Raw genomic sequence first — 288358 nt, forward strand, 5'->3', positions numbered from 1 at the left:
CTGGTACATTCAAGGCCCAGTGCCATGGGCAATGGACATGTTCAATAAATATTTGCTGTTTTGATTTCCCTGAAGCGAAAACCGAACTATGAGGATGTGGACAAATTCCAATGAGATGCTTTGAGTCTCAGCTAAAAGCTGCCAAATGGTAACGTAGGGTTTATTTCTATACACTTGCTAATTTCACCTTAATTAAAACGTTAACCTAGTCGGCTGAGAACCCAGGGGAGTTGGATACTCTTGTTTTTCTGTGCTAGACATTTTGCCAGATTTCCATGGAAGGTTTATGCTTTGAGTTACTCAGTAACCATAGCGGGGGCTGGGCCCTGCTATTTGTTTCCTGCCAAGGTCTTGCTCTTCAGTCCAGGATATGAGGCAATGGACACGGACGGGCTGAATTACCTGCCCATGGAAGTTCCTAGTGAACCTAGAGGTAGGGCCAAGCAAAGTAGAATTGTATTTTTTTATTAAATCATAAATACATAGATCATGTATACATTAATGCATTTATGGGGTACAATGTGCTGATTTCCTACAGAATTAGGAACTCTTACATCATGGGCAAAATAACAACAGACACTTCAGAAATTAAAAAAGTCCTTAATGAATACTACAGAAAACTTTATTCGCAGAAATATGAAAGAAGAATTGTATTACTGACCTTGAAGGAAGTGCTAAAAAGGAGAGGTCATCAAATACTCTGTACTTTCCTCTCCATGTTTACTACTCCCAAGAAAGCAGAGCTCAGGGAGGACCCGTGATCTCCTGCCAATCTTGTCTCCACCCAGAATGCAAAAAAACGGAGACATAGGGAATCCTCTTCAAAAACTAATTTTTACCTGATTAAAAATTTCTTTCTTTTTTTTTTTTTTCTTTTTGAGGCAGAGTCTCAATCTGTTACCCTGGATACAGTGTCCTAGCATCACAGCTCACAGCAACCTCAAAACTCTTGGGCTCAAGAGATTCTCTTGCCTCAACCTCCTGAGTAGTTGGGACTACAGGCACCTGCCATGACACTCTGTTAGTTTTTCTAATTTTATTATTAATTTATTTATTGATGTATCTATTGTATTTGAGACAGAGTCTCGCTTTGTCGCCCTCAGTAGAGGGCCCTGGTGTCATAGCTACAGCAACCTCCAACTCTTGGGTTCAAACAATTCTCTTGCCTTAGCCTCCCAAGACTGGGACTACAGGTGCCCACCACAGCACCTGGCTAATTTTAGAGACAGGGTCTTTCTCTTGCTCAGGCTGGTCTTGAACATAAGGCAATCTACCCGCTTCAGCCTCCCACGGTGCTAGGATTACAGGCGTGAGCCACTGTGCCCAGCCTTTAGTTTTTCTATTTTTAGTTTAGAAAGGTATCATGGCAGGCTCCTGTAGTCCCAACTACTCAGGAGGCTGAGGCAGGAGGACCATTTGAGCCCCCAAGACTTTGAGCTAGACTAATGCCATGGCACTCTAGCCTGGATAACAGAGTGTCTCAAGAAAAAAAAAAAAAAAAAGTCCTGGGCTCGGCGCCTGTGGCTCAAGCGGCTAAAGCACCAGCCACCTACACCTGAACTGGCATGTTCTAATCCAGCCCGGCCACCAAACAACAATGACGGCTGCAACCAAAAAATAGCCGGGCATTGTGGCAGGCGCCTGTAGTCCCAGCTACTTGGGAGGTGGAGGCAGGAGAAATGCTTGAGCCCACGAGTTGGAAGTTGCTGTGAGCTGTGATGCCATAGCACTCTACCCAGGGCAACAACTTTAATACAAAAAAAAAGTATTAAAGGGCGGCACCTGTGGCTCAAGGAGTGGGGTGCTGGCCCCATGTACCAGAGGTGGTGGGTTCAAACCTGGCCCCAGCCAAAAACTGCAATTAGGGGCGGTGCCTGTGGCTCAGCGGGTAGGGCGCCGGTCCCATATGCCGGAGGTGGCAGGTTCAAACCCAGCCCCGGCCAAATTAAAAAAAAACAAAAACAAAAACAAAAACTGCAATTAAAAAAAAAAAAAAAAAGTCCTGGAAAAGGATCATTGAAGTCTGCTTAAATTACCACATGAAAATTTGATGAAAAACAATATATATGCATACCATCAAAGTGTGTGAAGTGGGCAGCACCTGAGGTTCAGTGAGTAGGGTGCCGGCCCCATATACCGAGGGTGGAGGGTTCAAACCTGGATGTGGCCAAACTACAACAAAAAATAGCCAGGCATTGTGGCGAGCACATGTAGTCCCAGCTACTTGGGAGGCTGAGACAAGAGAATCACCTAAGCCTAAGAGCTGGAGGTTGCTGTGAGCTGTGACGCCACGGCATTTTACCTGGGGTGACCAAGTGAGACTCTTGTCTCTAAAAAAAAAAGTGTGTGAAGTATCCCCATGAGACACTTATTTAATAAAAATAGGAAAATGTAATTTATAGCAGAGAAATCTAACGAAGTGATCAAAGTTAACATTATCAGTAATAACATCATATACCTCCTGATGAGCTACACCAAGAAGGACACACTATTACCCTGTGGCATTCCTGCCCCCCAAAAAGATAATTTGAATCTGGGCGGCACCTGTGGCTCAGTCGGTAAGGCGCCGGCCCCATATACAGAGGGTGGCAGGTTCAAACCCGGCCCAGGGCAAAGTGCAACAAAAAAAATAGCCGGGTGTTGTGGCAGGCGCCTGTAGTCCCAGCTGCTCGGGAGGCTGAGGCAAGAGAATCGCTTAAGCCCAGGAGTTGGAGGTTGCTGTGAGCTGTGTGATGCCATGGCACTCTACCAAGGGCAATAAAGTGAGACTCTGTCTCTACAAAAAAAAAAAAGATAATTTGAATCTAAGCTTGAGGAAGCCTCAGATAGACACAAATTGAGAGACAGTCTTCAAAATTAACTGGCCAACGGACGGGCTTGGTGGCTCACGTCTATAATCCCAGCACTTGGAAGGCTGAGGCAGGTGGATTGCCTGAGCTCACAGGTTCGAGACCAGCCTGAGCTAGAGCAAGAAATCGTCTCTAAAAATATCCAGGTGCTGTGGAGGACACCTGTGGTCACAGCTACTTGTGAGGCTGAGGCAAGAGAATTGCTTAAGCCCAGGAGTTTGAAGTTGCTCTGAGCTAAGATCATGGCACTCTACCAAGGTTGACTAAGTGAAACTCTGTCTCAGAAAGAAAAAACTAAAACAAAACAAATTAACTGGCCTATACTCGTCAAGAATGCCAAAGTCATGAAAGAAAAAGAACAGACAGGACCTGTTCCAAGCTGGAGAAGACTAAAGGGACATGACAACTAAATGCCATGTGTGATGCTAGACCAAGAAAAGGAGGGAAAAAAATTGATTTTGTTTTTTATTTTTCATGGTAACTCAGTGGTTCCCAAAATGTGATCCAGTAGCCCTAGAAGATCCAGAAAACCTTTCAGTGGATAAAAAAAAAAATGGTCTTAACACGTAACTTTTAATAATACTTAGGTGTTCTTTGGCAAGACTATACAGAGATTCTGAGACCGGTGTGGTGGCTGACACCTGTGATACTAGCACTTTGGGAGGCTGGGGTGGGAAGATCAGTCAAGGCCAAGAATTCAAGGCCAGCCTAAGCAACATACTAAGAAAAATACCCCAGCATGGTGATGCACACCGGTAGTCCCAGTTACTCTGGAGACTGAGGTAAAAGGATCACTTGAACCCAGGAGTTCCAGGCCACAGTGAGCGCAGTTCCACACCACTGCACTCCGGCCCAGACAATGGAACAAGATCCTGTCTCAAAAACAGGGAGGGTGTGCTGGGGAGGGATTCTGAGACCAAAAAGTTGGAAAACCACTGCTATAAAGAATATTAATGGGATGATTGGCAAAATTAGAACAAGGTTTATAGATTTGAAAATATTTGACAAAAATATTAATTTCCTGACTTCCTGTGATCATATAAGGGAATGATCATATAGGGTGAAAAGGCATTATATCTGCAACTTACTCTCAAACAGCACAGAAAAATATCTTTGTATGTATGTGTACGTGTGGATATATGGAGAATGAAAAGCAAACATGGTAGAATGTTAACACTTGGAGTATGTGTGTGAAAGGTACACAGAATATTTTGTACTATTTTTGCAACGTTTATAAGTCGGAAATTATTTCAACATAAAAATTTTTAACTCTCAGTCTTGTAAAATTCTTATAAGATTGTCCTCCTCATCTTCCCAGTACCCCCACCCCCTGCCCCAGCTGCACTGACAGACCTCCTGCTTCCCCTTCTCCTTCCCTAATAGACACTTCAGTCATGTGACCAGTGGCATTGACTGGGATGTTTGTCTTCATGGTTGGGTACTCCTAGTGCAGCACTGAACACTTTGAGGGCAGATTTGTCTTTATATCCCTAGGTCCAGCACCATGCTTGGTCATTTATTAAATGTTTGTTAATTAAATGATCCCTATGGCTCAGTGAATGAATGAACAAAATAAAACCGACCACTCCACTGATGTTATAGCTCTTAACCCTCTGGCCAGGTAGTATCTGCAGGTGTTCACCAGATCACCTGCACCCCTTCTGCAGGGTCTCCAACTCCTATCAGCTGGAACAATAGTTCTCAATAGCATGGTCCCACCTCAGGATCTTTGTATTTATTGCCTGTTTCTTCTTGGAGATGTTTGTATGGCTCCTTCCCTCATTTTGTTCTGTACTCTTAATGCCAACTCATTAGAGAGGCTTTTCCTACCACCCTTTCTCACATGGTACGCCCCCCATCACTTTCTCTCCACCCGCCCTGTTCTCGTTTTCTCCATGGCTCACATGAACATCTGACAGACACGTTATATTTTATTTTGTATATACTGCTTCGTTATGAGACTACGGCATGTCTCACCTGAATGGAAGCCCTAGCCCCAAGAACCGTGCCTACTGGCACAGGTAGCACTCCTGTGTTTGTGGAACACCAGTGGTTGAAAGGAAGACTCAAATTGTCTTTTATCTAGAGTGACAGATGAGCCTCTGAGCATTCTTGGGCCCTTTGGGACAGTTGTCCTGGCAACTGTTCACACTGTACACAGGGGTCCTCAAAGTGTCCAATTAGCCAAACACCTAATGTAGTGACTGAAGAACTCTCTAAAATTCCTATAATGGCAACAACTTCAAGGAGTCCTTCATCAGAAGGTACTGTTCTCCTAACCTGTGAACACTGTTGCAGCAGTCCTTGTGATACTGCTTTTGGCTATTTAGGAAGAGGGAAATGTAAATAAACCTGCCCTTTATCCCCATTGGTTTAAATTTACTTCATCTCAGCAATAACTAGTAATAATAACAACAACAAGGGCCGGTCACAGTGGCTCACACCTGTAATCCTAGCACTCTGGGAAGCTGAGGCAGGTGGATCACCTGAGCTCAGGAGTTCAAGACCAGCCTGAGCACGAGCGAGACCCAGTTTCTACTAAAAGTAGAAAAACTAGCCGGGCATTGTGGTAGGCACCTCCCAGCTGCTCAGGAGGCTGAGGCAAGAGGATCACTTGACCCCCGGAGTTTGAGGTTTCTGTGAGCTATGGCACCAGGGCACTCTACTCAGGCAACAGAGTGAGACTATGTCTCAAAACAACAGCAACACCACCAACAACAAAAAGTTACACACATTGGATCCTTATTAACAATCGCACATTTCTTTTTTTTGTTTGTTTTTTATTGTTGGGGATTCATTGAGGGTACAATGAGCCAGGTTACACTGATCACATTTAATCGCACATTTCTTTAAGGATCCACTGTTGTCCTAATGTTTATCATTTCTGGTTCTGGAGGAATAATTATTGGATGGCCGTATATCAGAAAACTTGCCTAACTACAATGACAAATATAGAGAATACTGACAATGAACAAAATGGATCACTTTGTCTATTTTAACCTATTTATATTTTTCCTATGAATATTGTATGACTATATTATTTCAAAATGTGTAAGCATTAAATGTCAATTAGCTAAAATGTTAAAAAAATACACACAAATATAATTCAGTTTGTTTACATTTCAGCAGTTGTATGCATTTTTTTTTTTAATTTTCTCCACACTGTCTACCGATCCCCAGTAGAATTTTGCCAAGTATCTCCCATTCAGCTCCCTCTTGCAGGCACCCTGAGGTCCCTGCTCTCATGTCCCCTGCCCATCACTTCAGGACTAGTGGGGAATGGGTCGATCTGTGGGCCACAGGTGTAACATCACGTGTCCTGCGCTCAGCCAGGAGGGATGCTGGACTGTCAGAAGCCTGAAGGTAGCAGCTGACTCCAACGGGCATTCCGCTCACTCTCTCGCTCTCTCTCAGTCAGATATTTTCTAACCAACTTTGACTTTGTGAACTCACTCTCCTTTTCTATAAAGGTGAAGAGGAGAATCAGGGAGTGTGAGCAAGAAAGGTGGGTCCTACTTTCTCTAGGCCCGACTGAACTTTAGAACTTCTCTGCTAATTAAACAACACTGGGCTCTACACTTTGCTTAACCCTGGGAACTGGTCATCAGCCTTTGACCTCAGTTCTTTTCTCCTGACCAGCTCCCTCCCCCACCTCTGGAACCTCAGTCAGATTTAGAGGAAAGAACCAGTTTTCAGAGAGATTGCCTCAGACCACATTATCTCCCCTTGCCCAGCCCTGTGGAAGCTTAGCAGCCATGTATTCCAGTGGGATGGGAACCGTAGCTGCTGGAAAAAGGTAAGAGGGGTGAACTTTCCCTTTGCACGGCCTCAAGGGGTTTTCTGACTTCCGAAGGATGCAGAAGAATGACCTCTAATACCTTTGAGAAGACCAGGCCCTCTCCCTTGTAGTTAAGTCAAAGCCCTGTTTGGAAGATGTCATTTTAAGAGCTCTCGCTCCTGCCCCTGTGTTGGGGTAAGGCCTTTCCCTAAGCCACACCTGAGATCCTCAGTTTAAGAAACAAGGAGATGTGTTCCTTTGTGTAAAGATGCTGCCCAGAGCTCTCACCTGCACAGCAGGCCAGGGCACCCTCCAAGGGGGATTCCCAGAGCCGGCCATACATCTGAAAAGAGGGCAAATTTAATCTACAGAGACCTCCTGGCTCCCTTTTTGCTCCTTCTTCCACTCAGTTGCCACCTATCTTCACCCTCCCCCCAAGCTCCCACGTCCTCCCAATATCTCAGTGACCTTTGACTGAAGGGCCTAAGCCCTGTTCCCTTTTCTCGAAGTGAGACCTGCCCCTCCCTCACACCACACTCTTTCCCTTCTGGCTTTGGGTTGTCATAGGAGGCTAGATGGGAGGTGATGGCTGACCACCTTGGTTTCTCTTTGTGCCTAAACAGAGCTCTCAGGGCCTTCTCATCCTCCACTGTATTTCCAAGTGTAGCTGGAGGACAAAATAGGAAACAGAAAGCACTCAAACCAGGGAAATGCACAGCAGGTTCTCTCTCCTTCACCCTGCCTTCCAGATCTTCGTTGGTGCCCTTCTTCTCTCCCACTCTGTGCCTCTGTTCTTGAAATAGCTCAGAGTCGGCCTCAGACTATCCAAGAGGACAAGACCCTTGGCTTGGCGCCGTAGCTCAGTGGTTACAGCTCTGGCCACATACATGGGGTTGGAGGGTTTGAACCCAGCCCAGGCCAGTTAAACAACAATGACAACTACAACAAAAAAAATAGCCAGGCATTGTGGCAGGTGCCTGTAGTTTCAGCTACTTGGGATGCTGAGACAAGAGAATCAATCGCTTAAGCCCAAGAGTTTGAGGTTGCTATGAGCTGTGATGCCACGGCATTCTACTGAGGATGACATAGTGAGACTGTCATAAAAAAAAGTAAAGGGTGGTGCCTGTGGCTGAAGGGAGTAGGGCATCAGCCCCATATGCCAGAGATGGCGGGTTCAAACCCAGCCCTGGCCAAAAACTGCAAAAAAAAAAAAAAAAAAAGAGGACAAGTCTCCTTTGGTTGCCCCAGCTCCCAGCCACCCCCACACCTGCTGAGCCTTTGCACTGTGTGCTTGTCTTTTCTACCAGGAGAAAACTCAACATCCACAGACTCCCTTCTCTACACCAGAGACTGTGAAGCAGCTAGAGGATGCCCTTGGCCACCCTATCTATCTACCAAAAAAAGTTGTTTTCTTTTGAGACAGTCTCACTCTGTCTCCCTGCATAGAGTGCCCTGGCGTCATAGCTTACAGCAACCTCAAACTCTTGGGCTCAAGCAATCCTCTTGCTTCAGGCTTTCCAGGAGCTGGGATGACAGGTGCCTGCCACCACACCCAGCTAGTTTTTCTATTTTTTAGTAGAGACAGGGGTCTTGCTCTTGCTCAGGCTGGTCTTGAACTCCTGAGCTCAAGGAATTCACCTGCCTTGGCTTTTCAGTGTGTTAGAATTACAGGTGTGAGCCACTATGCCTGGCATACAACAAATATTAAGGTTTTGTTTGTTTGTTTGTTTTAAATAAAGACAGGGCCTTGGTCTGTTGCCCAGGATGGTCTTAAACTCCTGAGCGCAAGCAGTTTTCCCACCTCAGACTCCTGAGTAGCTGGGATTACAGGCATTATAAGAGACTTTATCACTTTGTTTACTCCATTGTGTGTCCCCCAACTCTCCTGATTTACCAATCCTACTATCTTGGTTTACTTTTTTTAAAAAAAGTGAAATTAGCTTCAATTTCCTTTAATGAATCCATGTGGGAAGCTATAAAAAATTCCAGGCAATAAAAAGATAAATAAAATAAAAATTCCAGGCAATGAAAAAGGATGAGGGCCTGAACTGAGGCTGTGGCAATAATTGGCAAGAGACCAAGGAAGCAGAAGTAATTGAATTTGGTGTTTGACTAAGTGAAGACGTGAGAGGGAGGAATCCACGGGGACTTCCTGGTTTCTGGACTGGGAGCCAGGGAGGAGGATCCCTTCACTGAGTTGGAAGACACAGAAGAAAAGCAGGTGTGGGCTGAGAATTACCAGCTCAGTCTGGTGGTATTTTACTAAGGAACTTCCAGAACTTCCAGGTGGAATTCTAGCAATCAGTCTGGAGCTCAGTGGAAGGATTGGGACTGGAGCTAGAGGTGTGGGAGTTGGGCACACAGATGTTGCCTTCGCTCCCTTCATTCCTTCTTACTCCTCTTGTATTGCTGAAACCTCTGCTGTGTCAATCAAAATCCTCCCCATCCTTTAAGAGCAGTTTAAATTCCCTCCAATTAGATCATCCCCACAGTGTCTGTAAGTGGCTCCCCCTACTGCCCTAACTCTTCATGGGTCACTAAAGTTCCTTGACTGGTTTTCATGTATAATAGCTCACCAATAGGAAGCTCTGCATTCTCTATTTTGCCCAACATGGGTCCTTGAGCACACAATACTTCTATTAACCATCAGTTGATTCTAATTTTTACACGACTACATCCAAGCAAGTGGGACTAGCTACTTGCAAGGAGCGCTCCTCTTGGCCACACCAGGTGGTGGAGTCCTGTGCTATCCTGAGGCAAGTTTGGTGGGCGGAGAGGATAGAGTGTCTCCCAGCCTACCTTAACTCAGCATTCTGTCCCCTTGTAGGAAGGTGTGTCTTCTCCCCTTGCTGCTCATTGGCCTCTGGGGCTGTGTGGCCTGTTATGGGATCCCTGTGGAAGACATCTGCATAGCCAAACCCCGGGACATTCCTGTGAATCCCATGTGCATTTACCGCTCCCCAGAGAAGAAGGCAACCGAGGGTGAGGGCTCAGAGCAGAAGATCCCTGAGGCCACCAACCGGCGGGTCTGGGAACTATCCAAGGCCAATTCCCGCTTTGCCACCACCTTCTATCAGCACTTGGCAGACTTCAAGAATGACAACGACAACATTTTCCTGTCACCCCTGAGTATCTCTACGGCTTTTGCTATGACCAAGCTGGGTGCCTGTAACAACACCCTCAAGCAGCTGATGGAGGTACAAAGCAAAGACCTTCTGTTTAACCTCCTTCCTAGGAGCATCTTCTGGCTTCCATAGGTCCAATGACTCCTAACCCAACACTATAGGTCACCAGGAGAGCTCATTACAGGTTGTGATTCCCTTTGAAAACTAATTTTTTAAAAAATTAGGCAAGAAAAAAAAATGCTTAAAAAAAAAAAAAAAGGGTGGTGCCTGTGGCTCAAGGAGTAGGTAGGGCACCAGCTCCACATACTGGAGGTGGCAGGTTCAAACCCGGCCCCAGTCAAAAACTGCAAAAAAAAAAATTAGGCAAGGAATCCGTATCTGGTTTTCTGCTCTGCAAATCACTTGGGCTACCTTAAAATGGAAGAAGGTCTGTGTCTCTTCCAACTTCTCTTTTTAGTCATTCTTTCATTCATGCATGCATGTATTCATTCATTTGATCATTCGTATATTTACTCATCCAGCACCTCCTCTGTGCCAGGTGATGAGCTAGGTGGTGGAGATTCCCAGTTCCTGCCCTGGCAGTGGAAGGGGGGTTTACCTTCTGGTGAGCTCAGGCATATGGGCTCTTGCAGATAAAGATTCTAAGATCCCATGTTGAGACTTGGAGTCCAGAGAAGCCAAGAAAAGACTGAAGGATGTGAGAGCATTTTCTGGCTCTGGGAAGTATTGATCATTTCCAATCAGTGACTCAGTTCCCCCTCCCCTTTTTCATGGAGGGAAGTGGGGCATGATAGGAAGAAATGCCAGGGATTAAGTAGCCATTAATACCACTCTAATAAGTCATGGATGAAAACACTAGATCCTTAATCTGCCCTCGGCTTGGGTGTGTGACAGTCTTTCTTCAGTTTGGACCACACTTTGGAAGCAAAGATAATCAATAGAGAGGTATAAGTTTCCTCCGCATGGTAAACAGTGCTTACCTGGATCTCAGACCCTCAGGTCTGTGGGTCCTAGGAGGATTTCCGCTATTCTAGAGGCCACTTTCACTGAACTTCATCACCTTTGCTCAGTCTTCTAGGACAAATTAACCCCGTTTACTTCAAAAGGACCCTGTAGTTTTAGAAACTCTTGAGCCGCCTAACACTGCCTTCTCTGTGCTCGTCAGTAATCTACATATATGTTGGTACTGATCTCAAAGCACTTCCAAAACGTTTCTGTACCAAACTGAGATTTTAAATGTGACCCTTCCTAAAAGAACAGAAACAGAACACCGTTTCCAAACCAAGCATGCCCTTTGGGTCCTCCTCCCTATAAAATCTTCCAATATGGGATGCTGTGTACTGGAAAAGTGGGGTGGGGTTCTTTGGAGAAAAGAGAAACTTGATCAAAAGCATTATCTGAAAAAATTACATGCTGAGGGGAGGGTGCCATTTTGCCTTTTGGGAATGGGGCAGGATTTGAGTTTGTTTTTTTGTTTGTTTGTTTTTTGTAGAGACAGAGTCTCACTTTATTGCCCTTGGTAGAGTGCCATGGCCTCACACAGCTCACAGCAACCTTCAATTCCTGGGCTTAGGCGATTCTCTTGCCTCAGCCTCCCGAGTAGCAGGGACTATGGGCGCCCGCCACAACACCAGGCTACTTTTTTGTTGCAGTTTGGCCGGGGCCGGGTTCAAACCCACCACCTTCAGTATACGGGGACGGTGCCCTACCCACTGAGCCACAGGCACCACCCCAGGATTAGAATTTTAAAGGCTGAGCCTGGCAGAGACAATCTTTAAAGCCCTTTCAACCTGAGACACTTTGATTCTGGGCCTGTTTGATCCCTTATTGATAGAGTCACTCTTTTCCTTTCTTACCTCTACTACCAATATCTCTAAGAGCAGCTGGCCCCAGTAGATGCCATAAAGTGTAACAAACTTTATGTCCCTCACAAGAAGGGACATTGTCCTGAGTCCCTCTCTGTCCAGAATCTCCAAGAGGACCTTTCCTATTCCAGCAGGAAGACATCTGTGTGTTGGTCTCGAGCCCTTCCGAGGCTTGAGATGGATGGCATCCCAGTGTCTTTCTTCTTCCCTTCATCCTTCCTACTTTTTATTCTTTTACCCATTTACTCATTGCAAACATGAGTTGAACATTTATGCTATGCCAGGTACTGTGCTTGAAGGAGCTCACAACTGAGGTGGCTGCTGGTCAGGGGCGGACTCGTGCTGTGCCCACCGCCCACATAAGCTGGGCTGCCCACCAAAGCTACAACCATTTTCTTTTCTTTTTTTCTTTCTTTCTTTTGAGACAGTGTTTTACTATATCACCCTCGGTAGAGAGCTGTGACATCACAGCTCACAGCAACCTCAAACTCTTGGGTTTAAGTGATTCTCTTGCCTCAGCCTCCCAAGTAGCTAGGACTACAGGAGCCCATCACAACACCTGGCTATTTTTTTGTTGCAGTTGTTACCTGGCCTGGGCCGGGTTCAAACCCACCACCCTCAGTGTATGTGGCTGGTGCAGTAACCACCGTGCTATGGGCTCCAAGCCTACCACAACCATTTTCTTTTGACTTCTATAGGTATTTAAATTTGATACCATATCTGAGAAAACATCTGATCAGATCCATTTCTTCTTTGCCAAACTGAACTGCCGACTCTATAGAAAAGCCAACAAATCCTCCAAGTTGGTATCAGCAAACCGCCTTTTTGGAGAAAAATCCCTTGCCTTCAATGAGACCTACCAGGACATCAGTGAGGTGGTGTATGGAGCCAAGCTCCAACCCCTAGACTTCAAGGTGAGTTGTAGATGTTATTCCTAACCTCAAAGTTTTTCCTTTCTACTCAGAGACTGAGAAGGGTCCAAATCAATACTTCTATGCTAGCTGAAGATTGGTGGGTGGCTGCCTGTGAGTCAGAACCTGTGGAATACTTATTCTTACTTGAAATCTGAGAAATCTAGAGTTATCTATACCCCAGATTGCACAGGGGGCGGAAGGGGGGCTACTCTGGAAATGTAGTGTAAATGATCAATTCTTCATTTCTTTTCTTTCTTTCATTTCTTTTTTAAGACAGTCTCACTTTGTTGCCTTTGGTGGAGTGCTGTGGCATCATAGCTCACAGCAACCTCAAACTCTTGGGCTCAAACCATCCTCTTGCCTCCACCTCCCGAGGAGCTTGGACTACAGGCGTCCACAATTCATAGCTATTTTTAGAGATGGGGTCTCCCTCTAGTGCAGGCTGGTCTCAAACTTCCTGAGCTCAGGCAATCCACCTGCCTCAGACTCCCAGAGTGCTGGGATAACAAGTGTGAACCACCTCACCCAGCAATTCTTCATTTCATTCACCAACTTCAAATATTTAGCAAAGGGTATTCTGAAGATGCCAGTCCTATACTACTTAAACAGTTACCACTGCCAAATAAAATTAGTGTATGATGCGTGGAGCACACAAGCCCTAGCAAGTGTTCTGAGAAGTTCCGCAACAGAGAAATTTGTGGCCTTGTTTTCATCAGCATTTCTCAAACTTATTTGACCTGATGGGCATTTCCCTCCTCTTCCTAACTCCCCACCCCCACCATCGTTCATGGCTTTCCATGGAGCATGTTTTGGAAACTGTACTCTTGGGAGCTCAGATTTTCCGAAGTTAGAGAAGATAATATTTTATCTTATTTTTCCCAGAACTATTTACTCCTTTCTACCTTTCAGTTCCTTTATTTCTTCCTATTGCTCTTCTTTTTTTCTTCTGATACTATTTATTAACTATATGAAAGATTCATGGCACCATATAAGACATGTGAGATTTCCCCAGTTTGAGTTAGAGTGACGGCTTCTTAATCAAATGGTGGGAAAGGGCAGAAAGATGAAGAATAAAATAAGTGCTACGCAGGGAAATGGAGAAACCAGTTGAATAGCACAGGTGGGTAGGTTTTCCTCTTGTTCTCTTCAGGAAAATGCAGAGCGGTCCAGAGTGACCATCAATGAATGGATAGCCAATAAGACCGAAGGCCGTATCACTGATGTCATTCCTGCAAAAGCCATCGACGAACTCACTCTTCTGGTGTTGGTGAACACCATTTACTTCAAGGTATATGCAAAACAGCCCCTGAGACCCCGGGGAATTCCTCTTGCTATTTGGCTTACCCTCTTTTACACCATCAAGTACATGTTAGGTAGATCCCTCTGACAAATGGTCCATGCATGGTCTGGGCAGAAATATAAATGTGCTGAGATCCCAGAACCTTTAGAATCATGGTGGCTGGGCCGGGGTCCAGGGGAGTCTGGTAGTGTCCTCAGACTCAGGACAGAATGTGCACACGCACAAACCCAGCGCTCCTAGCTGCAAGGTGTGCATGGTGACAGACTCCCCTGGGTGTCACAACTTCTATGTGACAACTTCTGCTGTAAACTCCATTTTGAAAACTAGAACAAAATGACAGGGTCTCTTGAAAATCCTCAGTGCTGGGCGGCGCCTGTGGCTCAGTGAGCAGGGCGCCGGCCCCATATGCCGAGGGTGGCGGGTTCAAACCCAGCCCCGGCCAAAACTGCAACAAGAAAAAAAATAGCCGGGCGTTGTGGCGGGCGCCTGTAGTCCCAGCTACTCAGGAGGCTGAGGCAAGAGAATCGCCTAAACCCGGGAGTTGGAGGTTGCTGTGAGCTGTGTGATGCCACGGCACTCTACCGAGGGCAATAAAGTGAAACTCTGTCTCTACAAAAAAAAAAAAAAAGAAAGAAAATCCTCAGTGCTGAGATTTTCCCCATCCTCTGAAGTAGCTTCTACAGTGATACAAAGTTCCCCTTGCCTGAAGCTTCTGCACTTCCAGGTGCCAACCTCATCTTAGACTCAGCAGAAGCCCTTTTCTTTGACCATGTAGATGGCCTTTGTCTTCTTCAGAAGGTAGTGTTGTAAAGACTCTTTGAACTTGATTCCATTCGGGAAGCAGAAGGAAGAAGGTACTGGGGATACACAGGTCACTGACACCCACGAGGACCACCAGGTGGAGTTGTGGCATATCTTGCCCATCCTGGGCGTTCTTCCCTCCCACTTGGCCCAAGGACTCAGCGGATCACTGCTATTATCAGTTACTCTGTCTCTTGGGGTTTCCCTTTCTCCAAGAATAAAGTTGATTGTGTTTGCACCACATGTAATTCCCTTTACAGTTTGCAGAACAATCTGCCACGTATTAGTTAGTCCTCTTGATCCTCACAGCACAAATGAGACCTTGGGCCACTGGGACAGATAACTTAGTTTTAAATCTTGGCTCTTAGTCCATTTCCAAGTGTGGGAATTTGGGTGAGTTACCTGAGACCTTGCTATGACCAAATTTCTGCATCTTTATAAGGTGGTAATAATGATGCATCTACCTCTTACGGTTCCTGAGGAGAATGAGTAAGCGGATGCATGTAAAATACTTAGAGTAAGTCCTGCCACAGAGTGAATATTCTATAAATATCACTTATCACCAGCTCCTAATTTTACAGATGAGAAATCACCATGCAGAAAGAGTGAAGTGACTTGTCCCAAGATCAAAGAGCCAGCAGGTGATAAATGGTAATTTTCAAAAAGTCTTATGGCTCAGGGTCCCTCCCACTTTGAGCAGAAAGTCAGGACACTGCCTCTGGCTGGCAGGGCCTCCAGATGACCCCGCTGGGATCTGGCTTTTCTGTGTTATCTGTGTCTGGCTTTTATTCTTCTGAGGCAGAGCCCAGAACACTGGAGGCTGACTCTGGAAAAAGACGATGGCAGGAGGCAGACAGCAAAAGGCAATTAGATTTAAACTCCTGAAGAGACTCGCACGGAGGCATATAGGTTGTTCTTGGTTTAGTTTTTATTTTTCTGATTATAAAAGCAAATATTCACTGCTATAAATCTGGGAAAAACAGAAAAGTACATGGAACAAAACCCACTCATAATTCTGTCACTCTGACACAGTCATCGTTACCCTTTTCATGCATATTCCTCTAATCCTTCTTCCTAATAATTATACTTAAATATAAATGTAATAATATAATATGAATATGTCCTGTGTCGATAAATATTCTCCTGGGGATGTTTTCGTCTTTCTTTGTGAGTTTCTGACTTGGTGTCTTCTTGCAGGGCCTGTGGAAGTCAAAGTTCAGCCCTGAGAACACGAGGGAGGAACTGTTCTACAAGGCTGATGGGGAGACGTGCTCAGCGTCCATGATGTACCAGGAAAGCAAGTTCCGCTACCGGCGCGTGGCCGAAGGCACCCAGGTGCTGGAGTTGCCCTTCAAAGGTGATGACATCACCATGGTGCTTGTCCTGCCCAAGCCTGAGAAGAGCCTGGCCAAGGTGGAGCAGGAACTCAGCCCAGAGCTGCTGCAGGAGTGGCTGGATGCCCTGGAGGAGGTGATGCTGGTGGTCCACATGCCCCGCTTCCGCATTGAGGATGGCTTCAGTTTGAAGGAGCAGCTGCAAGACATGGGCCTTGTCGATCTTTTCAACCCTGCAAAGTCCCAACTCCCAGGTTAGTAGAGGACAGAGTTTCCTCCCCTCCCTCTCTGTGGTGGTCAGACCAAAAGTTGGAAGCATTGGAGAAAGAACAGAAAAGAGCAACAAGTCAGGACACCTGGATTCTGACCCCAGTTTTACCGCTCAGTTGTGGAAATCCCTTTCCCTTTTAGGACCTGTTTCCTCTTCTGTAAGAGGGAGTTTGCTCTTGGATCTTCATGGGCCCAGCAAGCACTGGCACCCCATGAGTCTGCATCTGATAGAGGAGAAGGGCCTCTGGTCTATCGGAATAATTTGGAAAGGCATTGGAATAAAGAGGAAAAGACATGTTAAGATCTGGGGACACCTGGTCGTCAGGCATAGCTGACATTTAATAGCCCGTGGCCTGACATTCCAAAAGGCTCATGTGTTTTCCTTAATGGTACTTGGACAGAGAGAGCCAAATTTCTCCCAGTTGTGATACCTCAGTTGTCATTAAAAAATAGACATTAAAGTATCTTTAAAAAAACACAAGTTTACAATGTTAGGGAATCGGATTTATCTTTTTAAGTAAAGGAAAGGGTAGACCTTAATCTTTATTTACGGGACATTGCAAGATATGAAATTCCACATAGAAATAAGAAACCCTTTCAGGGGACAGGCTGTGTACAGTATGTACAGTTTGGAACTCTTGAAGTATAGTTTTGTTGTAAAAAGTGTGGAATTGGAATTATCTTTGCTGGCCTATTTTTAAACTAACTCTGAAACTAAAAATGTTGTGACACTGGAAAGAAAGATGTTCTAGATGGAGTGAGTTTTTCTTCAAAGACAGAGTTCCATCCTCCCCACATTCAATCCCCAGGTATTAGGCTGAAGAAGTCCAAATTCATCGTAGGAGCTATCATTACGTGAAGGTTTCTATTTTTTTCTTTCTTTTATTTTTTTCCGAGACAGAGCCTCAAGCCATCACCCTGGGTAAGGTGCTGTGGCATTACAGTTCACAGCAACTTCCAACTCCTGGGCTCAAGAGATTCTCCTGCCTCTGCCTCCCAAGTAGCTGGGACCACAGGCACCCACCATAACGCCCGGCTATTTTTTGGTTGCAGTCATCATTGTTATTTGTTGGGCCTGGGTTAGATTCAAACCCACCAGCTCAGGTGTATGTGGCTGGTACCTTAGCCGCTTGAGCTACAAGGCACAGAGCCTTTTTTTTTTTTGAGACAGAATCTCACTCTGTGTCCTTGGTAGAGTGCCGTAGTGTCATAGCTCACAGCAACCTCGAACTCTTGGGCTCAAGAGATCCTCTTGCCTCAGCCTCCCGAGTAGCTGGAACTACAGGCACCCGCCAGAATGCCTGGCTAGTTTTTGTTTTTAGTAGAGACTGGGTCTTGCTTTTGCTCAAGCTGGTCTCAAACCCCCGAGCTCCGGTGATCCACCTGTCCTGGCCTCCCAGAGTGTTAGGATTACAGGCGTGAGCCACTGTGCCTAGCATCTTCTATTTTTCAATAAAGTCACAAAGAATTCACTCAAACTGAATTCCTGGCTGTGAGTTGATGCCAACTTTCTCTCATTTCACAGCGGCTTCTTTACTTTTCCTTCCAGGTATTGTTGCAGAAGGCAGGAACGATCTCTACGTCTCTGACGCATTCCATAAAGCATTCCTGGAGGTGAGTACCCTCCCTGACTCCACTTTTCCTATGTTGCTTTCCTACACTTCATTATCCCATATGGCAGTATCTCGTGAGATCTGTAACTTTAGAGTTCTTGCTCCACTAGTTCTTAGGGTGTAGAGAGCAGATGCATGAACAGCAGGATACAACTTCGGAAAAGGCGTATTTCCAGTGCCCCTCAAATTCCAGACCCGTAGTCCTCTGAGGACTGCTGCAGCCCTGCCCTGCAGCCCTCAGGGTCCGATTGTTCTACCCCCTGCCCCCCTACACATACACACACCTCTCCTGCAGCTGTTCAAGTGGGAACACAACCATTTAGAACAGCAGTTCTCATCCTTTGTAACAATGAAACCATCGCGGCATTAGGAAGGTTGAGAACCACTGATTTAGAGGATGATATAGGAAAAGGAGCCAGCAAAGGCCACTGTGAAGGAATTCAGAGCCGGAGGAGGAGAACCAGGAGAGCACAAGGCCGTGGAAACCCAGGGAGGAGTTGAAAGAGAATGGAAGGTATCTAGCAAGAAGACTGGGTGTATCTGGTTTGCCCTTCCTTGAGGACAGAACAGGGCATGCACATTGCTAAGTATAATGGTTGAAAAGCAAAGGGAAGGTAGGAAAGGGGAACTGGTGAGGGTGGATCAGTGTCTAAGGAGAACTGGACTTCACTGCAGGAAACGAAGGTGGCCAAATAAATGTATACCTTCCTCTTGGGACAGTAACAATACCCACTGCCATGCTGAGGTCTGAGAAGTCTTAAATGAAGAAAGCAGCTAAGTGTTTTTTTTTTTTTTTTTGTAGAGACAGAGTCTCACTGTACCGCCCTTGGTAGAGTGCCGTGGCGTCACACGGCTCACAGCAACCTCTAACTCTTGGGCTTACGCGATTCTCTTGCCTCAGCCTCCTGAGTAGCTGGGACTACAGGCGCCCGCCACAACGCCCGGCTATTTTTCTGTTGCAGTTTGGCCGGGGCTGGGTCTGAACCCGCCACCCTCGGCATATGGGGCCGGCGCCCTGCTCACTGAGCCACAGGTGCTGCCCCAGCTAAGTGTTAACCTAGTGTTCCCCCAACTGAGGTGTGCGAGGAACCCTGTGTTGGAGTAATAGCCATGTCTAACCTATGGAACTTTTGATTCTCAAGTGCTAAACTATGGACCAATAGCATTAGTTATCAGGGAGTTTCATCCTTGGAGATTCTGGGATGGGGCCTTAGAATCTGAACATTTATAAGTCTCCTCAGGGGAGGCTGACACACAATGAGATCTTGGAACCACTGGTGCAAACTATTCTTTGGGGTAGCCAGGCCATGAGGGAAAGGAGGAGATGGACCAGGGTCAGAGAGTTCATAGGACTAAGGAAATTGCAAAGAGAAAGAAGATCATAGTCAAAGAGAAAGTTTCAGAACCTGGTGCTAGTAAATATAGTTCTAGGGCTCGAGCCTGGAATGTTTGGTTTGGAGGAAAGTGGAGGGGTCTGGCTCAGTGCCCGTAGACAGTGGTTACAGTGCTGGCCACATACACTGAGGCTGGCGGGTTCAAACCCAGCCTGGGCCAGCTAAGCAACAATGACAACTGCAACAGAAAAATAGCCGGGCGCCTGTAGTCCCAGCTACTTGGGAGGCTGAGGTAAGAGAATTGCTTAAGCCCAAGAATTTGAGGTTGCTGTGAACTGCGACACCACGGCATTCTACCGAGGAAAGGTCCAGGGAAATGAGGAAGTCAGATTGATTTCAATGGGAGTAGCTGGGTGTGTGACTCATGCCTGTAATCCTAGCACTTTGGGAGAATAAGTGGGTAAATTGCTTGAGCTCAGGAATGAGAGACCAGCCTAAGCAAGAGCAAGACACTGTTTTTACTAAAAAAAAAAAAAGAAAAGAAGAAGAAAAACTAGCCCAGTGTTGTGGTGGGCACCTATAGTCCCAGCTACTTGAAAGGCTGAGACAAGAGGACTGCCTGAGCCCAAAAGTTTGAGGTTGCTGTGAGCTGTGATGCCATAGTACTCTATCCAGGGCAAAAAAAAAAAAAGTTTTCAATGAGAGTGAGGAAATGTGATATATATATATTTTTTTGTTTTGTTTTTTTTTTTTTTTTTTGAAACAAGAGTCTTACTATGTCACCCTTGGTAGAGTGCTGGGGTGTCACAGCTCATGGCAACCTCTAACTCTTGGGCTTAAGCAATTCTCTTGCCTCAGCCGCCCCAGTAGCTGGAACTACGGGCACCCGCCACAACGCCCAGCTATTTTTTTGTTGTAGTTGTCATTGTTTTAGCTGGCCCGGGCTGGGTTTGAACCTGCCAGCCTGGGTGTATGTGGCCAGAGCTGTATACACTGTGCTATAGGCGCCAATCCTGGAAATGTGATATCTAAAAGGAACAGAAGGGTATAGCCTGAGACAATGATGCTATAATTATAATTTCAAAGGTAGAGCAGTTCTGAGAGATGGCAAGTCCAAGATGTAGCCTCAGAATTGGTTTGCTTAAGTGGAATGAGGGAAATGCTCATTGGTTTGGGTGTTGAATGGGACTCTTACATAGTTATTTTAATTGTCTAAGTCAAGTGGTAACAGGATTTGGGTTAGACAGAAAGGCTAGGGCAGCACCTGTGGCTCAGGGAGTAGGGCACCAGCCCCATATATTGAGGGTGGCGGATTCCAACCCAGCCTCGGCCAAACTGCAACCAAAAAATAGCCAGGTGTTTTGGCGGGCACCTGTAGTCCCAGCTACTTGGGAGTCTGAGGCAAGAGAATTGCCTAAGCCCAAGAACTGGAGGTTGCTGTGAGCTGTGACGCCACAGCACTCTACCAAGGGTGACAAAGAGAGACTCTGTCTCTAAAAATAAATAAATAAATGGGTGGTGCCTGTGGCTCAGTGAGTAGGGTGCTGGCCCCATATACCAGAGGTGGCAGGTTCAAACCCGGCCATGGCCAAAAACTGCAAAAAAAAAAAAGAAAGGCTAGGTGCCCAAAACCTCAGTGCGGGGATAGAATCTCTTAAGTCAGTGGCTCTTAACCTTCCTAATGCCACGACCCTTTAATACAGTTCCTCATGTTGTGGTGAACCCCAGCCATAAAATTATTTTCGTTGCTACTTCATAACTGTAATTTTGCTACTGTTATGAATTGTAATGTAAGTATATGGTATGCAGGATGGTCCTAGGTGACCCCTGTGAAAGGGTCGTTCAACCCCAAAGGCATCACGACCCACAGGTTGAGAACTGCTGTCTTAAGTGGATGAATGGCAATGGCCTGGAGGACAACAGCAAGAAGGATGTTTCTCAAAGGTATGAGGTCTGGACAAGGGATTTTACTTGAGAATTGGATTAACTGATTTGGAAGTTAAAAAATGACGCCACTTTTACCTTCTTCCATATGGATTTTTGGAAGAAAGAACACTTAGTAGTGGCACCTGTAGCTCAGTGGGTAGGGTACCAGCCACATGCACTGAGGCTGGTGGGTTTGAACCTGGCCCAGGCCTGCTGAACAACGTCAACTGCAACAAAAAAATAGCCGAGTGTTGTGGTGGGCGCCTGTAGTCCCAGCTACTTGAGAGGCTGAGGCAAGAGAATCGCTTAAGCCCAGGAGTTTGAGGCTGCTGTGAGCTGTGACATCACAGCCCTCTACCAAGGGTGACATAGTGAGACTCTGTCTCAAAAAAAAAAAAAAAAAAAGAAAGAACACTTAGGAAGATTGCAAGGGAAGTTGAATCCTCAGGGTTTTAACTCTCATTGAAAATTGCCCATGTGTTGGGCAGTGCCTGTGGCTCAAAGGGGTAGGGTGCGGGTCCCATATGCCAAAGGTGGCAGGTTCAAACCCAGCCCCCGCCAAGAACTGCAAAAAAAAAAAAAAGAAAAAGAAAATTGCCCATGAGGGACTTTACCTAACAATTGCAATCAGTGTAACCTGGCTTATTGTACCCTCAATGAATCCCCAACAATAAAAAAAAAAAAAAAAAAGAAAATTGCCCATGTGGTGAAAGGGGGATGGGGCAAAGTCAGTCCTTAAACCCTGCCTCTCTCAAACAGAGCACAAGGGCCAGTGCAGGTGACCCAGGTAGAGGAAGATACAGTAAAGGCGTTGATGGATGGCTCTCTGAAGCTAGTGAGTGACCCCAAAGGCAGCCCCAGTCTGGGGACTTTGCACACATGAGATCCCTCTGACTGAGCCAGTGTAAGCTGTGGCTATGGTTGGGGGTCAGCTTCAGGCTTTCTGGAAGCATGGAGTGCAGGTGTGGGCTCTAGGCTCAGATCAGCTGCTGCAGGAGCTCAGAGACCCCACACTTGCCTCTGCCTGCTTGGCTCTCTCAGGCCTGTGGTGGTGGAGATGCACCCAGCTGATGATTCTACTGCCCTCAGTAACCTCTACATCTAGGAACGAGTCCCTAGGCAGGTGTTAGGAGCTACTCCCTACAACCCCCTCTTCAACAGACACGTCATGACTCATTCTCACTCCCAATAAACATGACTTTAGCCTTTAAAAAAAATGATATTCTGGGGTGGCGCCTGTGGCTCAGTGAGTAGGGCGCCGGCCCCATATGCCGAGGGTGGCGGGTTCAAACCCAGTCCCGGCCAAACTGCAACAAAAAAATAGCCGGGTGCTGTGGCGGGCACCTGTAGTCCCAGCTACTCGGGAGGCTGAGGCAAGAGAATCGCTTAAGCCCAGGAGCTGGAGGTTGCTGTGAGCTATGTGATGCCACGGCACTCTACCAAGGGCCATAAAGTGAGACTCTGTCTCTACAAAAAAAAAAAAAAAGTAAAAAAAAAAATGATATTCTGGGTCCTTGGGCTAAATTTTCTGACAACATCTCCCTGTAGACCTGTGGCAATTCTTTGTATCAGCCAAGTTCAAATAATATTGCTTCAGTCTATAACACCAAGAAAAGCTCATCTCCTCCAACCAGAGGACCCCTTCTCTTTTCATAGGCCCTAGGTCCTGAGTGGCTGTTTGGAATAGTTGTATCTGGGAAGATACAACTATGCCTGAAGAGTGAAACTATAGTAGAACTTCCGTAAGCTGACCACCCAACGGACTGTAACAAACTGGTCCACATACAGAGGCAGCCAATGTAAGGAACAAGGCCTACTGATACGTACATGTGGTGCATGTCTGGTCTATGAATATTAGGTCAACTTTAGTGGCCAACTATGGAGGTTGTACTGTATGTCAATTACAGAGTTCTGATCTTGAGTCAAAATCCTTCAGCAGCTTGTACCAAAAAAGAAAAAAAAAAAATCCTCTCTTTTTTTTTTGTAGAGACAGAGTCTCACTTTATGGCCCTCGGTAGAGTGCCGTGGCCTCACACAGCTCACAGCAACCTCCAACTCCTGGGCTTAAGCGATTCTCTTGCCTCAGCCTCCTGAGTAGCTGGGACTACAGGCGTCCGCCACGACGCCCGGCTATTTTTTTTTTTTTTTGGTTGCAGTTTGGCCGGGGCCGGGTTTGAACCCGTTACCCTCGGTATATGGGGCCGGCGCCCTACCGAGCCACAGGCGCTGCCCAAAAATCCTCTCTTAATACCACATACAATGGTGCTGGCCAGAAACATGACAAGCTGTGTATACTCCGATTTCTGGTCCATGCATTACATGCACGGAACTCTTACACTTGTTACCTAGCATGAAACCTGGACCAACACATGGGCCTTGCATTCACTGGACGAAAGCATGAGTAAGGCAGGGTTCCAGAGGGAGGCCAACATGCCCCACCCGCACATTTTTCTTGGAAACAAGCCTGTGGAGGGATTGCCATGTCGCAAGCTGCAGAGTGGTTAATGCAGCACTTTTGCTTCCCGTGTGATCTGCAGGTAAATGAAGAAGGCAGTGAAGCAGCAGCGAGTACTGCCGTCGTGATTGCTGGCCGTTCCCTGAACCCCAACAGAGTGACCTTCAAGGCCAACAGGCCCTTCCTGGTTTTTATAAGGGAAGTTCCTCTGAACACTATTATCTTCATGGGCAGAGTGGCTAACCCTTGTGTTAACTAAAGTGTTCTTATTCTTTGTACCTCTTCCCACTTTGGTTTGTGAATAGAAGTAAAAATAAATGCAACTACTTCCATCTCACAATTATGAATAGACTGTGATACCTGAAATGAAGACATGGAAAAAGGGAAAACGATAGAGATGTTACTGGGACATTTGAAAAAATGCTTTCAATTGTTCTTCTCTACCCAGGGACCACATCTGGGTCAAGAAAATGAAAATGTCACTACTTCATCTAGAAAGATGGTAGACATCCATGAATTCTCAGTATTGCAACACACTGAAAAAATTCCAAAAATTTAAACAAATTAATCCCTATATTAATTTGGATATAGAGATTATTAGAATTATTAGAATTCATACTGAATTCTCAGTATTCCATCACACTGTAAAAATCCAAAAATTTAAACAAATTAATCTCCACATACACAAGACAGATTCGTATCTACGTATTAAATCATTTAATTCTCAAACCACTCACATGCATAATGTTCTTTTACACAGTGTTAAAATAAAGAAGAAAATGCATTTTTATACAAACAGAATTTCAAGTATACATTAATAGACTTTTTCAGATTACTAACCAAGTTGCTAAGATTTCATTCACATTATTCTTAAAGCTGTTCAATGAGAAAGCTTTTGCTAAACTGCTTTAAATATGTTTATATAAACCCATATTTTCACTCTTTCTTTTAATCTCCCTCCCCCAACCCAAATCTCTGCCCACCCTCCTGCCCTCCCTGCCCCCCGACATGACAGGGCTCCTGGGGCTCTAGGAGACATGCAACCCCAACCAAGAACTATTGGCTTGTCATCAGGGGAAGGACAGAACCCACAGGAGGAGAGACTGAGAACACCTGTCAAATTAAGGGAGAACACATCCCATCATTAGCAACGACACAAAGCAGGACTGTATCTCAGAGCCTTTGTGTTTTCATTTGACTTTTAATAAAAAATAACTCAGCCTCCCACAAAACAACACAGAATATTCTGATAATTCGGTAGTTGAACTTAGTATTAGATATTTTTTTTCCCCAGTGAAACTTCCAAAATCAGACAGACATTTTGAACTCTTTTGGAAAATTTGGTGGTTGTTTCTTTTTCCCATTGGTAAAGAGTGGGGGCAGCTTAAAAATAGATGTCATTATTTTTGGTTTATATTAAGGAATTCGGTCAATTTCATAGGGTCTGGCAAGAGTTCTCCCTCTCTCTGACTCTCCTCCTGAAGTAATATCTGGCTTCAGGGCCAGGAACAGCCACTCTCCTTAGGAATTAAAGTGCATTTTTTTCAGTAAAAGGGGAGGGGGGAGGTCGTGGTTTACATTTAAGTGAATGATTAAAGGAGGGTGGGGTGAGAGGAAATCCTATTCCTATATATATAGGTATTTATAACTAAGATCATAATAAAAACTGATATTCTTAGGAAATAAGATGCACAGAGCTGGCCCAGCACAAGAGCACTATCCTGGCTCACGGACTTTTCTTAGGCATCTTCATTATTAATGGAATAATCGCTTCAGATGAAAGATATAAATCTCGAACATTAGGTTTTTTTCAAAGGGAAAAAAACAGACTGGTAGGTTCTTAAAGTTAAAAATAACTCTATTTCATTCCCTTTCAGGGATAACAACATTTTAGAAATTGATTGTCTGTTTTATTATGAATCCTCCTCAATTAGCAAGCTGTAAAAAAAATGCTGTTAGGTAACTTTGCTGCTTACAAATATTATGGTAGCATTTAAAAACTCAGGAAGAGGCAGGTATAGTTGAGCCTTGCTATCAGTCAGTATCAACTGTGGGGAAGTGAGATTTTCCTATGATCTCTTCATTTGATAGCTACCACCAGCATCTAAATTTCTGACTAGGTTTCTTTTAAATGCTTTACTATTTCTTGGAGGAAAAACCCCAAGAGTTTTGCAAAGAGAAGTAAATGCTACATTATCAGCTGTACAAAGAAGTGATGGGCTCAACATGAGAGGGGGAACTTGTCCTGGATTCTGGCCTCTGAGTCCAGTGTGACCTGCTTTTCACAGTGACCAGTGGGAAGGCACAGTGCCAGGGACAGGTAGATGAGAGACAGCTGTCACCCATCATATAAGCACCATAGAAAGCTGGATAGATTTCTTTCAGACTTAACATCTGAAGGAAACCAGATTTCTGCTACATTGACTTTTCTATCTTTGAACCCTCAGCCTTCTCTTCTCTTCTCAGAGGCAGAGCATGAGTGAGTCCCACTCACAAATCCTAAGAGGCCAGGAAGTCTGAATGCTCTTCCAATGTACTTCTCCCTTTATTCACTTACTGACACACCAAAAATGGACAGTTCTAATTTTAAGGTGTCTTAAAGGGGAAGGAAGACATTGGTTCCTGACTGTACTGGCAGATCCATTTAAATTCTGCTATCAGACCCCAAAAGAATGCAATGGGCTCAAACTGTGAACACAGATCACAGCAGATTAAAAATAAATGGGCTGAGATAGAACACATTTATTTTGCCTATAATTTAGCAAAGTTGTTCATTTGTTGAAGGTAGATGGATGGGTCAGGATGGTGAAACTGTATTCAAACTAACATTTGTCTAGCTGTTTCAGAAAAGATTTCCTAGAGAGGATTAAGAGGAATCAGTTTTAGGGCAGAAGAGCTTGACTGACAATGCTGATGGAGAATTTCTGTTAGGGGATTTGTTTTATTCCTTACTTAAAACAGGGTACAAGTTTATGTATTCTGCTTTCACTATTACTTTCCCAGCCTCCTTCTCTACTCCCCCTCCAGAATCTGAAAATCCAGTGCAGTATAATTTGCATAAAGTTCAACAATTTTTTCACAGCACTCCACAACATTCTTCAGTATTATAACCCTAAGGAGGGTGGGGGCTACTCTCTTCAGAGTCCCAAAGGCTATTGCTTTTCTACCCTATCCAATAAAAGGAAGCCTTCAGCAAATTTTCTAAGGCATCAGAGGCATTTTCTCTGACACTGCAGCATTTACATGCTAAGCAAACACCCAGGCCTTAATGCTGCTTTAATGAAGTTTCATAGTCTGATGCTAATTCAGTTCTCTGCACTAACCAACGTTTTTTCTTGACCTCCTTTTTCTTCTTGCACACACTACCTGTTTGAAGCTCAAATGATCAATTATTTGTAGGCAATATATGAATGAAATTTCCTATGGGGTCCAGAATACTCTCAGAAGACAGATTGCTACATTAGAACTTGTTCTTAAATACAAATTTCTTTCACAAGTTACAAGTCACTTGGTAGTTACTTGGCCTGAATAGTGGTTCTCACTTTGTAAGCAGTAATAAATAAAACAGTTCTCCCTGCCCATTATCATGTGTGAAGGTGCCATAGGGGCAAGTAACAAACGGGACAGCCACTAAAGGTTTGCTTGCTATCTGGGGTGAGAAGAACGCAAGAGCTGGAACCTCATTTTGGAATTCCTTGTTTAGGTCTTTGACATCTTAGAACAAAGATTCTAAAAAGACTCATTTCACATTTTCAGGTAATATTCAGAAATATTTAAGCCTTAGCTAGTTTGGTTCATTCGCAAAGAAACAATCCAGGAAAAGTGAAAGTCACTTGACACTGAAATGCCACTTAGAAGGCAAGCTAAGAGATAAGTAATCACAAGGATCACCCCAGGCAGGGTCCTTCTTTTTCTCCATTAACTTTAACAATGCTCCCTATTCATTTTACAAGTAGAAATCACCCTAGGCATTTTGGGCTTGGCTCTTATAATAAATTCAAGTGCTGTATTTCAACTAGCAGAACTGAGAAATCTCCTCTCAGATTACATATACAAAGAAAAGAGGATTCTACAGAAGGGACTTTGAAAATTTGTTTTGCTTACTTATGCATACTTTATATTTGGTATAGAGAAAACTGGATGGATGGTAATATATCCCTCCAGGATTACTCTTGAGGACAAATGGATCATCCATTTTACCACCTGAGCCTTAGCCTACTGTAAGCTTTAAATTGAGAGCCGCGTATGGGATCTCAATAAAGGTATCTTAGGTCAAAGGGAACTTGATTGAGGTTATCCTGCCAAATCCACTATGGATGCTTGGCAGAGATTCTCAAACTTGGCTGCATGTTAGAATCTTCTAAGGAGAATGAAAGCCCAGACTGCACAACAGACTGATTAAATGCAATGTCTACAGGGGGTCCCCAGGCAATTTTAATGTGTAGCCAAGACTGAGAAGCTAACTAGTTCTATAATAGAAAACACAAGACCAGTGTTCATCCACACCAGAGGGAAGAGAGGTAAGGCTCTGTAACTTCCTTCTAGCTTCATGGACTTAACATGCCTTAGTCAAATTACCTAGGCATTTTTCACTTTGGCTACAATAGGCAGCAACACCAATAGTAGAGTATTGATTTAGGTAAGACTACACTTTAAGTATGTGTTATAGCAAAAGATCAGAAGACAAATAAGACTCTGGGCACAAACAATAAGCCACAAGCAAAAATTTTCCTAAACAGGAATTAATTCCTGAGTCTAAGATATTAGGATGGCTTATAGGCTGAGAACTAACTATTCTACAGTTAAAAAAAAATAGCTGTGGTAAAAAGATTCCTATGATTTTACCACCTCATCTTCCTACAGGATTCATACCGTAATTGGGCAGAGCTTATTGTATCAGTTGTCTCTTGGAATTCCACATTCTCTGTATCTCTACTTGCTTTATCCAAAGTCACCAGGAAAATAATACCAGCTATTACCTCAAACACAGGTGCCAACCTCTAAAAACTTGAAATTATCTCACACATTTCACTTCTAACCAGAGAATCCCAGTTTAGACATTATACCCAGTCAGTGCATCAGGATGAAAAGGTGGAAAGTATTCCAGGCTAGCAACGGGCAATAGTCCCTCCTCAACTGTCAACAGATATTGAAAAGGTAAGTAAGCTGATGCGCACAGTGTGCTAGATCCCCAAGCAGGAAATCAGCTGAGTGCTACAACTGGATTAAAAATTAGGTGGTCTGCCTAGCGGCATTTAACAACTGAAACTGAACTTTCTGACACCTACAACATTTGAGAGCCACCATCTTGACTATTACAACAGTACTGGCATCAACAAGAATATCTCTCTTTGGAGTGACTAAAAGCATAACAGGCATTTGAAAATCTATGCCATGCATACCTCCATGTCAGAATGGGAGAAGGCCGATTACCAGGAAAATACTAGTTAATATTCTAGTCCTCCAGAAATGGACTGCAAATGGCAATTAAAAGAGAAATCGAGGATTCGAACACGTTTCACATCATTAAAAGGAGTTGGGTGCATCTTTAAAAACAAAGATTCCACCTCTACTGGCTATTCTTGCCGAATAGAAGCCAGTGGATAAAAGCACTAAACCCAAGTGTCCTGACATTATTTCACTTGGGCAACAAAATCAAACATTGATATCTGCACATGACAAGAATTTCAGATACTGCAGCCTCTGTATTTTGGGGCTGGCTTTCCTTTGTTTGCTACAGGAAGCTACACTCGTTCTTCAGCCAAGTGCTCAGAGGTAGAGGAGCTGAAGTGAGTGTAGAAAAGTGGCTGACAGTGGCTGAGGAATCCGGCCTTCTGCCCTGGGGACTATGGGGCAATCTTGAATATGCTCAGTTTTTAGTGGGAGGTAGAATATTCTACATTGACTTATTTGCCTTCATTAAACCGTCTTTCTCTCATATACACTCACATACATACACACAGCTGGCAACTCACGGCAATATTGCAATTCACAACGGTACACCTATCCCAACTGCTATTTTCAACCTAATTTTAAATTAATCTCCAGCCCTTCTCAAGTAAACACAAGCCAATTTTTTTCTGAGGTCCCTCTTCTTGCCAGGGTTTTAAACATATATTTTACCTTACACCTATATCTTTTGTTTCTAAAGAACAGGTGCACTAAGTGGGTGCACTGTGTTATAACATCTTTATAAATACAAAGTGCAAGAAATAACTTTCTTAGTCAAAATACAATGTAACAAAAAGCTCTCATAGCCTATTTTACCAAGAATTTGATTTTTAGAATCAATGAGACAGCTAATAAAATGGTTCTATGCTACCAAGGTCACAGTGGATGAGTAAATATATTTATAAACATACACTTATGAAAAAATAGCCAAACTTTCCACAAAAGTTATTTGTGTGAACTCTCTTTAGTATACTACTATGTTCAATGCACACGCATATACAACTAATTATATTAGTGTTATTTTTATTGTGCCACTTTTCCAAAAAGAAATCAGGCTCATTTTTAAAAAATTCAAGTTATGTGACTTAAAATTATTTTTGTAAAAATATTAGAAATGCCATATAAATTCTAAACATTTCTGCTATCTGACAGCCATTCTAGAGATGGATTTCAGTCACACTTTTACTGACCTCTGTTTTAGCATTTTGGCATTCAGGGGAAACATTTTAAGCTTTGTTCCCTACATTGCCATTCCGTTTTTCCAGTGGTTCTCAAAGAACCATTTGTTAGGATTCTATTTCTTTATAAAAAACTCAGTAGATCATCTTCAAATATGTCATAAACATCTGCTACAAGATATGGCTAAAAGCAGAAACCTAAACCTTAAGGAATGTCTTCTACTCACTCAGGCTGTTGTTACTGGCTTGCAATGGTTTAGACTCGAGATGCTGAAAAGAAAGAATAAATATTTTGTCAGTCTACAAGGTTTCCTTTTTCTGACTCCATCCTCTTTTGTAGTTCAGGATGGCAGAAGTGGCATTATTTTTCACACACCCACCAAACGATTTCAAACCTAAGATTCACAGAGAATCTGTAACACACAATGAGAGAGACAGATCTCCATAGATTATCACAATAAGATTGTTCATTTCCTGGGACTACATCGTCACAGACTTTCCCTGTCATAAGGAGCAGACTACACTAGAGTGTGTTATGCTGAAGTGGAAATGTGAATCAAAAAGTTTTAAGGCTCTTGAATTTTTATTTATTAAAATTTGCCCCTTGACATGTTAAGGATAAACTGGGAAAAAAAAACATAAAGAAAAGAAATAAAATTTGCCTCAATCGTCACTTGATAAAATCTAATCAATTTTTATGCCTAAAAGACGCAAACATCTCTGGTTATCCAACTACAAAATTGTTTTTTCCTTCCCAGGATTCTGAGGCACCCTAAATTAAGTCTTCAGTCTTGAGTACTCCTTTTATTTCTCGTATTTGCAATGCCTGAGGCCTGACCTAGGGAGAGAGATCTCTTTATACTATCTGAAACTGGGGATGACCAACAGGAAGGCCACAAAGCTAATTCTCCAGGAATCCACTACACATGGAATGTATAATCTCAAACCTTTCATAAGAACTCTATTGATTTGGGGATGATCATTTATAAAGCAAAATCACTTTCTACCTGTATTTCTTCTTGGGAAGGTTAGATAAACCTCTGCTAATTTATCAGAGTATTTCTTCTTGGGGATCATTGAGGGTTTTCTTAGTGTCCTTGGGGAAGAAATACTCTAACAAATTAGCAGTGATTTATTTAAGGGATCCTAAATCTGAAAAATCTGGCCCAAAATCAAAAACCCTCCATGACCTGCTATTTTAAATGAGAAAGTCTGGTAGCAATTGCTAATTTCACAAGATTAATGACATACGAAATTGGGTGATGAATTTTCCTATGTGAAAGGTAGTAAGAATAGGAGGAATGCATTCATCATCTAGCATAAATCATTCCTGGGTGAGGTATGGCGGAGGCAGAGATGAGACTAAGATAAGTAGGTAAAACTTTCACTGTCTCAACAATATGATTCATCTAGACACCTGCTAGAACAGTGGTTCTCAACCTGGTGGGTAGCGATCCCTTTGTAACAATGAAAATACATCCTGCATATCAGATATTTACATTATGATTCATAACAGTAGCAAAATTACAGTTATGAAGTAGCAACGAAAATACTTTTATGGTTGGGGGTCACCACAACATGAGGAACTGCAGTAAAGGGCTGCGGCATTAGGAGGCATTAGGAAGGTTGAGAACCACTGTGCTAGAAACTCCTGTTCACAGAGATTTAGTAGGCATATGATTTTTCCGAAGCATAGGAGTTTTCACCTATCTGTAAACATTAAATACTTCTGACATCTCTAAGAAATTAAGTTTTAGAACAGTGAGCTTTTTACTCCCTCTGCAGTATTTCTGGCTCAGCACGTAGGCATTATGGCTTCACAGTAAAGACAGGCAAATGCTGACAACTTGGAACACAGTACAAAATGAAAAGGTTGGAAATTTTGGTACAAAATAAATGAAACTTGGGAGGGGACAACTACTGAAATATACTCCAAGTATTTATCTCATTCTCTTTCTAACTCCTTTACTGACCCATAGTAGACATAATGAATGGTTTCTACAGCACAAAAATTGACCTACACGAACACAGAACCGTCAACACAAATCACAACACCTAACGTCATCTGTAAAAGATTAAAGATGGTCCCAAATCCTTGACATACGTTCCATGAGTGGTAGGGTATTTCTTGTCCCCTGAATTCCTGGCTGGCCCAGAATAAAAAAGATTTGAATTATTTTTATTTTTTAAAATAATAGAGACAAAATCCTGCTATCTTACCCACGTTGGTCTTGAACTCCTAGACTGAAGCAATCTTCCACTTGGCTTCCTAAAGTCTGGAATTATAGGAGTAAGCCACCATGCCTGGCTCCACTGAGTTCTTTGACCAAGAGTATGGCTTCTGGCTCTGGCTTTTCTGAGCTGCCCTGAAGTAAGTCTGACTACCTTAAGGGAGAGAACTCATGCAGCATCCCTGACACTCCTGAGAGGAGTCCTGGTGAGCCCAGCCTTCTTGCCCTTCCCACCAAAGTGTCGTGTGAGTGAGATCATCTTGGACCCTCCAAACCAATTCAACCACCTGCTAAATAACAGTAGCTGACCTGAGTCATTGCCACAGGAAGCAGAAGAATTGCTCAGAGGAGCCCTTCCTAAATTTCTGATCCACAACATCACGATAAAACGGTTGATTTTTAAGTCATTAAGGTTCAGAATAGTTTGTTACACAGCAATAGGTAACTGGAACACCATCTTGCAATTTTTGCCTTGTTAGTAACTCAACCACTCAAACAATTAGACTTAGGAAATGAGTGACTCCTCTAAGTGTGCACTATTCACAAAAAATAGTCACCATTCAAGTCTACTCAGAGATCAACTTTTGAAGAAATTTTCTAATCATTTACTCTAAAAGCAGTACTCTTACTGGCTATTGTATATTCCAGTCAACCCCAACCCTTTGTAAGTAAATGCAGTCAATGTGAAATAGTGGAGAGAGTCTGGGCTTTGGAATCAGACTGACAAATACTGGTTCTGAAGTTTACTAGTTGTGTAACCTTGGGCTCATCAGTTTCCCTATCTATAAATTGTGGTATCACTACACCTACTAGAGGCAACCCAGTGTATTAACAAGGTTAACTCTAGGGTTAGACTGCCTGGGTTAAACTGGTCCTTCCCCTCTAAAATTAGGATAGTAACAGTATCTACCTTCATGGCTTCGGCATATGGATTAGATGAGTTAGTCAATATGAAGCACATAGAACTCTGCCTGGCACAAAGTAAAAATTCAAAAAAAGTTAGCTATTTTTAGTACTACCATTATTACCTCATAGAATTATTTTGAAGATTAACTGTAGTTATGACAGTAAAGCACATAGTAAGCTAATTCTGCCCCCTTCTTTTTGAGCTTTTATCTCTGCAGTAAAAAGTACAGGCAGGCTTTTTAAATGCATACATCCCAGACTCCAACCAAGTGGGGTTAGGTCTGTCAAGTATAGGAAGTCACCTCTAAACCGTGTCTAAAGCCAGTTTTATTATACAACTTCCAAGCGTGTTGTCTGGCACCCAAAAGTACTTATTTTTTTCTATTTCATTTATTATTTTTTGAGAGAAGGTCTCACTGCTAGAATACAGTGGGGTCATCATAGCTCACTGTAGTCTCAAAGGTTGAGTATCCTGGGCTCAAGCAATCCTCTTGCCTCAGCCTCCCAAGTAGCTGGAACTATAGGCATGCGCCACCATGTCCAGCTAATTTTTCCTATTTTGTAGAAACAGGGTCTTGCTACATTGCTTAAGCTGGTTGCAAACTCCTGACGTGAAGCAATTCTCCTACCTCAGCCTCCCAAAATGCTAGGATTATAGGTGTGAGCCACTGTGCCTAGCATTACTTAATATTTACTTAACATATATATTACCTATCACAAAAGATAAGTGACTTCACGGAATAGAAAACATGCTCCCATGGATTAATTTAGATCTTAAGATTCACAGTATATTAACTTGTGGTGTAGGCCATATGAGGTGCTGAACATAAATTCTACCCTCCTTAACAGCACCTACTGAGTACAGTGTCAGGAGAAAGCAATAGAAAAGCTTTTATATTAACTGCTCTGCCTTTATAACTTAGCTTTGTTTAAAGCTTCCACTATTTGAGTTAGTGGGCTTCCTTTAACTGTGTTAAGATGGGAGGTATTTCTGTTATATTGATAATGGGGAAGATGTGAGATAAGAAATTTATTTATACATGTGCCTCTGTAATGTGAATTTCAAGTACTATTTGCCTTAAGATAGCCTACACAACTGGATAATTTGTACAGACATCTTTCAGGTTTTGTTATCACTGTCCTAATCAATAATACCACCAAACAGGCTCGGTGCTTGTGGTTCAAGCTGCTAAAGCACCAGCCACATACACCTGAGCTGGCGGGTTCGAATCCAGCCTGGGCCCGCCAAATAACAATGACGGCTGCAAACAAAAAAATAGCCAGGCATTGTGGCAGGTGCCTATAGTCCCAGCTACTTGGGAGGCGAAGGCAGGAGAATCACTTGAGCCCAGGAGTTGGAGGTTGCTGTGAGCTGTGATGTCACAGCACTCTATCCAGGGCAACAGCTTGAGGCTCTGTCTCAAAACAAAACAAAACAAAAAAAAAAAACCCACCAAACAAACTAAATAATAACAACACTTTTTGGAATGTAACCAATTCAGGTGTTTTCAGAGTATTTATAATACCTAACTCTGGCTTCTCTTGAGCAACAAAGACAGCTTAACTTTATGAATAAAAAGACTGGCCTTGGGAAAAGCACCACTGAAGAATAAGATTAAAGATAAGGAAAGAGACTAGAAAGCAAAAACAAACAAACAAAAAGATGAAAAATTATCAAGTCACAATGTTTAGCAAACTCCATTGCTTTCAATGGATTCATATTTAAGTAACATCTATTGCCAAGACCTTAAACAGAGTAGGAAGCAGATGATTCACTGGCTATCCAAATCCAATTTCACTCACAAACCCTACATTCCAAATTTGTCAGACTCCTAGGTTAATCAGAAAAGTAATGCTCCAAAATCTCAAGAATCTACTATCACCATGGGTGTAAGTGCTCTAAGACAAGGTAGAGCTTATCAGGCAAATATTCTGGAACCTTATCGGTGAGGATTATCTATTACTCAGAGGGTGTATCATATAAAACTTACTAATATCCGATTAGAAGACAACTTTTAGAATACCTACCTCGTGAAAAGATGCATGTGAGAAGCTAGTCATTCAACATGAACTTTGCCTATGTTGGTAGAGCCGACAACAGAACAAACTCATTGTACCGTATCAGCACAGGGTAGAAAATTTTATCCAGCTAAATTTTTTTTTTTTGTAGAGACAGAGTTTCACTGTACTGCCCCCGGGTAGAGTGCCGTGGCATCACACGGCTCACAGCAACCTCTAACTCTTGGGCTTACGCGATTCTCTTGCCTTTGCCTCCCGAGCAGCTGGGACTACAGGCGCCCGCCACAATGCCCGGCTATTTTTCTGTTGCAGTTTGGCTGGGGCTGGGTTTGAACCCACCACCCTCGGCATATGGGGCCAGCGCCCTACTCACTGAGCCATAGGCGCCGCCCCTGTCCAGCTAAATTTAACTCTGAAGACCATGTGACACACACTGTTTACAAATGAGGAACAATTATACTCTCCTCCTGCAAGAATTTCTATTATTAACACCCTATTATTTCCCGTTTTTTTGCACATCTAAGTTAGCTATTTGAACACTAAGAATGAACACTGACAAAACAAATATGTAATGATTGAATACACCTTTAGAAGAATTATAGACAGTAATAGAGATTGGAAGATAGATCTAAGAAAATTGTAAGTTCTCAGATGTTTCATTATGTATTAAAAACATCCAGGAAAAAAAAAAAAGAGATTTGGCTTTTTACTGCTCTACACAGAACAGAGTGACTTTGAAGAAATCAAAATGAAAAATTATTGTAAAATCCAGAAAAACAGTACTTTGGATAAGAATTATTCATAATAGAAATTAACTTTTAATCCTATTGGGAATAAATTCATTCTTGCCATTATTATATGAACTAGTTCACTTATAGGAATGGTAAAACATTTTTAAAAAGCATTTTGTATAAACATGGTACCAATTTAACCTACCATGGGCATTATTTTTAAGAATTATCTTGTTATGACTTCCAACCTACACTTTAGTCCACCTGCACCTTTAAGGCCAGGGCAAATCCTAAGACCCATTCTGAATGCCTTTAATGCAATGGGAACGAGGAAGCAGGAGCACAGGGAGGGCTATGAGAAGATCTAGACAAAGATGACAAATTCTGTCAAGAAACTGAAGGACAAATTAGACAGGAGGAATAAGTTTTTATTTTCCTTTGAGATATACTGCAGTGTGGTGAATAGGGTAAAAATAAAGTAGAACCTCTGTTAAGTTGACCACTCCAGGGGTGTGACAAACTGGTCAACATACAGAGGTGGTCAACATAAGGAACTCCCATTGAGGCCATGTGGTGTGTGTCTGGTCTATGAAAATTAGGTCAACTTCAGGAGGTGGTCAATGCAGGCAGGTGGTCAACTATGAAGGGTCTACTGTATATTGTACATTTCAAAATCACCAAGACAGTAAATTACAAATGTTCTCATCACAAAAAATGATTAAGTATTTGAAGTAAATGTATTCTGAGCGACTTAAAAAAAAAAAAAAGAAAAATGAAACTGATGGACATGTGACATTATGAATTTAAAACCTTACCCAAACCATCATAAAGGCAAATGACAACAGTAACAAATTTGGGGGGTATTTCTTTCAGAAGTTGGCAAACTTTTTCTATCAAGTGCCAGATAGCAAATATTTTAAGTTTGGCAGGCCATGCAATCTTTGTCACAAGTATTCAACTCCACTTATAGTAGGAAGAAGCCATAGACAACACCCACCCTAGCAGGCATGGTACTGTGCCATGATAATATTCTTTACATAAGCAGCAGGTTTCCTGAACCCTGGTCTAATTCTTAAGTCTTAGGAATATAGTTATGCTAAGGACATCCTCTCAAACAGGGATTTACCTGACATTGCTTGCTGTCCCTTTTATTTCAGAAGCCAAAATATATCAGTATTTTAAGCTCCATATGGCATAAGAGCTCCATTTTCAAAGACTGAGTTTAGTAAAGACTAATCTGTTAAACAAATACGGACACGGATAAGAGAAAGGACATTTGAGGAAGAGAAAAATAAGACCTGTTGCACCTGAAAAGTGAAAAACTTCCAAGATTCCAATTCCTTCCCGAATAAATACCTTTCAACTATGATTAACATGACTTTTGTCTGTTTCTCTCTCACTATCCATTGCTTTCACTTCTTTACATTAGATCTTCTAGTCAAACAGAGCGCAATTTTTACCAGCTAAGAGGAACACAATTAGTGCCAAGTAACAGCTAAAACTCTGTAAAAGTTATTTCTTGACCAAAGATTATTCAGCTATTAAGAACGAAGTTCCCTATTTGACTCTTCTACCACACCTCTACCACACAAGCTGGGTTTCAATTATGAAGTTAGGGAAAACAGCCTATTTCTACTGTTATATCATCTTTGGAAAACCCTAAAAAAAATGCCAAAAAATAAGAAAAGCTTCCTTAACTGCTCTCTTCTAACTTTATCTTTTACAAACTAATTTATTTTTATATATTCAAGATTTGATTTAACCCTCTAGTATAATAAAATGATGTGGGTAGTTCAGAAGTTACATAAAATTCAACTTGGTTCAGAGGTAAATATGGTTCTGAGTATAAAGAGAACAAGTCATTAGAAAGAGCCTCTCTGCCTAAGTACAGTATTACTGTCCATGCCAACGCTATACTTTATACTGACATCAGAATTCAGAGAGAATAAAATGTACATCCTAGAATCAAAGTAGTTACTATATTGCCGTCTCTCGTCTTTGCTGCGAATACTCGATAGCCTTTGCTATTAAGTGCCCGTCAAGGAATGAAAACAGTCCCAGTGTTTGCAGATTTCATGGCATTAAAGTACTTAACTGATGATTTAGCTCTCAATGCTAATGCAGTTCCCTTCATAAGGTAACACGTGCAAGTTAAGATTTGGTAATGAGTTTTCAGCATCAGCTAAAGTCCATTTAGTACATCTGTAAGAGGTATCATCCGTGCACACACCCATATAGGTATTCATTAATGTAGACAGAACATGACTAAATCCTATGACCCACCAGTGATGTTAGCTAAGAACTAGGACAGTGTCACAGTGAACTTGGGTAAGAATCTTGGATAGTGTTTTAGTATAATAATATCTCTTCTAACTAAAATGGGGAAATTGCTTTCAGAAGGTTTAATTTAAAAGCTAGCCTGGCTTCAATGTTCATGAATTTCATGGCTGTAGCTAGGCCCATTAAGAGACGAGAACCAACAAACATGATTGTGCTGAAGTGGTCCTAGATGACCAAGAAGCACTCTATTCACAGTATCAATACAGGAAAAGGCTATTAGACGTGAATGACAAGGGAGGGGAACCCACCAAACACTCACAGCATTTGCACGACTCAGGCAGCTCCTACTTCATTTAAGAGGTTTGTTGCTCACTCTGGATGGAGTATTGACAAATGCTGCCAAGTTTCTCTTTACAGAAATCACTGCACTTCACCTTTAAAATCTGGTAAGTTTAAAAAGCTCTATATTCTCACATATAATCTAAGCAACAAAGCAATAAAGAACTTTCCAGCACAAAAGTAGGATGGACTTAAATTTTCTTCTTAACTCCCTATTTAGTAATGGCAAAATCCTTTCAAAACCTTGATTATCAGCTGAAATGTTTCCCTAAAGATTTTAGTCTAATTTCAACTCTACCTTTTCTATGCTGCAGAGCATGGCCAGCTCCTAAAGATGGCTCCAAGAGACAAGTTTTTACACTATCAAGCTGTTGCCCAACTAAAGAGGAGGATGCCCCAGTCTGTCTCCTAAACACAAAATACACTTTTAATGCTGTCTTTAAGGGAAGGCTCTAATTAAAGGTAGCATCATTACATTCCTATAAAAAATGCATTTCTATGCTTTTCTCAGGAGAGAAAATAACCTTTCTCTAGTGACATGGTGCAGCCATACGTATATATATGTACAGTTCTCAGATTGCTTTTGAGCAACGCTTTGCATTCCAATTTCTTATCTCAAATAAATGTCATTCATTTCTACCCACTTTTCCACATACCACAAAGCATTCTCAGGAAAGGAGTACATGACTAACATCTTCACACAAATGGTTCACCAGCGCAGGTATGACCTGCCCCTCTGCCAATCTCTTTTACAATTATCTATGCCTCTGCATCAAAACAATCTCTTAAACCATTACATATCTAAAAGCTCAAATAAATTAATGATCAATCAAGAAAAGCTAGAAAGTCTTCTCTTTTCTCTTTGTGCTGTAGATTGTAAGCATCTATTTGCCTGCATCCCTTATTGAACCTCCTTTTCTCTCTGCATGCAAGACAGGGCATCTAAAGCTCTACATGTTTGGTAAGTTCTTTTTCTTAATGCTGGATTAAGAATCTTAGAAATACCCAGAATTACTAAAAAGGTCCCTTATGGTTTTAAAAAATCTTAGGAATGAGTAAGTAACCAAACCTGATCAAAACTGATCCCTTGATCATTTATTGCAATGTGATGGTGCATGATGTTCTCTGGTAAGTGCCCTGTAGTGTGTTATGAAAAACCAAAGCTCTTGGAGTCACCAGCAATTTGCTGATGGTTGGTTTATGAATTACTAGGTTTGCAGACCCAAGACATAGATTTAAGTGAGGTTCTATTTGACTGAAAATATAAACTACTACATATGTAGAAGGAAATGGAATTGTGGTAGCAATAAGAACCATAGAGTTGAGTTTCTTCAACCACAATACTGCAGAAAAAACATGTTTAAAATTTCGTATAAAAGTTATCAAATATGGAGACCTGTGGATTTAAAAATACAATCCAGGCTCTTTTCACTGGAAAGTGACATTGTTGATGTATAATATTGCTGTGATGTGAAACTAGGAGCCGGAGACTGGATGAAACTTTGGTAGTCAGCCTAACACATTAATTCATCTGAACTAGAGCCATTTTTCCTAATACCCAAGAATGTATAGCACTATGGTTTACAAACACCAGTCAGGAAGTTGCAGTATGGCTCTGAGCTGTTCAATATGAGCTGTTCAATATTTGCAAAACACAAAAACGCCTCCTTCCCTGCTTCTGTCTTCCCCAATGCAATACTCACGCCCCTAAATGCAGCAGCACCCATTACAAACACTTTGCTGCTCATTTCAACCTCCAGTTGTTTAAAGTGCTTCAGGTGATGCTGCCCACTAGAATACCGCTCCAAGATGGTTGATTTTGTGAATAGGCCAAGTGTTATATGCCTATTCAGGGCAAAGATAAAGTCTAACCTTTCAAAACAGTAAGAACCACTGCTACTCATTTGTTTCTTCTGTAAATGTAAAAATGCATGTTCTGGCAGGGAAGGAAGAGGAAAAATTCCTCCTCCTCATCAGCATCACGACTACCTCCTTCTCTCTTGTGGCTGGCTGCTTCAGATGGCCAAGGCTCCTGCTGTATTTTTTAAGATCCGGACAATTATAGCCACCAAGATGAACTGGACCAAAGTACAGTGTTTGAACATGACTGGTAGGCAAATGACCATTTATCATTGTTTTGTTAAAAAAATTATTTTCTTATAAAGTTAACAAACCAAGGCTGTTGATCCCTGAATTAGAAAGTTGATTTGCTTATTTTCCAAAGTGTGAGGCGGGAAGGAGGAGGGGAAGAACCTATAGTGCTTTTGTGTATGTTGCTGATCCTCTAGTTTGGCAACATCTTGAGAACATCTTCTGGTCTAGTGATGTGGCATTTTCTGAATCTAAGTACCAGCCCACGGCCCTGATGCTGGCTGCTTATGGCCCAAAGGGGAAGAGGGTCGACCCCCTCCCCCTCGATGTTTCAGTCTGGCCCAGTGGTGGACACAGAGCCCTGGGCAGTTTCCCCAGGAGCAACTGTCTCTTCCTGTGAAGGTGATTCTTCCTCAGCTTGTCCTCGAGATGTGACAGTTGTTTCAGGGGAGATGCTGTGAGGCCCCTCCAGGGGTATATAGCCAGGATGGTTTTTGCGAAAGTGCTGATTCAAGATGGCCTGGAAGGGGAAACTTTTGCCACAAACGTGACAATGAAAGGGCTTGTTTCCTGTGTGCTTGCGGATATGATACTCCAGCTGATCTTTCCGGGTATACTTTTTGCCACACATGCGGCAGACGAATGGTGTGATCCCCATATGCAGGCGCATGTGGCGATCCAGGCTTCCCTTTTGGTTGAAAGATTTGGCGCAGTAGATGCAGGTGAGACGAGGGTTGTACCGGAACCACCGCTCAGATACTTCCTGCTCTCTGAGATACTCCACATAGCCACTTACTCCCATCATTGGTGACTCTTCTACCTGTACCAGATGAGGGAAATAAGAAAGAACATACATTCGTATATTATAAAGCATACATATTAAAAGTAATTGAATCCATTTTTACCTGTTACTGAGTTACACTTTTTTTAGTGGAGAATCAAACAGTAGATTAATTACTACCAAAAAGTAAAGACAGTAACATAATTTTTTTTTCTTTTGAGACAGAATCTCACTCTGATGCCCTTGGAGTGCTGTGGCATTATCATAGCTCACTGAAACCTCAGTCTCTTGGGCTTTTTTAGTAGAGATGGGGTCTCACTCTTGCTCAGGCTGGTCTTGAACTTGTGAACTAAAGCAACCCACCCACCTCGTCCTCCCAAAGTGCTAGGATTATAGGCGTGAGCCACTGTGTCTGGCCTGATAGTAACATAATTAAAAAAAAAAATCTGAGGACACTACCATAAAAGGATAACACAGTAATGATACTTTCCGGCTGACAAACTAGATGCTTATTAGACTCCTGCTGAATTTACTATTTTAAGTGATAGGAGAATCTGAACCCATTTATATCACATTCTGTATACTAATCTTATAAGTAACACAATCAAGAACTTTGGTAGTGGCCTAAGTAACATTCTAGACAATCAAGAACTTTGGTAGTGGCCAGGGTTGGCAGCTCATGCCTGTAATCCTGGCACTCTGGGAGGCTGAGGTGGGTGAAGTGCTTGAACTCAGGAGTTGGGAGACCAGCCTGAGCAAGAGTGAGACCCCCCACCCCATCTCTACTAAAAATAAAAAAAACAAAAAAGCCAGGCATTGTGGCAGGCATCTATAATCCTAGCTACTCAGGAAGCTAGAGGATCACCTGAGCCCAAAAGTTTGAGGTTGCTGTGAGCTATGATACCACGATATTCTACCCAGGGCACAGAGTAAGCCTCTGTCTTAAAAAAAAAAAAAAAAAAGTTCTAAAACCTACATTATCCAATTCAGAACCACTAGCCATATATGGCTATTGAGTATTTATAATACGGCTAGTGCAGGCCAGGCACGGTGGCGCATGCCAGTAAGGTGAGGCCAAGGTGGATAGGCTGCTTGAGCTTAGGAGTTCAAGACCAGCCTGAGCAAGAACAAGACCCTGTCTCTACTAAAAATAGAAAAAAATTAGCTGGGCATTGTAGTGGGTGCCTGTAGTCCCAGTTACTTGGGAGGCTGAGGCAAGAGGATCTCCTGAGTCTAAAAGTTTGAGGTTGCTGTGAGTTATGATGCCAGGGCACTCCATCCAGGGCGATAGAGTGAGACTGTCTCCAAAAAAATTAAATATGTAAAATAAAAAATAAAATAAAAACCAAAGGGGGGAAATAAAAATCAAAAAGAATACACACACATATATATAAAATACTGCTAGTACAAATGAAGAATTAAAAAATACTTGATTTTATTTGCTTTCAATTAAAATTTAAACAGCCGCATGTCATGTGACTAAGAGCCACTGTATTATATAGTATACAGTACATAATAGCAAAAATATTCTATTTATAACATTCTCTTTAATACCATATTTTAATTCAGTAGTAGCTGGCTTTATAAAAACATACACAATTTATAGTAATGGTATTCTTTTTTTACCCACAAATATTTTGGTGCCATACCAACAAATTAACTTCATTACGAAGACTACTCAAAGTTTAACTGACCTCAGAGTAAATTGGCTGAAAGGATGGGTTCCTCCTATGTGAAAGCTGGGAGTAGGAATGTATTCCTTTCAACAAATAATTTAAAAATTTGTATTTATAGAGGGACTTTACCTAACAATTGCAATCAGTGTAACCTGGCTTATTGTACCCTCAATGAATCCCCCCCCCAAAAAAAAAAATTTGTATTTATAAATGCTTTCATTCAAAAATCTTTATTAAAATGTCATTAGGAAATTACTGATTTTTTTTTTTTAGCCTACTGACTTCTGAAGTCGTTCCTATTTTTTTTCATTAAATAGAAAGTCATTGTAGTTTTTTTTTTTTTTTGTAGAGACAGGGTCTCACTTTATGGCCCTCGGTAGAGTGCCGTGGCCTCACACAGCTCACAGCAACCTCCAACTCTTAGGCTTAAGCGATTCTCTTGCCTCAGCCTCCCGAGTAGCTGGGACTACAGGCGCCCACCACAACGCCTGGCTATTTTTTGGTTGCAGTTTGGCTGGGGCCGGGTTTGAACCCATCACCCTCGGTATACGGGGCTGGTGCCTTACCGACTGAGCCACAGGCGCCGCCCCATTGTATTTTTTTGTAGTTTTTTCAAGTCACTATATTAGAAAAAAACTTTTTTTCTTAATTTTTTTTTTTTCCTTTTCTTTTTCTTGAGACAGAGCCTCAAGCTATCACCCTGGGTAGAGTACCGTGATACCACAGCTCACAGCAACCTCCAACTCTTAGGCTTAAGTGATTCTCTTGCCTCAGCCTCCCGAGTAGCTGGGACTACAGGCACCTGCCACAACGCCCGGCTATTTTTTGGTTGCAGTTTGGCCGGGGCCGGGTTTGAACCCGTCACCCTCGGTATATGGGGCCGGCACCTTACCGACTGAGCCACAGGCGCCACCCCATTGTATTTTTTTCAAGTCACTATATTAGAAAAAAACTTTTTTTCTTTATTTTTTTGTTTTTCCTTTTCTTTTTCTTGAGACAGAGCCTCAAGCTATCACCCTGGGTAGAGTACCGTGGCACCACAGCTCATAGCAACCTCCAACTCTTAGGCTTAAGCGATTCTCTTGCCTCAGCCTCCCAAGTAGCTGGGACTACAGGCACCCACCACAACACCCAGCTATTTTTTGGTTGTAGTTGTCATTGTTGTTTGACAGGCCTGGGCTGGATTCAAACCCACCAGCTCTGGTGTATGTGGCTGGTGCATTAGCCACTTGAGCTATAAGCATCGAGCCAGAATAAAAAAACTTTTTTAGCATGTAGGAGGGAATTATATATGTTTTAAACATGTAAGAGGGAATTATATGTTTATTATATACACTTAATATAGGTCAATGTAAAGAGAAGAAACTGTCAAAGCTGACTCTGGACTAACTGGGGAAAGATTAAGCAATTAATCGAGTTAGCAATTAATCTCGTGTCTTTTGAGTGTTTAAAAATGTGTTTTGTCGGGCAGTGCCTGTGGCTCAAGGAGTAGGGCTCCAGTCCCATATGCTGGAGGTGGTGGGTTCAAACCCAGCCCCGGCTAAAAACAACAACAACAACAAAACAAACAAAAAAAAAAACCCAACCAAACAAACAAACAAAAAAAAGAATATAAAAATGTGTTTTGTCTCCTTTCTCATATGTTAGCTGACCACGCTATTCAGACTTTCCAACAGAGGCAGTTCTCAGAAGGTTTGGAAAGCAGTATGTGAAGTCAGGGGTTGAATATAAGACTGAGGTTTTAGATTATTTTTGATTTCCTTCATGTAACATTTCTCTTTGCTTCATTTCCATGGATAATAACAACTGAGCTCATATAAAGAAATTATCCCACTAAAAGGTTTTGGGTAACCAAGGACAAAACACGGAATAATTCTCTGAGGCTCAGAATTCCCATCCATAAAATACAAAGGTTATATCATATGCTTTGCCAGCTTTATATGATTCTCCCGAGAACCAAACATGGTAATAGTAGCTTCGGATATTTTGAATATATAATGCTGTTATGGCAATAAAGGGTGCTGAAACCTTGAGTTCAAATCTGACTTCTAATTACTGTGTGACCTTGAGTAAGTTATTTAATTATCCTATTCTTCAGTGTCTTTATCTGAAATTGAACATAACGTTTCTCCTTCATTAGTTACTTTGAACATTAAATGAGCTAATACACGGAAGTGCTTAATGTAGCTCAGTAAATGCTACAAACTCATTTATAATCCTTTTTTTTTGAGACAGAGTCTCACTATGTCACCCTCTGTAGAGTGCCATTGTGTCACAGCTCACAGCAACCTCAACGTGGCTCAAATGATCTTCCTGCCTTAGCCTCTCAAGTAGCTGGGACTACAGGCACCTGCCACAACACTTGTCTAATTTTTCTGTTTTTTTTTTTTTTAAGAAGAGATGGAGTCTCACTCTTGCTCAAGCTGGCCTTCAATTCCCTATCTCTGGTAGTTTTACTGGTTTGAACTTTAAACAGAAGCAAGAAGGCAGGTGGCTCATGCCTATAATCCCAGCACTCTGGGAGGCAGAGGCAGGTGGACTGCTTGAGTTCAGAAGTTCGAGACCAGACTGAACAGGAGTGAGACTCGGTCTCTAAAAATAGCTGGGTGTTGTGAGCGCCTGTAGTCCCAGCTACTTGGGAGGCTGAGGCAAGAGGATTGCTTGTCTCCTCATAGCCCAGGAGTTTGAGCTATGATGCACAGCACTCTATCCAGGGTGACAGAGATAGACTCTGTCTCAGAAAAAAGAGAAGAAAAAATAAAATAGAGTGGTGAACTCACCAAATAAAACACAATAAATTATAAACAATATTTTGCCTTTAGAAAGGAAACACTGGTGAATTAAGATTACATAGTTAAATTTTTTAGCTTCAGGATTATACTAATAGTATCTTATTATTATTATTATTTTTTTTTTTTTTTGAGACAGAGTTTCACTATGTTGCCCGGTAGAGTGCCATGGCATCACAGCTCACAGCAATCTCAAACTCTTGGGCTTAAGCGATTCTCTTGTCTCAACCTCCCAAATAGCTGGGTCTACAGGCACCCACCACAATGCCTGGCTATTTTACTTTTTTTGTAGTTGTCATTGTTGTTTGGCAGGCCCAAGCTGGGTTTGAACCAGACAGCTCCTGTGTATATAGCTGGCACCCTAGCCGCTGAGCTACAGGTGCCGAGCCATGTTGTTTAATTTTTATCCAAACTACTGGATATTGTGTACATGGTAGCAAAATAGAAGCAAGACATTTTTACAAGCTATCTTTTTTTAGTTTTGATAAAGTGTCAGAAAAAATATATGAGAGCTCGGAGGAAAACTAAGTTTATTCTTATAATTAGGGTCCTTTTTCTCCTCCTCTCTCAGACACATGATAACAATGCAAAGGTGACTACCAGGCACATACATATTCCTGTTGCTTAATGACAGGGATATATGTCAAACGCATATCCCTGTCAAAATGTGTCAAAATGCATCAAAAGACATCATTAGATGATCTTGTCATTATGAGAACATGAGAGAGTGTACTTACACAAATGTAGATGGATTAGCCTATTATGTACCTGGGCTATATGGCAGCCTATTGGTTCTCAGCTACATACCTATATGACATGTTACTATACTGCAGGCAACTGTAACCCTATGGTAAGTATTTGTGTATATAATCATAGAAAAGATATAGTAAAAATATGGTATTATAATCTTATAATATGGTATTATAATCTTCAGCCAGGTAAACACTCCACTTACCTTCCATAAGATAATAATACCATAATATGTGGTCCATTTCTGACTAAAACATTAGTATGCAGTACATGACTTTTCTTTTTTGTTTTTGTTTTTTTTTTGGCCAGGGTTGGGTTTGAACCCACCACCTCCGGTATATGGGGCCGGCACCCTACTCCATGAGCCACGGGCGCCACCCATGACTTCTTAACATAGTAATGAAATAGAGCTTACAACCTAATGTGGGGATGAGACAGACATGTACACAAAAGCATAAAACATATGTATAAGACCATACAGTGTAGACTTCAATAACAATGCTGTGGGAAAAGGATTGCTTAAAAGGTGAGTACTGCAATCAGTACCTTAAGGAAAGTGTTACTAAGATTTTAAATACAGATTACAAAGTAATTAGGAACAGATAATTTATTCTATATATAGGTGCAGTAGGGAGAAGAATTGGACTTGTTCAAGAGTGTTTACCTGGCTGAAGCAAAAGGAAGAGGCTATAAAGAAATAGGTGATAACTATGTGGAGATAATATTAGGGTGATGTCCATGACTTAACATACCTTAAGTCTACTTACCAGTTATTTTTTCCCCCTGCCACGAGGAGCCAAAATGGGGCAAGGACTTACACTAAAAGTGAATTTTTTTTTTTTTTTTTTGGTTTTTGGCCGGGGCTAGGTTTGAACCCGCCACCTCCGGCATATGGGACCGGCGCCCTACTCCTTGAGCCACAGGCGCCGCCCCACTAAAAGTGAATTTTGATAGACTCGAACTTCCTGATTATGGGGTGATTAAACAGACTACTAAAATTATACCTTTGCTCTAAAATATCCTGAAGCTTTTTCTTCCGCATGAGGGTTAAAGTACTTGGCTTAATTTTCCAGGTAATTTATAATCTTTTTACCTAACTTTTCCTACCACTTATCAGCATTCACTGTCTCAAAGAAGTAGACTTTCTCTGTGTGTCAGAACCAAATCAAACTTATTTCTCTTTCTGCATCTTGAGTCTGAGATGTCTCATTTATCCCAGGTGTCTGGGTCTAGCCAAAGCCCACGGCCTACTTTTATTTTCCCCAGCTAGCTAGCTAACTAGCTCAGTTCTCTTTCTTTTTCAAAACACTATTACACTGGTTGGGTGTGGTGGCTCACACCTGTAATCCTAGCACTCTGGGAAGCCTAGGGGAGTGGATCACCTGAGCATGGAGTTCTACGACAGCCTGAGCAAGAGCAAAACCCTGTCTTTACTAAAAATAAAAAAACCAGCCAGGCATTGTGGCAAGCACCTGTAGTCCCAGCTACTTGGGAGACTGAGGGAAGAGGATTGCTTAAGCCCAAGAGTTTGAGGTTGCTATGAGCTCTGACACCATGGCACTCTGCCCAGGGCAACAGAGTGAGACTGGCTCAAAAAATAAATAAATGATCTTGGGGGTGGGACACAAGTATTAAGAGGCACTTTATCTAACAAATGTAATCAGTATAACCTAATTCTTTGTCCCCTCAATGAATCCCAAACAATAAATGAGCTGCTGGGTGGCACCTGTGGCTCAAAGGGCTAGGGTGCCAGCCCCATATGCCTGAGGTTGCGGGTTCAAACCCAGCCCTGGCCAGAAATTGCAAAAAAATAAAAAATAAATAAAAAAAAAATAAACGAGCTGCTTATAAAATCCCTAATGTTACAGATCTTTAAATAACAGTTCTTAGAGTCTCTGATTAGTAACAGAGGATAAGGATGGTGGAAGGCTTTGAAGCCCATGTCAAGAATCTAGACTCATGTTTTTAGATTTTTCATAATTTTGGAAATTATGAAAATTATTTATGTGGGATTTATTCATTATATGGAATAATTACGAAATAATTATGAACCAGGCACTGATCAAATTCCTGGATATTCAGCAATACAGAATGACCTTGTGCTTGAAGAGTTTACAATCAAATAGGTAACTACCAAGTGGAAAGAGTGAAATGATCCACCTCTTAACAATAGAGAGAACAAGAAGACAGCCATTTTTGCTCTTCTGCTTCTTTAACTTTTTTTTTTTCTGAGACAGGGGTAGAGTATGTGGTATGACAGCTCACAGCAACCTCAAACTCTTGGCCTTAAAAGAACCTTTCTTGCCTCAGCCTCCTAAGTAGCTGGGACTACAGGTGCCTACCACAACACTTTTCTTTTTTTTTTTTTTTTTTTTGGCCGGGGCTGGGTTTGAACCCGCCACCTTCGGCATATGGGACCGGCGCTCTACCCCTTTGAGCCACAGGCGCCGCCCATACCACAACACTTTTCTAATTTTTTTTTTTTTTTTTTAGTAGAGATGGAGTCTCATTCTCTCTCGCTCAAGTGGACCTTGAACTTCTGAGCTCAAAGGATCCACCTCCCTCAGCCTCCTAGAGTGCTGAGATTATAGGCATGAGCCACTGTGCCACGTTAAAAAAAATTAATCTTTAATGTGAGAAAAAAAACAAAAATATCAATCAACTAGTTACACTAGTTGCTGAAGAGAGTTGTAAAGAAAATGTAAAAAAGTCATTCTAATCCTTTCTAGAACATGTTTAGCAAAAGCTCCAGGAAAATAAATGATAAGATTCAAGTACACATAAAAATAAACACATACAAAAATGCATAAGCGGGTGGCGCCTGTGGCTCAAAGGAGGAGGGCGCTGGCCCCATATACCAGAGGTGGTGGGTTCAAACCCAGCTCTGGCCAAAAAAAAAGAAAAAAAAAAAACTGCATAAGCAATTTGTTTATAAATAACAGTACATAAATTAGTAACTATGTGTATAGTTAACAGTGTTATACCTACAGACATATAAAATCAGACTCTTATCCATTCCATGTCCTAAATTACCTAATGTAGATTTCAAGGGTTATTTTTATTACTCTCAGGACTATAGAACTGGTTCCTACAATCAGGAAAGAGTTCCACAATCTTGTTATCTTTTTCTATTTCCCAAATTCTGCCAACATCAAAAATATATTTCCTGAGTGCTCACAAGCAAGAATAAAGAAAAAAGTAATCATATATAATACTTCTTTAACAGGGCCACTGTACACTGTATTACTTGTCCTACATCTTTCCTTTCTTACTCACTATGTTCAGCTCATACACAGTGGTAATTCTGCCAACCACCATGGCAATCCTAAATTCACAACTACATACCTGGGAGCTGGGTTGCTTAGGCTCATCCACTCTCCCAGGAGACTCACTTCTGGCTCTGTGTCTCTCCGTCAAGGGAACAACACTGCCGGAGGGGCTAAATCTGTTGGAAGAGGAGCATAAAGGGGACTAGTAGAAGAGCAGTGTTAACCAACTTAAAAAAAATGGTGATGTCTCCCCTCTTATTCTATGGCTGAGGAATAGGGAAATGAATCAAACAACAGATAACTGAGAAATACTTTCACAGAGTAAATATAAGATTTGATTTGAAATAAGATAAAAGTTTGCCATAGTAAATGCAAATGAAATGCAAAATGACATAGCAGATAGACCATACGAGCTGCTGAAGCTTAAGCTAAATATAAGCTTTCTATTCTTACATAAGTACTGAGACTGTAAAGAATAAAACTGAGTAAATAATTTCGTTTTTACTCTGCAAATATTTGGTTTTGGGTTCTTTCCCCAGGCCCCATGATAACGTATTATACTTTTCAGACTGTTTGTTGATACAGATCGTGGGGATTAAAAATCTTTGTATTTAAGCTGATACTACTACTTCTCTCTCTTTCTTTCTAGACAGGGTCTCACTCTGTCAGCCAGGCTGGAGTGCTGTGATCACAGCTCATTGCAGCTACAACCTCAATAGAACTCCTGGGCTCAACTACTGTTCCTGCCTCAATCTTCTGAGCAGCTGGAACTACAAGTGTGCACTACCATGCCTGGTTAATTTAAAAAATTTTTTTTTTGTAGAGACAGGGTTTCACTATGTTGCCTAGGCTGAACTCAAACTTCTGGCCTATCATCCTCTCACCTAGTCCTCCCAAACTGTTGGGATTATAGGCATGAGCCACCACACCTGGCCTGATATAACTTCAGATATAGTTCTAACATAGGAGGACAACAGTGTTAATACAGGAGGACAGTAAGTTCTATGCTCAAGAATATTTTAACCATTAAGGACATAAGAAGGAAAATACTAAAATTATTAAAAGAATACCTGAAGTAGACACAGAATATACTACCCAAATGTCTGTGACACATTTGCTTCTCAAGACCAGATGTAAACCAAAGTAACAGCTTCTTTAGTTTTCATTGCTCATATGGTCAATTTTAATTTATTTTTAAGAGAGATAAATAATAAATATTACCAATCGAAATTAGTAATATTTCTTTTCTTTCAATTAGGACTTTCTTTCAATTGACTTGTATTAAAACTTATGCTATTTCCACCAAAAGAAATGTCCTAACAAATTCAAGGTATTAGAAAGAGAAAAGTGAGGCAGAGGGCATAGTAGTACTGGTGAAAAAAAAAGAAGACTCTCAAGTCTGTGGTAGCAGCAGTCACTCATGAAAGAAAACAGCAAAGATATCATCAAATGACATGTGAAAAACAGGAATAAAAAACATCCAAAAGGCTTTTCTTTGGAATTATTATGTTCATACTAATTTAAAAAGAATAATTACTGCTGGTACCATACTTCCTCTAATTTGCTTGGTGGGAGCAAAGAAAAGTAAACAGTGCTACAAAGGAAAGTGAAACTCCCCAGGCCACCTACCTGTGTGATAACATACCACGGAAGGGCAATGCTGCCAGGTTCCCAGCTGATGATCAGCTCCCTGCCTGGAATTCCGAGGAAGCCCTGGCAATTACTGATCCTAGTGTGGTTGCAGATGCTATTCTGATTCATGGAAGTGTCTAACTTTACCATAGTTCTCACAACACTGTGAATACTTCAGGACAAGAGCTTCCTGCTTTAAAAAAATAAGAATGCAAGTCTTTTGGCACACCTCCAGTTTCCCCAACATCAACTCATTTTGGCTAAGAACATCAGGTAAGGAAGATGTTCTCTGTTCCACCAGGACCCACTTTGGTAACATCTATACAAAAGTCATTACACGGGAAAGCAATACAAAAAACAAAACTTACCTGTCAACTTCACTGCTTGTTGGCCGAGCCACCTTGGCTCCTGAAGACCCTAAAGTGTAATTTTCCTGTCCTATAGAACCATGGCCTGTGGTATCAATCACCATGGCTGTGACTTCCTCTGCACTACTCCCATCTTCTCCGGAAGGCTGATTCTCAGGCCCAAGCCACTCCTCCAGATTTTCTGTTTTAATGTGTACTGCTCCAAGAACCCTAACTTCGTCGTCACTCCGACCGCCCCGGTCTGCTACTCCTGTCTCCACATACCACTGTCCTGCTCGGTTGATCCGAAGAATGGGCTCCCGGCTCTCTACATCAGAGCTCTGTTCAATTATCTGAGGGCTGGTGGACTCCTCAGGAGGACTTAGCTCTCTGATATCCAGCACAGCACTAACCTGACCTCGCCGGTTTCCCTTTGGGGTATTATGTCGTGGGCTAAGGGAGCGGTTGAGATTTGGTGTAACCCTGTGAGACTCTGGAGGTCTCTCTTGATGCTTTGTCCTCGTTTGACTTAATTCTGCTTCAACCTCAGCCACATTAATTTTGAAATGAATGCCCTCTAGGATCTGTGTACATTTGTCTATAATATGCTGCATCTGCAGAAAACTGGCAGCTGTCAGGTAGCTGATGATATCTGCCAGCTGCAGGCATATCCGCCCTGTGTAACAGAAAGAAAGGAGCTGTTCAAAAACAGTAGGGTTCTTGATGACTGAAATGGAGACAGTACTCATCTCATTCAAGGACATGTGATCCCGGAAGTAGGGGGAGCTGGCAGCCAGCACCACTTTGTGAGCCCGAAAAGCCTGTCCTTGCACGTTGACCACAATATCACAGAGACGGCCCTGCATGCGCAGCTGGTTTAGATGGCTCAGGACAGAGTTGCTGAAGTCAGGGATCTCCAATTGTATGTTCCCACCTTTCTCCATGGTCATGCCTGAGGGTGCAGGCAGGCATTCAACCCTGCGGAAAGAAGAAACAGTATTCTCATTAATAATTATAAGTGCACTATTCCATGCCTTCCAGATTTAATAATCTAAAAATATTATTTGGTAAAGTTTCAAAATCTCCCAAGTAAAAAGAAATACTTTCGTTATATTTAGATGTGGATAAAGAATTACCAACAGGATTTTCAGTCTAGGTTTCACAGGAGAACATAGTTAATACTAAAAAGTGATCGTGAGACTCCTAAAAATTCAAGCTATTGACTGTATACAACATTAGACATCATGGGGGTCAACTTTTGAAGTGTTGGCCTTAAGTTATTTGCAGACAATATAAAATCCCCTAACTTCCCAACTATTCTCTGCAGAAGGAATAAACTTTTTGAATAAATGTAATTCTACACAGATGGCTTGATTATTCCTCTTCTTAATATTTCACTACATACTGCAGGAGTTATGCTTACCTAGTGACTAATACACCATATGAATGTAGTCTGATATTTCTAAGCTTAAGAGTCAGAGCCTCCACAAAAAAGCTTTGGTTATAGGACTCCTAAGCAAAAACAATAGCTTAGGAAAAATTGCATAGCTATGTGAGGACTCAATCAAGATGTAGAGAACCTGAAGTTCAGCTCTCAGAACTAGGAAAAGCTATGTAAGTCAGCCCCTACACACTTTCGAAGTTGGCAATTTCAGAATGGTGACGAAACTTTGATTCTGAAATTTAGTTCACCAGAGGTGGTTAAAAAAAAAAAAACATTTACTAAACCAAACATTTTCCATTAAAAGATTTTTAAAAAACTGCTGAAACAGTAGGCCTGAAACCGCTTCCAATAGTCTTCAACAGTTGAGAAAAATTTGCATAAATTCTGATAGGAAGGCATTGACTCGAATCCGATGCGCATCCACTTATCCGTGAACTTATCTTGCATAGTTACTAAGACCTGAAACTTGGGGAACTTATCCTTTCAAGCTCACGGTACTGTCCCGCATTTACAACACATTTTTCAGTAAATAGGGAAGTGTATATACACTGCTTTCAAGGACCAACTTTAGCCAATCTGACCTTTTTCCAAAGCGTTATTGTTTGTTTTGAAACTTTTAATCCAGTAAGAGCCTCTGTCGATGCCATCACGAATTTAGATGTGTTTATTTTCGAGCCTACACTAGCGCCTTTTTTGTTTGTTCCTTCCAGTAACTCCCCTGTGAGGAGGAAGCCCCTGGAGGAGTCTTTCTCTACCGTCGGCACTGGAGGGGTGAGACCCGTAAGAGGGAGAATCGAGAACCGCACGGAGTTGGCCACTCTGGTACTTGAGGAGCTTTCGTCTGCGTTAGGAAGCTTGGGGAGATGCGAACTGGCTGAAGGGCAAAATGTCACTGAGGAACTCTGGAGAAGAGGGGACAAGGCGTCGGTCCGGGGAGGGAGTGCTCAGGTGAGGGCAAAGGATCAGGAAGGGGGCGGCGCCCCGGGACCGGTCCCGGCGGCAGGCTGACGCGGGAGGGGAGCTGCCCGGAGGTGGGTGTGCGCAGCTGGGTGTGTCCGGCTGCGGTGGAGGAGGGGAGGGGCCGCCCATCCTGGGGTCCCGAGGGAGGGGCCCCGCGAGGGGGCGGGTCCTGCAGCTCTGCCCAGCCGGGGGGCCAGGAGGTGGAAGGTCGCCGGGTGCCTTGAGGCGGGGTGAAGGGAAGTGGCTGAGCGCCCCAGGAGCGGGCCGCGGCGGAGACGGGGCGAGGAGTTCCCGGTGCAGGGGACCAGAACCGGGATGCGGGGCCCGAGCCCAGTCAAGGTGCAGCACCTACCTCCGGGGGTGGAAATGGGCCGGAATGGGCCGGAACACCGTCCCGGAAGTGAAACCCCCCACCCCCTCCCCCAGAGCGGGCGACGTGCCGGAAGGAAATCACTCACCCTTACACCACCCCCCTTCCCCCTGCCCCGGCGCGTCCCGTGCCTCGCGCCCCCTCCCCTCTCAGCTCTTCCTCCTCAGTCGGAGGAGCGCGGGAGCCCTGCGTCACCGGGGCAGTCTTGTCTCCGCCCACAATGGCAATGTAGGGCGTGGCCAAGGGGCGGGCTTAGAGGGCAGGAGGAGGTGGAGATTGAGGGAGGAGAGAGAAAGCGGACGCTGGCGGTTTGTTGCGTCGTGATGTCATCGAAGACCCTTTATATACAAGCGCCCGGTCGCCATCTCGTTCTTTCGAAGTTGGAGTCTTCTTGTGGTGAAGTTTTGTTTTTGTTGGTGCTAAGTGGGTTAATGGTTAGGATCCTCGATCCTCTAACCCTCTCAAGTGCGTACTAGGCTAGTCGCGCGTCTCTACAGAGCCCACAAGGTGAGGATGGTGAAGGATTGCGTATTTGGTGCAGGCGCGGCGTAGACTACTACTCGGATTTGGGGCCGAGCGGCAGACAAACCTCGGCTCACGTGCCCCTCCTCTGATGAAGCCCATGTTGGTAGGGACATCTGAGAGTGTTGATGAATGCCAACTGCTCTGATGGCGGAGCATGCCGAGTTATCTAGATGGGCTTTTGCGTTGGACGCTGCCGGAACATCCAGCCACTTGGTCTTGGGGAGACTGGTAGTTTTGATAGTGCATGTGATTCTCCAGTGGCTCAGTTCGCAGTACCACTGTTATTTGTAACCTATACTTAACTGTAGGTGTAGTGCTGTCCTTCGCCTATCCTGCAGGAATTAAGGGTTGTAAAAGTGAACTGTTTTAAGTGGTAACAAACGTAACAGCAACATGCTCACATTGAATTAAAGATCTCCATCTCTTTTTTCAGCAATGATGCTAGGCTTGGATGCAGTGTGGCTTTCGGTAACGTTATGGACAGGTAAGAGTGGGCAGAAATTAGCAAAGGCCATATTTGCTGAGAAGTGGTCTTTATTAAGCCTGTGATGGTTTTAAGAGTAGTGGACAGAAGGGATTTCTGAAACTCTGTTCTGAGGCTTCAATTTTTGAGAGGTTGATATTTAATATGGTCACAGTGAGGTTGTACTAACTTAAGTATGTTCCCTGTTTTCTAGCTGTGTGCCAAAAGAATAATGAGAGTACCTGTGGAGGTAAGTTACTGAAACTCCCTCTGAGAGGGCCCTTAGATTGAAAGTCACTCAGTGTGCCACAATGATGACAGCTTATTTGCTACTCTTGACTTCAAGAATGATGAGAAATCTTACCACCATTATCCTAACTGAGGCACACAAAATGGTGATGTGGGAAGCATGGAGATTGCACCTGAGTTAACATGAGTTTGTTTTCTCAGGTCCTAAAGAGCAAGAATCAGTGTGGCTGTGGATGCACAGGTGAGAAATTTTGTATACAAAATCTGTATTCGCCCGGTACTTTTCACTATTTTTTCTGAGACCAGAAGATTACCAAAACAATATTGAAGCTTATGCATTAGAATTTTTGCTTCCTGAAATGTAAAAGGCTATTACCTTGCATTTAAATTTAGTACTGGAGGAAACCTGAGGAAACAGATACTATGATGGTTGCATAGTTCAGCAGATTGAATCATGAAGAAATTAGCTATTTGTCTGATGTGTCTGGGGTACTTGGGGTTTGCTGGTAGCAGTGTATTTTAAAATCAATGTTTAATTTGTTTTGTATTTAAAATGTGTTTTGTAGGCGCTGGCAAGAAAGCTGGAAGTTGAAATAGTAAGTAAAATTAATCCAGTTATGCATAGGAACTGGGCAGGCTGTCTAAAGCCTGTCAGATCCTTGTCCTGTTACCCTTACATTAGTAAACACTACGAGAATTGTTTAATGTAGCCTGGATGATGATAAAGCAAGTACTGACTGAAAGTGAAGGTCTTAATTAGCTCTAACTGATTTCAGGCCATTTTTAACCTTGGGGGGAGAAGATGGATGTGTAGCTATTCTAAAACCACTCTTCATTTCTTAGGTGGAGTCTGATTTGTCTGGACCAGCTTTATTTTTTTAGTAAGTATTAATGATAAATGTTACAGTAGGCTTAAGACTTAATACTGAGCAAGTGGCTACTTAAGACGTACCAGCTTATATTTAATGAATGCTAAATGTTTGTGCATGCTCTGAACAGGGTTTTTGTAATGATGTTGATCAAATGTCTGACCTGAAATGAGCATGTAGATATATTTAATACTGAAGAAACCCTGTAACAAATAACTCTGAGAAGAGTTTAATCATACATAGCATTTTAATGAAGGTTTTCATTTTTCTCTTAGCTACTGGTTACTCCTATCCTGGGATGGCTTACTTAGGGTAAGGCAATACCTAGCATTTTTGGTCTTTTAGTGGGGTCTCCTGTGAAAGCAATTGGACAAAAGTTTGAAAAGCGGACAAACAGTACTAAATCTCTGTAATAAAAACAGCTTAATAAAGTCATTAAATACATAACTTAAAAAGCAAAAGTATGAATACTACTTTGTAAAGTAAATGGTATGACTTAGGCAATGGGGCCTAAAGAATACTTATTTTAGGTGCAGGATTTTGGAGACTTTAAGAAGCATGGTCTCCTGTTTCCCACACTGTCCTTGAATAGCCAGGACTGCAGGCGTGTTCTCCTGTAACCATCGAGAACCTTTCATGGTATGTATTTTATTAGTCTTACATGTTTATTTGGCAAGATGCTGTTAGTGATGACTTACAGTAACAATAGATGGGAATCTCTCTGAAAGAGAATGAAGATTAGTTTGGAACTGAAACAGCAACTGGAAAATTATTCAGAAATCTACCTATTAAGTACTTACTGCTCAATTGAAATAAATTTCTGCAGGGGTGAAGAAATCAACTTGACTACAGTGGAGCAGGTTTCAGAAGAGGTATTGCATTCTCAGTTGTTTTTATTCCAGTAGTCTAAAGCCGATACAATGATGATAACATAGTTCAGCAGACTAACACTGATGAGCAGTATTATGTCTTTCGCTCCTATCTGATGTATCTGGCTGTAATATTTCCAATTTCCATCCTTGAAGTGAAATTTTAGCTACTTACCCGTCCTGTAGAAAATATTTTAGGGATTTGGATTATCATAGTTTGTACAGATGTCTTATTCTGTATTGTTTCTTAATTTCAGGAACAAGAATTCATGACTGGAGTACAGGTTAGTTTAAACTTAGTGTTGTGAGGAAGTTTTTATGGCATATGTATCTCAATCTGGTTTGGAGTGATTGAGCAGTTTTAAAAACTTGGATGTGGAGGAAAAGGAAATTGAGTGGAGCAAAAATTAAATAGAATTATTTTCCCTCTTTAAACAGGCAGATCTTCTAAAAGTATAAGAAGGTAAGTCTGTTTTTGGTACATAGTTTAATTGGAAATGTAACCAATGATGTAATGATTCTGCCAAATGAGATAGAATGATATCAGTTGTAAAACCGTTCCATTTTGATTCTGAGGTTACTATATTAGTAAGTATCACACAGAAATCTTTTTACCATGGTTAAAAGGTAATCTCTGCTTTTCAGGGATTTTGTGACCACAGCAAGCACGCAACTTAAAAAGGTAAGGATTGAAAATATTACTGGTGTCACTCATCCCAGAATACATGATGATCTCATGCCAACTTGAACTCTCTCACTGATTACTTGATGACAACAAAAGATCTGATATTCTGCGCCTTTTCTAGGTGTCAATCTTAATTAAAGTCCAGAAACACGGCTAAAAGTATCTTTTTGTTGCAGGTGCTTTGGATGCTGATAGAAGATTAGACAGTGTCTTTGAATATTAATAAATATCTGCAAATTATCTGGAGCAGTGTGGTTATTTTGAATAGGATTAAAGAAGGGAAATCACTCAAATGAAAGCATGTTTTAGTTTGCCTATTACCCATTAAGGATCCATAGCTGTTGCTTATTGACAGTGTAGCCAACTAGTATTTTTGTGGACTTCAATTACAGATACAATAGCAGAGCTTTAAAGTGCTATTTATGTCAAGACTTACTCTAGAAATGCTGTATTTGATGTTTAGGATGAGTAGTACAATTTGCAGAATTCTTTATAAATTCCTAGATTTGTTGGTTTTGAACCTAAAGCTTTGATCTGAAAAGGCACCTAAAGCTTTGATCTGAAAAGGCACCTTTGTTTTTAAAAAGGCATAAAGAGTGAAACAACCTAGAAAACGAGATAATCTTGGACTAGGCTGTGTTCAGCTTTTCTGTGAGACATTTTGTCTGAAATGTCCATCTAATGATGATAGGAATTGGGGTTAGAAGATAATCTGCATGCCATAATCTCTGGGTAAGTCTTTGTTGATGGCAAGATGGATGGGGGTATTGAGGTGTAGCGATAAAACAGGCTGTCAAGCGATCTCATCGAAAAGACCAAAATTCAAGGAGAAAGATGGCAAAAGGCTCAATTCAAAAGTGGGTGATCAAGATTAATGCTGGTGAGTTCCCAGGTACTTACTTCTTCAAGGAGACTCTGCACTTGGGACCAAAATCCGTCAATTACTGCTTGTTTCACAATTTAGTGTTTGAGTCGTCAGGAGCAAGAGCATGGATGGTTAATTAGGATTCATCCTACGGCTTGAAAAGCACCTTTTGAGAAAGTAACAAGATAGTGGGTGCAGTGAGGCCAAGGTGATTGAGACTAGTTTGGGCAACCTAGAGACCCTGTCTATACAGAAACTGGAATATCAGCCAGGAGCAGTGGCACATACCTATATGCAGCAGCTTCTCGAGTCCTCACGAGTTTCACGTTGGGTGACCTTATCAAAAGTAATGGGATAGGGGCGGCACCTGTGGCTCAGTGAGTAGGGTTCTGGCCCCATATGCCAAGGGTGGAGGGTTCAAACCCAGTCCCGGCCAAACCGCAACAACAAAAAAATAATGGGATAATCTGATTCTGGGTTAAAAATGGATACTTGCAGAAATGCTATGTTGGGAGTTTTGGTACTTACAGGACTCATTCTTGTCCAAGCCTTATATATAGCACAGTATTTTCCATGGTTCTTTAAAATCTCTTCAGGTCCTTTAGCTGTGTTTTTTTTTTTTTTTTTTTTTGTAGAGACAAGAGTCTCACTTTATGGCCCTTAGTAGAGTGCCGTGGCCTCACACAGCTCACAGCAACCTGCAACTCCTGGGCTTAAGTGATTCTCTCGCCTCAGCCTCCTGAGTAGCTGGGACTACAGGCGCCCGCCACAACGCCCGGCTATTTTTTTTTTTTTGTTGCAGTTCGGCCGGGGCCGGGTTTGAACCCTCCACCCTCGGTATGTGGGGCCGGCACCTTACCAACTGATCCACAGGTGCCGCCCTTAGCTGTGTTTTTGAACTCTACCTACAGTAATCATTTCCCAGTGCGTCAACCTCATGCCTGTTGAGCTCAGAGTTCAGAGGCCATCCTGAGCAAAAATTGAGACTGTCTTTACTGAAACAGAAAACTTAACGTGTGGTGGGCACCTGAAGTCTCAGATGCCTGGGAGGCTGAGTCAAGATAAATGCTTGAGCCTAGGAGTTTGAGGTTGCTGTGAGGTAGGTTGACTCCATGGCACTCAACACAGGGTGACAGACTGTCTTAAAAACAAGGAAGCTTGTTGAGGGTGGCACCTGTGGCTCAAGGGGTAGGGCGCCGGTCCCATATGACGGAGGTGGCGGGTTCAAACCCAGCCCCGGCCAAAAACCAAAAAAAAAAAAAAACAAGCTTGAAAAAAGGATAGTATTTATTCCCAATGATATGATTAAAAATTTCAAGAGTTTTGAAAGGCCTATATTAGCTCTGTGCACTTAAAGGCCTTTGTAAGGAAATAAGTGGTGTCAGTGTGATTTTTTAGCTGCTATATATTGGAATGTGTCAGCATTTTTTGTAAGATTTGCATAACATAGTGGACCAATATTTTTCAAGTAGTGCAAAAAAATCATGCTTAGGTAAAAGTTCTGTTCAAGATAGAAGACATAAATCATTTTAACACTGGGAGGCTGAGGTATGTGAGGTGTTCAACACTAGTAAGAGCAAGACAGCCTCTAAAAATAGCTGGGTGCTGTATGTGGTGGTGGTGGGGCTGTGGTCCAGCTACTTGGGAGGCAGAGGCAAGAGAATCGCCTGAGCCCAAGAGTTGGAGGTTGCTGTGAGCTACAGACACCCTGGCAATCTACCAAGGGCAGCAAACTAAGACTGTCTAAAAAAAAAAAAAAAAAATTGGGTGTTGTGGGGGCTGTGGTCCAGCTACTTGGGAGGCTGAGGCAAGAGAATCTCCATCCCAAGAGTTGGAGGTTGCTGTGAGCTATGGACACCCTGGCAATGTGCCAAGGATAGCAAAGTGAGACTATCTCAAAAGTAAGTTTTTTGAGACAGTCTCAAGCTGTTGCCCTGGGTAGAGTGCTGTGGTCTCATAACTCAGCAACCTCCAACTCTTGGGTTCAAGTGATCCTCTTGCCTCAGTTTTTTTTTTTTTTTTTTTTTGAGACAATGTACCCATGGGGTCACAGCTCACAGCAAACTTCAACTCTCAATGCCTGGCTATTTTTTTAGAGATGAGGTCTTGTTCTGGTCTTGAGTCTGTGAACTCGAGGCAATCTATCTGCCTCGGTCTCACAAGTGCTGGCATTACAGGCATGAGCTTCCATATTTGGCCTTAGCTTTTTCTATTTTTAGTAGAGATGGGGTCTGGCTTTTGCTCAGGCTGGTCTTCTGTTTTTTTTTTTTTTTTTTGCAGTTTTTGGCCAGGGCTGGGTTTGAACCCGCCACCTCTGGCATATGGGGCCAGCGCCCTACTCCTTTGAGCCACAGGTGCAACCCTCAGGCTGGTCTTGAACTTGTGAGCCACCTCCCCTGGCCATGATTTCAGATTCTACGTTGCATCTAACTGCAGAGCGACTCTTGTCAGGTTTTGGTGTGTTGAAGAGTAACTAATACCAGAGAAGTCTATTAAAATGCTCCCTTTTACAATTTCATATTTAAGGCCAGATTTTCTTAACATACGTGAAAGCAACATCAACAAAAGGAATGCAAAACCAGATATGAGTATATCTAGTGTGTTCTCTTAAGCAAGAAATCAAAATATTTGTAGAAATACAAAAGTGGTCACTCTTCTAATTTTTGTTCTTTTGAGACAAGACTCTGTTAACCCTGGCTAGGGCACAGTGGCATGGTCATAGCTCACTGCAACCTCAAACTTGTGTGCTCGAGCAATCCTTTCTCAATGAGCTCCAGGGTCACTGGGACTATAGGCATGAGCCACCAAGCCCTGCCAAGTTTTCTATATTTTGTAGAGACAGGGTCTGTCTCTTGTTCAGGCTGATCTCCGAATACCTGATCTCAAGCAATCTTGCTAGGATTACAGGCTTGAGCCACCATTCCTGACTGCTAATGTATTTTTGAAAATAATTTTTTTTTTAAAAAGTAAAAATATGCTATTTGTAGGGTGGGTGCAGTGGATCACTCCTATAATTCTAGTACTTTGCCAGGCCAAGGCAGGATGATCACTTGAGCTCGGGAGTTCAGCTTAAGGCTGTAGTGGGCTATGATTGCACTGCTGCATTCCAGCCTGGGCAACAGATCCTGTCTTAAAAAAAAAAGTGTGTGACATGCAATGAGTTACCTTAAAATGAATTAAAAGATACTTTAGGAAACATTAACTTCTTCAGTAACTTTTAAAGAGTCTAAGGCAGTGGTTCTCATGTGGGTCATGACCCCTTTGGGGGTCTCCTGCATATCAGATATTTACATTATGGTTCATAACTTCATAACAGCAAAATACAGTTATGAAGTAGCAACAAAAATAATTTTCTGGTTGGGGGTCACCACAACATGAAGAACTGTATTAGAGGGTCATGGCATTAGGAAGGTTGAGAACCACTGGTCTAAGGGGTCTTTTTTTTGTAGAGACAGAGTCTCACTTTATGGCCCTCGGTAGAGTGCCGTGGCCTCACACAGCTCACAGCAACCTCCAACTCCTGGGCTTAAGTGATTCTCTTGCCTCAGCCTCCTGAGTAGCTGGGACTACGGGCACCCGCCACAACGCCTAGCTATTTTTTGGTTGTAGTTTGGCCGGGGCCGGGTTTGAACCCGCCACCCTCGGTATATGGGGCCGGCGCCTTACCGACTGAGCCACAGGCACCGCCGGTCTAAGGGGTCTTGAGAATAAAATTTTGAGAGCTGTGAGAGTTAAGTTTGTAGTGTAGCTTAGTCTAGGCATTTCTGGAGGTCTTATTGACTAGAGTCCAAGTTCCTCAAACCCCTTGAGGCTAGCAATAGCCTGGTGGTTTACACAGGATGTCTAGCACTCACCAGGCTCAGGGCTAGAATTCTGGGGGTCCTGTGCACCCCCTTTCAGGTGGCACAGACACCCTGATTGTTACCTGGTGGCTGAGAACAGAATGCCTAGCAACGAAAGATTACTATTGCCTGAGCCTTGCCCTGGTATAGATAGAAATCATTGAGGTGAGCTAGGCAAGTTTATCCCCAATTTGTAATCACATGGTGTGCCTGCGTGATTTTCCTTTCCTTTGTTTCCCTTCTTTTGACTCTTAATGATTACTTGAGGCATCTTGCTTTGAGTAACTCCAATTAAGACAACATGATTATGATTTTTGATTGAATAAAGAGACCTGTGGGAGAATGGCCTGGTGCTGCATTTGAGATGCTGTTGGCTTACTGTATGCCTCTCACAGGCTCCCATGGGTTATTTCACCTGAGATAACCAAGTCTGAGCTTTTTTTCGCATCAACTGCCCTCAGTCCCTCAGTACAGATCCTGGCAAAGGTTGTGGGGACCCAGGCTCCCAGAAAGAACTGCTATTCCAAGTGAAGCAGCAGCACTCTAGAGAGGTTAAGTACCTGGGCCCAGGTTGTATAACTAGAAAGTGGTAAAAGCAGGAATTAAATTCAGGTATGTGTGTCTAATTCACACAAGTTCTAAGTCAATAGTGTTAAATACAGAAAACAGATTTAGATGTGGATTTATTGCAGGACTTACATATGCAACTGTTATACAGACAACTCCAGTTAATATTTTATTGTATACTTGGTTAACTCATGAAGTAACTCACTTTCCTTGAAATAAAGTATCATTAAGGCAGCATCATTACGGTGAATTCACTTTAGGGCAGAATCCTTAAGCTGACAAAAAGTCATGGGAAAGGAATGTAATCAGTGTCATAGATAGTTCTAGTTCCTCAGAGACGAGAATTCTGGGAAAAGACGGTGGCTATATAGATCATTGTTTTATTCAACTAAAGCCCAAGAATATAAAACAATACCATTGGACACATCATCTGACACCTCTTCCCAAAAAGGAGAAATTGTTCATAGGACAAAGCTCTCTTGAAGCTCACAATGACTATTGGTGTTGTAGCTGGTAATTGCTTACCTTGTTTTTTAACATTTTCAGCAATTAACCTGGGAGGTTGGGTAGATGGGATTTGAAATAAACTCGCTTTCAGTTTACAATTAAGTTGTACATTCCAAAATCCTGGTTGTGTTGTTTTCAACTTTTATCAGTAAGTAGTTCTTTAATTTTTGTGAAAACATTTAATTTAAAGTTTTACCCCACTCTCTTGATGGAAGTCTTAAATAGTGATATTTGCCTGGATTTCAGAATAAGCATTATTTTTGTCTTCATCACAGCTCTTAAGAAAAGCCCAAAGTTACCAGATCTCTGAGATGGTAATATAGGATTCCTGGGGATCGTTAGCCTAAAAAATATTCTCTGGATATGGGGTAGCTTCTTTAAGTCTCACTTCCAGGATAGAAGGACAGGATACTTTGATCAGAATTTGGCTCTAAACAGTGAATTATGAATTTATTATATTTAGAAATTAGGTTAACACATGGTATAAATGGATGGATGTAAAATTATATCTTCCTACTCAGTAAAGGGCATCTCTAGAAATTTTCTCCATTGAGAATTTCTCTGCCTCTTCCCATAAGCAGGCAGAGTTGGACATCCTGTCTCACGGTAAGAATCCTGCCAGCAAGACTTTCTGGTTGCAGAGTACACCCACAAATGAGGAAGAGATTAGGTAAAAGGGCAAATTTAGGGAAAAGCTCTACTTAATGGCAAACCAGCTTCCTGCAGTAGGGAACACGCATACTCGTTTTCACGGAAGTGTCACCAATTAGACCTGAAGGTGAATCTTACTGTTTTAAATTGAAGATTATAGTATATTGCTTAGAGCCTTGAGAAAACTAGGTAAGGGTATAAAACTGATACTTAGTTTTTATAAATTATAAATGAAAAGAATGTCAAGGCAAAGGTGAAGATCAAGCAGAAAAGAACAACTTCAAAATCATTAAGATCTTGTCCCCATTTTGTAATTAATTTGTTACAGTTTTTATTATCATTAGAATAAGAAAATCACAATGAGCCTCCACATTATCTTTGTACACCTGAGTTGGTCTAAGGTCAATTAATATTTTCTTCTTCCTTTTCTTTCTGTGACATTCTCACTCTGTTGCCCTGGCTAGAGTGCAGTGGCATCATTATTAGTCACTGCAACCTCCAACTCCTGGGCTCAAACTTTGCCTCAGCTACCTGAGTAGCAGGACCACAGGCATGGTCCTTGTGCCTGGCTAATTTTTTTTTCTATTTTTAGTAGAGATGGAATCTTGCTCATGCTTAGGCAGGCTGGTCTCTAACTCTTACCTCAAGGGATCCTCCTACCCTGCCCTCCCAGAGTGCTAGGATTATAGCTATGAGATACCATCTGGCTTTTTTTTTTTTTGAAACCAGGTCTCATTTTGTCACTCAAGCTGGGGTACAGTGGCACAATTATAGATCACTACAGAACTGAACTCAAATGATTCTCCTACCTCAGGATTCTAGGACTGAGCCTGGCCAGTATTTTCAGCTAATTACTATCATTAAAAATGGAAACAAACACAATGCTGATTCATAAAACTATTTTACATTCACTACAGGTATCTGTTTTGTTTGGTCTTAAAATATAAATATATAGAGATGTAACTATCTGTTTATGGATGGATAATATCATTTTATATTTGTGCAATGCTTTATAGTTTTGTGTTTTTTTTTGAGACAGAGTCTCACTATGTTGCCCTTGGTAGAGTGCGGTGGCATCAAAGCTCATAGCAACCTCAAACTCTTGGGCTTACGTGATTCTCTTGCCTCAGCCTCCCATATAGCTGGGATTACAGGCGCCTGCCACAATGCCCGGCTATTGTTTTGTAGTTGCCACTGTAGTTTGGCAGTCCCTGGCTGGGTTGGAACCTGCCAGTCCTGGTGTATGTGGCTGGCGCCCTAGCCGCTGACCTATAGGCACCAAGCCCATAGTTTTTCAAAGCATTTTCACTCACATTGTCTCCCACATATATTATCTTTGATTTTGGCAACAAGAGCCCTGTGAGGTAGCCACAGCAAATGTTTGCATTTTACTTAAAGCAGGAAGGGAGGCAAGGAGAGGTTTATAATTTGCTCAAGGTGAAACAATGAATAAGATTTTGAAGGGTGGCGCCTGTGGCTCAAGGAGTAGGGCACCAGCCACATATGTGGGAGGTGGTGGGTTCAAACCTGGCCTGGGCCAAAAACTGCAAAAAGAATTTTTGAGTATTTCATTTGAATGTTGTTTTTACATTATATTGTACTACTTCTTACTATACTATGTTGATAATTGAAATGCCACTATAAAGTCTAATTTATATGATTCTCTTGATGAGGCTGATAAAATGAACCTTCTGTCAACTGACTCAGTCTACAGGGATTAAGCTTTTCCCCACATTTTACACATAATTTGATTACCTTTGTCCTAAACGAATAATCTATCTGGGAATGAAAAAAACATGATTAGAAAACAAAAGCCACTATAATATTCTGACAAGGAGCTATCTTTCATACCTCTCCAGGTGAAAAAGAACTTCAAAAAGTACCAACTAAAAACAATGTGAATGAGGCATGTGACCAAGTCAAAATTATGTATCTTATTTCTTCATTGTAGTGACGAATGTTACCTGGATTCCTTCTACCTATGGAGTTGTCAGATCTGTGGCAGAATTCTGCACCTGACTTTAGCCTTGGGGAAACTAAGAGGACAAAACTCAAAAGCTCAACTTTTTGGTTGGTGTAGATAATTCAATGAACTCTTTTCTGCTTCTGCATCTGTCGGCCAGGAGACCTGGATATGATAAGGCTTCAGTTCCTCAGGAGGAACAGAATCTGGGGCGTTGCTCATGAGGTCATGTCCGCGGAAGGATTTTGGGAAGGCTATGACATCTCTGATACTTGGAGCTCCAGTAATAAGGCACATCAGTCTGTCTAACCCTGTGAATAAAATACAAAGGGGTACAGATGAGAAATGCAATCCACTGTTGAAAACTCCTTAGTTTTTCTATATAAGTTGTAGAGAACTTTTTTTGTCGCTCTAGGTAGAGTGCTATGGCGTCACAGCTCACAGCAACTTCAAACTCTTGGGCTTATGCAATTCTCTTTAGTCAACCTCCCAAGTAGCCAGGTGCCCACCACAACGCCAGGCTATTTATTTTTTTTTTAAGAGACAGAGTCTTACTTTATCGACCTTGGTAGAGTGCTGTGGCGTCATAGCTCACAGCAACCTCCAATTCCTGGGCTTAGGCTATTCTCTTGCCTCAGCTTCCCAAGTAGCTGGGACTATAGGCGCCCGCCACAATGCCTATTTTTTTTTGTTGTTGCAGTTTAGCTAGGGCCGGGTTCAAACTCCACCTTTGGTATCTTGGGCGCTCTACCCACTGAGCCACAGGCACTGCCTGCTTTTTTTTTTTTTTTTTTTTTTATTGTTGCAGTTGTTGTTTAGTTGGCCTGGGCTGGGTTCAAACCCACCAGCCTCAGCACTTCAGCACATGTAGCTGGAGCCTTAACCACTGTGCTACAGGTGCTGAGCCAGTTATAGAGAACTTTTAAGTAAGAATCTTTTTGTTGTTGTTTGTTTGTTGCAGCTGCACTGTTGCTGTCACTGGCCTGGCCTGGGTTCGAATCCGCCAGCCTTGGTGTATGTGGCTGGCGCCCTACCCACTGAGCTAGGGACACTGCCCTAAGAAAGAATCTTTTTTTTTTTTTTTTAAGACAGAGTCTTACTTTGTCACTCTTGGTAGGGTGCCCTGGTGTCAGCAACTCACAGCAACCTCAAACTCTTGGGGTTAAGTGATTCTCTTGCCTTAGCCTCCCAAGTAGGACTAGAGGTGCCTGCCATGACACCTGGCTATTTTTAGAGATGAGGGCTCACTCTGGCTCAGGCTGGTCTCTGAACCTGTGAGCTCAGGCAATCCACCTGCCTCGGCCTTCCAGAGTGCTAGGTTACAGGTGTGAGCCACTGCGTCCAGCCAAGAATCATTTTTTAAAAGATATTTTTTCTTGGGCGGCGCCTGTGGCTCAGTGAGCAGGGCGCCGGCCCCACATACCGAGGGTGGCGGGTTCAAACCCAGCCCCGGCCAAACTGTAACAAAAAAATAGCCAGGCGTTGTGGCAGGCGCCTGTAGTCCCAGCTACTAGGGAGGCTGAGGCAGGACAATCGCCTAAGCCCAGGAATTGGAGGTTGCTGTGAGCTGTGTGACGCCACGCACTCTACCGAGGGCAATAAAGTGAAACTCTGTCTCTACAAAAAAAAAAAAAAAAAAAGATATTTTTTCTTGAGACCACTCTGTTGCCCTGGGTGGAGTGCTATGGTGTCATAGCTCACAGCAACCTTAATCTCTTGGGCTCAGGAGATCCTCTTGCCTCAGTCTCCTGAGTAGCTGGGACTATAGGCACCTGTCACACTGCTCTTGGTCAGGCTGGTCTTGAATTCCTGAGCTCAAGCAATCCAACTGTGTTGGCCTCAGGCATGAGCCACTGCACTTGGCCTTAAGAATCTTTAAGAACCTGAAACCAACCATAGTTTCCTGCCTTTTTAGAGGACATTTGTTTGGTAAGTTCTCTATCAATCTGGAAAAGCATTCAGGACTAATGTTTGCATGCTACTAGGATTAATTGTCACAGCAATTAGCAAGTTCCTAGCAAGAGCTTACTAAAAACCCTACTCAGGGCGGTGCCTGTGGCTCAGTCGGTAAGGCGCGGGCCCCATATACGGAGGATGGCGGGTTCAAACCTGGCCCGGCCAAACTGCAACCAAAAAATAGCCGGGCGTTGTGGCGGGTGCCTGTAGTCCCAGCTACTCGGGAGGCTGAGGCAAGAGAATCACTTAAGCCCAGGAGTTGGAGGTTGCTGTGAGCTGTGTGATGCCACGGCACTCTACCGAGGGCCATAAAGTGAGACTCTGTCTCTACAAAAAAAAAAAAAAAAAAAAAACCCTACTTCAGGCTGAATATATTAGGTACTCTGCAGGGAACTCCAAAAACACAGAAAGCAGTCCCTGCTGTTGAGGGCTCACAATCTCGGTGAGCTTCCTAGAATTTCTCAATTTTCTTTACTCGATAAAACAAGCAAAATGGCTGGGCTTGGTCGCTCATGCCTGTAATCCTAACACTTTGGGAGACTGAGGCAAGAGGATCTCTTGAGCCCAGGAGTTTGAGATCAGCCTGAGCAACAGAAGACCACAACTCTAAAAAAAAAAAAAATCAACTGGGTGTGGCAATAGGTGCCTGTAGTGGTAGTTACTTGGGAGGATGAGGTGGGAGGATCGCTTGAGCTTAAGAGTTTGAGATTACAGTGAGCTATAATCATGCCACTGCATTCTAGCCTGGGCAACAGAGTAAGACCTGGTCTCAAAAAAAAAAAAAAAAAAAAAAAATCCCACACACATGAAGTGAGTAACCATGACCAGAATATCAGGACACTGGCATTGTCCTATTTTCATACAAGCTGAATACTACAAAGCAGTGCTCTCTAGACTCCAAAGAATATGTCTGTGAGGCCTCAGGGATTTAGGTAGTTATTATTATTATTATTATTATTTTTAGAGACAGAGTCTCACTTTGTCACCCTCGGTAGAGTGCCGTGGCGTCACACTGCTCACAGCAACCTCCAACACTTGGGCTTACGCGATTCTCTTGCCCCAGCCTCCAGAGTAGTTGGGACTACAGGCGCCCGCCACAACGCCCGGCTATTTTTTTTGTTGCAGTTTGGCCGGGGCCGGATTTGAACCCGCCACCCTTGGTATATGGGGCGGGCGTCCTACTCACTGAGCCACAGGCGCCACCCTATTATTATTTTTTTTTTGAGACAAAGCCTCACTTGGTCACCCTAGGTAGAATGCCGTAGCGTTATAGCTCATAGCAACCTCAAACTCTGGTTCAAGTGATCCTCTTATCTCAGCCTCCCAAGTAGCTGGGACTATAGGCACCCGCCACAACACCCGGCTGGTTTTTAGAGATGGAGTCTTGCTTTGGCTCAGGATGGTCTTAAACCTGTGAGCTCAGGCAGTTCACCTGCCTTGGCCTCCCAAATGCTGGGATTACAAGCATGAACCACGACACCTGGCCTGATTTGGGCAGTATTAACTCAAGGCCCTGCAGTTTTATTCTACTAAAACATCTTTCAAATGCAAATTATCAGTTAAGTTTTATCTTTGTAACTGATAAAATATATTTAAAAAACACATTACTTAAACTCAAGATTCTCATAGAACTCCTGAACTCATCTGCCCACCTCCACCACCTCCACCACTACAAAGTGTAAGCCCAAATTTGAGGCACAGTGGTATGAAATTCAATTTAATTTATAAAAGGATAAATTATTTACCTAATGCAATTCCTCCATGAGGGGGCGCCCCACATTCTAAAGCCTGGAGCAGATGGGAGAGCAATTTCACATCTTCCTAAAATTCAAAAGACAATTCAGTTTATTTTATTTATTTATTTATTTGGAGACAGAGTCTCAAGCTGTCACCTTGAGTAGAGTGCTGCGGTGTTACAGCTCACAGCAACCTCCAACTCTTGGGCTTCAGCGATTCACAGCTGACAGCAACCTCCAACTCTTGGGCTTCAGCGATTCTCTTGCCTCAGCCTCCCAACTAGCTGGGACGACAGGCACCCGCCACAATGCCTGGCTACTTTTTTTGTTGTTGCAGTTGTCATTGTTGTTTAGCTGGCCCAGGCCGGGTATGAACCCACCACCCTTGGAGTACGTGGCTGGCACTGTAACCACTGTGCTCTGGGTGCCCAGCCAGATCATTCAGTTTAAACATACACTGAAGGTCCACAGAGTGCTACACACTAGGCTTAGGTGCTAAAGGGGAAAAATACCTTAATATGACTTAACTAATAGTAAAAACTTCCTGGGAAAGTGTACAAAACAATATCAAGTTTATAGTTAAGGAAATACAACTAGTTGCAGATGATTGTAACATGTAGAAAAATGCCTGGTGCTCAGTAAACGCAGCTACTACTGTGTTGATAACATAAACAGAAGAGGACCAATAAAGGAGGTGGAGATGTAGACTCAGAAAGGCAGGATAAAAATCAGGAAACTCCTGTCACAGAGATCAAGGGAAGAGAACATTAGTAAGAGGGCAACATTGTCAATGCTGTTGGGAGGAGAGGGGCTAAGAAGAGGTCGCTGGTGACCATGTGAGTAAGTTTCATGGGGCAGTATATGTAGAAATGTTGAAATGTCTGCAAATGGTTCCCCAACCAGGCTACTAATTCGAATCGAGCAGGGAGATCTGGTATGGGCTAAGGCAGCAGTGGGTTTTGTTGTTTTTAACGCTTTGCAGGTGATTTGATTCTAATGTGCAGCAGGCCTGAGAAGCATTGGTATTCAGGGAAGAAGTAGAAGCAATGTCTTCTTACTGATGCTTTTGAAAAGGGTGACAATGAAAGGAATGAAAAAGGTAGGTAAGCTGAAAACTGGTGATTGGAGGCTTTGACTTTGCTAATGGATTTCACATCGCTTAAGGCTAAAGGGAGAGTCTGATCAAAGCATCTGACAGGGTGAGCTCTCCAATCCTGTTCTCATATTGAAAGTTCTATCTTCCCTCTCACCTGTGAATGCCACAAAATGATCTTTTAGGACCAGACGCTCTTGGACTCCTTTTCCTTCCTGAAACCTCTCTTACAGTCTTCTACAGAATCACCAACTGCAAATTTCTAGGTTTGCACCTGTACAGACTCTTTTTTAAAATCTTGATTACACAATTTTCTCTCACCAATATACCCTCACTTTAAATGCAGCTAAAGTAGTATTTATTAAGTGATATAAAATGCTTTCAAACTTCTCTTCATCTAACATTATCAACATTTTCAGTACTGCTTCATTTCATTGAGCAGTGTAGTGGTTAGGAGCTTGGGTTTCAAAGCTGCCTGCCTGGATTTGAATCCTGGCTCTGCTAACTTTTGTATTGTATGATCTTGGCAAGATAATTAATCTGCCTCAGTTTCTTATCTTTAAAACAGGCAGAATAAGGGTGTCTATCTCATCAAGTAATTGAAAGATGAAATGCATAAATACGTATAAAGTACTTAAACAGTGCCTGCCACAAAGTGAGCACTAATAAAAAGCTATTGTTTACTTTTTCAAGTCCTACAATGAAGGTAAAGACATAAGCTGAAGCTATTTTGTATTTAGCAAACCCTTCATTCATAAAAAATGTTTAACAAAACTGGCAAATTCTCTGGTAAAAAAATAAGCTGATGTTAGAAGATGTTTGTTACCTTTAGTAGTGTTGCCAGGATGTAACGCTGTAGGTCTGCATCGTGAATTCGGATAGAACCACCTCCTATCTCATGGCCATTTAAAACCAGGTCATAGTGTTGGCTACGGACCTAGAAGATTCACAGAGCCTTTATGTTAAAGAAAATTTATGGCTTTCTATTGCGTTGAAGATGCTGTAGCTACTTAGAGACAATTATTAACTACTGGCTTAAACCCCAAAATCTTCTGGGGCTTCCAGAACTGGGTCCTAGCTATCTTCAGACTATGAAATCTGAAATTCTTGGCTATTTTTACACATTTCCCTTTTTTTTTGGAAGTATAGATTTGGTACCTTTTTGGGCTCAGTGTGTAGGAGGTGGATGTCACTGGGGTGCGGAGCAGTAAATGGGTGGTGGGTAGACTCCAGCTCACTGGGATTTTCCTCCTTGGGAAGGAAGAGTGGGAAATCCACCACCCAAAGGAAGGAGAATAGAGATGTGTCACGGAGGACCACTCCTTTCATTTCTAGAAGATCAGCACATTCAAGTCGTAATTTTCCCAACAAAGAGCACTGCAAACAGAAGACACAAATGTTCAGTTTCTTGACCTCTCCCATGAATTGTTAACGTTCTTAATAACACAGAATAGTGAATCCTTCTCAGAAGGTTTTCAATCAACTTTGCCCAGAAATATCAGAGGAATCACTATTTATGGCAGTTCCAGCCTTATGAAATGTATTTCTAAATAAGAAGACTTGAAAGGAAGGCCAGGCGAGGTGGCTCAGGCCTGTAATCCTTGTACTCTAGGAGGCCAAAGCAGGTGGATTATTTGAGCTCAGGAGTTTGAGACCAGCTTGAGCAAGAGTGAGACCTCGTCTCTATTAAAAATAGAAAAATTAGCTGGGCATTACAGCAGGCACCTGTAGTCCCAGGTATTCAGGAGGCTGAGGCAAGAATATTGCTTGAGCCCAAGAGTTTGAGGTTGCTGCGAGCTATGATGATGCCACGTCACTACCCAGTGTGACACAGTAAGACTCTGTCTCAAAAATATTTAAAAAAAAAAAAAAGACTTGAAAGTAGAAATTACTGCTTGATCCATGGGCTACAGAATGGATGTTGTGTTAGCAACCATGAAAACATTTAACTCTTTTTACATCTCCAATAGTACTCTTCAATGACTAGATGCATTGTCAATGATCTGTCATATTTTGAAAGAAACATTTTACTGAGCAGTAGGTCTCAACAATGGGCTTAAAATATTCAGTGAACGATGCTATAAAAGTGTGCTGTTTTCCAGGCTTTGTTCTTCCATTGTTAGAGGACAGGCAGAGTAAGGCCCTAGGATTTCTGGAATGGTCAATGAGTGTAGGCTTCAACTTAAAGTCTCCGGCTGCATTAGCTCCTTAATGAGAAACCCAGCCTATTCTTTGAAGCCAAGCATGACCTCTCCTCTCTAAATATGAAAGTCCTAGATGACATTTTCTTCCACTATAGAGCTGTTTTGTTTACACTGAAAATGTGGTATTTAGTGTAGCCACCTTCATCAATGATCTTAGCTGGATCTTCTGGCTAACTTGCTACAGTTTCTACATCACCACTTGCTCTTTCGCCTTGCACTTGGATGTTATGGAAATGGCTTCTTTCCAATGAATCCCCAACAATAAAAAAAAAAAAAAAGAAATGGCTTCTTTCCTGAAAACTTATGAACCAACCACTGCTAGCTTTCCACTTTTCTTTTCTAACTTCTTCACTGCTCTCAGCCTTTGTAGAATTGAAGAGAGAATTAGGACCTTCCTCTGGATTAGGGTTTGGCTTAAAGGGAATGTTATGGTTGGTTTGATCTTTTGTCCAGCCAGACCACTCAACCTTTCTCCCTATCAACAATAAAGCTGTTTTACTTTCTCAACAAAAAAACCAAATGTTAATTTTTTTCCCCTTTAAATTTTTTTTAAGATTTTTTTTTTTTTAAAAGTCTTTCTCTGTTTCCTGGACTAGAGTCCAATGGCATCCTTAGATGAGTGCAACATCAAACTCCTCCTGCCTCAGCCTCCTGAGTAGCCGGAACTATAAGCATGAGCTACCATACCCTGCCAATTTTTCTATTTTTAGTAGAGATAGGGTCTTGCTCTTGCTCAAGCTGGTCTCAAACTTCTGACCTCAACTGATTCTCCTGCTTCAGCCTCCCTAAGGGCTAGAATTACAGTGTGAGCCACTGTGCCTGGCTCCTAAACATCAATATTCCTGTTTAACTTTTGTACTATACTTCTGTATATTTCACGAAGACCTTTAAAGTTAAATTTAGTCTTCCATATATCCCTTCTGAAGAATGGTGATTTAGCCAGTGTGGATGATAGCACTTACCACCTATAGCTACTGCTCTTGAAAAAGGTCTCACCTTGACCAAGTTAGCCTAGGGGTGTGTGCCAGCCCACCAGCCATTCCAGTGGTGTGATCTGTCCCTCCACAATTTTAGGAATGCATTATGTACAAGAGTTTGAGACTACTACATTTTCTTCATCTGTAAAACCTTGAAAGTGAAATACTTTTTTCATGGGCATACAATACCCATAGCTACCTAAATAGTTTTCCCTAATCAGGGTCAGATCTAATTTGTATGAGTAATGACAATGGAGGCTGGTAGCTGAAGAAAAAAGCTCTAGTTTTTATATAGTGCATTTTAAAGCATTAAAAGATTTATGCAGAAAAGGTCCGTTTTATGAGTTATCAAGTATGTACTCTATATATACAGGAGAAGAAAGGCATCATTCGTCATCAACGTATATTTGCTTGGAGGTAATTTTCTTACTGCTTTCTTGTGCTCTCCTGCAGTTAGGAGGATCACATCTTCCTCTTGGATCTCCATTAGTCTGGTTAATTCCAGTCTTTGCTCCTCTATTATGAGTTTAGCAACTGGAGAATTCCAGTTTCTATCGACTTTCAGGAATATGGGTAAGATTTCCTGTGAAAAAGAAAAAGATACACTTAAACATTTTTTTAAAAGTGGTACTTATTCTCTCGCAGAACAAAGATTTCTTGCTCTCTAAAGAGAATTTATAGATTACCTCTGTTCCTCCCTAAACCCTTCAAAATGATACTAAAGGAATTTCAAAAAGTAATTTCACCACATTGAAAAAAAAGATAGTGAAGGGTGGAGAAGAATATCAGTAGTGAAGAATATTAGTAGCAGGCTTGGTGCCCATAGCTCAGTGGTTAGGGTGTTGGCCACGTACACAGGGACTGGCAGGTTCAAATCCAGCCCAGGCCTGCTAAACAACAATAACAACTACAAAACAAAAATAGGTGGGTGTTGTGGTGGGTGCTTGTAGTCCCAGCTACTTGGAAGGCTGAGTCAAGAGAATTGCTTAAACCCAAGAGTTGGAAGTTGCTGTGAGCTGAGATGCCACAGTACTCTACCAAGGGCTGAACATAGTGAGACTCTGTCTCAAAAAAAAAAAAAAATATCAGTAGCAGAGAGATTTCTGCAATTTTTGACAGATTGGAAGTGAATAGAGTAGGAAAGATTAAAGAAGCAAGATGCAGGAAGCTCTGGCTTAGAGAACAAGGAGGTGGCCCTAGTACAAGAAGTAACTGATTTTACCCTGCAGAATCCTAAAGAGGCTCAGGACCTTTTTTTTTTTTTTTTAGAGACAGAGTCTCACTTTATCACCCTCAGTAGAGTGCTGTAGTGTCACAGCTCACAGCAACCTCTAGCTCTTGGGCTTAGGCGATTCTCTTGCCTCAGCCTCCCGAGTAGCTGGGACTACAGGCACCTGCCACAATGCCTGGCTATTATTTTGTTGCAGTTTGGCCAGGGCGGGCTCAAACCCGCCACCTTTGGTATAGGGGCCCGCACCCTACTCACTTAGCCACAGGCGCCACCCAAGGCTCAGGACTCTTTTTTTTTTTTTTTTTTGTAGAGACAGAGTCTCACTTTATGGCCCTCGGTAGAGTGCTGTGGCCTCACACAGCTCACAGCAACCTCCAACTAATGGGCATAAGCGATTCTCTTGCCTCAGCCTCCGGAGTAGCTGGGACTACAGGAACCCGCCACAACGCCTGGCTATTTTTTGGTTGCAGTTTGGCCGGGGCCGGGTTTGAACCCGCCACCCTCGGTATGTGGGGCCGGTGCCCTAACCGACTGAGCCACAGGTGCCGCCCAGGCTCAGGACTCTTAAAGCTTGAGTCCCCAGGCTATCAGCCTGTGGCCTTGCTGCTTACCCTAAAGTAAACCTAACCATTTACAAAGCCTCTCCAAGGACTCTGTGGTTCCAACTAACTTTTAAGACGCTGCATTCTTAAATATGTACAGTATAATATTTATAAAAAAAAATTTATATAAAAAAAAAAAGACAAAGATATACATTAAAAATGACCCTAGAGAAAAGAGATTATTTAGGGACCAAAAAGAACCTGAAAGGCTTAAATCCAAAAAGGTACCCCCAAAAGATTTTTTATCAATAAAAGCAGAATGAAAGAGGGACTTTACCTAACAAATGCAATCAGTGTAATCTGGCTTATTATACCCTCGATGAATCCCCAACAATAAAAAAAATAAATAAATAAAAATAAAAAATAAAAGCAGAATATGATGTAATGAAAGAGCTATTGGGAAATACAAATGTAAGTTCTAAAATCCTTTGGAAAACAATAAATAAAATAAAGGAAATGATGGAAATGATACAGAAAAAAAAGAGACATATAAGGTAAATAAAAGGGTTCAACATGTAATTAATAGAAATTCCAAAGGAAAATTAGAGAAAATGATGAGGCCCAAACCAATTAGATTATAAAAGAATTTTCTACAGATAAGACATAAACCTTCATATTAAAAGGGCCCTTCAGGGCGGCGCCTGTGGCTCAGTGAGTAGGGCGCCGGCCCCATATACTGAGGGTGGCGGGTTCAAACACGGCCCCGGCCAAACTGCAACAACAAAAAAAAATAATAGCCGGGCGTTGTGGTGGGCGCCTGTAGTCCCAGCTACTCGGGAGGCTGAGGCAAGAGAATCACCTAAGCCCAGAAGTTGGAGGTTGCTGTGAGCTGTGTGATGCCACAGCACTCTACCGCAGGCGACAAAGTGAGACTCTGTCTCTACAAAAAAAAAAAAATAAGGGCGGCGCCTGTGGCTCAGTCGGTAGGGCGCCGGCCCCATCCGTGACGGGTTCAAACCCGGCCCCGGCCAAACTGCAACAATAAATAGCCGGGCGTTGTGGCGGGCGCCTGTAGTCCCAGCTACTCGGGAGGCTGAGGCAGGAGAATCGCTTAAGCCCAGGAGTTGGAGGTTGCTGTGAGCTGTGTGAGGCCACGGCACTCTACTGAGGGCCATAAAGTGAGACTCTGTCACTACAAAAAGAAAAAAAATAATAAAAATAAATAAATAAATAAAAGGGCCCTTTAAGTGTGCAACACATTGAATAAAAATGATCCAAAGGGCCGAGGATGGTGGCTCACACCTGTAATCCTAGCACTCTGGGAGGCCCAGGTGGGCAAACTACTGAGCTCGGGAGTTCAACACTAGCATGAGCAAGAGCGAGACTTCACCTCTAAAAATAGCTGGGTGGTGAGGTGGACACCTGTAGTCCCAGCTACTAGGAAGACTGAGGCAAGAGGATTGCTTAAACCCAAGAGTTTGAAGTTGCTGTGAGCTATGATGATGACACCATGGTACTCTAGCCAGGGTAACAGAGTGAGACTCTGTCTCAAAAAAAAAAAAAAAAAAAAAATCCAAGCTACACAAATTGTGAGATTTCAGAACATTAAGAAGTCCCAGACTCAGCACCTGTAGCACAGTGGTTACAGTGCCAGCCACATACATGAGGGTGGCAGGTTCGAATCCAGCCCTGCCCAGGTAAACAACTGCAACAACAACAACAAAAATAGCTGGGTGTTGTGGTGGGCGCCTATAGTCCCAGCTGCTTGGGAGGCTGAGACAAGGGAATCACTTAAGCCCAGGAGTTTGAGGTTGCTGTGAGCTGTGATACTGCAGCACTCTACTGAGGGTGACATAGTGAGACTCTGTCTCAAAAAAAAAAAAAAAAAAAAGTCCCAGCTACTTGGGAGGCTGAGGCAAGGGAATCACTTAAGCCCAGGAGTTTCAGGTTGCTGTGAGGTGTGATGCCACAACACTCTACCGAGGGCGACTCTGTCTCAAAAAAAAAAAAAAACAACCCAAAAAAGAACATTAAGAATCAGGAGGTTGGAAGCTTTCAAAGAGGAAAAAAAAATTAGTCTTCTATACAGGGGAGAATAAATTCATACAAGCATCAGACTCTCATCAGTAACAACAGATGGGAGAAGAAAATAAATCAATGCCTTCAATGTCCTAAGTTTGTGCCATCTGGTCACATGCTGTGGCTAGCTAGTTTGATTATTTACTTATTTATTTATTATTTATTTTTGAGACAAAGTCTCTGGGTAGAGTGCCATGGCATCATCATAGCTCACAGAAACTTCAAACCCTTGGGCTCAAGTGATCTTGACTCAGCGTCTTCAGGAGCTGGACCTGCAGGTACCTGCCACAATGCCTGGCTAGTTTTTCTGTTATTTTTTTTTTTGTTGTTGTTGTTGAGACAGTCTCATGCTATCATCCTGGTCATCCTGGGTAAAGTGCTGTGGCATTACAGCTCACAGCAACCTCAAACTCTTGGGCTTAAGCAATTCTCTTGCCTCAGCCTCCCAAGTAGCTGGACTACAGGTGCCCACCACAACACCCAGCTATTTTTTTTTTTGTTGCAGTTGTCATTGTTGTTTTAGCTGGCCTGGGCCGGGTTCAAACCAGCTAGCCTTGGTGTATGTGGCTGGCACCCTTCCTATTGAGCTACGGGTGCTGCCCTAGTTTTTCTATTTTTAGTAGCAATAGGATCTCACTCTTGCTCAAGCTGGACTTGAACTCCTCGGCTCAAGCAATCTACCAGCTTGGCCTCCCAGAGTGCTGGGATTACCAGGCATGAGCCACTGCACCTGGCTTAAATTTAAATTAATTTAAATAAAATGAAGTAAAACCTTCAGTTATACTAGCCTATTTCGAAGCATTCAATAGCTACATTAGCTATTGGTTACATTAGGATAATGCAGATATAAAGCATTCCCATCATTACAGAAAGTTCTTTTGGATAGCATTGTTCTAGGATGGTATGGCTATCAATCAGAATTTTATACTAAGCCAAATTATTATTAAAGTGTAAAGTTTTGAACATAAAGGCATTTTTAGGCATGTCAGGACTCAGAAAATTGACCTCTCACATGTTTTCTTAGAAGTTACTTGAATACATTCTCTAGCATCAAGAAGAAAGAAGATCTGGAATCCAGGAAGAGTGGCTTAAACTCAGAAGAGGAATGAAGAAAGCGTCCAGAAGGGCAGCTGTGTAGTAGGTACAGAGTAACTAGGTGAGGTATGTGTATGGGAGCCTTGTCCCTCCTGTTTTTTTTTTTAACCAAGTATACACATTATGTTACTAAAAATTAATATGTATATTAAAAACAACTTGAAGCCAAATCAAGTCAAATTGTTAATAAATTTAAAAATAATAGCTGTATCTATTTTCTATATAAAAATTATGGAAATTAGGAAGGAAAGGCTGGGCAAGATGCCTCATGCCTGTAATCCGAGCACTCTGGGAGGCTATGGAGGGAGGATCACTTGAACTCAGGAGTTCAAGACCAGCCTGGGCAAGAGTGAGACCCTGTCTCTACTAAAAATAGAAAAATTAACCAGGCAGGTGACAGATGCCTATAGTCCCAGCTACCTGGGAGGCTGAGGCAGGAGGATTACTTGAGCCCTGGAGTGTTTGAGATTGCCGTGAGCTATGATGACGACACTGCACTCTATCCTGGGCAACACAGCAAGTCTCTGTCCCCATTTGAAAAAAAAAAAAAGAAATTAGGAAGGAAAAAAGAAACCAGAAGAAGAAAGAAGAGAAAATGTAACAGTCCCATCAACTAAAGGCTGCCAAAGTTAACTGTCAGACTTATTTCTTGGTCCTATGGTTCTGAGGTGCAGATTTCATATACTAGTAAAATAAAAATAAACAAAATTGAGAGATAGAAGGTTGCCAATTTTTAATTTTATCAAGGAAGGACAAAACAACCCTCCCTACCTCTGCAAAAAAGAGAGAAATAAAGGCTAGCTCTTTAAATTAAATTTAACTTCATGAAAAGCTTTACATATTGACTTTTCCAATTTTGTCTTGAGCCACTTGGAAATCATTATCTTAATCTTTATTTCTTATCAAAAAATTTCTCGTTCATTCAAGCTTGAGGTATGAAGCTTGGGATGTGATGATGATACAAATAGGTAGACCATTTTCAATATATATAGTGTTTTCTTTTTTTTTTTTTTGCGGTTTTTGGCCAGGACTGGGTTTGAACCCGCCACCTCCGGCATATGGGGCCAGCGCCCTATTCCTTTGACCCACAGGCGCCACCCTTCTTTTCTTTTTTTTGAGACAGAGTTTCAAACTGTCCCTGGGGTAGAGTGCTGTGGCATCACAGCTCATAGCAACCTCAAACTCTTAGGCTTAAGCGATTCTCCTTGCCTCAGCCTCCCAAGCAGCTTGGACCACAGGTGTCCATCACAATGCCCAGCTAAAATTAATCACTTTTTTTTTTTTTTTTTAGACAGATTCTCACTATGTCACCCTTGGTAGTGCTGTGGCATCACAGCTCATAGCAACCTCAAACTCTTGGGTTTAAGTGATTCTCTTGCCTCAGCCTCCCATGTAGGTGGGACTATAGGCACCCGCCACAATGCCCAGCTATTTTTTTGTTATAGTTGTCATTGTTGTTTTTAGCAGGCCCAGGCCATTTTGAACCCGCCAGCCTCGGTGTATGTGGCCAGCATCCTAACTGCAGAGTTACGGGTGCTGAGCCTAAATACAGTGTTTTTACATGGTTATAATCAGTATATACATGTAATCCTGAATCCCATTTTCTTATAAATCATTACAAAATGAACTTTTTTTCCCTATATTAGTACTGTAAGGATACTTTTCTAAGAAATGAGGCAACTTTTAAAAGGAACTTTGATATTAATTCCTTTGATTCTACCATAATTTATTTAATCACTCTTATCTGGTTTCATTTTATTCTTTTTTTTTTTTGCCTTTTTTTGAGACAGCACCTGGCTATTTTTGTTGTTGTTGCAGTTGTCACTGTTGATTTTAGCTGGCCCAGGCTCGGTGTATGTGGCCAGCGCTCTTACCCACGAAGCTATGGGCATTGTGGTGGGTGCCTGTAGTCCCAGCTGCTTGGGAGGCTGAGGCAAGAGAATCGCTTGAGCCTAAGAGTTTGAGGTTTCTGTGAGCTGTGATGCCATGACACTCTACCGAGGGTGACATAGTGAGACTCTGTCTCAAAAAAAAAAAAATTAAATACCTGTAAGGAAAAAATCTGACCTAATTAACTCCTTACCTGATTAAAATGGTTAGCTGCAATTTTTTTGATGGACTCAATTTCTCTCCTTTTTAAGTATTTCTGATGGAAAAAAACAGTAAACTTGTTATTTTGACACTCAGCTTGATAAATGTGTTAATGATATAAATGGGGACACAGGTATATTTTGTGTCTATTACAATAGTGGGATTTAGTAAAAATTTAATTTCTCCTGACAAACAACAAATTGTTAAAGCTTTTTATAGGTTTTTTTCCCCTCACTTATACAAATCTTATGGGGAATAGCTGTCAATGTATTCCACAGGAGACTCTGTATGTAATAAGCAGCATAAATGTTCAAAATGAATCCCTACAACTAAATTATAAGAGAAAAACAACCTTCAGATCAATAAAAGGATTTTGGAATTTAATTATTTCAGATTTTTTTTTTTTTGAGACAGTCTCACTTTGTTGCTCTCCATAGAGTGCTGTGATGTCATCGCTCACAGCAACCTCAAACTCCTGGGCTCAACTGATCCTCTTGCTTCAGCCTCCCGAGTAGGCTGGGTCTACAGGTGCCCACCACAAAGCCTAGCTATTTTGACATGGGGTCTTGCTCTAGCTCACAGTGGTCTTGAAATTTCAGATTTCTTAAAATTCTTCCCATCTTTTTCTAATTAGCTTGTTTAAGGTTTCTTAAAATCCTTGTTGTATCTTACTTTTTCTAAATTATCACAATGTCTTTCTAAATGAGACACTATAGTTATCATAATGTTATGTAGCTTCAAATGATTCCACTTACATAGTTCGATGTTTTAGAGCATATTCCTTTTCCCTTTGAGAGTGATGTCTTATCAAATCCCAAATGTGAGAACCTGGAGTAAACTCCTTCTTCCCCTTGGGCATATTACTTCAAACCTTATCTGACCCCTATATGTTAACTACTGACTTCAACTACTGGACTTCAAAAATACACATAAACTCAAGAGTTTGAGGACCTAGCACTCTGGGAGGCCCAGGCGGGTAGATAGTCTGAGCTCAGGAGTTCAGACCAGCCTGAGTAAGAGCAAGACCCCATCTCTAAAAAATAGCTGAGCATGTGGCAGACGTCTATAGTCCCAGCTGCTTGGGAGGCTGAGACAAGAGAATCGCTTAAGCCCAAGAGTTTGAGGTTGCTGTGAGTTATGATGCTACAGCACTCTACCGAGGGTAACAAAGTGAGACTCTGTCTAAAAAAAAAAAAAAAACCCTTAAGAGTTTAACAGACATTTTCACAGTACATGCTGTGATGGCTTATACTCTGGCAGCTGTTTCTCTGGATGCTGAGACAGGGCAACATCCTGTTATCCTTGGAGCTAATCTCTTGCATCCACGCTGGGCCCACCCTCCAGCAACTAGGGACGGTAAATGTAGTCTACATTGTGTGGTCAAACCAGTTTCTGTTGAAACACCTCAAACTTTAATTAGTTTTTACTTTGCACAGAGGCCTGCTTCCATCCTAACTGAGCAAGTGGACATCACTACTTTTGGAACTCACTCGCCGTGTGGTTAATGTACCTTGTCTATTGAGTCTACTTCCTGTGAAGTTTGTTCATGTCATTCTCCCCTGCAAGCATTGTGAACCTAAGAAAAAAGTCTCCTTGTATGGCAATAAACTGTGTGATTTATGAAATTATACTTTCATTATGTTCTTATTTTTACCATATATAACACATCATTAATTAGATTTATGGGATATTTAACTAGCTTTGGGAGGTAATAAAAAGGTGAAAACATGATTCACACTCCTGCACTTCTTGTATCTCAGGGAAGAACAGACATACTCAAATTGGGGTAGAGACAATATGTTATACTGAGTTCCCTTGAACACATTTGTTATGTCTGGCACTACATTATTTCTGCTGAATATATGAAATAAATAAAAAGTAATGAGGTCTCACCCCATTCTGAATCTATTAATCTTCTTATGTATCCGAATGAGTACAATCATTCAAAATCATAAGCTTATTCAAAACACCTATGGGATACCTCTTACTATTAAATTACTTTCAAAGGAGGTAGAATAACTATAGAAAATAGGTATGTCCCATTGCTTTAGAGTCAATGCTTGCTTAGCTAACCATTCTCTCTCTTCTACCCCTACTTACTTTCCTTCCTTTTTGCTTTTTTAGTTCTACCTCCTTTTCTTCCCATTATTAATGCAATTGAAATGAGAACCTCAAAAGGCCAAGAGTCAACATGCAATGACTATGCTGGAATTGATATAGGGCTGGGAACGTGTGGACATACTGAGGCTGGAGACAGAATACCGAGTACTACTTAATGCTCATAAAATATTCATGATGAAATTATTCCAAATGAAGTATAGGATTACTATTTAACATTGTTTATAAGGAAAAAAAGCCCTAGATCTTGGATATAAAGTTACAAAGTTTAATTGTTTTCAGATACTTTTAGACTTTATATAAAAACATTTTTATTTAGAGAGACTTGTTCTTTCTGAAGTTCAAATGTGCCAGTGTTGAACACATTTACTTCTGAAGCATACATTTTAGAGAAAACAGAATGATGCTTCACTTACTGCTCCTTCAGGGACACATATGGCTTTGATGGTTCCTTCGGGCTTATTAAGCGCATCTTGAAGAAATCCAATCTCTGTGTTTCTAAATAGATCACTGATATCGATAATCTGGAAAATGGGTAACAAAAAGGGGTAACTAAACGTGAAGTGATTTTTTTCTCAAAAAATTTTACCAACAAGATTTTCAAGAAGAAAATAGTTTTGATAACATTCAACATTTGATAAGTTAACATTAGACTGCATTCATAGAGTATTTACCATGGGTTAAGCACTATAACAATGTTTTGCATATATTCATTTACTGTATCTGTACAAGAGTATGAGGTTGGCATCTTATAATCCCCAGTTCATAGATGAGGAAACTGAGACACAGAGAAGAAAGTAACTTGCTCAAGATGACATAGCTGGTAAGTGGTAGGACCACCATTCCATGAAAGGAAGAAACAAGGAGGGAGTTACGGCTTTTTCTATTACATATTTTTCATTCTAAGAATTGAGCAATGACTATTCATATACCAGGCAGAATTCAGTTTCTAAGGAATGTGCACGGAAAACAGCATTACAGAGATCAAGAGATATGGTTTTCCAGGAGCTAATAATGTGAAGCCTTATAGTGAAATGGCTCTACATAAATTCTACCTTTGACCTTAAATACTTATAGATACTAATGATTTGAATAAATATTTTCACATGCTTCAGTCCTTTATAGACCATGGAAAACAAATCATATTTGTCTTCCAACTGCCATTTTGGCTTTAAAAAAATTGGATAGTTTTTCTTTGTGGGTTACCATTCATGTCCATATAATCAATAACTTACAAGTAATAAAACTTCAGAGCAAGAATTTGACTCTTGGAAATGGGTCTTAGAACACAGTAGATAGAAAAAAGCAGGCTCTTATTCTCTTTTGCTGTAGCTCAGTAATAAGCTGCTGAGGTACAGTGTGACACTTGTGAATTTCAATGTGGTTTAAAAGACTACAGGACTATTTGGAGGCACAGTCCTGGAAAAGTGAAGAGAAGTACCTTCATTCCAAAGCGAGTGTCAGGTTTATCAGTTCCGTAGGTGGCCAGTGCCTCAGCAAAAGTCATAGAAGGAAAAGGAACCATCACAGGATCTTTGTCACTGGGCCAGGAATGGTGCAGTAAACCCTCAATTAAACGCTGAATCCCTGTCTGGTCTACAAAAGACATCTCTATGTCAATCTGAAACCAAAATAATATATGGGAACTAATTTGAATAGCCACAATATATACATATTTATACACATATTTATCTGCTTTTAAGTTACCATGGGATTCTGCACATACTTAATATTATTGTACATCTGGGTTTTTTTGTTTTTGTGAGACAAAGTCTCACTCTGTTACCCCAGGATAGAGTGCCATGGCATCATCATAGCTCACAGCAACCTCAAACTCCCGGGCTCAAGTGATCCTCTTGCCTCCGCCTCCTGAGTAGCTGAGACTACAGGCATGCACCACCATGCCCAGCTAATTTTTCTATTTTTAGTAGAGACAGCGTTTCGCTCTTGTTCAGGCCAATCTCAAACTCCTGAGCTTATGCAATCCTCCCACTTTGGCCTTCCAGAGTGCTGGCATTACAGGTGCGAGCCACGGTGCCTGGCTGAATTTTTGGTTCTTAATATTTAAGAGCTTTATTATACTCATATCATTAGCACTAAAACACTGTAGGAATCCCTGTCATTCCTCAGTTGATGACCACATTTCTTATTAAAAGGACACAAAATGGATCAAAATTGAATCATTAGTTAATTAAATATCTGACATAAAATGTAATGAGAAGTAAAGTGTATAAAATGACTGCCCTGGTCTTGAAGAAAATACTTGGCAGTAGTAAGCCTGAACGTGTAAAAGACGGACTATAACTTAGTACCTGAGTAAATTCTGGCTGTCTGTCTGGTCTTGAACCTTCATCTCGATAACATCGGGCGACCTGAAAATATCTACAATTGAAAAACAGCATTCATTGAGTCATGATTCTAGAAAGACGCATATGATTTTCCCCTGAAGCTTATGGTAAATACACTATGAAATAAATTAATAATGATACCTGAAAAACATAGGAGTCTCTTTTAGTGATGTTTTAATCTAATCAGATACACACCTGATCCATGAGAAGTTAACTATTCTATATAGTTATACATTTTCAAAATATACAATGGTACTTTTGGATACTCATATATTAGATGGGCATGCAAATTAGACCATGCTTCTTTTTTTGAGACAGAGTCTCACTCTGTCACCCTGGGTAGAGTGCCATGGCATAATAGCTCGCAGCAAGTTCAAACTCCTGGGCTCAACTGATCCTTCTTGCCTCAGCCTCCAGAGTAGCTGGGACTACCTAGGTGCCTGCCAGAATGCCTGGCTGGTTTTTCTATTTTTTTTTTTTTTTTCCTTTTTTAGTAGAGATGGGGTCTTGCTCTTGGTCAGGTTGGTCTTGAACTCCTGAACTCAAACTATCCACCTGCCCTGGCTTCCCAGAGTACTAGAATTACAAGTGTGAGCCATTGCACCTAGCCTTTTCTTTTCTTAAAAATATTTTTTAAGTCCATGCTTCTTCACATATATATATATATTTTGAGACAGGGTCTTGCTCTGTCAACTGGGGTGAGTGTAGTGGTGTCATCAGAGTTCATTGCAACCTTAAATGCCTGGGTTCAAATGATCATCCTGCCTTAGCTTCCCAAGTAGTTGGGACTATAGGCATCTGCCACCAAGTCTGGCTAATTTTTCTACTTTTTTTTTTTTTTTTTTTGTAGAGACAGAGTCTCACTTTATGGCCCTCGGTAGAGTGCCGTGGCCTCACACAGCTCACAGCAACCTCCAACTCCTGGGCTTAAGCGATTCTCTTACCTCAGCCTCCAGAGTAGCTGGGACTATAGGCGCCCGCCACAACGCCCGGCTATATTTTGGTTGCAGTTTGGCCAGGGCCGGGTTTGAACCCGCCACCCTCGGTATATGGGGCCGGCGCCCTACCGACTGAGCCACAGGCGCCGCCCAATTTTTCTATTTTTAATAGAGATGGGGTCTTGCTCTTGCTTAGGATGGCCTCAAACTCCTGAGCTAAAATGATCCTTCCACCTTGGCCTGTCAAAGTGCTAGGATTATAGGCGTGAGCCACCTCACCAAGTCCCACATATACTCTTTTGAGTCAGCCAAAGTGAAATATTTATTGCTTCACAAATACATTTGTCTTCTCCTGTGCTACACCTTTTCAATTCTCATTCTCACCTGCTGAAATGCAGCTCTGTCCATGAAGGTCCAGCTTACAAAGTTTTCTACAGTATTTCCCTGACTGATATAATTTCAGTTTGTAAATACTTAGTTTGCAAATCACAATACATTTGTGTTTTGGTTTATATCACAGTTGGGTTTTTTTTTTTGCAGTTTCTGGCCGGGGCTGGGTTTGAACCCGCCACCTCTGGCATACGGGGCCAGCGCCCTACCCCTCTGAGCCACAGTCGTTGCCCGACAGTTTTATTTGCTATCCTATTTTGCCTTACTGGCCTCATTAACTCCTTGGAAGCAGAATCTATACTTCTTTTTTTTTAAATTTCCTACCACATCTATTAATATAGAGCTTTCTATATGGTGGCCACCCCATAAATCTTTACTAAACGATGACTATAAATTGTGAGGGTGTAAGATTTCTCCAAACTCTCATAAATATTCTTAAGTTTCTCTTAAGAGATCAGACAATTTTATGTTTCCTGTTCCCCTTTTTTCTTTCTTTCCTGTTTTCTGAAAACTACTGGCACAAAAAAGCTTACCTGTCTAACCCGCCAACCATCAGAAGCTGCTTAAACTGTTGAGGACTCTGAGGGAGAGAATAAAACTTCCCAGGTTCCCTGGATGGTACTAAAAACTCTTTGGCACCCTTTTAAAGACAGAAAGGGAGAGGAGAGACATAATTAAAGAACTAAGTTCTCATAATGACAGAGATAATTTCTTGCTCATCTTTTTCTTTAATGTTCACAGTCTAATTTTAATATTTATTTTTAACTTGTGTGTGTGTATGTATATATTATTTCAAAATATTAAGGAGGTACAAATGTTTCTGCTACATGGATACATTTTATAATGCTTAAGTTGGGGCTTTAAGTATGCTCCTCACACAAACAGTGTTCATTGTACTGAGAGGGAGGTTTTTACCCCTCCTCTCCCTTTGCTCATCTTGTGATCCCTAAAAAGATTTGTACACAACAGGCTTTAAATCCCTCTTATATATAGGTTTTAAATTTATGCTTGTTGAAATGAATTCCCAATTCAGCCAAATGAATTTTGTACATTATTTCCTATCCAAGTAATTCCTAACTGCTTTTCAAAATTAAAATGTAGGTTTTTTTTTTTTTGAGACAGAGTCTCACTATGCCGCTCTCGGTAGAGTGCCGCGGTGTCACAGCTCATAGCAACCTCAAACTCTTGGGCTCAAGTGATTCTCTTGCCTCAGCCTCCCAAGTAGCTGGGACTAGACTACAGATGCCCGCGACATCGCTCAGCTATTTTTTGGTTGCAGGTGTCACTGTTGTTTAGCAGGCCTGGGCTGGGCTTGAACCCACCAGCCTTGGTGTATGTGGCTGGCATCCTACTCACTGAGCTATGGGCGCTGAGCCTAAAATGTAGCTTTTTTTCTAAAATTTAGTTTTATTAGTCTATGCATTGGATAGATAGATACCAATGTTTAGAACTGTCAGCTCTTCATGAACAAGGGATTTGTTTTTAAGGAACCAATTCATTAAAGATTTACATTTGTAAACTTCAAAGGAAAGAAAGCCGTGGAATAAATTCTGACTCAAAATACTAAAACATTTCTCTCAATTCTTTAAAAAACCTAGTTAATGTGACCATTGTGAGGCAGTAAATAAAACAGAATAAAAATAAAAGTGGACCAAGTAAACATACAAGCAAAGTGATCTAGTTTTATAACAATAGAACATTATTAGTAGGTTGACTGAAGGAATGTACATACCCCTGGGGTCTTCTTAAACAATGTTGGGGTTTCTACATCCACAAACCCTAAAAAGAGAGAAACATTATAATTTAGTAGACAGGAATGTGGAATTTGTCAAATATGATGTCCATAATATAGTACAACAAATCTGAGGCTCCCTTTTAATTAGAAATCTGGGCAGAAATAAGCTACTAAGCCTATACATATTGATTGTATATGTATCCAAGAAGGAAGCTGAAGGTTTTCATAAAAATCTTACTCTGTTCAGCAAGTTGATATCTTTGACATGAAATACTTCTAAATATTTGATGAATTCTTATCTACTGAACAGTTCTGGTTTTTTAAATTTTCTGCTAGTGCAGCAAAAATAACACAAATAAAGCAAGAAAACCCCAGGACTGATTGACGTGTCTGTTTAGTTTAATTCACATGACATTTTAGAGCTCTAACCAAGTGATAAAGAAATAAGAAAACTTACAGAAACAACCAAAGGAGTGTCCTGCCTGCAATAATGACGGGAAATACTACATTAACCAATGCTATTGCCACTATCATCTTTAAAAGAATGTAGTTGTGATATCAGAGGAAACTATTAATAGTTACCAAATTATGCCCATAGGGCAAAAACTACACACTGAATTCCCTAAGGGGAGGATACACTAAAACTGTTGAATAAAACAGAAGAGATGCTAACAATTCCCACAGAACACGCAGGCAGCATTTCCCTTACCATGCAGATTACAGAGATACTCCCGCATTTTCATGACCATCTGAGACCTCAGCCGCAGGTTATACTGCATTTGGGAACTACGTAAGTCTAGGTATCGATACTGCAAACGGAGAGTCTCTGTTTTCTAAACAAATTGAAAGATTTTTATGTTTAAATGTTCTCTGAATATTAGAAAGGTATTATTTTTAGATGCAGTTTGAACTTTCCCAAACTAAATTTAGCTCTATCTTTTAGCTTCCATCATCAAGTGGCCCACTGGTATGCTGTTTCCATTTGTGCATACAATGCCATCTTTCAGTCCTACAACTTTTACGTTTGTTACAATTGCAGATTAGTGCTATTTTGCATTTTTTACTATTCATTATTAACATTAACCTTCACTGACTGAAATATGCCTACTTCATGAAACATTTATCTGTTCATTTAAACCCATGCTGGAATCTTGAAAAATAATTTGAAGATTTCAAAGATCTTTTAAAACCATACGCCAGAGGCCAGGTGTGGTGGCTCACAGGTTCGAGGCCAGCCTGAGGAATAGTGAGACCCCGTCTCTAAAAATAGCCGGGCATTGTGGTGAGCACCAGTAGTCCCAGCTACTTAGGAGTCTGAGGCAAGAGGATTGCTTGAGCCCCAGAGTTTAAGGTTGCTGTGAGCTCTGGCGCCAGGACACTCTACCAAGGGCAACAAGTGAGACTCTATCTCCAAAATAAATAAATAAATAAATAAATAAGATATACCAGATAGCTAGGCACAGAGGTGTATGCCTATAACCCCAGCTACTCAGAAGGCAAGGTGGGAGAATCGCTTTAGCCCACGAGTTTGAGGCCAGTCTGGACAACATACTTAGTAAGATCCCATCTCTAAAAAAGATATGCCAGAGTTAAAAACAGTTGTGATTTTATTACCTGAATGGGACACTGACTAAAAGTATAAGGAATGCAAAGGAACAGCAGATGGAATTTCTATGATTGTACTAGGAGGAAAAGTATGAAGATTTGCTTATCTTTAAGGCTGTAAAACTGGGAACCCTATTTGTGCTGAGAACTTAAAAAAAAAGGTCCTTTCTCCTGCAATAGCTAATTTCTTTGGTATTAGAAAAAGAAATAGTGGGGCGGCGCCTGTGGCTCAAGGAGTAGGGTGCCAGTCCCATATGCTGGAGGTGGCGGGTTCAAACCCAGCCCCAGCCAAAAACCGAAAAAAAAGAAAAAGAAATAGTGAGAAATATCCATAACTTCTCTTTCTAAATGCTTATCTGGAGAAAACTGTATATTTTATTTCTCACAGTAAGGTCAACTTTGTAATTATATATGTGTGTGTATATATATATATTATTTTTTTTTAACGAGACAGAGTCTCACTCTGTCACACTTGGTAGAGTGCCATGGTGTCACAGCTCACAGCAACCTCAAACTCTTTGGCACAAGGGATCCTCTTGCCTCAGCCTCCGGAGTAGCTGGGACTACAGGTGCCCGCCACAATGCCTGACCAGCTACTTTTTCTAATTTTAGTATAGACGGGGTCTTCCTCTTATTCAGGCTGGTCTGTAACTCCTGAGCTCAAGGGATCTTCCCACCTTGGCCTCCCAGAATGCTAGGATTACAGGCATGAGCCACTGTAGCTGGCCTGTTTTCTAATTAAAGAATTAAGTAATGCCTGTAGTCCTAGCACTCTGGGAGGCCAAGGCAGTTGGATTGCTGGAGGTCAGGAGTTCAAGAACAGATGGAGCAAGAGTGAGACCCCGTTAGCAGGGCATTGTGGCGGGCACCTGTAGTCCCATTTACTTGGGAGTCTGAGGCAAGAGGATCATTTGAGTCAAAGAGTTTGAGGTTGTTGGGAGCTATGACGCCAGGGGACTCTATTGAGGGAGACAAAGTGAGACTGCCTCAGAAAAAAACAAAAAGAATTAAGTATTGGAAACTAAAATGGCCACATAATTAATTAAAACATTCCTTAGTAGATCAGTTTTAAAATTAGGTACACACAATCTACAATTGTGACAAGGCTCAAAATCATTCAGTGTTCTTAGTATGTCTAGTTCCATAACTTCTCAAACCTTGGAAAAGAATATCATAAAACACAGTAATCCTAGTTATATTCATATGCTTAGAAGTCAAGAGTTGCTCTAAGCACATATTTTATCTCTGTTAGAGGATTCAACTTTTTTTTTTTTGAGACAGAATCTTACCCTGTTGCCCAGGCTAGAGCGCCATGGCATCAGCCTAGCTCATAGCAACCTTAATCTCCTGGGTTCAAGTGATCTTTCTGCCTCAGCCTCCCTATTAGCTGGGACTACAGGTGCTACCCACAATACCTGGCTAATTTTTCTATTTTTAGTAGAGATGGGGTCTCACTCTTGCTTAGGCTGGTCTCTAGCCCCTGAGTTCAAGTGATCCTCCCACCTCAGCCTTCCTGGGTATTGGATTGTATTAGCCAACATGCCAGGCCAACAATTAAACTAAACTGAATAGGTTTGGGAACAAATAAGGATGTAGGAATTTACAGCCTTGAAGATGCAAACCTTCTCACTGTGTTCCTCTTAGTACAGTCATAGAAATTCCAAAATACGTACAATTTCCAAACTACATAAACTTTCTTTCAAAATATTAAACAATAACAAAAAACTTGAATGATACAATATCTCACATCTTAAAAGACAGTATCACATTTTGACCTTTCTAAAAAACCAGTGTTTAGGGACTACGGAAGCTTAATGAACTACTGCTTTTTAAGAACAGTTTATCAAGAAATTGTAGAACTAAGAAAACAATTCATGATATGTCTATAATAAAATATTTCATTTTGTGAAAGTTAAACAATTCTGAAAATACTTTCTTGGTCATCAACATTTTCTAGATATTCCATTTTATTAATAACAACAGAGGATGATACCTTCACAAAGTCCTTAATTTCAAAGGGCAGCTTCCTGCAGGAATTCAGAAGTTTAGCTGTTTTAACTTTGATTTCAATCTCACCTGTTGGCATTTTCTTAAAAAGAGAGGGAGACTTATTTTAAAGTCATTCATCAGAACACATACAAAGTGCCTATTTGGAAAACATATATGTTTATTTATATGGATAAAATGCGCAGGTCCTTATAGTATAGAATCTAAAGCAGAAATGTTTATGTATGATTTTGACATTCTTATACATATTTGTGGCTAATGTGCTCAGAAATCAACAAATACCAGCATGCATTTGTCAACATAAACATCATGTCTTAGCGTGCATATTTATATGGTGTGTGTGTTTGTTGTAAACATTATGAAATCTGTAGAACTCTCTGAGCTTTAGTGCCTAATGTCCAGTAGGGGCTCAGTCTATGCTGTATGAATGTGTACAGAAACAGAGCAAATGCATACAAGTAAAATTTACATAGACAGTTTCTAAACTACTCACTGGATTCTCTTGTCCTGGAGGTCGGGAAATGACTGTCCCAGACACTTGCACCACAGATTCCACAGGGGCTTCACATAAAATCTTCTTCACAGAGGCAGCTGACTACAGAATGAGAATGGGGAAGAGTTCCAAGAAACCAATGAACTTACAGGAATCTTTAGTAAGTCTATGGTTTTAAAAAACAATATACATAGCTTAATCACCATAAACACTGGAGCTGACTATAACGATTTCATTACAGAATTTAGTAAAGTTCATCCTCATTTTGACTCCATGTAATATAGCAAGTAAAATTATTAGTTAACAGCAATCAAAAACCTTTAAAGGAAAATAAGGAGAACGATGACTCTTAATGCACATGAGTCCCACATACTTTAAAGGCAACTGAATCCAGGGTTGATCTTAGGAGCAGTTAAATTCAATACTAGCAATAATGGGTTTACAGGCGGCGCTTGTGGCTCAGTGGGTAGGGCAGTGGCCCCATTTACGGAGGAGGGTGGCAGGTTCGAACTGGCCCCAAACTGCAACAATAAGAACAACAACAAAAAATAGCTGGGTGTTGTGGCGGGTGCCTGTAGTCCCAGCTACTCGGGAGGCTGAAGCAAGAGAATCGCCTAGCCCAGGAGTTGGAGGTTGCTGTGACCTGTAACACTACAGCACTCAACTGTGGGCGATAAAGTGAGACTCTGTCTCGTAAAAAAAAGGGTCCACAGTGAAAGGCGTTCTCCAGGGTTAGCTATGCTTGTCTCTGGATCCTGACCCCTGAAAGATAGTTCATTGTTCTTTCCTTATTTCAAACACTTACGAGCTAACCACATAAATCATATTTTTGTTAGGCATATAAGCATTTGTCAAAATTACAATAGAAATCAACATTGCCCAGTGAGCAGGATAGGAGTTCTTTTATCTAATTTTAATATCAATTAATTTTTTTAAAAAAGAGACAGGGTCTTGCTCTGTCATCCAGGATGGATTGCTGTGGTATGATCATAGTTCATGGCAACCTAAAATCCTGGGTTCAAGTGATCCTCCTGCCTCAACTTCCTGAGTAGCTGGGATTATAGGCATGTACCACCATACATGGCTAATTTTAATTTTTTTGTTATGATCTTGCTATGTTGCCCAGGCTGGTCTTAAACTATTGGCCTCAAGCAATCCTCCCACCTCAGCTTCTCCAAGTGCTGGGATTATAGGTATAAGACACCACACCAAGTCTAAATCTAATTCTTTGACAAGGTAGTACCTTCACATTGCTCAAAATTCAAAAAGTACAAAATGATATAGTTAAAAGTTTTCCCTCCTATCATTGTTCTCAAACCCCTCAATTCCCCTCCCCAGAAGCTTTCAACACTACCAGATACTTAGGTATCTTTCCAGAGATATTTTATAACATACATTCAAGCAAATACATACATATATACACATACAAACACAAAATGAATATATACAGTATATTGTTTCCTTCCCCTCACTTTTTTTTAATACAGATAATAGCACTTTACATGTTCTTCTGTATATTCAAGAAAATAGTTTTTCTTTTTTTAGACAGTCTCACTCTGTCACCCTGGGTTGAATGTCATGGCATCATCATAGCTCACAGCAACCTTAAACTCTTAGGCTCAAGTGATCCTCTTGCCTCAGTCTCCTGAGTAGCTGGGACTATCGGTATGCACCACACTGAGCTCAAGGGATCTTCCTGCCTCAGCCTCCCACAGTGCTGAGATGAAAGGCATTAGCTACAGTGCCCAGCCTAGAATATACAATTTTTTCATTTAACAATATGCCTGAGATTTTTTTCCTTTTTAGCATAGAGCTTCTTTATTCTTTTTTAGACAGAGTCTTACTTTGTTGTCCTGGGTAGAGTGCCATGGCATCATAGCTCAGAGCAACCTCAAACTCTCGGTCTCAAGTGATGCTTGTGCCTCAGTCTCCTGAGTAGTTGGGACTACAGGTGGCCCCCACAATGCCTGGCTATTTTTAGAGACAGGGTCTCTTTTTTGCTCTGGTTGGTGTCCAATTCCTGAGCTCAGGAAATCCATAGGCCTCAGCCTCCCTGAAGGCTAGGATTACAGATATGAACAACCAGACCTGGACATCTTCCCCTTTTTTTTGTAGGGTGAGCAGAGCATCCTAATGTTAAGTATGTACATTATTTTTTAAACCAATCTCTCAATGAGGACATAGAGCTTGTTCCCAAGTTTTTCTCTATTAAAAATAATCCTGAAATTAATATCTTTGTATATATGTCATTTTACATCTTTGTAAGTCTGGAGATAATTGTAAGATAATTTACTAGAAGTGGAATTAATGGTTCAATGGATATATGCATTTATAATAAAAAAATTTTATAAAGTATCTGTTCAACATTCTAGCATATATTAATTGGATATTACCAAATTACTCTCCATACAGGTCGCTCCAATTTGTACCCCTTCCAGGAATGTATGAGCATCTGCTTTCCTACATAGCATGTTGTTTCAATCTAATGTGCTAAAAGTGACGATTATGTGTAGTTTAATTTACATTTCTCTACCTATGAGTGATGTTGGGTATACTTTCATTTTGGCTACAAGCCATTTATATTTTGTTTTCTGTAAATTTATGTTCATATCCAGGGTTTATAATTCTGCTGGGTCACTGGTCTTTTTAAATTGATTTGTTGTAAGCTTTTAGATATTATGGAAATTAGACTTTTGCCTATGATATGTGTACAAGTTGCTCATATTTTTTCCCAGTTTTCCGTGTTTTAACATTGCTTATGATAGTTTTCAGTTTTCATTAACAAAAATGTCTGAATTTAAAACCTCCAAAATATTCATGACACTACTTAGCCTACCCTAGCCCCAGCATCAAAGAGGATTTTAGGTAATATTAGAAGACTTTCTATTACCTCATCCTGGGGAATGAGAACTTGAACAAATCCATGGAAATCTCTTAAGACCAGGAAGATGTTTTGCCTGATTAAAGGGGGAAAAAAATAAAGGAACATTTTAAGGTAAAATCTCTGATCCCAAAATTTGAGCAGGCAAAATAAATAACAAAAAAAGAACCTATGCAATCTCTCTTTTCTTTCTCAGGATAATTATGTACCTTCATTAGTTATATTTATGCAATTGTTAGCCATAAGTTTACTAATGAAAAAATTCATTTTAATTTTTACTATTTATATAGCTTACTAAGCATATACAGATGGTTTATAAAGCAAAAAGATTTTTAAAATTTAAAAAAAATTTCATTGGCTTAAATCTTTTATTATCTTTATTGTTATTTTCTTAGAGATGGGTCTCACTATGTTGTCCAGCCCTGGCTTGAACTCCTGAGTTCAAGTTCAAGTGATCTTCCCACCTCAGCCTTCTGATTAGGTAGGATTATAGGCTTGGGCCACCATGCCCAGCTCCCATTGGCTTAAGTCTTTATAAAAAATGTTTATTAAATTTAGAAAGTTTTCACATGGTAAAATCCAAAGAGAATGTTTTTAGATATCAGAAACATCTGATCAGTCATTTTTGAAATACAGCAATATAAGGTCTTTTCTCTTCCTAAAAAGAGATACAATCTAAAAATTTCTAGAAGAGTTCCAACTACTAATTTAACACCTCTATGAATCATGACATTTGATCTCTGTCCCAGAAATCCCAATATTCTCACACTCTACTTACATTTTTCATACTGTTCTTAGTACTAAGAAGAGGTACAGAAATCCTCATCAGATTTGGATTCAGGAGACAATGTCAGCAACTTTACAGGGCAATTATCCACCCACTTGGGACATATTCTTTAGGAAGGTTACACAACCTATATATTTTCTGCATTTTTCATGTTAATTATTGTACTATTCAGACATGTTCTGGAATACAAAGACATGTTCTGAGCAACAAAAAAATTGGCTTTCGTCTTAAGGAATCACTACTCATGTTTTTAGGTCTTTTCTCTACCTAAATTTAGAATAAATAAACTTTTTTTCTCCCATGCTATTAAAGCTGGTTTATAGAATGCTGGCTCATTCCCAATTAGTGGTCATAAGGAACTCTTTAACCTTAGTAAGCCCAGGGTCATTCCAATCCATTGGTGGATCAAGCTTCATTGTTATAAACTTCAACAGATGTTATTGGTATCTACTGAGAGTGATACTCTCTGTCACTTGGGTCTTTCAAAATAAAATAAAATAGAAAATTTAGTGAATTCTGAGAATCCTGTAGGAGTTGCAAAACGTTTTATTCTTATGAATGGCTGAAAATTAGTATAGGTTTAGAATTGCCTTGGGAAAACAACCACCATGAATTCTTAGATTGTCTACCTCAATTTACCTTCGGTACTGAATCCATCCACACAAGGTGACTTCTTGGCCTAAGTGAGAAGAACGCAATTCTCCACATGTGTTGGTCCGGGCAACAAAGCTACTAAATTCTTGGGGGTGGGGGGGTAAAAAAAAAAAAAAGGGAAAGAAGAAAGTGTTTACAATGCAAGATTAAAAATATAACATTTGTAGATGGCTTAAAAATAAAGATTCTCAAATTACAGAATCTTAGAATCTATTTCAGGGCAATGGATATTTATAAAATAATTCAGAGTATGCAATTTAATTCATACTGTTAAATTCAAAACTGTTGCTTTATCTGCAAATATGTCATTTAGCCAAGTGAATAACAGAATGTAATTTTTTTGAACATTTAGCATTTGCATTGACCTAAAATCCTAATAACCCAATTCTTAACAATGCTTATTTCTTCCCCAAATGAAATATGATTTTTAGGAATTAAGAGTTTTGATGATTCAGTAGCTACTTAGCTTTAGAATGAACCTAATGTGTAACTGTCACTTGTACACTAGAAAACAATACTGTAAGTGTTTTGCAAAAAATTGTTTTTGAAGGCTTCCTATTAATAGCATCCACTAAAAGAATATCATAAGTGGTTACCTTTTTGTGGCCTATTTTAAAACTCAGGGGGAAAAAAATGCATTATAAGGAAAGATGAGAGTGAATGATCTGCCTTTTTTTTTTTTTTTTTGAGACAGAATCTCACTATGTCACCCTCGGTAGAGTGCTGTGGTGTCACAGCTCACAGCAACCTCCAACTCTTGGGCTTAAGCGATTCTCTTGCCTCAGCTTCACAAGTAGCTGGGACTACAGGTGCCCACCACAATGCCTGGCTATTTTTTGTTGCAGTTGTCATTGTTGTTTAGCTGGACCAAGCCGGGTTTGAACCTGCCAACTTTGGTGTATGTGGCTGGCGCTGTAACCATTCTGCTATGGGATTACAGCCATATCAGCCTGAACGTGCCCTATCTTGTCTGATCTGCTTCTATATATAAGGATATCCAGTTAAGAATGGGGGCCGTGTGTTAAATAGCTTTATGGAAGAGATGGAAATAGAGGACAGAGCTCTTTGCTGTTTTCACCTGGAATTCTCCTCTGTGAACTTAGCACCAGACTTCTGGAGAGAGACCGCAACATCAACTGAGTGGTACTTCCAACGGGTCTGGGTAAACCCCTGCATAGCTGACTTAAGCATGAAGGTAAGTTCATGTTGAAGCCACAGGATAACTGAGGGTAATCACGAATCCCACGCTCCTGGTACTCAAAAGTCAGTTTTGGAATCCCTTAAAATTTTAGGAGTTCCCACTTTGTTCTTCAATACTTAAGCTTCCATCCACACAACATTCCAAAACACGTGTCTAGAAACTAGACAAATCTGCAACGTCTTTGGGGCCCTGAAGGGAGTGGGTAAGGGAAAGTCCTTTCACCCGTCTCAAGGCATCAGTTTCCACGTCTATTAAACAGGGCTGCGGCCAGAAGTGACGACTAGGAGACAATTCCACAGAGTAGTAGCTCCAGGCACGAACCCCAGACAATCCGGACGCGGATGGGGCCGGCCACCAATAAGGCATACACCCTTATTGTCTTTCCACGTTTCTCTGAAAGCTCCCGCGGCTAGAACTGGAAAACGAGGAGCAGCCTCGCGTTGCTAATCTCCAAGACCTTAGCGGCCGACCTCAGGTCTTCAGAAACAGGAAGGCGAGCAAACCTCAAATGCTCCTAGGACCAGAAGCCACACACAATCGCCGCTGGACGCCAAGAGTCCCTTCACGCTCCCCGCTATCGTCCAAGATTACAATGAAATCTTTCAACGAATCAGAGCGGAGGCAGTGCCGCCATGCTTACTACGGGCGGAAGTTTGAGAGAACGCTTCCCGCCGATAGAAAGCCGGAGGAGCGAAGCCAACACTAGTAGTAATGTTGACGCTATTGGTTCAGTCGGTCGGTCTTGCCCTCAACTAAAATGGCGATTTAATGTTTTCACTGACACGGAATCGGCGGGACCCTTTGGGAGGCTTCCCTTCCTGCGTCGGGCCGCAGGGCGAGTCGGGAAACGATTTTAAACTGCAGAGGCGGTAGAGGAATTGAACTGCGTTTTCTCAGCGGTGTGATTTCTGACTGGTTTTTAATCCCTGCTGGGCTCAGCTGAAGAGGGACGAGTTGGGAAGCACTGTCCTTTTGCCTTTCCCCCTCCGCGGGCAGAAGCCGACTCCGCAGGAGCGAGGTTCGCAGAGGTTAGTGGCTAGTAGAGCGGTCAGTCCCGGGTTGACGTCGCTGGGCCAGCCCTGCGGCCGGAGGAGTGGGGGGTCTTCCCTCTGGGCGCATTTGTGTCCCTGGTGAACCCACTTGTTGTGGAGCGAGAGGGAATTTGGGAGGGCCAGGGGTTGCTCCGGCCTCTCTTTGAGCTGTCATTTTGGCGGTTTTTTTTTTCCTTTAGGAAATTTGAGTCTCCTAAACATAGTTTTGGAGCCAGACTTGAAGAATGGTTGGTGAATCCGGAATGGGTGACAGCGTTGTCACTGCATTTTATTAGGTAAGATGCTTTGTATTGGTCCAGGGCTGGCTATAAACTTTGCCTTTTGTCCTGTTGTGTGTGTTTTGGTGTGTGACGACTGCGTGCTCAGCACTAGGCTAAGCTTTAGCATTGGGACGGTGGGATTTAGATACTGATGGCAATGTAGAAAAGTGAGTAAATCAGAGTCCCTTTCTTCATATACTAATCACAAGAAAAGCAGCTAAGTTTTAGTTGTGTGCTATGAATTTCAAGTGGAAGAGGAGAGAGAGAAGTAGCTCTGTGCTTCACCTGAGGAGGCTCAGACAAATGGGAGTAGAGAAGTATTCTCAACTGGTGGTAATGTGGATAAAAAGTCATGTTTGCAAAAGCAAACGTGGCAGGCAGGAAGAGCAGTAGTTATCAGTCTAGAGTAGGTGTTGCATGTTTGGGAATAGGGCAGCGGTTTTTAACTTTTTAAAGCATTGTCTACGGGACCTTTCTTTCTTTTTTTTTTTTTTGTAGAGACAGAGTCTCACTGTACCGCCCTCGGGTAGAGTGCTGTGGCGTCACACGGCTCACAGCAACCTCTAACTCTTGGGCTTACGCGATTCTCCTGCCTCAGCCTCCCGAGCAGCTGGGACTACAGGCGCCCGCCACAACACCCGGCTATTTTTTTTTTTTTGTAGAGACAGAGTCTCACTGTACGGCCCTCGGGTAGAGTGCCGTGGCGTCACACGGCTCACAGCAACCTCTAACTCTTGGGCTTGCACGATTCTCTTGCCTCAGCCTCCCAAGCAGCTGGGACTACAGGCGCCCGCCACAACGCGCCACAACGCCCGGCTACACCCGGCTATTTTTTTGTTGCAGTTTGGCCGGGGCTGGGTTTGAACTTGAACCTGCCACCCTCAGCATATGGGGCCGGGGCCCTACTCACTGAGCCACAAGCGCCGCCCTACGGGACCTTTCTTACTCCTCCCTCCCAAATATACAGATACTGGAATACAATGTTTTGCATACAGTCTTAGAGGTACTGTATGCAAAATGCTGGATTTTGGAAAGTCGTTTGTCCATTGATTTTGGGGATAAGAACTCCTGAAATTGTAGAAAATGAACCTGGGTAGAAATAGATAATAAGAACAGATAAGGTAGTGCCTTGAGGGCGGCGCCTGTGGCTCAGTGAGTAGGATGCCGTATACCGAGGGTGGTGGGTTCAAATCCGGCCCCCGCCAAACAGCAACAAAAAATAGCCGGGCGTTGTGGCAGGCGCCTGTGGTCCCAGCTTCTGGGGATGCTGAGGCAAGAGAATCGCCAAGCCCAGGAGCTGGAGGTTGCTGTGAGCTGTGATGGCACAGCACTCTACCAAGGGCAATAAAGTGAGACTCTGTCTCTACAAAAAAAAAAATAGAAGGTAGTGCCTTGAAAGCAAGATGGAAGAGTTCTTACTTGACTTCGTTTAGAAGATGTGTGGGAATTGTTATGGGATTTCAAGTAAGGTAATAAGATAAAAGTGGTGTCAATGGGCGCGGGTCCATAGCACAGTGGTTATGGCGCCAGCCACATACACTGAGGCTGGTGGGTTCGAACTCGGTCTAGGCCAGCTAAACAACAAGGACAGCTGCAACAATAACAACAAAAAAATAGCCGGGCATCGTGGTGGGCACCTGTAGTCCCAGCTACTTGAGAGGCTGAGGCAAGAGAATCGCTTAAGGCCGGGAGTTGGAGGTTGCCGTGAGCTGTGACGTCACTGCACTCTACCGAGGGTGAGAAAGTGAGACTCTGTCTCAAAAAAAAAAAAAAGTGTCTATGGAAAGACTAATGGATTGGGGAAAGGGGCTAAGACTGAGAACAAGAAAAATTGAGAAAGAAAGTAGTGAAGGCCACATCAAAGAGGGCTGTTTTTTTTTAAGAACTATGTCAGGATTTGATGGTAAGTTAAACTTTGAGATGTAAAGATGAAATTGAAGGAAGAGTGGAAGATGACTAAGACATTTTTAATAGTGGAGGAAGAAGGAGAAGAATTGAATTATTACTGAATGGAACAAGGTATAGGGTACAGTAGTTGGAAGAGAAAGATTGAGTGGCATGTGAAATAATGATTAGTTTTGAACTTAATGAGTTTAAGGACCTGAAAGCTCATGTCCTGTAGGAAACTGGAAACGCAGGACTGGAATGCGGGTGTAATCATCTGAAGATAGAGGTTTAGGAGTTATGTAGAATGAATGTTTTCATAAGTAGAACAAATAATTTCAGAATCTGGGGGATACCCACTTCTGGGACATGAAGAAAAAAATTCAGCAAATTAATGAGAATTAAAAGGGAGGGAAAACTCCCTAAAAACTGAGCATCATTCCCTCATGGTGGCTAACAGTTGTAATCCTATCATTTTGATAGGCTGAGGTGGGAGGATCACTTGAGCCCAGGAGTTCAAGGCTGCAGTGAAGTATTATTGCACCACTGCACTCTAGCCTGAGTGACAGAGCAAGACTCTGTCTCAAAAAACAACCTCCCCCCCAAAATACAAGCAAAACCCCCCAAATAAAACTCAGTGTCAGAGAAGCAATGTAGGAGAAAGTTTGGAGGTGTAAGGATGAACAAACTTGATGAACAAAGTATTTGGCTATGGTTTGGCAAAAACATTCATGATCTCCAAAAGTGCAATTTCTTTTTTAGTTCTTTTTTTTTTGGCTGGGACTGGGTTTGAACCTGCCACCCTTGCCATAGGGGGCCGGCGCCCTACTCCTTGAGCCACAGGTGCCACCCCCCAAAGTGCAATTTCTTTATAATGAAAGAAGCAGAAGAGAGATTGCTGAAGATTTCTAATAAAATATTTATTAGTAGGTGGTGGCAGTAGGTGTAGACCGCATTTCTAGGAGACTGATTTCAAAATTTTAGTGTTAGGAATATTATAATATGCTTGGCAATGGAAAAGAAGGATTTTGTGGAGCAGAGATTAGAGATGATAGAAGGTTGAAATAAACATAGGTGATGGTGTCCAAGGGAGATGTGAAGGGATTTGGGGATCCAGAATATTGGTACACAGATTATCTTTAGAAAGAAAGAGGACTTCTTTCCTTATAATTGGAAGGAAGAATATTGGGACAGTTATATATTTGTATATGTTTTTTAATATTTTTCTTTTTGTAGAGTTGGGTTTTGTTATGTTGCTCACCTCCCAAAGTGCTACGATTACAGTCACAAGCCACTGTGCCTGTCTGGGACAGTAATGTATTGTGTCAAGACATATTTATAACCTGATTATTGAGCTAGGCACAATAACACATTGAGTGTGGAGTGAGAAGGTAAAATAGGTATAAATCATTTGCTAATCTTTAATGCACGGATAGGGCTATTTCACATTACCTTACCATTAAATCCTCAATGGAAATGTTTTCTCAAAACCTACCTCTTAGTGCTAACAGTCTTTTTCTCACTTACATTTATTGCTTAACCAGACTTTAAAATCCTTTTGAAATTCATAACATTTCTCTTTTAAGAAGTCAAATTAAGGGCTTTTTTTGCCCCCAAATTGATCCCTATTTAAAAGACAATTCGACCCCTGGGTGAAGGGCTCAACTACAACTTGAACTTTACCTTAGAATTGAAAACAATGTAACCTAACATTTGTACCCTCATATTAATTTGGAAAAAAAAAAAAAAGGCAAAGAAGTAGATAAGAGCATGCCCTCTAAAGTTAGACTGTATGGGTTCAAATCCTATCTCTTTTTTTTTTTGAGACAGAGCCTCAAGCTCTCACCATGGGTCGAGTGCCATGGCATTACAGTTCACAGCAACCTCCAACTCCTGGGCTTAAGCGATTCTCTTGCCTCAGCCTCCAAGTAGCTGAGACTACAGGCGCCCATCACAATGCCCGGCTATTTTTTGGTTGTAGTTGTCATTGTTGTTTGGGCTGGATTTGAACCTGCCAGCTCTGGTGTATATGGCTGGCACCTTAGCAGCTTGAGCTACAGGCGCTGAGCTGGAGCCAAGAGCCAAATCCTGGCTCTTCTACTCTCTGTATGACTTTGGCAAGTTACTTAACTTCTGTCTTCCTGTCTGTCAACTGGAAACATAATAACCTTCTCCACTGGGTTGTTTGAAGATTAAATGAGACAGTATTTGCTGAGAGTTTTGAAGAGTACCTATAACATGATAAATGCCAAATAAATATTAGCAAAGTGTCCCAAATAACAGATTTGAAGAAACATTCTATGTAAATGGGACTGATTAAAATTTTCCTTTTCGTAGATAATTCAATATGCATTTAAAACTAGGATGGTTTAGAGTAGCTGTTATTTAAATTGTGTGGCATATGATCTTGCTCTGGGCATTGTCTGAACTTTAAAGACTTATATTTCATTTATGGAGTTTTGTGCAAGACACAAAGGGTGTCCTCGAAAGAAAGTTGAGGATTTATCTTGTCATTGTAAAGGTTTTCCATAGGTAACTAAAAATACAGTGCTATTTCTGGAAGAATGAATTACTCTTAGATGTGGAACATCCTTAGTTATGGTAATAAAAACATGGCCGAGGAAATAGCTTTGTGACTATATGACAGAGATTCTTGAAGGAAAATCTCAATAGAATGTTCTTAATGATTACATGTTAAAGAATGAAGGTAGGAAACTACTTTAATAAATTTAAGTTAACTTAAAAAATTGGCAGGCATTTGAAGATGGGCTAGTGAGCTTTCAGAAAGAGGAGGGGAAAGAAAGAGTTGAATTTAGTTTTGAACTGTGTTTGAGGTATCTAAAAGTAGGCTGCAGCCTATGAGAAATAGGAGACTTGGTTAAAAAGTCAAACTGGGGTAGGGAGGGAAAGAAAGAAAGAATTCCTCTATAGTGAGATGAATCAGTGAGACTATGAACGTGAGTTAACTTTTAAATAATTAAAATTTTGGTTTTGTTTCTTTTTATGTAGACCATGGATTCTTACAATATACCAGAATCAACTACTAGACAAAGTGCCTCAAGGCCTGAAAATTACTTTATAGGTGCCACCCCTCTGCAGAAGCGACTGGAATCGGTCAGGAAGCAGACTACGTTTGTCCCATCTCCACCTCGAAGGAAAATTCCCCAGTGTTCTCAATTGCAGGTATGCTTTCTGTGTTCCTTTGTGTTAGTCAATAATTGAGAATATCTGTGAATAAATACCTCAATGTTTATTGCTATTTGTAGTAATTTTAGTATTTTCTAGTCTGATAAAATAAATGAGAAAGTTGAAAAAATAGTTTCCCAGTATCAGCACCACTTCTTTTGTCTTTTAATTTCCTTTAATTTGGAACATTTCCATAGTACTTCTTTGTGTTTTATGACATTGACATTTTTCAAGAATATAGTACAGTCTCTTCCTCTTCCCCCTTTTAATAGAATAGTCCTCATTTTGTGTGTTGTGTTTCCTCATGATTAGATTGAAGTTAAGTATTGGCTGGAATGCTGTGTAGGTGCTGTTGTGTTCTTGGGGAATCGCATCTGATAGCACACAGGTGGTGGTAATTTTTTTTTTTTTTTATTGGGACAGAGCCTCAAGCTGTTGCCCTGGGTAGAGTGCCATGGCGTAAGTGATTCTCTTGCCTCAGCCTCTCAAGTAGCTGAGACTACAAGCGCCCGCCAGAACGCCCAGCTATTTTTTTGGTTGTAGTTGTCGTTGTTTGGCAGGCCTGGGCTGGATTCAAACCCACCAACTCTGGTTTACGTAGCTGGTGTCCTAGCCGCTGAGCTACAGGCTCTGACCCCAGGTGGTGGTAATTTTGTCAAGGCATTGCCTGATTTCTTTCTTTTTTTTTTTTTATTGTTGGGGATTCATTGAGGGTACAATAAGCCAGGTTACACTGATTGCATTTGTTAGGTAAAGTCTCTCTTGCAATCATGTCTTGCCCCCAGAAGGCGTGGCACGCACCAAGGCCCCACCCCTCTCCTCCTTCCCTCTCTCTGCTTTTCCTTCCCCCCTAGACCTTAATTGTCATTATTGTCCTCATATCAAAATTGAGTACATAGGATTCATGCTTCTCCATTCTTGTGATGTTTTACTAAGAATAATGTCTTCCACTTCCATCCAGGTTAATATGAAGGATGTAAAGTCTCCATTTTTTTTAATAGCTGAATAGTATTCCATGGTATACATATACCACAGCTTGTTAATCCATTCCTGGGTTGGTGGGCATTTAGGCTGTTTCCACATTTTGGCGATTGTATAAACAGTCTAGTACAAGTGTCCTTATGATAAAAGGATTTTTTTCCTTCTGGGTAGATGCCCAGTAATGGGATTGCAGGATCAAATAGGAGGTCTAGCTTGAGTGCTTTGAGGTTTCTCCATACTTCCTTCCAGAAAGGTTGTACTAGTTTGCAGTCCCACCAGCAGTGTAAAACTGTTCCCTTCACTCCACATCCATGCCGGCATCTGCAGTTTTGAGATTTTGTGATGTGGGCCATTCTCACTGGGGTTAGATGATATTTCAGGGTGGTTTTGATTTGCATTTCTCTAATAGATAGGGATGATGAACATTTTTTCATATGTTTGTTAGCCATTCATCTGTCTTCTTTAGAGAAGGTTCTATTCATGTCTCTTGCCCATTGATATATGGGATTGTTGGCTTTTTTCATGTGGATTAATTTGAGTTCTCTATAGATCCTAATTATCAATTTTGTCTGATTCAAAATATGCAAATATCCTTTCCCATTGTGTAGGTTGTCTCTTTGCTTTGGTTGTTGTCTCCTTGGCTGTACAGAAGCTTTTCAGTTTAATGAAGTCCCATTTGTTTATTTTTGTTGTTGTTGCAATTGCCATGGCGGTCTCATTGCCCGATTTCTTATTATTCTTTTTCCCCCCTCTGGAACTAGTAAGTAGTAAGTAGTCTATGGAGAAACAACTTTAAGATAAGGCAAATGTCCTCTTAGCTATCAAAATTTCCCCTTCAACTTGGTGTCCTGTACATTGATAATTTTTACCTGATTCCATCTTTATTGTGATAGTTGCAAAATAATGATTTTCCAACTCCAGCACTCCTTCCATGTTTATCAGTCAGCCTTTGGTATTCTCTCATAGCCCTTCACACTTTTTTCCATTTGTTTATTTATTGTTGGTATGAATTCTTGTTTTTTAAGGCATTTTTTATAATTTATTATAAATTAAATTACTAAATTATTTTGGTGTTTAAATTATCCCAGATTTGTATGGTGGCAACATACTCTTTTGATTATTCAAAAATGACCCTGAAATTATATAACATTAATAATTTAAAATTTTACTGAAACAGAACATAAAATATTATTTAGTACAAGTTGGTATGTAGTTTGAGTTGCTTGGCTAGGAGCCTGGCTGATCAATTACACCCTTGTAGCTTTTTTCTCTTGCCAATGTAAGCCTACTATCTCTTGGGATATGAGATAATTTTTGCTTCCTAAAGAAAAATTACTAGCGCTGGTAATGAAAGTGATGGTTCTTAACTAGAAAACAGAAATTTTATGTAAAGATTGGAATGTTCAATTCAGTGAGGCTTCATCTTTATGATGATACTTTTGCCACATATTTTGCTAGTAGTAACATAAATGTTTATAATTGTTTCAATGAATACTCTAACCAGAACAAACATTTTGTGTTAAGTAGACAAATGTACTAAAAGTTCCAAAAGAGAGTTGGAACTGTGAAACTATGTTAGGAAGGATGGGCTCTAGAAAAATTCAATTTGGGGGGAAATTAGGATCCTATATAGGGACATATATGAAGACCATGATGAGCAATGCCATTTGACCAATACAAATGAAGTGTTTTTCTGTTTTGTTTTGTTTTTTTGAGACAGAGTCTCACTTTTGTTGCCCTGAGTAGAGTCCCCTGGCATCATAGCTGACATCAACCTCAAACTCTTGGGCTCAAGTGATTCTCTTTCCTCAGTCTCCCAAGTAGCTGGGACTATAGGCGCCCACCACAATGCCTGGCTATTTTTTTCTCACTTGCTCAGGCTGGTTTCAAACTCGTGAGCTCAGGCAATCCACACACGGTGGCCTCCTAGAGTGTTAGGATTACAGGCACGAGCCACTGTGTCCAGCCCAAATGAAGTGTTTTTGTTGATACTTGTGGTTTTAAAAGAGCATGGAAAAAAAGGTATTTTTTTTTTTTTTAAATTTGTTTTAATTTTTGAGACAGAATCTCACTCTGTTGCTCATGCTGGAGTTCAGTGGCCTGATCCTGGTTCACTGCAGCCTCAAACTTCTAGCCTCAAGTGATTTTCCTGCCTCAACCTCCCAAAGTGCTAGGATTATACGTGTGAGCCGTGTTTGTTTGTTTTAGACTAGTCAAGTGCAATAGTGAGAAGGGTGGAAAGAGAGTATACCAAGTAGTTCAATCTCTAACTCATTATGAATAATCAATTGAGATAACTCACTACCTTCAGACTGGCCCCCAAGTAACTTTTTACTTAATCTATTCAATTAGGCATGGTGTCATCAAGTGGATTTACTGCCAAAAAACTTTCTAAATTACTTAATTAAAGCTAACCAAATTAAATACTTCAGAATTACTTTTTTTTTTTTAATAGAGACAGGGCCTCTCTCTTGCTCAGGCTGATCTTGAACTGAGCTCAAGGAACTCTCCTGTCTCAGCCTCCCAGAGTGCTAGGATTACAGGCCTGAGCCATCATGCCCACCCCACTATTTTTGGAATTGATAATTAGAAGTTTCTAAAGTGAACCAGAAATGTTCATCCATTAAGTATTTATTGAACACTTGTTCTTGACGGCTTGGTTCTAGGTGCTAGAGTGAACTAATAGATAAAAGTCTCCATTCTTATCAAGCTCATGTTCTAGTAGGGAAGACAGACAATAAAAATCAGACAAAATGCTTTCGAAATCTGAGGTAGAAGGATTACTTGAGGCCAAGAGTTTAAACCAGCTTGGCCAACATAGCAAGATCCTGTCTCTACAAAAAACTTACTAAAGTGTCCTGGTAGTGGTGGTACTCACCTAGAGTCCTAGCTGTTTGGGAGGCTGAGGCAGGAGGATCACTTGAGCCCAGGAGCTTGAGGTTATAGGCAATTATGATTTAGACCACTTAGGTGACAGGGTGAGACACTGTCTTTAAAGAGAAAAGAAAATTAGGCAGATTTATAATATTAGGTACTAATAAGTACTGTGAGGAAACTAAAAGCAGAGTGAAGAGATAAAGAGTGACAAAGTTGGAGTATAGGTGCTACTTTAAGTGGCCCTTTGAGTGACATTTGAGTAGAGAACTGAATGAAATGAAGGAGCATGCCATGTGAACACCTTGGGGACGAGCTTTCCAAGGGGAAGGTACTGCAAGTGCAAAAGTCTCTTCAAGGATCTGCAAAAAGTCCCATAGTTTCCAGTTTGGCTGGAATGTAGAAATCAGCTACCCAGTACAATTTGTATTAAATATTTAAAATACTATGATTAAATTCTTTGTTGTTAATGTTTTCTAATTCTTAAACTTCCTTCATTGTGATTTTTTTCTTTTTAGGAAAATGTTGATCCTCAAAAGGTTGCATTTCTTCTGCGTAAACAGTGGACTTTATATAGTTTAACTCCCCTGTATAAATTCTCCTATACTAATCTCAAGGAGTATTCTAGGCTTCTGAGTGCATTTATTGTTGCTGAAAAGCAAAAAGGACTTGCTGTGGAAGTGGGAGAAGACTTCAACATCAAAGCGATCTTCTCTACTCTCCTAGGAATCAAAGGAACACAAAGGGACTCTGAAGCATTTCTTGTCCAGGTATGGTACATAAGCAACACTTGCTTCCCAGGTGAATAGAATCTGCATTTTTTTGGTTTGCAAACTGTTGTCATGTTTTCTTACTGCTTTTAAAATTTCTGAGCTTGTGATTTATAATGTATTTTATATCTTGTTTGGCTAAATTAAATTAGATTTGACCACCTTAAAAACTTTTTTTCTGTATAGGTAGGAAGTGTGTGTGTATATACACCATTGCACAGTATTTTAAATTGCACATGAACTTTATGACCACGATATACACACACACACATAAAATCATGTTTATTTTTATATATATACAAAGTCGTGTTTATTTAAAAACACTTAGAAATACATAAAAGTACAAACATGTTAAACATCATAGTTTAACATTTTGTTATACATCTATTTCGTTGTCTGAATTTAGTCCCCCTCCCCCCATGATCCATGAAGATAATGGTGTATCTATATAGTCTTAAAATTGGGATCATACTGCCCATACTTTTGTATTTCTATCTTTTATTTTGATTTTATCCTCATAATTTTTTTTTCCTTTAATTGTATCTACCTATGATTCACGAAGGGAAAATAACTACACATTTGCCTGTCTTGATGTAATTAACTACTTTGGTGATAAGATGGATGCCTTTATAAATTAAGAATAAGAAACTTCCTATTCAACAATCTTAATATATAAATCTTTAAACCCAATACAGCAGTATAAACTAGTTAAATATCCAAACCCAACAGAGTGAAGGTCAGCAGTGTCTGGTGATCGACTTAAGATTTCATGTTGAAAGGCATCAAGATCAAACGTAGGACCCATAGCTGGGGCCGTGGGATCAGTGAAATAGACTTGTGTGCATATATTGTTGAGGACGTCTAAGTCAGGAAACTTAAATTTGATTTGTTCAGCTGTTTGGAGAGCTATAATATGGCGAGGCAGTAACAATGACCCTATGGAACCTAGATAGTATCCGGCAGAAGTTTTGATGAGTATATAAAGTCCTTGTCTGATGCCCTGTGGTGTTGCATAAAGGGCAACAGTGAATGGGTTATAATCTGACCTGTTATATTATCTGGGGAGTAAAGAGTGCTGTTGGTCCAGGGAATAAAAGTTGTTTGAACAAGATTGCAAGTCCAGTATAATATTCTGCCACTTACAAGTCCAGTTACATCATTTTACCATGTGGCAGTCTCTGTGAATTTTAACGTGTCAGTAAGGGGTTTTGAGAGTAATGCATTGTGCACCCATCCAGCTGTGGCTTGATTAATTTGCAGATAATCTAGTGTGGGGTTCAGGATGTCCATCAGGTATTGCTGGGTCATATCACAGTGGTTTGAAAACCCCTGGTGTTTGGGTTTGCTCTCATCTTGTATACTGTCCTTGATGTAAATTGAGCATCATGGTAAATCAGTGACTCATCTATGGGGTAAGAAGTGTGCAGATCTTCAGTGCTGACATGCTGGGGGTGATCATGTAGTTCGCCCTTAACTAATCTTTTGGTAAATGCATTTGTCAAAGAGACAGGCAGGAGCTCTTTTAAGGTTGTGGAGGCGAGTTGACATGAGTCTGACACAATTTCTGTCTTGTTGCAGCTGCTGCAGGCTTTGGGTTTCTGTGATCCACTTCTCTCCTGTCTCTGTTCCCTTTTGCCCATCATCTGCAATCATTTTCTTTTTTTTTTTGGTTTTTGGCTGGGGCTGGGTTTGAACCCACCACCTCCGGCATATGGTACCGGCGCCCTACTCCTTGAGCCACAGGCGCCGCCCTGCAATCATTTTCTTAATTCAATTCCTAACCTACTTATAATAAACAATTGAAAATTGGTTTCAAGCTTATTAAATCATTATTTCTAGCAATGTAAGCACATCAAGATATGGTTCTTCCCTTAAGTACCCACATGTGGAGACATAGAAAGAGAAAGTTAGGCCTCCTAGCTTCTTTTCGATTGATTAAACCCTCCCATCCATTACTTCTAAGAACTGTAAAGATCATGTTGTAATATCGTTAATGCTTTCATCTCTAGAGGAACTTACCCTTTCTGCTCTCCAAAGTTTCTCTGGCTACTTCTGCATCCTGTTATGTTGCTATCACATGATCCTGACTTGACTCAGTGTGTCTTGGTGGCTCTCCAGATCGAGCTCTACACACATCTCTTCTGCTGCCGCTCCACTGCCCCCTCGTATGCTTCTTTCTGGAGTAGCTTGCTCATGACTGTCTGCTCTTGGCTCTGTTGAGATGCTTCTAGGTCTTCCCTTGCTTGCTCCCTCACTTGAGGATCCCTTCTCTTCTGATTTTTCCATGCTGCCATCAAGGTCAACTAACCTGAGCTTGTCAGCCGGATTATTAGTGCTTTCACAATGACTTCTCTGGATGTTATGTCGCCTCATAAATTTTCTACCATACATTTTCATTACAGCATTTTTACTAATCAGTATTGTAGATAATTTTCATGTCATTAGGAATTCTGTATTTTTGTAGCTTATATCTGTATAATTCTATAATTCTTCTAAGGGTTAAATTCCTAGAAGTAGAACTTTAGTAAAAAATATGTAACATAATTACATACTGTAATACTTCATGCTGGGTTACTCTCAGAAATGTAACATTTTACATTTCTTCCTATTAGTAGTGTATAGAAGTAAAAGGACTATCTTTTGATTGTTAAAGAAACCGGATTTATTTTGTTTATTCTTCATGTCTGCTTCTGTTTGTTCTGACTTAACTAATTTTAATCATTTATAAGCAAGTCAAATTTTTAAGCAGTTGAAAGGACTGATTTTTTTGTTTGTTTTGTTTGTATAGATCAGGAGTTAGGAAACTATAACATGTAAGCCAAATCCAACTTGCTGTTTGTGTTGTAAATGAAATTTTATTAGAACATAGCTACTTTAATTTGCTTATTATTGTCTATGATGCTTTTGTCTACAACAGCAGAGTTGAGTAGTTGCAACAGAAACCAGATTGCCTGCAAAGCCTGAAATGCTTACTGTCTGGCTTTTTACAGAAAGAGTTTGCTGACCCCTGATATAGGACATGGTATTAGCAAAGATCTCAAGATGTTCTAAGATTAGGGTTAGCCTAAATAACAATGGATTAAACAAGGTAACTTAAAGAGGTTTATTTGTTTTATTTCTTTTTTTGTTTGTTTGTAGAGACAGAGTCTCACTTTATGGCCCTCGGTAGAGTGCCATGGCATCACACAGCTCACAGCAACCTCCAACTCCTGGGCTTAAGCAATTCTCTTGCCTCAGCCTCCTGAGTAGCTGGGACTGCAGGCGCCCGCCACAACGCCCAGCTATTTTTTGGTTGCAGTTTGGCTGGGGCCGGGTTTGAACCCGCCACCCTCGGTATATGGGGCTGGCGCCTTACCGACTGAGCCACAGGCGTCGCCCTGTTTTATTTCTTAAAAAGGTGTCCGAAGTAAGCTGTCCAAGGCTGGTGCGATGCTTGATGAAATCATTAGTAATCTCAGCTTCTTCTTTTCTTTTCTGTCATCCTTAGTGCATGGCTTCCATTCTGAAAGTCACCTTGTAGTCTGAGATGTCTTCTGGAACTCTCAACATTATATTCAAGTTCTAGGCAGGATGTATGATGAAGTTGAGAAAGACAAACAGGGTACCTGACACAGAGTAAATCTTTCTGGTACCCAATAACATCTGTATATATCCTAGGTGGAAGGGAGGCTAGGAAAAAATTATTTTAGTGTGACCTTACACCTCAAGTAAAGGGACTGTTTTATTGTAGGAGGAAAATTTGACATTGGATAGACTGGTAAAACAGTCAGGTAGAACAGCTGTTACTCAGGAAACGTTCATGACTTGGATATCATTAGTCAAGCAAGTATTGTGAGGATTTTGCTTTTTTTTTGGACAGAGTTTTAAGCTGTCACCCTGGGTAGAGTGTCATGGTGTCATAGCTCACAGCAACCTCCAATTCGGGCTCAAGCAGATCTTTTTGCCTCAATTTTTCTATTTTTAGTAGAGACGGGGGTCTCCACTCACCTTGGCCGCCTAGAGTGCTAGGATTATAGAACCTCTTAAATTCTTGATATGGTGTTCTAATAGTTTTCTAACAGGATTATAGGACTCTTTTTTTTGTTTTTTGGGGGGACCAAGTCTTAAGCTGTTGATCAGGCTAGACTGCCATGGCCTTAGCCTAGCTCACAGCAACCTCAAACTCCCTGGGTTCAAGCGATCCTCCTGCCCCAGCCTCCCGAATAGCTGGGACTACAGGTACCTGCCACAACACCTGGCTAATTTTTCTATTTTTAGAAATAGACAGGATTTTGCTCTTGCTCCAGCTGGTCTCAAACTTCTGAGTTCAAACTATCCTCCTGCCTCGGCCTTCCAGATGCTAGGATTATAGGCATAAGCCACTATGCCCTACCAGGGTTATCGGACTCTTAAAGTTATGAAAGTGTGGTTAATAGATCTGAGCTTTAGGGTATTTGAAAGGCTTTCAAAATTTCATGAACAAGAGGAGAAACAAGGCAAATGTAACTGTTTAAATGATCACCTCTAAAGGGATCTGATACAGGTCTGTGATCTTATCCTTGGCCTGGTCATTGTTTTAACAAAAACTTCTATGACTATCTGGAAGGTCTGTTTGTCGTGGTTATCAGATGTAAATATAAGCTAAGATCCGACACAATGAAACGATCTGAATGAATAACATGGTGGGCCAAAGTGAAAGAGATCAAAGTTTTAGTAGAAGTAAGTTTATTTCCTTAATATAATTTGGAAGTGATTTACTATTCACAGAAAAAAGTGAGTCTGTAAGTCTAATATAAAGCTGTCAACTAAAAAACAGAAAACCGCAATCTGTGATTACATTATCAGGAGTATAATCTAGGTTAAAGATGGTGATAGTCTTATGATCAGACCTTTTGAAGTAATTATATTAATTTATGAGCCCTTTGCAGAAGAATTTCAGGGAAGAATGACCAGAATAGTGAGAGAATGTATGTCCTAGGAGGGATGACACTGAAGAAACTGAAGATGTTGGACTTGATAGTTTATATGATAGGGGCCATCAACTATTTGAAGGGCTTTTTCTATGGAAGAGAGATTTGATTTGATTTGTTCTACTTGCTGAAAAGAAAGGAGTTGGACCAGTAGGCCCTAATATCTGAAAGAACGTCTGACATTGACAGGAAGAGCTGCCTTAGGAAGTACTGGAATCTTGATCAGTGGGCGAATTCAAGCATGTTGGATTTGGTGGCCTTTTATAGTCTCTCCTAAAGTTTAGATTGATTTCCAGAGTACTACACCTGGTTATGTCATATTGGTTTCATCTCCTATTTTGTCTTTTGGTTTTGTTACAATCCTCCCATATACCATGCCTCCACTGTGTAAGAATATTGGGAGAAAGGACAATTTTTTTTTTCTTTTTGTAGAGACAGAGTCTCACTGTACCGCCCTCAGGTAGAGTGCCGTGGCATCACACGGCTCACAGCAACCTCTAACTCTTGGGCTTACGCGATTCTCTTGCCTCAGCCTCCCAAGCAGCTGGGACTAGAGGCGCCCGCCACAACGCCCGGCTATTTTTTTGTTGCAGTTTGGCTGGGGCTGGGTCCGAACCCGCCACCCTTGGCATATGGGGCTGACGTCCTACTCACTGAGCCACAGGCGCCACCCAGGACAATTTTTTTGATAAACCCTAAAAATGATTAGGGAGGCTATTCCCTCTGTGTTCTTTGACACAAAATAAATGAGATCATCTTGCTTTTACTGAACTAATTTTGAGATGATGTAATTTAGGAGTGAATGTACTTTTGAACTTAACCTATTTTACTTTCCTTTGTAGATTCTATCAAAATCTCAATTGTCATCTGAGAACAGAGAAGGTAAAGTGTTGTGGACTGGTTGGTTCTGCTGTATATTTGGAGATAGTCTTCTGGAGACTGTTTCAGAAGATTTCACCTGTCTACCTTTATTCCTTGCAAATGGAGCAGAGTCCAATACAGCTTTAATTGGAACTTGGTTTCAGAAGACCTTCGACTGTTATTTTAGTCCTTTAGCAATCAATGCGTTTAATCTTTCCTGGCTGGCTGCTATGTGGACTGCATGCAAAATGGATCATTATATGACTACTACTGAATTTCTTTGGTCTGTACCCTGTAACCCTCAAAGTCTGGACATTTCTTATGCAATACATCCAGAGGATGCAAAAGCTTTGTGGGACAGTGTCCACAAAACACCTGGGGAGGTAACACAGGAGGAAGTTGACTTATTCATGGACTGCCTTTATTCACATTTTTATAGGCATTTCAAAATTCATTTATCAGCCACAAGATTGGTTCGTGTTTCAACATCTGTAGCTTCAGCACATACTGATGGAAGAATAAAGGTTAGTTCGAACAAATCTAGTTAAGTAATTTTTCCTTATCATTGCAGAGTTTTCAGAGCGTACAATGATTGTATTGTCTACATTGAAGAGACATATTTGAATGTATGCCAGTTCAAGACAGTAGAAAGACTTTATTTTATGCTTTATAAAGATGTTGTTTTGTACGCTACAAAGTGCTTATCATAAGAAGTATCAGACATAAACTGAAAGTTGGCTCCTAAAATATTATTAAAATACACAGCTACTATTTATACACTAAGTGAATGTTTCCTATGCTCTTGTCACTGTACTAGGAGTTTAGCAGATCTTAATTCTAATCTTTAAAGCAACCTTGTAGTTAGCTGTTTTATCCACAGTTTATTTTAAAACAAGGAAGCAGAGACCAAGATAGGTTTAAGTGACAAGGAAGATACCTGGTAAGATGAAGAGTTAAGATTTGAACTCATCTCTTAGGTTCCAAGAAGTCCATACTTGATCTTTAAGAATTATGCTCATGCTTTTCAAACTGGGAGTCACAGTGCAATAGTAGGTTGGGAAATAATTTTGATGGGAAGAGGCCAGCATTGAAAAACAAAAGGCAAAGAAATAGAAAAGAAAATATAAAAATGATAATGTATTGCATGTGTTAAGCATGAACTAAATTGAAAAATTAGGCCAATGTACTGCTGATCATTTAAATAGCAAACTGCTTTATTATTTTAATAATAAATTAATTTTTAATTTTTTTCAGATTCTGTGTCATAAATATCTTACTGGAGTGTTAGCATATTTGACAGAACTGGCAATTTCTCAAATTGACTGAGGCCTTGTGTGGACTGTAAGTTATGGATTATATGTAGTATGCTCTTTTCTCATTAGTTATTTGCCTAATTGCTATTTTGAAAGAGACTTCAGGAGAAATGGGCATCTATCTCTCTGCATCTGTTTTTTCCACTGTGCCTTTGGATTTGCCAGGAGGGAAGCCAAGAGGATCTAGAAGAACAAAGAATGCAGTTGAAGAACCACTGCGAGGTGGTTGTCATAGTTGTGATGATCTGGCATGCCACTCTTTGGAAAATGCTGTGTGTGTGGCCGGGCATGGTGGCTCATGCCTGTAATCCTAGCGCTCTGGGAGGCTGAGGCAGGAGGATTATTATCCAGGAATTTGAGGTTGCTGCGATGTATGCTGACACCACGGCCCTCTGGCCTGGGCAATACAGTGAGACTCTTGTCTCAAAAAAAAAGGGAAAAAAAAAGAAAATGTTGAGTTGTTAATTTGTTGGTCATCTTTAAAAAAAAAAAAAAAATATATATATATACATATAATGTTTATTACGTCAAACTTTTAGGATTCAAATGAGGTCTAATTTTGAGTGTTTTTCATTTGGTCTTTAAAACCATTAATCCCTTTTAAGCATTTTAAACTTGAATTCACAAAGAAGTCTGTCTTCTAAAGACATTTTCCTAGTTTCACTTTGCTGTAGATAACTGACAGTCAAAATCTCCTCAAAAAGAAACTAAAGATTAATAATATAGATTTTACCACTACTATGCTTCTGTTTTTAATACTTTCCAACTCCTTCTGCAATATTGAATTAAATGTTTACTTTTAAGATGAAGCAGTGTTTTTATTTCAATTAGTATTTCAGTAGTGGGAAGTGTAAGGTTTTTCTCTACCATAAAGGGTACAAACCAACAATTATACAGAATCATACAAATTATAGAGTTGAAAGGCACTTATGAGCCCCTTTTGAGGTCAGAGGTTATTTTGTTTAACTTTCATGGTTAGCACAGTGCTAACGAGGCACAGCACTAGAGCACACGTTTAGCACGATGCTTTGTAGGTATCTGTACAGTAAATGAATTTTAACCAATTCTTCCACTTTATAGATAAAAACTGTGAGATCATGCAACTTAAAAGAGACTTGCCCATGATGTTATATGTAAATTCCTCTTTTTACCTAGCATAAGATTTTTATTTTACTTTAGAAACAATGTTTTTAAATATCTTGTTTTAAAGAAAGTATTTAATCGGCTACCGTTCTCAAAACTTCTGGTATTATTTCAAATATAGTAGGCGCAGCAGAGATAGTAGAAGAGCATGTGCTTTGGAGTCAGATATTCATTCCTTCAACTGATATTTAACTCCTTATGCTTAGATTGAGTAATAGGGATATAGCAGTGAAGAACACAAAAAAGGTCCCTGTCTATGGAAATTATAGTCAAGAGAAGGAAAGACAAAAGATAAATAATTTCAGATGGAGACAAATGCTATGAAGAAAATAAGGCAGCACAGTATGAAGAAGAGTGACTGGACTGGGGCCCACTTTACATACAGTAGTCAAAGATGATCTCTCTGAGGATATGACATTTGAGCTGAGTCCTAAACGATGAGCAGGAAACTATGTGAAGATCTGAGGAAGAGTGTGCTGGGCAGGTAAAATGACAAGAACAAAGGCCTTGAGAGCTTGGCCTCTGTGAGAAATAAAGACTGTGGTTGAAGCATAGTATAAGGGCATATGAGGTAGTATGAGATGAAATTGAAGAGGTTGTGCAGCAGACTTCTTCCATGGTATAGTATCTCCCAATGTTCAGCTGGGCAACTGGCTGCCAAGAATAAAGATGATGTTTTCCAGCCTTTCTTTTTCTTTTCTTTTTTTTTGTGACAGAGCCTCAAGCTGTTGCCCTGGGTAGAGAGCTGTGGCATCACAACTCATAGCAACCTCAAACTCTTGGGCTTAAGCGATTCTCTTGCCTCAGCCTCCCAAGTAGCTGGGACTACAGGCCCCCACCACAACGCCCGGCTATGTTTGGTTGTAGTTGTCGTTGTTTGGCAGGGCTGGGTTTGAACCTGCCAGTGCTAGTGTATGTGGCAGGCGCCGAGCCTTTCCAGCCTTGCTTATAGGTATAGTCATATGAATAAGTTATGACTCATGGGATAAGAATGAAAGTGTAATGTAGAGAGCTTCCAAGACTTTTCCTTAAAAACCAGCTGTCATGTACTCTTATCCCTTTTTCGAGCTTTGCTGCCTGGAACGTTGACATGATGACTGGTACTTTTGCTGTTCTCTTAAGTCACGGGGATAAGGATCAGGTCACAGGGATGGCAGAGCATGGTCTGGGAGGAGCTTGTGCCCTGAGGAGTTCTTGAAGCTGAGCCACAATGCCAGCCTTGCACAGTCTGCTTCTAGACTTATTTGTCAGAGAAGTAAACTTTTGCCTTAAGTTACTGTAATTTTAGGCCTCTGGTACAGAAGCAAGATCCACATGATCTAAATTTTTATAGATACTGTGAAGAGATGGGATTTTATTCTAGATGCAGTGGGAAGCTACTGAATGATTTTAAGCACGTCAGTAATATGACTCAATTTGTATTTTGTAAAAGTTTTTATAAGACATAAGGGAGAGGCTTGGTGCCTGTAGCATAATGGTTACGACACCAGCCATATGCACCGAGGCTGCGCGTTTGAACCTGGTCTGGGCCAGCTAAACAACAATGACTACTGCAACAACAACAAAAAATAGCCAGGTGTTGTGGTGGGTGCCTGTAGTCCCAGCTACTTGGGAGGCTGAGGCAAGAGAATTGCCTAAGCCCAAGAGTTTGAGGTTGTTGTGAGCTGTGACGTCACGGCACTCTACCGAGGGCAATATACTGAGACTCTGTCTCAAAAAAAAAAAAAAAAAAAAAGGATATAAGGGAGAGTAAGTTGTAGGTGAACAAGAGTGGAAGAGGGGAAATAGGTAGAAGATTATTACAAATGATACAGCCCCTATGGAGAAGTTAGCAATATTGTGCCAGCACTCTGGTGTGTACCTGTAGTCCCAGCAACTTGGAAGCTGAGGTGGGATGATTGCTTGAGCCCAGAAGTTTGAGGCTGCAGTGAGTTACTGCACTCCAGCGTGGGTGACAGAGCGAGACCCTATCTTTATAAAAAAACAAAACAAAAATTAGCAATATTGAGCAAAATTATGTGTGCATTTGCCTCTGATCAGCAATTCCATTTCCAGGGTTCTATCCCACAAATTCACTGGGGGCAAAAAAATGACAAAATATAAGGTTATTTATTAAAACAGTTCTTTATAATAGCAAAACTAAAAACAATTTGAATGTCCATTAGAGGGGCCTGATTGAATAAACTATGGTACAGTTACAGAAAGAATTAATACTCTGAAACTATAAAAGGGATTGAGGAAGGTACTTACATACTGCCATGGAATGATCTCCAGGATATAGTGTTATGTTAAAGAGCAATACATGAGGAAAGAGTGTACAGTGTGCTGTTTTTTACGTAAGGAATGAAGGAAATATGAGTATGTGTGTATATTTCCTTATGCTCCCAAAGAACAATGGAAAGATAAACAAAAAAACCAATACGTGTGTTTACTTATAGTGAGAAGTAGAGGGGATAGAAACGGAAGTTAAGATTTACTTGCATGTTCCTTGTTTGTACTAATGGTTTGGAACTATGTAAGTTTTATCTAATTATGAAACAAAATTAGATTAAGAAGGAAAAAAATAAAACAATCCTCAAAAATTGAGAACAAGCCCAGCTATAGTGAGTTCATGGCATAATCACACAAATAATTTTTTTTAGTATTATTTTTTAAATTTTATTATAAGTTTTAGAGACGGGGTCCTGCTGTGTTACCCAGGCTGGTTTTAGCATCTTAAAATTATAGTATTTTGATTGTATTCTAGTGGACTCTATCCTAGGAAAGAAGAGTGGCAAAGAAATCTTAATTGTATTCAGTTACTTTGTTACTGATAATATTTGTATTGTTATTTTTCCACTATTTATAATAAGATAAAACATATAATTATGTCAATGTTAGGACCCAAGATTTTTGGTGCAACAGATAGTTATAAAATCAAGCAAGTAGAAACTTTGTGATATTAAGTTTTAATTGATAACATGAGAATTTATTTTTGAAGAAAAATGATAGTTTTTAATTTTTTTTTTTTTTAAAGGAATTCTTTATTTTTTTTTTTTTGGCTGGGGCTGGGTTTGAACCCGCCACCTCCGGCATATGGGACCGGCACCCTACTCCTTGAGCCACAGGCGCCGCCCGATAGTTTTTAATTTTGATGACATCAAATTTACCAGTTTCTTTCTTTTATTGCTTGTACTTTTGGTGTTGAATCTAAGAAATCATTATTTAACTTGAGGTGCGAAAGATCTACTCACATCTTCCAACGGTTTTTTTTTTTTTTTTTATTGTTGGGGATTCATTGAGGGTACAGTAAGCCAGGTTACACTGATTCTTCCAACGGTTTTTTAATTTTAGCTCTTAAATTTAGGTCTGTCATTCATTTTGAGTTAATGGTATGAGGCCGGGGTCTAAATTATCCTTTTGCATGTGGATAGTTGTTTTGTCACCTTTTGTTGAAAAGATTATTGTTTTCCCATTTAATTGTCTTGCCACTTTTTCCAAAAATCAATTGGCCATGGATGTTTGAGTTTATTTCTCCACTTTCAATTCTATTTCATTGATCTCTAAGTCAGTTCTTATGCCAGTACTACACTCTCTTGATCACTGCAGCTTTGTTGTGAGTTTTGAAATTAGGAATGGGGAAACCTGTCTTTTTTTTTTTTTAAGATTGTTTGGCTTTTCTTTGTGTTTGGCAATTCCATAAGAATTTCAGGATTAGTTTTGTCAATCTGCAAAAAAGCTATTTGGGGGTGGCTCCTGTGGCTCAAAGGAGGAGGGCACCGGTTCCCATATGCCGGAGGTGGTGGGTTCAAACCCAGCCCCGACCAACCCTCCCCCCGCAAAAAAAAACTATCTGGGATTTTGATAGTCATTATATTGAATCTGTAGATCAATTTGGGTGGTGATGCTGTCATAATCATAAGATACTAAGTCTTTCAGTCTATGAACAAGGATGTCCATTTATTTAAATCTTAAATATTCTTTTAGATGCTGTTGAGAATAGAATTGTTTTCTTAATTTCATTTTGAAATTGTTTGCTGTAAATGTGTAGAAATACAATTGATTTGGCATATTGCTCTTGTATCCTGTGACCTTATTGAACTTGTTTATTCTAGTAGTTTTTCACTGAATTTTTGGGGATTTTCTGTCATCTGTGAATAAAAACAGTTTTCTTTCTTAATTTTCTATTTGTTTTTTTTCCTGCCAAATTGCCTTGGCTATAATCTTCAGTACAAAGGTCAACAGAAGTCCCAGTAATCCTGCACCTGTCCCTAAGGCATCATTTTTTAATCTGTCAATCATTAATATCTGCCAAAACATTTAGGTGAAAGATTGATGGGGCACTTCATAACGAACTTAGCTGATAATTCCTGAACCCACTGCCCACTCTTAGTACTGAGATAGTACATATGTTCTGATTGATGCAATGGAACACCCATAAAATATTTCTAATAAAACTTTTACTATGAAACAATAAAAATCTTCAAAGCATAGGGAAAACACTGGAAGATGTCGACCTGGGGAAAGACTTCATGAAGAAGACTACCATGGCAATTGCAACAACAAAAATAAACAAATGAGATTTAATTAAACTGAAAAGCTGTACAGCTAAGGAGACAATAACCAAAGCAAATAGACAGCTTACCCAATGGGAAAGGATATTTGCACATTTTGAATCAGACAAAGGCTTAATAACTAGGATCTATAGAGAACTTAAATTAATCCACATGAAAAAAGCCAACAATCCCATGTATCAATGGGGAAGAGAGATCAAAAGAACCTTCTCTAAAGAAGACAGATGAAGGGCTAGCAAACATGAAAAAATGCTCATCATCCCTGATTATTAGAGAAATGCAAATTAAAACCACCCTGAGATATCATCTGACCCCAGCGAGAATGGCCCATATCACAAAACCTCAAAAACTACAGATGCTGGCATGGATGTGGAGAGAAAGGAACACTTTTACACTGCTGCTGGGACTGCAAACTAATACAACCTTTTTGGAAGGAAGTATGGAGAAACCTCAAAGAACTCAAACTAGGCTTCCCGTTTGATCCTCAATCCCATTATGAGGCATTTATCCAGAAGGAAAAAAAAAAGCTTTTATTATAAAGACACTTGTACTAGACTGTTTTAACACAGCTCAGTTTACACTTGCTAAAATGTGGAAAGAGCCTAAATGCCCTTCAACCCAGGAATGGATTGGCAAGCTGTGGTATATGTATACCATGGAATACTATTGAGCCATTAAAAAAATGGGGATTTGGGTGGCGCCTGTGGCTCAGTGAGTAGGGCGCCGGCCCCATATACTGAGGGTGGCGGGTTCAAACCCAGCCCCAGCCAAACTGCAACCAAAAAATAGCTGGGCGTTGTGGCGGACGCCTGTAGTCCCAGCTGCTTGGGAGGCTGAGGCAGGAGAATCGCGGAAGCCCAAAAGCTGGAAGTTGCTATGAGTCCTGTGACATCATGGCCCTCTACGGAGGCGGTAAAGTGAGACTGTCTCTATGAAAAAAAAAAAAATGGAGATTTTGCAGCATTTGTATTAACCTGGATGGAGGTGGAACACATTATTCTTAGTGAAGCATCTCAGAAATGTACAAGCATGAATCCTATGTATTCAACTTTGATATGAGGACAATTAATGACACGGTGCAGGGTGGGAAAAGGGGAGAGCAGACAGAGAGAGGAGGAGGGAGGGAGTGAGGGAAAGGAAAAGAAAAAAAAAATAGTAACTAATTCTCACATAAATTGGACTTAATTTTGACCAAAGTACATTATTTGAACAATAATTTTTTTTTTTTTTTTTAAGAGACAGAGTCTCACTTTATAGCCCTGGGTAGGGTGCCGAGGCATCATAGCTCACAGTAACCTCCAGCTCTTGGGCTTAGGTGATTCTCTTGCCTCAGCCCCCCGAGTAGCTGGGACTACAGGCACCAGCCACAATGCCCGGCTACTTTTTGTTGCAATCTGGCCGGGGCCGGGTTTGAACTCGCTACCCTTGGCATGTGAGGCTGGCGCCCTACTCACTGAGCCACAGGTGCCCTACCCTGAACAATAATTTTTAGTTCAACTTGTTAATATGTTGTTTAGGATATTGTATCCTCATTTATAAGTGAAATATGTTTGTAATTTCCCTTCATAATAATATATTTTTTCCAACTTTAATATCAGGTATGTCCAGATGAAGTAGAATGATTTTGAAGTATTTCTTCTTTTTCTATTGTCTATAAGATTTGGAATGATCTGTTTTTTGAAATTATCTTCTATTTTTATTTATAAATATTAGTTGTCTTATTTTTTGAGACTTTGGAACTTTTTTTTGCAGTTTTTGGCCAGGGCTGGGTTTGAACCTGCCACCTCCAGCACATGGGGCTGGTGCCCTACCCCTTTGAGCCACAGGTGCCACCCCAAAAAATTTTAATATGAGTATCTTAATAGAGAAGTAGAAGTTTAACTATTTCACAATGGGGACGCACACAGTAGACACTATAGAGACTCTAGAAGAATTTCCAAAATCATAGGGCAAAGGAACAAAAAAGAAATTTGACCATGTAAGCAAAAGGAAGGACAGGAAAAAAAGAAGAAAACTCCTAAGTATAACAGTAAACATCAAATAAGAGGATAATTAGGGAAATTTCAATATTGACTGGATATTAGACAATATTAAGGAACTAGTAATTTTATCAGATGTGATAATGTTATAGACCTTGTCAAACTCTTTTTTATTTTTTATTGTTTTTTAAACTGTAGCTCTCAGATCTTAAGACTGTTAAATATTCAAGTGTGAGTAAAATACAGTCATGAATCACTTAACAAAGGAGATATGTTCTGAGAAATGTGCTGGCGTGGTGGCTCACACCTATAATCCCAGCAATCTGGGAGGCTGAGGCAGGTGGATTGCCTGAGCTCAGGAGTTTGAGACCAGCCTGAGCAAGAGCAAGACCCTGTCTCTAAAATTATTAAGCCAGGCATTGTGGCAGGCGCCTGTAATCCCAACTACCTGGGAGGCTGGGGCAAGAGGATCACTTGAGCCCGAGTTTGAGGTTGCTGTGAACTACAATGCTATGGCACTCTACCAAGGGTGACTGAGATTCTTGTCTCCAAAAAAAAAAAAAAAAAAGAAAGAATTGTGGTGTTAGGTGCTTTTATTGTTGTGTGATCACAGAGTGCACTTACACAAACCCAGATGGACAGCCTTACACTCATAGGCTATATGGGTTCAGCCGGTAGCTCTAGGCTACAAACCTAGTCAGCATGTTACTACTATCCTGAATATTGTGGACAATTGTAACATATTGTTAAGTATTTGTGTATCTAAACATAGACAACGCACCATAAAAATATGGTATCGTGATCTTAGGAACCACTGTCATATTTGGCTGTCATTGAAATATCATGAAGTGAATGACTTTAACATGATGGTGGGATTTGCTTTAAAATACTCCATTGATGATAGGGAGGAGGAGGAAGAGTGGGAGGAGAAAGATAAAACAACATTAACAAAATATTGACAATTTCTGAAGGTGGACGGTAGATGCAAGGAGGTTCATGGGTTTGTTATAATTCTATTTTCATGCATTTGCATTTCCTAGAGCATGAAAGATAAGAAAGATACCCAAGATAAAAGCTAGAGTCAAAAAAAAGCTAGAGTCTTTTGTCCTATTTTTTTCCTTTCTTTTGAGACAGAGTCTAGCTCTGTCACTCTGGCTAGAGTGCAGTGATACAGTTGTAGCTCACTGTAACCTCAAACTCCTGGGCTCAAGTAATCCTCCTCCTTTAAGCCTCCTGAGTAGCTGGAACTAGCATGCCACTGCATCTGGCTAATTTTTCTATTTTTTGTAAAGATGGGATCTTGCTCTTGCTCAGGCTGGTCTCAAACTCCTGAGCTCAAGTGATCCTCCTGCTTCGGCCTCCCAGAGTGCTAGGCTTACAGGCTTGAGCCCCTGTGCCTGGCTCTAGAGTCTTTTTTAACCTACTTTTGGAAGTAACATACCATCCCCCTCTTTTTTAACAGACTATTTTTAGAGTAGTTTTAGGTTCACAACAGAATTCAGTGGAAGATAACAGGGATTTCCCTGTGTCCCAACCCTTTGTCAGTGTCCCCCACCAGAGTTCATAGCATGGCTTTCGCAGCATACTAGAACAGACCAACCCTGGTGCAGTGTGGGGGAGGATTATACAGGTGTGTGAATGACAAACGGCAGAGATCAGGAAGCCTGTTTACCACACCCTCCCAGAACAAGACTTGCTGGAATAAAGCTTTAGGGATGAAAGGCCTTTTATAACTGTGCCTACTTGCTTCCGTCTTATTTCTGGACTCCGCCTGTTTTTCTCTATTCTGAAAGCAGACTGCTTGGCTTTCTGACCACCACATGCTCCCTCACTGCCTCTATTGTGCATGTCTTGCATGTACTCTATCTGCCTGGAATGTCCTTCACCTGACCTTGCAAGGATTGTATTCTTTTTAAAGTTTTTATCACATTTGGGTTTGCAAAATCAGAATATCTTGCATTTGTTGTAAATGAACATTCTGTGGCCGGGGGTAGAGACAACACCGACCAGACACCAAGCTTGAGAGGAAGTCTGTGTGGAATGTCTTTTCCTTTCTTGTCCACTTAACAAAACTGCACTGTTTTTCAAACCTTTCTCAGGCATAACTTCTCTTCTAATCACTTTTTCTATCCTCATCAGGCCAGGCTATTGAATCACTCCTCCTGAGTTACGTAAATAATTAGATCACTGCATATTTTATATTGCAATGGATTATTTAAAAAATTATCTATTTCACTTAGTACCTGAAGCTTTTTTTTGAAACATTTTCTAAGTGAAAATTTTAAATGTGTCCACAAAAATAGAGTATAATTAATGCCCATTGTATTCGTAACCCAGCTTTAACTATGTTCAATTTATTTCATCCATATTCTCATTCTTACCTTCCCAACCCCCCACATTATTTAATCCATAAATATTTCATCTATATCTCTAAAAAATAGGGGCTCACAAAACAATTACAATACTACCATTCCTGAAAAATTTTGTAATAATTCCATAATATTATCCAGTTAGAAATCAAATGTCCTTGATTGCCTCAAAATTGTTTATAGTTGATATGCTTGAAAAAGTGTCAAGGTTTGTATACTTGCATTTAGTTGATAAAAATCTTAAATTCCTTTTAATCTGTTTCTTCCTCTCCATTTTCCCCCCTTGCATTTCAATTTTTGAAGAAACTAAATTAGTTGTCCTGTAAAGTTTCCCACACTCTGGATTTTGCTTGTTGAATCCCTGTGAATTAATCCATGTGTCTATTCTCCTGTATTTTCTGTAAACTGGAAGATTTAGAGCAGCTCTCAAACTTTTGCCTTGAGATACCTTGGTAGTCTCAAAAGTTATGGAGCATGCAAAGTGCTTTTGTTATCTAGTGATTTACCATAGGAAGTTAAAACAGAAATTGAAGAAATATTTATTAGTGCATCAAAAATAAACCTATTATGTGTTAACATACATTTAAGAATAAAAAATAACAATTTTTTCAAAAACAAAAAATTAGTGATGAGTTGCATTCTTTTACATTTTTGTACATCCTATAATTTCAGCTTAACGGAAAGCAGTTGGATTTTCATCTGCTTCTGCATTCAGTCTTTTGAAATATATTATTTTGGTTGAAGTATGTGAGGGAAATATGGCTGACACAAGTATGAAATTGGAAGAGGAGGATTATTTTAATACTTTTTTTGATAATTATGGATATTCTTGATGCTACTCCAAAATTTGACAAGCGATTGTTGAAATCTGAAATCCTATCAATAGACCTTTCACACTGTTCCCATAAGATCCATTGGTCTTGCACTTTGGATGCATTAATCATTTAGAAAAATTGGTTCCATGAATTATACAGATCTACCTGTTAACACAGTTCACTATACAATATAAAAAAATGACATTCATCAACGTCATCACCAATTTCATCAGAAAAGCCTTTAAGTGTGAAACTCACAGTGGTTGATACAGCTTTACAATTTTTATTGCTTTACTAAGGACTTTTTTGTTTGTTTTTTAAAGAGATAGGTAAAGGCTTGCCATGTTACCTAGGCTGGTCTCAAACTCCTGGGCTCAAAAGATCCTCCTGTCTCAGTCTCCTACGTAGCTGGGATTACAGGCATGAGCCACTGCCCCCAGCAAGGACATTCTTAAACAAATTAAAAATAATTGCGGCAGGGCCTGTGGCTCAAGGAGTAGGGCGCCGGTCCCATATGCTGGAGGTGGCAGGTTTAAACCCAGCCCCGGCCAAAAACCACACACACACACACACACACAAAAATAAATAAATAAATAAATTGCAAGACTGGTGGTAAAGAATACTGTATCTAGTTATATAGTTTGGTGCCATTGCCTTGATTTGTGCTAAGCCATCAGCAGTTTTACCCACCATGGCTTTTACATCATTAGTGCAAATGTCACCACAGTAAAAAAGGGAACAATTACTAACAAAATAGCTTTGACTCAGAGATACTCTGAAAAAATCTTGGGGCCCTGGGGTTCACAGACTACCTTTTGAGAATCAATGATCTAGAGACTGATCAAAGTCAGGTTTGAAACTAAGCTTTTTTGAAGGCAGGTAATGCCTTACTGAAAGTCCAAATGTTCATTGATCTAAATTCACATTTAAGATATGTGTTCTCTTTTCCTAGGAATTCAGACTTAAAAATGCAAACATTCTTAAACATTCTTTCTAGGGTAAGAATGTTAATAAATTAGTGACTGTTATGGGAGTAACCTCAAATATATAATGTTAGTTCAATGAATACCATCCCTTTTCTCCATTTAAAAGAATCTAAGTTCCTAATCTTAAGTGGCTAAATGACTGAAAGGTCACTATTAAGCACTGGCAAGACAGCTTAGTCAAGGAGTTCTGTCATTTTTAGGGACCATTCTTATGGATCATTTCCAGAATAGAGCCCTCAAAGCTATTTACAAAGCCAGCTGTCACAAAAATACTTGCACTATCAGGCAGTAATACTCTGGTTTATGGGGCCATTTTTGCCTCCTGCTGCTTCTCTCTCCTGTCCTGTATTTCTTTCCTTATCCTATTTTTTATTTTTCATATTTGTTTCGATATGAAGTTTGAAAGTCTACACATCCTGTTCAGAAGGGACCTCTTATCTTTTCACAGTGGCCAGGAAGTACTGCAATGCGGTTATTTGGAACAATATTATAATAAAATATTATGGAACAAAACTGTGAAACAATCATATAAAAAATAGGAATGTGTACAGAGTGTGAAGAATTTGGAATCAGGGAATGGATTTGAGGTTCAGCTCCTACTTTGCTGTTTTAAATTTTCCAAGCTTTAGTGGATTTAGTCATAAGAGTGACTACCAACCCAAACCCCGCCCAAACTTTCTTGGGTTGGGAAATAACAACACATATAAAAAAACACTTCTTCTATTTTACAGCAGCCACCTTTTATAGAATACATCTCAATCAGTAATAAAATTGCATTGCCTTCAGTGGAAGAAAAATAAAAAAATCCTATCAGGTGCCAGTGAAAACTTTGGCCAGTGCTATAATTCCTGGATTGCAACTCCTGAATCACTGCCATGTGAATTGCTTCCACTGGGGACTTCCTGACAATTGGAAAGTCTAATCCCTAGAATTTTGTTCCTGTTATCATTCCTCTGTTTTTCCTTAATATGTACAATAGTAGACTCTTGGGAAATATGTGATTTTGCCTTGAAGACTGTTAATGATGTACTATAGTAAGGATCTCATAAAAGTTTGTATATTTTTTACATGTTCATACTAGACTTACTTTAAATAAATACTACTTAAAGTCTTGCTCTGATATTTAGTTCCAGGGTGTATTTCAAGTAAGCTTATAGTCAGAGTGTGGCAAAGAAAGGGAAATAGAATGGGAGTCTGGGAAACTGATTTCTAATATTAGTTCTATCATTAGTTTTTTTTTTTGAGACAGAGCCTCAAGCTGTTGCCCTGGGTAGACTGCTGTGGCATCACAGCTTACAGCAACCTCCAGCTTCTGGGCTTAAGCGATTCTCTTGCCTCCACCTCCCAAATAGCTGGGACTACAGGCGCCTGCCACCACGCCCTGCTATTTTTTGGTTGCAGCCACCATTGTTGTTTGGCGGGCCCGGGCTGGGTGCGAACCCGCCAGCACAGGTGTACGTGGCTGGCGCCTTGCTGCTTGAGCCACAGGCACCAAGCCAGTTCTATCATTAGTTGACTATTTAATCTTAGGCAGGCGGTTTTTAGACTTATGTCAGTATAATCCAAATGGGTTTGGATTAAATGATAGAGACCTTCCAGCTCAGAATTGTATGATTCTAAGTCCTACACCAGAAAATACGTTTATAGGTTAGGTAATATAATATATAAAGTATATAATAACAATTCCTAATTCTAGCTGCCAATCCCTTTATTCCTTCAAGTTGAAAGCACTTGTGACTTTACATACAGGTAATGCAAATGATACAGAAACATAAATTCAAATTAAATAGCAAAGGTACAAGCATTAAAAAAAATTTTTATGGTAAATACTACCTTTATTTGAAAAAGTTATACATGCTAGAAAAAAGCATAAATGATACATGTAAACAATTGTTTACCAAATACTTTTCTTCTTTGAAAAAGGTGCAAATGATCTTTAAATGTAAACACAAAAGTTGCCAAACATTTTTGTAGCAGGGGAAAGGGAGAAGGTTATTCCTTTTGGTTGTGATTTAAAGTCTTATTCAAAGATTTTCCTGCAAAATACATTGAAAAAATTGGTCTATGAATACAATGAGAGGGAAAAAAAAAAACTTTAACCATTGAAATTATCATTTTTTTCTTAAAATTTTAAATTTTTCAGCAGAAAGTGCAATTTGGGAGAAATCGTGGCCTGGCCTTATAGAATGGAGATAGTGATATATTGTTTGTAATAAAAGAATTAAAATTATTAATAAAAAGCCTCAACTGGTTTTATACTCATTAACAGATACTATTACATGAACTGAAGAATTCATTCCCTTGGAGGCTGTTAGTAGGGTAAGCTCAGCCTCACTAGGCCTGAACATCAAGTGTAAATTGCATAACAGAATTCACTGCTGGGAAGAGGATTCTCCATGTTGGTCCTTGGTAGCAAGAAAGAAAGTTGCTTCGGTCAGTAATATTTCTGAGCAAAAATTCTTGCAGAGTTGCATGTGATTCTCTTGGGGGGATTCTCAAGACAGCAGATGAGACTCAAACTGTTTTTATAGGAGGCACAGAGCAGAGCTCTAGATCTAGCAGAAACTCTTATGAGAATATTATGAAAAAAGACTAAATATAACAGAAAACAAGTTCATATAGAAGAAAACAAAACATGAAATTCCACTAATGAAAACTGTAGCCTCTGTGTTCTGGTCTTTATTCATTTAATATTCCTTCTGAATTATACTAGTTAAAATGAGATGTTTCCTTGTGGGCGTGTGTGTGTGTGTGTGTGTGTATGTGTGCACACGTTTGCTTTTTTTTTAGATTTTCAAGTCTGGTGCAAGAATAATGGTTAGCTGATATATTCTGCAGACCTATTCTTATCACTGGTAATCCTTGTAACTAGGAGTCAGGTGGATGGAGTGTCTAGAAATAACAACCAGATCATACATAGCCCTTCTGCCCTTATTGGTATTTTCAAACTTAAATCAATACCTTAAAAACAAAGTCAGTTTTGCTGCTTGAAATTTTTTTCTTCTTGTAGTTGGAAGGATGTCTCCCACCACCCCCCCAAAAAAAGCCCATGATAAATTAAAACCAAAAATAAATATTCTTCTGCACAGAGTTAGAAATTATTGTGCAAAGGTGGCATCTTGCAGGTGAAGTACTTTCATTGGATTTGTATTTCCATATATTGAGGCACCAGCAAAGGATAAAATTTGTTCTAATGTCTTCTCAAGCTGTACAAAGCTCCAAAGTCAAGCTCTCCAGAATGCAGGGGAGCATATGTAAGACTGTCTTCTGCATGTTCACCATATATGGGATTCACAATGTGTCATTTTAATAACTCCTACACCACCCCCTAACCGACGGTAATTCATCCCGCCATACAACCTGCAAAGGAAGAAACAAAATCAGATTTTCTTACTGGAAAAAAAAAGGCATTGTTCTATAACTAAGATGTGAACCAAACACGTTTCTATGTTTTATAGCACAAGTAATATTTCAGTTTAATACTAATATTTTCTCCATTCCAAAGATTAAGAGCTAGAATTGAGCATTAGTTAAATAGCAGAATTATTGTAGACACTGACTAAAATACTCTTTTTTTTTTTTTGTAGAGACAGAGTCTTACTTTATGGCCCTCGGTAGAGTGCCGTGGCCTCACACAGCTCACAGGAACCTCCAACTCCTGGGCTTAAGAGATTCTCTTGCCTCAGCCTCCCAAGTAGCTGGGACTACAGGTGCCTGCCACAACGCCCGGCAATTTTTTGGTTGCAGTTTGGCGGGGCCGGGTTTGAATCCGCCACCCTCAGTATATGGGGCCGGCACCTTACCGACTGAGCCACAGGCACCGCCCGACTAAAATACTCTTACTTATAGGATGCTATGTGAAGAAGAAGACAGCATCATATTCACTTACTTTTGAGACAGAGTCTGTGGTTGAATGCAGTGGCATCACTGTAGCTCACAATAACCTCGAACTCCTGGGCTCAAGTGATTCTCCTGCCTCAGCTTCCTGAGTAGCTGAGACTATAGGTGAGCATTACCATACCGGTTAATTTTTCTATTTTTTGTAGAGACAAGGTCTTCCTCTTGCTCAGGCTGGTCTCAAACTCCTGGTCTCAAGCAATCCTCCCACCTCAGCCTCCCAGAGTGCTAGGATTACAAGCATGAGCCACCACACATGGCCCATATTTACTTTTTATATCAGAACTTTACAACTTTATACCTAGACTGGCTTCTACCCATTACACAGAATCATAATTTCTACATTTTTTTTTGTCTAATCCTGCTCATGGCTTACTATTTTCCCTCTGCCTAAACTTTCTCAATTATTTATTTTTATCCCTTTGTCTTGTATGCCCTCTTGTAAGCTTCCTCAAATCCTTTATGAAATAAAACTGGATATGAGTAAATAAAATCACCATCTAGTTTGTGACATGTAACCAGGATCAACTTTAAAATCAAGGACTTCCAGCTAGATGCAGTGGCTCATGCCTGTAATCCCAGAACTTTGGGAGGCTAAAGCTAAAGGATCACTTGAGGCCAGGAGTTCAAGACCAGCCTGAGCAACATAGTGAGACCCTGTGTCTACAAAACCCAGAAAATTAGCTGGGCAAGATAGGGCATGCTTTGTAGTCCCAGCTACTCAGGAGGCTGAGGTGGGAGGATTGCTTGGGCCTAGGAGTTCTAGGTTGCAGTGAGCCTCTGCACTCCAGCCCAGGCAACAGAGTGACAGCCTGTCTCAAAAAAAAAAAAAAGTAGTAAGGACTTTCATGGGAGAATAATACTAGATCTTAAATCAACTGTGAGGTAAAATTGGTTTTAAGTTTGGGATATGTAACTGCAAAAATTTGGATGTTAATCTCTCAACAGGTGATCCTTAAGAATATTACTTTGTAGTATATTAATTCTATTTAGTGACAGTTACTGAGAAGTCCTTAGACAAGATTATAGTGATTAAGTGGGCAAAAGTAAACTTGGCTGTCTTCCCAAATGATCTTATTGAAAATTTCCACTAAAAATAGAAAGCTGTACATGGAAGAAAACAGCCTAGAAGTGGCAGCCTCCTATTATGAAAACCTGCCATTATCTATCCATTATCATGGTGTTTTTAAATGCCACCTTTTCATGGAGGCCTTCCCTGGCCACCTTTTGAACAGACTCCCCTCCCTGTACTCCCAGCCCCTCCCACACTTCGTTTGCTGTAGCACTTCCACTTCCTGGTGTAATACTGTGTCATTTCAGTGCCTGCCCCAGGAGGGTAGGGAATGTTGTTTTATTCATTTTTGTATCCCAGGATCTACAGCTTTCAGTAAATCTTATTAATTTCTTTTTTTTTTGGCCGGGGCTGGGTTTGAACCCACCACCTCCGGCATATGGGACTGGCGCCCTACTCCTTGAGCCACAGGCGCCGCCCAGCTTTCAGTAAATCTTAATGAACAGGGTTGTAATAATGTGATATAGGAGCCACAATACTATGCTGTCATTGGCCTGACTTTATTTTTTTTTTTATTTTTTAAGACTGAATCAAACTCTTGGGCTCAAGTGATTCTCTTGCCTCAGCCTCCTGAGTAGCTGGGACTAAAGGCTCCCGCCACAACATCCAGCTATTTTTAGAGACAGGGTCTCGCTCTTCCTCAGGCTGATCTTGAACCTGTGAGCTCAGGCAATCCACCTGCCTCAGCCTCCCAGAGTGGTAGGATTACAGGCATGAGCCACTGTTCCCGGCCCTTGGCCTGACTTTAGTTTTGAGACCACTAGGACATACAGAGCCATGAGAGAGATACTGAATCCAAACCATGTTAAATGGACTCAAAATGGGGAAATGTCGCTACAAGACTATGAGACTGCCTCCTTTAAAAAAATTTTTTTTGCTCTAGAAATTTTATTTTTTTTTTAGGTTAATATTAAGTTATACACAATTAGGTTACCTGGTTTGCAATTGTAAGGTAAAGTCCAAGTTGTAGTTGTGAACTTCACCCAGGAAGTGTGCCATATACGGTACATTGTACTGTTAGGTGGGAACTTACTGAACCCCGTCTCCTCTCCCTCCCTTGAATTAAATTGAGTTTTTTCTCATGTGAGCACCTGGTTAACCAACAAGTTTCAAATTAGAATTGAGTACATGTGATGCTTGTTTCCCCATTCTTGTGGCACTTTAGGAGAGTGTTCTCCAAATCCATCCAAGTTGTAACAAAAGATACAAAATCTTCATTTTTTTTTTTTTTTTTTGTAGAGACAGAGTCTCACTTTATGGCCCTTGGTAGAGTGCTGTGGCCTCACACAGCTCACAGCAACCTCCAACTCCTGGGCTCAAGCGATTCTCTTGCCTCAGCCTCCCGAGTAGCGGGGACTACAGGCGCCCACCACAACGCCTGGCTAATTTCCATCTTTTTTATAGTTGAATAGTATTTCATGGTATACATATATCATAGTTTATTAATCCATTCATAAGTTGAAAGGCACTACATCTTTGTGATTGTAAATTGGGCTGCTATAAACATTTGAGTGAAAATGTCCTTCTGATAAAATTAACTTCTTTTTGAGGGGTAGATACCTATTCATGGGATTGCAGGATCAAATAGAAGGTCTACTTTTAGTTCTTTGAGTACTCTCTATGCTACTTTCTCTTTAAAGGCTGTACTAGTTTGCAGTCCCACCAACAGTGCAGGAGCGTTCTGTTCTCTCTACACCCATGCCAGCATCTTTTGCTTTGGAACCTTGTGATGTGGGCCATTCTAACTGGGGTTAGGTGATATCTCAAAGTGTTTTTGGTTTGCATTTCTCTAATAATTAGAGATGAACATTTTTTTATGAGTTTCTTGGCCATTCATCTCTGTTCATTTCTCTTGCCCTGATTTTAATGGGATTGTTTGTTCTTTTTTTTGTTGGTATGTTTTGAGTTCTTTGTAGATTCTGGTTAGTAGCCCTTTGTTGGACTTGAAGCATGCAAATATTTTCTCCCATTCTGAGAGGTGAGAGGTACAGGTCTAGTTTCAGCATTTACAGCCTAATCAGTTCTGCAGCACCTCTTATTGAATATGTATTCTTTTCCCCAGTATATGTTTTGGTTTGCTTTATAGAAGATCAAATGGTAGTATGAGGCCTGGTTTCACCTATAGGTTCTCTGTTCTGTTCCATAGATCTGTGTCTCTATTTTATGCTAATACCATGCTGTTTTGAAGACTGCCTTTTTTATAAAACAGCTCGGCTTACCCTTTTATGGTCAAGAAAAAAAATCTCCTAGAATGTCAGCTGCCTTGGATCTCATGTTCAGACTTGAATCTCTGATGTGCAACATCAACCACTGAGATGATAACCTTAAGTTTGCTTAGGCAGGTAAGCCCAATTAATTGAGAAGGAAACCCCACCTTGCTTAAAGGCAAAATTGTTTTCTTAGAAGACTATTAGTATTTAGGATTAAGTACAGATATGAACCATATCAAACTCATAATATTAACATTGTTAATAAGTTTGAGAATTAACTATTTGAGGTCAGACAATTAAGTTTGAGAACTCATCCTAGAAAATGTACTACATACCTCATTTCTGAATATCACTATGGTCACCTTCAGTATACTCCCCTTGGGAAGCTATGTACTGATGCTAGCATCTAGTCCACCCTTCAAAGCAACTTGGGAACTCTCTTTCTGGAATGACCATCAGATCTGTCATTGTACAGCACACAAAAACATGCAACAATAATGAACGCCACTCAGCCAGACACTGCCACATGTTGACGTTAACACAGCTGTGACACACTGATATATCAAGATTGTGAAACCTTACCAAGTTGTTTGTACAGTGCTACCAACGTTAAGTGCACAGTGGCAAGTTCACAAACTTAATTGGTCGACCTCGTATATTTGGCGTTTTAAGTGCTTGTTATGTTTAAGAGAATTTGGCATTTTAGAGCATCTATTGGATCAGCAGTCTTGTGAGTCTAGTATAAAATGTGTCACTGAATAAAAATTTGGACCGAATGATTTAAAAATTTAAGAGAATTTTGCTAAGTTTGTAAGAGTTTTTCAATATTTAAAATAAATGAATCAGAATCACCTGATTTATGTAAATTTCTAAGAACTACTTAAGTACTTGGGAAGGCTTTATTAGACAATTAAGGATTTAAAAGCAAAGTAAAATTAAACCTAGAAATGAAATTTAACATAGTTAAGGTCTTTAACCAAGATGTAGCCTCTTCCTTAAAAGTGACGGTTAAAATAATTTTTAAAATGAAATAAAATATTATTTTAGAAAAGGTAACTGCGATTTGTTTTTTCTGGGCATAAGAGTTCCCACAAGAACACCAAAGAATTGCATGGACAAATTGGGAGCCACAGACCTAGGTTCTAACTTTGACACTATCTTGTTTAGCCATGCCATTTTATTACTCAGTGCTTTAGTTTCCTCAGCTGAACAAAACTGGTTAGAAAAGACATTTTTCCCCATTTTTTTCCATCTTTCCTTATAAAATTAGACAGTTACCAAAGAGAAGAATTTTGTTAAAATACCAGTCACTTGAGGGTGGTGCCTGTGGCTCAGTGAGTAGGGTGCCAGCCCCATATACCGAGGGTGGCGGGTTCGAACCCAGCCCGGGCCAAACTGCAACAAAAAAATAGCCGGGCATTGTGGTGGGGCACCTGTAGTCCCAACTACTTGGGAGGCTGAGGCAAGAGAATCACCTAAGCCCAAGAGCTGGAGGTTGCTGTGAGCTGTGATGCCACGGCACTCTACCGAGGGCGACAAAGTGAGACTGTCTCTTAAAAAAAAAAAATACCAGTCACTTTAGAGTAATCAAATCAAAATGAGCTATCAAATATGGGTAACTTTAGCCCTCTTCAAAGTACTGCAAAAGGTACTTCAATCTGCTGACCCAGACCATCCCAATTTTAGTTGGGATAGTTGGGATAGTTTAGATAGTTACAGGCTGTTTCAAGCACATGATTCTCAAGTCAGTAGTGAGGTGATCTGCAACACAGCTTAAGTTACCTCCATGTATTGGCATCAGGATCAAAAACTTCAATGGTCTTCAAGTATGTTGTACCATCAAAACCTCCCACTGCCATGAGCTGTCCATTGACCACTGCCAGGCCAACCTAGAGAATCAAAACACAGTGGCTACTGAAGAAACTAGACAATTAGCTAGCTGGGAAATTTTAGACTGGTTTCTAGGAAAGTCTCTTTAATAAAAGAAAATTCTTTATGGCCTTACATTCTGGTTTGCTTGAACACAGAGGAAAAATGTAATAATAAAAATCGATTAAATTATTGGAATTACTTTAAAACATGTATGTTATAAATTTTAGAAAAAGCATTCACTAGGAGTGAGCAAGAATCTCTAAACTGCTTGTGGTATTTGCACATTCCAATCCACTTTCTAAATTGCTACTCTAATTCTCTTAAAAATACAAATCTAATCTTGTTGCCACTTTCCTCTTTAAAAACTTACTAAGTGTATCTACTATCTAACATAACTTTAAAGCCTCCAGAAGTCCATCTAAGCCCACTGTGTGAACCTCTCCTCTTGCACTGGAAGCCACACTGTGACTGGATTAACTGCTAGTCCCTGAAAGTACCATACATTTTTTACATCCCTTTGTTTTTGCACATGCTGTTCCTTGGCTGGTATTTCCTGTCCCTCTTCTAGAAAACCTTATTCTTCTCTCCTCATTCTTAAACTTCCCTCACCCGATTCCTACTTTCCCAAAGCAGTAAGCATGTTGTCCCATGTTTTCCTATAACATGTCTGCCACTAGTATAGTACTTATTTATTATAGTTAGCTATAAATATTTCAATTTCCTTCACTAAATTGGCAGCTCCTAGAGGAGAATTGTGTCATATTCATTTTTGCTTTCCCAGCACACAGTGAGCACTTAAAGATACATTATTGATTAGTAAATGACTATAAATATAACCAACAGAATGTAGCTGTGAAAATAACAGGAAAATGAGTAAGAAGCTGTTAGTAACCAGGAATACAAAGCCACAGATGTGAGGATGCTCTGACTTGCCAATGCTTTGCGGTGGTGTTCCTTAAATTATGCAAACCAGAATTCGTTCCCTTTTATCCTTCGATTACAGAGACTTCAGCCACTGCTTGCTGCTTCTTCCTGTTGTGGATGTGTCTGTCCTACATTGATGGATTTCTGATGTGATCAGTGGTTAATGGATTCCATTTCACCCTGAGCAAACATCCCAGAATTGACAAATCCTATACTTCACCCCAGAAGGCTCTTGTACTCACAGGTCATCCATGGTGTACAATATGACATAGAGCTTGATTTGGCCTATATTATAGATGGGATAGACTCAAACCAGTGAGTGGAGACCCGTGGTGGGGCCACATGTGTTTTTACCCAAACATTTGCATTAGTATGACAACTACTTAGAATATTAGCTAGAAACAGTAGGTAGAAATATTTAGCTCTAACAGATATGAATTTAGTTAGATAAGGTAGGTAGATAGGGCGATGCTTTCCAGAGAAGTAACTGATACAAGACAAATCATCAAAAATTATCTAATTAAAGATTTGACTGGATATAAGATTTTTAACTATTTGGGATAAAAGTTTATCCCAAATAGTTAAACAAATAGATAAAATAAAACATTTAATTTTGTATCTAGTGTTAAATTATCAGGGGTTGTTCCACAAAGCATCCCAACAGCATCAGATGAGACAACTGAAAACTAAAACATGCAGGCACTAGCTGTTCACCTCCACATTGTCCCAGTATATTACATTTCATAGATCACAGCACCCTTTCTGCAGAGTCCTCTCTTGGTGCTTATTTTTCAAAGCTCAAAGCTCTCAGTAGCTGGGTACTTACTCCACTGCGGCGGGATGTCATGGCCACCACCGGAGACCACTGATTCGTTCTAGGGTTGTATCTCTCAGCACTGCTAAGCTCAGTAGTGTCATCTCTGCCTCCTACAGCGTAGATCATGTCCTGATACACTGCACAGCCTAGGTGTTTCCTCCGGGTCCCCATAGGGGCTATTGTGTGCCATCTGTTTTCCTGAGGATTGTAGCGCTCCACTGTAGGTAAAAGAAAAAGTAGCAAGTGGTCATTGAACTGTTTCCCCTCAGTAATGAATGGTTTTCTTCATTACCACCAAAACTGTGATAACACATATTTTAAAAAAAACAGATTTTTGCTTCTAAGAAGAACTTGGCATACCTCTGGGCAACACTATATATATATATATATATATATACTCTCAGCAGGGACTGGTTTCTTCGAGGTATGGTACAGTAGAAAGGGCATGTGTTGGAGTTAAGATACTGGGGTTCTGGCTTGGCACCTATAGCTTAGTGGCTGGGGCGCCAGCCACATACACTGGAGCTGGCGGGTTCGAATCCAGCCCAGGCCTGCCAAACAATGACAACTACAACAAAAAAATAGCCGGGCATTGTGGTGGGTGCCTGTAGTCCCAGCTACTTGGGAGGCTGAGGCAAGAGAATCACTTAAGCCCAAGAGTTGGAAGTTGCTGTGAGCTGGGATGCCATGGCACTCTACCCAGGCAATAGCTTGAGACTCTGTCTCAGAAAAGTAAAAAATAAAAAAAAAAGATACTGGGGTTCTAGTTTTGGCAATATGACAAATTTGGCAAATTAGCTACATGTTCCTTAGCCTCACTCTCCTTATCTTAAAATGGGAAGATTAGAATATATAATGTATAAGAATCATTCAACACTAAAAATTTATTGTCATTATCAGATAATTCCTGTATTCCCTTGCCTACAGCTTAGAGCATTTTTAGCCAAAGGAAGACAAGATATGTGACAACACATCTGACGTGAGTGCCTCATTGACAACATCCTTAGACAAAAATACTCATTATCTCTAAATAGAAAGGATGAACAATAAGCCAATTTCTAGTTCTAAGTTTTTATTTATTCTTAGACTATAGTATTGTTTTTCTGAGGTGAGGTGGTGATGGTAGGGGGAGGGAAGCAACTGTATGAGAAAGTTCTTTTATTCATCCCATACTCTTCAGCAGCATTTAAAGCAGAAAGTGAAAGAAATATATGGGGAATATAACAGACTATGGCTGCAGGAACTGGGGAAGAGCAGAGAGTTACTCTCTCCTAGGAGAAAAATAAAGCATTTTCCTAAGAAAGTATAGGATAACCTAGACTTTTTATACTTTTTATAGGGGGACTCTCCTCAGGAAAATGTGCTGCTTTGGGGAACCAGACTACCTTTGGGAGGGACTAACCTGTGTTGAGTGGAGATGTCCCATCAGAGCCACCTACAGCATATAAGAACCCTCCTAACACAGCCACAGCCACGCCTAGTCTTCTTGTGCTCATGGAAGCCACCCGAGTCCACTTGTTCTCCTTTGGATCATACCTTCAGTGAGAGAAACCAGACCGAATGCATGTTGTTATTAACTGAAGCCTTTTTCATGAAATCTGAAATCACACTAAAATATAGGATACACAGACTTGATATGGTCCAATGCACAGCAAGAATCTAACTTATTTTACTTAGTTATTCAGAAAAAAAAGTCTTAAAAATTTATGCTCGTGCCAGTTATTAAGCTATTTTCTTTTCCCAGGGAAGAAAACACAGCCTGTACCCTCAGCTCACATAACATGGGCTCTTTCCTTGGTGAAAGAAGTTTAGTTCTTTGGGTCCTAATTATATCTGTATGCTTCTGATGTCTTATAAATATACATATATTATATATCTCATGTGAACTGCATCACATATGAATTGGATAACCAAACAGTAGATAAGAGGATTGTTTCTTTATAAAAGAATCCCAATAAAAGAAGTGATAGAATGCCATCATTTTGTAACTATATATATATATATATTTATTTATTTTATTATTATTATTTTTTAAGACAGAATCTTTCTCTGTTGTCCCAACTACAGCATAGTTTCATCATCATAACTTACTTCAACTTCAGACTCCTGGGCTCAAGTGATCCTATTGCCTCTGCCTCCCAAGCTGGGACTACAGATGTGCACCAGTGTGCCCAACTAATCTTGTACAAATTTTGTAGAGACAGGTTCTCTCTATACTACTCAGGTTGGCCTTAAACTCCTGGCCTCAAGCATTCCTCCTGCTTTCGCCTCTCAACATGCTGAGTTTACAGGAATAAGCCACCAAACCTGGCCAGTAATCTGTCTTTCATAGTTGTTGCAGTGGGAGTGATTTCTGTTACTATCTATGACATCCTACTTGGAAGTAGAACTACTGTAAAATAAAACACTAATATGTAAAGCCACACAAAATACATAGTTTAGAGTTACTATAAGGAAAGCTCACTTGTAAACACTACCCAGGCCAAAAGAACTTTACATGCCACTCTGGAAGCCCTGCGTGTTTCCTTTTCCAAACTCAATACCCTCCTCCCCACACAGTGACCATTATCCTGACGTCCATAGCTAATATCACTTCCTTTTTCTTTATAGTATTATCACCCAAGTGTCATTCCTATCATCCTTGGACACTTTAGTCTTAACTCATTACTTTTTTTTTTTTTTGTACTTTTAAAGTCTTTTTTACTTATTTACTTTCCCTCCATTCCTTTCCCCCCTTGCAATTCATGTTTTAGAACCTGGGGCATATGGCAGTTTTCCCCATGATATGGACATGGTCGATCATACATTCATAGTGCAGTTCAGTATGTCGCTTGGTCCTCTGTATGTTCTACAGTTGGCAGCTGGATCCGGAAGTTGACCAGACTGTGTCTGGTTCCTTCAGTAAGACTATAGGAGTATCAGCAACTGTTAATTATCAATATCTAGATCCATTAATTTACTGAGTGTTACAAAATGGTAGCATTCTATCACTTCTTTTATTGGGATTCTTTTATAAAGAAACAATCCTCTTATCTACTGTTTGGTTATCCAATTCATATGTGATGCAGTTCACATAAAATAGGATGTGTACTTGCTTCTTTCACTTTATTTACAAATTTTCAAGATAAGAAATTTGTTGCCTATGATCTTCCAAAGGCAACCAGTTAAGGTTTAAAAAAAAATACCAGGGTGGCGCCTGTGGCTCAGTGAGTAGGGCACCAGCTCCATACGCCGAGGGTGGAGGATTCCAACACGCCCTGGCCAAACTGCAACAAAAAAATAGCTGGGCGTTGTGGCGGGTGCCTGTAGTCCCAGCTACTCAGGAGGCTGAGACAAGAGAATCACCTAAGCCCAAGAGCTGGAGGTTACTGTGAGCTGTGATGCCTCAGCACTCTACCCAGGGCGATAAAGTGAGACTCTGTCTCTTAAAAAAAAACACAATACACCATTAGGAACTCACAGATTTAAATATATTTACTGGATTTCAATCAATTGCAATTATTTCCCCTCTTAAAGTTGAAATTGTCTTGTCTCTGGGAACATCTTCAAGTTGGCTCTTGAATCGTTTGGCTCTTAGTAATCTTTGATAGCTTGGTTGCTCTTTAGCATGATAAGACAGTCCAGACTCATCTGCACATTTCCTGTCTTAAACCTAGAATCAGACATTTCTCTAAGAAGCTCCGGTTTCTTTAAGTGGGAAATGAAATGTCAAGACACAATTTGAGTATAAAGATGTTCAATGCTACTTGGTTGCTCTTTATTTCCGAACTTCTTCAGTTGACAGACTATATAGAAACTTTTTAAAAGGGGGAGTTTATTTCAAATTCCAATTCAGGACTACAAAGTATTTTACTTAAAATACATTACATTTTACAAATATTAGAAATATAATGTATTTTACAAATATTCTTGAATACATATTCAAAAATATGTATTTTTTATTACGGAAGGTAATTTTGAATTATAGTTTTTAGTATTTGTTCTGCTCCCTTCCTTTGGTTTTCTTTTTCATAGATTCCTATTATCTGTATAATGGATTTTTACCTATTATCAATATTTATTGCTAGGTTTCAAATACTTTCTATCTCTTACTTTCTCTTTGGCTTTAAAATATTTCTTTTTTCTCACCTTCTATTTGTCTTACAGCATTACTTGTTTTGCTTATTTTTTTTCATTTAATCTTCATTCTGAATTGATTTTCCTCTCATTTCTAATATCTTTCTGAGTTCTGTACCTCATTTTTGAGTCTTCCTAATTCCAATTTATGTAGTATCATATCTTGTATCTTTCTTTCTTTTTTTTTGCAGTTTTTGGCCATGGCTGGGTTTGAACCCGCCACCTCCAGCATATGGGGCCCGCGCCCTATTCCTTTGAGCCACAGGCGCCACCCCTGTATCTTTCTTAATGTTTATCATAATTTGAAATAGTTGATTAAAGTTCTGATCTGTTTTATAGGTGTCTTTTTCTGGTACACTTTCATTATCTGTAGAGATGTTCTGCTGCTTATTTTCTTATATTAACTTTGTGTGGGATCTAATCTTAATACTTTGGTGTTGCTTATTTTATTTATTTATTTATTTTTGAGACAGAGCCTCAAGCTGTTGCACTGGGTAGAGTGCTGTAGCATCACAGCTCACAGCAACCTTCAACTCCTGGGCTCAAGCGATTCTCCTGTTGCAGCGTCCCAAGTAGCTGGGACTACAGGTGCCCGCCACAATGCCTGGCTATTTTTTGGTTGCAGCTGTCACTGTTGTTTGGCGGGCCTGGGCTGGATTCGAACCCACCAGCTCAGGTGTATGTGGCTGGCGCCTTAGCCGCTTGAGCTACAGGCGCCAAGCCAGGTGTTGCTTATTTTTAAGTGAAATGAACTTTCCTAAATTATTAGAAGCGTGGTTTGTGATAGTTTCCTGCCTTTGTGGAGCCCCTTATTCATTCATTCTGTCCCTACTTCTGTTGTGCTCTTCTCTTTTCTTGGCCTTCTCTTTTCAAGGATAATAAGGGTATCTTGCCCTTGTCCTGCTTAATTTTGACTGTATTCCTAGAAGTTTCTTCTCAGTGTAGAGTCTTGATCTGGAAGGTCATTCTGGCTGGTCAGTTTTGAGAGTTTCTAGGGAGAGGATGCTTCTAGCCCAGTTTCCCAACCAGGTGTGATTTTTGGCTCTCTTTCCTTGCCTCTGCTATGTTGTCCTTAGAGAACATCTGGCAATGTCTGGTGACATTTTTGGTGTTACATCCAGGCTCGTTCTTCTGGTACAGGCCATGGATACTGTTGAACATCCTACAATGCACAGGAAGGTCCTCCACAACAAAGATTTATCCATCTGAAAATGCCAGTAGTGCTGAGGTTAAGAAACCCTCTCCTAAGCCCTTCAGATCTTACTGCAGGTCATTTGCACTTACTCTCTATGGGAGTTGACAAAGTTGTTCTTAGTTTCAGTTTTTGTTCATAAAATGTCCTCCCCTTGTGCTTTGCAGTGACTGCCCATTAACTATTTTAGGGTTCTTCTGGTTTTACATCAGTCACACATCGAGTTGCTTTCTTGTGTTTTCTCCTGCACGGATACTAATGCACAGTAGTATCATGCAGCTCTTGTGGCTGTTGGTAGTTTGTTTTTGCCATTTGTGTTTTGGGGTTTGTGAGGATATTCTTTCCTCTAGTTTTGTTTTAAAATTTTTTGTCTTTTAAATTGTGGTAAAATATACATAACATAAAATTTATCATCTTAGCTATTTTTAACTGTGCATTTCAGTAATGTTAAGAATGTTCACACTGCTGTGCAACCAATCTCCAGAATTAGATCACAGGTCTTGAACTTTACTCTCTATTGCTCTGTCTGCTCTCATGTGGGGATTTGGAGATATTAAAAAACTTTGCTGTTGCTGCTGCTATCTCTGAATCCTCCTGCATTCAGTCTGGAAAGTAGAGAAATGGGTTTCTGGACAGAGAGATAAAAAGGAATGGGCATAGCTTTTAAGAGTTACCTTCAACTTTTATGTAGGACAGAGTTAAATTCTTCAACTTAAACACAGTAACTAGACCTATAAATGCTATCTAAAAAATTCTGAAGAGTCATGATATGATTCATTTCTGTTTAAGAAGTGAGGATGAAATATACTATATGCTTGGTAATCACAGCACATGAGACTCCAAAATGCTGACAGAAATTAAGAATAAAATCTCTTTCACCAAAATTAACTGATAAATACACAAGTATAAAGTGACCTTGGCAGCCCACCCAGATTTCCCTAAGTATATCTCGATAATTAATGAGAATCCATATACAAAATACTTTGGGCTTTTAATAAGATGTGCTAGATAGTGTTATTACTTCAGTCATTTATCTGGAGGAAGTCTTGGCAGAATCATGCACTAAGTATACTCGAGGTAGACCAGGGTAAAAATCAGAACAGATTTCAGAAGGGGTAATATAGGATGTAATTTAAAATATATTTCTAGCCCTTCAATTTTAGGTGCAATCAGTGTGACAGTTTAAAAAATTGGGTTGTATCACAAAAGCATAGGGGTATGCCTCTGCATAGCAAAGAAAAAAAATCAACAGAGGGAAGAGACAACCTATAGAATGGTGGAAAATATTTGCAAATCATACATCTCAGAAGAGGTTACTATCCAAAATATATAAGGAACTCAAATAACAGCAAGAAAACAAATAATCCAATAAAAAATGGACAAAGGACCTGAACAGACAGACATTTCTCAAAAGAGGACATATACATGACCAACAGATATGTGAAAAAATGTTCAACATTACTAATCATTAGATAAATGCAAATTAAAATCACAATGAGATATCACACCATATCTGTTAGAATGGCTATTATCAAAAAAGATAATAAGTGGGCGGCGCCTGTGGCTCAGTGAGTAGGGCGCCAGCCCCATATGCCGAGGGTGGCGGGTTCAAACCCAGCCCCAGCCAAACTGCAACCAAAAAATAGCCGGGCGTTGTGGCGGGCGCCTGTAGTCCCAGCTGCTCGGGAGGCTGAGGCAAGAGAATCGCGTAAGCCCAAGAGTTAAGAGGTTGCTGTGAGTCGTGTGACGCCACGGCACTCTACCTGAGGGCGGTACAGTGAGACTCTGTCTCTACCAAAAAAAAAGATAATAAGTGTTGGCAAGCATGTGGAGAAAGGAAACCTTTGCACGTTGTTGGTAGAAACATAAATTAGTATAGTCATTATGGAAAACAGTATGGAGGGTTCTCAAAAAAGTAAAAATAGAATTACCATATGATCTAGCAATTCCACTACTGGGTATATATCTAATAGAAATAAAATTATTATGTTGAGGAGATACCTGTACTTCCAAGTTCACTGTACCATTTTTCACAATAGCCAAGACATAAAATTAACCTAAGTGATCGTCATTGGATGAATGCATAAAATGTGGTATACATACACAATGGAATACTGTTTAGTTCTAAAAGAAAAAAAAAGTCCTGTTATTTGTGACAACATGGATGAACCTGAAGGATATCATCTAAAGTGAAATAAGGTAGGCACAGGAAGACAGATACTGTGCATGATCTTGCATGAGGAATCTACAAAAGTCAAACTCACAGAAGCAGAGAGGAGAATAGTGGTTAACTGGGGCTAGGCAGAGGGCAGGTTGGGGGCCAGTGGGGAGATATTGGTCAAAGAATACAAAATTTCAGTTAAGCAGGAGGAATAAGTTCAAGACATCTATTGCACAATACAGTGACTACTGTTAACATCAATGTGTTGAATACTTGAGGGTAGATTTTAAGTGTTCTCACCACAAATAAATCATTGAGTATGTGAAGTTATGCGTGTATTAGTTAGCTTGATTTAGCCATTTTACAATGTATACATATTTCAAAACATCATGTTGCATGTCATAAATATATATGACAATTTTGTCTGTCAATTAAAAAAATATTTTTTGCATCTCTCATTTTCCTACACTTTAAGATCAGCTGAAAACTTTTTCCTGAAAGCCTATGGGGGAAACCCACTGAATAGTGGATCCCCTATTGTCCTAAATTCAGCTGTAACTGTTTCTTTTAAAGAGCCATATAAGTTCTTTTAAAAAAAATTGAAAAAAATCACCTCTCCACAATGTTGAGGCAAGACACACCATCTTGGCCACCCACAGCATAGAGAAAGCCTCCAAGTACTGCCACACCAACACTTGTCCTACAGGTGCTGGTAGGCGCCACGTCACTGCTCCACTGGTTCGTTTTGGGGTCATATCTGTGAAGAACACATCAAGAGCAGAGACTGTATTACACAAAGGAAGCATGGCTATGTTTACATATTTCAAATTAAAGAATTTATATGTTACATATTTTCCCTCTAAGTATTGGCTGATTAATAAGTGAAACATATGAAAATATAATTTGCTTTTATTTTTTAAATTAATTTTTACTTAAGTTATATATGAACATATTTTCTTTTTTGTTTTTTGTTTTTGCAGTTTTTGGCTGGGGCTGGGTTTGAACCCACCACCTCTGGCATATGGGGCCGGTGCCCTACTCCTTGAGCCACAGGTGCCACCCGAATATATTTTCTTTTTAAAAAATCAGAATGTCAAAAGTCCCCTTTAAATCCCACCTGAGTTCTGATCTTTTTCTACTTTGATTTGGTGTATGTCCTTCAAGATTTTTCAGTTAAATACTTTGAAATAGGTATAAATATCCATATATATATATTTGTATGCAAGTATGTTTTCTTTACATAAATAGTACCATACAATAGCCATTATTTTGTTCCCCTCAACATATTTTTAAGATCTATTTATGCTAATATAGCTATAGATTTTTTCTTTGATCTACTTTATTAATGTTAGAGGTACAATACAGTTTTAATCAAATTCCTATTGATTAAAACCCTTAGGCTATTTCTGACATTTTGCTATTAAAAACAGTGATTACCCTCGTACTACATATATTTCTCCTCCTGTGAATGGGTAATAAGACAAAGCACTGGGACAGAGAGTATGTTCATTTTTAATTTTAAAAAAGTCTCAAAATGCTCTTTTTGTAGATACACCATTTTTTCAATTTCATTATTTTTCTCTTTTTATTAATTATTTTTCTGTTTTGTTGACTTCTGTTGCTCTTTTTATAACTTCCAGATTTACAAGCATATTTTTTTATTTTTCCTGTTTCCTATTTACAAATGCATACAAGCTATATGAGGCATATAAATTATAAATCATATAAATTTGCCTTTGAGTACCACCTTAATTGCATTTTATCCATTTTGAAATATATAGCCTTGTTATTCACTTATAAATACTCAATTCTACTCATTTCTTTAACCCATCAATTTATTTTTAAGTATGTATGTGTTTGGCTTTTTGTTTTTGCTTCTATGGAACTTATCCCTCTGTTCTTTTTGTTTTTTGTCTACATAGTTTTTACCTCTAGAACTTGTTATCCTGCAGGCTTTCATAAATGTGTTATAGAAATATCAAGAATCAAGTCAAGGTGCAATGGCTCATGCCTATAATCCTAGCACTCTGGGAGTCTGAGGTGGGTGGATTGCCTGAGCTCATAGGTTTGAGACCAACCTGAGAAAGAGTGAGACCTCATCTCTAAAAATAGCCAGGCATTGTGGCTGGTGCCTGTAGTCCCAGCTACTTAGGAAGCTGAGGCAAGAGAATCTCTTGAGCTCAAGAGTTTGAGGTTGTTATGAGCTATGATGCCATGGCACTCTACTGAGGGCAACAAAGTAAGACTCTGTCTCAAAAAAAAAAAAGAAATATCAAGAATCACTGTAAATCAACACAATTCTACGGAAAAGGCTGTGTGAGAGCAAGAAGCTATTAAAAACATCAGTTACTATACGCTTCCAATGTGCCCAGACTCTGTAATAGATAGATATTGGGGAGAAAGATATTTCAACAATTATAGTACAATTTGATATGTACAGGCATGTTCAAAATATTTGAATGAAAGAGCAGAAGAATAAGTAAATAATTCATGTATATGGTACCAGAGAAGGTTTATGTAAGAGGTAATGTGTCTTGAAAGAAGTGTAAGTCTTAAAGGGGCAGAGATATTCCAGTGAGGAAAGAACCACATACACATACACAGAGGGAAAGAGGTATGAAGGAAGATGGCATGTCCAAGGAACTGCAAGTAATCTGATGCGTGAGTCTGGAGTAGCATGTTTACAGAATGGTGGTAAGTCATGGGAGACATACTGGAAAAACAGGTAGAGATCAGATTATAAAGTAGCCGGGTGTCATACTAAGTGGTCTAGGCTGCCAACTAGCATCATAGATACAAAACTAATACAGTAAGTCGCATCTGTTTTCTAATTAATATGTCAAATGAAACTATATGAATAGCAGAGAAAATACTTAAATACTTACCTTTCAACACTATTGAGATAAGAGGATCCATCATGGCCTCCTACCGCATATAACAAGTCATCGAGAACACTGACTCCAACTCCACATCGCCTTTTGCTCATTGAAGCTACCATGCGCCATTCATTGGTCTGTGGATCATATCGTTCAACACTGGAAATGGCATCTCCACTGCACCAACCACCCACTGGGGAAGTAACAGAAATGGTTAAGAGAATACCCGTCCTAAAACATAGAATGTTACACTCACTGCTAACCTCACTGTGACCTAATGCTTGGAATAAAGCTAGAAGCAAGTCAAAACACAAGTTATGGTTTTAACTTATTCCATTAGGACTGCTGTAATCTTTAATTTAGTGTTATGCCCATTTTACAAAGGAAGGCAATGATACTAATTCACATAAGATTATGAGGTAATGTGGCATATAATGGACAGAATACTGAATTTAGTTAGAACACTGGGGTTTAACTATTGCCTCTACTAGCTATTCAATCTTAGGGAAATCCTGCCTAAGCTGTCCAACCTACAGCCCATGGGCTGTATTCAGATTATGTGAAAACGTTTTTTGCTTATCTATGATGGTGGATATCATGAAAATTATGTACTGACCTTTTTTTTGCTCATCAGCTTCCATTAGTGTTTGTGTATTTAATGTATACCCAAGACAAAATTCTTTTTCCAATGTGGCCCAGAGAAGCTAAAAGGTTGGATATCTCTACCTCTGAACCATAGTTTCCTCATTTTTAAACTAGTGAATCAAAGTTAAAAAGTTAAATAATACCAATAATGCATAAAAGATTATATATCATGACCAAGGAGGATTTATCCCAGTATTCCCAAAGGTGTATGTTGTCCCTTTCCAGTAAATTGGTACTCTCTCTGAATCCAGAAAGGACCTTGGAACTGAAATGTATACCTATTTGGCTTAGCCTCTAGCTTTTGATCATATGCTCTCTTCTGTACCACTTTCCATGAAATTCCCCTTACCTTCTCTTCTTCCTTAACTAGTTCTTAATCATTGCTAGAATATTCTGAAGTTGATTAAAAAAAAAAAAAAATAGTAGTGTACTGTTATCTCTACTCCAGGCACTAAAACTGAGATAGTTAAGGTAGTTAACAGATCTGTATAATAAGGGACATACAAGTGAAGCATTCCCAGAAATATTACAGATTTTCCATTTTTATTTATATATATATATTTTTTTTCTCTATTTTTTTTTTTTTTTGAGACAGAGTCTCCTATGTTGCCCTTGGTAGAGTGCCGTGGTGTCACAGCTTACAGCAACCTCAAACTCTTGGCCTTAAGCGATTCTCTTGCCTCAGCTTCCCAAGTAGCTGGGATTACAGGTGCCTGCCACAATGCCTGGCTATTTGTTGTTGTTGTTATAGTTGTCATTGTTGTTTGGCAGTCCTGGGCCGGGCTCGAACACACCAGCCCCAGTGTATGTGGCTGGAGCCCTCACCATTGAGCTATAGGTGCTGAGCCAGATTTTGCCTTTTTAAAACATTTTAGAAAATTTGCATTATACTCCAGTCAAGCATCACAAATCTGAAAATCTGAAATCCAAAATGCTCCAGTGGGCATCTCCTTTGAATATGTCATGCTGGTACTCCAAAATGTTTCAATTTTGGAGCATTTTGGATTTCAGATTTTTAGATGTGGGGTGCTCAACCTGTACCTCCACAAAGATGACCCTACTATCAGAATTCCTGAAACCAACATGACATGATGAAACCACAGATACCAAATATTAGACCTTGCAGTCTTCTAATTTTAAATAACAACAGACTTTCAAAGTTGGGAAATAATCATAGAAACTCTAATATAATTTGCATTAATAGCATTCTTGCCTGTATGAAGAAGCTAGCACAACATTTTGAAGCTAGCACATCCAACTACTTTTATATATAAAAGATGCTTAAAATAGAATTTATCCATTTAACCATTAAAACTAAAGAAATTTTACATAGGCTTCCTTGTGAACTTAACTAGATCCAACAATGAATTTATTCACAAGCCTTTTACTATAGACTGGTACATAGGGGTGAAGATGTAAATGCGTACAGGTGTGGGCAGGCGATTGTATGAACCCATGTGAGGACATGAACGTGTACATGAGCATGCATATGCAGGATGAAAATAATAGAAATAAGAATAGAAATTATGGCTCAGTGTCTGTAGATCAGTGGTTAAGGCGCCAGTCATGTATACCAGGGCTGGTGGGTTCGAACTGTCCGGGGCCCACTAAACAAACAAACAACAACAACAACAACAATAACAAATAGCTGGGCGTTGTGGCGGGAGCCTGTAGTCCCAGCTACTAGGAAGGCTAAGGCAAGAGAATCTATGATGCCAAGTCCTCTACAGAGGGTGACAAAGTGAGATTCTGTCTCAACAACAACAACAAAAGAATAGAAATTATCAATCTATTAAATAACAGTAAGTGAAACATTAGGATACTGGGAGTAGGGGAGACTTCAGTGCATGATAAATTAGTAAGTTTGAAATCTAAAACAAGAATAAAAGAATACTCTCAAAATAGAAAGAAAAAAAGTATGATAGGTGGGCACGATGGCTCATACCTGTAATCTTAGTACTCTGGGAGGCAGAGGCAGGTGGATTGCTTGAGCTCAGGAGTTCTAGATCAGCCTAAGCAAGAGTGAGACCCCTCACTACTAAAACTAGAGAAAAAAAAATTAGCCAGGCATAGTGGTGTACACCCATAGTCCCAGCTACTTGGAAGGCTGAAGCAAGAGGATTGCTCAAGCTCAAGAGTTTAAGGTTGCTGCGAGCTCTGACGACATGGCACTCTACCCAGGGAAAGAGTACAACTTGACCCCCCCCCCAAAAAAAGAAAAAAGCATGAATGAAATTAGAAAGAAAAAAATTCTTTTTTTTTTTTTTTTTTTTGTAGAGACAGTCTCACTGTACCGCCCTCGGGTAGAGTGCCGTGGTGTCACACGGCTCACAGCAACCTCTAACTCTTGGGCTTACGCGATTCTTTTGTCGCAGCCTCCCGAGCAGCTGGGACTACAGGCGCCCGCCACAAAGCCCGGCTATTTTTTTTTGTTGTTGCAGTTTGGCTGGGGCTGGGTTTGAACCCGCCACCCTCAGCATATGGGGCCGGTGCCCTACTTACTGAGCCACAGGCGCTGCCCAGAAAGAAAAAAATTCTTAATCAATTTTCTTTTTAAGGAAATTATGCAATCTCCCATATGAAGAAATTAGATGAAAAAAATTTAGAGGAAGCTTTAAAAAATCAGTTTTCCTTAGTAAATACAGAGAAATATTTATTCCTGCATTTTTTTTTTTTTTTTGAGACAGAGTCCCACTCTGTCATTTTGGGTAGAGTGCTTTGTGGTTTCATCATAGCTCACAGTAACCTCAAACTCTTGGGCTCAAGTGACTCTCTTGCCTCAGCCTCTCAAGTAGCTGGGACTATAGGTACCTGTCACAACGCCCAGCTATTTTTTTAGAGACAGGGTCTCGCTCTTACTCAGGCTGGTCTTGACTCCTGAGCTCAAGCGATCCACCGGCCATGGCCTCCCAAAATGCTAGGATTCCAGGTGTGAGTCACTGTGCACAGCCTATGCCTGCATTTTAAGAGAAAATTAAATTGGAGAAAAAAAAAAGATAGGCAAGTGGTTAGGATGATAGTGAAGGGTACTAAGCCCCAGAGATTACATGAAATTTTCTAATGAAAAGGAATAGAATATTTCACATATCAAAATGGGGCAACAAAATCAGAAGATGTCCTTATGTAAGATGTATGGAATTACTGAAAATTGGAAGCTTAAATACAAAGACTACATTAGGTCCCAGCTAGCTCCATGAATTTGCACGTTAGTATAGAAAGTGTTAAGGCATGTGACACATTTCAACAAAAATCTACTGTAATGAAATTTTTAGATTTACATAAAAATAGAGTACTCTTTTGGAGAATACCAGTGATGGGTCATGGATTAAGAGTACATGTTAACTCCTCAGCAAAAGAGCCTAACCAAGAGTAGAACTGTAACACTTTCAGCAAAATTCATTCTATTATGCTATCTTGAGTGACAGAATGATGATGTTAGAGTTAATATACCGGGCATTGCATATATCCTGCAATTTATCTGATCAATGGGTATATCTACTGGAGTGTGCCATGAACGCTAATTTGATTTGTCATGTGTATTGAAGTGGATCAAAATATATCATTTCTTTGTTATATAATTCTCCAGAATTATCTGGTTATTCAGTGTATTCATGCAAAAGAATGTATTCTAAATTCATCTTCAGAAAATTATATCTCTAATAAAATGATTATAGTAATAGTAAAAAAAAAAAAAAGAGTACATGTTAACTTATTATTTGTTTCTTTCACAGTAAATATCATAGTGGTTCAAAGGATTATTCAAATGACAATTTCTCACCTGCGAAAACCTGAGTCTTAGTAACAGTATATTAAGATCCAAACCTGGCCAGATGTGGTGGCTCAGACCTGTAATCCCAGCACTTTGGGAGCCCACGATGGAGGATGATTTAAGGCTATGAGTTCAATATTAGCCTGGGTAACATAGTGAACTCTCATCTCCACAAAAATTTATTAAAAAAAAAAAAAAAAAAAGATCCAAACCTGCAAAGAGTACTTCTCCACATCTGATAGGTTTCCGAGGTCTTGTTCTTGGTCCTTGCATTAGTGGTCGTTCTTGAGGCAATAGGAGATAATTTTTAGCCTCATCTACCAAGTCTCTGTAAAAAAAAAAAAAAAAAAAAAAATTGCGCCTTTGTCCCAAATGTCTAAATATCATTGTCAATTACTACACACATGGTGAGATTAAAAACAAACAAAAAAAACATTGCCAGTCAAATCTCCCAGTATGGTTTGGGAATATATAGGTTGGTGAAGGGGAGCAAGTATAAATTAAATCAAGACCTAAATGCCAGCCACTATTAAAACTGGCAGAGATAAAACTAGGAGAGACACGAAAGCATACCATGAAAGGCAATCATACCATGAGTTGTTGAGAACTGACTGGTATTTCCATCATGACTTCATATCTCTGTGAAAATCTAGCCTAAAGCTCAATATGCTTACAGCTAATGATAACTTATGAAGAACTAAAAATTACAGCCCCATTACCAAATTCTAATTGGTAGAGTTATTTCCTTCTAATGAATTTTAATAGCTTCTGCAGTATACTGGCAAAATAGCTACATCAGCCAGGGCACTAGATATTTGCTAGATTAATTAAAGTAATCGAACGGGTCAAAAATCAGATTGCCAAAGAGAAATTCTGTACTGTCACAAATTTGCTATCTGGTACCATATGAGGTCTGATGATTTAGTTCATGAACTTGCCACTGCATGCTTATGTTGGCAACACTGTATGAACAAGTTGGTAAGGTTTCATAACCTTGATAAATCAGTGTCTCACAACTGTGTTCATGTTGGTATGTGGTAGTGTCTTGTTGAGTGGCATTCATTATTGTTGCATGTTTTTGTGTGCTGTCATGAAAATGTCAGAGCTTCAATTAGAGCAATGAACAAACATTAAATTTCTTTTTTTTTTGCAATTTTTGGCCAGGGCTGGGTTTGAACCTGCCACCTCCAACATATGGGGCCAGTGCCCTACTCCTTTGAGCCACAGGTACCACCCTTAAATTTCTTATTAAACTTGGCAACAGTGGAAGTGAAATCGGGGACATATTAGTTCAAGTGTATGGCAATAAGGCCATGAAGAAAAGTCAGTGTACAAATGAATTAAATGGTTTTCTGGGGTGAGAGAGAGTGTCACAAATGAAGAGAGGTCAGGGTACCCAGTAATGAACAGAACTGATGACAACATTGTAAAAATTCATCGAATTGTATATCACAATCATTGGCTGACTATGAGAAGCACAGCAGACCAAGTAAAGTAAACATGGATATAGAAACAGGAAAATCTTAACTGAAAATCTTGACCAAAGACTAATGGCTCTTGCATCAAGACAACGCACCAGCTCACACCACACTGCCTGTGAGGGAATTTTTAGCCAGTGAACAAATAAATGTAGTAGAGCACCCTTCCCACTCACCTAATCTGGCCCCCAGTGATTTTCTTCTTTACCTGACGATGAAGGAAATATTGAAAGGAAGACATTTTGATGACATCTAGGATATCAAGGGTAATACGATGACAGCTATGATGGCCATTCCAGAAAAAGAGTTCCAAAATTGCTTTGAAGGGTGGACTAGGTGCTGGTGTCAGTGCTTAGCTTTCCAACAGGAGTACTTTGAAGGTGACCTTAATTATATTCACAAATGAGGCATGTAGCAATTTTTCTAGAATGAGTTTGAGGACTTAATTGTCAGAACTCATACAAATGGTTTAATCTCAACAAATCTACTGAGACAGAGTTTTTTCTGCCTAGTAATGGTACGTAAAGAGAAGAACGTAATACAAATTATTTGTGTATATACCTATTTCACTTGAGTCTTTAAAGTGACTGGTGCAAATTCAGTCTATTACTGTTCTCCCCCAACTCTGAAAGTGTTTCCTAATCTACCCTTTATTTACATCCCTCTTTTTTTTTTTAGATTATCCAGGGATTGTTTATTTTCCATTGCTTCTCTGACAAGTCAGAAAAGATGTGGAATCCTGGTTCTCATCGAGTGTGTCCATTTTCCATTTCTGGAGTCTCCACCGTCTGTGAGACAGTGTCTTTGCAGAAGTTTGCATGGGAAGTGGTTGGTGTGTTTTGCCCTAAATGAAATTACGATATTCCAAACAAGGATTGAGATCTTTCCCAGAACTGTTTTCTCAGTGTTCAATGCATGTGACGTAATCAATGACCTAGGCATTGGGTTTGATCTTCAGCTCTCCTGGGCCGCAAAATTACATCCCTCTTTTTATTTGCACTACAAAAAGTAATTCATTCCTGCCAGACCAGTCCTAGGTATTACCCAATAATGCACTTTCCAATATAAGGCTTTGTTAAGGCCCCTTCTGAATTTTTGTATCCTAAAAACAAAAACAAACCCCCCCCCCAAGCTAATGGTCAATAGACTTTTCTAGCTTTCTCTACTTTAAGACAAAGACTTTGAGTACTAGCTGGTAAGTAATTCAAGGGTTTCTAGACAAAGTACCTTAGAGCTATAATACTTAGTAAACCCACAAAATTAATAGTAATAACACTTACAGCTATGTGTTAGTTATTTTTTTTTATGTGTGTGTGTGTGTGCTAGTTGTTTTTTAAGTGCTTAATACACATTAACTAATTTAATACAACAGGTTTATGGCATAAGCACTATTATCATCTCTACTTTATAGAGGGAGAAACTGCAATACAAATATGTAAAAGTAACTTGCCCAAGGTCACACAGGTAGCAAATGGGTGAGGTTAGGGTATCAGGAAAAAGTCTTCTTTAAAAAGTGACTTCCTAAGTACCCTCACTTCCTGCATCAGGATTAGTATAATCTGATACATATTTAATGAAAGAGGGACACATATGTATTGTTTCTTCAGATTTCAGCATGCATAATTCATATGGGGAAATTAATTGCCACATGTCTGTGTTTTAAATTTAACAGACAAACATCTAAAACCCTCTCTAGCCTCTCCTGTTAAAGGAACTGGCTTCAGTTTATAGAAGAAATGCAAAGGAATTTATATGTTTTACCTCTGTTCTAGAATAAGGGATAATTCCAAATTTCTTTAATAAGCAAGGGAAGCCTAAAGGTCAGTGTAGCTCAAGAAGTTCTGAGTACTGATTTGCTTTTATATTTGGGACATGCTGGAGAAAAATGACTAAAAATGCCAGATAGTTTCAGATTTGAACCTAAATCTTAAAATCTATCAAGCTGGGAAAGTGTAATAATTTGTTAAATTTTGTATATACCTCAGAGACAACCTAGTAAAATAGTTTTTTCCCCCTTTGTAAAAGCAGTTAGTTTCTTTTGTGAAAAGATGTGGAAACTGCATTACCTGGCTCTAGTGGAAATCTTTCCATAGCTACTTTAGAAGGTGGTAGAGCTTTAACTCGCACGGGTCCTCAAACTTTTTAAGCAGGGGGCCAGTTCACTGTCCCTCAGACCATTGGAGGGCCGGACTATAGTTTAAAAAAAAAAAACTATGAACAAATTCCTATGCACACTGCACATATCTTATTTTGAAGTAAAAAAACAAAACGGGAACAAATACAATCACACCGCCTCATGTGGCCCGCGGGCTGTAGTTTGAGGACCCCTGGTACACTCTTAGAAAGCAAGTCTAGTCCTATTCATCAACTAGACATATATAAGGGAATGAAAAAGTACCCAGTTCTCAGTCAGAGAACTGACTCTTCAAATTCAAGCTTGCATTAAAATCTTGGAAATCTACTTCTTTTTTTTTTTTTTTTTTTGTAGAGACAGAGTTTCACTTTATTGCCCTCGGTAGAGTGCCGTGGCATCACAGCTCACAGCAACCTCCAACTCCTGGGCTTAGGCGATTCTTCTGCCTCAGCCTCCCGAGTAGCTGGGACTACAGGCGCCCGCCACAACGCCCAGCTATTCTTTTGTTGCAGTTTGGCCGGGGCTGGGTTTGAACCCGCCACCCTCGGTATATGGGGCCGGCGCCCTGCTCACTGAGCCACAGGTGCCGCCCAGAAATCTACTTCTTTAATGCCACTTCGATACCAATAAGCACCACATACAAAAACCCAATGGAATAGAAAACTGGAAGTTCAGTCCTCTCTTCTTCCTTCTCCTCCATTTGTCCCTAACTCAGAGGAAAAACCTTTTAAATAAGTGCCCTACTTTTAGCACAAAGAAATACAATATTTAAGAAGCAATGCAAATAGAGAGACCAGAGGAATGTAGGGATGATTAGTTGTTGATTTTTCCCATCTGGGGCCATCCATACCTGCATTCCTCATCACTTTTGATGAGGGGGTCAGAGCCTACTGTGCCCACCAGGAACTTGGGACTAAGCAAAGGCAAACGAACATGCTGCAGCACCTGTGAGAAATACACACTGTTAAAGGCACAGCTCTCATCTACAAGGTGTTTAAAAGAACACATGACCCAGGCTCCCCTGCTGTGCTTCCAACTGTTTGGGGAACTAATTGAATACCATAAATAAGGAAGAAAGGAAAGCATAAACACTAACGTAACATTAGATTTATTTTAACCATCAATATTAGTAATGCATAATATTCAGAAAATTAAAAGCACACTAATGTCACTTTAGAATTGCTACTTTAAGCTTGCAGCAATGTGAGTATTCCTATAACTGGACTCAAATTAATTAACAATCCAGAAGAATGTACTGTTAAATTGCTAAAGACTGTTGAGAATGGGTCTTAAACATTTCTCACTCAGTGACCACGTATGTCCCAATTCATCTCCTTACTTTTCAAAGTGTGGTAGAATTTCCAAGAATTTAATAGGGAAGGGAAATGTGGTAGATTTCTAAGCTATAGGGAATGAGCATCCTTGCTTTATTTTGTTCCTTTTATACAGTTTTAAGTTTTGAATTGTGCTATAGCTCAAATGTAGAATTGATCCAAAATACAGGAGAAACACAAGAGCAAGAAGTCCACAATAATAAGCAGTCAAAATGTTTTTAAACCCTTATTTCCTAGCTAGGTGTTATGGTGGGCACCTATCCCAGCTACTCAGGAGGCTGAGGCAAGAGGATCTCTTGCGCTCAAGAGTTTGAGTTGGCTGTGAGCTATGATGCCATGGGACTCTATCCAGGGTGACAAAGTGAGACTGTCTCAAAAAAACAAAACAAACAAAACAAAACAAACCCAACCCTTATTTCCTTTATTATTTGGAAAGATAAACTTTCTTACAGTCTAACACACATATAAAGGAGAGTGACTGATTTATATAAGAGAAATGCATCTAGTACAAAGCAGTTTCCTAGAGAAGCATTTCTATCATTACCTGGGGTAACTGAGGACGTCTTTCTTGAATACTGTATTTGACCCAGGCCATCACTGCATTGAACACTTGTTCCTCACTGCGAACGTTTAGCTCATCACTAGATATTATATCAATGAGTTGATTAGCTGGAAGTAACATAAACTCTTCACTCTCCATTACCTGTTTAAAGTAGAAGAAAAGAAGAAAAGAAAAAAAAACTGATTACATTTATTATCTCAGTGTTTTTCTTCAGGGTTATGGGACAAAGCTCTATTCCACAATGGAACTGAAGTTTAAAACAGAAGAAGAGAACAAAAGAAAGCACAGAGGACACAAACTTTAACGAAAGTGATCATTTACGATGCAAGCAATAAAAAAATGACTTTTCATTCTTGTATAAGAATAAAGGACCAAAATAAAAATTTATATCCAAAATAGGCCAAATTAACTCCAAATTATAACTTCAGAAATATAAGAGGCATATACAAAAATCAGGAAAAGCTTTCAGAGGAAGATTAGTTGTTGAAAGGGCAGTATCTAAGGCAGAACCACCAAGGTGGAGGTTTAAAAAAAGAATGAGTGTGTCAGCAATTTTGCAAGCAAGAATGAATATAATGAGGAGATAATCAGACCAATGAAAACTACTAAGGACTAAACCACTCTGATATATATACCAGTGAGAAACTACAAACAAACCAATGCTTTACCATCACCCAATGCCAGGGAACTGTCAAAAGGTGAGATGGCAACAAGGTTATTATCCTGTGGTCCAGGCAAGCTACAAATTCCAAGACCCAGTAATTATGCCTTGTAAGCTATACGTCAGGACATAGTGTAAAAAGGACAGGGTGCACTGCTGCCCTCCACTTGGTTCATCTGATTACTTAGGAGATTGTGCTACCTGTGATGTCTATTAGCACAGGCAGGATATGGTTAAGAACTCAAATCCCCACTGTACTAATCCATATTCTCTTGGGACACAGTCATTCTCATGTTCATCAAAAAATGTCAGAATATTTAATAGGATATGAGACAGACCATAGAAACAATTTAAATATTTCATTAAGAATGTTTTCCTCAAGTATTATACATTAGGAAAAAATACAAATCTCAAAACAATTTAAGGCCATAAGGCCAGTTATAGTAGAAATACCAATGAGCACTTCAGTTTTTATGGCACCAGTCTTCAAATCATCTGAGAGAATTTCTGAGGTACAGGAAATTAAATAGATAACATTTAAATTTTAGCTGAGGTTGCTGTCAGGTAACTTAGTAATTAGAAAGGATGCATTTTACTCTCTGTGGTAGGGTTGCTAAATTTAGCAAATAAAAATACAAGGCATACTTATACTAAAAATTATTTGTTGTTTAATTTAAATTTAAATGGGTGCCCTGTATTTTACCCTGTGTCGGGTGACTATAAAATCCAGAGCCAAACTGAAATTCAGCCCTACCTCTATTAAGTGTGATGGTCTTCTCAGCTTGCAAAGTTGAAGCCATAGCTGCATTTTACTTTCCTCTTCCCTATTTTCCTTTCTCTCTGTTTTTTTCGCTTAAGTACATGGTTGGTATCATTTATCTTTATGAAGCGCCTTAACATTCCTTTTAGATCTTGTCAGAGTATAAATTTTTCCCCAACATAGTGATTATAAGTCAAATGTTATACAAACACCAGTGATCATCAAGTTTAGAGTTTATGAATAAACCACTAAAACATGAACTCACTTTGTGGAAACATGAGATGGTAGGAAGACATGAAAATCTGTGTGAGAACATATTTGTTTGGCATTACAAGCAAAGAGTAAAACTAATATTCTCAATAAATGAAATCTGGCTAAAATGCCAATTCTCCTTTTTCTAACACCAAGAAAAAGATATTAATGACATACCATTAGGGCAAATCTAGCACTGAAGTCTATCCTTAAACCAACAGCTAGGTTAAGGAAATACTGCTTCAAAATATCTGCTCTTAAATAAGAGTTTGGAGGAGATCTGGACTATAGGCCACACGCTTTTTTTTTCCCCTTGGACTCAAGTGATTTTTTTTGCCTCGGCCTCATGGACCCACACACTATTATGGTAATCAGATTACTTTTAGTTTCTTCAGATGACTGCAGATGCTATCTGAAGAATGAATAAAGCTGAAAACAAACAAGAATGAATAAGCGAAGTCACCAGGAGTTAGAAGTATATGGCAAACTTAGTACTGTTGAGTTTAAAGACAATTTTAAAATTTATGTTTATGGGCATGAGTAATACCGTATGAAGTAAATTAGGTCTAATGAAATAGTAAGAATACACATTTGCTTAAGATAAAAAATTACCTAAATGAGTAACAAGTGTTAAGCTCTAAAAGATGATTTTTTTTTCCTCTGTATGTAGCCAGTCTACTGCTTGAACAAGGGTAAGATTTCCTCACTGGGATTTCATTGTGGTATTATCAGGTTCACTTTGGAGGCAGTGGTAGAACTAGAAGGGATTTCAAAACTTTCTCTACTGTTAGGATATGCTTCAGACATTTGTGAATACTTTAGATCGAAAACAAAAGTATGACTAAAGCAGGACATTTAAAAAGCCTTTTATTTTAAATGTATAGTTCAGCAAGTTTTGATAAATTATATACTCACATAACCATGACCACAATTAAGATATGGAGCATTACTACTTCCCGAAGGGTTCTATAGCAGAGAATTCTTATGCAGGGTCCAAAGCCATTGGTTAACTATTTTGGAGATCCTCAGTGATGTCAAATCTTCATTTTTGGACAGTGGATTTGATATTTGAAAATACCAGAAATAAATTAAAAGTCAACTCTGTTAAAGAAGGCATGTGAAGAAGTTAGGTTATATTATTTTGAATGTGTATTAAGTATGCCTATAAAATAATGTCCCTATTAATTTTATTTATTTATTTATTTGAGACAGAGTCCCACTTTGTCACCCTTGGTAGAGTGTCATGAGTCATAGCTCACAGCAATCTCAAACTCTTGGGCTCAAGCCATTCTCTTGTCTCAGCCACTCGAGTAGCTGGGACTATAGGTGACCACCACAACACCCGGCCATATTTTTTTTTTTTTAAGAGACGGGGTCTCATACTTGCTCAGGTTGGTCTTGAACCTATGAGCTCAGGCAATCCACCTGCCTCAGCCTCCCAGAGTGTTAGGATTATAGGCGTGAGCCACCGTGCCCAGCTTCTATTAACTTAAGTGAGGTATAAACCCCACTTAGTCATGGTGTGTTTCCATTTTTATTTTTTGCTGGAATTAATTTACTAATAGTTTGTTAAGCATTTTTGCAACCAAGTTCGTGAGAGATAGTGAACTGTAGTGGGTTTTTTTTTTTTTTTTTAAGCATCTGTGGTTTCAATATGAGGATAATTTTGGTGTTATAAAATGAGTTGGTACCTTCCTCCTCCTTTTTCTGAAATAATTTGTATAGAATTAGTATTATTTCTTCATTAAATATTTGATAAAATTCACTATATGAGACTGGCATTTTCTTTGGAAGGAGGTTTTTAAATTATGAATTCAATTTTTTTCATAGATAAAAAGTTATTGTGGTTTTCTGTTCCTCTTTGAGTTAGGTTTTTTTTTAAGTCAGTTTTCACAATTTGTGTTTTTCAAAGAATTTGCCCATTTCATTTCAGTTTTTCAATTTACTGGCAAAATGTTATTAATATTCTCTTGTAATCCTTTTAATGTATGAAAGATTTGGAGTGATAGTCTCTCTTTTATTCTTGGTACTTGTACTTTTTTTCTTATCAGTATAGCTAGAGGTTCAGTTCTTTTGAAAAAGCCATTGTTTTTTGCTCTAACCTTTATTCTTGTCTTTCTTCTACTTAATTTGGGTGTAATTTGCTCTTCTTTTTCTAGTTTACAAAAGTAACCACTGGAACAAAAATAAAAATCTTCTTATATACAAAAAGAAATTAAGATGAAAGCTAAGAAAATAACACAGAGACAAATATAGTAAGCATAACTAAATCAGTACTATTTATAAAAATATGACAGTTGAGAACAAAAGTTATTAGAGGTAGCAATAAATGTAAATGAGCTTAAATTGCCTACTTAAAGAAAAAGACTTTCAGGCAGGATGTGGTAGCTCACACCTGTAATATTAGCACTTTGGGAGGCCAAAGCAAGAGGATCAGTTGCATCTAGGAGTTCAAGACCAATCTGGGCAACATAGTGAGTCCTCATCTTTACAAAAAATAGAAAAACTAGCTGGGCATAGTGGCATGTGCCTATAGTCCTAGGTGCTCCAGAGGTTCAGGCAGGAGGATCACTTGAGCTCATGAATTCCAGGTTACAGTGAACTATGATCACACTACTGCACTCCAGCCTATGTCAGAGAACAAAATCTTAAAAATGGTCTCTTAAAAATTTTTTCTTCAAGGGCGGCGCCTGTGGCTCAGTCGGTAAGGCACCGGCCCCATACACCAAGGGTGGCAGGTTCAAACCCGGCCCCGGCCAAACTGCAACCAAAAAATAGCCGGGCGTTGTGGCGGGCGCCTATAGTCCCAGCTACTTGGGAGGCTGAGACAGGAGAATCGCTTGAGCCCAGGAGTTGGAGGTTGCTGTGAGCTGTGTGAGGCCACAGCACTCTACTGAGGGCCATAAAGTGAGACTCTGTCTCTACAAAAAAAAAAAAAAAAAAAAAAAATTTTTCTTCAAATTGTCTCATAATGCAAAACTCCATTCTATACTAATTCAAGAAAAATACCTAAGATACCATGATCCAAAAAGGCTAAAAGTAATGACATGGCCAGAGATATGCTAAGCAAATGGTAACAACAAGAAAATAGATGTTGAAATCCAGATATCAAAGTAGAACCTAGGCAATAAAAGAATTAAATATGATAAAGGAGAACACTTTATAAAGCTTAAAGTCACAATTTTCAATCAGTACTTACAGATTAATATAAGGAAAAACAGAAATACACTAATAAAAGACTTCAACACACAGGTCCATGCACAAAAATAGGAATAAAAAAAGCTAAACAACATAATCAATATGGTAGACCTTATGGGTCTATATCAAATAATATGAGAACAGAGCTAGAAATACATCTTCTCCTTCAGCACACATGGAATATTCAGAAAAACTGATCAGATATTCGGTTACTAAGAAAGTCAATTTAACAAAGCAGAAACATCACAAACACTGATCAAAATATACCAAGATTAGCAATTAAAAATGAAATAAAAACCATTAAAAACTCCTCCTACTTGGACATTTTAAAAATTTATTAATAGTTTTCGAGTGAAAGGGAAATAAAAACAGAATTTCTGTAAAGAAAAACAAAATATTGAAGACCAGACTCTGATAAATATATTTAAAGCAGTGATCAGGGAAAAACTATAGCTTTAAATGCTTACAATAGTCAATATAAAAGCATGAAAATAATTAAATTCTCATCACAAATAACTGAAGAACACAGCAAGCCAAAAGAAAGTATAAGGAAGAAAATAAGGGTAAAGCCAGAATACAATGAAATTAAAGAGAAAAGGTAGTAGATCTAATTAATAAGCCCAAACCCTGTTTCTTTGGAAAAATTTTTATTTATTTATTTATTTTATTTTTTTGAGACAGAGTCTTAAAGCTGTTACCCTAGTAGAGTGCCATGGCATCATAGCTTACAGCAACCTCCAACTGTTGGGCTCAAGCAATCCTCTTGCCTCAGTTTTTCTATTTTTAATAGAGACCAGGTCTCGCTTTTGCTCAGGCTGGTCTCAAACTCCTGAGCTCAACCAATCCGCCCACCTCAGCCTCCCAGAGTGCTAGGATTATAGGTGTGAACCACTGCACCCAGCCAAAAATATAGAGCACTAGCTAACTTAAGTTAATTAACACTGAAAGCATAGTATGGTAAATAACCATTGATATGGAAATTTATTCATTCATTTATTTATTTTTTTGAGACAGAGTCTCACTATGTCACCCTTGGTTGAGTGCCATGGCATCACAGCTCACAGCAACCTTAAACTCTTAGGTTTAAGCAATTCACTTGCCTCAGCCTCACCAGTAGCTGGGACTATAGGTGCCCACCACAATGCTGGCTATTTTTTGTTACAATCGCCATCGTTGTTTAGCTGGCCTAGGCCAGGTTTGAACCTGCTGCCCTTGGTGTATGTGGCTGGCATGGTAACCGCTGTGCTACGGGCACTGAGCCTGATATGGAAATTTAGAAATAAAAGTGATTACTCTGTACATATCTCTATGGATAAATTTGATAACCCAGATGAAATTGATAAATTATTTATTTATTTATTTATTCATTTTTTTGAGACAGAGTCTTACTCTGTTGCCCAGGCTAAGGCTAGATTGCCTTGGCATCAGCCCAGCTCACAGCAACCTCAAACTCCTGGGTTCAAGTGATCCTCTTGATCCTACTTGATCCTCTTGATCCTACTTCAGTCTCCCAAGTACCTGGGACTATAAGGGTCTGCCACAATGCCTGGCTAATTTTTGTATTTTTAGTAGAGATATGGTCTTGCTCTTGCTCAGGCTGAGTCTAGCACTCCTGAGCTGAAGCAATCCTCCCACCCCAGCCTCCTAGAGTGCTAGGATTATAGTTGTGAGGTAGCACACCTAGCCAAATTTGATAATTTTCTAAGGAAATACAATTTACCCAAATGAATCCTAGCAGGGAAAGAAAATTTCACAGAAGAAATAGAGAAATTTATCAAAAAACCACTACAAAAAAAATGTAAAGCCTAGATGGTTTCATGGGGAAATTCTACAGTTTAATTATTAAGGCTTTGTAATGTATTTTAATGTGTGGTAGGGCTAGTAACTGCTCCCTGTTTTTTAACTCTTTTTTCCTACAGTGTTTTCCTAGCTATCCTACATGTATTACAGAAAACAGTATTGTATTGGTACATAGCCTAGAACAGAAGGTCCAAAAGCAAGTACATACAGAAATTTGGTATATAATAAAGACGCTATCTCAAATCACTGAGGCAAAAAAGACTTCTAAATAAACGGTATTACGACTAGATAGCCATTTGGAAAAAGACAGAATTAGTTCATTTCACACCATGCACAAAGCTGAACTCAGAGAGACTACACACATGCTAGAAGAAATATGTGTAAATTTCTCTGTAATTTGGGTTTGGGAAGGCCTTTCAAACTCTACCTCAAAATCTAGATGTATTAAAAGACCAATATATTGGACAATGTTTAAAAAAAAAAACCCAAGAACTTTTGCATGACCAAAAATACAATAAGCAAGGTTGAAGGATAAATGCAAACTAAAATAAATAAAATATTTGTAACATGTATCACAGATGAAAGGTTATCATTATTAACACACAGAGAACTTCAAAAAATTGAAAGGGGAAAAAAGACCAAAAATCTAGTAAGAAAATGGGCAAAAGCTACTGTAAAACAATTCATAAGAATTGTAAAAATGGTGTTGTGGTGGGTGCCTGTAGTCCCAGCTACTCGGGAGGCTGAGGCAAGAGAATCGCCTAAGCCCAAGAGCTGTAGGTTGCTGTGAGCTGTGGGACGCCATGGCACTCTACCGAGGGCGATAAAGTGAGACTGTCTCTACAAAAAAAAAAAAAAAGAATTGTAAAAATGGCCCAGACACATATAAAGAGGTTCAACTTATTTTAAGAGAAGTACAAATTAAAACTACACTGAAAATTCATTCTCACCTACTAAATTAGCAAACATTCAAAAGGTTGACCGTATACTTCATTAGTGAGGCTGTGGGGAAATAGTAATCCTCATATTTTACTAGTTGGAACGGTTTAATCCCTATGGAGAAGAATCTGGTGATATTTAACAAACTTTGGCCCTGCAATCCGATTTCTTGGAACTTATCCTGACGATAAAACCTCCAACAATACTGAAATGTTCATACACAAGGCTATTCACTGCAGCATTATGTGTAATGGCAAAATATAGAAACCTACCCACCTAAATGCTTGTACACTGGAGAATGATTAAATAAGCAGTGGTATATTCACATAAGGAATACAATACATCTACAAAGAACGAACAAGGAAGATTTCTATGAAATGATATGGGATGAATCCTAGAATATATTAAGTAAAAAGCAAGGTATACAAAAGAAATGGGTATTAGAAAACATACATGTATCTGTTTAATTTAGTTTTTTTTTGAGACAGAGTCTCACTTTGTCTCCCTCAGTAGAGTTCTGTGGCGTCATAGCTCATAGCAACCTCAAACTCTTGGGCTCATGTGATTCTCTTGCCTCAGCCTCCCGAGTAGCTGGGCCTATAGGCGCCCGCCACGATGCCCGGCTATTTTTAGAGTTGAGGTCTTGCTCTGGCTAAGGCTGGTCTTGAACCCATGAGCTCAGGCAATCCACCTAACTCGGCCTCCCAAGTGCTAGGATTATAGGCGTGAACCATCATGCCTGGCTTTCTGTTTAATTTTATAAGCGGAAACACGGGAAAGATAAATCAGAACCTACATCAAATCATCTAAATAATAGCAACGAAGGACTATAATCTACTGAACAGAGTAAAAGTCCATGAGTCCATAATGCCAATCAATCAATCACCAACCCACCAATAAGGGTCAAGAAAAGTTCTTTCTTACAGCAGAATGTAGACAGAAAAATGGAGGTTAAAACCCCCCACAACTCTGCAAACATAAACAAGTGTTCAGGAGGAAAGAATATGAAAAGAGTAAAGAAATATGAGAGGAATATAGGAGTGTTCAGGAGTAGAGGAATAGGATATATTTAACATACTCTCCACCTGTTCAGAAAAAAAGAGCATGGAAAGAATGATAAAGCAAATGAGGCAAAATGTTAACAATTGGTAAATCTGGTTAAAAGGGTATATGAAAGTTTTGTCTTATTCCTAAAATTTCTTCTAAATTTGATTTCTTAAAAAAAAATATTTTTCCATTCTGATAGGCTAAAAAGTAGTATCTTATTTTGCTGTGTCTTACTTTAATAATACATGAGGTTGAGTATCGCTTCATACGTATTTCCTATTTGAATATCTTTGTTTTTACACATTACTTATTCATTTCCTTTGCCTATTTTTCTATTGTGTTTTTTATGTTTTTTTTTTTTTCTGATTGAATTTATATGAGCTTTAGAGGAATTAGCATTTTTTCTATAACGTATGCTCCAAATAGGTTTTCTGAGTTTGGCATTGATTTTTCAGCCTATAGTGCTTTTTATTGTTATAAAGAATAAAAAATTTATGCAATCATATTTATTAATCTCTTTCTTTATGGTTTATGGATTGTATCCTGCTTCGATCCTTCTCTAGTACCAAAATGTTTGTAATATTTTAATATTTCTTAAGGTCAATGGACCAAATACTATCAGAAACTTCCCACTTATTCCAGCAGATATACATCCATGGTATTCCCCTATTCTTAAAACAATTCCTTCCTTTGCATGTCATAAACCCATGATTTTAATTTTTTTCTTCTCTCTCCTCTGATTATTCTCAGTTACTTCTGTCAGGTGCTTTTTCACTAATTATCCCTCAGTATTGGAAAGGGCTGTGCTCTCTTCCCAGTAGGTGATCTCATCAGCACTGATTTGCTGACTTTGTTTATAGTGCCTTTGGTTATAAAAAGTTACAAAAATTTGGGTGGTGCCTGTGGCTCAGTCAGTAGGGCCCTGGCCCCATATACCAAGGGTGGCGGGTTCAAACCCGGCCCTGGCCAAACTGCAAAACCAAAAAATAGCCGGGCGTTGTGGCGGGCGCCTGTAGTCCCAGCTACTCGGGAGGCTGAGGCAAGAGAATCGCTTAAGCCCATGAGTTGGAGGTTGCTGTGAGCTGTGTGAGGCCACAGCACTCTACAGAGGGCCATAAAGTGAAACTCTGTCTTAAATAGCCGGGCGTTGTGGCGGGCACCTGTAGTCCCAGCTACTCGGGAGGCTGAGGCAAGAGAATCGCTTAAGCCCAGGAGTTGGAGGTTGCTGTGAGCTGTGTGAGGCCACGGCACTCTACCGAGGGCCATAGAGACCCTGTCTCTACAAAAAAAAAAAAAAAAAAAAAGTTACAAAAATTTATGCAATCAGGCCAGGTGTGGTGGCTTACGCCTGTAATGCTAGCACTTTGGGAGGCTGAGGCAGAAGGATTTATTTGAGCTCAGGAGTTTGAGACCAACCTGAGCAAGAGTGAGACCCTGTCTCTACTAAAAGTACAAAAGCTAGCTGGGCATTATGGTGAGCATCTGTAGTCCTAGCTATTCAGGAGGTGAGGCAGGAGGATTGCTTGAGCCCAGGAGTTTGAGGTTGCTGTAAGCTAGGCTGATGCCACAGCACTCTAGTGTGGGCAAGTGTGAGACTCTGACTAAAAAAAAAAGAAAAAAAATTATGCAATCAAATTTTTCAATCTCTTACAACTTCTGAGTTATATCCTGCTTAAAAAGGATTTAGGCTATGGCTTAATTACTATGTTGGTGACTTCTAACTTTTTTTTTATTTTTCGTTGAGACAGAGTCCCACCCTATGCCCTGAGTAGAGTGCAATGGCAACATAGCTCACTGCAACCTCAGACTAGGGCTGTGGGCATCCCGCTACCTCAGTCTCCGGAAGCCGCTGGTATTACAGGTGCTTGCTGTGGCGCTCAGCTGGTTTTTTTTTTTTTTTTTAGGAGTTGGCGTCTCACTGTCACTCAGGCAAGTCTTGAACTCCTGAGCTCAAGCAAGTCTCCCACAGTGCTGGGATTACAGACGTGAGCCACCGCGCCCAGCATGACTTCTAATTTTTAATCTCAGTCTAACCCCTTTTCCAAAGAACAGACTTAAACAGTCACCTGTTCAATATTTCAACTTAGATATCTCACAGATACCTGAACAAATTCTAAACATAACCCATAATCTTATCTCTTCAAATTGTTCCACTCTCCAGTACCTCTGTATAGTACAAGTGCCCAGAAATGGACTGCTGAGTCCAAACAGTGCCAAATTTTCTTTCAAAAAATGTCATGCCAAGTTACACTCACATTAGTAACATGCTTATTTATCTATGGTCTTAACAACAGGGTGTAAAGCCAAATTTCTGGATATTTGTAATCTGACAGATAAATAATGGTACTTTGGTGTAGTTGTGTGCTTATTATTTGGAACAAACTTGAGCAGACTTTTGAGCAGACATGTTTAAGGGCAAAATGAATTTCTTTTCTGTTTATAGCTCGTTTTTCAGTTAAATCATTGGTCTAGGTCACTTAATGACATTAAATTTTTGTCTGTAATATGAGTTGTAAATATTTTCTTTGTTTGTTTGTGACTTTTATCTTATTATTGTTTCTCTTTGTTTTGCCATGCAGAACATACTGATTCTTATGTAGTTAAATCTATCAATTTACTCTACCGAGGGCCATAAAGTGAGACTCTGTCTCTACCAAAAAAAGAGAGAGAGTCGGTCTTTTTTTTTTTTGTAGAGACAGAGTCTCACCTTATCACCCTCTGTAGAGTGCCGTGGCATCACACAGCTCACAGCAACCTCCAAATCCTTGGGCTTAGGCGATTCTCTTGCCTCAGCCTCCCAAGTAGCTGGGACTACAGGCGCCTGACACAACACCCGGCTATTTTTTTGTTGCAGTTTGACCGGGGCTGGGTTTGAACCCGCCACCCTCGGCATATGGGGCCGGCACCCTACCCGCTGAGCCACAGGCACCGCCCCCAATTTTATCTTTTTTTTTGAGTCAGAGTCTCACTCTGTCACCCCAGGTAGAGTGCAGTGGTGTCATTATAGCTCACTGTAACCTCAAACTCCTGGGCTCAAGCAATCCTCCTGCCTCAGCCTCTCGCGTAGCTGGGACTACAGGCATGCACCACAATGCCTGGCTAATCTTTCTATTTTTAGTAGAGATAGGTCACACTCTTGTTCAGGCTAGTCTCAAATTCCTGCGCTCAAGCAATCCTCCTGCCTTGGCCCCCTCCCCCACCCCCTGAATGCTAGGATTGCAGGCATGAGCCACTGCACCCAGCCCCAATTTTATCTTCTGTCTCTTCTGGATTAGGCAACTAGAGACCTTCTTCACTTCAAGATTACACAGGAATTGATCCATGTAATCTTCTAATATTTTCATGGTTTCATTTCATATGTTCAAATCTTTGATCCATTGGAGGTTATCCTGGTGGACAGAGGGTGATAATAAAGTATGAAATAGACCATGTTTTTCCTTTGTTGAAACCCTCTCATAGTTTTCTATCACTTTTAAGATTAAATCTCTTCAGAAATTACTAGGTATGGCAGAAAAAAAAAGATTAAATCTCAAATTCTTAACATGATCCATTAACTTCAATTTGACCCTCTTTCTAGGAAATCATTATGCAATATCCTCCACCCTCTTCTTCTTTTGATCTGGTTTTTTTTTCAGTTCTTCAAACTATTTGTTTTTTAATGTCCTAGAATTTTGCATGAGCTGTTTCCAAACCAAAGTTAAATTTCTCTGTAATATACTCTTAGATCATTCAGAGCTGCTTATTTGTAATATTCAGTAATTAGTTATGTAATTATGCATTTAATGACTGTCTCTACTGCTAGATTATACACTTCATGATACATAGTCTAGGTTTCTTGTTCACTATTGTGGCCTATGTTCCCAAACACAGTGGCTGAAACATTGCAGGTTTATAAACATTTATTAAATGAACGTTTGAAAAATAGCAGGTTTAATGAAAATCCTTCTGGTAACATCTAAATTCATCTTTTCTGATTATTGTTTTACCAAATAACCTCTAATTTATAATTTATTCTAAATACTCCACATAATCAGGAAGGAAATGTTGTATGCAAATGACTGATACAAGCTATTCTATCAGGTATATAAATTACCTTTTTATGAATTTGGCTAGGAAGAGGTAGAACACAAAAGTGGCATCTAAAATAAAAACCAGGTTTAGGACATATAATAACTTATTTCTTTGATGTTATGAGTTAGACTTAGTGTTAAATACCCAAGCAAGTATTCACAGAGTATGAACCCATACTGTTCTCCTGACAAACAGGTTATGAATGCACTCAAACCAATAAGTGCAACTCACCTCTTGAAAGTTATGTTGAGTGAACTTGTCTGCTATCCTTAGCAATTCACGACATGAATGTGTGTCAGCAAAAGCCCGAATGCCCAGGCAGTTAGAAGGATCTAATTGTCTCTTTAAGAATTCACAGCAGGCTTCCTGTATTTCTGCCAGCTGGAGGAGGCAAGCAGCTGGGAGAAGGGTCTGAACATTGCCCTCTTCCACAGTTATCTGGGAGGTATATGCAAAGTCAATCAGTAGTTCCATTGCCCTCTCATCTATGTCTCGGATTACTACCTCTGTCTGACGGCTCTCTGCCAATTCTCCTGTAAACATAGCTCGGAAGTAGGGACTACAGGCTGACAAAATGACTCGATGGGCATATATCTTCTTAGCGCCCACAACTAGCACCACATCACATAGCTCCCGGTGCTTTCTCAGAAGGTTAATGACTTCCAAGGTTTGTCGAGGGTGCTTGTCGGAGATATAGGGCATGCGGGCAGGTTGGGGAACCCCTTCTGGCAGTTTGTTGGGGTCTCCAAGGGTACAGCGGCTTGTTACATCCATTCCAGACTCTCCTGGTCGAATGTTGGTACACCTATAGGAATGGGGGGAGGAAGAGAAGATGGCAATGTTATTATAAACTCACTTTTGCCATGCAGTGTCCCCAAGTCAAGAGATAGAGAAACCTGAAATTTACCAAAAGACAGAACTAGGCCCCCAAAGAACCTCCTTTCTAAGAACCCTAGAACCCATAAACTTCCTTAAAGTCTCTTGAAAAATGAGCGATATTAATCCCAAGTTAGAGCATTTCCACTATACGCTCTCTTAAAATAAAGGAAAATTATTTTTTCATCCTAGAAGTAGTTAGGCTATCTTGGATCACGTCTCTAATAACATTAATAAAAATTTATAAAAAACATTTGTAAATGATTCTCTCTGCACAGAACGGACAATGTGAACTTTAATTCTTAAATCTGGTTTAACCAAAAGCTTGATATTTGTTACCTTTCTAAAACAGCTGATGTTTATTTCTCATTTTCACTGCATATTATTTTAAAATTTTCTAATATTCACAAAATCTGTAAAATATAGCTCATGATGTGTGAAAAGATGAGAAGGAAAATAGGCAAGGGTCCAAAAAATTAATTTGATATTTAATACTGTCTTTCTTTGATTCTATGATGTATACTTTTCATATACTTTTCATTTTTGTTAGTATTTAACAAAAATTGGAAATCACCTAAAGCTGATGTCAAAGACACTTGCCAGCTCCCAGATAGAGGGGCTATAATCAGTTGTTACTGCACCCACATGGGAATTTTAGCTACGTTTCTTGAAACAAGATTTTCTTTTTTCTTTTTATTTTTTTTATTGTTGGGGATTCATTGAGGGTACAATAAGCCAGGTTACACTGATAAATTGTTAGGTAAAGTCCCTCTTGCAATCATGTCTTGCCCCCATAAAATGTGACACACACCAAGGCCCCACCCCCCTCCCTCCGTCCCTCTTTCTGCTCCCCCCCATAACCTTAATTGTCATTAATTGTCCTCATATCAAAATTGAGTACATAGGATTCACGCTTCTCCATTCTTGTGATGCTTTTGAAACAAGATTTTCAAAGCCAAGAGAGATCTACCCTGTTTCCCTGAAAATAAGACAGTGTCTTATTTTAAGGTGTGCTCCCAAAGATGCGCTAGGTCTTATTTTCAGGGGACGCCTTATCTTTCCTGTAAGTAGGTCTTATTTTCGGAGGGTGTCTTATTTTCGGGGAAACAGGTTATGTGACAGATTTTTTTAAAATAAAGAATATATATATATACACACACACACATATATATATATATTTTGAGACAAAGTCTGACTCTGTTGTCCCAGGTTAGTGTATTGTGGCATTCATTGTAGCTCACAGCAACCTCAGACCCCTGGGCTCAAGCAATCCTCCTGCCTTAGCCTCCCAAATAGCTGGGACTAGAGGCCCCTGCCACAATGCCCTAATTTTTTGCTTTTTAATACAAATGGGGGTTTCGATCTTGTTCAGGCTGGTCTTGAACTCCTGTGGTCAAGGAACCCTCCTGCCTTCGCCTCCTAGAGTACTCAATTATAGACATGAGCCACCCCACCCAACCAGAGTCTTACATCAGAAAATGACAATTGTTGGCCAGGTCCGGTGGCTCACGCCTGTAATCCTACCCTGTTTTCCCGAAAATAAGACATCCCCCGAAAATAAGACCTACTCACAGGAAAGATAAGATGTCCCCTGAAAATAAGACCTAGCGCATCTTTGGGAGCACACCTTAAAATAAGACACTGTCTTATTTTTGGGGAAACAGGGTAGCACTCTGGGAGGCCGAGGTGGGTGGATTGCCTGAGCTCACGAGTTTGAGACCAGTCTGAGCCAGAGAGAGACCTCGTCTCTAAAAATAGCTGGGTGTTATGGCGGGCACTTGCAGTCCCAACTACTTGGGAGGCTGAGACTAGAGGATCACTTGAGCTCAAGAGTTTGAGGTTGCTGTGAGGTATGATGCCATAGCACTCTATCAGGGGCAACAAAGTGAGACGGTCTCAAAAAAAAAAAAAAAAAAGAAAAAGAAAAAATAGAAAATGACAGTTGCTCAAGATTTGAAACTTTTGGTTAACTTTCAAGAGAAGAGATTTTACTCCAAATGACACATAATTCATTTAAAAAGTTTTGTCATTTAACCAAATAGGATATATGTCTCTGTTATGTCTTAAAATTAGTCAATTACAATGGTTCTAAAGAAGTATAAAAAAGACAAAAAAACCCCAAACCCACAGAGAACCCTTTAATCACAAACACACAGATTATATAAAGGAGTATGTAAGATGTCTCAGATACTTACTGAGAGCCAAACAATTCAGAGGATTCTTTGGTCTCTGAATGACTTAATTAAAATGGCGATTATTCTTTTAACAAATATTTATGAATTAATTTTAATGTACAAGGCATTTTGCTATGGAATGTGGAAAATTCAAAGGAATATGAAGAAGCAATCAGACTTAATTATCAAAAGGGGGAGAAACATGAATAACCAGAAAGAAGGTAACCAGGATAAAAAAAAGTGTTTCTGATATAGCAATTTTTGGAGGTGAGAGACATGTTTGATACCTTGCATGTGGTGATGGTATCATGGGTGGGTGTGTATATCCTAACTCATCAAAATGTACATACATCAAATATGTGTATTTAGGAGTATATCAATTATGCCTCAGTAAAATTGAAAACAATGTGGATCAGAGAGGCTAAATCTATGAAGTTATTTGTTTAACATCATTCAGAAAGATCCTAGATCTGACAGGTATACGCTATCAGATGACTGTGAGGTTGTGTATTTTGTGGTAAAGCAGGCATATTACACTGCATTTTCCCAGAGCTTAAGTGAAATATCTCATACCCATGCTTCAGATTATATTTCTGTTTTGGATCATAGACTTATTAGTCCTCTGACAGAAAATTCTTCCAATGGTACCATGTTATTTAAAGAGAAGATGACTCAAGCATTCTGATCACTGGGTTTTAGGACAGCCTCCTGGGAGCCTCCCTCAGACATTAATCATTTATGACTATACTCAGAGAGTCTAATATCTGGCCTGCAAAGGGACAGTATTGCTATGAGTTGCTACCCCTGAAGCTGTAGCACTAACAAGAACTACGGTATAATAAAATACTACGGTACTGAAGGATTCTCCTGGGAAGGAGAAGAGAATCTAAAAGGACATGCTAGCAGAAGGAAGAGCATGTGCATTGCAAAGGTATAACATGAAAACAAAGAACATGGTTCTTCTCTTCATTTTTTTCCAAAATATTTATAAATTCAGTCTTTCTATGTTTGGCCTCAGTAGACAGGTGATTCTGTATTCTAGAGTACAGACTGTTCATAATTTCTGATGTCTGGTAGAAACAACACTGTTTCTGCTCGACAATTTAAAGACTGATATATAAAGTTGAGCAGTTAAAGAATAATTTTTACCACGAACATAAACAATCAAGAGAGCTTTTAACCACAGTTCTTAATGGTGCCTTGTAGATGCTGAAAGAATAAATCACGCGGTTAACAGTGGTACAATCAAGGTTCTTATTAAAAAAAAAATCACCATTAAAGACAGAGGGCAATTCAAAATAATTTCTACAATACTGACATTTTATATTAAGATTAAAATACTATTGTTCCAACCTCAATTATATACATAAAGATGTTACTGTTGAACTCAGCTATAAACCATTTTACCTAAGTACAATGTGGGAAAGCTTCAATTTATCTACGTCCTATAATAAAAACAACTCATAATCTTATTATTGCATTAGTATAGCATTTTAATAATGGATAATTTCTATACTCTTAACAACTGTTTTTCAAACTTAGAAAGCAATTCTCTTAAATGTGGTCATTCTCCAAAGTTCTGCCTTTAGATCTTTGTTCACTATATACATTCTGGAAGAGCTCACCTAATCTCATGCATGGTTCCCATCGCCCATGGGTGAATGGCTAAAGGATTCCTATTTTCTACTTGGATAAAACTGAATTCAGATCCTTATGAATGTCCCATTCTCACCCACGCAGTAAATTTCAGATTTATTTATGTATGTATTTATTTTTTAAAGACAGTCTTACTTTGTTGCCCTCGGTAGAGTGCTGTGGCATCTTAGGTCACAGCAACCTCAAACTCTTGGGCTTAGAGATTCTCTTGCCTCAGCCTCCCAAGTAGCTGGGACTACAGATGCCCGCCACAATGCTCAGCTATTTTTTTTCTTTTTTTTTTTTTAGAGACGGGGTCTTGCACTTGCTCAGGCTGATTTCAAACTTGTAAGCTCAGGCAACCCACCCACCTTGGCCTCCTAGAGTGCTAGGATTACAGGTATGAGCCACCACTAGCCTTTTAAATCTCAGCTTTAAATCTAAAATGGATTCCTTGATTCAGTGCCTTCCACAGGTCTCTTCCCTAGTTTTTTCCAGAACAATAAAAGGCAATTTCATTCTTTGAATTGGTGAGGCCAAAAATCTTGGGGACTCTTCCCTTTTGAACCTCAAACTCAACCCATCAGCAAATCTTGTCATTGTACCTCCAAATAACTACCTAGAATTCAGCAATTTCTCTACATCTCCACTTAGCCTGACCGTAATTTAGGCAATCCTTACCTTTTTTTTCACCTGGTATATTATCATAGCCTCTTATTCTTGCTTCCACCTTTGCCAATTCATATTTTCTCTCTTAGGCTTAAAATCTTTTAAATGCTCACAGTAAGAAATAAAGCCCAACTAAGGTTCACCAAATTCCACATGACTCTTCCCCTGGCTAACTCTCTGTGTTCATCTCTTCATTTCCCCTTGCTTACTGTTCTCCAGCCACACAGACTTCCTTGCTGTTTCTGGGACATGCCAAAGCTCCCTTTGCTTCAGAGCTTTGTCCTTCTTTCTGGAAGAGTCTTCCCCCAAATATCTGCAGAGCTCACTCCCTAATTTCTTTCAGGAATTTCCTCATCTGTCAACTTAACAGATCACCTTATATGAAATAGTAACTTATTTCAACTACTCTCTACTATTTAATTTTTCTTCATAAATATATCACCTCCTGACATAATATATTGGTTCTCTCCTCCAACTATATGTAAGCTCTGTAAGAGAAAACACTTTTGGTCTCTTTTTTTCACTACTGTCCCTAACATCTGGATCCAGTGCCCACTAAATAGTTATTGAATAAACTTTTCTTCTTGACAAAATAAAGTACAACCTCAAAATTTTCTTGTCTAGTTCTCTTGAAAGAATACCAGCTTGCAACTGGTTCAAACATTAGGTCCATCATTTATGAGGAATAATCTTGGGAAAACGATTTAACTTCTCTGATCTTCAAGTTCATCATTTGTAATATGGGGATACTGTGTAACTGCATTTACGTCACCAGGAATGACAATGCTGAGATTTGTCTGAATGTAGGTCCTCTGACTCCAGATTCTACGCTTTATTATCCCAATCCTTCTTGGGCAAGTGGACTGAGTTTTTGAAATGGAAATGACCCTGGCAATCTGATCTATGTAGCCACTATTCCTAGATGGGAGAAAAAGCACACAGCCACATGACTGGACTATGCTCCTCTTTTAGGAGAATAATGAAAGGAAACAAGAACAAGGATCACTTTCAGGAGCACTTCATTTTAAATACTGTGAGTTGTATTTAATTCTAAGTTGCATTTAATTATATACACTAAGCTATTTTTGCTGTGGTTCTGCTATTTGTAAATGTGTGCATTTAAAAAAAAAATCTAAGCCCACACCTCCATCATTTTCATCATGTTCAAAGGTATTTTTTTTTTTTTGAGACAGAGTCTTACTATGTCACCCTCAGTAGAGTGCTGTGGCATCACAGCTCACAGCAACCTCAAACTCTTGGGCCTAAGCGATTCTCTTGCCTCAGCCTCCCAAGTAGCTGGGACTACAGGCAACTGCCACAATGCCTATTTGTTGTTGTTGTTGTCATTGTTGTTTAGCAGGTCTGGGCCAGGTTTGAACCCACAAGTCCTGGTGCATGTGGCTGGTGCCCTAACCACTGAGCTATGGGCACCGAGCCATGTCCAGAGGGTTTTATTGGCAGAAGAGGAATTTTTTTCTCTATGTTTCTCTGGGTGCCTTTGAAGAGAAATTATAATAAGGATTCTAGAAATAGTCTGTGTTCATACCTTGCCACATATATATTCACAACTTCTTTGAAGTCTGATGGAATAAAGACTCTAAAGATCTGGGGGGGGAAGGAGATGAACTGAAGTGTGAACTGCTCCCCAAGACAAAACAGGACCCTAGAAAAAGTTTTAATTAAAGACTTGTGGGAACAAGCATTATTGTCCAAGTAAAAATTCATGTAAAGAAACTTTGGGATCTCAAATTGTTTGCTTTTTCAATCTGTGGATTTCTAGACCAATAACTAGACTAATGACATTACAAGTGTAAAGAAAAAGAAACTACACTCAAATAACATTTTTATTAACTTGATTTACAAGGTTAAATCTAAATGTATTTTAAGGTTGAAGGAGCGAGTGAAAAGATTATTCTGGACTCATTCCACGATTAACAACAAGGGAAACCAAACAAAGTTTTTGCCTTCTCCCATAAAATGATTCTGTCAATATTCGGAAATAATTAGTCTTTCTAAAATCAAAGGACATAAAGTCTTCTGATGAAGACTTTAGCAGATTTCTCTAAAATCAAAAGGGTATACTGTCTTCTGAAGACAACTTTAGCAGATGTCATATATTTTTTAGTTCCTATGAAAAATATAACTTTAAGATGATTTCTAGTAATAGCATATTTTACCAGCAACTATTTCAAACTTTAACATAATTTTGATTTGTTCCTCTACCCAGTCACATTTCTTCAGGGAAAACTGACTATATCCCCAGATTTAAGGATGAATCCTGGCTTCTCTTAAATCAATTAGCTGATGGCATTCCCTTACCTAAGCTGGTCTTCAAATCAGACTTACATAAGGAACAGACTTATATTCCATGATTCAAGGAGTTCTTTCACTGGATGTTGACAAAGAAGAATGTGGCCTTGGAAGTGGGGGGAGGGGAAATAATTTTAGGTTAGAAAGATGATACTGCAAAAGCTACACTGAAGCAAATAAAAGATTTTGGGTCCAAGATGGTATTGTCAAGTGACTGTGTCAAACAACCAACCAACCAACCAACCCATACCTTCGACCAACTTGTCACATAAATAAAAGAGTCCCATATTGACTAACCCAGTTTGCATAAGGACTTTCAGCTCAAAACATTCTGATATCAAAAATACAGTATTTAAAGTGTGCAATAGTAAAATTAGCCACATACTCTAAATTTACTAATCAAGTTGAATATAGAAATTTACCCATGCATTGACTGGTTAGGTACTCCTACATAGAGAGGTTCTCCCTCCATTATTAGAATTTCCAAATATAGTACTAAGATATTAGAATGATGGTTTGAATTTGTACCCTTCTTTTAAATGAAGTGAAAATGTCAAAAGACTAAATACTGTTATTTTATTGGCTGATTGCCAACTCTTTCAAGGCAGAGTTTTATTTATTATTCATTTATTTATTTATTGTTTTGTTTTGAAATTGGATTTGAATAATCTCTTTATGAGGGCATGTACGCTTAGTTTCCCATAGTACTCACCACCCTTTGTTTGATATGAAGTTGTGCCATACATTTATATGAACTACTTAAAGATATCTTAGGATTGTAAACCTCTGTTGTAGAAGTAGCAGGATTAGAACAGAGAACTAAGCTGCTCGTTATAATAAATAGTAATTTGGAAGAGAAAGTTTTAGGGAGAAAGGGAGAATTAGAAAAAAAGAGAAAGAGAATGATTAAGAATGGTGGCAGGTTGTGATCTAAGGAGAAAGACAGTTTGTGAATGGCTGAAGAACTTTATGACCTCCTTAATTATCCCCAAAGTTTCAGTAAAACTCTGAATGAAGTAGTCAATAGCCTTGAGGTTGGATGGGGCAAACCAAGACGTTTTCAATGGCAGTGATCAATGAAGATGAAAAAAGGTACAATGTGTATGAAGTATTTCTAGAAAGAAGCTTGGCTGCAAAAAGATGAGACATATGGTATCATACTATGACTGCTTAAAAAGGGGAAAGACTGGAAAATGACTATACCGTGATGCAAAGAAGCAAAAGGAGAAGTTTTAAAATGTAAGCAAAAGAGAGGAGAATAAATGATGGTGTAAGATCCCTGAAGACTAGAGGTTTAGAGAACCAAAATTCAGAAGGAATGCATCTTACACAGAAGTTGGGAAAGTTCATACCCGATGGTCTTTTTGATGTGAGTTCAAGTTGAGAAGCTGAGGAGCAGGGCATCTGCTACTAGTGAAAGGAGTGATGATGAGTAAGGGTGTGAAATAGCACCTGTAGGAAATGAGTAAGCACGGAGGAGGGACTCAGAGAAATACTGTTGGATAACACTGTTGGCCCAAATGATATTAAAGACTGCGAATGTAGTAGCATAAGCTCCCTGTGGCTAGTTTTATTTAGCAGTACTCAATAGCCAAGACTAGATAATATAAATACCTGGATTAATCTAGAGTTGGGAAATGCCACAGACAAATTAAGAAGTCAAGTGATAGCTAGAAAAATGGTTGAGTATGTGAGGAAGTAAACTGAATGAAAATAGAAATTTGACTAGGTCAAAGAACAGACTAGTGGGTGTTCAAGAGATTAACAGTCCAAGAACAAGCTATGAGGACTTACGATTTCAGAGACAGATTTTCTGAAAGAGAGCAAGAGTAAATTGCTAAAATGAGTGAGGGTAAGTCAGAGGGGTTTAGGAAGACAAGGAAATTTAGGCTAGACAAATGGATGGGTTATTCCTACAAATATTGATGAAATCTCATAAAAATGATAGTAAAGAGCATAATCAAATCATTTGCATACAGTAAGTGTAAACTAAAAAAAAAATCAAATATCTTAAATATTCCTCATATTTAACATATCCAAGAAATGTTACAATTTTTTTTTTTTGAGACAGAGTCTCAAGCTGTCGCTCTGGGTAGAGTGCAGTGGCATCACTGCTCACAGCAACCTCAAACGCTTGGGCTTAAGTGATGTCTTGCCTCAGCCTCCCAAGTAGCTGGGACTACAGGCGCCCGCCACAATGCCCAGATATTTTTTGGTTGCAGTGGTCATTGTTGTTTGGCAAGATCATAGCCATGAATGCAAGCTGGTCTCCATCTATGTCAGGAAAGCAAAAACCCTGTTTGGCAGGTCTGGGCTGGATTCGACCCCGCCAGCTCAGTATATGTGGCTGGCGCCCTAGCTGCTTGAGCTACAGGCACCAAGTGAGAATGTTACAATTTTTGATACCCCTGTAAATAAATAACATTTCTATCAACCTCGAATAAGTTAATCAACTTCAAATTTCAGTTACCAAGTCATATACTTTTCAGATCTATTATTCCAAAAGTAATAGTCTTCTCTGAGGAAAGAAAAATTTTCCTTAAGTGGCTAGCACAATATGAAAATCAAGTACAATAAGAAGTTTTAGAAAACATACAAAGTTTTATCTCTTAGTCCAAAGATTCGCAGAATTTTTCCTTAGTCTGGAATTTTGCTTCCTATCGCAATGAATACCTCCCTTTTCCTACATCAAAAATTTTGTTTTAATTTGGCAGTAGGGATTGGTAAAGGAGGGTAGCCCTTAAAAAAAAAAGGTTCAGTTAAGCTGATCATTGTTTATAGTCCTAAATACACTTGAATAAGGAATGTTAGAGATTTGGGCATACAAACCCTCAAAACAGAAACATCTCAATGTGCCAGTTCTGCTTACTACAAGGGCACACATTAGGCACTATATTTCATACGAGATTCCAAATCAGAAATCCAGGTTGTTAATCCCTTTTTCTGAAAACAGGTCATGAATATTTCATCCCCCAGACATCGCATCTCTGCTTATTAGATAAAATGAGTGTAAGCATTAGGTGCCTTAGTCCAGTGATCAAGGCAAGATCATAGCCATGAATGCAAGCTGGTCTCCATCTATGTCAGGAAAGCAAAAACTCTCACCAACTTCTGCTGACATCATATTGGCAGCACTGTATCACACAGCCATCCCCAAATGCAAAGAAGACTAAGAAACCAAGTCGAGTATTTAATTTTCTTGTGTCTGTAGTAGTGGGAGAAAAGGAAGAAGAGGTGTTGTGCAAGCCAATCTGTCATGCATATCACACTAGGGAAGAGTCAAATCAAGCAGGTATCTTTTTTTTCTTATCAGTTCTTACCTTTATTTAAGAATCAGTGCATATTTATTTTCCTGTATTTTTTTCACATTTCTCATAGCTTACATAAATATATTTATAATCAACAAATACTACTTAAAAATGAGCAGGTATATCTTCTACTAATATTTTTACACACGTTTTATTATTTATTTATTTATTTATTGTGGGGAGGCTGGGTAGGAGTGAGGGTGAGGGAAGGGCTAATTACTGAGAGAGAGAGAGGATAGCACCTTCATCATACATTTTAAACTGACTAGAATAAGTCAGAAATTTCAAAGATATGAGATCTGTTTTTGGAATTGTTTTTGTCTTTTGAAATCAAATTCAAGGAGCAGATCCTCTGATCTTTACTGTGAGTAAAAAATTATCAATGAAAACTTTAGATACAATCAAATAAAATAAGACCCAAAGCACCCAAAGCATCTTACCCATTTTAGAACTTTACTGGGTTCTTAGGCACCACTTTAAACCCCCTAGTACTCCCCAGGGTTCTGTCCTTTGCATTTTCTTTTTCTGTTCCACCCTTGTTTATCCTACTTCTTGAAGAACCCTCTGCATGTTGATGCCTCAATATTTTTTTAATTTCTGACTCAAATCTCTCTTTTGCCTCAGACCCATACTTCAATTACATGCTTTTTATTTATTTATTTATTTATTTATTTATTTATTTTGTGTGTGGAGACAGAGTCTCACTTTACCGCCCTCGGTAGAGCGCTATGATGTCACATGGCTCACAGCAACCTCCAACTCCTGAGTCTCTTGCCTCAGCCTCCTGAGCAGCTGGGACTACAGGCGCCCGCCACAACACCCGGCAATTACATGCTTCTTATCTCTACCTGGCTGTTTCCTAGACATAATAATCTTAAAGTGTATGAAATAGAATCTATTCTTGGCTTACTATAACCTGTTCATTTTCCTTTATTTTTTTCTCATCATGGTGTCATCCAGTTTCCCAAGTTTGGAGTCAACTATAATATTACCCTTTCCTCCTTCCACATTCATCAAATCCTTTTGATTTTACTATTAAACAAGCTCTCAATTCCACCTCCTTTACTAATCCCTACTGCCATCTACTTCAGGTCCTCATCATCTTTCATCTAAACTACCACAACTCCTTAAAAGTCATTTCTTGGTCATCATTTCTTTCCAGTCCAACCCCCATGTGTTTAAAAATGAGCCAAAACTCCCAAATATTATCTATATAACAATGTATACTGACTCTTAAATACCTAAAAGATAACTCTTTCCCATGGTTGCAGCCTCATTTTCCATAATGCTTTCTCTTGTTTTGCTTTCTTCCCCTATGTACCCCAGCCTCCAGATATATTCAGCATTTCATACATGTCAGAGACTTCTGTGTCTTCTGTTTTTTTTGCACTAAGTGTTCATTTTGTTTATGATGTCTATAATTAACTCCCTTCTTTATCAGTAAAAAAAATTTTTTGCTTGTACAAAAGGTTTTTATTGACGAGGGAGGGATGCTGCAGAGCAGCACCAAGGAGGAGAGAAAAGAAGAGAGAGAGGGGTGAAAAGAGAGAGAGGGGTGGAGAGAGAGTATAAGTAAATTTTTATCCTTTCTCAAGTATCACAGTTTCTGTGATATTCTCATTTCCCAGAACATAAGTTCCCTCCTCTGGGTTTACACTGCTACTAAATTTCTGTTCATGTTTTGTTATGATATGTTTCCATCAACTCATTTGTATATATGCAATATACAGGCATAGAGCGTGTGCTATATAAAGGTTTGGTGAGTGAATAAACCCATTTCTAATAAAATCAGGCTCAGTTTCCCATTCATATATTTAATCAAAGATGGAAGAATTACATTAAAAATGTTTTAGTATCTCTAGATGAAATATATGATTAAAAATAGTATCTTGGAAATCAGGCATATTGTTGGTGAGATTATAAATAGATATAATCTCTATGGAGGAAAGTTTGTCAATTATCTACCAAAATTTAAAAATGCACATACTCTTTGTGCTATTCTACATCTAAGAATTTATTCTATACTTACACATTTAGGTAAAAGCTATCTACAAGGATATTCATTGCAGAACTGGTTGTAACAAAATGGTTGAAATAATTTAAATGCCTCTCAAAACGGACTGGTTAATATAATGGAATACTATGTAATTATTAAAAAGAGTAAGGTAGTTCTTTATTTGTCACAGCATACACGTTGTAAAGTGAGTATAGAAAGAAAAAGAAGAATGTACATAATATACTGACATTAGTGATTCTTTAAAAAAGTAAAACATCCTATACATGCTTATACATGGATTACAATGCTTCTGAAAGAATGCATAAGAAATTGCGTATAGTGGCTGCCTTTGGGGAGAAAAACTGGGAGCTAGGTCAGCACTGGAAGACTTATTCTTCATTGAATATACTATTGTATCTTTTAAATTTTACATCATGTACACATAATAGTTAAATAAATAAATGAGCATAATAAAACTTTATTAATAAAGTACCAACTGATTTCATAAAACTTTATTAGGGGTTAGAAGACCTTTAACAATAATATTCAATCTTGTAAAAAAAATTTTTTTTTTTTGGGACAGAGTCTCACTATGTTGCTCTCAGTAGAGTGCCGTGATGTCACAGCTCACAGCAACCTCAAACTCTTGGGCTTAAGCGATTCTCTTGCCTCAGCCTCTCAAGTAGCTGGGACTACAAGCACCCGCCACAATGCCCAGCTATTTTTTGTTGCAGTTGTCATTATTGTTTTAGCTGGCCCAGGCTGGTTTTAAACCCACCAGCCGCCTCAGTGTATGTGGCTGGCGCCATAACCACTGTGCTATGGGTGCTGAGCCTTCAATCTTGTTTTTTTTGGGTTTTTTTGGCAAGGAAGAAGTCTGTAGAAATTGTTCAGTCATTCAAACAATTATTCAGTAATCATTATGTATTAGGTATGGCCAACATATGAAGATATATCAGACCCAAATTGCTCACAATCAAGTATAAAAAATGAACCTGTATTCACAAAATCTCAATGTAAAGAGTTATTTCTAATTTAAAATAGTGGAATATAGGCCCAGTATTACTTTACAGAGATTGCCTTCTGAGTTGCAGCAGCAAAAATAGCAGCCTAGTAAGAAAAAGGTAGGGAATTGTGACCACAACTGAATGTAAACAGCAGGTAAAGTAAGATGAGAGCATAATGGATAGGCTAGGCTCTAGCCAAGTGATGGAGATGAAGGAAGAGCTGTAACTTAACAAGTAAGGGCATTAGAGTTATCCAGCATGATTTTAAATAACTGACGATATTATGTAATAAAGCAAAAAGACAGCAAGTATGAGAAATTATGCAAATATTTTATATAGAAATTACTGATAAACCAAAAATATTCCCACACTCTGTCTTTCTTTCAAAAAAATAATAAGCTCTTTTTTTAGCAATTACATAAGATATGACATTTATGGCAGCTAAAGATGAGAAGCAATCAGTGGCTTTTGCAATCAATTATGTTAGAAATTAAAGTGATGAAGCATTTAATATATGTTGTTTATTTCCTCATGTACTTTTCAGTCAAATATTCCTACTACAAAGTAAGATATAAATAGGATAATGGTAGCTATCAACCTGACAACATCTTTTCATTTGAACATCCCAAACCATTTACAAACATTCATTAATTCCAATGTCCTAGTCAGAAGTAAATTGGGGTACAGAGGTGAACAGCTCAAGGTCAATTGATAAATCAGCAACAGATTTGGAGAAAGATACACATTCTGGTTCTTGCTTGTACTTCTGAGTTATAAACCATACCTCCATTAGAAAATGTTTTTCATCTTAAAATGTTCTGCAAGAGTTATCTTTGATATTAAATAGATGATTAAATAGAATTTAATAAATATGAGTTTAAAAAACTTGTCTCTGGAAGCAGCCTAAATGCCCACCAACCCAGGAATGTATTAATAAGCTGTGGTATATGTATACCATGGAATACTATTCAGCTATTAAAAAAAATGGAGACTTTACATCCTTCATATTAACCTGGATGGAAGTGGAAGATATTATTCTTAGTAAAGCATCACAAGAATGGAGAAGCATGAATCCTATGTACTCAATTTTGATATGAGGACAATTAATGACAATTAAGGTTATGGGGGGGAGGAAAAGCAGAAAGAGGGACAGAGGGAGGGGGGTGGGGCCTTAATGTGTGTCACACTTTATGGGGGCAAGACATGATTGCAAGAGGGACTTTACCTAACAATTGCAATCAGTGTAACCTGGCTTATTGTACCTTCAATGAATCCCCAACAATAAAACAAAAACAAACAAACAAACAAAAAACTTGTCTCAACTATTATCATTTGTTAGGAAACAATGAAGAAAAAGCATTACTAAATTCTAGGGTTTGGGGGGGCTATAAGTGTCTATATTTTCTATAAACTGTTCAATTTTTCTATGGACTAAGTCAATATGTCTAATTTATTTTTAGTCCTTCCACAACCTTTTCTGCAATGCAGGTATTTTAATTAACAGAACATATGCATTATTAACCATGAATGAAATACCCGAAGCCATAATTAGGCAACCAGTACAGTGTATTATCATTAATTATTTTTCTGATATGGCAACGGAACCTTCTACCTTATATAGGGAATTGAAGATTATAATAAGCTTACATAGTATTATAGTGCACTTTATGATTACTTATCACAAAAAATACCATGCAAAAATAAAAATTCAAGTGTTAAGTACTACATTAAAATCCACTTCTAGAAATTTAACTTCTACATTTTAAAAAAGCTATTAATTCTTGATATTACTTTTCATATATTTTAGAACAAGAACCTAAGTTCCGAGCAGAATTTTGTAAGATTTGAAAATCTTTTAAAAAATTTAAATAAAGCTTTAAATTACAACATTGTGAATTTCAATCTGTGAATCCAAAGGTTTTCTTCCTAAATGCCTACCTGCGCATTGGCTTTCCTTCCATGCACCATGAAAAGTACCCTTCACCACACTCTAAGCCGAACCTAAGACAAAAGAAAAGCAGTAACTTAATAAAAGCTATTTCTGATTTTTTTCCAGCAACAATATATAATCATTTCACTCATTTTATCAGTTATCAAGAATTTTAGATCCTATTATACTACAGGCCTTTTGCAGATGAATCCAGGTACTTTAAGATGATTATCTCTCTCTGCATGCCAAAATGATTATATGTGGAAAAAAGTGAGGGAAAGTGCTCTAAGCAGTCTGGATCGCTAGGTCAGTCTTGCTTCTCTTCACAAAGTGCCTGGAGATATTTTACTTTTACCTCGCCATCAACTACGGCTATAGAACAATCACCAGACACCCGCAGGACTACCAACTTGATCCGCTAAGGAATACGCTGTGTAACAGTGGATCTGATGGCTAGCAACGTGTCCCAAAGTGACAGGAGCAGGAGGAGGCATTTGCCTTTAAAAACAAACAACTTCGCTTCCAAAAATCTGGGTAGCTTGAACAGGACAGGGAAAATACAGTTCTAGGATCTAAGTAGAGTGCTAGAACAACACTCTTTACAAGCCTTTCCTTAGACCCCAAAACAATGTTCACTACTCTTTTGGACAGGATCTTAACAGGTCCTAAGGGTTAAGTGGGACGTACAGTACTTCCTTCTTCTCCCGAATTCCAAACACTGTCTGGGAAAGCTGTCCAGGGTGCGGATCCTCAGCACTCCCAGGCAGGACAGCCCAGCGCCTCTCCTGGCTCTGGACAGGGTAGTCAGCCAGCGAAAGCGCAGTCTGGCGCCGGGTCAGGCCCGGCCCCGGCCCCCCAACAATCTCTTCTCAGCGCCGAATGACAGGCGTTCGACCAAGCAATGTCCCAAAGCCAGTAAGCAGCTGGGCAACTTGGGATCGCAGATTTGCAAAGCAAGTGTAGGGACGCTGCCCGCTGTCTCCTGCTCTACAGCGGCTCACTTACCGGCTCTGACACTTTCTTCTCTGCCGCAGCCCCGTCTGCCTTCTCCGCCCTCCTCTCTCCCTTCTCCTCCACCGCCGCTAGCGCAGTCAGGACGCCACTCCTACAGCTATTTCCTTTCCCCTCACCCGCCCCTGTCTAGAAGCAGGAAGTAGTCCTATTCCTAACTCGCTCCCGCTGGAAGCCACACCTTCTGCCAAGAGGTTCCGGTGCACCTCCGGAAGTAGCCGCGCCTTTTGCTGGGGATTGGGATAACCTCAAAGACAACTTGTACGTGGTTTCTAGTTCCTAAATACCCTGAGAGGGACCACGTTTAGAGTAAACCGCTCAATTGGTAGTATTTGAAGACCAAAGCCTCCTCTTTTCTCTGTTTGCCCCAACAAAGGCAACAGAAAGATAGGGGTAGTCACTGGAAGCTAGACATTTTCATTTCTTTGTAGCTAGTGGATCTCTACTTGGCAAAATGTCCCTTATTGTGAATTGAATTATTGATGCATGAACACATGGGGTTGACATTTATCTGTTAGGCCCCTATTATGTGCAAGGTGCTGAGGACACTCAGACAAATCAGAAATAGACCTGACCTCCCATATTTCCCACAGTCCAGCTTTCAAGATAACCAGGGTTTTACCTTGGACTACCTACTTAATGTTCACCACCAGACACTTAACTAAACACTTCTTTTGTGGACCATTTTTAATATTTGGGGGGAGTGTATTTGTCTTTTGCTTCAGATTTTCCCATAGCACACTGCCACCTGATTTTTACTATACAAGGTCGGACAATTAAGTTTGCGAACTCCTACTAGGAAAACTGCTACATACCTCACTGCTGAATATCTGTACATCTTTTGAAGTACACTGGGAAGCTATGCACTGATGCCGGCACCCAGTCCACTTTTCAAAGCACTTTTTCTAGGAAGAATTCATCCTAGAATCTTTTTTTTTTTTGTGGAGACAGAGTCTCACTTTATGGCCCTCAGTAGAGTGCCATGGCATCACACAGCTCACAGCAACCTCCAACTCCTGGGCTTATGCGATTCTCTTGCCTTGGCCTCCCGAGTAGCTGGGACTACAGGCATCCGCCACAACGCCCGGCTATTTTTTGGTTGCAGTTTGGCCGGGGCCGGGTTTGAACCCGCCACCCTCGGTATATGGGGCCGGCGCCTTACTGACTGAGCCACAGGCGCCGCCCATCCTAGAATCTTAATTGTATTTTACCAGATGCCATGGATCAGATGTCTGAGATCTATACAAGGTATGTTTAGAAAACAAGTGATACGGGTACAAAGGAGGGTTATAATTTCAGCAATGTCAATGAAAGACTGTTGCAGATTTCTTGATAACTAGACTAATTTTCTTTAACTGTATTTTTTTTTTTTTTTTGAGACAGGGTCTCACACTTTTGCCCTGGCTAGAGTGCCATGGTGTCAGCCTAGTCCACGGCAACTTCATACTCCTGAGCTAAAGTGATCCTCCTACCTTGTCCTCCCAGAGGCACTATTATTACAGGTGTGAGCCACACCTAGCTTCATCAGGTGTTCTTTACGTAGAATCTACACAGGTTTGTCAACTTGCTTCTGACAGGAAAGGAAAGGATACCTTTTGATAATTAGCTTTTGGTGGAAAATGTACTGCCTTTAGATCCAGACACCCATAGGTTCGAATCTCATCTAGCCTCATAATTGACTAGCTTTGTGATCCTGGTCAACTTTTTACTACATGTGTATATGTGGTATGTCCACATGTAGTAAAGTTTATTTTCCATGTTTTACAACTTTACATAAAATGATATGGAAATATACATTCTTCTGCAAATCCCTTTTTCCAGTCAACATTCTGTATTTAAGATTTGTCCATGTTGATTAATGAACGTTCAATTCAGGGATTCTTACAGTGTGGTCTTGGACCAGCAGTGTCACCATCACTCGGGAAATGAAAATCCTTGGGTCTCACCATTCCCTCATTGAGCCAGAAACTGGTGGTGGGGTCCAATAATCTGTGTTTGAATAAACTCTCCAGTGATTATAATGCTTGTTAAGGTTTGAGAACCACTGTACTAATTTATTTATTTTCTCTACTATAGTAGTGACTATATAGTAGAGAAAATAGAATATAATATTATAAATACTATATTATAGTCACTATATTATTATAGTGACTAAATAGTAGAGAAACATAATACTATATTATGACTATATCACTGATTTTAAAAAAACCATTGTCCTACAGACAGGCATTTTGATTGTTTCCAGTTTTCTCTATTACAAACAATGCTACAATGTAATTTTTCACATATGCCTCCTTAAAATTTTCTGTTGCTTATGCACCTAGGAGTAAAATCACTAGATTGTATGCTATGCACAGCTTCGATTTTATTGGCACTAGTCAAGCACTAGTTCTTGCTTGTACTTACACATAGTTGTTGCACAGTTGTTCCATTTTAATAATAATACCAGCAGATATTTACATAGCATGTTATATTAACTCATCAATACTCATACCAGATCCTCTTGAAATAGGATCTATTATCATCACCCTAGTTTTACAGGTGGCACAAAGATATTTTGTAGCTTTTCCAAAGTCACACAGCTATTTAAGAGGCAGAGGAAGGATTTGAGACCATGCACAGTGGCTCGAAAGCCTGTACTTTCAGACACAGTGCTTTATTGCCTCTCTCATCAGAAGTGTTTGAGGGTTGTTGTTGGTCTATACTATTATCATGCTTGGTGTTTTTCAAACTTTAAATTTGTTTTTGCCAATCTGATGGGTATAAAATGGTGATTTGCTGTGATTTAGATGTGTATTCCTCTTATTACTGTTGAAACATTTAAAAAAATTTTTTTAGAGATAGGATCTTGCTATATTGCCCAGGCTAGATGTGAACTCCTAGGCAAAGTGATCCTCCTACCTCAGTCTCCTAAGTGCTGAGTAGTGGGACTACCACAGTGCAACATCACATCTTGAAACATCTTCTCATACGTGAAGGTGGCATTCAGATTTTCCGTCTGTGAATTACCTATTGTAAAAGATAGCTTCAAAATGTCCCTTACTCATTTTGGTTTAAAATTTTAAGAAATGCTGCTAACCAAAGATTGATTTTTAAACTCCTGGCCAGGATAAGAGCAGTCTCTGCTATTTTTGTAAATCTACAATTCACTCCACAACCCACTACAATCTGGTTTGTGCTTCTGCTACTCTATTTCCTTTTAAAGTACAGCAGCTCAATGTGAATCACCTCTTTCTATTTATGTTAAGGCCTAGAGGACTCCACTTAGAAATATGCATATGGTAAATCTGGCATTTGCAATAATTATAGTATTTCACTCTAGTAAGATTATGTCCTTGGGGAGCCTGAATTTCTAGCTGAAAATATACCTATAATAGATTTAACCTAAATTGAGTGTGAAGCAGTGGCAATAAATAATTCTTCAGGGATTGCTGAGTTTACCTTATAGTCTTTCAATCAGAAATTACATTTGTTTGCAATGTATAAAACACTGCTGTTGGACTCAAGGTTTAGTAACAATAAACAAGTTGGAAAAGGCCCCTTGTTTTGTGGAATTTTCATTTTTTTCATCTTTCTTTCCCTTTTCCTTTCCCTTTCTCCCTTCTTACCTCCATCCCTACATCTCTCCCTTTCTCCCCCACCCCATTTCTACTTTCTTGACAGGGTCTTGCTCTGTTGCCTGGACTAGAGTACAGTGGTATCATCATAGCTCACAGCAATCTCATATTCCTGGGTTCAAGTGCTCCTCCTGCCTTAGCCTTCTGAGTAGCTGGGACTACAGGTGCATACCACTATGCCTGCCTGACTTTTAAATTTGTGTAGAGAGGTTGTTCAGGCTGACAGTCCTCATAAAACATCATAAAATTAAACTGTAAATGACACAATTAATTGTTGAATTATAATTGGGATAACTGAAAGGGATCTAAAGGGTGCTAAGAAAACATCTAGTAGGGTTCCCAGATCTGGTCTAAAGGGCAAGAAAAATATGGTGCACAGCCTTTAAGATGGCCCTCAGTGGTCTTTGCTTCATGGTATTCATGCCCTTATGCAATCCCCTCCTGTGAGTGTCAGCTAGATCTAGTGATTAACAAATGGCAAAAGTAATGGGATGGTACCTCCAAGATAAGGTTTCTGTTGCAGATGTCATCTCTCACTTGGTTTTTCTGAGAAAGTCAACTACCATGTTGTGAATGCCCTATGGAGAGGCTTATATGGCAAGGAATTGAGATAGGCTCCTGATCAACAGAGAGGAACTGAAGCTCTTAGTCCAAGAGCCCAAGCCATGAAGAATCCTGTCACCACCACCAAGAGTGAGCTTGAAGTGAATCTTTTTTCAACTGAACCTCCAGATGAAACTGAAGACTTTTCTGAGAGTTTGACTAAAACTTTATGAAAGACCTTAAGGAAGAAGCACCTAGCTATCCTTGAATTTCTGACCCACAAAACATTGTGAGATAATACATTTTTTTTTTTGAAGCTACTACATTTTGGGTAACTTGTCATGCAGCAATAGATAACTAACATGAAATATTTCTGTAAGGATGGGGAGATAAAGGATGATGGGATTTATGAGGTAGCAGAATTGAAAGGGAAGAAGGAGAGGTGCAGGTAGAGACCCTAAAGCCTGAGGGGTAAGGACAGCTTGGCAAGAAAGAGTACACCGAGGAGAATGGTAGGACACAAATAGTGAAACTGGAAAGTGTTTCAGAAAATTTAAGAACAGAGCAGGAAGAGGGAGCACAAATCTGACAATGACAAAGCCTGGTCCTAGTTTCCTTGATGCTGCTATAGAATTGTACGTGGCATAGCGGGGAGCACTCTGATGGGAACTGGAAGACCTGGGTCCCAGTGCTAACCCTGGGATCTCAAGCAATCTCTTGGTCATTCAGGTCCTCAGTTTTCTCATCTACAAGATGGAAATATAAATCCTTTACAACTTCTAAGTCAATAGTTATTAGTTACATAAAATTTGTATGAGGAAAACTATAAAACACCCCTGAAAAAAGCAAAAGTAGATTTGAGCAGAAAGAAAGTTACTGCATGTTATTGCTTAAGATGATGCATTTAAAAAAAAAAAGGATGATGCATTTTTATAAAGATTATTAGTGCCCCATAAATTAATTAAAAAATTTAATGTAGTTGAATGTCTTTGTGCTGTTATAATGAAAAGATCTTAGTAATATAAAGAACAGAAATGTATTTTCTCACAGTCCTGGTCCTACTTGGTTAATAACAGAATGTTAAATTATCTTACAGGTATAACAGAGCCAAAACAGTAAGTCATGTAGCCTATACATGTGTAATAGAAAAAGCTTTAATCTTTACATCTTCAGGGAGAATGACTAGTTTCTCCCTTAAGAGCCAAGAAGAAGAGGACATGACTGAAACTTTAATGTCAGAACCCTTTTAGAAGCAAGGGGTCCATTGGCCAGGAAAATCTGATGCTAAAATCTTCCTCAATAGACCTTATCATGAATGGTCCAATTTAAAGCCCTCCAACCAGATTCTGGAAACCAACAACTCTGCACCTCTTGTCTCCTTGCTTATTTGCCTCACAATAAAGCTTTTCTTTTCTCACAAGGCAGGGCTGTAGTTTTGGTTTCTATGCTGGGTAGTGAACCCACACCTCAGTAACAAAGGCTATTCTCTGTTTCCAAGATGCTGCCTTGCTTTATCCTCAGATGGGATGAATGCTGTGTCCTCATGTGGCAGAAGGCCAAGAGAGTGCTCCATTCAACCTTGAGCCCTCTTATTAGAAGCTAATCCCATTCATGAGGGTGGAGCCCTCATGATTTAATCACCTCCAAAGACACACCTATCAATAACGTTGCATTAGGGATTAAGTTTCAATTTGAATTTTGGAGAGGACATCATCCGTCACTTAAAACATAGCACCAGATAAAATCAACATCCGAGTTTTATAGAACTAGACAAATTGATTATAAAGTTCTTATGGAAGAATAGACAAATGACAATACTCAGAAATAGCCAAAAATGAAAGTAGCAAAGGGGACGACTAACCCTAAGAGATATCATCAAAACATGTTATAAAACTGCTATCATGGAAAGGGTGGTTTGGGCATATATACACACAGACATGTGGAGCAGGGTAGGAAATCTGGAAATAGACTTAAGAACATAAAAAAATTTAGTATGGGATAAAAGTAAGGTCTCAAAACGGGGGAGGGACAGAATAGGGACTGTTTAATAAGTTATGTTGACACAACTACTGACAAAGATAAAATTGGATTCATTTCTTACTTCATACAATGGATCGGATACCATTACAGTTTCAACAAAGGCCTCTGAAGACCCTATGAAAAGATCTGAAGCTGGAATGGTCCTTCAGAATTGACAGTAGTTGAAGTAAGGAGGCTGAGTCTTTAAAACCCACAGCAACCAAATGTATCAGAAATCTAAATGTATAATGAAAGCATAAAAACAGTATAAAATGGGTGAATTTCTTTATTAAGAATGAAGAAACACTTCCCTAGAAGCAAAATGATTGATGAATTTGACTGCATAAAAAAGTTCCACGGCATAAAGATAAAGCAGGTGAAAAACAAATGACAATTAGAAAAAAAATTGCAATATATACCAGAAAGAGTTCATAATGTAATACACAAATGGCTTCTAAAAATGCAGAATGAACAAACAATATACATAAGTAGACAAATTAAATAAGAGTCAGTTTGCAGAAAAAGGAAATATCCTTAATCATTTGAAAATATGTTCAATGTTGCTCATAATAAGATAAAAGGCAAGTTGTAGCTGTATTAAGACCCATTTATCACCTATGAAATAGGCAAAAATCCAAAATTGGACAAACTGCTTTGTTGACATGATTGTGAGAAAAGAGGCTCATTTGTGGCCAGTGTGTGTGAAAAATGATAAAACTTCTATGGAGGAGGATTTGGCAAGATCTAGCAGAATTACATTTGCATTTACCCTTTGACTCAACAATTCCATTATCCCAAGGAAACACTTGCAAAAAAAATAAAAAAGGCAAAAATAAAAGTTAGGCACAAGGTTATTCACTACAGGATTCTTTGTGATAGCAAAACATGGAAAGTATCCAAAAGCCCCTCAGTAGGAGGCTGATTAAATAAACGATAGGATATTCACATAATGAGGAGTATGCAGCTATAAAAGGAAATGAGAAAGATGGCTTAATACTTACATTCTGTGTTCTTTAGGCATATTGTTAAATGATGAAAACCAAATGAACAGTGTTTACAGCATGCTAATTTTGACTAAGAAAGGGGTAGAAATATAATGTGTGAATATATATGTGCATATGTATTTACTTATATTTTAAAATTTTACTTATATATTTAAAAATGGAAAGATAAGTGAAGCATTAATAAAATGGTTACCTACAGAGGAAAAAGGGACTAGGGCAGAAAATTAGGGAAGGTTTCTTTGAAAGTATTGGATTTTACTTACTTTTTTTTTTTGAGACACAGTCTCACTTTGTCACCCTCGATAGAGGGTGGTGGCGTCATATCACAGCAACCTCAAGCTTTTGGGCTCAAGCAATTCTCTTGCCTCAGCCTCCCAAGTAGCTGGGACTACAGACGCCCACCACAATGCCTGGCTATTTTTAGAGACAGGGGTCTTGCTCTTGCTCAGGCTGGTCTTGAACCTGTAAGCTCAAGCAATCCACCCGCCTTGGCCTCCCTTACATTTTTATTTATTAAAATTTTTTTTCTTAAAATTACTTTTTAGTCTTTTTCTTTCTTTCTTTTTGGAACGCTGGAGTGCAGTGGTACAATCTAGCTCACTGCAACCTCACACTCCTGAGCTCAAGCAGTTCTCCCACTTCAGCCTCTCAATCTACAGGTGCACACCACCACCACACCAAGCTAATTAAAATTTTTTTATAGAGTTAGAGTCTCACTCTGTTGCTCAGGCTGATCTCAAATGACTGGTTTCAAGCAATCCTCCTACTGTGGTCTCCCAAAGTGCTAGGATTACAGGTGTGAGCCGCCATGTCTGGCCTATTAAATGTTCTTAATAATTAAAAATTTCACTTAATAACAAGGTGTGTGGCAGGCACCTGTGGTCTCATCTACTTGGGAGTCTGAGGCTAGAGAATCGGTTAAGCCCAAGAGACTGAGGTTGCTGTGAGCTGTGACGCCACAACACTCTACCCAGGGCGACAGCTTGAGACTCTGTCTCAAAAAATGTTTTTTCACTTATGCAAAATCTATTTTTATTTAAATAAAATTTTGTTATATAATTGAGATTTTTAATTTTGATAAAATTAAAAGTAAATTATTTTAATGTCTTTAAAAATTTTAAAACCAGGTGGCGCCTGTAGCTCAAGTGGCTAAGGCGCCAGCCACATACACCAGAGCTGGCAGGTTCGAATCCGGCCTGGACCTACCAAACAATGACAACTACAACCAAAGAATGGCTGGGCGCTGTGGCAGGCACCTATAGTCCCAGCTACTCAGGAGGCTGAGGCAAGAGAATCGCTTAAGCCCAGGAGTTGGAGGTTGCTGTGAGCTGTGACGCTATGGCACTATACTCAGGGCGATAGCTTGAGGCTCTGTCTCAAAAAAAAAAAAAAAAATTTTTTTTAAAAACTACATTTAATCAAAAGAGGGAAAACAAAACAGTCACTGAATATTGAAAAACAAATGGACCTACCTATTTCAGTTTGGTGGCATATAGTTCATTCTGTAATGTGCCACCCTGCTATCCTTCAGGAATGAGAGACATAATCCACCAGCTGCTAGAAGTGCTATGGGCAGAGAGAGCCTAGCTGTCAGTCCTTTCTGGAAAGGCCTTGGTTGAAAAGAACTGCTTGGCCAAGGTCTCACTCCCTTTCTCTGGATAGGGTGGCCTATACCCAATCCCTGGTTGATGCGGAGGTATAAAGGCACAGGTCTCTTATCCCAAATTGGAGTAACTCTCAAGAATTCAAGTTTCAGAGCTTCCAAGAGGGGCTGCAGAGGCCTTTGTTGAGATTATGTTATAGCTCAACTTCTCCCTCTCTGTCCTGTTTCTGTCCTTTGCTTTCCACAGTTATTGATCCCAAGAGCACTCTCTAATAAAGTTCCTGCATACTGAACTCCATCTTAGAATACACTTCCTGGGAAGTCCAACTGCCGCAGTTAGTGTCAGGAGTGGCTCAAGAAAGTAATCTCTGTAATGGGATTTCAGTGATGGGTCACCTACTTCCAGGCTAACAATGAGAATATCAACCCTGCTGGTAGATGCAGCTCAGACAATCCCTGGAACAATTGTAGTGAGACTGTTAAAACTTTCACTACTAGTGAACTGTATTTTCTAGTAGAAGGAAACACTCTGGCAGGTGCAATGGATTGGGTATTTGAGATATATGAAGGAAATATAAATGGGCTAATACAAAGCTCAGGTGACACGTTAAAGAAATGTAATGAAATGTTGAGAGTGACTAATTTGGCAATTAACAACTAAGCATGGAAGCCAAAGGGCTTTTTTGTTAAGAAATAAAGAGGCTGTCCTCTGCAACTGAAAAGAAGGAAGAACTGAGGGCTAGGTCTAGAACTTAATCATAAGAGTTTCAGAACCAAAAAGAAGATTAAATTCACACTGTTGGCAAAATTGGCTATACTGACTTTCCTATGCTGGTTAGGAAAGAGTGAGACATTGACACGTGGGATGAGGACATCTGCACCCCAGAATCTTTAATTCCCAAAGTTCCCTGAGCCCTTAGAGCCTAGAGATGCAATCTTTTCTCCCTAGAGCTGGTCCTTCTGCCTTGCTTGAAGATGATGCAGAGGCCTCCCTACTGCTGGACATGAGGCCTTTCAAGATCAGTCCTGCTTTCTATCCTTGCCACTGGGCCAATAACTCGAATTAAGTCACAGAGTAACCTGGCTAGGGATATACTGGGCCTGATAATGGAGGAAAAGGGCTGTATTAGTTCACTAGAGCTACTGTGGTGGGGTGAGTTAAACAATCACAATTAATTTCCCAAGCTTGTGGGAAAGATCAAAGTATTAGCATCACAGGCTGGGTCCTAGCACTCTGGGAGGCAGAGACAGGAAGATTGCTTGAGTTCAGGAGTTCAAGACCAGCCTGAGAGTGAGATGCTGTCTCTACTAAAAATAGAACAACTTGCTACTTGAGAGGCTGAGGCAAGAGGATGGCTTGAGACCAAGAGTCTGACGTTGCTGTGAGCTATGATGCTACGGCACTCTACTCAGGGTGACAGAGTGAGACTCTATCTCAAAAAAAAAAGTGTCAGCATCATCAGATGACCACTGTTGCATAAGTACTTTCCCTCCATACCTACAGCTGTATGGGTTTTGCCTTATGACCACCTGAAGGAGTGGGAAAGTGCTTGAGCTTGGTTCATAAATGGGTTGCATCAGAACTAGAGAAGTGAGATGACCTCTCTATGGGTAAAACATTGAGTAGCCTTTCCACTTTATGTGGAAAGAAATATGGCTCAAGGTTAGAATTTACATAGACAGATGGGCTGTGGTAAATGGCTTGGCTGGCTGATCAGAGGCCAGGAGGTAAAACATTTAGGTACAGGGGAAAAGGAGGTCTGGGGCAGAGCTATGTGGGTAAATGTATAAGAATGGCACGGAATGTGAAGATCTTTATATCGTATGTTGATGGCTCAGTCAGTTGATGTCAGCCAGCCTCTGTCATTAGTCATTTCAGTTCTGGCTTAGTGGATGCATGAGTGGAGTAAACTTGGTGGCACAGATGGAGGCTGTGCACGGGATCATCGTCATAGGCACACACTTACACAGGCAGGTCTAGCTACTGCCCAAGCATGACTGTTGAATGTTCAAACTGCCACAATGAAAATCAATGCTGAGTCCCTGACATGGTATCATCCCTCAAGGAGAATAGTCAGTCACTTGGTGGCAAATCAATTTTATAGAAATCTATCTCCTCTCCTCTTCTTCTCATTCCTCCTCTTCCTGCTCCTCTACCTCTTACCCTCCTTTTTTTCTTCCTCCTCATCTTTCTCCTCCTCCTTCTCTTTCTTATTCTTTGGCTTCTATGTTGTCGCATTCACCTGTGCTGTTCAGTTTTTAATCATTCTTTCCCTATCTAGCTTCCTCTGTTGTTTTTGATGGCAGTGCCCTGAGTCCTCTACTCTTCTCTTTTTCAACACTCATCTTGAATGACTTTGAAGGTCATCCTCTTTGAAGGCTTTACCTACCCCCTATATGATGATGACTCTCACATGTATATTTATATCCCAGTCTTGTTTGCTGAGTTTTGGACTCAAATATACGTAGGGTGAAGGCACATTGATATTTCTACCTTTACTTGTCTAAGACTGAACTCTTCCTCCTGATTTTAACTCTGATCTTCAAAATCTCCTAATTAGTAAATCGCAGGCTACTTAGCCATGCAAAATAGAAACCTGAAAGCCACTCTTGGCTTCCCTCCGTGCCTGTAGTCTTGTCCTTTTCCAAAGTCACACTGCTGTCTGACCACTTACAGTCCTCTAACTGCGTCTCTTGCTTCTCCCTCAATCATGTATTCTCCTGCTATTTCAAATGTACTTTGCTAATTACTTTGTGCCTTCATGTCCCTTTATACATTTCTTTTGAATGGCTTTTCCTATTCTTTTGCCTGTTGAATTTTTAGTTATTTCTGACATCCTCTATCATATTATTATTGGGAGCTTTGGATCGTCTAATAAGCATAGCATGATTCATGATCCAACCATATAGAGCACTGGCATCATCCCATAGCATGAACCAGTCAGATCAGGCCTCCTGGTATTACTTTATTGCAATGGATCAAATCAGATCAGGCCTCATTACCCTCAGCCTAGAAAACCTGCACCAGCCCCCAGCTCATGGAGACAGATTCTGAGCATTGTCTCCTGTCTCCTTGCCAATCAAATCTTTCTCTTCTCAGAATCCAGTGCCATAGTATTGACTTTTGTGTGCATTGGGCACTGTGCCCATTGCTTGCTTGGTAACTTACCACTATTTATTTGAATAACAAAAAAAATATTTTTTGAATAAGAAAATTTTAATAATAGCTGTATTTTTTTTTTGCAGTTTTTGGCCGGGGCTGGGTTTGAACTCGCCACCTCCAGCATATGGGGCTGTTGGCCTACTCCTTTGAGCCACAGGCGCTGCCCAATAGCTGTATTTCTAAAATTCAAATTTATTCTGTTTCATAAGTTTAGATTTATAATGGTGATATTTGCCTTGGGCCTAAGGCCAAATATTCATTTCAATATTTGGCACTTCAGGCTTGAACTTAAATGTTTAGGGCCACTTCTAAAGTATTATCTTTTCCTTAACTATTTCCTTGTAGAAATAAATAGTGAAGAAATTAATATTTTCCTTCACACTTGCCTTCACCACAAAAGCTTTCCTGTCTGCACTCCCCTTATCCATGTGGGGATGGGTAAACATTTATATATAATTACATTATATTATTATATAAACATTTATATAACTACTGGGTAAGTTTGACCCATTTTTGTTGGTTTCTTTTTAAGTTAATTTTGTCTTCCACACCGCCAATGGCTTCCCTACTTTTATTTTTTTTTTATTTATTTATTTTTTTTATGGTGAAAAGTTATATATTTAGAATTGGCCAGCTGGACTTGGTTTAGATGATCCCAATTTTGTTGGCAACATCCAAAGCATCATAATCAGGAGCCAGTCGAACATATGCCTTCTTCTCACCATCAGGCCTGATCAGGGTGTTGACCTTGGCCACATCAATGTCATAAAGCTTCTTCACAGCCTGTTTGATCTGGTGCTTGTTAGCTTTGACATCCACAATGAACACAAGTGTGTTGTTGTCTTCTATCTTCTTCATGGCAGACTCCGTGGTCGGGGGAACTTGATGATGGCATAGTGGTCAAGCTTGTTTCTCCTGGGGGCGCTCTTCCGAGGATATTTGGGCTGCCTCCGGAGTCTCAGAGTCTTTGGCCGCCGGAAGGTGGGTGATGTACGGATCTTCTTTTTTTTGTGGCTGTGGATGCCTTTTAGCACTGCCTTCTTGGCCTTCAATGCCTTTGCTTTGGCTTCCGCTTTGGGAGGGGCAGGAGCTTCCTTCTTCGCTTTCGGCGCCATCTTGTGAAAAGAGCCGGCTTCCCTACTTTTAAAATTGTATTTTGGATCTTAAAGTCTGGAATCAAGAGGTATGTAGTTTCCAAATTACTTCTGCTCCTACCTACTACTTAGTATAAACTGGCACTTGTGAGGTCTCTGGGAAAGCTCCTTGTAGGCGACAATGACCATGAACCACTGGAGAAAGAGCCCAGTAACTAGACAATGAAGCAAGTTGTCTATTATAACCACCACCTTTTGTAGTTTTTAAAACGCAGCCTCATCTTTCCAGAAAATTCTTCCAAATAAGGGCAGAGTTATAACACTAAGATGGACGCACAACCCATGTGCACGTTAAGTTTAAATTTTACTTCTTAAATTTTAAAATATAGTCCATGTTGTAGAAATTTACGAAACAAAGAAAAAAATTGCACGCCCCCATCCGAGCACAGCAATTTTAATCACTTTTGATGAAATATTTTCCCAGTCCCGCTTCCTCACCTTCGCGACCTTGACCTCCGCGCGCATCCGGCAGCGCGGCGCGGGGGGAGGCGCTGCAGCGCGCCGGGTGCGCGGTCGCCATGGTAACCGCGGAAGCGGGCCGGGGAGCGGTGAGTCTGGGGTCCCCGCGCCGAGGGCTGGGGTGGGCCATCGAGGAGGGGTGGGAGCGGGAAAACGGACGCCTTCCGTCCAGGCTGCTCCGGAGGGGGCCGGAGGGGGGTGGGCTTCAAGTGCGGCGTCGTCAGGCGCTGCTTATGCCCCGAGCTTTGTCCAGCGAGTATCCTCCCGGGATCCCAGAAGGTCCCCAGGAGATTCAGCCCACCTGGGGAACTCCGGTGCCCAGAAGTGACTGGGGCCGTGTCTGGGGAACCTCCTGGATCCCGCGGCTAGGCTGCCGCGCTTTCTATCCTGTTCCTCAGGCCTTCCCTTTGTTTAACCTCTGTGCCCGGGGTTGCCCCTGTGGTCCTTCACGTTTTTGTGAAGAAAAAAATTCAGCGGGCTTAAAAGGTCCTGCAGGAACTCTTCCTCTATCTGACCTTTGTTTATACCATTCCCATTAACTGGATTGTCCTTTTCACCTCTTGAAAAGACCCCTACTCTTTAATACTGAAGTGTCAACTTCTTCTGGGAAGACCTTCTGGTACCTGGAGTGGAATGTACATCATCCTCTGCTCTCAAAGCACTCCTCCCTTCCCTTATATCCCTATCTCACTCTGTCACTGCTGATTTGCTTATGTCTTCCCCACCAGACTGTGAAGGCCTATGGGGTAGAGACCGTGACCCGTGTGATTTTTTTACTATTGGTGCCTTAGCAGCCTCAGAAACATTCATATTCTATAGTTAAAAAAAGTTTATGGACTTGTTTTCCCACACTCATTTAGTAAGGCAGAGCAGGTGCTAGTCTCATTTCAGAAAAATTGCATGATTGATAAATAAGGGAATCAAAGCTGTGCCATTCTACCTTCATATCTCTAGCTTCCCTTCTGCCCTCTCTGCGCTCCTATTCTCCATGCAACTTTGGTTATATGTGGCTGGGTTACAATTTTGACTCCTTTTGTGGACAAGGAAAATGTAATTTATTTTTGCCTATGATCTAGTTTTCTTTCACGAGCATTCACTTATCATTAGGAAACAAATAATGTAAAGCCCAATTGGTTTTAAAGTTGAGCTCAATCCATAATTGATTTCTTTAGCTAGCATTTAATTTCTCTTTATATAAAAATGTTTGAGTTCTAAGATCACTTTTCTGATTCTGTCGTTGAGATAGTGCCCTGGGTACATGGATGCATATGGATGGCTCACGAAATCAGTTATGGGGAAGTGTCTGGGTCCCTTTGCCATTCCTGGCCTCTTGGGGTGTTGTTCCTGGTATACTGGGTACTTCTGCACCTTGGTGTTCTTGGGTATGACCTTTGGCCTTTGTGTCTGTGCACAGTGCTCTCCCAGTTTGGTCAAAACTCAGTGGCTTTCCTGGGCTCTCCATGCTCCCTGGCTCACCTAGTAGCACTGATCTCCTGCCACTACGTCCCTTCAGCTCTGTGGGTGAGCCGGTGGTGGTAGGCTTGATTATTTGTAGATCTCAAACTTTTTGGTCTCAGGACTGCTTTATATTCTTAAAAAGTATTGATCCCAAAGAACTTTCCTGTATGTGGGTTAATCTATCAATATAGTAAGTATTGGAAATATGGCAAGAATTAGAAATTAAACTGAGAATTTTTAAAATATGTTTATTAATTAAAAAAATAACAAATAGAAGCTCACATGTTAACATAAATCACATATTTCTTAGGGAAAATAACTATTTTCTAGAACAAAAGGATCACATATTTCTTAGGGAAAATAACTATTTTCTAAAACAAAAGAAAGTAGTATTGTTTTACATTTCTGAAATGTTTTTAATTTTTGGTTTAATAGGAGACAAGGAGTCTTCATGTCTTCTGCAGTCTGTCTATTGCAAAATGTTGTTTTAATTGAAATGTATAAAGAAAATTCCTCCTCATATAGAGATAGAGTTGGAAAAGGAAGCAGTATTTTAATATCTTTTTCAGAAAATTATGCATAGTTTTCTTTGTGACTATACTATAATTTGACAAGTGGTAGTTTGGTTCCTTCCTTCCTTTTTTTTTTTTTTTTAAATTTTAAAGATAATGTCTCACTCTGTCACCCTGGGTAGAGTGCTGTAGCATCATAGCTCACAGTAACCTCAACTCTTATCTCAGTCTCCCAAGTAGCTGTGGCTACAGGCATGCACCACTACACCTGGATAAGTTTTCTGTTTTTTGTAGAGGCAGCTCTCACTCTTGCTCAGGCTGGTCTTGAATTCTTGAGCTCAAGCAGTCTACCAGCCTTGGTTTCCCAGAGTACTAGGATTATAGGCCTGAGCCACTGCACTTGGCCAACAAGTGGTAATTTCTTAAAACCTGGCTAGTTGCAATGTGGAGCCTGAAGCCATATTGATGGACTATGTTACCCTAAAATTTATTGGTCTGTCTTATACTTTGAATGGATCAAAGTGTTACTGTATTACTGTAGAATCTATTGGTCTGTCTTATAGTTTGAGTGGATCCTTTACCCATGCCTGATTTTGTAACATCATGGAAAATAGTGGGGAGTGAAGCAGACCTTATAGAACAGTAAAGAAGTCACCGGCAATTTTAGTTCCTTTAGTTATACTGATTTTCCAAATGTTGACATATTTCATGTTAAAATGTTAAAAAAAAACCCACTTTGGTTCACCACTGATCTTATCAGATTAGCATTGGGAAACTGTTAATGTCACAATGGCTGACATATGGCCACCATAAGTTTTCTAAAATGCTAATTGTATTAGTGAGAATTTTCTAGAGAAACAGAACCCATATGATACATATATATAGTTGTACTTCTGTATAGTTGTACTTCTGTATTGGGGTATGTTCAGAATCTTAAACACTGTGGACTGAAAATATCTGTATTCAAAAAAGAATGGATGATTGTGTTTGTACTAAACATGTACAGGATTTTTATTGCCATTATTCCCTAAATAATACAGTATAACTACTATTTATGTACAATTTATATCATATTAGTTATAAGTAATCTACAGATGACATAATGTATATGGGAGGATGTGCTTAAGGTATGTGCAAATACTACATCATTTTATTTAAGGGACTTGAGCATCCGTAAATTTTGGTTACTTAGGAGTCCTGGAATCAGTTCTCCATGGATATTGAGGGACAATTATGTATATGAATAAATAAGATTATTTACTATAAAGATTGGCTCATGTGAGTATGGAGGCTGGAAAGTCTCAGCATCTGCAGTGGGCAAGCCCAAGACCCAGGAGAGCTGTTGGAATAGTGCCCACCTGAGTCTAAGGGACTAAGAAACAGGAGAGTGAATGGTGAAAGTTCCAGTCCAAGCCTGACCTGTAGGCAGAAGAAAACTTATGTCTTACCTTGAAGACAGACAGAGCAAATTCTCCCTTACTCAACCTTTTTCAATCCTATTTATTTTCATAAACTATCTTTTTATGTTAACATATGATTTTTTTAAGAGAAATGAATATTTCTCAGTTTCAATTTCTAGTATGAAAATATTGATAGCTATAACCCATATAAACAAAATTCTTTGGAGTTGTCAATCTTTAAGTCTGTAAAGAGATTTGGGATCAAAGAATTTGAGAACTGCTACCCTAATCATATTGATTCTGGGCTAATAGGGAAATTAAGCTCCTTTCAAGGGTATATTAAGAGAAGCTTTGAGTAGTCTGGCCTGATTCATATTTCTGGGTTTGGTATAGTTTGTCTTTAAATCTCTGAATTAACCTGGATCAGACTGATCCTGTAGATGTGGAATAATCTGTCTGTACTCTACTTCTACTCTGTAGAGTAGAAAATTACTTACTTACACCCTAGATAATTTATATTAAAAAAAGAAGAAGAATGGCTCATGCCATCAGCTTATCTATCATTTGGACATATGGCTACACTATGTTGCAAGAGAGACTGAGAAGAAAAAAGTATGGGATACTATTTCGAAAGAAGGAAAAATTAGATTTGGGGGAAGACAACTAGTGGTCTGCATCTGAGTACTATATCAAAGGCCCACATGGCAGTGGGAGGGTGGACATGAGCAATCCAGGGCAACTCCGGAGGGTCTGACCAGAGCATGTTCTCATAGCAGGAACTTTGACCAGCAAAATGCTTCTGTCTTTTGTTATGAAAGTCCTTCATCTAGCATCATGTCCTTGTTTAAGAGTCAAGATCATGGGATTGAGCAGTTGACTGGCTGAATCTAAGTCATGTGCCTGCTGCAGGTTTGTGCTAAGAGGGAGACAAAGAGGATCTTGCCTTTGTCTTGTATAGTGAGAAGTTAGCTTTATCTTCCATTAGAAAAATTCTCTAAAACTGAGAAGGGGTATTCTTGTGTGTGTGTGTGTGTAAAGTTGAATGTCAGACAAATAGAACGGTTACAAATTTCTTCTCTATTTCTTCAGTAAAATGAAGAAATTGAACTGAATAATTTCAAAGATAAGTTTTGGACCCAATGTTATGGTGAGGTCATGAATGATTGGCTAACTCAACTCCCATTCCTAGCCTCATTTACCTTTATTCTTCCATTATAGGGGCTGGAAAATTGAGAAATTTGCTTTCCCCTCCCCCCTTTTCTTAAAGTCTGGTCTTTGAGATATAACTAGAAGCTTGCTGAGACTCGTTAGGAGAGATTTTGTTTTGCTTTCTTCTTAAGAGATTGAAGGAATTGATATCCTCTGGGGGATTCCCTTGGCTTCCTAAAATAAGTGAATAGACAATAGCAGGAGTAATGACAGCTATCTTATCACCATGAGACAAGAGTCATGAAGATGAAAGTCTTATAACACTGAGTATGATGGAACAGAATGATAGAGCTTGGATATATATAATGTATTTTGAGACAGTCTCACTATGTTGCCCTCAGTAGAATGCTGTGGCATCACAGATCACAGCAACCTCAAACTCTTGGGCTTAAGTGATTCTCTTGCCTCAGCCTCCCAAGTAGCTGGGACCACAGCCCATCACAATGCCTGGCTATTTTTTCGTTGTAGTCACCATTGTTGTTTGGCAGACCCTGCCCGGGTTCGAACCTGCCAGCCCCGGTGTGTGTCGCTGGCACCCTAGCTGTTGAGCTACAAGTGCTGAGCCTTGGGTCTGTATTTTTAAGCTGCTAAACCATCTCCATCTTTACATTTCTTGTTATGTTGGAAAAGAATCTCATACTTTTTTTTTTTTTAATTAAATCATAGCTGTGTACAATAATGTGATCATGAGGTACAATGTGCTGGTTCCATATACAGTCTGAAATATTTTCACTGAACTGGTTAACATAGCCTTCATGGCATTTTCTTAATTATTGTGTTCAAACCCTTATACTCTACGCTTAGTAAACTTCACCTGCAGAATCTCATACTTTTTAAGAGTCAGTCTTATTTAGCTTTTCTATTATTTACAATCAAAGAATTCCAAACTTTTAACAGCTTACAAGTATTTTGCACATTTATAAAAGGAAGAGATTAATGAGATTAATTAATAGAGAAGGTTCTACCGTTCTACTAATTTAAGATTTATATCACAATTGCCTTTCCACTATTAGCCCATTTCTTTTTTTTTACTTCACTATGGAACTAAATGACTGTGTTCTTTCAGCACTCTATTGACTGTTATTCCTTAAGAACAGGGTCAGAAAACAATTGCCTGTGGGCCACCACCCATAGACCATAGTTTTGTGAATAAACTTTACTTTAAATAGAGCTCCACTCATTCATTTGTGTATTGTCTATGACTACTTTCATGCCACAGCTGCAGGGTTGAGTAGTTGCAATAGAGATAGTAGGGCTCACAAGCCTAAAATATTTTCTATCTGGCCTTTTATTCCTGTTTTAGAACGTTGTTCAGTTTTGCCAAGGTCTTTATTGTCTTTGTTTTTCTCTTCATTCCTACTTCAGTATCTCTCCTTAACTTTCCTACTTCAAGTTTTTTTCTCTTCACTTCTTTGTTACTTCCTATCTTTTCACCATGTTTATTTCCTTTGAAACACCACAATCTAAAATTATCTCATTGTATTAACTGTGTCCAAACACTGAAATATAAGCTTAATGATGGGAAGGATCTTTTCTATTTTTTTTTTTTTTGATCTTTTCTATTTTGTTGAATCCTCAGGGCTTGACACAATGCCTGGCAGATAGGATGGAATTCAGTAAATAACGAATTGTATGAGTGAATAATTAAAGTGCTTATTCCCACTAATTCAGATCTTTACAATAATTGTCTAATTGGTTTTTCTTTTTTGCCTCTAGTCTCTTATTCTTCTAATATCTCTAAAATATGTTACCCAGCATTGTCAGATCAATCTTGAAACATGCTTGGTTTTCAGCACTAAAACCTTTGGCTACCCACCACCAATTGCCTACAGAATCAAGTTCAGACTTCTGATGCAATCTCAGCCTTTTTAAAAAGAGTATTCTATCACTATGGGTGGAATCAGGGTCTTGGCATGTATACTGGGGAATTTCCTCAACAGAAGTCCTAGCATCCAGACACTTTCCAAATCAGACAGTGTATTTACTCATCATGGGTGCACAATAATAACTTTATTGATTGGCTGAAGTATTTTATAATTATTTTCAAGTAGTTAATTTTCATTCCATCTATATTGTTAGTTGACTGAGCAAATAAATAAATAAATACTTATTTGAGTAGACTTCTATTGCTTTTCTTTAAATCTTAGGTATTTTTGGAGTTAATGGAGTCAGAAGGACCCCAAGAGTCAGTGAGTTCAGAAAAATCAATGTTTTTTTCACAGCAAGGAGAAGATGAAGAAGAAGAAGCCCAAGAACCAGAGGAAAGAGGTGCTACGAATCCTCTCTTACAACCTGCTCTCACAGGGGATGTAGAAGGTTTGCAAAAGATTTTTGAGGATCCCGAGAATCCTCACCATGAACAGGCCATGGAGCTACTCTTGGAAGAAGACATCGTTGGGAGAAATTTGCTGTATGCAGCTTGCATGGCTGGGCAAAGTAATGTTATTAGAGCTTTGGCAAAATATGGTGTGAATCTGAATGGAAAAACTGCCAGAGGTATTTTTTTTCTCATTATTATAACTTATGACTATCTAAAGATGCCACATACAATCTTTAAGGTTGAATAAATTTGATGGCCTTCTTTATACTTTACATATATTATATATGTATACATATATGAGCATGTATGTATGTATACATGTAAATATATCAATGTTGATGTTGTGTAGCATAGTATTTTAGAACACAGACTTCACTATTTATTAGCTATGGAGCTTGGCAAGTTACTTGATTTTTTAGTCTCTTTTTTCACCTGTAAAATGGGGATAATAATTGTGTTTTTCTTGAGGGCATTATGAGAATTAAATAACAAATATAGATATTGTAGTGCTTGGCACATAGTGTGTAATAAATTATCTCTTTCTGTTGAAAATTTATTAGCTTTTAGCAATTATTATCTAATTAGCTTTTTAGATTTTGTAATTATTTTTTCAGATTACAAATATAATACATGGTCATGTTAGGAAATTAAAAAAAACAGCGATCTTCAGGAAATAAAGAGTATTTATTTTCTTCATGCTCATGTTTTAAAATATTGATCTTTTATTGGGCCATCATGGAAGTCTCAACAGATATCAAAGAATCAGTAGCATGTACTCTTTGGTCTGTGACCACAACAAAATAGAATTAGAAAGTAGTAACATGGTGTGTGTCACACTTTATGGGGGCAAGACATGATTGCAAGAGGGACTTTGCCTAACAATTGCAATGAATGTAAACTGGCTTATTGTACCCTCAATGAATCCCCAACAATAAAAAAAAAAAAAAAGAAAGTAGTAACAAAAATATAACTGAAAATCCTCTATAATTTTGGCAACAAGAACCATTTTAAAATCATTTGTTGGTCGCAGAAGATATAATAGAAATTAAGAAATAATTAAATGACAATAGGATCATTGTATGTCATAATCTGTGGGACACAACTAAAATTGAATTCTAGGTTCAATGTGTTTATTAGAATATAAAAATATATTAAAAATCAATAAGCAAAGCATTTAACTTAAGAAGTTAGAAAAATAACAACTGAGTAATCAAAGAAAGTAGAAAAAAATACTGGAGTAAAGCAAGGATGTCAAAAATAAAGGAACAATAGGCACAACAATACCAAAATCTGGTTCAGTGAAAAAGAAAGAGTTGAAGAACCTTTGTTAATATTGCTCAGAGAGAGACAGAGAGCACAAGTAATATCTGGAATTGAAAAAAATTGAACATTAACACAGAAAACTGAGATCAAAAAAATTATTAGAAGACATTATGAATAACTTCATGATAATACATTTGAAAATGTGGTTGAAATGGACAAATGTCAAAGATGGCTGACTAGTAGCAACCCTTGGCAGAGGCTCCTGAACAGAGGGAGAAAAACTGGACAGAATCAGACTCTATGAAGCCAAAGGTGGGGAGCTGAGCCAAGAAAGAAGTTCAGCAAGCTGTGACTCCAAGGAAGAGCATTTAAGAAAACGAATTATAGGTACAAAGCCTATGGAGTAGAGGACAGGAGACACCTCCCCCAAGTGGGAGGCCTGCTGCAGTCGCTCTGCCAGTGAGCAGAGAACATTTTACCTATTGGAGAGAGCTGCTAAACACCAGATCTCTTTCACCAGGAAGGTCCCACTTAGGAACCTAGACACCATCCCACTGGGCATAAAATTGAACAAATATTTCCCCCTACAATTCCAAACTCCCAGTCTACCCTTCCCCCCTCACATGGCAGTCTGAAGTTCTTCCCCCTGCAGAGTGCAGAGTGTTTGTTCTTTTCCTGAGAGATGTGGGCATAGTGTGGACCACCGATCATCAGGATGGAATCTGTGACTAGTGGGGAAAAAAGAGGGTGTGGGAAGAAAGGGACGCTTCACAGGAGGAGGAGCAGTCCCCTGGTTATGACTTTGCCCAGCCATTGGTGGTGTTGACCCTCGGGCTGTGTCTGGTGGGGGGGGGGTGCAGAACCCTCTGGCTCTGACAGCACCTGCAAGTGGGAGAGTGGTTGACTAGTGTGGACTGAGTTTGGGGGGGTGGGGCTGGTCCCCACTCCAACTTGCCAGGTGTGGACTGAGGCTGGTGGGTGGGGGCATGGTCCCCTGGCTCCAACTGGGCTGGCAAACAGATATGTGGACACCAGTGTGGACTGAGTCTGGCAGGTAGAGGCATGGACTCCTGGCTCTAATTGTGCTGTTGGAGACCCTTGGATCCCTCTCTGTTGAGCAGGGTTTGTACTACCCTAGACAATTTGAATGGAACTCATATCTGGTTCTCTTCACCTAGGGACACTCTGAGGTTGACCTTTGAAGTTCTATAGTGGAAAAGAACTGAAGGGGGATGGGCAGGGCACCACAGCTGTCTGTATCTCTCCACAGCCAAGATTTAAACCTAATACTGTCACTTCTTAGAATAGGATAGAGGTTGGCTGATTTCAAAACAGAGCCAGCTTGCACTGTCTCACCAAGTAGGTCCTCAGAGTCTCTGGCCAAAACTCTGAAAGGGGCCTGTGTAAGGTTGTAGGAGATAAGCCACAATTACAAAGCCTAGTGCTTTGGTAAAGGGCTGATTATCTATACTACCTAGGAACCCCAATTCAATCTCACCCTACCAGTTCTAATAACCAAACAGTGGAAAATAAACATGGTACAGAACCAATGGAAGAACTCTGGCAACATGAATAACCAGAGTAGATCACCCTCCCAAGGAATGACAAAGGAGATACAACTGAAGACTCTATGCGTAGACAAATGGCTGATTTGTCAGAAATAGAATTCAGAATATGGATGGCAAATAAGATAAATGGAATGGAAGAAAGGTTAGAAATTGAAATCCAAAGAGTAGTTCTGAAGTTGTCTCAAGAAATTAATGAATTTAAAGACAAAGTCACCAAAGATATGGACATAATGAGAAAAGAGATAGCAGAGCTCAAGGAAATGAAAAAGTTATTCAAGGAGCTCCAAAATATAGTAGAATCCCTCAGTAATAGAGTTGACCAGGCAGAAGAATGAATCTCTGAAATTGAAGACAAAGCTTTTGAATGTTCCCAAAACCTCAAAGAGGCAGACAATTGGAGAGCAAAAACTGATCATTCTCTGAGAGAGTTGTGGGATCACTCCAAAAGATCAAACATTCATCTTATAGGAATTCCTGAAGGAGAAGAGGATGGTCCTAAAGGTACAGATGCTCTACTCCAAGAGATTATGGAGGAGAATTTCCCAAGCATTGGAAGAGATACAGAAATTCAGATAGTAGACAGTTTCAGAACCCCAGAAGACTCAATCCAAATAAAACATCTCCTAGACACATTGTGATTAACTTTGCCAAAGTTAAGATGAAGGAGAAAATTCTGCAAGCAGCCAGATGTAAGAAAAGCATCACCTACAAAGGGAGAAATATCAGAATGAGTGCAGATCTCTCAGCTGAAACATATCAAGCCAGCAGAGGATGGTCATCAACCTTCAATCTCCTAAAACAAAACAACTTTCAGTCCAGTATTCTGTAGCCAGCTAAACTGAGTTTCATTTGTTATGAGAAATCAAATACTTTAATGATATACACATGTTGAAGAAATTTGTCATAACTAAACCAGCTCTCCAGGATATTCTCAGACCTCCACAATGACTAGCACAATGCTCCATTACAAAAGTAAACTCACTCAAAATTTTTTGAACAAAACCCAGCTTCCACAGTGGTGAAAGGATCAAAAATGTCCACTAGACATTTGAAAAACATGACATCCCAAACACTACCAGGCTTATCAATTCTCTCCATTAATGTGAATGGTTTAAATTGTCCTCTAAAGACACATAGGTTGGCTGGATACCTAAACTCAGACCATGTATCTGCTGCATACAAGAATCTCATCTTATCTTAAAGGATAAAAATAGACTCAGGGTGAAGGGATGGACATCTATAATACAGACAAATGGAAATCAGAAAAAAGTAGGGGTTGCAATTTTATTTGAAGATACAATTGACTTTATTTTTGCAGTTTTTGGCCGAGGCTAAGTTTGAACCCACCACCTCTGGCATATGGGGCCGGCACCCTACCCCTTTGAGCCACAGGTGCTGCCTGATACAATTGACTTTAAACCAACAAAGATAAAGAAAGATAAGGATGGTCACTACATATTTGCCAAGGGAAACACCCCAAATGAAGAGATTTCGATAATTAACATTTATGCACCCTACCAGAATGCTCCTTAATTTATAAAGCAAACCCTAATTGATATGAACAACTTGGTATCTTCCTGTACTATAATAGTTGGAGATTTTAACACCCCTTTGATAGTTTTGGATAGATTCTCCAAGAAGAAACTAAACATGGCTCGGTGCTCATAGCACAGTGGTTATGGTGCTAGCCACATACACTGAGGCTGGCGGATTTGAACTCACCTAGGCCTGCTAAACAACAATGACAACTGCAACAACAACAACAACAACAACAAAAATAGCCAGGCATTATGGTGGGCACCTGTAATCCCAGTTACTTTGGAGGCTGAGGCAAGAGAATCTCTTAAGCCCAGGAGTTTGAGGTTGCTGTGAGCTGTGACTCCAAGGCGCTCTACAAAGGGTGACATAGTGAGACTGTCGAAGAAGAAGAAGGAGGAGAAAGAGGATGAGGAGGAGGAGGAGGAGGAGGAGAAGAAGGAGAAGGAGAAAAAGAAGAAGAAGAAGAGGAGGAGGAGGAGGAGAAAAAGGAGAAGAAGAGAAGAAGGAGAAGGAGAAAAAGAAGGAAGAAAGAAAGAAAGAAGAAGAAGAAGGAGGAGGAGGAGGAGGAGAAGGAGAAGAAGGAAGAGAAGAAGAAGGAGGAGAAGAAGAAGAAGAAGAGGAAGAAGAGGAAGAGGAAGAAGAAGAAGAAGAGGAGGAGGAAGAGGAGGAAGAAGAAGAGGAGGAGGAGGAGGAAGAAGAGGAAGAAGAAGAAGAAGAAGAAGAAGAAGAAGAAGAAGAAGAAGAAGAAGAAGAAGAAGAAACTAAACAAGGAAATATTAGACTTAAACCTGACCCTAGAACAAATGGACTTAACAGACATCTACAGAACATTTCATCCTAATAAAACTGAATATACATTCTTCTTATCAGCCCACAGATCATCCTCCAAAATTGATCATATCTAAGGACACAAGTCTAACCTCAGCAAATTTAAAAGAATAGAAATTATTCCTTGTCTCTTCTTAGACCACTATAGATTAAAAGTTGAACTCAACAGCAACAGGAATCTTCATACTCAAACTAAATAATCTTAGGCTGAATGATAGCTGGGTCAAAGATGAGATTAAGAAGGAAATCACCAAATTTTTGGAACAAAATGATAATGAAGACACAAATTATCAAAATCTGTGGGATACAGCAAAGGTGGTCCTAAGAGTGAAATTTATACCATTGGAAACCTTCCTCAAGAAAACTGAGAAGAAGCCAACAACATAATGGGTCTTCTCAAGCAACTGGAAAAGGAAGAACATTCCAATCCCAAACCCAGCAGAAGAAATGAAATAATCAAAATTAGGACAGACTTAAATAAAATGTAAAACAAAATAATCATTCAGAAGATCAACAAAACAAAAAGTTGTTTTTTTGAAAAGATTAATAAAATTGATAAACCTTTGGCCAGCCTAACCAGAAACAGAAAAGTAAAATCTCTAATATCATCTACCAGAAACGATAAAGGAAAAATGACAAAGACACCTCAGAAATTCAAAAAATCAATGATTACTACAAAAACTCTATTCCCAGAAATATGAAAATATGAAGGAAATGGACCAATACCTGGAAGCATGCCACCTTCCTAGACTCAACCAGAAAGAATTAGAAATGTTAAAACCAGCTCTTTATCATCATTTGATCTTTGATAATGCTATCAAAACATTGAGGGGAAAGACTCCCTGTTTAATAAATGGTGCTGGGTGAACTGGCTGGCGACCTATAGAAGACTGAAACTGGACCCTGGCCTTTTACCATTAATAAAAATTGATTCTCACTGGATAAAAGATTTAAATTTAGACGTAAAACTATGAAAAATTCTAGAAGAGAGTACATGGAAAACCCTTTAAGAAATCGGCCTGGTTTATGGGGGCAGGACATGATTGCAAGAGGGACTTTACCTAGCAATTGCAATCAGTGTAACTGGCTTATTGTACCCTCAATGAATCCCCAACAATAAAAAAAAAAAAAAAAAAAAAAAAAAAAAAGAAATCGGCCTGGGAGAATATTTTATGAGGAGGACCCCCCCTCCACCCGGCAATTGAAGCAACACCAAAAATCCATTACTGGGATTTGATCAAACTAAAAAGCTTTTGCACAGCCAAGAACACCGTAAGTAAAGCAAACAGACAACCTTCAGAATGGGAGAAGATTTTTGCAGGTTTTACTTCTGACAAAGGTCTGATAACTAGAATCCACAGAGAATTCAAACTAACCAATAAGAAAAGAACAAATAAATCCATTTCTATGTGGGCAAGAGACTTGAACAGAAAATTCTCTGAAGAAGACAGGCATGTAGGCTACAAACACATAAAAAAGCTCATCATTAATCATCAGAGAAATGCAAATTAAAACCACTTTGAGATACCATCTAACTCCAGTAAGATTAGCCCACATAACAAAATCCCCAAACTACTGATTTAGTGTGGATGCAGAGAGTAGGGAACACTTCTACACTGTTGGTGGGAATGTAAGCTAATATGACTTTTTTGAAGAAGTTTGGAGAATACTCAAGGAACTAAAAGTAGACCTACCATTAGATCCTGCAGTTCCTCTACTAGGTATTTACCCAGATGATCAAAAATCATTTTACAACAAAGACATTTGCACCAGAATGTTGATTGCAGTCCAATTCATGATTGCCGAGACATGGAAACAGCCCAAGTACCCATCGACCCATGAATGGATTAACAAATTGTGGTGTATGTACACCATGGAATACTATGCAGCCATAAAAAGATGGAGACTTCACAGCTTTTATGTTTACCTGGATGGAGCTGGAACATATTCTTCTTAGTAAAATATCTCAAGAATGGAAAAAAAGTATCCCATATACTTAATGCTTCTACGAAATCAATATATAATCTCCTGCACATTCATATGAATGGTAAAACATAACTATAGTCCAGAAAGTAGAAGGGAAGAGGAAGAGAGGGGAGGGGAGGGCAGAGGGAGGGTATTTGGGGGGACCTCACCTAATGTGTATGATGCGATGGTACATTTCAAAACTATTAAGAAAGAGTATAATTGTAATGGATGTGTTAATCAGTTCAATGTAAGCATTTCACATTGTATATCAAATCGGTACACTGAATCCCATAAAGGTATCAATGTACACAGTTATGATTTCATAAAAACAAAATAAAAAATTTAAAAAAGTAATAGGCAAATGTCCAATAAAATGTAAATTACCAAAGTTCATTTAAGATAAAAATATAATTCTTGATTAGATCAATGGTTATTTAAAAACATCAAAGAAGTAATCAAAATCTGCCTCCCTAACCTCCCTGCTTACCACCAAATTCTGGATTCAAATGTTTTTAAAGGTAAGGTCTTCTAAACATTTAGGGAAAAGGTAATCACTAGTTTGTAGAAGTGTTCCAGAGAGAGTTGGAAGGCTTTTCAACTCATTTTCTGAGGAAAATGACTTTTACAGAGATACTGGCTTAAGGACAGTACTAGAAAGGAAATTTATAGGCTAATTACCTTTAATAACAGATGGAAACATCCTAAATAAATAATTGGAATCTAAAGTGAAAGTGATTAACAAATTGAATATAAGGATGTGTATTAAAAACTTTATCGGAGTGTAGATTTTAAGTGTTTTCCCTACCAAAAAATGTCTGTGAAATAATGCCTATTTTAATTAGCTCAGTTAACCATTCTACAATGCATGCATTTTAAAAACAATATATTGTACATGATAAACATATGCAATTTTTATTTTTCAACTATAAATAAATTAACATCAAAATCCCTTTCATTTCACAGACAAAAATTGCATGAAAGGATGGTCTTAACCTTAGGAAAAATATTAATATAATTCACTACATTAAAAGATTAAGTAAGCAAAACATAATCATGTCACTAGATATAGAAAAATCACTTGAAAAAAATGTAGCACTCATTCATGAGTAAAGCTCCTAGGGAAATAGGAATAGAGGAAAACTGCTTAAGGCTGTCTATCAAAAACCTGAAGCAAACTTACCTAATATTGAAATTTCAGAAGCATTGTTCAAAATCAGACATAAACTATGATATTCACTATCATGGCTTCCATTCATCATTATAATGGAAATCTGAGCAAGTTCAGTTAAGACAAAAATAAGATTAGTGACAGGACTGTGCTACAGCTCTGGGCAGCTGATTATTAAATTTTCAGGGCTTTTGTGAATTGGTCGATGCCATGTTAGTAGCTTGAAATTGGTTATGCTGGGCCATAACATCCTGGTGATTGGCTAGCAGTACTATTCAGGTCTTTTCCCTCCATTGAACTGGTTATTATACATTTACCAGCCCATTTACCAGGAGATGAAACAAAACTCTCATTACCCATAGGCATATAGACTTAAGGGAATCTACTATTAGTACTAATAGAGTTCAGCAAGAATATGAACATATGACCAATATTCAAAATCAGTACCTTTCTATATATTGTCAACATTTAATTAGAGAGTGTAATAGAAATAAAGATCTTATTCATAACAAAATGTTAAAGAAGCTAGGAATAAATCTGAAAAAGGAATTTAAGACATTTGGGACAAAAAATATAAAACTTTATTGACTTATTAATACATCAATGAAGAGCCAAAGTATATATATTTTTCAAGTGGTGAAGTAATTATCATAAAAATGTTAATTTCTTACAGATTAATTTATCAGTCTAGTTAACATATCAGAAAAATATTTTTTTAAATGCAAACTAATTTGACTGGCTAAAAACAAACCAAGAAGCTGGCCTTGGATTTCACTATTTCATAGGTGTTGCCTAACAGTGCTGGTTATTCAACTGGGAAAAAAGTAAAATTAAGCTGGGTTTAGCAGTTTACTCCTGTTTTGGGAGGCCAGTGTGAAAGGATAGCCTGAGGACAGGTGTTTGCGATCAGCCTAGGCAACATAATGAATGAGACCCTGTCTCTACCAAAAAAAAAAAAAAAATAGATACTTACTTTGTACCATGTATAAAAATAAATTACAGGTGCTTGTAAGAGATGAATGTAAATAACAAAAATTTTTAACTTTCTGGAAAATAAATATAGAAGTTATGTTTTTGATATATCACAGGATGTCTTAAAACAAGATATAAAGGACAAAGCCATTATGGGAAAAAATTAATGTATTATATATAAAGATTAAGAATTACACACAAAAGATACCATAAACAAAGTGACAAAATAAGCCACAGAGTGGGAAAGACATTTGCAATATCTTCTCGACTAACAAAGGCTATATCTGTATAAAAACAGTCTACTAATCTACAGCTTTCTACACTCCTGACTTTTGGCCTATTGGGAAGTGTCTTCTTTTCTGTCTGTGCCAAGGACAGGCCTCTGCAGTTTGCAGTTACTGTTGATGGAGCTCCCTCTGGTGCTGGCAAGGCTCTGGAGACCATATCTGGCTACACTTAAACAAACATTATTAGAATTAATTACCATTTTAAACTATGTCTTTTCATACATTTAGCAAACCTTTATTAAGAGTGGAAGATATCAAGGGTAACCAAATGGAGACAGAGAAGGTCAGACTATCACTTTGTTGATGATGTGATCTGATACTTAGAAAATCTGCCAAGGGCTCACCACAAGACTACTGGATGTATCAAGAAATACGGTAACATCTCAGGAAATAAATCAACTTTCACAAATCAGTAGCCTTCAAATACGCCAATAGCAGTCAAGCTGAGAATCAAATCAAGAATACAATACCCTTCCCACTAGCAACAAAGAAAATGAAATACCTTGGAATATACTTAATGAAGAATGTGAAGGATCTCTACAGAAAGAACCATGAAACACTGAGAAAAGAAATAGCAGAGGATGTTAACTGATGGAGGAACATACCGTGCTCATGGCTGGGAAGAATCAACACTGTTAACATATTTATATTACCCAAAGCAATCTATAGATTTAACATAATCCCCATTAAAATACCAGTGTCATACTTTGAAGATCTTGAAAGAACTGTTCTGTGTTTCATATGGAACCAGAAAAAACACTGAACACCAATACACTTCTACAAAAATAACAACAAATCTGGAGGCATCATGTAATACTACACGTCTGTAGTGATCAAAACAGTATGGTAACACAAATGGGGACATAGATCTATGGAACAGAGAATCTAGAGGAGAAACTAGCCTCATATGCCAACTGATCTTTGATAAAGCAAAACAAAAGCACATACTGGTGTAAAGAATCCCTATTCAATAAATAGTGGGAGGAGAACTGGTTAGCCGACATGTAAAAGACTGAGACTGTATTCACACCTCTCACCACTTACAAAAATTAACTCATGATGGATAAGAGATTTAAATCTATGAGACAAAACTGTAACAACTCTAGAAGAAAGTGTGGGAAAAACTCTGGATCTTATTGGCCTGGGAAAAGAATTTATGAAAAAATACAACTTACTCTCAAAAAAGGCTGCTGTTCAAAGAGGTATCTCTCTTTTCAAATTAGAGATAGGATAATTTGAAGAGAATTTAGGCCTTTTTTTTTTTTTTTTCTGTAGAGACAGAGTCTCACTTTATGGCCCTTGGTAGAGTGCCGTGGCATCACACAGCAACCTCCAGCTCCTGGGCTTAAGCGATTCTCTTGCCTCAGCCTCCCGAGTAGCTGGGACTACAGGTGCCCGCCACAGCACCCAGCTATTTTTTTGTTGCAGTTTGGCCGGGGCTGGGTTTGAACCCGCCACCCTCGGGATATGGGGCCGGCGCCCTACTCACTGAGCCACAGGCGCCGTCAATTTGAAGAGAATTTAAATGAAAATATTTGATATTAACTTATAACTACCTTTTCACTCTACCTTCAATTAACTTTGAACCAGAAAAACTTCAGTAACTGAAAAACTTTGTAAAGAAAATAGGCCGGGTGTGGTGGCTCATGCTTGTAATACTAGCACTCTGGGAAGCAAGGATGAGTGTATTGCTTGAGCTCAGAGTTCAAGACCAGCCTGAGCAAGAACAAGACCCCATCTCTACTAAAAATAGAAAAATACTAGCAGGGCGTTGTGGCAGGCACCTGTAGTCCCAGCTACTCAGGAGGCCGAGACAAGACAATCTCTAGTCCAAGAGTTTGAGGTTGCTGTGAGCTATGATGGTGCCACAAGATTCTACCCAGGGTGACAGAGTGAGACTCTGTCTCAAAAAAAAAAAAAAAAATCATTTTGAAAATAATATTCTGGTGATACTATTAACACATTAAAAAGAGATCAAATAATACTTCGTTTGCAATTTTTGTTATCATGTTTTCTTCATTTTTTAAGTGTTTGCTTTTGTAATGCTTAATTTTTGTTGCAGTGTTTTTTTGGTTGGGGCTGGGTTTGAACCTGCCATCTTTGGCATATGGGGTTGGCGCCCTACTCCTTGAGCCACAGGCACCACCCCTGTAATCCTTAATTTTTATTGGAAATGTATTAGTTTCACTAATTAAAAAAATAATTCCAAACCCAGTTCTATAAAATACCCCTATGAAGACTAAGAAAATATAAAATGTGGTGTTCAGTGCCAATAGCTCAAGTGGCTAGGGTGCCAGCCACATACAGCGGAGCTGGCGGGTTTGAATCTAGCCTGGCCCCGCCAAATAACAATGACAACTACAATAAAAAGAAAATAGCCGGGTGTTGTGGTGGTGCCTGTAGTCCCTGCTACGTGGGAGGCTGAGGAAAGAGAATCACTTAAGCCCAAGAGTTTGAAGTTGCTGTGAACTGTGACACCATGGCACTCTACCCAGGGTGACAGCTTGAGACTCTGTCTCAAACAAACAAACAAAAAATATAAAATGTGTCCTGGTATTATTTTATACCCCTACGGTAATTTCCTTTCCAGTCAGGAAGAAAGCAGCACATGGCAAGGTCATATAGGCATGAAACAACATGATTAGAGGAATCTGAAGAGTCTGGTGCTGCTAGTGGTAGGCAGGCTGTGAGAAATGTTCTAGAGAGGAGAGTGTGTTGTTTCATGGCCTGTTACTTGTTCCTGACTATCACCATTTCAGTTCTTGGATTTGACCTTATCATTGGCACAGTCATCTATAAAGTACTTATCCTTTCTGTGCTTCGGTTTCCTTATATATAATTGAGAATAATGCTAGTACCTATGTTAGGGGGATCTCTATGAGGTTTAAATGAATTGATACTTGTGAAGTACACAGAACAGTGCCTGGGCATGGGAAATGATTTCTCTTTTCTATCTTTGGGCTTGCTATGAACTACCCACTCCACTGACTATCTCTATATTTAGTAACCAGTAATCTTCTATGAAGAGATTTTTTTTTACCCCCTCTTACAAGCAACAGTCTCTCCCAGTTCCATTTATGGTCCTTTTCTTCCTGTGGGAATGTCCAACATGCACCCTTCTGACTCCCTATCCTGGGATCCAATGTCTTTGCCAATATTATGGGAGAACTTTAGAAAAATGTTCTTTTTGCCTGGATGTTTTCTGAGATTGTCTCATGTAGACATTTTCCTTCTCTTGAAAAGGTAGTGGGGCTAATGTATTACAAGGAGCTGTGCATTTCTTTCTAGAAAATGAACTACCTCTAACAAAGGAAAAAGCATGCAAATGCTGCAAATTCCTTGGTAAAATACTGTTTAGAAATCTTGTTTTCTTGATTTAACCGATTATATTAAAAAATAGAAAAAAACCCCCACTTCTCCCTTTCAGCGTCTTAAATGAATTTAAGAGCATTTTGGTTAGATGTTACCATTGGCCTGTAACTTCAGCCTTGAGGAAAGTAACACAAAGATCTAGAACATCTGCCCATTTAGAATGGCTTTCAGGTCATGCTGGTACTGTTTTGTCTATAGATAATAATGTCTTCCTCTCCCAGAAAATCAGGGGCCCTGGACCCTTCAACTGATTGAAGAATTATTAAAGCAGAAGGCAGAAATGAAATAGTCTCTGAGCATTTCTTGGCCTCCTATTTTATAGGTGCAGTGGTCTGAATGAGTTCCCCCAAACTTGTGCTGAAACATAGTCTCCAAACAGTGTTGGTAGGTGGGCCTTTTGGGTATGTTCAGGTCACAAGGGCTCTGCTCTCATAGATGGACAAATGCCACCAAAGGACTGTGGGAGAGGGGGTGCTCTCTGCTGCCCTCTGCCTCCTGCCACGTGAGGATGCAGCAAGAAGGCTCACACAAGATGACAGGACCTTGACTGATTTGGGACTTCCCAGACTCAAGAAATGTGAGAAATAAATTTCAATTCTTTATAAATCACTCATTCAGTCTGTCGTAGTCTGTCAGAGCAGCATAAATGAACTGAGATAGTTGGGAATGAAGGAATAATAAAATTCCTGGGCCAGTCGCTGTACAATTTCTGTACAGTCTCTTAGTGTTATAAAATTTCTTGCTTGTTTTGTGATATTAACAAAAAAATATTTTGGCTGAACAAGGGAGGAAATTCCAATTTTGGCTGATCCTAAAGTAGTTCACTTTACGCTCCTTTTGATTCTTTTTTTTGAGATAGGGTCTTACTGTGTTGACTGAACTAAAGAACAGTGACATCATCATGGCTCACTGCAGCCTCAGACTTCCTTGGGGGTGGGGAACTTGCCTGCTCAAGGCAACATGTGGCCCTCCAGATCCCCAAGGGTAGTCCCTTGACCAAATCCACACTTCACAGAACAAATCTCTTTGTTAGAAGGATTTGTTCTGCAAAAATTGGATTCAGTCGAAAGGCCACACTCAAAGATCCAGAAGGCCACAGGTTTCTCACCCCTGCCTGAGTTGGGCCTACAGTTTATGCCACCACCTTGGCTGATTTTTTATTTTTACTTTTTTGTACAGATGGTGTCTTGCTATTGCCCAGGCTGGAGCTTTTGATTCTTTATTACCCTTCTGGTTAGAATAGTTTATAACTTGGTCTAAAATAGGCCCAGGATTGAGGAACTGTGGCAGTAAGGGTGCTGAGGAAAGATTTTTTGAAGGAAGTATAAGCATTATTCTCTCTCTCCCTTCTTTTTTGAGACAGAATCTCACTCTGTTGCCCTTCATAGAGTGCTGTGGAGTCATAGCACACAGCAACTTCAAACTCTTGGGCTCAAAGAAATCCTCTTGTCTCAGCCTCCTGAGTAGCTGAGACTACAGGAGCCCTCCACAATTTCCATTGTATACTTTCCTTTCATTTTCCATTGTATACTTTAACGGGGATAATAAAATTTCCCTCATAGGGTTATTGGAAAGACTAATGTACGCACATGAATATAGATGTCTGCAACAGTTGAATCTGTATGAATTTGTTGACAATAATGCTGGAGTAATTAGAGTTCGATGAAAATTCCTTAAAGTTATAAGTCCAGTTGTGTTCCAAAGCAATTGACTGGTAGGGAAACTGTATTGCCATTTTCCTTAGAGATGTCAAAGACCTCAGGCTTCAGACAGCCTGTGTTGGTGTCTTGCTTCCATCATTGACTGGCTGTGTCCCTTGGTCAAGTTTCTTAACCTCTCTGGACTTTGGTTTCCTTATCTGTAAAATGAGGATTGTAATAGTTCTGACATCATAGTGGTCTTATCAAACTAAATGAGTTTACTATATATAAAGCATTTAGAATAGTGCCTGCCTCATAGTAATTGTTCAATACTTGATTACCATTATGATCTTCTCATGCATAAAATAGCTTAAAACAATACCATCTATTTGATCTGACCATCTTCATCCTGTTTGTTAGGGTACACACTCTTACACTGTGCTGCAGCCTGGGGTCGTTTGGAAACTTTGAAAACTCTAGTGGAACTGGAGGTCGATACAGAAGCTTTGAACTTCAGGGAAGAAAGAGCCCGAGATGTTGCTGCTCGGTATGCCCAGACCGAGTGTGTCGAATTCCTGGACTGGGCAGGTAAGTATTTGCAGACTGACTGATGTGATGGATTTGTCTTCTATGGGTTATAGGCTACACTATAGATGTCACCTTCCATCAAGATGATTTATCTATAGATAGAACCACCGTCACAGTTGGCAATAATATATGAAATCTACCTTTTTTTTTCTATTTTGCTGTTGGCCTTAAACATTGTGCTTAATAGGAACTATAATATTGGAAGATTATTGATTTACGAATTTCTAACAATTTCGCCAAAAATTTTCTATAAGATTATATGTATAGTGTATGTTCAAGGCCATTTTTTGGGAGACTTACCAAGATGGTATGTTATTTCCATTTTTCATTTTAGTGATTAGAGTTAGGAGTCACTGGAGAGATTTAAGAGATTGAGGACTCCTTATGCCAATAATCTCCTTAATACTATTGACAATACAATGACAAAGTGGACCATTTTATTTTATTTCTTTTTTTTAATTTTTACATATATATGTGTTTATTAGGTTTCCATTTTTTTGCCTTCACAAAATTAAAAAAGCTTAAAATTTAATAGCAATAACAATGTTTAAGGACTAGAAACAAAAACTTTGTAAAGAACAAATGAACATAAATACATTCAGAAAAGGAATCAGACAATTGCTACATCAAAATGTTAAGCAATAATAATAATAATAATGCAAAGAAAGTAACATTCACATTGTCAAACAAGACTATGTCTATTATAGAATGCTTTGACTCTGAGATTCAGTATGGAGTCATCAGTTAACTTATTGTTATTATTCCTTCTTTAAATATATATACCAAATATTAAACCAAATATATTTCAGTAATGTATTTGGTTCCTCAGATAGAAAAGATTATAATGGTAATTGGAAAATGATTTATTCAGACAAAATTCATCAATGTTTTTAGTAGTCAGAGTAGTAGTTACTTATGGCATGGGGAGGCCTTCTGGGAAGTACTGTTCTTTTTCTTGATTTGGTTGTCAATTACATGGCAATATTTGTTTGTGAAAATTCATTGAGCTGTACACACAATTTTTGTGCTTTTCTGTATGTACGTTATACTTCAATTCAAAATTTAAAAAACTATGCTTATTTTGACTTTTGCTAATATTTAGCTTATATCATTCCCACAGCCCTGTAGAATATAGCTTAAATAGATTTCAAGACAGTGTTCCTGTGACTATGTTTGTGTACAAACATGGGTTAAACAACTAGTGCATTTGAAGGGCATAGCATTCCCTTTGCATGGTTGTCTGCATTCAAGATTTTGGCAAGCATTTATTAACTGCCCATATGAGCATGGCTATTGTTGTAGGTACAATTGATTTTTCCTGTCCTCTGGACATTTGTTAAGTGGGGGATGATAGACACATTCAAGTGTTAGGGCTATGATTAAAGGCTAACATTGGCAGAACAGGCAGCCTATGTGTGCTACAGAATAGTCAGAGAACATGTTGAGCTCAACCTGGGCCATCCTTGAATAATGGATGAAGTTTGAATACATAATAGAAAGGGAACGGATTTGAGCAAAATCTTAGAGTTGGGAGTGAAAGTGGCATATTGTGGGACAGTGACAAGATTGCCTTACTGAGCAGCAAGTCCTATTTTCCATGGGTAGGCTATAATATAGGTGGAACAATAGAAGGGCTAAATACATGGCCTCTTGAGACTGAATTTAAATGCTAGTGTCTGCACCTATGTGACCTTGGCAAGGTACTCAAATTCTGAATATCTCAGTTTCCTTTCCTGAAAAAGGGGACCAGTAAAAGTAGTTCCTACCTCTTGAGGGTTGTAACAAATGTGATGATATAAAATACTTAATACCTGGAATGTGGTCAGTGGTCAGCATTTGAAAAATGCTTTTAGTATACCCTGATTATACCCTTAAATGCCAGTCTTAAGGTGTTTTCATTTTTTTTTTTTTTTTTTTTTTTGCCGGGGCTAGGTTTGAACCTGCCACCTCCGGCATATGGGACTGGCACCCTACTCCTTGAGCCACAGGTGCCGCCCAAGGTGTTTTCATTTTATTCTGGGAGCCATTGACACTTTTTATGTGAAAGAGGAAGAGGATGAAAGTGATTTTTAGGAAGATTCAACTAGTAGCAGTAAGATGCTTGCTCCTTAGCAAAATGAGAAGGGGACTAGGAGAACTTACAGAAATAAGGAAATTAAAGGAAGGAAGTATATTTGGAAAGAAAGAGATGAGTTATACTTTGTACATTATTTTTATGAGTAATTTTCCACTTGTACTAAAAATTTTCTAGGAATAATCTTTCTTATGTCAATTATCTTTGATCTTATGATTAGATCTATAAGTAAAAGAAGATAAAGATAGCCAAGGATTCAATTGATCTCCCACAAGTAGTAAGGGTGAAATTCACATTCTATGATTTAAAATCTATTTGTGAAGAATGAATAACCCATGGTACTTAAAAATCATAATCCAGGGACACATTTTGCTGTAATTTTCTGAAAAGAAATGGCTTAAGGCTTATGGGGATGAGGTTTTAATGGTTTCCTTACCCCTAATATTCATGTGTTTTATTTGGATCCTTAAATTCTCAGAGAGATTATACCTAACATGTCTTAGTGATATAAAAAAGAAGACCATAGAAAGTAAACTACTAGTAATTGTGTTTCTAGATGTTATTAGGATCAGTGCTTCGTGGTAATGTAGCTGCAGAATGTTAGAGACAAATTACAACATAAAATTTAACTTCCGCATTTGTTTAATTCAGACTCACCAAAATTGTATGAGTTCCATTTCTCATTTCAGTGATTAGAGTAGGAGTCACCTGGAGAGATTTAAGAGCTTGAGGACTCCTTACTGCAATAGTCTCCTTCACACTCTTGAAAGTCCCATTACTAAAGATGGATTTCTTTGGGTTTTAGAGGTTCGGGAATTTAAGTCTTCAAGACTTTAAGTCTTCCCCCATTAAAATAATATACATCAGTGTTTTCTTAGAGAGGATTAGTTGATAGTTCAGAACTCTGAAGGTGTGGAACAAACATTTATGGTAATGTGGGGTTGAGGTTGTGCTTAGGAGGAGTGGATGTAAGAAGGAGAGTCTGTAAAGAGGAACCAGAAATAAATGTCTAATATTCTATAATGGTCCAAGGCAGGCACTATTCTTTTCCATTACTTTTAAACTCTGCAGTTACTTATTACTGTTTCAAAGATTATTTTGTAAAAGATTTTTTCCTCCCTTATAACTATGGCAGGTATATTATAGATGAATAGCATGTTTTTCTGGGATTTTTCAAGGTGTTTTTAATCAAACCTTCTAGCCTACTCTCAGGCCTATCTCCTAGTTTTTCTTTGGAAAATCTGGTACTCATACTTTAAAAAATTGAAGAGTTTGATCATCAACAAAAGTCTGAAACTTAAAAACATAATGGTATGTAATTTATTATTTATTACACTGAAAAATGGAAACATTTAGACTTAAAAAATAATATATTCTTTAATATTTCCTTGCTATTCTAGTAATCTGAGAGGAGAAACCAAAAGTCTTCCAGGGGTTATAAAATTTGCTCAGGAAAATAAAAATCACAGATACTATTTAAATCAGAGATTTATTGAAACACTAAACTAACCTTTTATTCTACAGATTGGTTAATGATTAGCTGTCTAACACATTGAAAAGAACAAAATACTTGAACATGTAGCAGTGATAGAACCTTTCCCCCAGTACTTTAGTAAGTATGGATTCTTTTTTAGTTGAATGGAAATAACATTTCAATCCAGACTTCTTTGGAAAATTTCAGTAAAGATAGTGGCTCCCTCCAAAAATTACAAAGTCTTCTGATGAACCATTTTTATCCTTAGATGAGTCTTAATAGATTGCCTTTGTAATCTATATTTGACCGAGCCACATTTGCATATACACATGTTTAATGTCCTCTTGCTCCGTCTCCTTCACACTTCTTCCGCTTTAATTTGCGGTGCTTAATTTTTTTAGAAGAAGGATGGTGAGACACCTGTTTCAAGTACTTGGTCATCATTGATGTTGTAGCCACCAGTCTGCAGAGTATTTGGTCAATGTCATAGATGGATGGGCTTTCTAGATCATTACTAAATTTTTCTAAGGAGGCTTGTTTTTTCAGCTAAAAAGAGAAGAACAAATGATATAGATTTTATCTTACTGTAGTTCAAATTTGTATTCCAAATATATAAGTTTAATTCTATTAAAACAGCATGTATCAGTTATTTATACAAAAGAAAGATTACTATAGAAGTGATAAGTGTAGAAGAAATGTTCTTTTATACATGGCCCATAAGATTAGAATGATCATTATCACTATCAGCAAACAATCAGTGCCTTCTATGGTTAAATATGAATATTAGCAAAAGGTTTTACTTTGCTAAACAGCCTCAAGGTATAATACCATAAAATCACACCATTTAAGAAACAAAATATTTATAAATATCAGTTGTTCTGAAGGTCATTGAGGTTTTTTTGTTTATTTGTTTGATCATTGAGCTTTTAGGACTACCTCAAACCATGGTGTCATTTTTTGGCAAACTGGAAAATTAGTTTAGAAGTTCTATTTCCTAGAAAAGTTATCCTAGCATTAGAAATTAGTTTACGTAAAAAATACATGCCAACTCTTGTACTTAGCTTTCTTCGATAACCCTGGAAGGGTTCTAAGAGATCTCTTGTTCCAGACCCTTCATTTTATGAAAAGGCAGCTGAGAAAGATCAAATGACTTCACTAAGGGCACAGACAGATAACTTTATTTCCTGTACATTTTACTCATGGTAGCACACTACTTTTAAAATGTTTTTTATAACCTAAAGTAGAGGGATTAGACTAGATGAGTTTTTAAACACCATAGGATCTGACAGGTTGGACCAGATAATTATAAAGACATTCTAATTCAACACAGCTATGTGCAAGATGCCACACTAGATGCTGGGGGAGTCGGGGGAGCAGGGGACAGTCACAAAGAGGAGTAACACATGGCACCCTCCCTTAGAAACTGGTTATCTTATGTTCTAAACTCTTCCATATTTTGTAACTGTTACTATTTGCATCACTACTTCACCTTTTTTTGGTGTTTCTTCCATTTCAACCACAGGTAATGCACGGATAAAACAAATAGAATTAAAACAAGAGCTTGCACTAAGATATAAGTTAGATGTAAACAACCCTGAAATATATCCATGTTTGCAAAGTTGCAGCACAGTTTTTCCAGAGGGTAAGGCAGACAGTGAGACGGAGGAGGCTTAACTTTCAGATAGTGTACTTCTTCTGGAAAAATCTCCCATCCAACCTTTGTCCAGGTAGTTCCATCACAAATGCAGCAGCTCTCCCTGAAGAAGCAGATGAACAACAGAGAAAAAATTAGGAATAGTCGTTGATTAGACATCTTTCTCAATTGGAAAAAAATATCTCTAGCTAAAAAATTGGTCAGAGACAGAGAAGAAAGTGCCTTGAGTTGTTAGTTAATATTGTGCTTCAGTCAAGGCATCTCAGGTTATCTCTCCAGTTAGCAAAATATACCCAGCAAAATATACACTAATGACTATTATAACATCATCAGTCATAGTGATTCAGAGATAAGTTCAGTGACATCATAATGAACCACATTGGAACTAAAAGATGTCACCCAACCAATCACCTAGGTTTTTTTTTTTTTTTTTTTTGAGACAGAGTCTCAAGTTCTCCCCCAATGTAGAGTGCTGTCACAGCTCACAGCAACCTCAAACCCTTGGGCTTAAGCAATTCTCTTGCTTCAGTCTCCCAAGTAACTGGGACTACAGGTGCCCGCCACAACGCCCAGCTGTTTTTTTTTTGCAGTTGTCGTTGTTTTAGTTGGCCTGGGTTCAAACCCGCCACCCTTGGTGTATGTGGCCAGTGCCCTGCTGACAGAGCTACAGGCACTGCCACACCATGGGTTTCTTAGAGATGCTTTTTATTTTTGCCAGAGTGGCAAGCCACTTCTTTTTTTTTTTTTTTTTGTGGAGACAGAGTCTCACTGTACCGCCCTCGGGTAGAGTGCCGTGGCGTCACACGGCTCACAGCAACCTCTAACTCTTGGGCTTACGCGATTCTCTTGCCTCAGCCTCCCAAGCAGCTGGGACTACAGGCGCCTGCCACAATGCCCGGCTATGCAAGCCACTTCTTTAATTTTCTTAAAGGTGAAGACTTTCGCTGGGCAAGGCGACTCATGCCTATCATCCTGACACTCCGGGAGGCCTAGGCAGGTAGATTGCTTGAGCTCATGAGTTCAAGTTTGAGACCAGCCTGAGCAAGAGCAAGACCCCCCCATCTCTAAAAATAGCCAGGCATTGTGGTGGGCTCCTGTAGTCCCACGTACTCAGGAGGCTAAGCCCAGAGGATTTCTTGAGCCCAAGAGTTTGAGGTTGCTGTGAGTAACTTAGTGGAATTTTCTCTGCTGGATTTCAAAATTCCTTGGAACTAGTGACTCCCCCTCCTCCCTCCCTCCTTTCCTTCTTCTGTTGCCCAGGCTAGAGTGCCCTGGCATTAGCCTAGCTCACAGCAACCTCAAACTCCTGGGCTCAGGCAATCCTCCTGCCTCAGCCTCCCGAGTAGCTGAAACTACAGGTGCCCACTGCAATGTCTGGCTAATTTTTCTACTTTTGGTAAAGATGGGATCTCACTCTTTCTCAAGCTGGTCTTGAATTCCTAAGCTAAAGCAATCTACCTGCATCAGCCTCCCAGAGGGCTAGGGTTGCTGAGCCACCACGCTGGGCCAAGTTGAGGGAAGAACTTTTAAGCAAAACCAAAACAGGACTTGATGATTTGGGACATTCCCAGCCTATCCAGATTGTAAAGTGTCAAAATTAAGATATTCACTGTCAAAAAACTGTGTTTTGGAGAGAAAGCCAAGGATGTGGCTGGATAGCTTTTTGCTAGTGCTGAACAGAATAGACATGGGACTCAGCCATCCCAACAGAAGTCAGGAATAGAAATGAGATTTCCTGCAAAAGCTTCTTGCCTAATGGAGTCAATCTCTGTGACACACAGGGAGATTCATAAGGTTTCTGCGAATGTTGTACCAGTAGAAATAGCAGTTTGGACAAAGGGACAGAGAGAGAACAAAATGAAAGGGTTCTGGACTGCCAAAATTCTACAGGCAGGAAACAGATTAATAAAACAGTTCAGCTGCAAACACGTGGTATCTTTCATGAAAAAGGAAGGACCAACAAGAGTGTGGAATCTCAGGTCCAGAGGGCAAAGCCCCAGGACTAGAGGACAGAGTCTCAAGCCACAGATGTTTATTCTCCAGTCTCTGAAACCTAGTGGAATTTGCTCTGCTGGATTTCAAAATTTCTTGGAACTAGTGACTCCTTCCCTCCTCCCTCCCTCCTTTCCTGCCTCCTTCTTTTCCTTCTTTCCTGTCCTTCCCCCTATTTGAAAGACAGTGTCTTTATTATTCTATGCCCATCCTATCATTGTATTTTGGAAGAAGGTAACTTGTTTTCTAGTTTCTCAGCACTACAGATGGAGAGGAATTTTGTCTCAGGAGGGATCATACCCAGAGTCTCACCCAAACCTTGTTTAGATGATTTAGATTATGAGAGTTGAGACTTTAGAGTTAAGATTTTGTTTTATTTATTAATTATTATTATTATTGTGAGACAGAGTCTTATTATGTCGCCCTGGGTAGAGTGCTGTGGTGTCACAGCTCACAGCAATCTCAAACTTTTGGGCATAAGCGATTCTCTTGCCTCAGCCTCCCAAGTAGCTGGAATTACAGGCGCCCGCCACAACACCCGGCTATTTTTTGGTTGTAGCTGTCATTGTTGTTTGGCAGGCCAGGGCTGGATTTGCACTTGCCAGCTCTGGTGTATGTAGCTGGCACCCTAGCTGCTGAGCTACAGGCACTGAGCCTATTATTATAATTATTGTTATTGTTATTATTATTTTGAGTTAAGATTTTGGATGAGAATTTGGACATAAGTCAATATTGTAATGGGTCCAGACATTTGGGGATTTGTGGTAGGGTGAATATCTTTTGTTTGTGGGATAGATGTGAATTTTGGGGGGAGGGGTAAAGAGGGCAGAATTTAGAAGGCTGAATAATAGCTAGCAAGATATCTAGCTGGGCTCAGTGGCTCACTCTTGTAATCCCAGCACTTGGGAGGTTGAGGGGAGTGGATTGCTTGAGCTCAGAAGTTTGAGATCAGCTTGAGCAAGAGGGAGACCTTGTCTCTAAAAAAAATAGCAGTGCATTGTGGCAGGCACCTGTAATCCCAGCTACTTGGGAGACTGAGGCAAGAGGCTCTCTTAGGCCAAAGAGTTTGAGGTTTGCTGTGAGCTATGATGTCACAGCACTCTACCAAGGGTGACCAAGTAAGACTCTGTCTAAAAAAAAAAAACCCAAACCCAAAACAAACAAACAAAAAAACCAAAAGATGTCTAGGTCCTCATGTGACAAAAGAGACAGATTCTTAAATTAAGGATCTTGTGTTGGGGAGATTTTTCTGGATTATCCAGGTGGAACCTAAGTGTAATCACAAATGTCCTTGTAAGTGGGATGCAGAGGGAGATGTGTCACAGGAGAGGATCATTTGATGATGGAAGCAGAGGTTGGGGTGACATGTTTGAAGATGGATCACATGCCAAGGAATTCTAGGAATTGAAGCCATTGCAAATTGAAAAAGGCAAGGAAAAGATTTCCCCTCAGAGCCTCCAGAAGGAAACAGCCCTGCCAACACCTTGACTCTCGCCCAGTGAAACCATCTGGCCTCTAGAACTGGAAGAGGATAAATTTGTGATAAGTTTTTTCTAAGCCATGAAATTTGTGGTAACAGATATAGTGGCCAGCCTATTAACCTTTAAATTAATCTGGGACTAATCTATATTTTACAGTGTTCAGTTGTCCCATTAGGAATATGGTAAGCTCTTCCATTTATTGAACTCTTTTATTTCTCTCAGAAAAGTGTTATCATTTTATTTAAACAGGTTTTGCAAATTTTGTGATAACATTACTATGTATCCTTTCATGAATGAATGATTTAAAACACTTTTTCAAAACAGGGAAAACTATTTTTAATTTTTTTAAGGATGAAGAAGAGTAAAGCAAATGGTTTGTCTATTGAAAATGTTTTTTGTTGTTCCTTTCTCCAGAGTGGACATTTTGATAAAATAAGGTATCTCTGAGATCAGGTGTCATGTTTTATATTTAATTTATTCTTCAGAAAGTTCCAGCACAATTTTAGGAACATAGTGAATGCCCCCAAGTGATATGTTAGTTGGGTGTTATCATTCTGAAGTTCAGTAAAAGCTACGAAAGCTACTCTTACACGCAGTCTTTATAAAGCTCTGAATATATAATAGTACATTATAAACAATTGAACATATTTTTCTTTTGGTTTTTGTCTTATTATTATGTGGTTTACTGTCCATTCTTTCAGATGCAAGGCTGATTCTGAAAAGATACATTGCAAAGGTCTCTTCAGCCATTACTGACCCAGAAAAGGGACCAGGGAAGCTCCTTAAGGAAGACAAGGTAATGTATTTGTGATTATTGCTTGTTTTGAAGTTTTTCTGTGAATTTTATCTTACATTTTAGTTTCTATACTGATGCTTTAGAAGTAGATGATGGTCCTTTCTTCTCCCCTTCTTCCTTTCTCCCTCCCTTCCTTTCTTTCATTAGAAACTACTGATAATGGCTCAGCACTACAGTGGTTACAGTGCCAACCACATGCATCGAGGGTGGCGGGTTCGAGCCCGGCCCAGGCCATCTAAACAACAATGACAACTGCAACAAAAAATAGCCGGGCATTGTGGCAGGTGCCTGTGGTTTCAGCTGCTTGGAAGGCTGAGGCAAGAGAATTGCTTAAACCCAAGAGTTTGAAGTTGCTGTGAGCTGTGACGCCATAGTACTCTACTGAGGGCGACATAATGAGACTCTATCTCAAAAAAAAAAAAAAAGAAAGAAAGAAAGAAAGAAAGAAAAGAAACTATTGATAAAGGATATACTGCTCAAAATTAAACGAAATAGTATTTAAATGTGTCATAGACATGTGTTAAGTTTCAACCCAGCAACATGGATGAGTCTTAGAAACGAAGTATTGAGTGAAAAAAAAATCATCAAAGACTACAAAGATTTACAAAGATTTTTGTAAAGCTCAAAAACAAGCAAAATCAAATTACATTGTTTAAGGATGCCTACCTATGGAGATAAAGCTATTAAGAAAGCAAAGCAATGAGCACAGATCTTAAGTTCTCTCTAGGAGCCCAGCAGGGGGCTGGGCTAAGGGAGGGACACGGAAGTTGTGTTAGCAGTGCTGGTAGTGTTCTGCTTCATCTGTTGAGTACTGGGACCCACTGATACCCATTTCATTATTTGGCTTCAAAGCTTAGATATACATTATATATTTTGGTACATATATAAATGTTCATATACTGTGCATATTTTTTTGATGTATCAAATTTTCCACAATGGAAAGAAAGATACACAGATGTAAAGATAGCTAATTGTAAAGCCAGCTTGCCACATACCCAAGCCCTATACCTAAGTACTGCTTGTGGACAAGTTTATTGCTTTGAACTTACATAAAAAATGCTCAGTGTATTAGAAATGTGTTTTGCTTTTAGATTACTTCATGCATTTATCTGCAGGATGCTCTGTAAATTTCCTGTAGCTTATAATTTAAATGAGAAAGAACTGGGTATTGCTAAAATTGTAAGACCACCAGGTGTGCGAACTTGATAAGTTACACGTCGCACTTAAGTCATACAAAACACTGTGCAAAATCTCTTGTGAAACAAAATAGAGGCAGAATTCTATTAGATTATCTATTGGAATTATTCTGAAAACAAAATTTTCCTGGCACAAAGAAATAGTGCTTTGTTGAACTAGTTGCTAGAAAAATCTTTTAATTTCAGTTTTTAAAAATTGGGTAATTTGAACTAGAAAATACTTTGTACCTGTAGTAGTAATTAGGAAAAATTTGAAATGTCTAAAGCTACTTAATAGTTTTCCCTTTTCCACCTCTCATCTTATTACCCTGTGGTTGTGACAAAAATTTTGTGATAATTGAACCACATTTTTTTCCTTCACTTATAGGGGCATATGTATACACACATATATTTGGAATTTTATGAGAGATTTATAAAGATTGGATCATTCTTTCCATATTATTCTTTAATTTACTTTCCCCCTTCTTGATAACATATCATGAACACCTTTCCGGCCTACTTCCTTCTACATTCTGAATGTGCCACTAATTAATATTTAATAGTATGGATCAGGCAAACTACAAATTTTTTTTTTGCAAACTACAAATTTGTTTATTTCTCTTTGTTATTATAAATCATAGTACAATAACCATCTTAAATCAGACACCAGAAGTTTATCGCACATGTGCAATGAGGTGGTGTTACAATGCAAACAGAAATTTTCAGCAAAGTGGGGCTTTTCTTGCATTTCTTAAACTTCCTCCTGTGAACCATTTGAGAGGGAATCAGCTACCAGCACTATCTTTGGAGCTGCACAAACTTATTCTTTTCCAGCCTTTGCATGCACTTTGTTTTGTCATATGCCTCAATGAAAATAAAGAATTGGGCAGGGAGGAGGGAGGAGGTTTGCTAAGTTACCACCTAAAGGGTACAATGTAGGGGTATATAGCACACCTGGGTGAAGGACTCAACTACAACTTGGACTTGACTTTACAAATGCAAACAATGCAACCTAAAAAAAAAAAATTACAGTCATGGCACAAGGCTTTATGACTCCTGGTGGTGTCAGGAGTATTTATTCCTCCGATGTTAGAGTTGCATTGTCCAAAATAGCAGCCACTAGCCACATGTGGGTATTTACATTTGAATTATTTAAAATTAAATAAAACTGGTGTGCTCTCACCTAATGGGCACAATATAAGGGTATAAGGCACACCTAGTGAGGGACACAACTACAACAGGGACCTTACCAAACAAACGCAAACATTATAACCTAGTGATTTGTATTCTCCTATTAATTTTGTTACTGGACAAAGAGGGTCTGGCTGCCTGTCGCTGTCAGCCAATAAGCAGAGATGGGGATAGGTCCACCAAATTTTATTTGTCAAAAGGCCGGGATTCTGGAGAACAGTGAGAGTAGTCTCTCCAAGAGTGTTCAGTTCTTCCATTTCCAAAATTACAGTTTTATACGTTTAAGTTCAAAGTGAAGACCGTGTTAATCCTTATCTTAAACAATAATTGGCAGAACCCACAATCCATAGTAAACAATAATCAGTATAACTCATGACCCCAAACAACGTATTAATTCAAAAATTAATCTCCTAAATTAATTCACCTAAACTACTCAAGATAGGCATCTTAAGGGTGGGAGCTAAATTTACAAAACAGTAAGACTGGGAGACAGGCTAAAGATCAGGCAGGACCTAAACAGACCGGACCAGCCCTGTCATATCTGCCCTCGCCTGACAGACTCCATCTTATTCTCACTCTCTGTGCTTTCAATCTGAAATTAAAAAATTAAATCACATTTAAAATTCAGGTCCTTAGAGACACTATCTACATTTCTAGGGCCCAATACTTACTATTTTGGACAATGCAGATTTAGAACATTTGCATCATCATGGAAAGTTCTGTTGGACAGTGTGGGTAGTTTTGTTTTAAAACAAAGTGGAAAGTAAATTCTCTATTTCTGTCCCTAGAACACTGTTCTCAATGCATGTCGTGTAAGAAATGACTGGTTGGAATCCCATTTGGAAGCTTCCATTAATGAGATTTTTGAGCAGAAACAACAACTGGAAGATATTGTGACCCCTATTCTCACAAAAATGACTATGCCACGTAAGTTTTGGGTAAAAGGTAGTTTGAATTCAGAAAAGGTGAAAATTAGGTTCAATGTTATTTTTTTCTGTGATATTCTGATTTTGACAATCCTCACTAAGTAGTCATTAACCTTATTTCAAGCATTAATCCATGATATAGTTCCCTCATTTCATTATTAGTATTAACTAATAATGACTGAATTCTTTCTATAGGAAATGCCCAATACTGATCTTACTATTACCACCATCAGTCATTAAATTTTATGTAATTAATTACTATGCCTTTGCCTTTGATTTTGACCAAGGATTGCTATCTAGGAAGACATGTCATCCTGGGAAATAGGGTGTCAGAATTTGAAAAGCTAATCTTCAGTAGTGTAGTTGTATATTTGGGGAAAAAAATCTACTGTGGAAACAGCATCCTGAGAATGGAGAAGGTGCATATATCAGAATCTTTGTGAAATAACAGCTTCATTGAGAAATAATTCTCACACCATAAAATGCACCATTTTAAAGGGTATATATAAATCAGTAATTTTCAGTGTATTCACAAAGATGTGTAATTATCGCCATCACCTACTTTTAGAACATTTTACCACCTAATATAAAAACTCTATAATCTATTAGCAATCACTTCCCATTCCTCCTTCTCCCAAGCCCTGACAACTACTAACCTACTTTTTGTCTCTATGGATGTGCCTATTCTGAACATTTCTTTTGTTTCTTTTTCTTTTCTTTTTTTTTGAGACAGAGTTTCAAGCTGCTGCCCTGGGTAGAGTGCTGTGGTGTCATAGCTCATGGCAACCTACAACTTTTGGGGTCAAGTGATCCTCTTGCCTCATTTTTTTTTTTTTTTTCTATTTTCAGTACAGACAGGGTCTCACTTTTGCTCAGGCTGGTCTCGAACTCCTGAGCTCAAGCTATCCACACACCTCAGCCTCCCAGTGTATTTGGTTTATAGGCATGAGCCACCAGTGCCTGGCCTGTTCTGAACATTTCATAAATAAAATCATTTAGTATGTGTTGTGGTTGGCTTCTTTCACTTAGCATGTTTTCAAAGTTTATTTGTGAGTAGAAATATAATGCAGGTGGACATTCCAGAGAATACCTGCCCATGGTGGCAAGTGAGTCTGGGAATGTTCGCCTGCGTAGACAGAAAACTAGTTTGGGGACGTCTGAGTAAAATTCAGCAATTTAGTGGAGACAAGATATCAGCAGAGTTAGAAGGTGATTAAAAATACCCTCCAGAGCAGTGGTTCTCAACCTTCCTAATGCCACAACCCTTTAATTCAGTTCCTGTGGGTCACAACCCACAGGTTGAGAACCTGTGAGGAGATAATCTAGCCTGAAGGCTATTAACAGTAACACATTGCCCTCCCATTCCCTAAGGCAATGTTGTTTGTTACCTACTTAGTTCTGCCTTTGATAATTGCTCTATGATTTAATGCCTCCATGCTGATGACCTTTTTCTTAATCAAAAAACCACTGGAATGATTGAGTCATGAGACTGTTAACTCTTTACTTCATCATTCTGTAAACACGTGCCCTAAAAATCTTAATAAAAACCTCCTAAGATTTCTAATCAGGGTGGCAGCTGTCTGCCTCTTTACAGGACTTCAGGGTCTCAGCCTATTTTTTCCAGAAGCTGTGCATGTGAATTTCTCATGCTATTTTTCCCTTAATCTCCTGACCCTAGTCAGGCAGGAAAGTCTCTGCATGGGGAATTCTCCATCTGTGGTGTTGAGACTCCCTCCTGTGCCACAGCATTTATTCATGTTGTAACATGCCTCCCACTTCATTCTGTTTTATGGCTAAATACTATTCCGTTGTATAGATACAAATTTCATCCATTCATCAGGTGATGGACATTTGGGATTCCACTCTTTTGGCTGTAATAAGTAATGCTGCAATGCACTGCTGTGTACAGATTTATGTCTGCCATATTTTTATTTTGCTTTGGTATATTGCAGAGTTGTATGATAACTCTGTTTAATCTTTTGAGAAACTGCCATTTTTGAGGAACTTCCTACCAGGAGTACTATGTATATGAGGATTCCAGTTTCTCCGTATCTTTGTCAATATTTATCACTTTAAAAAAAATTTTAGTCATTTTAATGAGTGTGAAGTGGTATCTTAATGTAGTTCTGAGTTTCATTTTCCTAATTACTAATAATTTTAATCATCTTTTCATGTGTTTTTCTCATTAGCGTATTTTCTCTGGAGAAATGTCTGAATTCTTCGTCTATTTCTCAATTGGATTGTCTTTTTATTTTTAATTGTGTGAGTTCTTTATGTATTCTGGATATACGTCCCTTATCAGAAATATGAGTCTGATATTTCCTCCCATTCTGTGGATTATCTTTTCATTTTCTTATGTCTTTTGAAATATAAAATAATTTAATTTTGATGAAATCGAATTTACCTAATTTTACTTTGTTGCTGTGCTTTCTATGTCATATCTAAGAAAGCATTGCTTAATCTGAGATAATCAAGATTTAATTATGTTTTCTTCCAAGAGTTTTGTAGTTTGAGCACTAACATTTAGTTCTGTGATCTATTTTGAGTTATTTTTTGTGTATGGAGTCCAAGTTAATTCTTTCGCATGTAGATATCTAGTGCATAAGTTTTTTTTCTTTGAGACAGAGTCTTGCTCTGTCACTCTGGGTAGAGTGCCATGGCATCATCTTAGCTCACAGCAACCTCAGACTCTTGGGTTCAAGAGATCCTCTTGTTTCAGCCTCCTGAGTAGCTGGGACTACAGGCACCTGCCACAATGTGCCCAGCAAGGTTTTTTTTTTTCTATTTTTAGTAGAAATAGAGTCTTGCAGCTCAGTCTGGTCTCAAACTCCTGAACTCACAGGATCCACCTGCCTTGGATTATAGGTATGAGCCACCATGGCTAGCCTAGTACTGAAGATTTTTATGTTTATCAAAAGGGGTTGTAGATTTTAAAAAGTATTCTAGCCTAGGTAATGTGACTATCCCTTACCATCTATAATTAATACCTACTCAGCATACCCATAGCACTCTCCTAGGTACCCTAAAGGAAGACAGAGACTTTAGTCTGTCCTTGTTTTTATTTTTTTAATTAAAATTTTTTTTTATTTTTTAAATTTTAGATTAATATGTGGGTACAAATGATTAGGTTATATATTCTGTTGTTAGGTAAGATCCCTGTTGTAGTTGTCTCCCACCCCCAGGAGGTGTGCCATGTACCTTTACACTGTGCCCATTAGGTGGGAGCATACCAGTCCCCCTGCCTTCTCCCTGTTCCCTTCTCCCCCCAACTTGAATTGAATTGAGTTTTTCTCTTGTGTGGGTGTGTATTAGTTTGTCAGCTGACTTCCTATTAGTATTGAGTACATTGGATACTTGCTTTTCCATTCTTGTGATACTTCGCTAAGAATGTGTTTCAACTCCATCCAGGTATAAAAGATTTAAAGTCTCCATCTTTTTTATGGCTGAATAGTATTCCATGGTATATATATACCACAATTTATTAATCCATTCATGGGTTGATAGGCATTTGGGCTGTTTCCACATCTTGGTTATTATAAATTGAGCTGTGATAAACAATCTAGTGCAAATGTCATGTCCCTGATTTTAATGGAGCCTACAATCTAGTTTGTGAATAAGACATACATACCTGAAAAGATAACCCACATAATGTGTATGTTCCTGGAAGTCTAAGTATAAAAAGAAAGCATGGGTAACCATGTGAAAGGATGGTTAACCAGGATAGAATATGAAGAAAATTTCAGAATGGAAGTACAATGTGATGATGAAAGCTTTAAGTATGGAAGTAAGGAAGTGGTCAGCATCCATCCAGCTCATTATAGTTGAGTCTGTGTTAAGAAACAGTAGAAGGGGCGGCACCTGTGGCTCAGTGGGTAGGGTGCTGGCCCCATATACTGAGGGTGGCAGGTTTGAACCCAGCCCCTGCCAAACCGCAACAAAAAAAATAGCCAGGCATTGTGGTGGGTGTCTGTAGTCCCAGCTACTTGGAATGCTGAGGCAAGAGAATCGCCTAAGCCCAAGAGCTGGAGGCTGCTGTGAGCTGTGACACCACAGCACTCTACTGAGGGTGACAAAGTGAGACTCCATCTCTCTAAAAAAAAAAAGAAAGAAAGAAAAAGAAATAGTAGAAGATAATAGAAAATAAGGTTGAAAGTTATGGTGTGATAATTTTATAAAAACTACTTAGGGATTTGAGCCATTATTTTCTGGGGAGTGAGGTGCCATAAAAAGGCTTTAGGCCCAAGTGCCCATCGACCCACGAATGGATTAATAAATTGTGGTATATGTACACCATGGAATATTATGCAGACTTAAAGAAAGATGGAGACTACCTCTTTCATGTTTACATGGATTCAGCTGGAACATATTCTTTTTAGCAAAGAATGGAAGAAAAAGTATCCACTGTACTCAGCCCTACTATGAAACTAATTTATAGCTTTTATATGAAAGCTATAACCCAATTATAGCCCAAGAATATGGGGAAATGGAGGGGAGGGATGGGTGGAGGGAGTGTAATTGGTGGGACCACACCTATGGTGCATCTTACAAGGGTACATGTGAAACTTAGTAAATGTAGAATATAAATGTCTTAACACTATAGCTAAGAAAATGCCAGGAAGGCTATGTTAACCAGTTTGATGAAAATATTTCGAATTGTATATAAAACCAGTGTATGGTGCCCTATGATTGCATTAATGTACACAGCTATGATTTAATAAAAAAAGAAAAGAAGGGCAGCGCCTGTGGCTCAGTGAGAAGGGTGCCAGCCCCATATACTGAGGGTGGCGGGTTCAAACCCAGCCCCGGCCAAACTGCAACCAAAAAATAGCTGGGCACTGTGGCGGGCGCCTGTAGTCCCAGGTGCTCGGGAGGCTGAGGCAAGAGAATCGCCTAAGCCCAAGAGCTAGAGGTTGCTGTGAGTCCTGTGACATCATGGCACTCTACCAAGGGCGGTAAAGTGAAAAAAAAATAAAAATAAAAATAAATACAAAAAAAAAAATAAAAATAAAACTGGAAAAAAAAGAAAAGAAAAGAAAAATAAAAGGCTTTAGGGTAGGAGAGAAAAGGAATTAAGTAGGGGAGAATAATCAGGCTTTCTTTGTAAAACTGACTGGAAGAAGAGACTAGAGAAAGTGAGAACAGTAGGGCAGGAGTGAGATGATTAAGATCTGAGTTATTGGTTAACCAGGTTTGAGTCCTACTTACGTCACCACTACCATTAGCCTAGCCCGACAACTCTCCCTCCCTTCTCACCTCTGAAGAAGAATCGCCTTTCCCCAAGTCCTCTATGTCACATCCCCTCTAAGCACCTTCATATCATAGAATATTAATATTAGCTCTTGATGGAACCTCTGAAATGACCCCTCATTTTATGATGAAGATAGCAAAAACAAGAGTTTCAGCAGTATATTCAAAGTTCCTTTTTAGTCAGTGGCAGAACCGGTAACAATAAATTAACAAAATGGGAAATGTGACCTTATGGCTTTAAATGTTAAAAATAAAGGAGGGGAGAGTATTTGCATTGGTATATGAGCAACATAGGGTTTAATTAATAGCTGGTTTAAGCGGGCACATACTGATTTATTCCATGACTGTTGTTTTATGAACTGGCTTTGTTTAATATCATAAGCTAATTAGATGTAATTTTAAAATCTGCTTCCTTTCAGGTCAAGTGAAAAGTGGCAAATCGTAAACCTAAGCTATGGTCAGAAGACAAGTCAAGATTAAACCTTCTATGGAACGTAATATTTTAGAAAAGGCCACAGTTGCTTCTAGTATCTGAAGAGACAAACCTACGATGCCCATTAAAGTTAAGAAAGTAGATGTGAGATTTTATAAAAGTGTTTAGGTACAATAGTAGACCACCCTTGTTTTGTTTGGCCTGTTCAGCATGTTTATGCCCGGCCCCATGTGAGTTGCATGCATTCCCTCAGGAAAGCACGGTGGCTATAAATCACTCACAGAGACTCTATGGAGGTTTTAAAAACTACCTAGAAAATCTAGTATTTTTCTTTGTAATTGAAACATCCATAAAAGAAGATATATTTGGCTGTTTCCAGAGGACAAGTTTGTTCTCCTTCTGTAAAAGGAAATCTTACACAGTGACATTCTGGAGCAAGGAAATATTAAGAATTGTTTGGATCGGGGGCCTCTGCTTACAACTGTCACTCTTTATATGCAAATTAAAATTCACCTATAAGGTGGGATTTACGTGTAGTCTTTGAGCAAACCACCTGTTAATCTTTAACCTCTTTCTATCTTTAAATTAATAAACACAAATCTGTATCATTTTATACTCATATTTAGAAGAGTTCTCTTATTCAGTAGGTTTGACAATACAGATCAGTGTTTTTCAACCTTTTTTATCTCACAGCACGCTTGTACCTATAGTTAGACTTCGATGGCACACTTAAATTATGTTGATCAAGAAAAAAGTAAAGAAGAGAATATACTTAACACGCTTTGAACTTCTTTTGAAAATAATTAATGATCTTTAAAAATTTTCATGGCACACCTAAGATCCTCTCAGCAGCACACCAGTGTGCCACAGCATACTGGTTGAAAATCACTGGTATAGATATTGTAACTGGATTCCATAGAATTTTTCTCCCATTCCGTTTTATATTTTCTGGATTTTTGTTTGTTTGTTTGTGACAGAGTCTCACTCTGTTGTTGGGGCTGGAGTGCCATGGTGTCAACCTAGCTCACAGCAACCTCAGACTCCTGGGTTCAAGTCGTCCTTTTGCCTCAGCCTCCTGACTGGCTGGGACTTCCTACAGGGGCCCGCCACAATGCCAGGCTAATTTTTTCTATGTTTAGTAGAGACGGGATCTTGTTCTTTTTCAGACTGGTCTCAAACTCCTGAGCTCAAGCCACTCTTCTGCCTTGGCTTCTGAGAGTGTTAGGATTACAGGAGTGAGTCACCCACTTGGCCTATTTCCTAGGTTTTAAATGCCATTATTGGTTTCATGTTGGTGGTTTGGAGAGTCTTTTTTTTTTTTTTTTCTAATTTATTAATCAAACTTCTGAGCCTTCTATTACTTTGTGACTTTATAGAAAAGTTTTGCAGAAATTAAACTGTTTTAAAAAAAGCATTTATTGTTTGTTCTTATGAATTTCTCTCCTTTGTCCTGTTCTGACCAGTCTGAAAAGCTAGTTTTTCTTTATGGGGGGAAGGAAGACAAATGAGTAATTAGTAATAACTTGTCAGTTGACTTTTTTCTCAACCATGGTTTTGAGATGACCCTGCATTAGATGTCTTGCACATTTTTAAGTTTAGATACTTTTTTCTTTTTTTTTTTTTTTTGGATTTAGGCCAGGGCTAGGTTTGAACCTGCCACCTCTGGCATATGGGACCGGCGCCCTACTCCTTGAGCCACAGGCGCCGCCCTAGTTTAGATACTTTTTTAATGTATGAACAATTCAATTTCAGTTTAAGCAGAAGAATAGTACATACAGTAACTCTCACCTCCTCTCTGGTATATCCAGTGGGTCTTTATGTACAAGGAAGATCTGTGTTTGTTCCATTCTCTTAACATATAGTATATTATGGGAAGTCTGGTGTCCTTAAAGGAAAAAGCCAGGTGCCATTTCTCTTGTCTACCCTAACCCTGCATCTGAGTTATCTTGAGTACAATGTTACTTTCCAGATGTGTGTTCTGAGTAGAGAGGGATTCCTCGATCTCATTTCAAAGATTCTTAAATAAGACTGTGCCATTTCTGGAGATCCTCTAGTATAGAATAAACCTCTCTTTTCCTCTTTATTCATCTTTCAATCCTTATCTTCGAACATTTGTAGATTTTGATACATGTCTTGATGTATCAAACTTTTCAACTTGTATTGGCTCTTCATGCCAATCACAATTCCTATACTTTCCTTTTTTTTTGGATAGGAAGTAGGATTTATTATTGGTAGGCACAATTGATAGGCAGCGCAGTGTAAGTCCTCATGAGTGCAGGGCCTGCCACTTGTCCAGGGGGCCATGCTTTGGGATGTATTTGACCCCACAGCCATCTGGGATGAGCTGCTTCTCAGCCACCATGTCTTCAAATTCATCTGAGTTAAACTTGGTAAAACCCCATTTCTTGGAGATGTGAATCTTCCAGCGGCCAGGGAACTTGAACTTGGCCCTGCGAAGGGCCTCAATCATATGCTCCTTGTTCTGCAGTTTGGTGAGGATGAATGTGATGACTTGGTCAATGTGAACTCTGGCCACAGTGCCTTGGGGCTTTCCAAAGGCACCACGCATGCCTGTCTGGAGCCTAGACTGGGGACAGCACAAGGTCTAATACATGAACATGTATCAGAAAAGAATGTCTCCAAGCTCCCTTAGAGCAACTTATGCAAGCAACAGGCTGCATATACTGCCAAGGAGGCTGCTGTTTGCAGCCATTGTGCACCAGGCCCCCATGAGGAAAGGAGCATGATTAGCTTAATTAGCTGCAGGCCTATATTTTATTAAACCTTTTTTCTTTTTCTTTCTTTCTTTGTTTTTTTTTTTTTTGAGACCGAGTCTCACTATGTCACCCTCAGTAGAGTGCTGTGGCATCACAGCTCACAGCAACCTCTAGCTCCTAGGCTTAAGTGATTCTCTTGCCTCACCTGTCTGTCTCTCCATGTGAATTGTGAGCTTTTTGAGGGTAGGGACTTTGTCTTCTTTGTGTTCATAACTAAAGAGTTCATACATTGGTAATTTAGTAAACAATAGTTGAATGAATTCTCATTTAGTGCTATATTATACATAGAACTCAGTTCCTCTTCATTCATTAATAGAACTTGTTCACCTTTATAAAAATGACTCCCAAACCTTATCTCCACATCTTACCCCATTTCAACTTCTATTCCCCCAGCGGACAAGCCAGATACACATCAAACATTATGACTTTATGTCTAGTTTCTCCTCTGACCTAATTTCATGTTACTTTTTAATAATTATCAATGGATTCCTGGACCTCACTTCAAAGATAACTTTGATATGAGGATCTGAACATTTATTTCTATCTATAGATCTACAACTTTAATCTGTTTTGAGAGATATAGTACATTGTTACCTATTTTGGATTGAATTATATACACAGAGGGTAACAAAAATGTATATACATTTTAAGAAAGGAAAAACTGTATTAATATTGTAATACTCAAGTCACATTTGACTTCTGCAATTATAAAGAGATACAAGATATAAGATAACAAACATTATTGGTGTATATTGAGTATTACAATTTTAATACAGTTTTTTCCTTTCTTAAAATGTATATACATTTTTTTGGCACCCTCTGTATAGTAATAGGAGAGTTAAAATGCCCTTAAGCTTTGAATGTGAGCTGTTACACAGGTAGCTGTGTAGCTTTTTCTGAAATCCACAGAGTAATTACTATTTACCAGTCAAAGTGCATACTGATAAATCAAGAAGGTCTGCACATTATTTGGGAGTCAATAGTAGTCAATCAAAGGTTAAAGTCCATGGTATAATAACTTTTACACAGTGGTTATTTAGATTTTTGTATTTTGTTGACCAGAAAATGGTAAAAAAATAGAGGAGATTGATATGACATTATTAAGAAAATAGCTACCACCTACTGTCACTATCATTTATTAGAAGACCTTTTAACACCAGAAAAGAAGGGATGATATGATCTCACTGTAAGGCTTTACCCTTTAAGTTGAATAAATTAACCTTTATTATAGATCTGTTATATTTATTTTTCCATGTATGATGGAACTTTTGTCATGAATCAGAATGGCCTATGGTCCAGCTTGAGAGCTTCTAAGCTCAGGTCAACTATTTAGGTTGACTTGATGCCCCAAAGTGTAAAGAACTGATGCTCACCCAGTGTTGTGTCTTACATGTGGTAGATTGTATTTTTCAAGGTGGCCATATCTCTCATCCTACATTCTCTTCTTACAATGTGGTCATGGTATTTCTCACATAGAGAGGTGAGTCTCTACTCTCTCCTCTTGAATCTGGGCAGGCTCGTCACTACAGTGGAAATGACTGCATGTGATTTCTGTAGCTAGATCCTCAGGGTGACATGGCCTCTGCCTAACCAGGAAAGATGCTTTCTTTTGAAATGTTTGCTTCTTGAAAACCAGCATATGAGGAGAGCCACATGGAAAGGAAGTGAGGCCCCAGCCCTCAGTCCAGCTGAGCTCTAGCCAGCAGTCATCCCTAGCTGGCCAACCAGAGGAGTGAGCCGTCTTGGAAGTGGATCCTCCATTCGAGTCACCCCACCTGATGCTGTATGGAGTGGAGATAAACAAGCCTTCTCTGCAGAGCCCTGCCAAACTTGCAGATTTGTGAGCTAAATAAATGATTGTTGTTGTTTTAAGCTACTCAGTTTTGTGTTTGTTTGTATATAACATACACATTTTGGAACCTGGAAGTGAGAAATTATCATAACAAAAATTAAAATATTTGGCATTGTCTTTGGAATTGAATGGTAGGCAGGGGCCAGAGAGGCCTAGAGGAGAGTGTGAGTGAATGCCTACAGGCCCTCAAGTAGAGTATTAGCAGAAACCTGGAGGGACTCTGACTGACTATCAGTGGGAGTTTATAGAAAAAAGAGGAAAATATTATTAGAGGCTGGAGGAAAAGGGCCTTTGTTACAAGATGGTGTTAAGTTTGGCCACACTGTTGTCTGAGTAATGAACTCAGTGAAACTGCTAAAGATGTTTCCAGACAGAGTGTCCAAGTGCCACCTGGCTTCTTCTAAAACTTCAGAGGAGAGAAATAAGCTGAAAAGAAACATTTCAGTTTTCAAATAAAATTTGAGGGCGGCGCCTGTGGCTCAGTCGGTGAGGCGCCGGCCCCATATACCGAGAGTGGCGGGTTCAAACCCGGCCCCGGCTGAACTGCAACCAAAAAATAGCTGGGCGTTGTGGTGGGCGCCTGTAGTCTCAGCTACTCGGGAGGCTGAGGCAAGAGAATCGCTTAAGCCCAGGAGTTGGAGGTTGCTGTGAGCTGTGTGATGCTATGGCACTCTACCAAGGGCCATAAAGTGAGACTCTTGTCTCTACAAAAATAAATAAATAAATAAATAAATAAAAATAAAATAAAATTTGAAAGAAGAATAAAAGAGCCAGTACTTACTGGCTTTGAAAATAAAACTGCTTCTCATTCCTATTCTCTCAAGATGGCAAAAAGTTCTCAAACTAAGGACTGGCTTCTGGGAAAAGTTAAAATAACAAATAAGCAAGTGAGGTGATGAATGTACCAATCGGTTCAATGTAAGCATTTCACATGGTATATCAGATCAGTACACTGTACCCCATGAATACATTAATGTACACAGTTATGCTTTATTTATTTATTTGAGACAGAGTCTCACTTTGTCGCCCTCAGTAGAGCGCTGTCATATCACAGCTCACAGCAACCTCCATCTTTTGGGTTCAAGTGATTCTCTTGCCTCAGCCTCCTGAGTAGCTGTTTTAGCTGGAAGGGGGTCTGGTTCGAACTCGTCACCCTCCGTATATGGGGCTGGCACCCTACCCACTGAGCCACAGGCACTGCCCCACAGTTATGCTTTAATAAAGAAAAAAAAAAAAAAAAAAAAAGAGAACAGCTGTCTCCCAGTAAGGAGCCACTCAATTTTTCTTGTCTGATGCTCAGTCTTGAACCAGTCATAACTCTGGAAGGACTGTCTATCTCAGTCAAGTGGTATCATCTACAACCAGAAGATGGGGTTGGAGGAAAACACACCAGGAAGCTTTCTCAACCCTCAACTCCCCAAATCTTCCAAAGTGTACTTCAGCTGGCTTTACCAAAAATGGTGAAATACAAATTTCTTACTTTATTCCTTTTTTTTTTCTTTTGAGGCTGAGTCTTGCCACTTTGTCGCCCTTGGCAGAGTGCTTTGGCATCACAGCTCACAGCATCCTCAAACTCTTGGGCTCAAGCAATCCTTCCTCTTGCCTCATTTTTCTTTTTTTTTTGCAGTTTTTGGCTGGGGCTGGGTTTGAACCCGCCATCTCCTTCATATGGGGCCGGCGTTCTACTCCTTTGAGCCACAGGCGCCGCTGAGTTTTTCATTTTTTAAAATAGAGACAGGGTCTCCCTCTTGCTCAGGCTGGTCTTGAAGCTGTGAGCTCAAGAGATCCACCTGCCTTGGCTTCCCAGAGTGCTAGGATTACAGGCATGAACCACTGAGTTCAGCCAGTTTACTTATTTTTTTTAAATCTCAGATTAATATGAGGGCATGAATGATTGGGTTACAATATTTGTGTTTGTTAGTTGGGGTCCCTGTGGTAGTTGTGTCCTGCATCCAGGAGGTGTGCCATATTCCCTTACATTGTGCCTGTTACGTGGGAGAACACCCATCCCCCTCTTGTCCCTGCTCCCTACTCCCTTCCCTCCTCCCCCAGCTTGAATTAAATTGAATTTTTCTCTTGTGTGGGTGTGTATTGGTTCATCTACTGGCTTCATAACAGTATTGAGTACATTGGATACTTGCTTTTCCATTCTTGTAATACTCTACTAAAGAGAATGTTCTCCAACTCTATCCAGGTTAATACAAAGAGGTAAAATCTTTAAATTTATTGTCATTTTTCTAAAAAGAACTATGGGAAAGGTTTTAATGTGGAGAGATTTGATGATCTCTGCATTTTAGTTATGTACTAGCTCTAGCTCTCAGAACTATAGGTAAGCTAGAGGTGACTTTGTGAATTTTGTCCAAGTTTTCCTGAGGTATGAGGATGTTTTGGAAAACCATAGAAAATCTGAATTTTGAAGCATAAATTCAAGCCACAGGAGTCTTACCTGTAGGGCTTAGGGGAACCATGTGAGCCTGAGAGGGATAGCAGTGGGACAGGAGCAAGTGAGAATGTGTTACTCAAAGTGATCTGAGGCAGTAGCTCTTAATGTTAAGAGAAATAAAGGTGACCACCAGTGTAGATAAGGTGAAGATGAAAATAGGAGAAAAGATAGTGAACCTGGTAATTGAGTAAAGGCAGGATGGGAAGAGGTTAAGGAGTGTGTCTCTCAGAAGAGCCTGCAAGTAAGACAACTTTCTTTTTTTACATAGTGCCTGGCATTTATGGTAGGATTGGGCCCAGTGGCTTAAAAGGACCACAGTCTGTACAAAAAGAAAAAGTTGTAAGGAATATTTTAGGGGGTGGTGTGTGGGTGCCAACAGTAGTTGTTACAGTTGGGGGCAGACATAGAGCTGCTGACACTATTCAGTTTCAAGTAAGAATTGAAACTTTCATTTGTCAAAGCTTCCTTGGAACACAGTGAGGAAGAAGATTGACATAGATTTAGTAATCTTACTGCTGCAAGGTGTTCCTTGGTGCCTGGGGAAGACGGCACGCAGCAAGCCTGATGAATGTGTTACAAAATATTGCATCCTTGAAAGTAACCTACCAATTTGTGCTTATTGTTCGTTTGTTTAAATATGTATACTGTATTTTAGTGTTTAGGTGTGAAGCAAAAATATTAAGTTGGGCATCGCAGGATTTGGGATGTATTTGTCTTCTCATGAAGAATGGGTGACACTCTTTCTTGAAATTAAGAACAAAAAGCCAATGGCTAATAAGAGTTAGGGAGGAAAACAGGTGAGAGAAATATTGAAAAGGAAGGAGAGATAGAAAAAGAAAAGAGAAAAGCACAACTGGGGAAGAGTCAGAGAGGAGACAGGGCAGTGTTGAAGAGGATTAGAGCTGAACCAGATAGTATCGGCATAAGAAAAACAGCGTGATACAAGACAAAACGTGTAGAAGGAGATTCTGTCTACATGGCTAACATCTTTGACCATTTCAGCTATTATGTCAGGCCAAAAAAAAAAAAAAATCAGTTAAAACAGTTGTGGATATATACACAGTTTGAACATTTAAAAATGCAAGCTTCCTTGGGACTAGATCACTTGGCTTCTTCTTGATTGGAGGTGAGAATAAGGTATGTAGCCAATCAGAATGAAAGCAGGTTGGCAAGAAACCAATGGGAAGTAGGCATGGAAATGACTCTTGGCGTGATATCAGTTGGCAGTGCTGTACCTGGCAAACAGACAGCAGAGCTGAGCATTGTTCTTGGGGATTTTGAGTCTTCATCTTGATGTCAACTCTGAACCAGCCAAGGCTTGGAGGAACATAGGTCTTGGTAGTTGGAAAAGAGCTTTGTTTGGGGATTGTTAACATGTGGGAATAGCAAGGTTTGAAGATGCCAAGGACCTGAAGGGCTACTTGAGGGACAAGTGAAGTGTTTTAAAGTTTTTTTTTTAATTAAGTTTATTTATTTTTGTATTCTTTTTGTTGTTGTTGTTGCAGTTTGGCCAGGGCTGGGTTTGAACTCACCACCCTCAGTATATGGGGCCGGCACCCCACTCTCTGAGCCACAGGCACCACCCAAGTGAAGTGTTTCGAATCTCGCTTCTGGCCCTTCTCTCTCTTTTAAATCAGAATAATAGTGACCTGTAGAAAAAATAAGTGCAAAACAAGGGACCAAAGATAAAATTTAAATATATCAGGACTTCTAGGTCAAGGGTAGCTGCAAGGAAAAATAGAACAAGTCCTCAGGACCACTGTGCAGGCTGCAACTGGCACAGGGCATCAGCTGAGGTGGGCTGTTGGGGTTGAAACTAGCCTATTAGCTGCATGCCAAGGCATGTGTCCTATTTCAGGTTTCATTGTTCTGAGGAAGGGAGGCTTTTGAAATGATCAAACCTTAACCTTGGTCATTTCCTTTGTGTTCAGATTATTTGCCCTCATCCTGACCTTAATTGTGTAAGTCCACGTTGACCTTGTTTCCCATTTGCCGTTTTGGATTTGGAGGGGGCTGAGAGAAGGAAAAGGGGTCGAGCGGCTGGAGTAGTAAAATGGAATTCTGGAAGGATTCGTACAGACAGAGAAGGAGGAGCATACCATTTATCCTTGCTCCTTCCACCACAAAGAGTTCCGTCCATTAAATGTCCATCTTGTGCCACAAAATGTGTGCACAGCCAAAATTCGGTTCATATTAATACATTAATTTCAGAGTAATATTAAAATTCAGTGAATATTCAGCCTTGGTTTTTGAGAAACTCACTGTCCAATGGGGAAGGCAAGCACATTACCATATCATTACAATGATACACCCCCTCCCCCGTATACATAATATAGGAGTCCAAGGTACACTAACCGTGCTTTTAGTGTTCCTGTAAAATGTTCTTGGAATAAGAGGTATTAAGGTGTGCGCTGTGACAAGAAGAGACAAGCTCAGATCTGAGCGTGGTACAATCTCAGGTAGGAAGAGTGTGGATGAGTCGGGTCCTGGCAGGTTTCATGTTCTTTCTGCGTATTATTACAGGTTAATCTGCAAAAGTGAAAGTGTCAATAGTAACACATATGAACCCATCAAGTTAGGGCTGGAACGGCAAAAATGAAAGCTTCTTTCTGGTCATCACAGGATAACAACAAACCTGATTTACTCTGCGGGAAGCCAGCTCACTATGTGGTCTATCCAGAATACTTCACAATGCTTGTGTGTTTCACGGTTGTTTGGGGAGGTGAGTGGTTGTTTTTTGAAACTTACCCCTCCTCTGCCCTTTTGCACCTCTTCTCAGTGCAAAAAGTGATCACAATTACATCAAAAGAAGGGGCTCAATGAAACTGTAAGATGTAAGATGTGAATGAATGTTGTCAGGCTACTTAATTATAAGTAGCTTCTATTCTATAATTCTTCTTCTTCTTCTTCTTCTTCTTTTTTTGAGACAGACTCTCAACCTGTCACCCTGGGTAGAGTGCTGTGGCGTCACAGCTCCCAGCAACCACAAACTCTTGCGTTTAAGCGATTCTCTTGCCTCAGTCTCCCAAGTAGCTGGGACTTCAGGTGCCGGCCACAACGCCTGGCTATTTTTTGGTTGTAGTTGTCATTGTTGTTTAGCAGGCCTGAGCTGGTTCAAACCCTCTAGCCTCAGCGTATGTGGCTGGCGCCGTAACCACTGTGCTACGGGTGCCGAGCCTATTCTATAATTCTTCATTCAGTGACTTCGCTAAGCCTGACAGTGTGGTAGGCATGTAAGGATGAGAATGTCCTTAAGCTCCAGCAGCCCTCTCATGGGACATATTGGTGAACAAATAATTACAATGCAGTGTGGTTAAGTATAACTCTAACGTATGGTCAAGATACCCTGGTCACAGGAAGAGGGAGGGCTTTATACAGCCTGCCTAGCAAGGCCTAACCTGACTAACATACCTGAGAGGAGGGGAAGGCAATTAGAGCAAATGGACAAATAGAGCCCAGGCACACAGTTTACAACGTACATAACTGACATTATTAATTTCCTCCACTTCATTATGGCTTCGGATGTGATTTTTCTTCAGGGAAGATGAACCACCCACCCCATCCCCCTAGAACAGTGTTTCTCAACCTTCCTAATGCCACGACCCTTTAATACAGTTCCTGTGGGTCATGACCCACGGGTTGAGAACCGCTGCCCTAGAAGAAAATTAGGAAAGGCTTCACAAATAAGGGCCTCTTAAACAATGATTAAAAATTCAACAAGAATAGGGCATAATATTTATGCAGGTGAAGTAAACATATTCAGCAGCACAGGTGCTTGATTTCACAATTCAACTTTTGAGAAAAGTTTCGAGACGCCTATAAAAGAAAGCTTATCTGGGAAAGATGTTAGCTCACTTAAAATCCTTTCTTGAATTGGGAAGACTATCAAGACACAGATAATAAAACGTAAAGGGCTTGCTTAGCTTTCCCCATTTATCAAGGAGTGAAATTGCTTTCTCTGTGGATCTTTAAAATCCACATTTGTGGCTTTGGTCCCTTTTGATATGACAGGTGTTGATGATCATGAACTTCACGAGCTCCAGATCCTTTATAGAGACCAGTACTCCAGTAGTACAGGACATTGCAGAAATGGTGTGACAAACACTCCTTTGTCTAGTCTTACTTGTGAGAAGTAGAGATATGCCTTGAGTTATGGCAAACCCATCATAAGTTGAGAATATTATAAGTTGAAATGCATTTATTATGCCTAATTTACGCCTACCTCAAAATCTCTCAGAACACTTACATTAGTCTACTTTTGGGCAAAATCATCTAACACAGAGTTCCTTTTATCATAACGTATAAAAATGTAATTTATTAAATACTGTATGAAAGTGAAAAACAAAATGGTTGTATGGGCACTTGAAGTGTGGTTTCTAGTGAATGCGAATCACTTTCTCATCATTGTAAACTTGAAAAATCGTAAGTCGAATCATTTAAGTCAGGACCATCTGTATTCAATAAATATAGTAGTTACTGATTTGGCTTAACACATAACTAGAAGGTGGGGAATGCAGAATCTAGCATGTCACTGAATCTTGTCCAAGGCATAAATTAATTAGACTGTGGTGTATATCTTGAATCTGGAGGGAATAAAATGATGGTTTTGGAAAGAGAGTTTCAAAGAAAGAAAACACAAATAGAGAATAACAGTCTGATGAAGGCAGTTTTCCCTGTGGTTAGAGCTCAGCTCAATGTATTTCTGGCTTTAGGAAAATTAGAGAACATATCTTAAGCTACAGCTTAGGATGAGTGATTATTATTATAAGATGTGCTATGTAGATATGAAGTTTGGCTTTTCATAATTTGTTTTTCTTTTTTGAGCCTAAGTCTCACTCTGTTGCTCTGGGTAGAGTGCCACGGCATTAGCCTAGGTCACAGCAGCCTCAAACTCCTGGGTTCAAGCAATCCTTCTGCCTCAGCCTCCTGAGTAGCTGGGACTACAGCCACCTGCCACAATGCCTGGCTAGGTTTTCTATTTTTAGTAGAGATGGGGTCTAGCTCTTGCTCAGAACTACTGAGCGGGTCTTGAACAGCTGATCTCAGGTAATCTACCTGCCTTGGCCTCCCACAATGCTAGGATTACAGGTGTGAGCCACCACGCCCAGCCTTTTTCACAATTTCTTGCCATCAGACCTGTGAGTAAGATATCCATACAGAGATTCTAATATGTCACTAGGTAGGCAACTTGGTTGCTGTTGAAATGTCAGTATTTTCCAGATTCACCTGTTGGCGATGCCTCACTATGTGTATCTTGTTCTTAAGAGATAGATTTGTAACAGTTGTCAATTATTTATCTGTAATGATCTGACACTCAAAAGGTTAAAATTAAAGAACTAGAGAGAAGGAATATTAATTAAGTCATTTGAAAACATACATTATATTTAAATAACGCATACATGTATTTCTTTAGGGCTTTTGAAGACATTTTTAAAGAATTCCGAAGTCCTTGTTTTGACAATTCTTTCTCTGTCAGGATTCATGATAGGACAACTGGCCTATAATTTTGTGGAGGTACGTATGTATAATAAATTAGAAAACAAATTAAAGGACAAATACCAAAAATAAGGTCCATTCCCACCGTAGCTCCTAATGTATGGAATGCTTTTTAGTTTTGTTTTTTTTTTTACGTGAACAACTACTCAAAAAATTTCACCTGCTATTAAAAATGTTGAAAAAGAAAAACCACATGGTAAAAGACACATAAACTGGGGGAAGCTTAAAATAGGCAGTAATTTGAAAGTGAGGAAAATGTGCTTCTCTTGTTGTGTTCCTCATCGTTTGAAGTCTTGTGCTGGTTTCTTTCTCCTGTATGTTGGCAGGCCTTTTCCCTGCTATTGCTGTTAACACCCGTAGCGACCCCTAGTAGTTCTCATCATGAGGCATGATTATTCTTTCCTAAGTGTCAGATTCAGTGCAAAACATGCATTATATAATATAAATTATAGATACAAGGAAAAAATTCATTAATTTATCAACTTAGTATTAACTCCTGGTTTCAACTGCATAGATAACAATGAGATCAATAACCTTTTGCCTCGACTCATTCATTTTTAAATTTTAATTAATTAATTAATTAATTTATTGATTTTGAGACTGAGTTTCACCCTGTCACCCTGGGTAGAGTACCATGGCATTATAGCTCACAGCAACCTCAACTCTTGGGCTCAAGTGATTCAGACTCCCGAGTAGCTGGGACTACAGGCTCCTGCCATAACACCAGGCTAGGTTTTCTATTTTTAGTAGAGATGGGTCTCGCTCTTGCTCAGGCTGGTCTCAAACTTTTGGGCTCAAGAAATCCACCCTCCTCAGCTTCCCAGAGTCCTGGCATTACAGGAGTGAGCCACTGTGCCTAGCCATTCCTTTTTTTTTTATAAAATGGAGATAATGGAGATAAAAACCTCTTCATAGTCTTCTGAGATACCACCACTACTGCTAGCTAACGTCTTTTGCATATTTACTATGTGCTAGGCTCTTTTACCTGTTTTGTGCTTATTAATTTATTAGCTCATTAACCCTTCAGTTAAATAATTTACTCTCAGAGTGATCCAGTGGGGGGGGGGGAGGCACTCTGTTCCCATTTTATAGATGAGGAAACTGAGGCACAGGGAAATTAAGTAATGAATGTTAAACTATTGATTGGGTCAAACATTTTAGGAGGGAATATTTACAGCTCTTCAATCACTGTTGTATTTTCTGTGTACATATAACCTTCATGATTTATGTCTTAAAAATCTGTACTATTTATGTATTTTTTTCTCTATTAACTTGCTAAAAGATTTTAGATCCTAAGCAAATGTCTGTGAAAGCACGAGTACTTGTTTAAGATTCTTTTCCCCTACTTAATGCAAATTAAAATAAACATCTAACAGTCAAATAAAAAAATACTTACCTGTGAATCACCTAAAATATTTTCTGGTATCACCAATGGTGGCAATTCTATATTTGAGAATATTGATTACACTCACACAATTCTCTTTCTATATATAGAGGACTATATGCATGTCAGTATATAACCCATATGGATGGTTAGATCAACTTTGCAAAAATAAGGTCAACTCCCACCTTATCCCCTATTGACCCCCAGGATCAACCTTGCAGATAATCTGTCATTAGCTGCAAATTGGAATGTTTTAAAATTTATATTGATTGACATAGCATCAACCTAATTTCTTTTTGTTTTCTTTTCTTTTTTTGAGACAGAGTCTCACTTGGTCGCCCTTGGTAGAGTGCTGGGGCATCACAGCTCACAGCAACCTCAAACTCTTGGGCAGGTGTCCTCAAACTGCTGCCCGCAGGCCACATGAAGGGGTGTCAATTGTATTTGTTCCCGTTTTGTTTTTTACTTCAAAATAAGATATGTGCAGTGTGCATAGGAATTTGTTCATAGTTTGTTTTTTTTTTAAACTATAGTCCGGCCCTCCAATGGTCTGAGGGACAGTGAATTGGCCCCCTAATTAAAAAGTTTGAGGACGCCTCCTCTTGGGCTTCAGCAATCCTCTTGCCTGAGCCTCCCCAGTAGCTGGGACTACAGGTGACCACCACAACACCTGGCTAGTTTTTAGAGACGGAGTCTCCCTCTGGCTCAGGCTGGTCTCTTACTCCTGAGCTCAAGCGATCCACCTGCCTTGGCCTCCCAGAGTGCTGGGATTATAGGTGTGAGCCACCAAGCCCGGCCATCAACCTAATTTCTAATACTTGAAAACGGCTGCAAACTAATTTCTTGTTTGCCTTTGTTATTTTAGGTGCACCAAATTGTCTACCCTCTTCTTAGAACACCGAGTTTTGCACTTTATTCTTATTTTTCACCTTTGATTATATTTATGGCTGCTTTGGATGTGGACTATTACGTGCTCAAGAATGTGTTCTGGCAGGTAGGAACACATTTTAAAACAAATTATCATCTACAATCTCAAATACTTTCCATACTCCATTATTTCATTCTTGAATTCCCTTAGTTGCATGTTAGATTTTCTCATCATATTTTCCACGAGTTTCAGTTCTCTCTCTTGTTTCTCTATGCTGTATTCTATGTAATTTCCTATTCAGCTTCCCATTCACTACTTTTTCTGTAGCCGTGTCTAATCTCCTGTTTAATTGAATCACTGAAAATGTCAACCTTTATTCTTTTCTAACATATGCATTTAAAGTTACAAGCACTGCTTTCACTGCATCCCTCAAGTTTTGATAACCTTGTTTTCTTTGTGATTCAGAAAGAATATTTAAAAACTTGTACAAAAAGGAAAATTCCTAAAAATATGTAATTTTTCAAAATGTACCCTAGAATTTAAAAAGACTAAATAGTCTCATAGTCATTAAAACATTGAATTGGTAGATAAAAATATTCCCCAAAAGAAGAGGGGCACACTTATAACTTTGACTCAAACTGTGCAAAAGCAATTTGTGTAGCCAAAATGTTTGTACCCCCATCATAGTCTCAAATAAAAATAAATGAATAAATACATTTTGGAAGAAAGACTATTTTAGATACTAGTTCTGTGAATCAATATAAAAGATACCTCCAATCTTATATCTTACCAAAAAAGTAAAAGATGAAACCCTCCTACACTTATTTTGTAAGGTCTGTTTCATCATAACACCAAAAACTAGACAGGAATGATAGAGAAAAATCATGGGCCAGTCTCATTCAGATAGTTATTATAACTCTATACAAACTTTTAGCCCAAATATCATAGAACCATGATTAAGTTGTATTTAGTTCTGAACTACAAAGTTAATTTAACATTAAAAACCTCTCTCTCTCTTTTTTAATTTAATTTCAGGTTAATGGGAGGGTACAGCCAAAGCACAGTATTTTGAATTTCTTAGGTAGAGGCCCTCTTGTAGCTATGCTCCGCACCCAAAAGGTGCACCGTACACTCCTACATCGTAGCCATTCAGAGGGAGCACTCCAACCCCCCGTTGTTCCTCCTCCTCCCAACTTGAATCGAAATGAATACTATTCAGCTATACAAAAATGATGCTGACTTCACATATTTCTTATTAACCTGGATGGCATTGAAACACATTCTTCTCCGTAAAGTATCACAAGAATGGAAAAGCAAATATCCAGTGCACTCAATACTAATACGAAGCCAGTAGATGATCCAGTTCCCGTCCACCTAAAAAGACCTCTTAACGTATTCATCTTCTTAGGAGGTTTAAGAAGAGAAGCCATACAACGTCACAATAGATTTAGAGAAATCGTCTGATAAAGATCAACATTTGATAAGAAATCATTCATAATACGGGCTAGAAGAAAGCTTCTTTACATCCATTCATAATAAAAATGTGTGATAGAAGAAAACTTCCAAACATTTACAATAAATAGCCTTAGAGGGACAATGAGGAGTAAGATCATAATACTATAAAAAGATAGTCCCAGCTACTCGGGAGGCTGAGGCAAAAGAATCACTTAAGCCCAAGGGTTGGAGGTTGCTGTGACGCCACGGCACTCTACCGAGGGCGATAAAATGAGACTCTGTGTCTACCAAAAAAAAAAAAAAAAAAGAAAGAAAGAAAGAAAGAAACAAAACCAGCAAGAAATCTTGAAAATTGAAAATATGATAGCTGAAATTAATTCAATGAAAGGATTTAATGGAAAAGTTGTTTAACATTCCTGGAAAGTAGAGCAAAAGACAGAGATGGGAAGATAAGAAAAGGCTTGAATGACACAACTTTTTTCCTGAGTGCTAATTTTGGAAAATAACTATTTTATTATATTTGGGCATAAAAATGCATTCATAGAAATTACAGACTGTGTAAATCACTTAATCTCAAGCATTTCATGGTTTATTTATTGCAGAAATATTCATTTTAAAATTAATAAGAGGTAAAGGGGGGGTCTTCGCTGACTATTTTAGAGGCTTGGTATATAAATTTGTGTCATGTACTAGACATAATATGTCAGTAACAATTTATTTTCGACACTAAGCCAGGATATGTTTTGAATAGAAGCAGGAGAAATTTTCATTCTAAGAACGTTTTGATATTGAGGACTATTAAACTGGAGTAACAATAAGAAAGAAAGTTGAATAAGGCTTTTTAAGAAGAAGGAAAGAATCTTCTTTGAGAGGGAAATAAAATCTTCTTTTATTTGAGGCAGGTGGTTAAACTAGAACACCTTTAAAAGTTATTTTCCCAGAGTAATTCTATATAATTTATAACCAACATGTGACTTTTAGGATGTAAGTAAATTGTATCATACCACCTTTTGGTGTTAAGGGTCATACTATATTATGCATTGGTCCACAGGTCTTGTTAACTGGATTAATTAGCTTTGCTACAGCGCTCATCATAATCGGATACATGGTTCTGAGATTCAATAAAGCTTCGTGGGATTTGCAGTCTTGCCTACTGTTCAGCATTACCCTCAGCATTACAGATCCTATCCATTCCGTGAATTCTCTGAAAACTATTGGTATGGGTACGTTACATTTATTTCTCTCTCATCTTGGAAACATTAAAGTATGTTATTTTCTTTTGATTATTATTTTTTGCATGAATGATTCATCCAAGCAGAGTAGGCATTTGTGCTTCTCTTTTTGGGGATGGAGCTTACTTGAAGGAAACAGAGCAAATAGATCAACCATTGAAGATCTGAGATAAAAAGCATCAATTATATTGATAACCTCAAAGCATTTTTTTTTTTTGAGACAGAATCTCTCTCTGTCACCATGTGTAGAGTGCTGTGCTGTGATAGCTCACAGCAACCTCAGACTTCTGGGGTCAAATGATCATCTTGCCTTCGCCTCCTGAGTAGTTGGGACTACAGGTGCCTGCCACAGTCCGGCTAATTTTTCTATTTTTAGAAAATAAAAAGACGGGGTCTCTCTGTTTAGGCTGGTCTCAAACTCCTGAGCTCCGGTGATTCTCCCCCCACCACCCTGCTTCACCCACCCGGAGTGCTAGGATTACAGGCATGAGCCACTGCTCCCAGAGCAGTTGCTTTTCTAGTAAGACAAATTTGCCTTGTTACGTGAGGGAAATGAAATAACTCTTATTTTTGATGTTGACAGGAGTAATTCCTTTGTGTGAATTACGTGAATGATTCTTTCTTCGAAACAGTTTACTTCTAATTGTCATAATATATTAATTTTTTAAGGAAAATTTTTTTTTGCCATATGCCTTAAATTATCCTAATATACAAAAGCATGATTTCTACAATGTTAATGGTGCTTCTTTAGATGAGATGCCCTTCTGCACTGTAAATCGGTACAAACTAAATCTGAGATGAACTAGCTCACTGAAAAAAGTCATAGATGTTTGTGTGGAAGCTAAAAGGAACTTGTCTTATTCATTACCTATTTTAAAAGAGCACAAAAGGCTCACATAGTTTTTATTTTAAGGCAAATCTGGAAGAGGATCTTATAAAGGAAGAAAATACAAAGTTTTAGTATGCTCTCTCCTGAGCAAAAAATTACTATATATGCTCAGAAAAAAATTTTCAATGTCAAAATGGTTATACCTGGTTGTGAAATTATAAGTGATTTTTTTGTTTTATTCTTTTCTTTTACAAATCTTACAATGAATCAAATAAGGTAGTCCCACATTAGGTCAATAAAAAGGTGGTGAGTAATTCTTATGATATTTTACTATTAAAAATAATTATAAATCAAATCCAAAACTTTATATGCTAAACTTTATACTTAACTTGCCCCTTTTAGTTCACTGAACCTAAGAGCAGAAATAAAAGATTTCCTCACCAGATGAACCAAATGTGTTAATAATCTCGTAATATGTCTAACCTTGGTCATAGTCAAAGTTGGTAACAAGCACTGACATGAGATGACTGTGATTTATCTTGATAATAGCAGATTAGGACTGCAGAAGAAACGATTAGTGAACTTGAAGACATAGCAATAGAGAATACCTAAAATAAAACAGAGAGAAAAAGACTGGAAAAAATTAACCGAGCTTCAGTGAGCTGTGGATAACTTCAAGTGACCTAATGTATGTGTATGAGTCTCCAAAAGAGAGGAGAGAGAGAGGGAGGAACAGGGATATTTGAAGAAATAATAGATGAAAAATGGCTAAATGTGATAAAAATTAAAGTCACAATTTCAAGAAGGTCAATAAAGCCCAAGTCCAAGAAACACCAAAAATACTATACCAGAGTGTATAAAAATTAAATTCTTTAAAATTGGTGGTAAGGAGACAATTTTAAAAAGTTGCCAGAAAAAGAAAAAAGACAGGTTATATTTAGAGTAAAAAAAAAAAAATAATAACATTAGACTTCTCTTCAGAAACAATGCAAGCCAGAGGATGGTACAGCAACATTTTGAGACTATTAGCAGAAAAATACTGCCATCTCAGGGTGGCACCTGTGGCTCAAAGGAGTAGGATGCTGGCCCTATATACTGGAGGTGGCAGGTTCAAAAACTGCAAAAAAAAGAAAAAAAAAATACTGCCATCCCAGAATTCTATATTCAGTTAAAAAAAAATCTTTCAAAAGCCCAGGTAAATAAAGACTTTCTTAAAAATACAAAAGCTGAAAGAATTTATCACCAGCAGACCTGCCCTACAAAAAATGTTAAAGGAAGTCCTTCAAGCAGAAAGAAAATGACAACACTGGCTCCGTGTGACAACAACAACAACAAAAAAATAGCCCGGCATTGTGGTGGGTGCCTGTAGTCCAGCTTTTGGGCTTAGGCAATTCTCTTGCCTCAGCCCCCGGAGTAGCTGGGACTATGGGCACCTGCCACAATGCCGGGCTATTTTTTGTTGCAGTTTGGCTGTGGCTGGGTTCGAACCTGCCACGCTTGGTATATGGGGCCAGCGCCCCACCCACTGAGCCACAGGCGCCGCCCACAAGGAAGAAGTTTTTAAATGGTGACTGTGATTTTCTTTCAGACCCATCCCAGTCACGGCTCTTCTTCTTCCTCCTCCTCCTCCCCTGCCCTTTCCCATCCTTCTCTTTTCTGTTTCTCCTTCTCCCCCATCTCTTCTCTGTTTCTTGTACAGGAATATCATTTTCACATATTACATTAAATTATATGTTATGTTTCCTTTTCCAGGCATTTCTAAAATGTACACTGATATTATCAGAGGAGAATCATTGATTATTTGTGGAATCACATCCATTTGTTTTGGAATTTTTCGGAGCAACTCAATGCATATTTCTAATTTTAGGGGTAGGAACGTTTTGTTTTGATCTGTATATTTTCTAAAATCATTCCCATCAAAATTAAAATACATTCAACATGTCTTAACTTTGCTGCTTTCTCTATACCTTACTCTCGGGCCAATTTAAATGATATCTCGGGTACTAAGAAAACAATTTTAGTCAACTCTCCACATCTGGGGATTCAACCAACCACAGAAAGAAAATTGTCAGAAAAAATATCCCCCCACCCAAACCCCTAATACAGCAATACAAAAATGCAAATTAATAGACAGTACAGCATAACAAATATTTAATGACGTTTACAGTGCATATTAGGTGTTATGAGTATACTAGGGATGATTTAAAAGTATACAGCAGTATGTGCTGTAGGTTATATGCAAATACTATGTCCTATCAGAGACTTGCATCAGGAATTTTGGTATCTGCAGGGGCTCTTGGAACCGATATCCCATGAAAAACAGAGGTGTGACTGTATTTGTTTTCTTGGACATTAAGGGGGAAAGAACATGAATAATTTCATTTCCCTCAATGAGCATAAATGCCTGTGTACACGTGTGCACAGTTGCATCACCTGGCTCAGATTTACTTCTTTCTTGGATCAATGAGTAGTTGTTAAGAGCTTGGTCCTGAGTTTAAATCTAAGGGTGAAAGCAGAATGGTTCAAGCAGTCCTGGAGAGTCTGGTCCTAAAAGTGACAACAGCCAGATTTCTGTGGCTAAAACTCATTGGGAGATAGAACATGTTGCCTTGCTAGGTTTCCAAATACGGTATTAGTAGAGATGAAAGGGGGGGAAATCTGCAGCATGAAGGGAGAAAGGTGTTTTCCCCCAAATACTTTCATGATAGTTGTAAGAGGAGGAAGGTGCTAAAAGGAAAAAGAAATAGTGGTGAATGTGGAGGGGTTTGCAGTGCTTCTCCACGAGGAAGTCATCAGGCAGGACAATGTCTGCCATGTAGGACTTTGCTTTTTAGCACTGCCCTGATACCTATTCCCTGTCGCTAGTGCCCCCCGTTACTGTGATTAATGAAAATTTTCAATCTTCATTTTCTAAGAGCCTCCTGGGCTAGAGGCAGGGGTCTCAAACTGACTTTAGGTTGGCAGAGACCCTGGGGATAGTTTGGTTGGCCCTAAGAATTTTAAGAAAAATTTTATTTTGTTTTATTTTTGAGTTAGGGTCTTGTTCTGCCATGTAGGCTGAGGTGTAGTAATTAGGTCATAGCTCACTGCATCCTCAAACTCCTAGGCTCAAGCCATCCTCCTGCCTCAGCCTCCTTAGTAGTTGGGAATACTGGTGTGTGACACCAGGGCCCACGAATTTCTTAAATTTTTTTATAGAGACATGGGGTAGGATGGGGGTGCATTGCTATGTTGCCTAGGCTGGCCTCGAACTCCTGGCCTCAAGTGATTTTCCTGCCTTGGCCTCCCAAAGTGCTAAGATTAGAGGTATAAGCCACTGTGCCTGACTGTTTATAATAATTTTTAATTTGGATGCCTTTTGTTTGGACTTGCACTCTCTGGTTTGTCACAGTATTTTTACATTTACGCTTTTGCCTGTCTCCTGAGGACATCTTAATCTTCTGTCCCTGGGTAAGCAAACCTTAAGCTGCAGACTTCAAAAGAAGGATAGAGAGCCTCTTTAGCCAGACTTTCTGGGGTTGCTCCTTTCTGCTGAAGAATGAGGCCTCTACTCAAAATCCCAAGAGCAAACCAAAGTGCCTAGTCCCAAATGCCATCAATGAAAAGAAACCAGAGTTATAGCTCAACTTTTTGTTTCTTATTTTCTTGTTTTTTTCCTTCTTTCTTTCCTTAGAGTTACATATCGTCCTGAGACTCAGCTTGGATGTTACTGGAAGCATAATATGTGGATATTGGTGTGCAAGAATCATTAAGTTTATATTGGCTGACCTTTTTAGCAATACACTGACTAATCTCATTCTCTGTTTCTCAATGGTGTACATGACTTTCTACATTGGTAAGGCAGAAATGTACAAAAAATGCTTTCCTTAAAGTAAGCTTTATACATCTTTAGGTTTTTTTTTCCTGATCTCGAATCCAGCTGCTTCTTTCCAACTCTCTCCCTTTTTGTGACCCCTCTGTGCATCTTGTCATATTGTCTTACAGCCACCTCTAGCTCTTCCCTGATCTCTCTTTATTTCAACTACTTGTCCCTTCCCCTGACACTCTGCTCTGGGGTTATTCTTTCTGAGCTCTACCTTTGACCTTTTATGTAGTCACTGGCAGTCTCCTAGAGAGGAATCAACACAGCTCATTCCTGCTCCCAGAGTAACCTACCTATAAAAGGAGAAAGTTGGGGAGACACTCCCGAGGTCTTTTCTAGCTCAACAAAATGGAGCCAAAATGGAAAAGGCTGTAGAAATGGCATCTCTTACTTGAGGCTAGGAGGCAGGAAAGGACAAATATATTTATAAGGTATATTTATGTCTGGAAGAGACGCAGAGGGTAGAATGATAGCAGGCGTAGGAGTGCCCAGCACTGCTGGACCTTCAGCTGGTGTAGTCCACTGAAATTGGGAATTAAGGTGTTTACTGGCCTGAGGTAACCCGTCCCCAAGAGTCATAGTAACTGTGGCCAAACTGTCAAATTCCTCTGATCTGTCTTTGCTCTGATCTCACACAGTGAAGCAACTTCCATCCATGAAAAGAGTTCATGTTTTAGGAGTTTAATTACTCCTTTCTCATCTCCAGTTACCCAAAAGCACTTCTTCCTTTTTTTTTTTTTTTTGAGACAGAGTCTCACTTTGTTGCCCTTTGTAGAGCATGATGGCGTCATAGCTCACCACAACCTTAAACTCTTGGGCACAAGCGATTCTCTTGCCTCAGCCTCCCAAGTAGCTGGGACTACAGGTACCCGCCACAACGCCTAGCTATTTTTTAGAGATGGGGGTCTCGCTCTTGCTCAGGCTGGTCTCAAACTCCCAGGCTCAAGAAATCCACCCACCTCGGCCTCACACAGTGCTGGGATAACAGGCGTGAGTTCCTGTGCCCAGCCAGCACTTCTTCTAAAAAGAACTTGCCACCTGGGGGTTGCTACTGCCCTGAATCAGTAAAATTATAGAAAACATTCATGGAGCCTCATTTCCCTCCACCTCTCTTCATTTCTTTTCTCCTCCTATGAAGTTTTTATGGATGTCTTATATGTCTGAAGAAAAAAAAATTAAATTTAATCTGTCTCTCTATAGCCTGTGAGTTCTTTGAAGTGTAGGCTGTTTCTTAGTCATCTTTTTCTTTGTTCTCTTTTCTAAGTTTGGAGCTTGTCATGTGCCCCACAGTAATTGATCACATGCTGGTTGAATAAACTGCTGCAGTCCTAAGAGAGCTTTGGAGTTAGGCAGACTTGGAAAATTGCTTAACCTCTCTAAACTTCAGTTTTCTCATCCTTAAAAGTAGTATAATATCACCTGATTTACGGAGGGCACTGCAGGCATTAATGAGATAACGTGTGTTATGTGACTCCCTTGTGGGGATATGATAGCTCTCACTGGCTTGCCACAGATGATTCTGTACGTTTCTTCCCATCTATATGTTTAAGTGACATTATGTTGGTAGCTTGAAATTGGCCATAGTGGGAGTCCTTACACTATGGAAATTTGAAGATGCTACAATAGGGCTTTCCCCTCAGCCCCAGAAAGCTGGTTTTAAACATTTACCTGCGCGCCACTGGGCTCAAGGTAGGGCAGTCAAAAAACATAGGTTCATTTCCCCTTTACTTCTGAGAAGTGGGAGTGCTTTTGGTCAATGCTTGGCATCCTTCTAGTCAGATGTAACAGGTTGTGAATTGAGAGCCGGGGGGCAGGGTGGGGTTCCTGAGTCTTTTAGCATTATTTCCACATTAGAAGACTCCCTGACCTGTAACTTTAACGTTGGGATAGGGTTGTCATCTCGTTAAGCAGTATGGACTCCTCAGGCTCATTCCAGTGTGCCACCAAAATGCTCCATCAGTTCAGCCCAATTCAGTGCAAATCAAATGTTTACCAAAAATATACTTAAGAGGTATGACTATTTTGTGCTAATCAGACAGCATTGCAACATATTTGCAGATTTCTATGCGGCCATTTAATTCACACAGCTGTAGAGCATAAGATCTTTAAACAACTGAGCCACTTCTGACTTCATAGAGTACAGGTGACTGAGCAGAATCCCGGCTGTCTAGCTCCATCACTTCCCATTAGCATTTTAGGGGTTTGGGGCTTCACCTCTCTTACCTGTAAAGTGAGGAAATCGAGTAAGGTAGAGGTGGGTGATAAACAACTGTCTCTCTGGGGAGAAAAAAAGCTCCAGTTTGCTGTGTTTACCAATTTTCATGGTATAAATGTACCCCCGTGCTGATACCCAAGATGGCTTTGCTCAACAACTGGTTTCACTATTACTGCAAATGTAACAGTTAATTTTCCCAAGAGGGTACAAGGTCTCTAATGAGCAGCCATAAAGAGATTGATAGTTTGCTCTAGAAATGATGCCTCAGAGATTTTAGCTACTACCAGCAGAGAGGAATTATCTTTATTTTGGTTGCATTTGTTTAGGGAAGATCTACTGCAGGGTGGGAATCCCCGAGTGAAGGCAGGAATTTAGCATTGAGCACTCAGGCTTACATACATCTGAGTCAGGACTCTGGTGGGCTTTGAATACTGATTTAAGCCAATGATTCTTCATAGCTTCAGGGAAACCCTGTGCCCCTGTGCCCCCGCTCAGAAGGAAATCCTGCTAGGTAGCCTCCTGTTGCAGATCGAATTGTGTCCCCTCAAATCTTAACCCCTAGTACCTATGAAGGTGACCTTATTTGGAAATAGAATCTTTGAAGATGATCAAGATGAGGCCATCAGGATGGAGTGCGGTGGCTGTTCATGGCAATGATCACAGCTCACTGCAAACTCGAACTCCTGGGCTCAAAGGATTCTCAACTTCCTGGGTAGCTGGGACTAAGGCACAAACAAACAACTGTGCTCAGCTGTCATTGGTTATTTAAGGTAAATTTATTTAAATAAGCAGATAAAAAGAAACCTAACGTGAACTCAGGTGATTAGAGAAAAAAGGAATATAAAAATCCTCTTTCAGTTAATAAACAACATTAATTTACTAAGCAATGAAGTGATGAGATTAAAACAATTAATAGCAAGTATTAAGGGGTACAATATGCTGGTTATCATTTATTCATTGCTTTTGAAGTGTGCCAAGCACTTTTTGTGTTCTCAGGTTTAATCTTCACAACAACTATAGGAAGCATGACTATTTTGCACTATTTTACAAATGCAGGGGTGCTAATGGAGAAAGGGGAGGGTCACATTCCAACAGCAGACAGCTCTGCCCTGCCCCAAAGCTCTTCCATTCCTCTTTCTCCTGTTCTTTTTTTCCTGTCTTTTAAAAATGTGCTATTGGATGACTCCACAACCTAAGACTCTTGGTATTTATGGTGTTCAAACATTCTTCATGTTTGGTTGTCCTGCCTCAGGCCAGCTTTACGTATTTGTTTAGAGCTTAGCGAATTACAGCTCTAATTAGGGAGGGCTAATATGTATCAGGTGGAAGAAAAGCAGGCTTCAGGAACTGCAGTCACCGTGGAAGCCCTGAGCTTGGCCCGTCACTACTGGCACGCACAGTGCAACGTTTGTGAGGCGCTTATGCAGCACCCTTAGGCTCAATGATCAGGCACAGCAGGGGTTGGCAAACAATAGCCTATGGGCCAAATCTGCCTGTTTTTGTACAGTGAAATTCAAATTTCAGTGTCTATAAATAAGAAAAGTTTTATTAGACACTTATCCATGTACGTATTGTCTGTGGCTGCTTTTGCATTACAACAGTTGAGTTGAGCTGTTGAAACAGGCACCATGTGGTCCCCAAAGACTAAATATTTACTATCTGGCCCTTTCCAGAAAATGTCTGTCAGCCCTTGATCTACTGGATGTGACCAGTCCCTCGAAGCAACTTTCCGTGAACTACTTACTACTCTGTTTCTACTTGCTCTTCACTCAAGACAAAGTACCTCAGTATGCAGATTTAAATGCATTTCATTTTACTCATTTGTTGTTTTCTTTTCTCCCCAGTGGAATTTTTGGGAATGTCAGGCATTGTTGCTTTAGTTACTGTAGGACTGAATTTAGATTCCTTAACCTTTAAACCGAAGATCGAGTTCACAATTAATAAGTAAGTTTCCTATTATGTACTTGGTATAGATCTCATAGCTGTTTAGTGCTTATAAGGAGTCTCGCCTTCAAAGGACATCAGTAAAACTCCCTTTATATAACATATTTTCTACCCTCAAGTTTTTAATTTTGTTATCGGTTCTCTTTCAGAAGAATTTAAGGTGCCAGTAGTTATTGACATTTATTGATAATCCTACTATGAATAAAGTAGAATGGCTCAGAGACCACAGTGCTTGATAAAAATATACTTTGGATTGTGGAGATTTAAAAAAACAAAGACTTTTCTCTTTGTTTCCTTCGTAACATACCTGAATGACTGTATGGTAACATGGGAAAGAAGGAAAAGAGAAGTAGCAAAAAGAGGCAACACCAGCAAAACTCTTACCTACCCCTTACACCCGGTGATGCCAATTGTCACGTGGACATCTCTGCACAGAGGTTGCCTGTCTTCTCAGACAAATAAGTCAGCCCTTCTCCGAGAGGCTATTCTGACTTACAGAATTGGTTCAGAATTATTGGGGACCAGCTCATAGTCTAGTGTGGAAATTCTCATGTCCGATGAAAACAAATGTTGAAATGAGAAAAATAAGCCATCTTTTCCCATGAAAATTAATTTATTTAATGTAAGGTACCATGCTTTGCTTTGAAATTACGTCCTTCCTACTTTTTGTTGTTTAGAATGTCCTTTCTTTTATGAAATTCCAGGGATAGAAGATGGTACTTTATTTTCCTACTTAGCAAAATTAAAAAAAACATCACTGGCACCTATAACTATTCCAGTTTGGGGTGTCTGTAAATAAAAGTTTGCTTATTTTTAAAATCCAAAAGCTTAGAAATAACTAGTTCATAGAACCTATACTTGGTATCATGTCTGAATTTGGGACAGTTTCCTGAGCTCAGTTGTGTTTCCTGTCAGCATCATTATAAATTGCGAATTTTATTCTCGCGACTCTTTAGTCTTTGACCCATGTAGCAAATCCTTTCTTAATGTCTGCTGTGGTCTGATGTTGCATCTTAGGTTTGGGGCTATGAAAATAAGTCCCCTCACAGAGGGTGCTCCTTGTTAAGTGACCAACATATTTACATAAGAAAGTAATGGTACCTGTGAATACTTAACGTATTTATTGGGATCCTACCATGTGTCAGGCATTTTTTTAAGGTCCTGTGGAGAGATTTAAAAAAGTATTCAACTCAGTTATTCCATGACTTCTGAATTCTCAGAAAACTATGCACTGGGTTTGGGGTCTTCCCCTTCACACCCTTGCCCTGTAGGAGTTCTGAAGCAAATGAACCCAGAGAGAGGCACCACCCGGAGAATCAAGCTGTCTCCTTGACTGGGGTCATGCTGTATCGGAGAACATGGTTTAAATATGCAGCTAAAATGAGGCTTCCTAATGCTTCTTTCTTTTATTTCAGATTATTAGGTCACAATGTTTGTGCTTGTTAGGTGAGGTCCCTGTTGTAGTTGTGTCCTACACCCAGGAGGTGTGCCACATACCCTTACGTTGTGCCCATTAGGTGAGAGCATACCAATCCCCTGAATGTTTCTTTCTGAGTGTAGGTCTTGAGGCCCATCCGCAAGGACCCTGGTTTATGGGGCAGACACAGTCACCTGGTCGGCTGAAAGGGAAAGTCCCAAGAGAGGCAATTGGGAGGAGGCAGGCCTTGGGACCTGCCATGGATCTCAGACTTGGCCCCGACACAGAACCATGCAGAGCAGAACACATACTCTGCTCTGCTGGGGCCTCGGTCCAGGGCTCTGGTCACTCAGTAAGACTCTTGGGGCTGGTGGACTGAGCATGTAGATATTTAGAATGCAGTCTGGATGATTCTAATGCTTTCTTCTGCTTAAAAATCAGCGGGATGTAGATATTCAGCCCTGCAGGGATTCAGAGGAGTGCCTCAGGTGGTTTCATGGACAATATAGGATTTAGAGGTAGCCTTAAAAGACTTCTAGGAATTCAGTAGATGAGAAAGCAGACTTTGGAAGTCAGAGGAAGAGCGTGTGCACGTCACAGAGGAAGAAGTTGTGTAGAGAGAGGGCATTGAGATGATTCATCACCACAAAGTCAAGGTGAACCAGGTGCCTCCTTGTGGCAACCTGACTCTGAGCTCAGTCGTGGCAGGCCCAACAGTGGATGGCTGCCAGCTGATCTCAGAGAAAGTGATAACTCATCAACTTCCTCATTTTTTTGCCTTGCTCTTACTGTTGTGCTGTGAGAAGCAGCCCATGGATATTGGTACCATGAGGGTAATGGGACTATGGAACTGGCTGTTTTTAGATCCAGCAAAATACTTTTCAATGTCATTGTAACAAAGACAAAGACCTGTAGATATTCGTAGAAGAGACATGATCTTATGTAAAAAGGAAAATATTTTAAAAATACATTGCTTAAAATAACCATTTCTTCTTCATTCATCCTAGGTTCTTACTAATGTTTTCATCTGTATACCAACACTTAATATATGCTTTCTTTGGCATTGTGATTGGATGTGGAGAAATCAAGTATTATAGATTTCACACCGTAGTCTTCATATTCATCTTATATACAACAGTGAATATGGTAAGGTAAGCATTATATTTTAAAGTTTGTTTACTGAAATTAGGTTGTCAAGCCCAGAATTAAAATTGAGAAGCAGTGGTAGAGCAGAAAGCACTCTGGACATGGAGTCAGAAAACCTGCATTTTAATCAAGGCCTTAATGATAGCAACTTGGGGTAAGTATTATTTTCTAAGATTTCATCTATAAAACGAGAAGGGGCAGACCAGCAGCATTGGCATCATGCGTAGCCTGATAGAAATGCAAATTCAAGGCTGGGTGCGGTGGCTCATGCCTGTAATCCTAGTACTTTGGGATGCTGAGGTGGGTGGATCACCGGAGCTCATAAGTTCAAGACCAGCATGAGCTAGAGTGAGAACGCTCTCTAAAAATAGCTGGGCGTTGTGGCAGGTGCCTGTAGTCCCAGCTACTTGGGAAGTTGAGGCCAGAGAATCATTTGAGCCCAAGAGTTTGAGGTTGCTGTGAACTATGATGCCCTGGCACTCTACCAAGGGTGACAAAGCGAGACTCTGTCTCAAAAAAAAAAAAAAAAAGGAAAGAAAGAAAGAAAAGAAACGCAAATTCATGGACCTATCCAGTCTACTGAACTGAATCTCTAAAGATGGGATCTAGGAAAGTTTTAACTTGCTTTCTAGGTAATTAAAAGTCTGGGCACCTCTAGACCAGCTTCATGGCTCTTAACATTTTTGTTGCCTTTCATCCATAGCTATGATAGAGCCATTTACTAAACACATGGTGTGTACAATATGTCATTAATAGGAATACAACCCTGCGAGATGAGTGTTACTGTACCACTGCACAGATGAAGCTAGAGAGCTTAGATACTTGCCTGGAGTCAACCAACTTGTAAGGGCAGGGCTGGAATTTGAAGCTGATTTCTTGAGCACGCTTCTTCCAAAATGCCATTGACCACTAGTGGTAGTTGTGTCTTTCATAAGAATTCATGACAGTGTCCCTGGAAACTCGGGATAGCAGTCTAGGCTTACCTCCTAAGATTAAACTTGCTTCTGCCAGTTCAAGGCGCTGCATGAACTCAGACAGTCAAGCTCACCCAGAAGAATGTGTTCCTGGTCCTGCGTGCCGCCCCAGCCTCCATCCCAGCAGTGTTGGGCCTAACAGTGGTGCCCGTTTGCTGTACCTATACAGCTGTCATCAAATCAGTAACTCTCTTGTCTTTTCTCTGGCTCTCTGTCTGGGCCTCTTACAAAAACATTTTAAAATTAGACCTTGCTCCCTACTGTATTTCTGGGTCTAAATTCCATCTCCCACACTTGTGAGCTTTGTGTCTATGTGACTTTGGGCCATTATTTCATCTAAACTTCAGTTTACCTACTGGTGGAATGGGCATAATAATAGAATCATCTCAGAGGGTTGCTATGAGGATTAAATGAAGTAATGCGAAGTACAAGTGTTTAGCGCCATGCTTGGCACATAGTAAATGTTCAGTAAAGTTCGTTTTTGACTGTTATTATGGCTATCCTTATTTTCTCAGGATGAGAAAGAATTGAAGCTTCAACACAATGAAAGAATTTTCCAAAGAAATGATCTAATTTTCAATCAAAACATTATTAATAAAATTGAAACATGAAAACAGATCACTCTTATTTGTTTTTTTCAACTAGCATATATTTATCAATCATCTAGTATATGCCAGATATTTTTCTAGATGGTTGGGACACTTTAATGAACAAAATAGCCCTCAAAGGCCAACATTTCTGTGATTATGGGGTTTACCCTGTGATGGACATTTTCAGAAGAAACCAAAAATCATATTAAATGATGAAAAAGAAAGTAATAAAGACTATGAAAAATAACGTGGAGTGAAGGAATTGGTTGAGCCAGTACTGGATAGTGGGATGCATTTATTTTATTTTATTATTATTTTTTAATTTTAGGTTAATATGAGGGTATAAATGGCTAGGTCATAATATTTGAATTTGTTAGGTAGAGTCCCTCTTGTAGTTGTGTCCCGCACCCAAAGGGTGTGCCATTTACCCCTACTTTGTGCCCAGTAAGTGGGAGCACCCCAAACTCCCCTACATTCCTCCTTCCCCATCCCCTCACCCCCCAACTTGAATTAAAATGACTTTTTCTCCTATGTGGGTATGAATTAAATCATCTACTGGCTTCATATTTTAGTATTGAGTACATTAGATATTTGCTTTTCCATTCTTGGGATACTTTACTGAGAAGAATGTGTTTCAACTCCATCCAGGTCAATACAAAAGATGTAAAAAAAAAAAAAAAAAGATGGTGACTTTATATCTGTTGTAGTGGGCTGCATTTTAAATAGGCAGTCAGGGTAGGTTTCACAGAGAGAAACTGACACGTGAGTGAAGATATGAAAGAGGTAAAAGAGCCAAGAAGATAGCAGGGAGAAAAGTTTTGTAGGCAGAGATTCATAATTGTGCAGGCCCTAAGGTAGGGGCTGAGCTGGCATGTGTAAGAAACAGCACAGAAGCCTTGGTCACTGAAGAGAAGAAAATGAGGTTAGAGGGATAAATATGAAAAAAAGGAGAGAGTAGGTCATGCCTATAATCCTAGCACTTAGAGAGGTTGAGGTGGGAGGATTGCTCAAGGCCAGGAGTTTGAGTTTATAGTGAGCTATGATAGGACCACTATACTCCAGCCTGGATGACAGAGTAAGACTCTGTCTCAAATTAAATAAAGAGAGAGAGAGAGAGAGAGAGAGAGAGAGAGAGAGAGAGAGAGAGAGAGAGAGAGAAAATGAGAATGAATACCTGGAAGAACGTACAGCAACACCTTCAGAGTTGTTACTCTGGGGAATGGGATTTGTAGAGGGGGAACAGAGTCAGGGCATTTTGGCTTTTAAAAATTTTATGCACATTTTTACTCTTTCAAATTTTTAAAGACCATTAATTGAATTATTTTCAAAAGAAGTTCAAAGCACAGTAAGTATATTCTCTTTTTTATTCTTTTTTTTGATCAACATAATTTAAGTGTGCCGTGGAAGTTTATAAGCTCAAGTGTGCCATGAGATAACAAAGGTTGAAAACAACTGATATAGATATTGGAGGATATAAAAATGGAAAAAGAAGTGGAACCATTGCTAGAAACAGAGATTAAGGGAGCTAGGACTAGGATGAGGATGACATTTTGACTCCACCCCACCCCGCACCCTACCTGTCTCCTATTTGGAGCTCCATATAATTATACCATAAGCAGTTACGAAAATGTGTTGATCATATATTGAGCACTAGCCATATACAAGCATCATTCTAAACCCTATGAGTATTGCCTCATTTAATTTGTCACCGTAATCCTTTGAGGCAAGTACAATTACGATGATCCAGAGAGCAAGAAGGCACAAATTGAAATTATTCATGTGACATTTACTATGAGATTCTTAGGAGAGCTCAAGAAAAATTTGTTGGGTTAACTTTATCAATGTGTCTACAGTAATTTTAATTTTAGGTTACGATCTGCACATCACCCCGATTCTAATTTTGGAATTCAGCCATTCTGTTGCTTTTGGGGGAATAGATAAGTTTGTCAATGTTCATTGAAGAAGTTTCCCTGAAGCAGTTTACTGCCCAAATCTAAGCAGCACACACCAGTATTACCAAAAAGTTTGAATGAATTATCAATAAACTGTATTGTTTTCTCTTTTCATTCTGGGGTAGAGTGCTGTGGCATCATAGCTCATAGCAACCTCAAACTGTTGGGCTTAAGAGATCCTCTTATCTCAGTCTCCCCGAGTAGTTGGGACTACAGGTGCCCACCACAACTACCGGCTTGTTTTTTCTTTTCTTAGCATTTTCCTATGAAATTTAGTATTTTGGTACATGGTTTCAACTATGAATAACATTGTATATACATATCTATATATACTGTTTTTCTCTCCACAGGTTGCTAACTGTTTTGTTAGCAAAGCCTATTTTGATGCGTACAAGTTACGAATACAATTGGCAATGGGGAGTTGTTATCACGTGGTCTGGAATTAAAGGATTTTTTAGCTTACTCCTGGCTCCTGATATTTATAATCTGGCTGAACAAAAAGTAGAAGCACCACATATGGTAGGGAAAATTATGTCTCATGTTTGTTTTTTTTTTATTTTGTAGCACTTGTCAATGTATCCAATAATAAAGTTAACCAGTTTTGAATTAGATCTTATTTTACCTTTTTTTTTTGAGACAGAGCGTCACTTTGTTGCCCTGAGTAGAGTGCTGTGGGTCATCTTAGCTCACAACAACCTCAAACTCATAGGCTCACGCGAATCTCCTGACTCAGCTTCCTGAGTGCTGGGACTACAGGTGCCGCCACAGCGCCTGGCTACTTTTTCTATTTTGGTAGAGACGAGGTCTTGCTCTTGTTCCGGCTGGTCTCAAACTCCTGAGCTCCAGCAATCCACCTGCCTCAGCCTCCTAGAGTGCTGGGATTATAGGCATGAGCCATGGTGCCTGGCCTTTGAATTAGATTTTAAAAATGAATTTTTTATGAATGAAAAATGAATTTTAGAAAATTTATTTATGTTGACAGCATGAAAGGGGCCAGCAGTCAAGTGGTGGTTATGGACTTGGGTGTTAGGTGAACATGGGTTCCAATCCTCACTCTCACATTCACGGTTGGACCTTGGGGAAGTTCACCAGTCTTCTAAGCCTCAATTTTCAGTTATGGATGGAGATGGTGCATAGTGAAATACCTGACACAGGTGCTGTTTTTGTATAACTATCAGAAAGCATGAAAAATTAATATTCTTACTGAGAGCATTTCTATCCTATAGCTGTTAGAACACAAAAAATGAAGCACTAGTTAAGTAGAGTAAGAGAAGAAAGGTTTTATAAATATTTGAAATAAGGATCTAGTTATATGTTTTTAGGGCTAATTTTTAAAAATTAATTTCTTAGAAAATTCTTGCTGAGACTCCATTGTCTATAATGAAAAACAAGACTTGATTTCCTTTCTACTGTTTCTCAAAGCCTTTTTCCCATGGGCTAGCCACTGGTGGTGGCAGCCGTGCTCCAGGCAAGATCCCAAGAACTCAGTGCATCTGCTGGCCACTTCTTGTGTTAGGGTATCTGATCATTTGTGTCAGTACTATTGAGCTAGCTAGAGAAGTTACTAGAAATTCCCAGGATCAGCCTCCTATCCTGCCAGTCAGATAACCCTCAAACCTGTTTCTGGGAGGGAGAAGATCTTTTTTTTTGAGACAGAGTCTCAAGCTGTTCCCTGGGTAGAGTGCTGTGGTGTCACAGATCACAGCAACCTCAAACTCTTGGGCTTAAGAGATTCTCTTGCCTCAGACTCCCAAGTAGCTGGGACTACAGGCACCTGCCACAATGCCTGGCTTTTTTTTGTTGTTGTTGTAGTTGTCATTGTTGTTCGGTGGGCCCAGGCTGGATTTGAATCCACCAGCTCTAGTGTATGTGGCTGGCGCCCTAGCTGCTGAGCTATGGGCACCGAGCCAAGTCATTTGAATAATATCAACTTCAGAATACCTGCCCAGCTACCAAGGAATCTGGAAGTAGGTATACAGAGTTTCCTGATATTATCTGATTTCCATTCCAGGCCTTTCTGCTCTTCACTATTTTGCTGATGTCCTAGAAGTCTCTAGGAGTAAAGCCTTTCAAATACCATAGAACCTCTGCAAGTCGACCACCCAAGGGACTGTAACAAACTGGTCAACATACGGAGGTGGTCGACATAAGGAACTAGGCCTACTATACTGACGTGAACCCAGGGTGCATGTCTGGTCTATGAAAATTGCATCAGCTTAAGGAGGTAGTGAATGCAGGGAGGTGGTCAACGATGGAGGTTCTACCGTTCTTTCTTTTTTGGGAGCAACTGTCAACCTCTCCATCTTGCATGTAGAGGGATCGAAATAAGAGAGTCGGCTTCTGTGTATACCACAGTAGGAAAAGAACTCAGGTGCACTAACTCCCAAAAGGGGACATGATTTTTTTGATGCAGTAGTATATTCCCCACCATTTTATTTCCAGAGGATTTATATCTGTGGACACATCTGGCTATTAATTTTGAGTTCTAGCAAACCTTATGGTTTTGCAAAGATTTTGAGGTCTCCTTCTGTGCTCTAAAGGAAAAGCATAATAACCAACATTTGAGCTTCTCCAATTCTCATTTATACAAGGAATTGGCCTAAAACCAAATCAGTAAGAAGTTAATTAATATTTGGGTATCATTTTACACTGTGTCCTAATTCTGTATGATGTTGAGAATCTTGGCTGGTTTGGTGCCCGTGACTCAGCAGTTAGGGCACCAGCCACATGCACCAGGACTGGTGGGTTCAAACCCCGCCCCAGCCTGCTAAACAAACAAAAAAATAGCCGGGCATTGTGGCAGGCACCTGTAGTCCTAGCTACAAGGGAGGCTGAAGCAAGAGGATCACTTGAGCCCAAGAGTTTGAGGTTGCTGTGAGCTGTGACGCTACAGCCCTCTACCGAGGGCAACATAGTGAGACTCTGTCTCAAAAAAAAAGAAAAAAAAAAAACTCAACAACAACAAAAATCCTCTTGGCTTCACCTTAAGACAGTGGTTCTCAACCTTCCTAATGCCTCCTAACGCTGTGACCCTTTAATACAGTTCCTCATGTTGTGGTGACCCCCAGCCATAAAATTATTTTTGTTGCTATTTCATAACTGTAATTTTGCTACCGTGATGAATCGTAATGTAAATATCTGATATGCAGGATGTATTTTAATTGTTACAAAGGGGTCGCGACCCACAGGTTGAGAACCGCTGCAGATCTCTAGAGTCACAATCTGCAGGGAAGGGGCTTGGAAGGCAGTTTAACAAACACTTCTGGTGATTGTTGTTAGCAGTCAAGTTTGGGAGAGATTCTCTGGAGAATATACTGCTACTAACTCTATTTTTCAGTGAGGGAGACTGAGGTTCAGAGTGGTTAAGTTAACTGACCCCAAATCACATAGCTGAAAAATGGCACGGCCATAGCCTATGGCTGCTCCGTGGCACCTCTCCATATGCCCCCACAGCTCCCACCTGCTCCTTCGGAGCTTCTTTTACTGCTAAGTAAATGCCGGTGGCAGATACCTCACCCTTCCCCTGCCTGCTGCTGCTGGGCTTCTTCCAACCCTGTAGGTTTAAGTCTGTGACCCCTACGACCTTGCTGTCCTTGCATCACTGCTGCCCAACGTGGCAACTGTGGAGAGCTCTTCCCTCAGTGTCCCTTATTCCATGATCTTACACAAGGTGTTTTTTTCCTTGCTTAGATTGAAAATTCATTTTGGCCTTAGCATATTATTAATGTGTTCGTTGCAGTATCAAGAAAATAGCCCTTTTGCCCCAACTGACTTATCGGGGCAGATTCAAAGATGGGGATTAAGATAAAGTTTTGTTGGCGGTTAATTGAACAGCGATCATCTTTGGAGATCTTATTTAATGTTTTGGTTCTAACTGTTCATGTGTTCTATTTGTAGTTTATACTCTACGTGCAAGTAATATCGTTACTGACTATGGGAATTAATTCATACATGATGACTTGGTCAGCCAGCACATTAGGTAAAGTGTATGAATCATATATGAATTAACTTGAGAGAATGATGCAAATAGGTATTTTTGGGAGTCGTGGGGATATTTCTTTTCTTTTTTTTAAGTTTTGCTTTTTTTTGAGACAGAGTCTATGTTGCCCTGGGTAGAGTGCTGTGATGTCACAGCTCACAGCAACCTCGAACTCTTGGGCTTAAGCAAGTCTCTTGCCTCAGCCTCCCAAGTAACTGGGACTACATGTGCCCGCCGCAACACCTGGCTATTTTTTTGTTGCAGTTGTCATTGTTGTTTTAGCTGGCCCGGGCCAGTTTTGAACCCGCCAGCCTCCATGTATGTGGCCAGCGCCTTACCCACTGTGGGTGCCGAGCCTTTTGTTGCTTTTCCACTTCCTAAGTATGGCGTTGCTCTTGTCTGCAGGGTAGAAGCCTGCTCTCTAACACCCCATCTACAGTCCGATAAACTGGGAAATGTGAGGAGAAGGGTGTGTAGCAATGGAGGTTAAGCAGCTTTCTTTTAAGGGCACAATCCGGAAGTTATATATGTCATCATCACTCACATTCCATTGACCAGAACTTAGTCACATGGGCACACGGGGCAAAGGAAACTGGGAAAAATGTTATCTTTTCCCAGTTGGCCATATGCTCAGCCAAAACTTGGAGATTCTGTAGGCCAAAGGAAGATGGAAAGAATAGATATTGGGGGACAATCATAAGGCTTTGCCACAATTGCCTATTTTTCAAATTCCTTTTAGAAATAAATTTATAATAAAATTAATAAAATTACATGAATATGATAAAATCATAAGCAGATACATTCAGTAGGGGAATCCAGGGTAAGGTAATCAGTGGCAATAGGGTCAAGGGAGAGGGAAAGCAGGGGTAAATGTGGTCCAATAATCCATGACCTGGTCCTCCACTTTGCTGGTGCAGAGACCTGATTTTGTCAGGGTATCTAGAAGTGATCAGACTGTAGGAGATTTATGTGTACAGGCTAGTTTGGAGACATTGTGGATTTTGGTTCCAGACACCACAGTAAGGTGAGTATGACAATAAATTAAGTGTCCCAGTAAAGCAAAAAGCAGTCCCACAAACTTGTCCTTATTCTAACCGGTTACTCTGGTTTTTCCATGTAAGTGATCTCAAGATTTCATTGCACAATCATGCAACCTTTTCTTGCTTTCCTTTGCAGTCTTCATTATTAACGTGTTTCTTTGTTATAGGTTTGTGTGTTATTTCCCTCCCAAGACAAATGGCCATGCAAAATGTCATCCAGCATATACAGGAGATGATACAAAACACGATAACCTCGTCTAAAACAGAAAAAATTTTGACAAATGTTAATTGGACCTTTGTAGAAGAAAAAACAAAGATTGAATATGAATCTATCTTTCCTGTGAGTTGATACTTGGCAAAAAAATAAGTCTTTCTTTCTTTACCTTGGTTTGACTCTCTTGCTTTATTCTATTGTAAAAAACCTGATTCAGTAACTAAATGTCAGAAAACTGAAAACTGATGGAGATAATTGCCAATTTTGCTATTTTGGTGAATGGATGATTTTACAAACTGGCAGGTTGAGTATCAGTCAATGGCCTCTGCCAAGATGATGTTTCTAAAGGTTTAGGTAATAAGCAATATCTCCCTGCAGAAGTGTTACAACAAGCAGACAACTGTGGTTTAGAAAGCAGTCAAGCAGACAGGTTTGGAGAATTCGGCTTCTAAATTTCCCCAATTGAATATTTACTTCACCACAATTGAAAGCAATACTTCTTATATGAGAAAACATTATTCAAATTACACTAGCAATTTATAGGAGTTATTTTAGCAATTTAAGAAATTCTGACAAGAGTTACTGAAATCTTTTTTGAATATAAAATTTCCAGCTTGTCATTATTTTCACTTATTTTTAAACTTTATCTCTTTATGTTTTAAAACTTTAAACTTTAGTGTGATACTGCCCATGCTAAACGTAATGAAAAAGAGAAGTTCCCAACAGATGAAGTTTTAATAGAAGAAGCCAGATTGCATGTAGCTATAATACAAATGGTTGGTACTACTCATATCATTGTCTTAATTTTTTTTCAATGCTTTTATTCCTTATATATAGTTTTCAGGTGACTAGATATTTTTTTTAACTTTTGATAGTCTATTGGCTGTTAAAAATTACCGTGTGATTTATTAAAGTTAAAATATAAACTTTTTTTCTTAGGCTTTAAGTTGAAATCCAAAACTTTATTATTCTAAGTTTAGCGAAGTTTAACAGTCACTTTTGAGACTCCTTAGAATAATGTCTGCTGTCATTTACATGCTTAGACAATTCAACATCTTCAAATATTTTGAAACTGCTTTTGAAAATTTTAAAATATTTGGTTGAGTTTCTTTTACAGAAAATTCTCTAAGTGCTTATTTATCTCTTAGAGAGGTAATAAGTTAATACTTACCTGGCAGGGGAGATCATAGGGTGGTTTTCCCAGGTCAAGATTTATCCATTGCACTGTGGATGTGCTAAACCCTGCAATTTCCTCAAATGTGGGAAGCATGTTCTCACCTGTAAGTGGGGGCTAAGCAATGGGTATGCATGGTCATACAGAGTGACTTAATGGATTGGAGACTCAGAAGGGGGGAAGATAGGAAGGAGGTGCAGGAAAAATTACCTATTCAGTACAATGTTCACTAGTCATATGACAGGTACATTAAAAGCCTAGCTTTCTCCTATGAGAATTCAGCCATGTAACAAAAAGTCACTTGTATCCTCTAAATCTATTTAAATTAAAAAAACACAAAAAAGACATACAATAAATTAAAATAAATCTGATGAACCAAAACTTCTCTTAAAATGTTCTACTACCAATATTTATTATGTTCTACTATAAATGTAAGAAAATTACTTGGTGAAATCAAATTTAAATGAACTTACCAAATTATATATTTTAAATTGGGGGCGATATATAATATTCCAGTAGAACAAATTTTATTCGATACAAGTATCTAAAATACTCATTATGTCCAGAATTCTTCTTTATTATTTTCTTTTAAAATCTTATTGTCATTATGGGGAATTCCTAACATACACACATAAATAAAATAGTGTGAGGAACCCCCATGTGCTCCTCATTTAGCCTTAAAAATCCACACATGACCTTTCCTGCCCCATCCTGATCCTCACTCAGCCCGCTACCTTCCATACTATTTTGAAACAAATCCTAGATGTCATATCATTTCATCTGTAAATAGATTTTACTATGTATCTCTAAATGTTAAAGCCATTTAAAAAATACAGCAAAATGCTGTTAGACCTAAAAATGAATAATCCTTAATAACATCAAATATTGAGTCAATAATGAAATTTTCGATTATCTCATAAATGTGATGAATGTTTATTTTTATACTTTATTTTTAACCTGGCAAATCATAACCTCTCTGTTTCCTCTATTGGGGTGTCCAACCTGTGGCCTGTGGGCCACATGCAGATTATATGGGGGCTTTTTGCTTATCTGTGGTCATGGATATCACGAAAATTATGCGGAGTTTTTTTTTGCTCATCAGCCACTGTTAACGTTTGTGCGTTTACAGTGTGGTCCAAGACAACTCTTCCTCTCATGTGGCCCAGAGACTTGCCAAAAGCTTGGACGGCCCTGCCAGTTCTCCTTGCTGATTCAATTTTTGCTTATCTGTTTGTTTCTGTCTTTCTGTATCTTATCATATGGAGCTTAAAAAAATCAACACTGTCCAGGTTGCCTCAGGTGACAGGTCAATGTTTCCATCTTTTCATGGCACAGCTGTCTCCCTGCAGCCTCCCACAGCAGTTTCCTCGCTGCTCTTCCAGCTTCCACTAAGTCTTCTCACTGCCCCTTCTCTCCTCTGCCCCTGACCCAGGTCCAAAGTTAATGGCATCCATGTATTTTAACTTATAGAGGCCTCTCCACTATTGGTACTGATTTCTGGTTTAGTTATCTTCTGCTATATAACAAGCCATTCCCAAATTCAGAGGCTTAAAACAACAATGGTTTATTATTTGTCATGGTTCTGTGGGCTGGGAACCCGGATGATTCCACTGCTGGTGTTGCCTGGGATCACTCATGCGTCTGCAGTCATCTCGCAGATCAACTAGGGTCCAGTGTACCTTCACTCACAGGTTTGGCAGTTGAGGCTGGTTGTTTTTTAGGGCACTGTGGTTTCCTCTATGTGGCCTATTCTCTTCCAGCAGGCTGGACTGGGCTTCTTCATAGCATGGTGGTCTCTGGGTTCCAATAGGACGAGATGGAAAACCACAAGGCCTCTTAAGTCCCAGGCTCTGAAACCTAAATAATGTCACTTTTAGCCACATACTATTAATTAAAGCCAATCACAGAGCCAGACCAGGGGCAATGAGTGGAGTAGATTCCACGTCTTGATGGGAGGAGCAACAACGCTGATTGCAAAGGGGCATGGACACAGGGAGGCAGGACACCCTGGGGCCATGGTGATAATGACCTACCAGGTTTCCTTTCTTTGATCAACAATTTCATGGAGGGACTTGCTCTGTGCCATATTTGAACGGCTTTCCCAAGAGTACCTTCCGCTCTGGCATTCTTCCTGCTTTTTGTACCCCCTTCCTTTACAGTCTCTTCCATGAACTCCTTTTTTGCTTTTAACATTGGTGGGCCCTGGGACAGTTAACTCTGTCTACTGCTTTTACTTTATAGTCTCTCCTTCTTTACCCTCAGTTACACTCATGATTTTAATAGTATCCATGAGTTCTCCTGAAATCTGTAATGTTCCTTCTAAACTTCTCACCACAGCTCTTTAGACTCATGAATCCAGCTGGGGCTGGACAGCATCTCCTGGACAATGTGTTGTTCCTCAAATCCATATTGACCTGAACCTAAGACCACTGTCGTATTCCTGGTCTCAGTGATGGGGCTATTACTGTTTGGTTGCCGGATCAGACCCCCCCCTCCAGCTCTATCACTCTTACTTTCAAAATATTTGTTAAATACACCCCTTTCCATCCTGTGTATCTTAATTTAGGCCAAGATTATCTTTTGCTTGGATAATATCCTTCAACTGGTCTCTCTCCTTCCTTCCTTCCCTTCTCTCTTTTTCCTTCCTTCCTTCCTTCCTTCCTTCCTTCCTTCCTTCCTTCCTTCCTTCCTTCCTTCCTTCCTTCCTTCCTTCCTTCCTTTCTTGACAGAGTCTCACTTTGTTACTCTCAGTAGAATGCTGTGACATCACAGCTCACAGCAACTTCAAACCCTTGGGCTCAAGCCATCCTCCTGCCTCAGCCTCCAGAGTACCTGGAACTACAGGCGCCCGCCACAACACCTGGCTATTTTTAGAGACAAGATCTCACTTTGCCTCAGGCTGGTCTTGAACTTGTGAGCTCAGGTGATCTACCTGCCTTGGCTTCCCAGAGTAGGATTATAGGTGTGAGCCACCATGCCCAGCCAATATTTCCATTCTCAGATTACAGTGACATACTAAAAGAGAGATGTGACTTCGCCACCTTCCTGCTTAAAGCCCTGCCTGACTCCTCAGAGCCTACAGTTTCAAATGGGAGCTCCAAAGCACATTTGCTCTGTGGGATGTTGATAGGGACCACGTGAAAAAAAGTCTCTGTGTTAATGGGGAAAAGAGAAAGAAAAAAAGTTTCTGTGCTCAAACTACTTTGGAAAATGCTAGTTTAAACAAAGTTAAACAGGTTCCTTTTGGAACTTCCTGTAGAACTTGTCAGAACTCCGAGAGGGAATATGGACTGCAATGCCTCCTTTTCTCCTTTTCCCTACCTGGTATGGGTTTTCAGGGATTGGGGTTTTCAGGTTTATCTCATAGGATGCGTCTATCACAGTCTGAGAAAAGCTTACCCAGGAGATTACATCGAAGCGCAATATTCAAGTTCTTTTGAAGTCTGACGCCTGCCTGCTTTTCTGACTGATTCTCTGCCCCAGGACCTGTCATTTACTCCACGCACTCAGCGTACTGTTTCCCGTCTCTGTGCACGCGCTGCAGACGCCACTCGTGGCTCACCTTCCTTGCTCTGCTCCGTGCTCTCCCAGGTCTTCACCTGGATAATCATGATCACCCTCAAAACTCAATAAAGTATCATCTCCTCCAATAATTTCTCTCTGACTCCATCTCCACGTTAAGTTTGATTGATGCCCTGTGCTTCATTTTATCCTCTTGAATTTCCTACAGTGTTTTATAATCATATGCATCTAACTTTTAACTTCCCCCACTAGACTGTGAGCTCCTTAAAGCCTTGGATTATACTTCCCTTGCTCTAACACAGGGCTTGGGACATTGTACCCATGAATAAATGTTTGTTTAAAGGATGAATAGGCTTAGCACCTGCAGCTCCAGCGGTTAAGGCACCAGCCACATACACCAGAGCCGGGGCTTACCAAACAACAATGACAGCTACAACCAAAAAATGGCCGGGTATTGTGGCAGGTGCCTGTAGTCCCAGCTACTTGGGAGGCTGAGGCAAGAGAATTGCTTGAGCCCAGGAGTTTGAGGTTGCTGTGAGCTGTGATGGCACAGCACTCTACCCAGGACGACAGCTTGAGACTCTGTCTCAAAAAAAGAAAATAAAGGATGAATAAATAAAAACACATTCCATCATATTAATAAATTATAATTTTCTTTAGCCAGACCTACTTCTGAATGGGCAGGGCTGGAAACACTACAAGTGTTAATAATTGCATTATACCTCAGGGATGAACTTCTGGGACACAACTTTTTTTATACTGGGCACCTTGCTGCAGCCATCATGGAGGCTTACACAATGGAGAAATCCATCAGGTGCCCTCAGATGAGGATAGTCTGGCTGCCACCGTGTCCTTTGAAAGGCAGCTTTTGGAGTTTGCATGTGTATTATCAAAGCCGTTATTGGTGGATCATTTTTCTGTCTCCTGGTAAAGGAGCTGATGAATGGATGGCCCTTGTCTTGACATATAAGTGGAGGGAATTCCCTCCTAGCTTGTAGTGACTGTCATTCTTAAATTGTAAAACTTGAGAAAATATGCTAAATGTAAGGTGGCGCTTGTGGCTCAGAGGAGTAGGGTGCCAGCCCCATATACCGGAGGTGGTGGGTTCAAACCCAGCCCCGGTCAAAAACCGCAAAAAAAAAAAAAAAAATGCTAAATGTAGTAGAGATTGGAGACAATATTTCTAAACAATGAATACTCTAAACAAGAGTATGTGATCTGTATGTGAGGAAGAAAGTTTAGGCAGTACTCCCAGGAGGTCACTCTAACCTCTGAGTTTAAAGTCAACAGCCTGCAAAAGATGTAATTTTTCTTCTTTTTTTTGGGGGGGAGGAGGATTAACACAAGGATACAATCTATCTTTCTCTTTTGATAGTTCTATATGAGGCTGAAATGATTTGTTACACTTTGTATTAACATTTTGCACTCTATTCTGCTATTGCACCTACTAAATACCACTTATATTACTGAAGCAAACTCTCTGAGTTTTGTAGAGTTTCATTTTGTATCTCTTGTAACATTCAGGACTATACTTTGTTGAAAATGAGTATTCAGTAAATATGGAATGTTGAACCAAATAAAATGTATCTCCTATTAGAGCATTCTTTTGAGATTCTCCAAGAGGGAATATTGAATGTAACATTTTCTTATCATAGTATATTTTCATATGTAGATTTCAGTAATAATAGGGAGGGCTATGTAAAGGTTAAGAAAAGTGTATTACGTTTATGTTTTGATCTTGTGTAATTTTTATGTAAAATTTTATGTTTAGAGTAGCTTTGAAAAACAGTGTACTGATGGAATCCTTGGAGCACAGGCAGCCCGCATATTAATTGGTGCAACCAAAAGCTTTTGCCCCATCCCAGGAAAGTGAGTGTCATACTTCTTTAATCGGTATTTCCAAAGTTGAATGGATAGATGATAGAGAATGAACAAACGAAATTAAACGTCCAGATTGATCAATCAATTATCAATCTTCTGTCTGTGCATTTGTCAATCCTTCCATCCATCCATATATATTTTCCATATTACTTATTTATATTTATTCCCCCTAAAATTTTATAGTCTTGGTGATATTAGGCGATCCGGAGGAAGATATGACTGCAGTGTAATTAGGTAAGAGATTAGAGAGTCCATAAAAAGGAATCTGTGTAGCTTCAATTACTATTACAATTAATTTGCCTTTATACTATAT

General features: G+C 39.6%; 8 protein-coding genes, 1 long non-coding RNA gene, 11 other non-coding genes and 1 pseudogene across 39 annotated transcripts in view; 15 read left to right on the forward strand and 6 right to left on the reverse strand.

The window, feature by feature from the left end:
- The first annotated feature begins 6490 nt into the window (after nt 1-6490).
- SERPINC1 (serpin family C member 1) lies at nt 6491-23903 on the forward strand. The gene is made up of 7 exons (XM_053605317.1): nt 6491-6645; nt 9455-9824; nt 12316-12531; nt 13682-13819; nt 15830-16220; nt 17786-17850; nt 23647-23903. The coding sequence occupies exons 1-7, from the start codon at nt 6605-6607 to the stop codon at nt 23821-23823; spliced, it is 1398 nt and encodes a 465-aa protein (XP_053461292.1). The 5' UTR covers nt 6491-6604; the 3' UTR covers nt 23824-23903.
- A 15867-nt stretch (nt 23904-39770) lies between these two features.
- Nucleotides 39771-53006, reverse strand: ZBTB37 (zinc finger and BTB domain containing 37). Its single transcript, XM_053605319.1, has 3 exons — nt 52056-53006; nt 50132-50231; nt 39771-41610 (listed from the first exon to the last, which is right to left on the reverse strand). The coding sequence occupies exons 1-3, from the start codon at nt 52982-52984 to the stop codon at nt 41122-41124; spliced, it is 1518 nt and encodes a 505-aa protein (XP_053461294.1). The 5' UTR covers nt 52985-53006; the 3' UTR covers nt 39771-41121.
- Nucleotides 53007-54844: 1838 nt separating this feature from the next.
- Nucleotides 54845-58714, forward strand: LOC128595998 (uncharacterized). Of its 15 annotated transcripts, none has more exons than XR_008383036.1 (11): nt 54854-55315; nt 55767-55817; nt 56011-56046; nt 56247-56286; nt 56612-56641; nt 56889-56926; nt 57190-57786; nt 58041-58067; nt 58222-58246; nt 58429-58465; nt 58645-58704. It is a non-coding gene; the product is annotated as an uncharacterized LOC128595998 (long non-coding RNA). The 15 variants fall into 15 exon arrangements; XR_008383038.1 differs by having other exon boundaries at nt 54881-55315; nt 57190-57553; nt 57741-57786; nt 58429-58702; XR_008383034.1 differs by having other exon boundaries at nt 54848-55315; nt 57190-58067; nt 58645-58705.
- Nucleotides 55408-55487, forward strand: LOC128597968 (small nucleolar RNA SNORD74). Its single transcript, XR_008383500.1, has one exon. It is a non-coding gene; the product is annotated as a small nucleolar RNA SNORD74 (small nucleolar RNA).
- LOC128598012 (small nucleolar RNA SNORD75) lies at nt 55874-55934 on the forward strand. The gene has a single exon (XR_008383534.1). It is a non-coding gene; the product is annotated as a small nucleolar RNA SNORD75 (small nucleolar RNA).
- On the forward strand, nt 56101-56182 carry LOC128597942 (small nucleolar RNA SNORD24). The gene has a single exon (XR_008383479.1). It is a non-coding gene; the product is annotated as a small nucleolar RNA SNORD24 (small nucleolar RNA).
- On the forward strand, nt 56464-56531 carry LOC128598007 (small nucleolar RNA SNORD77). The gene has a single exon (XR_008383529.1). It is a non-coding gene; the product is annotated as a small nucleolar RNA SNORD77 (small nucleolar RNA).
- LOC128597969 (small nucleolar RNA SNORD44) lies at nt 56756-56817 on the forward strand. The gene has a single exon (XR_008383501.1). It is a non-coding gene; the product is annotated as a small nucleolar RNA SNORD44 (small nucleolar RNA).
- Nucleotides 57050-57114, forward strand: LOC128598008 (small nucleolar RNA SNORD78). The gene has a single exon (XR_008383530.1). It is a non-coding gene; the product is annotated as a small nucleolar RNA SNORD78 (small nucleolar RNA).
- LOC128597950 (small nucleolar RNA SNORD79) lies at nt 57593-57674 on the forward strand. The gene has a single exon (XR_008383485.1). It is a non-coding gene; the product is annotated as a small nucleolar RNA SNORD79 (small nucleolar RNA).
- LOC128597970 (small nucleolar RNA snR60/Z15/Z230/Z193/J17) lies at nt 57827-57908 on the forward strand. The gene has a single exon (XR_008383502.1). It is a non-coding gene; the product is annotated as a small nucleolar RNA snR60/Z15/Z230/Z193/J17 (small nucleolar RNA).
- Nucleotides 58285-58362, forward strand: LOC128597966 (small nucleolar RNA SNORD47). The gene has a single exon (XR_008383498.1). It is a non-coding gene; the product is annotated as a small nucleolar RNA SNORD47 (small nucleolar RNA).
- On the forward strand, nt 58501-58577 carry LOC128597946 (small nucleolar RNA SNORD81). Its single transcript, XR_008383483.1, has one exon. It is a non-coding gene; the product is annotated as a small nucleolar RNA SNORD81 (small nucleolar RNA).
- Nucleotides 58715-66730: 8016 nt separating the features above from the next.
- DARS2 (aspartyl-tRNA synthetase 2, mitochondrial) lies at nt 66731-99613 on the reverse strand. Of its 4 annotated transcripts, XM_053607369.1 has the most exons (17): nt 98902-99613; nt 97809-97908; nt 96392-96458; nt 93502-93603; nt 92995-93090; nt 90106-90229; nt 89394-89440; nt 88195-88301; nt 86298-86367; nt 85427-85606; nt 84402-84509; nt 81860-81922; nt 75260-75412; nt 72807-73025; nt 72475-72585; nt 70565-70640; nt 66731-67174 (listed from the first exon to the last, which is right to left on the reverse strand). In XM_053607369.1, exons 1-17 carry the CDS (start codon nt 99026-99028, stop codon nt 66960-66962), a joined length of 1965 nt encoding a protein of 654 aa, XP_053463344.1. In that variant the 5' UTR covers nt 99029-99613; the 3' UTR covers nt 66731-66959. The 4 variants fall into 4 exon arrangements, with proteins under 4 accessions (XP_053463344.1, XP_053463345.1, XP_053463347.1 ...); XM_053607370.1 differs by lacking the exon at nt 81860-81922; XM_053607372.1 differs by lacking the exon at nt 70565-70640 and having other exon boundaries at nt 67063-67174.
- A 206-nt stretch (nt 99614-99819) lies between these two features.
- Nucleotides 99820-117963, forward strand: CENPL (centromere protein L). Its single transcript, XM_053606353.1, has 6 exons — nt 99820-100052; nt 100256-100351; nt 105230-105403; nt 109780-110031; nt 115823-116365; nt 117096-117963. Exons 3-6 carry the CDS (start codon nt 105233-105235, stop codon nt 117165-117167), a joined length of 1038 nt encoding a protein of 345 aa, XP_053462328.1. The 5' UTR covers nt 99820-100052; nt 100256-100351; nt 105230-105232; the 3' UTR covers nt 117168-117963.
- A 12726-nt stretch (nt 117964-130689) lies between these two features.
- Nucleotides 130690-189856, reverse strand: KLHL20 (kelch like family member 20). Of its 2 annotated transcripts, XM_053606806.1 has the most exons (12): nt 189697-189856; nt 188700-188762; nt 173018-173591; nt 160041-160199; nt 159013-159107; nt 154763-154878; nt 150146-150329; nt 147874-148017; nt 141194-141327; nt 139801-140009; nt 137961-138067; nt 130690-132359 (listed from the first exon to the last, which is right to left on the reverse strand). In XM_053606806.1, the coding sequence occupies exons 2-12, from the start codon at nt 188720-188722 to the stop codon at nt 132275-132277; spliced, it is 1830 nt and encodes a 609-aa protein (XP_053462781.1). In that variant the 5' UTR covers nt 188723-188762; nt 189697-189856; the 3' UTR covers nt 130690-132274. The 2 variants fall into 2 exon arrangements, with proteins under 2 accessions (XP_053462781.1, XP_053462782.1); XM_053606807.1 differs by lacking the exon at nt 137961-138067 and having other exon boundaries at nt 189697-189840.
- Nucleotides 189857-202232: 12376 nt separating this feature from the next.
- Nucleotides 202233-202774, reverse strand: LOC128596697 (60S ribosomal protein L23a-like; annotated as a pseudogene). Its single transcript, XR_008383124.1, has one exon. The product of XR_008383124.1 is annotated as a 60S ribosomal protein L23a-like (transcript).
- A 525-nt stretch (nt 202775-203299) lies between these two features.
- On the forward strand, nt 203300-248439 carry ANKRD45 (ankyrin repeat domain 45). Its single transcript, XM_053606320.1, has 6 exons — nt 203300-203353; nt 209991-210339; nt 225189-225356; nt 234733-234827; nt 237982-238120; nt 243786-248439. Exons 1-6 carry the CDS (start codon nt 203324-203326, stop codon nt 243809-243811), a joined length of 807 nt encoding a protein of 268 aa, XP_053462295.1. The 5' UTR covers nt 203300-203323; the 3' UTR covers nt 243812-248439.
- Nucleotides 229238-230717, reverse strand: TEX50 (testis expressed 50). Its single transcript, XM_053606321.1, has 2 exons — nt 230394-230717; nt 229238-229450 (listed from the first exon to the last, which is right to left on the reverse strand). Exons 1-2 carry the CDS (start codon nt 230715-230717, stop codon nt 229238-229240), a joined length of 537 nt encoding a protein of 178 aa, XP_053462296.1.
- On the reverse strand, nt 246431-246565 carry LOC128597952 (small nucleolar RNA SNORA70). Its single transcript, XR_008383487.1, has one exon. It is a non-coding gene; the product is annotated as a small nucleolar RNA SNORA70 (small nucleolar RNA).
- Nucleotides 248440-253466: 5027 nt separating the features above from the next.
- The window catches only part of SLC9C2 (solute carrier family 9 member C2 (putative)), a 77535-nt gene continuing 42643 nt past the window's right edge, over nt 253467-288358 (forward strand). The window contains exons 1-13 of the mRNA XM_053604348.1: nt 253467-253593; nt 256285-256385; nt 258617-258745; nt 261126-261291; nt 263888-264004; nt 265809-265970; nt 270057-270156; nt 272581-272724; nt 276586-276754; nt 280133-280214; nt 281422-281594; nt 282146-282244; nt 287936-288033. Coding sequence (XP_053460323.1) covers nt 253467-253593; nt 256285-256385; nt 258617-258745; nt 261126-261291; nt 263888-264004; nt 265809-265970; nt 270057-270156; nt 272581-272724; nt 276586-276754; nt 280133-280214; nt 281422-281594; nt 282146-282244; nt 287936-288033 — 1667 coding nt within the window. The remainder of the gene's footprint in view (nt 253594-256284; nt 256386-258616; nt 258746-261125; nt 261292-263887; nt 264005-265808; nt 265971-270056; nt 270157-272580; nt 272725-276585; nt 276755-280132; nt 280215-281421; nt 281595-282145; nt 282245-287935; nt 288034-288358) is intronic.

This window comes from Nycticebus coucang, chromosome 10, assembly GCF_027406575.1.
Source record: "Nycticebus coucang isolate mNycCou1 chromosome 10, mNycCou1.pri, whole genome shotgun sequence".
Lineage (NCBI taxonomy): Eukaryota > Metazoa > Chordata > Mammalia > Primates > Lorisidae > Nycticebus > Nycticebus coucang.

Coding starts and splice junctions, on each gene's coding strand:
- DARS2 (XM_053607369.1), bottom strand. CDS start 99,028: ATGAACTTACCTTCATGCTTAAGTCAGCTATGCAGGGGTTTACCCAGA. Junction 84,510..85,426: donor ACACTCGCTTTGGAATGAAG/GTACTTCTCTTC, acceptor CCCATTTTCCAG/ATTATCGATATCAGTGATCT. Junction 75,413..81,859: donor CAGCTAACCATTTTAATCAG/GTAAGGAGTTAA, acceptor TCTTTTTCACAG/GAAATCTTACCCATATTCCT.
- ZBTB37 (XM_053605319.1), bottom strand. CDS start 52,984: ATGACCATGGAGAAAGGTGGGAACATACAATTGGAGATCCCTGACTTC. Junction 50,232..52,055: donor ACAAGCAGTGAAGTTGACAG/GTAAGTTTTGTT, acceptor CTCTTCCAACAG/ATTTAGCCCCTCCGGCAGTG. Junction 41,611..50,131: donor CTAAGCAACCCAGCTCCCAG/GTATGTAGTTGT, acceptor CATCTGGTACAG/GTAGAAGAGTCACCAATGAT.
- CENPL (XM_053606353.1), top strand. CDS start 105,233: ATGGATTCTTACAATATACCAGAATCAACTACTAGACAAAGTGCCTCA. Junction 105,404..109,779: donor CCCAGTGTTCTCAATTGCAG/GTATGCTTTCTG, acceptor TTTTCTTTTTAG/GAAAATGTTGATCCTCAAAA. Junction 110,032..115,822: donor CTGAAGCATTTCTTGTCCAG/GTATGGTACATA, acceptor TTTCCTTTGTAG/ATTCTATCAAAATCTCAATT.
- TEX50 (XM_053606321.1), bottom strand. CDS start 230,717: ATGTCTAATCAACGACTATTCCTAATTTTTTCTCTGTTGTTCATCTGC. Junction 229,451..230,393: donor GGAAGAAACACCAAAAAAAG/GTGAAGTAGTGA, acceptor TTCTCTTTTTAG/CTGAAAAAACAAGCCTCCTT.
- ANKRD45 (XM_053606320.1), top strand. CDS start 203,324: ATGGTAACCGCGGAAGCGGGCCGGGGAGCG. Junction 203,354..209,990: donor CGGAAGCGGGCCGGGGAGCG/GTGAGTCTGGGG, acceptor TTTAAATCTTAG/GTATTTTTGGAGTTAATGGA. Junction 234,828..237,981: donor AGCTCCTTAAGGAAGACAAG/GTAATGTATTTG, acceptor TTCTGTCCCTAG/AACACTGTTCTCAATGCATG.
- KLHL20 (XM_053606806.1), bottom strand. CDS start 188,722: ATGGAAGGAAAGCCAATGCGCAG. Junction 160,200..173,017: donor CTCAACATAACTTTCAAGAG/GTGAGTTGCACT, acceptor TACTTTAAACAG/GTAATGGAGAGTGAAGAGTT. Junction 150,330..154,762: donor TGGAGAAGTACTCTTTGCAG/GTTTGGATCTTT, acceptor TTACTTCCCCAG/TGGGTGGTTGGTGCAGTGGA.
- SERPINC1 (XM_053605317.1), top strand. CDS start 6,605: ATGTATTCCAGTGGGATGGGAACCGTAGCTGCTGGAAAAAG. Junction 12,532..13,681: donor TCCAACCCCTAGACTTCAAG/GTGAGTTGTAGA, acceptor TGTTCTCTTCAG/GAAAATGCAGAGCGGTCCAG. Junction 17,851..23,646: donor TCCATAAAGCATTCCTGGAG/GTGAGTACCCTC, acceptor TGTGATCTGCAG/GTAAATGAAGAAGGCAGTGA.